At 48.4% G+C, this 229,100-nt stretch overlaps 2 protein-coding genes, 1 long non-coding RNA gene and 2 pseudogenes across 8 annotated transcripts; 4 read left to right on the forward strand and 1 right to left on the reverse strand.

The window, feature by feature from the left end:
- Positions 1 to 19,833: 19,833 nt before the first annotated feature.
- On the forward strand, positions 19,834 to 44,255 carry LOC125400757 (uncharacterized). The gene is made up of 4 exons (XR_007232083.3): positions 19,834 to 19,937; positions 31,652 to 31,781; positions 43,206 to 43,324; positions 44,080 to 44,255. It is a non-coding gene; the product is annotated as an uncharacterized LOC125400757 (long non-coding RNA).
- A 13,366-nt stretch (positions 44,256 to 57,621) lies between these two features.
- Idh2 (isocitrate dehydrogenase (NADP(+)) 2) lies at positions 57,622 to 80,927 on the forward strand. Its single transcript, XM_048434901.3, has 11 exons — positions 57,622 to 57,783; positions 71,772 to 71,863; positions 74,426 to 74,591; positions 76,218 to 76,378; positions 76,459 to 76,602; positions 77,102 to 77,238; positions 77,424 to 77,575; positions 79,634 to 79,746; positions 79,879 to 79,976; positions 80,064 to 80,156; positions 80,565 to 80,927. Exons 1-11 carry the CDS (start codon positions 57,669 to 57,671, stop codon positions 80,650 to 80,652), a joined length of 1,359 nt encoding a protein of 452 aa, XP_048290858.3. The 5' UTR covers positions 57,622 to 57,668; the 3' UTR covers positions 80,653 to 80,927.
- Positions 80,928 to 82,944: 2,017 nt separating this feature from the next.
- On the reverse strand, positions 82,945 to 151,651 carry Znf710 (zinc finger protein 710). Of its 6 annotated transcripts, none has more exons than XM_085682600.2 (5): positions 151,492 to 151,651; positions 93,613 to 95,107; positions 89,583 to 89,774; positions 89,122 to 89,296; positions 82,945 to 85,235 (listed from the first exon to the last, which is right to left on the reverse strand). In XM_085682600.2, exons 2-5 carry the CDS (start codon positions 95,077 to 95,079, stop codon positions 85,066 to 85,068), a joined length of 2,004 nt encoding a protein of 667 aa, XP_085538726.1. In that variant the 5' UTR covers positions 95,080 to 95,107; positions 151,492 to 151,651; the 3' UTR covers positions 82,945 to 85,065. The 6 variants fall into 6 exon arrangements, with proteins under 6 accessions (XP_085538726.1, XP_085538727.1, XP_048290853.1 ...); XM_085682601.2 differs by lacking the exon at positions 151,492 to 151,651 and adding an exon at positions 150,000 to 151,442; XM_048434896.3 differs by lacking the exon at positions 151,492 to 151,651 and adding an exon at positions 149,018 to 149,322.
- On the forward strand, positions 139,493 to 148,805 carry LOC125400754 (small ribosomal subunit protein uS19 pseudogene; annotated as a pseudogene).
- Positions 151,652 to 159,737: 8,086 nt separating the features above from the next.
- LOC148117970 (Nuclear RNase P) lies at positions 159,738 to 159,926 on the forward strand (annotated as a pseudogene).
- Positions 159,927 to 229,100: the final 69,174 nt, after the last annotated feature.

Raw genomic sequence — 229,100 nt, forward strand, 5'->3', positions numbered from 1 at the left:
CTCTCAAAGCACTGGGAGAGGCATTTTCTGAACTTCCCTTATCTGTCTTGAGATTGGCCTCTCAGGAAGAATCCCTTTGTTCTGGGTACCTTCTAGGTCCCTTCCGCCAAATGTCATTATCTCTCTGCCCCCAGGCTCTTGTGTTGAAGATGTGGTCCTCAGCGGATGCATTAATTTTTTTTAATTTTTGAGAGATAATCAGATCCTAATGATTTCACCTGCATCAAGGGATCGATCCAGAGATGGATTCATAATCTGTTAGCATTATTAGCAGATGGCGGAAGCTCCCGGGGAGGGGGGCGAGTTGGAAAAAATAGCCACTGGTTGTGTGTTCTTGGGGGGTATTTCTGGTCTTAGCCCTCTTTCTCTGTTTCCTGACTGTCAAGGGCTTTCCTTCCCGCTTCTGCCTTACCACAGACCTAAGGGCAAAGGACTGCTCAAGTGCGACTGTGGGTGCTGACGAGCTCCACTCTGTTTTGTTTGTTGTGGGTGCAGACGCACTAGCTCTGTTCCGTCGTTTGTCACTGTCTTCACTCACACCACTTTGCTTCTTCCCAAAAAGGAACCGCTCAGAACCTCTTGCTCTACAGGCGTCTTCCGGTCACGGTGGCTTCTAAAGATGCTGGGAAGGCAGCCGCGGAACCAGAGGTGGGTGTTCACCTTCATCAGAGGCTAGGTGAAGCCTCTGTCGAGTGTGCAAAGCAAGGTGCAAAGCAAGGGATTGTCTGACCAGGTCACAAGCTACCACGACTCTAAGAACCACAGAGGAAAAACACCTGGTAATGGTTCCAAAACACGGGATTCAAGGCCACGGGTGACTGAATGGCTTATGCAGTCTTTCTAAGATTGGTTTATACATTACTTCTATCAACACTGAGCCAGGCCTGGAGGTTGAAGTCACTATTGCAGAAACCTAAGTCAGCCATTTTAATAAGTTGACCTAATCAGTTATTACAACAAAGCAAGGCAAAGCAAATGGATCCAGCCAACCACGAAGGTTGGACATGGTGGCATAAGCCTTTAATCCCAACACTCCAGAGGCAGAGACAGGCAGATTCCTATTAGTTTGGTGCCAGCCTGGGCTATATAGTGAGTTATAGCCTAGCCAGCTGCATAGTGAGACCCCATCTCAAAACACAAACAAATACGAAACAGAATGCTAAGCCTGTGCAGAGTGCCTCCCCAAAATTCAAAGAGCAGAGGCAGGTCCCAAATCTTAAATTGTGATTTATTCAAGAGTTGGCAGACAAAAAGACAGCAAATTAATACCTGAAAAGCCAACCAAACAATAACAACATATCCCCGACCCTCCCCACCCTGCTTCCCCTCCCTGCTTCTGTCTCTGTCTCACCTCCAGCCAGCAGGGTTTAGTGGGTGGAAAGGGAACAAAGAGACTCGATTGCTTCAGAGTTTACTCTTACCTGTGTGTCCCTCATTAGTGGCTCTTGTGCTTGCTCTTTATTCTCTGAGGACCTAGGTTCAGGTTCCTCCTCCCCTTCTTCTTCCTGATATATCAAAATACTTTATTTTTACATGTACATGTGTTTTTATTTTATTTAAACATATACATGCAGCCAGGTGGTGGTGGTCCATGCCTTTAATCCCAGCATTCAGGAGGCAGAGGCAGGTGGATCTCTGTGAGTTCGAGGCCAGCCTGGTCTACAGAGCGAGTCCCAGGACAGCCAAGGCTACACAGAGAAGCCCTGTCTCAAAAAAACTCAAACATATACATGCTTAACTGGACAATATTCTGAAGTGGGGCCAAGGTAAGGCACTTTGGATACAGTTACTATCTGCAAGATCAGCTCCAGGAACATCTGGGCTGGCTGGAGTTGACTCAGAATAGACAAATCATTACCTGTGTGTAACTGTTAGGCTATTAATACCGATTCCTTTCTGTAGCATGGAGTACAAATGTGCCCTTATAATACAGGACACAGGAGTACCTTGCCGCGCCCGCGCGGGCTGGAACCACGAGTCTCGGCAGAGGGTGTCCAGGTTGAATGAATCCACAGAGCACGAGGTTGAGGTGGAACAGCTTCTTTATTGTTCTGCTGGGGCTAGCTTTTATATCACGGCACCAAATGAGGAGGGGGCTGCGAAGGGACTGTCACCTGACCCAAGCAGGGACTGGTACCTGACCCCAGGAGGGATCAAGGAATGATCATGTGCACTCAAACTTCCTTTCCCAACTCCAGGAGCAGAGGGAAGTTATTATGTTTTCTTTGCAGATAAGCACCTCAAATGGGGGCAGGGAAATGTAACTTGGGGCTGCAATTCCCACAGTACCTCCATCTGATCCTACTATGCCTTAGGAAAACCAATAAAACGGCCAGGCATAGTATTACAGTTCTTTAATCCCAGCCCTTGGGAGGCAGAGGCAGGAGGCTCTGAGTTTGAGGACAGCCTGGTCTACATGGTGAGTTCCAGGATAGTCAGAGCTACATAGTGAGACCCTGTCTCAAAACAACAACAAGACAAAATCCAATAAAACATTAGCCAAAAGAAACCTTTTCTCTCACGGAATGGTTTCTCTCAGGCTCTAGTTACTGCAACCAAAAAACTGACCGGCACTCTGATCACTGGGGGAGACTGGATGCTGTCACAAGCTGTCACCTGTTTGGCCCATTCATTCACTCCCCCAAGACTGTTCTTCCCTAAGCTGCCTACACCCCTTCTCTCCACGACCCAGAGAGTAGGATACTGGCACAAGAGTGGAACACTTGCTTTTTTTCTCACTACTTTTCCACATATGTGATCAACTTGTCTTCCCTTCAGTCTAATGTCAGGGTTTGTTCTGTCTCTCTTCCTGTCTCATTTGCTCCTTCCTTCGCTTCTCCTCCTCCTCCTCTCCTCCTCTTCTCTTCTTTCTCCTTCTTCTCCTTCTCTTCCTTCTCCTTCTTCTCTTCCTTCTCCTCCTTCTCCTCCTCCTCCTTCTTTTTTTTTTTCAAGACAGGGTTTCTCCGTGTAGCCCTGGCTGTCCTGAAACTCATTCTGCAGACCAGGATGGACTTGAACTCACAGAGATCTTTTTGCCTCTGCCTCCCAAGTAGTGGGATTAAAGGTGTGTGCCACCACTGCTGGCTGCTTCTGCTTCTTGAATGCTGAGAAGATAATGTTCAGTTAACACACACATGCACACACACGCACACACTGTAGGCTTGGGGTGAAGTTGAAGGCTGTGTTTGAACTTGTTTCAGATCTAGTTGCTGTGCAGTTCTGTCTGCATATAGCAAAGCTGTAACTACTGCTTAAGGGAGGAGCAGCACCCTGCTACCCCCAACCCCTGGGTTTTTATTTATTTCCTTTTCCTATTAGATTATAGCCAAAAGTCCAAGAAGTGATTATTTCCTTTTAAAAATTGATTTTGGTTTTTATGAGCCAAGGTCTTGTGATTCAGCTGAGGCTGACCTCAAACTCAGTGTGGTCCTCCTGGCTCAACCTCTCATGGGTTGGCAACTATGGGTATACACACTACCACACCTAGCTCTCCCAGACATCTTATCAACCAGGAAGATCCAGTGGACACCACACCCAGACACGCAGGCAGTCCATACCCTGTTCTGCTGAGGGCTTATCTCTCTCTTTTCCTTATCTTTTTTTTCTTTTTGTCGAGGCGAGACAGGATTTGTACGTGAAGCCCTGGCTATCCTGGAACTCACCTTGTACCCCAGGCTGGGCCTTGAACTCCCAGAGATCCACCTGTCTCTGCCTCTGTAATACTGGAATTAAAGGCCTGAGCCACCACGTTCTGTCTGGGTTTATCTCTTAAACACATCACCTGGGCAGAAGCTTTCCTTCCATCCAGAATCTTCATTCTCCTTGTACTCTCTTCTCTCCTCTCTCTAACCTGCTCCTTCCTGTATGTAGCCCAGGTCGCCATAAAAGCTTCAATAACCCAACCCTCTGACCAGTTCATTCTGTGGAATTCTGTGCACACGCTACGAGTTAAATATGCTTTTAAAGTCATGCATAGTGATTTACACCTGCAATCCTGGAGCATGGATGACTGAGGCAGGAGAATTGTTGTGGCTGTGACTGGGCTTCAGAATGAATTCTAGGCCAGCTAAGGCTGCATAGGATGACCATATACCAAAAAGTAAAAAATAAAAAAAGCATCACCCCACTGTCCCCAAGAAGCACTGGAATTACAACCCAGGGCTCAGTGCTTCAGAGGTAAGTACTCTATCAGTAAACTACACTCCACCCCCATCGCTCACCTATTTGCCTGAGTATAGCGCTGGGGACTGAACCCAGGGTCCTTGGGCATGATAGCAAGGGCCTCCCCAGTTACTCCCTGCACCTCTTTGAACCTGTGGGTCATTCAATTTAGAGTTCAGTCAAGTAACCTACAAGGGTGAAAGGGGAGCCATGTTCCCTGCGTGCTACCATTTGCTGTGATGTTTGCACCGCTCTCCTAGCCCCCCTTTGTGTGTTCATGCTCGCCCTCAGGGTCCCGTTCCCGCACGCTCCATCCACATGATTGCTAAACACCCTCCACACCGACCCCTCTAGATGCATTAACTGTCCAGAACACCTCCTTCAGGACCTCTCGCTATTTCCTCTGCGCCCCTCTTCCACAGTGTGTTAGTCGCAGTCCCTCTCACTGCTGATAGCCCCAGCAGCCAGAGTCCCACCCCCACTACTGACCACTTGTCCCCTTGGTCATCCAAGTCCCCCTTTGGGAGCTGAAGCCAAGTTCTCTCAACCTTTCCACACTAACCCCAAAACCTTGTTACGGTGCATCCTCTCTCACAGTTTGTTAAGAGCCTTCCCAGTCATCTGTGTTCCTAAAATATTTCAATTTCAGAACCCACCTGAACACCCCAGGAGAGACCATTCTGATGTAACAGAAGCCTCTCCAATTGTATGCCCCCCAAAACAACCAGACCCTGCCTTCAGATAACAATCATTCCCCTAAATAACCTTATATAGCCAATCTAAACTGTCCTAGCTTCTCTCGAGAACTCTCAAACAGACGCTAGACAAGCACCCCTGGCAGCCAACTGCCTATGTTTTCCTGCCCATTGCCTATTCCTAAGGGTGGGATCTCTTTCCCTTTCCCTGGGACCTGTCCTTCTTCCCTCTTCCTAACCACCAGGACCAGGAACCTAAAAGTTTCAAATAGACATCCTTTTTCTAAACTCTTTAACTTCCCTTCCGTCCTGGTTTATCTGTTCCAACAGACTCAGATCAACCACAGACGGCTCCAGCAACTCCAGCATCCTTGGAGTCTGTGCCCTGGTCCAGACCCACAGATCACACTTCCCTGGCCTCAGATGGTCCCACAGAACCTGGACATTGACTGACGCAGACTGCTTTTTCCAGCCTTAAACAACAACCCAGCTTCCTTGGGTCCTCTAACAATGACCACCCCGCCCCCCACACCACCCCCCCGCCCCCCCCCCCCAGGTCACCAGGAAGCAGACATAGAAAACACACCCACTTACCCAACACTCAACGACCCAATAAAAAAACAAAAAGGTGGGGATGCAGGAACTCTAGCCAGCTCAAGCATGATGGGCAGGGCTCTGGCAGGCCTTGCCCCTCTCTCTATTTCCTCCACCTTGCTAAAAACTGTTAGATCGCATTCCCGAAGCTGCTACCAAGGTCTATTCCCTTATTTGGCCACGCCCTCCTCCTGAGGCTGACCACCAAGGTCCAGCTATCAAAGTACTGAAGCCCAGAAATCAAAAGCCCGACTTTGGCTCATCTAATAAATATGCCCAATTAAAATTAAACACCTCATCCTAATATGGGGTTTCCTCTATATCCAGCGGCTGTCCTTTGCCCCCCACGATGTCCCTTCCCCTTTTCCTTATCCCCTCCCCCTCTCCCCTTGTCCTTTATCTCCTGTCTTTTTCTCTTATTCCCAGCCCCTCTGAGTCAAATCCATCTCCTTTGTGCTGAGAACTCGGTCTTGGGAGTCCTGAGCGGTCCTTTCTGTTATTCTCCCTTCTACCCCGGTCCACTCTCCAGGCAACCAGCACTACAGTATGGCACCAGGCCATATCTACCTGTGTTTGCTCAACGCTGACCATCAGCATCACACACAGTGCTTGGAATATGGGAGGTGCCCGGTAAATATTTGCGAGACGCGACTCAGGAGACCGCAGCAAAGGTTAATGGTTTCCAGGTCAGCCTGGGCCGGGCACCAAGATCAGTGCCTGTCTCGAGCTGAAACAGAACAGCAAAACAACCAAACATTACTGGGTGAAGGAGTATCGGATGTCATGCCTTCGGTCCGAGGGGGCGGTCGCCCTGCTGCCTTGTGTGGCAGACTCTCCTGTCCTCCCTCTGCTTCCCCTGGAGGCTCCCTGCAACCACTGGGCTCTATTTGAGCCTCCTATCTGCTCTGTCAGAGCCTCCTGCCCTAAGAATTGGATCTGAGAAAATTACCTAGCAGGTCCCTGGGTTGAAGGTTGCTGCCCTTGCTTGCCAGTTAACAGAAAAGGCCAAAGGGATCTGTGTAGCTCCAAGAAACAGATTCCCCACCCCCCTCTCTTTCAGCCTTGCTAGGGTTTTACTGAAAAGGGTTAAATCATTTCCAGAACGCAGGAGGCTCCCTCCACACTTGAGAGCTCTAGAGATGCTCTGTAAAAGGTCAGATGTTTCCAGGATCTCAACAGACAGCCTGTGTCTGTTTAAATAGAAAGACTACGAGTCCCTGGCGCCCAGCCAGCCCTCGTGGGCAGCTCTTGCCTGGTTCTACAGACACCAGGCCAGATGCCAGGACGAGAGCAACCCACCACCCTCACCCTCTTGACAACCAGAGGCAGACTGCAGTTTTCCAAGTCTCAGCCCAGAGTCCTGCAGCCCAGACAAGGCTGGAACCCTACAAGCAGGGCTCCCACAGCCTGGGGATCCTGGGGGTAGCAATTTCTTGTCGACCCTAGCCATTTTCAGCTGGAAGGAACTGTACCCTGAGGATATCATTTTCAAGATGAGGCTCAGAACAGGGTAGCTTTGCAGCCTGCAGAAAAATCTGGAGCCAGAGTATGAAAGCCCAACTTCAAATCCAACCTAGAACATAGGACGGCGAGAGTCTGAGCATAATGGGCCGTTTCTGCCGTCAGAGGATAGTTTGTCGGAATCAGCTCTCCTCTTCCACAGGGTTTGTTCCAGAATGGAATTCAGGTCCCGGTGCAAGCGCCTTTACCCCCCCCCCCCCCCGCACCATCTTGTGCACCTCAACCAAAATGTTCAGCTTTAGAGAACTAAACAAACGATTATTTCTCTAACTACACATAAACATGAAAGCCTGCAAATCTGTAGAAAGCATTAAACAGAAATGGAAAAGGCATCTGAGAAAGCAAATATAAAAAGCAGCACGTAAAAGCATTTGTGTTTTCTGATTCATCCCTTTAAAAAGTAGGTAAATATGAAAAGGTGGGTTCTGGGGTGTAGCTCAGAAGTAGAATACAAGAGTCTCCGGGTTTGGTTCCAGTCCCATCTCCCCATACATGTAAAAGAAGGAGAAAACAAAACAAAACAAAGAACCAAAACATCTCACCTGTGGTCTCAGAGGTAAAGGCAGGAGCGTCAGGAGTCCCGGGTCATCTTCAGTTAAAGAGATCCTGCCACAGAGAAAGCAAGAAAACAGAAGTCTTTTTGAGACAGGGTTTCTCTGCGTAGTCTAGATGTCCTGGAACTTGCTCTGTAGACCAGGCTGGCCTCAAACTCACAGAGATCCACCTGCCTCTGCCTCCGGAGTGCTGGGATTAATGGTGTTCATCATCACCGCCTGGACCGAAAGTCTTAAAAGACAGGAACCAGCATATTACTGATTTCTTGTTCTCGGGGCTAAGAAGATGGATCCAATCCCTGTGCACTGTCCACACTTTCTGAACTTTCATTTTTGCGGTGCATCTGATAAGTAGCAAACACAGTTTGCTTCACTTGTCTTTCGTCTTCACTTACTTCCCTTCCTTTTTTTTTTGTTTTGTTTTGAGACAGGGTCTTACTATGTAGTCCTGACTGGCCTAGAACTCACAGAGGTCCTACCATCCCTGCCGAGGGGACAGGACCTGAAAGACTGGAAGCCTGGAAACCCTGGTTTGTGTGACATGTGACTTTGGGCAAAGCAATGTAATGACCAAAGATATGTTTTAAGTTTAAATTGCTGCGCTTAAGAGATCTACAAAACAAAAATACCTTTAATATATAAGCCCCACTTACCTAAGGGCCGATAACTTCCTGGAACGCTGGGGGCTGTTGTTCATGTAAGACAACAAGCCCCATGTTTTTGCTGCTGTAAACATGCTTGGCTGCCCCAGCTGAACAGAATGTGCTTGATCACCACGCACAAGCAGGAGGGAGGTAGGCAGAAAGCATGTCAGGATATATGCTTGCCCCTGATTGGGCAAAGGTAAGAACGTAGCATTATGGGTCAGGCCTTTCTAAGCACCTGACTAATGTAATTCATGGCCATTCTCTGGGAACCCAGGGTATGGACCTGGCCAGTGCCCATCATCCTGGTCAATACTGAATAAAGTTAGCTTTAAATTTGGCTCAAAAATTGTGGTGGTGGTCTTATTCTCTCCCAGTGGGATTAAACTTCGGAAGCAGAGGCAGGCAGGGAATCTCTGAGTTAGAGGCCAGCCTGGTCTACAGAGTGCGTTCCAGGACAGCTAGGACAGTCTCAAACAACAACAAAATTAGCTCAGATTCCACCATGTGATGAATCTGAACAGTTTCTGACTGCGCGCTCCTCGCTCACAGCTGTCGCACCCTGTGGCTTCGCTAGAGCCTTGGTTCTGAACAGCCCAAACACCCTGCACTGTGCAAGCCTCTTAGAGAAAAACTCTCGAAACCCATGGCTCAGACTCAAGGTTATCGTATGTTGTGACTGGTGGTGTTTTTACAGTGCATGCCACGTTTTCTGCTCTTATGAAAAAAAAGATGTTTTATTACAAAAACCAAATACGTATTTATTTAATATATATATATATATATATATATGTCTATGTGTGTCTGAGTGCTTTGCCTGTGCCTATGTGTGTGAATCATGCTTGTGCCTGAGGAGACAGGAACAGGGCATTGATCCCCTGGAACTGGAGTTTCAGTTGGTTGTGACCCACCATATGGGTTCTGAGGACCCAACCTGCATTCTCTTCAAGAGCAGCCAGTGCTCTTAACCGCTGAGCCATCTCTTCAGCTCCGTACAATGTATGTTGATCATAGACCCCTTCTACTTAGGTCCCTCCCAACTTCATGTCTTTTAAAAACTTTTTCTTTTATAACACACTGAGTTCAATTAGTGTTTCCTGTATGCGCGTGGGTACAGGACCAAGCTCTGGAGTCAGTGTATGTTGCATATGTTATATATGTTATATGTTATATGTTATATAACATATGTATAGACTTAAATAATTGGGAGATATTAATTAAAATTTCTCAGGTGAAAGACTCATGGGTGGAAAAACATTAAGAAACACTCCTCTAGCCCAGCATGATAACACACGCCTTTAACCCCAGCACTCTGGAGGCAGAAGCAGAAGCAGAAGCAAGCAGATCTCTGTGAGTTCTTGGCCAGTCTGATCTACAAAGTGAGTTCCAGGACAGCTAAGGCTGTTACACAGAGAAAAAACTGTGTTACATCTCAAAAAACTGAAGGTAAAAAAAAAGAAAGAAAGACCTCTCTATACAAAACCTCTCTCCAGCACACTGATTTCCTGGCTACATACTACTGTTATGACCTCAGTTAGCTGCCTTTGGTAAAGGCCTCAGCATTTAATTCCCAAGTGTACACAGGAAACCCATGTGTGGCCCTTACCCCAGGGTTCTCATTCTCAAACTCCTACAGAATCCTCTACATACTGGGATTTGTCCTATGTATGTCCATATCTATAATAAAGATTAATTTATTAATTAGTGTAAGTAAAGAAACTAATGACTAATGACAAAATTGACCAATTACAGCTATAGGCCATAATGAAAGTTATTTAACGCTCCCCACCCAGACAGTCTTGCTAAGTAGTACAAACTGACCTTGAACTCCAGACTCTCCAACATCAATCTTTAAAGTGTTGGGATTATCAGCTTCTATTTAAAGCTTAGGAGTTGGTCATTTTTTCAGTTTTTCATTTAATATTTCTGAGCTGTGGATAGTGCAAATTAGAAATTACAGCAGGGCAGTGGCGCACGCTGTTAATCCCAGCACTCGGGAGGCAGAGGCAGGCAGATCTCTGAGTTCGAGGCCAGCATTGTCTACCAAGAGCTAGTTCCAGGACAGCCAGGGCTGTTACACAGAGAAACCCTGTCTCAACCTCTCAGCCAAGCAAAAAATTACAAATTCAGAGTCTGGAGAGACGGTTCCTTGCTATATTCCCAGATGCCTAGAATTCAGTTCCCAGCACCCGTGTTAGGTGGTTCGCAGCTTCCTCCGTTAGTTCTTCTTGTTTGTTTTTGAGACTTTGTCTCATTATACAGCTCTGGATGGCCTGGAGCTTGCTACGTAGACCAAACTGCCTTCGAATTTACAAATACATCCCTGCCTCTGCTAGGATTAAAGGCATGCACCATTATGCCCAGCTAACGGTCATCATTAACTCCTAGGCATCAGACACCTCTAGCCCCGACAGGCATCTGCACTCGCATGCATGTGCCCACATGCAGACACACACACTGACACATAATTAAAAATAATGAAGATAAATCTTTGAAATAAAAGGAATAAAATATTAAACAATAACAAAATAAATTTTGGACAGAGATCGGACTGCTAGCTAGCTAAGAAATAGAATCTTGAAAAGATGAAGGGACTCCTCCAGCCTCCCTCTTTTAAGTGCTAGAATTGCAGATATGTGGCACCAAGCCTGTTTTATTTGGTTCTGGGACTTGAACCCAGGGCCTTGTGCATGGCAGACAGTCTACCAACTGAGCTACAGTGCCAGCCCCCTCTTGCCCTTGAAAGTGATGATTTTCTAAGTCACTTTATATAAGTTATGTATCAGTCCTTTTTTGTTTTCTCCCAATGCTGAGGATCGAACTCATAGCCTATCACTGTGTTCAACCTCAGCTTCTTCAAGCTTGTAACAGTGGCGCGACAGTCTACTCTCTAAACACAGTACAATGGCTTTTCTTTGTTGCTGCTTGTTGTTGTTTTGTTTTGAGATGGGGTCTAACTTTTTAGCCTTGGCTAGCCTGACATTCACTATGTAGAACCGGCTGGGTCTGAACTCACAGCAATCCTCCTGTGTAGTAGGAGGGCGTTTGTTCGTTCCCAGCTGCCCAGACTCCAAATAACCACACAGAAACTGTATTATTTGCAATAATGCTTGTCCAATAGCTTAAGCCTATTTCTGGCAAACTCTTACATCTTAATTTAACCCATCTCCATTAATCTGTGTATTGCCATGAGGCTGTGGTTTACTGGGTAAAGTCCCAGCATCTGTCTCTAATGGGGCTCCATGGTTTCTCTTTGACTCTGTTTCCTTTCTCCCAGCATTCAGTTTAGTTTTCCCCGCCTACCTATGTTCTGCCCTGCGCAGGCCTAAGACAGTTTCTTTATTAACCAATGGTATTTACAGCGTACAGAGGAGAATCCCACATCTGCCCCCTGCTCCTGCCTCCCAATTGCGTGGAATACAGGCATGTATCCTCATCTCTGGCTGTAACAATGTTATCTAATGGACCACAGTTGAGAGACACGGAGTTGCTTCTTCTGATTCAGAAAACACAGGCTCTAAGCTGCAGGTGTGCTATTGCAACACTCACAGGAAAGGAGGCCCAGGTACTTTTTTTTCCCTTTCCTGGTCCATAACTGACATTTCCTGTCCAACGTCACCACTTAAGAGGTCAGTCACAGTCTCCTGTAGGTGGATGAATAAGCTGAGCATGCCCGACCCTTCCCAGGATACACGGGTGAGGTGGCCTGTGGGTGGGTCTTCCATGCTTTCCAGCAGACCGGTAGCACAGCAGCTGGGCTAGCAGGGATGGGCAGTGCGGCCACACCCCCTGGGCTGACTGGCACTGACTCACGGGTTCAGGAGATAAGTTAACGGCCTGGAAACTCCAATGGCTCTGCCTTCTGACTCATTACTATTACCACAGCAAGTCATTTCACTACTCAGTTTGCTTTCGTCCGCAGTCAGCCCACACTCCCGGGGAAGGGCTTGGGACATTACTCAGTCAGATCTTTTATTTATTTATTTAACGTGTATAGATTGGGGTGGGCGTGGGGGTCAGAGAACAATTTTTGTCCCTTCTCTCCTTTCACCTTGAAAGTCCTGGTGATCGAACTCAGCTTGTCAGTGCCTTTACTCCAAGACCCATCTCACCAGCCCAACCATTCAGATCATAAGAAAGCTGTTCAAAGAGACCTCATTCCTCGGGAGACATCTGCTTGCTCTTGATTACCTAATATTTGACACTCTCACATAGCAGATCCATCAGTGGTCACAGATCCCACCCCCAGCCCACCTACAGCAATTTGACTGACATCCGTCACCGCTGTATGAGGCACCCTACAATTTCCTTTGCAATCTCCCTTTCCAATTCCTTTTATCAGTTCCTTCTGATTATAAAGGGAAAGCTGTCTCTCTCTAAAATAAAATTTAGGCCCTGGAGTTGTGGTTCAGTGGTAGAACACTTGCCTACCATCCGCAAGGCTGGGCTCGAACTCCAGCACAACGAAATTAAGTGAAGAAGTAAAATAAAACAAGCTTCAGAAGTTATCAAGAAGGAGGAAGAAGAGAGTTTCTGGGGCCAAAGAGATGGCTCAACAATTAAGAGTACTTGTTCTTTAGAAAGACCTAAGTTCAGTTCCCAAGATCCCACATTGTGGCTCACAAACCACCAATAATTCCAGCTTCAGGGATCTGGAGCCCTTCCCTGGACTCTGTGGGCACCTAAAACCATGATATAAATTTACATCAACACAAACATATATATGTAACTAAAAATAACAAAAAGTAGTCTAAAGAAGAAGGGGAGGCTGAGGAGTGGTGGTAGATTGGGCGGTACATATTTATAATACCAGTACTTGGGAGGCTGAGGCAAAAGGATTTAAAGTCCAAGGCAAGTCTATGCTATAAAGTGAAATGCTGTCTCAAAAAAAAAAAAAGATAAATAAATAAAAGAGAGTCAGGAATGGTGACTCATGCCTATAATCTCAGCACCCAGACTCTGGCAGGAGGATTGCCAAGAGAGCCAGGGCAGCCAAGAGTGAAACTTTGTCTCAAGCAAACAAACAAAATAGAGGAAAGTCGTTCATGAGAGCATTCCCAAAGATACTGGAGCTGACATTTTGGAGCAGATTCTTACAGGCCCTCTGCACATGCTTCCACACGGTGCACACCAGCTTACAAAGTTATTACTCTGTGTGGTTTCTGGTTTCCTTTCGAGGGACCTGCCCTATAGCCCATGATGTGGCTTCAACAGAAGACTCTTGTCTCCTCCCTGCCTGCTGTAAGATCTAGCAGAAGGCAATGGTAAGAACTCAATTAGCCTTTAACGAGCTTAATAAAGGTGTCTAAAGATGGCGTTATGCTTTTAACAATTTAGCCGTGAAGAGTTCCACGTTCCCTGCAGCTGGATGGACTTGCAGAAAGATAGGCATGATGGGAAGAACACGCTGCTTGGAGTCAGGCTGGCTGAGTTTCTAGCCTGGCTCTTGTCATTTTCCTGTGTGGGCAAGTCGCTGCACCTCTCTCAACCTCAGGTACAGCTACATAAATGTGGAAACTGGGTGTGAAGTCCCCAGTAGATGGTGATTAATAGAGAAAGCCACAGCTGGCCAGTGTGGAAAACAAGAGATGGAGTTGTGGCGTGCTCAACCTCTCAATGGGACATCTACATCACAAGGCTTCCAGATCATTGCAGAAGAGGGAGCACAGGCATGGGGATATTCATAGTGAAACGGTGTCATTTGCTAAGCATAACAGTGTGTGGAACTCACAGTGGTCCTGACTCCACACTTAAGACCTCCGCAAGATCGATGCATCCAGAAGTCCAGCATGGAAAGATGAGGGGCTCACGAAGCCCCCGTTCTAGCTGAGGAGCAGTTAGCTGCTGCAGAGTCAGTTTTCTTTGGGGTGTCAGTCTAAAGCGGTTACTCAAGTTCTAATAGATGGTCCCACAGTCATGCACACATAGGCAGCATTAAGAGGATTCAGTAGGCCTGGTGGTGGTGGTGCACACCTTTAATCCCAAATGCTTAGGAGGCAGAGACAGGCAGATCTCTAAATTCAAAGTCAGCCTGGTCTACAGAGATAGTTTTCAGCTTTAATCCCAAATGCTCAAGAGGCAGAGGCAAGCGGATCTCTGAGTTCAAAGTCAGCCCGGTCTACAAAGTGAGTTTCAAGACAGCCAAGCCTATTCAGAGAAACCCTGTCTGGGAGGTCGGGGGGGGGGTAATTAGCAATAACAACAACAACAACAACCTACCAAAAAATAAAAACAAAGCACATGAAATCGGGAGAGAAAACTGATGGGGAGGGACGGGGCAGAATTGGAAGGAAGGGAATAAAGAGAATGGATTTGATTGAGGCATTATACATGTATGAAATTCTTAAACAATAATTTTTTGGTTTTTTTGTTGTTTTTTTGGTTTTTCAAGATAGGGTTTCTTTATGTAACAGAGCTGGCTGTCCTGGAACTCACTCTGTATGTGTATGCCAGACTGTTCTTGAACTCATGGAGGTCAACCTGCCTCTTCTCTCTCCTTTCAAAGTGCTGGGACTAAAGGTGTGTGCTACCATGCCCAACAATAAAAAGAATATACATACACACACACACACACACACACACATATATATATATATAGCCTGCGTGTATGTCTTAAGGTTGTCAGACCCCTGGATCTGGAGTTACAGGCGGTTTTGAGCCACCGTGAACAGCCAGTGCTCTTAACTGCTGAGCTGTCTCTCCAGCCCCTATAAAAAGAATTTTTTTAAAATATTTATTTATTTATTTATTATGTATACAATATTCTGTCTGTATGTATGCCTGCAGGCCAGAAGAGGGCACCAGACCTCGTTACAGGTGGTTGTGAGCCACCATGTGGTTGCTGGGAATTGAACTCAGGACCTCTGGAAGAGCAGGCAATGCTCTTAACCTCTGAGCCATCTCTCCAGCCCCATAAAAAGAATTTTTAAGACCTGGTGTGAAGCACTAGGAAAGCACTGTGTACTAAGCCATTAATCTGTAGTGTGTGCTATGTGCTCAACTACACAGAGGAATCACTATGATTCCATGGCAGAAAATAAAGAAGAAACTGGGATTGTCCAACCCAGAAAGAAGGCAAGAATTTTAGAGTTTCCCAGATGTTACAAGTAATGCATACACTCAACCTTCTGTATCTACTGCTTCTACATCCATACACTCAACCAAACACAGATTTAAAACATGCTTTTACTTTGGTTTTGAGCCTATGTCTCTTCATGTAGTCTATGCTGGCCTTGAATTCATTCTCCTTGGCCTTCTGCTTTGACCAGGTGTATGATCACAGGTGTGCACCACCCACCAGTATTTACATTGAACCAGGTGTTATAAGTCATCTAGAGATAATTTTAAGTCGGGGTAGGTGGTGCATCCCTTTAATCCCAGCACTTAAGAGGCAAAGACAAGCAGATCTCTATGAATTAGAAGCTAACTCGGTCTATACATATTGAGTTCCAGGCTAGCCAGGCATACACAGTGAGACCTTGTCTCAACAGTAAAAAGGATAGACCAATTGTGGACACATCTGTGCTGAACCTGTACACAATACATATACAAAATGAGAAAGGATGCTGGGAGGGAAGAAGGGAATAAAAGAGCTATTTGCCCAACAACTGCTTCCTGGCCCCATTTGGGACTTAACACAGCTTAACACAGCGTCTTTCCAGCTTCATGTAGTAAAACTGGCATGTTCTGAGACCAATAAGATCCTCACTGGTGCGGAAGTGGGTGTTTCCCATGTCTGGAGCCCTGCTTGAGACATTTGACATCCTCTGACACAAGGCACGGCTAATGGTCCATGACCCCCTTTGGAGACAGGGTATCACTCTGCTGTCTAGGCTGCAATGAGTCTCACTGTGTAGCCCAGGCTGACCTGAAACCCATGGCAATCCTCCTGTCTCAGATTCACAAGTGCTGGAACTAAAGCTGTGAACTGTTGCACACAGCTGTAACTCTACCTCTTTTTCTGTTCTCTCCTCTTTCATTCTCTTCGAGCTGTTGAGCTTTCTCCCCAGTCTGCATGGATTAAGAACCAGCAAAAGAAGCCGTGCGAGGTGGCTCACACTTTAATCCCATAATCCCAACATTTAGAGGAAGAGGCAGGTGGATCTCTGAGGTAGAGGCCAGTCTGGCCTACAGAGGGAGTTCTGGACAGCCAAGGCTACACAGAAAAATCTGTCTCAAAAAAAAAAAAAAAGGTGGCGCACACCTTTAATCCCAGCACTCAGGAGGCAGAGGCAGGCGGATCTCTGTGAGTTCGAGGCCAGCTTGGTCTACAAGAGCTAGTTCCAGGACAGGCTCCAAAGCTACAGAGAAACCCTGTCTCAAAAAACAAGAAAGAAAAAAAAAAAAGAAAAAAGAAAAAAAAGAAAACAAAGAAAGGACCAATAAAAGGAATTTTGTTCCCCCATCCCCTGGTGACAATAGCATTTACATTGGTTTTGCTTTTACTTTGGTTTTGAGCCTATGTCTCTTCATGTGTCTATGCTGGCCTGGAACTCACTCTCCTTGACTTTCTGCTTTGACCAGGTGTAAGATCACAGGTGTGCACCACCCACCAGTATTTACATTGAACCAGGTGTTATAAGTCATCTAAAGATAATCTTAAGTTTGTGGGCAAATAAGTCCAGGTGCTGTGCAAATGCCCCATTATTTTATATCAGAGACTTGAGAGTCTGTGGATTTTCGTGTCCATGGGATTCTTGAGGCAGTCTCTCCTCAGACCCTTAAGGCTGCCTTTTTCTCTTTGATATATATTTTTTAAAAAAATATTTATTTATTTTTATGTATACAATATTCTGTCTGTGTGTATGCCTGCAGGCCAGAAGAGGGCACCAGACCTCATTACAGATGGTTGTGAGCCACCATGTGGTTGCTGCGAATTGAACTCAGGACCTTTGGAAGAGCAGGCAATGCTCTTAACCTCTGAGCCATCTCTCCAACCCCCTTTGATATATTTTTTAAAAACTTGTTTTAGCTCAGAAAATTCAGGCCAGACTACTTGCCCCTATCTATCTATCTATCTATCTATCTATCTATCTATCTATCTATCTATCTATCTATCATCTGTCTATTTATCTATCTATTTATTTATGTTTTTTGAGATAAGGTTTCTCTGTGTAGCCTTGGCTATCCTGGAACTTGCTTTGTAGACTAGGCTGGCCTCGAACTCACAGAGATCTGCTGGCCTCTGCCTTCTGATGTGAATGTTGGGATTAAAGAAGTGTGCCACCAGTATCCAGCCGCCCCTTTTAAAGTAATTATATAAGTAAGCTATTCAGTTCTATAGCTTGATTTAATGGAAAATTGCTTTAATGTGCAGATTGTCCCCCTCCAGTTATTGGTATGTCTGGCTTGGTGTCCTGGGAATGGTTTCCTAACTCCTTGCCCTTGGTGACTGAGGCCAGTGGTCTTGGGCAAGTTCTGTAATCCTCTGAATGTCTCCATTTTCTCGTGTGTGAAATGGGGTTTACGATCCTGCCCTACCTGTCTGACGGAACTACTGGAGTGAGGTACTGATGAGTGAAAGTGATTTGGAAATCCACCCATGTTCACACCCACAAAGGTGCACATCACAGATTCAGGCCTCTGCCCAATGAAGAGGAGACAAAGGGGTCAGCCAGGAAACCGGATTCCAGGGGGAGACCACACAGACCTGCAAATACCGGGGTATCTACCTGGTCAGGCACTGCGGGGGCGCCGGAGGGAGATAATAAAGAAAAGAGACTTGGGCTGGAGAGATGGCTCAGCAGTTAAAAGAGCACTTGTTGCTCTTCCAGAGGACCTGGGTTCAATTTCCAGCACCCACATGGCCAGCTCAGAACTGCCTGTGACTCCAGTTTCAGGTGATCTGACACCTTTACACAGACAAATATGCAATGTGCATGAAATTATATATATATATATGTATGTATGTATGTATGTATGTATATGTATACACACACACACACACACACACACACACACACCCGAGACAGGGTTTGGAGCCTGTCTTGGAACTAGCTCTTGTAAACCAGGCTGGCCTCGAACTCACAGGGATCCGCCTGCCTCTGCCTCCCAAATGCTGGGATTAAAGGCACGTGCCACCACCGCTAGGCTATATATATATAATATATATTATATATATATAATTATATATATATAGAAATTTAAAAGAGAGATAGAGAGAGGGATTCTTAGCCACCATCCTTTAGGAGCTGAGGTTGGGGGTGGGGTAGGAGCCAGCCACAGCCTGGAAGGCTCGCTGGACTATGGACATGGCTCAGCAGTACAGCAGTTGTTGAGCTTGAGCAAAGCCCTGGGCATTTTCTCCAAGGGCAACACAAAGGGTGAGAAGGAACATCAGCCAGGTGGCTTTGCTGGTTGACACCTGTAATAACAACAGGCCGGAGCAGGAGAATTGCCAAGAGTACAAGGCCAGTCTAAACTACAGTGGACAAGACAGCAAAATTCTGTCCTCTTGGAAACAAAAACAAAAAAATAGCAGTAATAACCCCAAAATCGAAGAGAAGAATAAAAGAAAATGGGACCTTGGAAAAAAATGTCCTCTGAGTTCTGGGTGCAAGAGCCAGGGTGGTGTAGGTACAGAAGGACAAAGTGGGGGTCTTTCAGGGCGCCACCTAAAAAGGTTTCTCTTTCTTTTCTTTCTTTTTCTTTTTTTAAATGATGCCTGCCTCCTGAAGTGTTGGACCACCGCCCTGATAATTTTATTTATTTTTTTAATGTGCATTGGTGTTTGGCCTGCGTGTATGTCTGTGTGAGAGTGTCGGATTCCCTGGAACTGGAATTACAGGCAGCTGTGAGCTGCCATGTGGGTGCTGGGAACTGAACCCTGGTCCTCTGAAAGAGTAGCCAGTGCCCTTAACCACTGAACCATCTCTCCAGGCCTCTAAGGTTTATTAAGGGATAACATCCGGCCAGGCGGTGAGTGGAGGCACACACCTTTAATCCCAGCGGTCAGGAGGCAGAAAGAAGCAGGAGGATCTCTGAGTTCCAGGCCAGCCAGGTCTATAGAGTAGAGTTCCAGGACAGCCAGGGCTACACAGAGAAATTGTGTGTCATAAAATCAAAAATAAATAAACAAAAGAGTTAACACCTGAGAACACACCTGAGCGCTTGTGCGAGAAGAACAGTCACAGGAAGACCTGGAGGACAAAGTTTTCCCAGCAAAGGGGACAGTGAGCAGAAAGTCCCAGGGCAACAAACTCGAACCACATGAGCGGAGCATGGTGCAGGCTGCTTGCTGGCTGGGAGCCGGCTGGGGTGGAGCAGGCTGGGCTTTGAGGCAGGCTTGAAAGACCTTGCAAAACTTGATCTAGTTTGTGTTCCACAAAGATCACCCTCCACTGGAAGTGAAGGTCCCTTTCGCGGAGGCTTTGTTCAGGACACGAGGGACTTTGCAAGTCTGGCACAGGCTTTAACCATGAACATCCCCCTCTCATTACCCCCCTCCAAAAAAAAAAAAAAAAAAAAGCACAGTAAGAAACGAGTTACAGAGAGCCTGGCTGGCATGCCCTAGGGCACCCCGCTGCTCCATTCTCCAGCGGGCATTCAAGCCCCGTCTCTGATCCTAGCCTCAATCCTCAGAGGGTTTACAAGGACACTGAACAGGAAGGAGAACCTGCAAGGGTCCCTTCTCGTGCCCCAGGACTTCCGGCTTTAGTCAGTACTGGGCTCCGGAGAGGAAGTACGGAGACCAAGCTCGGTCTTGTCCTGTGTTGCCAAGCACATTGCTCAGCTTACCGTTTGGCAGAGGCAGGAGCATGGAACAAGGGGTAAGTTCCCTGAACCTGGGCAGTCAAGAGCAACCCGATCGAGCAGGAAACTGGCCTCTAGCCAGGCAGGCATCAGCCGTCCGAGCACCTGGAGCCTTTGTTCCCTTGATTCCACGACCAACTTTCCCAGGCAGCGCCTGCGCTGAGTCTTCGGAGCACCTGGACCAGCCAGGAGCTCCCACGGGATCTGGTTCTCTTCCGACAAGGAGTGGCCGACTCGTGACCCTGTGGGAGGTCTCGTGATATTAGTTTCAACAATACCAACCTTAGCGGTCCACTGATGGGGATCAAGCTGGTCATTTTCCTAAGCCTCATAACAACCCCAAGGGACAGGTGCCATAATCATCCCCCATGTTCCAGATTAGGAAGTTGAGCTACAAACAGGTTAGGTGACCAACCCAGGGTCATGCAGCGACAGGAACTGGAAATACAATAGATTCTGGAACCCACAAATCTTAGACCTGTGACCCTGGGCAAAGTCTTTAAACTTCATCTGATTCTCAGGGCTAGACACGTAGCTTCAGTCGGTAGCGTGCTTAACCAGCATGCCAGGAAGCCCCGAGTTCAGTCTCTAGCACCTGATAAACCAAGTGTGTTGTTGTTCGCTCTTGCCTGTCATTGGCCTCAGCTCAGGAGGAGGCATGTAGAGCTATAGCTCCAAAGTCACCCTCAACTTCTTCATAAGTTCGAGACCAGCCTGAACTACATACAACCTAGTATCAAAAACAAGCAAATAGAGGGTAGAGAGATTGCTCAGCAGTTAAGAGCCCTGGCTTTTCCTCCAAAGAATCTGGGTTTGATTCCCAACTGAGCACATGGTGGCCTGAATTCTTCTGTAACTTATAGGACATCTATACTCTTTTCTGGCTTCCCAGGGCACCAGACACAGACACGGCACAGACACACATGCAGACAAAACACTGATACATATGAAATGAATAAGCAATTTAAAAGCAAGTAGTAACAAACACCTTCCACTGATTCTGACCTCAGAAAACTGCTACGCAGATCGTATGAGCAACCTGGGCCTGCAGCGCAATGGTTGAGCCCCTGCTTAACACGTAAGGCCCTGGTCTCCACTCTCAGTTCCAAAAAACCCTGCCTGTTAGTTGGTTTGGTATCAGAAAAGTCTGAGCACACACCTGTTTTGTTGTCGGCCCACATCCCATAGGGGCACTGTGACGTTGGGCACAGTTCCAACCAAACCTGGGCCTCAGTTTCCTCAGCCAGCACGTAAGTATAGTGCTATCACGACTGGCGAAAGCCTGGCAGTACATTGCTGAGGCCATGCAAGAAAGCACACTTTCAGTTTTACATTTGCCTGATGTGGGAGGTCCTTCTGTCTGTGTGTTGGTTTTATTGGTTAATGAATAAAGAACTGGCTTGGCCTATAGCATGGAAGGAGAAGGGTGGAGTCGGAGAGAAGCCATGGAGCCTCTGGAGACAGATGCTGGGAACGTTAGTCAGTAAGCCACTGTCACATGGTGATATACAGATTAATAAAAAAAGGGCTTAAATTAATATGTAAGAAATTAGCCTAAAAGAAGCTAGAGCTAATGGGCCAAGCAGTGATTTAATTAATACAGTTTCTGTGTGATTATTTTGGGTCTAAGTTAGCTGAGTGGTCGGGAACCAACAAGCGACCCTCCCTCCTACATTTGCCAATTTCAAAGTTGTCCTCCCTGCTTTCTATCAAAATAAACAAAGAAACACAAATAGAAAAGACAGGCTTAGTAAGTGTTCATTTAAGACCAAAAAAGGCCAGTGATAGGCTGGAGAGATGGCTCGGAGGGTAAGAGCACTGACTGCTCTTCCAGAGGCCCTGAGTTCAAGCCCCAGCACCCAAATGGTGGCTCACAAGCATTTCTAATGTGATATGGTAACCTCTTCTGGTGTACAGGCATACATGCAGGCAGAACACTATATACCTAATAAATAAATACGTATCTTCTTTTTTAAAAGCCAGTGTTATACTATGGGGCACAAAGGGTTTTCTCAGAAGGGAAAACAGAAGCAGAAGCTCCAGTTATCACTTGGCTGCTATGATTCTCTCTAGCTTCATACCCTGAGACAATACACACGACTCTGTGGCAGTGTTGCAAGGTGACAGGTTCATGGAGATTCTGTAGAAGATTCACCAAAGAAGTCTGATCAAAAAGAAGAAAGAAAGAAAGAAAAAAGCAAATAAAAACTTTTCCCCTATAAGTCCCTGTAAAATTTGCCCAAAATTTTTTTAAAATATTTATTTATTTATTATGTATACAATATTCTGTCTGTGCCTGCAGGCCAGAAGAGGGCACCAGACCTCATTACAGATGGTTGTGAGCCACCATGTGGTTGCCGGGAATTGAACTCAGGACCTTTGGAAGAGCAAGCAATGCTCTTAACCACTGAACCATTTCTCCAGCCCAAATTTGCCCAAATTTATCACTATTACTAATCGGAGACCACAGGAATGTCCAGCAATGGGGGATAGAGGTGATGGTGCTGTTCAGTTTCTAGAGTGCTTGCCTAGCATACACAGTGTCATGTGTTCCCAGCACCACACACGTTGGGTGTGGTAACACATTCCTGAAATCCCAACACATAGAAGGTAGAGGCAAAAGGCTCAGACGTTCAAGCTCATTCTTGACTACATAGTGAGTGTGGGGCCAGCCTGAGATACATGAAACCCTATCTTCTCCCCATGTCCAAAAAAGAATAAGCACAAGAACACAAACACCATCACTGACAAAGGCATAGATGTCAGGCTCTTCCTAAAGGCTCGCTCGGGAGGACTGCCAATCATCTGGTGTTGGGCCACAGTGACTGGTCCACAAGAAAAATGAGGGACCTACAGGAGCCAGAACTTCTACCAGGAGTTTAGACTTGGAACTGGAGGGGCACATTCTGGGTTGCTGAGCTGGAAGGATTTGAAACCAGCGCAGTAGCTAGCAGACAGCCATCCTCTGGGGCTAGAAAGGCTGTTTGCAGAAGCAGGTGATGCTGAAAGCTTTGGAGGAGAAAAACCCATCTTCCTTCCCCTCGCATCTTTCCAAGTCCCTGTCTTCCCTCCTGCCTGCCTGTCCGTTTTGTAGCTGAATGAGGAAACTCAATTCCTCGCTGTTGCTGACATCTTGCGAGCCCTGTTTAACCACACAGGCTCAAGAGATAATAAACACAACAGTTTAGTAGGAGAGATGTCACGGGCAGGACTGGATGATTTGCCAAGTGAAAGTTCTGGGCAGTCTCAGCTGTGAACTCAGAGGCAGATACCTCGTTCATCCATTCCGGTATCTATCGGGGTCCTACTCAGGCCGTGGGTGGAATTAGTCACATGACCATAGTGGATGAGGAAGGAAAGTCCTCCTTTTCACATTCTAGGACTGGTGGGGCTTGAGGAAGGCACTGAAGGAAGATCAATTCTGGCTAGGCGAGAGAGAGAGAGAGAGAGAGAGAGAGAGAGAGAGAGAGAGACAGGGGGAGTTTATTTAGGAGGAGCCTAAATAAAGGTCAGGAGGCAGAGCTGTGATCCCAGCATTTGGGAGGCAGAGGCAGGAGGACCACATGATCAAGGCCAGTCTAGACAACACAGGGAGATGTTCTCAATTAAAAAAAAAAAAGGTAAAAACAGGACTAGAGATGTCCTTTGGTGGTGGAGTGCCACTGGCTCTGTCTGAATGTGTTCTCATTGTCTGTTGGTGGTTGGTTTTGATCCCTGTCCTGGGTTGGGTGGGGAGAGTGGTGAAGAGATAGAACCAGAAGACTGTAGCCTCTAGGACAGGAGCCCCAGCTCCCAGCTCCACAGTGCCTTACACTCAGTGTTTCTTTTGTGTATGAATAGATAGACGGAAGGAAGGAAGGAGGGAAGGAAGGAAAGAAGGAGGGAGGGAGGGAGGGAAGGAGAAAAGGAGGGAGAAAGGAAGGAAGAAAAGTGTCTCACTTGGTTAAAAGCTGGACATTGAAGTGGGCAGAAGAGCTACCCTTAAAGACGGTAAGGTCAAGGGAGCAAGACTGCTGCCAGACCTCAGATATTCTTACTATAAAAAAAAAAAGTTGATTTTGCCTAAATCACAGGACATAACCCCAGCTCTGGCAGGACTGAGCTGCCACTGACCCGCCCTGTGTAGCCCCATCTCTGTTGTGGCTGTCACACCCACGCTCTCCCGGCCCTTAGCAGCCAGCTCCACCCAGCACCTTAACCCGCATGGCAGCCATCACCAGGTCATGCCCCAGACACCGCCCGCCCTGCTGGCTTCTGGGCAAAGTTGCCAACACAGCATTCCTGCCTACTCTGTAATTTAAACATGACCTCCTCCCCACAGCCTCTGCACACCAGACACACACTCAGCTGCTGGAGTTTCTGGAATAGGGGAAGTGATTTGGGGTCTCTAGGATCCCTGGCCCTTGGTTTTTGGGTAGCTAACTCTCTTATTTCTGCAAGTCATAAGGCTGACATAGTCACAGACCCCGTAGTAGGTTCTTAGCGCAGGACTAGGGAGGACACGCCCCCCTGTGGTCAAGAGCTGCCCAGCACCTTCACCTTCATAGAGACAGATTTTGTGCCTTTGTTCTTTTATTGTTTAAAAAATAAATAGGCCTGGTGGTGGTGCATAGCTTTACTCCCAGCACTCCGGAGGTAGAGGCAGGACGATCTCTATAAAGTCGAGGCCAACTTAGTCTACAAAGTGAGTTCCAGGACAGCCAGGGCTGTTACACGGAGAAACACTGTCTCAAAAACACAAGAAAGCAAACAAACAAATAAATGACCAGCAAGATGGCTCAGTGAGCATAGGTGCTTGCTGCCAAGCTGGATGATCTGACATTGATTCCTGAGACCCACACAATGGAAGGAAAGAACCAACTCCTGGAAGTTATCCTCTGAATATATGAAATAAATGTAAAAACAACACAGTCATAAGCCATTTAAACCACACAAAATGATGATGGGGGTGTAGCTCAGCTGTAGAGCTACGAAGCTCTGTGTTCTATTCCCAACGCTGCATTAAAAGCAGGAAAATAAGCCAGGCAGCAATGGCGCACGCCTTTAATCCCCATCACTCAGGAGGCAGGGGCAAACTATCTCTGAGTTCAAGGCCGGCCTGGTCTACAGAGTGAGTTCCAGGACAATCAAGGCTGTCTGTATGTGTCTTGAAAAAAACAAAACAAAACAAAAAACAGAATCCAAAACAAAATCAAAAACAGGAAAGTAAAAGCCTTGCCAGTCTCTCTAGGAATTTCATAGCAAAAACTTGGAAGATGTTCTAAGGTTTCCAAAGCCAAAGTTCTCCCTTCCTCCCTTTCTTTCCCCTCCTTCCCTTTCTCTTCAATCTTCTACCCCACTTTGTTCTTTTTGAGACAGGGACTCTACGTAGCCCTGACTATCCTGAACTTTGTATGTAGACCAAGCAGGTCTCGAACCCACAGAGATCCACCAGCCTCTGCCTCCTGAGTGCTGGGTTTAAAGCACCACTGCCCACTCAGCTAGAGTCACAAGCAGTTGTGAGATGGGTGCTTGGAGACAGAGGCTGCTTGTTCATTCCCCGGCTGCCCAGACCCGAAATAATCACACAGAAACTATATTAGTTACAACACTACTTGGCCAATAGCTCAGGCTTTTTATTAAGTAACTCTTATATCTTAAATTAATCCATTTCTATTAATCTGTGAATCACCATGAGGTTGTGGCCTACCAGTAAGGTTCTGGCTGGCAGCTGGCATCTTTCTCTTTTGGTAGTGACATAGTGTCTCCCTGACTCCACCTTCTTTTCTCCTCTATCTCTGCTTGGAATTCCCATCTCGCTCTATCCTGCGCTGCTTCTTTATTAACCAGTGGTAATAAAATATATTCAGAACATAAAGAGGGGAAACCCACATCAGGCTCTGGGAATTGAACTCAGGTCCTCGGGAAGAGAAGTATATGCTCCTAACTATGGAGCCATCTCTCCAGCCCCTAGTTCTTTCCTGTCTTACCAGCTAATCAGAAAGATGTGGTATCTGAAGACCTTCAGACAGCCAGCTCTATGGGAAAATGCTCCACACAGTTAGAACCTTCTATTCTTCTGATTCCAATAGCCTCATCAGCTCAAACAGGGGCCAGTGGGAAGGCTCAGTGGGTAAAGACGCTTGCCACCAAATCCGATGACCTGAGTCACACACATACACACACACAATGTAATAAAAGGGACAAAAATATTCCTCTGTTGTCAAACAAAAGGCAAAGGGTTTCTCCCCACACATTCCCCAGGTTTGAAAGTCCAGCTTTAGACCTATGTTGTTTGTTTGCAGTGGGGTAAACCTATGTCAGTGACGCTAATTCATTTACAAGCATTTTTGTCTGTGTTAGGAAATGCCTGGGAGTTATTGGGGCTGGGGGAGAGGATTCCAAAACCCAGAAGACAGACCCTGATCTCTTAGACACAACAAACATGGATGATACACCTGCATGCCATTATGACCCCTTAACAGTGTCACCAGCCTTGTTCACAGCAGTCTTCTGGGTAGGAGCAAGGCTGATGGCAGGAGAGACTTTAGGAGAGAGACTGGAAGACTGGTGCCTTGTGAAGGCTCAATAGATGTCAAGGTGTCTCTGGAGATACAGCCATGTATGACCCCAAAGAACCATGGCTCTCTCTCTTGTCACCTATGCGCAAGGTTCTGTTCATGCAGACTCCACAACAGCCAGGAAAAATGGCACATGCCTATGTCTGTAATGGATTAAATAAAAATGCTGCGGATCCCCGGGCAGGCAGCAAACAGCAGGTCCTGAGAGCAGTCAATCTCAAGCAGGGACAGCGCAGTTCCCCGAGTGGCTGCAGCGGGCCATGAGGAGAGACAGCAGATGGGCACGCCACTCGATCACGTGACCGGTGGGAGACAGAGACATAGATAGGCACGCCAGGTAGAGCATGCAGAGTGAGGTTGGACATTTACTTAGTGGGTTACGGAGGGAAAAGGGAGAAGAGCAGAGAGAGAGAAGGGAGAGATGAAACGGGTCTCTTCAGGAAGGAGATGGAAAGGGAAGAGACTCAGGCTGGAAGCTGAAGATCAGCTTGCCTCAGTGGATGGGGGAGGGAGTGGGCGTGTCTTGTCTCTTAAAGGGACAGGATGGACAGATCATTACAATGTCCCCAGCACTCGGGAGATAGAGGTAAGATAATCACAAGATTAAACTACATAGCAAGAGCCTGTTTCAAAAAATAAAAAGCAGCCAGGCCGTGGTGGGGCACACCTTTAATCCCAGCACTTGGGAGGTCGAGGCAGGTGGATCTCTGTGAGTTCGAGGCCAACTTGGTCTTCAGAGCTAGTTCCAGGACAGCCAGGACAGCACAAAGAAACCCTATCTTAAAAAAAAAAAAAACAGAGCCCATAAATCCTTCTTGTTGGTTGTATTTGTTTATTTACTTATTTGACAGTCGTGTGTGTTCCCCCCCCCCCCCCCCCCCCCCCCCCCCGTAGTCCAGGCTGTCCTTGAATTCTTGATCCTTTCTTAGCCCTCCTCTGCCACTCCCAATTCGGGGATTATTGTGCCACAGATCAGGCAAACCTCCCTACCTTCTCTCTCCCAACATTCAATTGCGCACTGAGGATCAACTGTGAACCATACCAGTTCCACAGGGCTCAGATGTTCACCTATTCCTGCCCCCCGGGGACCTAAGGCTTCACCAGGACATCTGAGAATCCCTCAAGGCAGAGCCCCGTAGCCTACGCCTGTACCCTCATCTCCACCCTCATCTCCCCTGTCTCCTTGTTTGGAGGGAGCAGATCCGGTCCTCGGGATCACCAAAGTCCAGAGAGCTCTAACCCACAGAAGCTGGATGTTTACTCTCTGAAGAGAGGATGCCTGGGTAGGGTCTATGTGGCTTCACATATGCTTAGAGCCTCAAGGAAGTACAGGCAGCAGCTATTTACTCTGACTTGACTGCCGAGGAAGCCTGTCCTCCTTCAGGCTCAGATAGATAGGGTATGGCTTCTGAAATGAGGTCCCTCAAGCAGTGCTGCTTGAGGGCATTTTTTAAAATCACCTCTGGTGTGGGGGATCATTAATGAGGAATGTTGCCTGCCCAGGGTTGAGGACTCCAGTGAGCCTGACTTTGACTTCCTAGTAGTTTTCCAGAAGACAAGAAGAAGGCCTTTTACTCATTTACACTGTGATCGTAATTGCCACACAATTGGGAAATACTCTCAAGGGAAAAACCCAGCTCTCAGCGACTAGGAAAGTTAAGGACCTGGAGTGTGCTCACACTGCCTGCAGAACATGCTTAGCAAGAGTGAGGCTGTGGGTTAAATCCCCAGGGTCAAAAACCACCACCATAACAACTTCAAACAAAAAACTCAAGCAAGCCAACCAAAGACAGTCGGATGGGCCCAAACCTATAGGCTTAGCTAGAACCAGGCAGCCATGTTGACACTTGGGTTCCCACTTCCAGGAATTGGCATCCACGTCCGGATCCCCTGGGACCTTTACCATGAGGGAGGCCGATCCCTCCTGGGAGCACAGGAGTGGATTTAACCCTAGGGAGCTGGCCACCCACTGCTTTTGAAATGGCTCAGGTCCCATTCCTTAGCAAGAAGGAATTCTGCTGTCAGCGATGAGCTCAGTCTTTGGACTTGAATTTGTCTTTGGCTAGGCACCGGATGACCCATTTGGACTCCATATTCTGGCTTCTGAACAGAACAGCTTTGCTCCTGGACATGGGGTGGGAGGCAGGAACATCGTTTGGCTAGTTTTGGTGGAAGGTAACAAAAACTTTTCTCAAATTGGCTTAATTGATGTATTATTTATGTTTCTCATTGCTGAGACAAAATATCTCATGAGTGTTGCTTAGAGAAATTTGGCCTCCCGGCAGTGGTGATGCAGGTTATGCCCAGAACACAGAGCCCCCCAAAACCAACCAGGAGACCGAGTCCTGTATGTAAAAGCAAAGACCCTTTATTCTTACACAAGTTTGCAAACTCTGTCCAACGTATTGGAGTGATCGGAGAGCCCCGAGCTCAGTTAGAGTTGGGTTTTTACAGTACCAAAGGTGGGGGGGGGGTGAGGGATTTCTACAGTTCAGGACCCCTGATTGGCTGGCATTTGTCTAGGCCTGGTGAAAAGCAATGGGTGTGTGCTGGCAGACGATTCTATTCTACAAAGGTGGGAACGTTAGGAATTTCCTTTGGATGGTCTGTTCCTGGGTGGTGCCTGGGTGGTCTCAGTTTGTGGTATAGCTTGGCCAGGTATTGCCTTAGGGTAAACTACTGAGACTCAGGCCTCTATTGAGCTTGTCATGGCTGGGTCCTACATTGCACGCCTTTGATCCCAGCACTCAGGAGGCAGAGGCAGGTGGATCTCTGTGAGTTCAAGGCCAGCCTGGTCTACAAGAGCTTGTTTGAGGACAGGCTCCAAAGCTACAGAGAAACACTGTCTCAAAATAAAAATAAAACAAAAACAAACAAACAAACAAAAACTCTTGTGCCGCTGCCTCCCGAGTCCTGAGATTAAAGCTGTCCCCCACCCATTGGTGGCACACGCCTTCAATCCCAGCACTCGGAGGCAAAGGCAGGCCGATCTCTGTGAGTTTGAGGCTAGCCTGGTTATAGAGTGAGTTCCAGGACAGGTTCCAAAGCTACACAGAGAAACCCTGTCTCTGAAAACAAACAAACAAACAATAACAACAACAAAAAAAAAGACATGCCCCATGCCCCACCCCAGCCATCTTGAATTCTTGATCCTCCCGCCTCAATTTCTCACGGGCTGGGATTACAGCTAGACACTGCCATACCCAGATTCCACAGCCGTTCTTTTAGAGACCGCCGTCAGGTGCCGAGCACGCCATCTGTCGGTAGCCAGGGCTGTAAGCCTCTCAGCCAGCGGTCCCATATGGATTTCCAGTGCTCAGACACGTGTTTAGAGGCTTCAGCTGTGTTGGATGAGCTAAGCGCTCTTTCCTCCCGGTGAAGCCCCGGCATAAAATTCATCGGTCCAGAAGCCAAGATCCCATTGCTTGATGCGTCCCGCTTCCGTTTGGCTTTGCGAACTCTGCCCTTCCCCCAGCTCCTGGCAGGCTTCCCGTTTCTTTCATCTTCTCTTTTTGCATAGAATCCGGGTTCCTTTTCAATTGGCCTCCCCAGCAGTATTCTATGACAATCGTTTATTCCCCTCCATTATGAACAGTAACATAAGCTCTGGCAAAAAGAAGTGGAAATTTCAGCCAAGTGGGAAGATGAATGAGAAAAACAGTTCAGCACCCCCGTTACCTGAACTCCAGCGCTGCTAACGTTTCAGTGCCCGAGGAGACCTTTCTAAGGAGTCTTCAATATCGTTCTGTGCTTTCTTTTTCTAAACAAGACAAAACAAAAAACCCAAACCCACAAAAAAACAAAAGAAGAAAAAACAAAAACAACAAAAAACCTCCCGTTAAATCTGAGCTGCATCTTGTGTGCTTTTCCACAAAATGGTTCTATTACAGAAACACTGTGTGTGTACAAACGGTAAATCCACCTGTAGTTTCAGAGCCAGAGTGAACAGGTGCAAGGATGCGGATGTTTCTAGAAGCAACTTGTACAACACAGGAAGGTTCCCTTTTAGAGGCTTTGGAAAGAACGAGCTACAAGGACCCATTCACTAAAGCCCTTGCTGGCCTGAAACCCACTATGTAAACTAGACTGGCCTCCAGCTCGAAGAGGACCACCCAGCCATCCTTGACCTCTCTCGGATTAAAGGCCCACACCACCACACTGACCTTTTAGACACTTCTAGAAGCCAGGACAAAGAAGGAATTTTGTAGATTGTTGGCTTAATCTTTTCATTTCTGCTGTTTCCAAAGTTCCCCACTCCGGCCACTCTTTCTCTTCTTTAAAATATTTACTCATTCATTCATTCTTTCATTGCGTATTTGTCCATTCACGTGTCTGTGTGCATGATGTGGACGGGTGGGCACACGTGCCTTGGTGTGCGTGTAGAGAGGTCAGAGGGCAGTTGTAGAGCTGGGGTTTTTTCCCCTTCAATGTCACAAGTGTCCCAAGAATCAAACTCAGGGGGCCAGGCTTGCGAGGAAGCACCTATACTGGCTGAGCCATCTCACTGGCCCTGACGATCCTTTTGTTTGTTTGGTTTTGGTTTTGTTTGGTTGGTTATTTAGAGGCACGGTTTATCTGTGTACCCCTGGCTGTCCTAGAACTCATTCTGGCACCAGATCTCATAATAGATGGTTGTGAGCCACCATGCGGTTGTTGGAAATTGAACTCAAGAGAGCAGCCAGGACTCGTAACCACTAAGCCATCTCTACAGTCCTGATAAATAAATCTTTAAAGGAAGGAAGGAAGGAAGGAAGGAGAGAGAGAGAGGGAGGGAGAGAGAAAGAAAGAAAGAAAGAAAGAAAGAAAGAAAGAAAGAAAGAAAGAAAGAAAGGAATGAAGGAAAGAAAGTCTTTATTAGCCAGCCAGCGGCTACACTGGATGTTTGGGATCCCAGTGTAGACCCAAGCCTTTCTCAGGGTGAGCTTTTAAGCACAGAAACCATGTTTTGGGTTGACGTATTTCAGTTAACAAAAACAGTTAGCCAGAAGCAGAACCACAGAAGCCAAAAAGCAAGGTTAGTACTTTTGAGACTTTCCCAGAACTATGAACTTTGATGGGTTAGGCCTTTGTTTTAGTGTTGGCAGGTGTTGGTGTCTATGTGCTGAGTTTTACAGCCATGGAGTCAGTTGTGCTAAAGTCTCAGGACTTACTAAGGTCTGGCCCTGTTACAGAGCGGCATTCGCTCTTCCTGTGTTCTTGGAAATGTTTCCTTGGAATCGGAGCTTATCAGAGAACAGCGAGAGAGTGAAACCACGTGCTCAACGCAGATAAGGTTGTCCAGTATTGGAGGAAAACAAAACTGTGAGTATGTATAAATATGAGGGATTTATTATTTTTACTTCTGTGTGGTGCTAAGACTGTAACTCATAGCGTTATGTAGGCAGATATGTTCCCATTAAGTTACATATCCCAGTTCTGTGCCAAGCCCCCCATCCCCCACCCCACCCCCTTTTGGTTGACAGACTCACTCAGTAGCTGGCAATGAGCTAACTGTGTACACTATGTTGCCCGGGTTGGCCTTGATCTTGGAGTGATTCTCCTGCCCCACCCTCTCAAGTGCTGGAATTATAGGTGTATACCACCATGCCCAGCTGTGTCACAATTCTAAGTGACCAGGTTCAGGGACTGTTGTATACAATGAGAGCTTGTAAGACCTGGGAAAACATGGCTCACCACCATGGTCAGCTCAGTGGAGAATTAAGGGTGATTGACTATATACACTGGATTCTTGGAGAAAAATGAATTGTAAGCATGTTAATCAGAGGGCTAGCTTTTGATTGTTTTACAAGACTGGCTTTACTGTGTAGCCCTGGCTGTCCTAGAACTTGCTCTGTAGACTAGGCTGGACTTGACCTCAGAGATCCTCCTGCCTCTGCCTCCCAAGTGCTGGGATTAAAGTCGTGCGCCACCACTGCCTCACATTTTTTTTTAATCTTGACACAGGTTCTCACTATTGTAGACTGGCCTTGAATTTAGAGATCTTCCTGCCTCATCCTTTCAAGTACTAGGACTTGAAGATGTTACCACCACACTTGGCTGTTGGTTAGTTATATTACTAAAATACTCTCCCCAAATAGGAGATTACAAATAAATTGTATAAATAAATTATCTGAAAGGAGGCATCCCTCTGAAATAGTGGGGTAGACTGGGGGTGTAGCTCAGGTAGAAGAGTGTTTACCCAGCACAAACAGTGTGCTGGACTCCATCCCCAGCATCCCCCAAACTGGGTGCGCTGACCCTTTTGCAATCCCAGCACTTGGGAGGTGGAGGCAGAAAGATCAGAAGTTCAAGGCCGTCTCAAAAAACCATAATAATAACAACAATAATAATTAAAAACATAATAAATTATTAAAATACAATAAAATGGTAACAAAACTATGTAAAATCATTCTCTCTCATAGTTGGAAGCTATGGGGTCATTTTCCTTTGAACGTCCCAAAGTTCTTCTCCTGTCGTATGGAATACAGTGGTCACAGCCTGCCTCTTCCTCCCCAGCAGTCACTGAGACCACTGGGTAAAGCGGTTCACCTCACAGTTCTCACTTTATGTAGCATCAGAGTCCACCCAGGTCACCTGAACAGCAGGATGCTTTCTCTCTGGGCTTCCGTGTCTCCTCTGGGAAGCACACACCCATGACCAGCAACCTTTTTACTTAGTTACTAAGTCCCGGGAGCTGAGATTTGGAATGGTGACTGCACTGACCAGACATGGGAGGCTGAGCTCACAGGTTCAGATGCTAACCTGATTATTTTTCCTTCTGGTGACATTTAAGCCATATATTTTACAGTTTTTATTATGTTATTATTTTATGTGAATGAGTGTTTTGGCCGCATGTATGTTTCTGTACCACATGCATTCCTGGTGTCTGTGGAGGCCAAAAGAGGGCATGGGATCCCCTGGAACTGGAGTTAAAGATGGTTGTGAGCCACCACGTGGGTTCTGGGAATCAAACCTGGGTCTTTTGGAAAAGCAGTCAGTGTTCTCAACCACTGGGTCATCTCTTCAACCCCAAACTTCTTTTAGCGGGGGAGGGGGTTTGTTTCTAGACAGGATTTCTCTGTGCTATGTCTCTGGCTGTCTTGGAACTTGATTTTTAGACCAGGCTGGCCTCGAACTCACAGAGATCCACCTGTCTCTGCCTCCCAAGTGCACCACCACGACTGGCTGTCTCAAACTTTTATATTGTGATGTTCATAACATAAATTTGAATAACAAAGCATGACTCTGTGGAAGAAATGAGTTAATATCTCTGAACGTTTCAGACTGCATTATCCATTGTGGTAACCCATGCTTGTTAAACTCTTGACACATGGCTCCTCCAAACTGAGGTATGCTATGCACATAAATTCAATTTTGATTTTGGAGACTTAATACAAAATAATTTATATAAAGGAGATAGAAGAGACGGCTCAGCATGGGTTGCTCTTGCAGAGGACCTGAGTTTGGTTTCCCACACCACATCAGGTGACTCACAGCTGCCTGTAACTCCAGTTCCCAAAGATCCTGTCTATGCCTCTGCCCTATGAGGGTGCCTGCCTGCTCATACACACTACGCATAGAGACCACGGCTCTTGCAGAGGACACAAGCTTGAGCCCAGCCATCACCCAGCAGCAGCTCATAACCGTCCCGACTCCAGTTCAGGGCATCCCATGCCCTCTTCTGGTCTCATTGGGCACTGCAGGCACATGGTATGCACACTTACATGTAGGCAAAATACTCATACACAGATAATAAAAAAATAAAATAAAATCTCAAAAAACTTTAAAAAAAAACCATAAACTTTCTCTAATTCCTTAGTGATAACATGGTGCAAAAATTATATTCTGAATTTTTGTGAATTTATTTACTTGTGTGTATAGTTGTGTGGATAGTTCCTGTGTGTGTGTGTCTGCTACACGCACGTACTGCCCAAGGAGGTCAGAAGACAGCATTGGATCTGCTGGAACTGGAATGACAGACACGAATGCTAGGAACTGAACTCGGGTTCCCTAGGAAGAAGAGCAAGCAAGTGCTCTTAGCAACTGAGCCATTCGTCTCTGCTGCCCCGTGTATTTGAGTTGAATAGAATGTCTTACTGGGTGTGGTGGCACACACCTTTGATGTCAGCACTTGGGAGGCAAAGGCAGGAAGGTGGATTTTTGCAAGTTCCAGACCAACCTGGTCTACAATAGTGAGTTCCAGGTCATCTAGGACTACATAGTGAGACCCTGTCTCTCTCTCTCTCTCTCTGTCTCTCTCTCTGTCTCTCTCTCTGTCTCTCTCTCTCTCTCTCTCTCTCACACACACACACACACACACACTATTTTAGTAACAATTAGTTTTAATTGTGAATTTGCCTTTTCTCTTTAATAGTTTGTCACGGGTTCTCACAGAACTCAGACTGGCCTCTAATTTGTTTGAACCCTCATCCTCCTGCTTCTACCTCCCAGAGGCTGGGACTACAGGTGTGTGCTGCCATGCCCAGTCTTTTTTCCAGGTCTGTGTCCTTGTTGTCCTTGTTTTGACTCAGTGAGTAGCCAAAGCTGGCCTACTATGTGTCTTCTTGCCTCAGTCTCTCACGTGCTGGTCCGGCAGACGTGTGACGTCCCATACTGTCTGTTAAAGGCAACTTAAAATCACAGGTGAGCCCTGCATGCATGTGTTCGGTCAGCAGCTCTGGAACGTCTGACATGTCGCAAACAGGTATACGTGTCAGTTCTTGTCACCATTCCTGCCTAGCCCGCTGCACTCTTATCAGGTGGTAGTTTTCACTGGGGACACTTCTCACCTCTGTCTCTAGCCTCTGATTTGGAGATGGATCCCCGTGAGGCATCTGTTTCTCCTCCAGCCTTGGCTTTGGTCCTTCCTTTTAACTTCCTGCCCTCCCCCAAACTGCTCCAGAAGCACCCCCCCTCCACCTCCCCAAGTCCTCCCCCTCCCCTTCACCTCCGGTCACCTCCAAAGCTCAGGATTTCCACAAAGGTGGGACTTTCTTGCTGTCTTGTCTCTGTCACCAACCCACCCTAGCTGACTCTGCCGGGTCCCAGGGGCGCTGAGCCGCAAGCATTCCCCCCCACCCCCGTTCAGACTGAGCCCCTCCCTCCTCACCTGGAATTCATGATCAATTCAAAGACCCAGTGTCTCTCAGTTTCCCCCCTCTCTCCCCCCCCCCCCCCCCCCCGCTGGCTTATGACAGAGAGGTAGGACGGTGCTGTAGGGGTTGTTGGCAGGCTGCCCTGCGGCTGCCCCCGAGTGCCTTTCCCCTGACCCGGCCCCCACCCCTTAGGCTGTGGGTCTACTCTCTGCCTGGCAGCTGGCATAGCGGCAATCAGAGTCTCAGCTGTGACTGCCCCCTCATCGGTTTCTCGCGAGACCCATGTAGACACCAGATGGCAAGTTTGCAGTGCATTTAGCAGGGTGAGAACAGGTTTTGTTTGGGAAAATATCTCGATCAGCCAGTTGAGCTGAGACGGGGAGGGTGCCAACGACACGGCTGAGGAGAGCTGGTTACACATGCGCGGAAGGAAGTAACTGGGCAAAGAACAGATTGCAAGACAGTGGTGAGAGACCCCAACCACAGGACAGGAGGAAAGCCAGAGAAAGGGGGAGATGCAGAACAAGAGAACAGAGAGCCCTGAGGGTGCCTTGATTGAATGATTTTTACATACATTTTTAATTTTGTATGTATGTATGCATGCATACATGTATGTGTGCATGAATGCTTGTGGAGTGTGGTGGTCAGAGGAAGTCAGCTCTCTCCAAACGTGGGCTCTGTGGATGGAACACAGGTTGTTGGCTTCCGTCCTCCCGGCTTCCTCCTTTTGTTAGGGGGCTGGGTCCTGGCCTTAAAGTTTCAGACTTCAAACTTGTTAGCTTCTTGCCACAGCCTCTTAAACCCTAGGATTACAAGAGTGCATCACTGGACCAGGTTCTAACTATTGATTGATTGATTGATTATTACTTTCATTTTAGACTAGGTCTCACTTTGTGGTCTTGGGTGGCCCGAAATTTACTATGTAGCCCAGGCTGGCCTTGAATTCATAGAGTTTCACCTACCTCTAAAGAAAGATAATGTCACTGTGCTCAGCTTTTTTTTTTTTTTTTGAGATTTATTTTTATTTGACATGTATGGGTGTTTCTGCCTGCAAGTATGTCTATGCAGTATGTATGTGCAGTGCCTGAGGAGGCCAGGAGAGTGAGTTAGATCTCCAAGAACTGATGCTACAGGCACTTGTGAGCCACCATGCTGATGCTGGGAACCAAACCTTGGTCCCTTACTAGAACAAGTGCTTTTAACCACTGAGCTATGGTTCCAGCTCCCTGATTATTTTTATGTTGTTTTAACTGTGCTAAAACACATATAACAGAAAGATATGGTGGCACTGCCTTTAATTCCCTGAACTCTAGAGGCAGAGGCAAGTGGACCACTGTGAGTTCAAGGACAGCCTGGTCTACATGGTGAATTCCATGTCAGCCGGGGCTACAAAGTGAGACCCTATCTCAAAATAAAATAAAATAAGCCAGGCATGGTTTCACATACTTTTAATCCCATCATTCGAGAGACAGAAGGAAGTAGATCTCTGATTTCAAGGCCAGTCTGGTCTACAGAGTGAGTTCCAGGACAGCCAGGACTATGCAGAGAAATCCTGTCTTGAAAAATGAAATAAATACGGATGGAGAGATGGCTCAGGGTTCAAGAGCACTGGCTGCTCTTCCAGAGGACTGTTCGCGTCCCAGCACCCACATGCGTGGTGGCTCACAACCACCTGTCACTCCAGTTCCAGGGGATCTGATGCCCTCTTCTGACCTTCCTGGGCATCGAGCACTCATGTGCACACACATACCTGCATATGAAACCCACATAAAATAAATTTAAAAAAATTAAATAGCCCTTTTGGGGTGGGTGGGATGGGGTGCATGGGTGACGGTGACCGCCTTTAGTCCCAGCACTTGGAAGGCAGAGGCGGGTGGATCTCTGTGAGTTCAGCCTGGACTATAGAGAAAGTTCTAGAACAACCATGGCTACACAGAGAAACCCAGTCTCAGAAAAACGAAAAAACAAAACAAAACATACAATATACACTTTGCTATCCGAACCATGACATTTTCGTACATACATATCCTTGCCCTCCGTTCATATTCTTCTCCCTTCTCCCCTTGGTCCCCTTCCTCCCCACACACTGCTCCCCTCTGCTTACATGGTATGTGCACACAGAGTTAGCTCTAGACTCCACACAGGAGAGAGACATCTGTATTTGTTTATCTCTCCCCACTACCATCTCTTGAATATTCCCTTTATAGTCTCCCGTATATAGTACTCCTTCTACTTTCATTACACACACACACGCACACACACACTCACACATGCACACTGTGCACATGAGAGATGAGAGAAAACAAGATATTTCTTTAGGTTGGGGTTTTGTTTTTCTTTTTGTTTGTTGCTTTTTTGGGGGGGAGGGGTAGGGTCTTACATATCCCAAGTTGGCCTTGAACTCAATATATAAGCAAGGCTGACTCTGAGCTTCTGAGCCTCCTTCTGATTCCCAAGTGCTAGGATTGCAGGTGAGAACCATAGATGGTTGTTGTCTGTTTTCCCCTTAACATAGTGACCTTCAGTTTTATCCATTTTCCTGCAAATGGCATAATTTCATTCGTTAAAGCTGAATAAAAATCACACCACCTTGGGGGTGCCTTGCTTCTGTGGCCTAAGCTTTCAGCCAAAGCTGTGTCTTGTCTAAAGAGAGGAAGTGAGTGAGTTTAGGATGAGTTGGGAGCAGGGGAAGGCACTAAGAAACAGGTGGATGCTGGGAGGTCAGCCAGGATCCAGGCCAGGAGTCAGGAAAGCCAGCTTCTCCACAGCCTGGAGACAGGACTCTGGGTCCCCATTACTCATGGGAGGAGATTCTTGCGGGATCATAAAACCCAGCTGCAATCACACCACCTGGGTCACGTCCTGCTTGGCACTTTGTCCCAACAGGCAGACCAATGTGAGGCCCAGGGCTAGGGGCAGGAATTAGTTGGCAGGCTGGGATTTTTGCAAGGACTTCTGCGTGGCAGCGGGCACACTGCCCCTCCCTGGGTAGACACTGCCACCTTCTGGCTCTTTGTCAACTCACAGCCCTCAACATTGGTTTTCCTACTGACCAGGATGCAAAAGACTTGGGAGGTCCTTCTCTCTCTCTCTCTCTCTCTCTCTCTCTCTCTCTCTCTCTCTCTCTCCTTCAAGACAGGTTTTCTCTGGGTAGTCTTGGCTGTCCTGGAACTCGCTCTGTAGACCAGACTAGCCTCAAATTCATAGCAACCTTCCTGCCTGTGCCCCTCAAGGGCTGGGTGCGTAACCAACCATACCTGGCTCTGTTGTGCCATTTAAATACACATGCCTTTTGTTCATTAAAGCTCAATAAAGCTGAAAATAAAAGCACACTGAGATTTGGCAGCCCCTCCCTGGTGACTTTTCCACAACTGTTTGCTAGTGTTGTTGCTGTCCCAAGAGGGTTTGTTAGTCTCTGTTCCACTTGAGTGTGAGCAGGGCCTCAACGTGGCCCACCATCATCCTTTACTGGGATTAGAACCCCGGAGGCCGCAGCACGTTGGCCACTCCCCACTCGTGCTTATGTGGTGGTAGCTAGCTGTGCTGGGAATTCCCAGCCTGCCCCCTCCGCTGTTCTCTTTCTTAGGAGGGTCCGTTGGGTTAGCTTTCTTTGGTTTAGAAGGGTGTTCCTCTCCTGCCGCTTCTACAGTTTATTTGCTCTCTCGCTTTCCTCCTCCAGCTGTGGGCAGATGTTTTGCTGCAGCCTAGCCCCCTAAGAACCCCTCTGGCCTGGCCACCCTGTTTTGTTTTGCTTCCTTCAACTCTGACTTGATAGCACATTGCCAGGGCTCTCCAGCAGGTGCCAGGGGTTAGACCCAGCTTCACCTTCCTGTTGAAGAATAGGTGTTTACATTGTGAAGATGTGTCTTTGCCTAAGGCGCTTTCTGATTGGTTCAACGAAGAGCTAAAGGGCCAATAGCTAGGCAGGAGACAAATGGGAGGCAGAATCTAGGTGAGCAATTTCACCATTAGACTGCAAGTCAGGTGTGCTGTACTAAGAAGAGGTTACCGAGCCACGTGGCAGATCATAGATTAATAGAAACAGTTAATTAAGTTATAAGAGCCAGCTGGGGAAAAGCCTAAGTTAAAGCCAAGTTTTCATAGTTAATAATAAGTCTCTGGGTCATTATTTATGGGCTAAGTCCAAAGATAGTCCTATAAGAAAGCTTGCTATTCCTTCCTAGTCCCCAAAGCCAAACCGAGGAGGGTGCTCAAGCCATGTGGTGTCTTGCCCTCAACTCCAGGCTGGGTGCTGTGGCGAATGTGAACGAAACGTACTGCCATCTCCATTAAAGGGCTAAATGGGCTAAATGAGACGTAGGAAATTTCGTGTCTACATTGTTAAACAGGGGTTTTAGAATCAGCAGCAATCGGTGTAAGAGTGAGCTGGTTGGATGGGTCATGGATGGAGAACTCTTTTTATTAGAGTGTGCACTTCTATTGGGGAAGGGGAGGGGGAGGGGACACACACTCCTAGTGAGCAGGCAGGGGAAGGTCTAATTTGATGATGACAACTTCCCCCCAGGGTGGGCGCTAGTGTGATATACGGTCCAGCTATAAGGTATAGGTGTAGGGGTACAGAGAGCTTTTCTTTACCTCCTCTGGTCCTAATGCAGTCTGCTAGAGAATCTGAGTGTGTGTGGGTGGTGGGACAGTGTCACACTTGTCTTGAGTTTGGGTTTGCTCGCCTTCACCTCTCTGAGTCCTGCCTGTGAGCTTACTCTTCCCATCAGGGACCCGTCTCCGTCTCCTCCTCGAGGGGAGACTTGCTCAGATTATTCAGGCTGTGAGCTCTGGGCTTAAAGGGGCAGGCCTATAAATTTACAAAGAAATTTGTAGAGACACCATCTGGCCAAAATGCCTCCCAGTGGTAACATTTGTTGCAGATCAAAGCATGTGATCCAGGTTTCATGCTGTTCTCAAAATTCACACTTTGCTTATCAACTGCTCCGCTTCTAAATTATCCCCTCCCGTAAGGGTGTGAGGTTGAGCTCTGACCCACCACTCAGAGAGAGGAAAAAGACCTGCTTGCCTCAAGAATAAAAACCCAAGGGGGTCCCAGTAGATGCACTTGCATGGATGGTTTGTAGCCATGCATCTATCTCAGAGGTAAAGCTTCTTGCTTTGGATTGTGTGGTCACTTTCCTGCAATCCCAGGCCCATCTCTTAACAATATGATGGCTTCTGTCTGTGATCCCAACACTCTGGGTGATGGGGAGAGAGGACTGGAATTAGTTCCAGGCTAGCCTGGGCTACAAAGAGAGCTCCGGTCTCAGAAAACCCAACCCAATCCAACCCAACAACTAATCAACCAACCAACCAACACCAAGAAAAACCCAAGAAAGAGTGAGCCCTGGCCAGGGAGGCCCTGCACTCCCATGACAGTGGAGGGTCTGCTGGGGTGAGGCCATGGCTTCCTGGGTACACAGGGCAGAATATGCCGTTCGTCCCCCACCATCTTCTCTTCCCTGACTTCCAACTCTGCTGATCACTCCATGTTTCCTTTCTAGAAAGTTCCTTCCTCTGTCTACAGAATGGACTTATTACTTAGGCACCTCCAACAAGCCAGCTCCTCCTTTCTTTTTGTTCCTCATGCCACCTGCTGCTCCCTGTGGAGGTGGGAGAAGCCATAGATTGGCTTCAAGGAGTTTGCGCTTGGAGAAGCTGAAAAGGGAGCCAGAGACCCACTTACTGGGCATCAGTGTTGCTCACAGGGCTTCTCTTTAACTGGCATGGTGTGTTGGCGAGGCCCCAAGACCAAGGCAACTTGTACAAAGAAAGCATTTAACTGGGGCCATGTTTACAGTTCCAGAGGGTGAATCTAGGATCGCCGTGGTGGGAGGCAGATAGGCATGGTGCTGAAGCAGTTGCTGAGAATTTTACATTCTGATCCCTAGGCAGCAAGCAGAAAGACTGGCCCTGGGTGAACTTTCGAAACCTGAAACCTCGAAGCCCCGCTCCCAGGGACAGACCTCCTCCAACAAGGACACACCCACTCCACAAAGACCCACCCTCCTAATCCTTCTCAAACAGTTCCACTCCCTGGATTCAAATATATGTTTATGAGGGCCATTCTCATTCAAACCACTGCACCCAACACAGCTGCCAGATGTTCTGGAAGCAAGGGTGCTCACTCCTGGAGCCTCTGGGGTGGTCGAGGGAACTTTGCTAGTGGTCTTCCATGAACTTTGGCCAGAGGCTTTCTTTGTTGGTGGTGGTGCTATTTTGTTTCTTCTTTGGGTTTACTGAGGGCAAGCAAATGGTGAGTTCAAGGCCAGTCTCGGACAGCATGAGACCCAACCTCAAACCCCAGCAACTGTGGGGCTGGAAAGGTGGCTCAGTGGTTTACGATACTTGTTACTTTTGAGAATTTTATTCCCAGCACCCACATGGTGACTCACAACCACCCATAACTTCTCTTGTCTCAGCCTCCTAAGTTCTGAGATTTTGGGAGGAGGTGGGCAGTTTTCAAGGCAGGGTTTCTCTGTGTAGCACTGGTTGTCCTGGAACTCAATTTGTAGACCAGAGGGATGGCCAAGTCATCAGAGCTCCCCTCTTCCCAAAGACTCTGTCCTCATGCCTAGCAGACTTAGAAGTACCCTTTGGGCTCACCCGCCTTCCCCCACTCTCCCTGCCCCATACTACTCTTTCAGAATTCTGTATAAGCCAGGTACCATCCCAAATGCTCTTAAAACTGAAAACCATGTCTATTCGTGTGTGTGTGTGTGTGTGTGTGAGTGTGTGTGTGTGTCACATGAAGGGTCAGATGAGGGAATTACAGGCAGGTTGTAAGGACCATGTGTGTGCTAGGGACCAATCTTGGGTCCTCTGCAAGAGCAGTAAGAACTTTTTTTTCTTTTGAGACAGGGTTTCTCCATGGAACAGTCCTGACACTGCTCGGTATACCAGGCTGACCTCAAACTCACTGAGATCCACCTGCCTCAGCCTTCTGAGTGCTGGGATTAAAAGCCTGCACCACCACTGTACGACTTGCAGTAAGCACTCTTAACTGCTGAACCATCTCTCCAGCTTCATGATTTCTGACTTTTGAACCTCCTGCCCACACTTCCTAATACTAAGATTACAGAAATGTGCTATACCCAGTTTTTTCTTTTTCTTTCTTTCTTTCTTTCTTTCTTTCTTTCTTTCTTTCTTTCTTTCTCTCTTTCTTTCTCTCTTTCTTTTCTTCCTTCCTTCCTCTTTTTTCCTCTTTCATTCTTTTCTTTTTTCTTTCTTTGTTTTTCCTTCCTTCCTTCTTCTTTCCTTCTTCCTTTCTTCCTTCCTTCCTCCCTCCCTCCTCTCTCTCTCTCTCTCTCTCTCTCTCTCTCTTTCTTTCTTTCTTTCTGAGACAGAGTTTCTTGGTATAGCCCTGGCTGTCCTAGAACTAACTCTGTAGACCAGGCTGACCTCAAACTCACAGAGATCCATCTGCCCCTGCCTCTGCCTCCTGAGTGCAGAGATTAAAGGTATGAACCACCACTGCCCAGTGCTTGGGCCACTACCACCTGGCCACTATACCCACCTTTAAGTGGCTCTAGGGATTGAACCCAGGGCCTCTTACATGCTAGGCCAGCATTCTACCAAGCAAGGCCTATTTCCAGTCCAAGTGTTCTTAGTGACACCTTCCCTTTCCTGCTGTATCTCCACTTAGGGCATCTGTGCCTAAGCCAGACTCCCAGCTGCTCCAGAGGCTCCTATAGAAGAATCTACAGTTCAAGGCCCATCTGAGCAACTGAAAACCTGAAATGGCATCTATTTACGACACAGCAGGTGTGTGGAGACAAGAGGAGTACAGAAGGAGCTCTCTCCTTCAACCATGTGGGTCCTGGGGGTTTTACTCAGACGACCCGGCTTGGCACTCAGACGATTGTGCTGTTTCCTGCCACGGCATCCTGCCAGCCCCAGCTGAAGTCTAGGGGAAGTTCCTTCCCCATGTGCAACCCATTCTCTAGGCTCAGTCCCTGCTTCCACGATCTTAGAAACACCCCCTCCCCCCAGGTCAGCCATGGAAGCTCCAAGCCCCACAGAGTCGCTGTCCATTTGCACTGGGGTGGGGAGCTTGCTGAGCTGAGTACATCCTGTGCCTGCCTCTGGCAGGAGAACAAACTCAGCATTCCTCCTGCCAGGGCATTTCCAAGCCTTGTCCCACCCCACCCCCATCCGCATGGGTCTGCATGCCAAGAGGCCTTGCCGGGAGTCCTGGCACCTGTCCCGCTAGCTGGGCCTGGATTTTGGAGAGAGATGTTTAAACGCGATCAGCTGCTGTTCGCAGTCCTCTGGCTCTGCCTGACTAATATAGGCATGACCCCACCTCCTTTTGAGGAGCTGGAGATAGAACGCAGCGCATCACACATGCTAGGCAAGCGGCCTGCTGCTGAGCTATACACCCAACCTAAATACTGTGTTCTTAGTTACATTAAATTACGCAGCAAAGAGTGAAAACCACTAAATCGTCTATAGAATCTGTATCCTTCCCAATCTGAGAACCTAATAATCCTTTCAATCATCTATACCTTGTCTCTTAGGAGTCTGGACAAATAACACACAGATTTTAACTACTCCAATGCCTTGGCCTTAACAGACCTGACTAGTGGATCACAGAGCTCTTTCCCCATGGACACTCACGCAGGCACTACTGCTGGGTCAGAGATGAAACCTATTTGCTTCCTAATAAAACTCAGATCTAAATTATTTTTATTTATTTATTTAGTTTACAGTGTTTTGTCTGCATGTGTGCCTGCAGGCCAGAAGAGGGCACCAGATTTCTTTTACAGATGGTTGTGAGCCACCATGTGGTTGCTGGAATTGAACTCAGGACTTCTGGAAGAACAATCAGTGTTCTTACCCTCTGAGCCATCTCTCCAGCCCCTCAGATCTAAATTATTGTAGAGGAAAATCTGGCTTAAAGGCAAGGCCGGTGAGGTGTCTCAGCTGGTAACGGTGTCTCTGGTCAAGCCTGAAGAAGAGTTTTGTTTCTGAGACGCACTTGGTGAAAGGAGAAAAACCAACTCCCAGATATTGTCCTCTTGCTTTCACATGTGTGTTAACACACATACATTAGCACACATACAAATAAAGAACTAATATCCTGGTGCTGGAGAGGTGGCTCAGCCATTAAGAGCACTGGCTGCTCTTCCAGAGGACTCGGGTTTGATTCCCAGCACTCATATGGCAGCTCACAACTGCCTGTAACTCCAGTTCTAGGGATCTGATGCCCTCTTCTGGTCTCCATGGGCACCGATCATGCACGTGGTACACAGACATGCATACATGTAAAACACCCATAAACATAAAAAAATATTCTGCACTCACATATGTATACACACATACGCAACAAACAAAAAAAAACTTTTAAAAATTTAAGAAAAGCTAGGCAGTGGTGGTGCACACCTTTAATCCCAGCACTCAGAAGGCAGAGGCAGGCGGTTGTCTGTGAGTTCGAGGCCAGCCTGGTCTACAGAGCTAGTTCCAGGACAGCTAGGATTGTTACACAGAGAAACCCTGTCTCAAAAAAAAAAAAAAATTGAAGAAAAAACTGGGTGGCACATGACTTTAATTCCAGTACTCAGAGGGCAGAAGCAGGCAGCTCTCTGAGTTTGAGGCCAGCCTAATCTGGTATACAGAGGGAGTTCCAGGACAGCCAGGACGACACAGAGAACCCTTCCTTGGGGGAAGGGGGATAAAAAAGAAATGTAATAAAATTTTTAAGCCAGGCATAGTGTACACACCTTTGATCCCAGCGCTTGGGAGGCAGAGGAAGGGGGACCTCTGTGCATTCAAAACCAGTCTGGTCTACACAGTGAGCTCCAGGACAATCAGGGTTACAAGTCAGGCCCTGTCTCTAAAACAAGAGCAACAACAACAAAAGCCAACAAAACAAACAAATAAAAAGGCACAACTGACACCTGCAATGAATACTCAGGTCTGTACTGACTATAGGAGGCCAACTCCAAGGATTTCCCCACTCCCTAACAATGAAGGGGACACACACACAAACAAACTAAAGAAACCATTGACCAGGATCAGGAAATCTTTAACTTTTTGGTGCCCAAATAGCCAGCTTCCTCATTCTGCAAGTGAGGCCACTGAGCGCTGAAAGATGAGTGGGCTCAAGCGCTGCCCACCAGAAGGGAAGAATGACCCTCAGAGAAACCTCCATGCCATTGCTGGGGCCCTGGGGAGCGGTCCCTAGAACCAGAAGAGGGAAAGCGTCGCCCCCTGGTGGCCAAGACAGCAAGAACGAGAGAAAAAACTGCATTTAAGATTGTAGACATGAAGGCACTCAAGGAACCCGCGGAGGTGGAGGTGGGCTCTGATGCCTGGGGGAGTTGTCTCACATCTCCTATGCCACGTCTTTCTCTGGGTATGACCTGGTTGATTGACATCTTGTCACAAGCTAGGGTCATCTGGGAAGAAAGACTATCAGGTGAGAAAATGCTTCTGTTTGATGGCCTGTAGTCAAGTCTTTTGGGGCATTTTTTTGATTACTGATTGATGTGGGAGAGCCCAATCTATAGTGAGCCAAGCTACACCTGTGCAGATGACCCTGTTTTGTTTTGTTGTTGTTTTTTGGGGGTTGTTTGTTTGTTTGTTTTTCAAGACAGGGTTTCCCTGTGTGTTTTTGGCTGTCCTGGAACTTACTTTGAGGCTGGCCTCAAACTCGCAGAGATCCGCCTGCCTCTGCCTCTCTACTGCTGGGATTAAAGGTGTGCGCTGCCATTGCCGGGCTTGGCCCTGGGCTTTAGAGCAAGCTGAGAGAGCCATGGAGAGAAAGCCAGTACGCAGTGTTTCTCCGTGGCCTCTGCTTTAGATCACGCCTCCAGGTTCCTGCTCTGACTTCCCTTCATGATGGACTATCAGCTGTAAGATGAAGTCAACCCTCCCCTTCTGGGTGGCAAAGGTCATGATATTTGTCCTGTCTTCTGTTCCTGGGGCTTTGCTGAGAGCGTTTGGTGGTAAACAGTACACCAGGAATGAGGAATGCCAATGGTCCTGCGGAAGCTGAGGCTGTCAGGAGGAGAACACAGGAAAGAGAAACAAGACCGCTGCGGGTGTACGGACACATTTTAGTTCCACAGAACTTGGGTCTGGGGCAACACCTGGTGGTGGGCAAGGGAGCCCTGCCCTCCAGCTCACGTTTCTCAACTGACTGGGATAAGAATAGACTGCACCAGAGGGTTTGTGTGAGGTCTGAGTGAGATCATTCTAGAACAAAGCCCTGGTTATTTGCACCTTTGTGTAGCCACAGTGGGATCAAGCGCTGGTTTGCAGCCAGGATCATCGGAAACTCACCAGGGAGGGCTGCTGGGTGTTTTCTCACCCAAGAATGCAGACGTCCTGAGGCTGAGAGCCCGACCCCCAGCTGCTGCTCTCCTGGCCTTCTGGATGACCTTGGGAACACCTGATCAGTGTACTTGGCCGACGGCTAGCCAAGTCCTCCCTTACGCGCAAGTCTCTGCCTTGCTGGGATTTCTGCTCTACGGTAGGGGGAGGTGCCTACAACGAGAATGTTAAATCCCTCTGGAACCAGGAAAGGAAAAAAAGGTCACCTTTTGTGCTGGGGGTGGGGAGGAGCAGCCACCCCCACCCGTGCCGAAGCGCGTGCAGCCTGCGGAGGGCGCTCTCCAGTTGCCACGGGGCTGACACTCCACACGATCACTGGCTCCAGAGAAGAGCCTCTGTGGTGGGAGCTGTGCCTGGATGCTACTTGTGCGCGCACAGGACAGCCGGTGCTTCCACTCTCAAGAAGTCTGACTGTCCTCTGAGTGTGGTGGTTGCACATCTTGGATGCCAGAACTGGGGAGGGAGAGGCCAGCCTGGTGTATGGTGAGTTCCAGGACAGCCAGGGATACATAGTGCGATCCTGTCTTGTCTCAAAACAAACAACAAAGAAGCCTGGCTGCCCGTCTTGAAGCACCTGTACTGTGGCTGATGCTGGGTGACTGACTTTGACTTTCAGGCCCACTGAGAGGTGTTGAGAGGGGATCAGAAGGGACCTTTGAAGGGTGAATGGGCCAAGCAGCGTGCACTTGTAATCTCACTCAGGAAGGTTTACCCAGGGAGACTGTGAATTTGAAACCAGCCTGGACTATAAAATGAGACTGCAGCTCAGAAGAAGCCAGGGAAGTGTGGGGGGCGGGGCTTGGAGGAGGATGGAGGGAGGGAGATGGACTGAGGAGGGTGGAGAGGAGGGCAAAGGACAGAAGACAAATAGATTCCAGGAGGTTTGTCCCCGCGTCCCGTCCCGTCCCGTACCCCCCCACCCTACCCCCCCCACCCCCCCCCACCCCGTTCTCAGAACTTTCTGTATTCTCCATCTGCCCCAGGTGGACCTGCCTTCAGGTCTCCCCACGCCAATGTCCAAGTGAGCTGCCTCGAATGTTCAAATCCTACTGAGTTAGCGCTCACATATTTACCATGTGGTTGGGGTAACTTATTACTGTATCTGTTTTACAGATGATAAAATGAGCGCAGAGAAGGTAAGCAACTCTCTGCAGGACAACCATGTGGTGTGAGGCTGGAGTCCTCTCTTAGCCATTAGTTTATCGATGGAGAAGAGTGTCCTAATCTGATTCTGACCTCGGGAAGCAGCTCAACCACTCTCCTTCCTGAAGCCAGTCCTGGCTTCAGCTTTCATCTGGCACAGAGTGTTGATCTCATCCGCATGCAATAAAACTATTGTAGATTTTTTTTTCTGCGGGCCAGAAGAGGGCACCAGATCTTATTACAGATGGTTGTGAGCCACCATGTGGTTGCTGGGAATTGAACTCAGGACCTCTGGAAGAACTGTCAATGCTCTTAACCACTGAGCCATCTCTCCAATCCTACTGTAGATTCTTAAAACGTTCTGGGGGCTGGGGAGATGGCTCAGCTGTTAAGAACACTTGTTCCTACAGAGGTTCAGCTTCCAGAACCCATATGACTCTCACAACCATTCAGAAGTCCAGTTTTAGGGGATCTGATGTTTTCTGACCTCTAAGGGCACCAGGCAGAATGTGGTGCACAGACATACATGCAGGCAGAACACCCATCCATATGCACATACAATAACACAGAAACTGCCCCAGGGGCTAACAGGCTCAACAAATACTCTACACCTGAGACACAGAACAGGCCCTAACCAAGGTCTTTAGAAAACTTTTCCCCCTCAATTTTTAATTAATTAATTATTATTTTTGAGGCAGGGTTTCTGTGTAGTACTGATTGTCCCAGAACTAGCTCTGTAGACCAGGCTGGCCTCGAACTCACAGAGATCCACCTGCCTCTGCCTACTGAGGGCTGGGATTAAAGGTGTGCGCCTCCACTGCAATTTTTAATTTTCAAAGTGTGTGCGTGCGTTAGTGCAGGCGCACACTATCACAATACATTGGTGGAGGTCACAGGACAATGCCCTTACGGGATCCACCTCGTGGAATCTCAGGATCCAATGCCAGGTGTCAGGCTGCATAGCATCATCTCTACCAGCTGAACTGTTCCAGCAGTCCTAGGAAATTTTAATGAATATGCGATTCTGTCCTGGAGTTAATGATCTACTGTGTCACTGAGGTGATGCTTAAATTAATCAATCATTAATTAGGAATTGAGACTTGGTTATAGAATCAACTCAGCTCAAGACTGGTGCCTAGCTGGGTGTGGTGGGTATGTACCTGTAGTGCCAGACTTTAGAGGTAGAGGACAGAGGCCATTTCCAGCTACAGGGTGAGTTTGGGAGTTCAAGGCAGCTAGGCAATGATGGTACACACCTTTAGTCCCAGCACTCAGGAGGCGGAGGCAGACAGATCCCTGAGTTTGAGACCAACCTGGTCTACAGAGTGAGTTCCAGGTCAGTCAGGGCTACACAGACAAAAACCATGTCTGAGAGAGAGAGAGAGAGAGAGAGAGAGAGAGAGAGAGAGAGAGAGAGAGAGAGATTAAGGCTTCTCTAAATTCAGGCAGTGGTTGTGCATGCTTTTAATCCCAGCACTCAGGAGGCAGAGGCAAGCGGATCTCTGTGAGTTCGAGGCCAGCCTGGTCTACAGAGTGAGTTCCAGGACAGCCAGGGCTACACAGAGAAACCCTGTCTTGAAAAACCAAAATCAAAACAACAACAAAAGGGCTTGTCTAAGTTACATGAGACTTTGTCTCAACAAACAAACCAAAGGAAAAGAAAAATGAAAAAGGAGGAAGAGGAAGGAAAGAGAAAGAAAGAAATGTTTCCTTGTACAGCTTCACAGCCTGGGGAAAGACAAAGCAGGGTTAGCCAGCTTTGCCTGACTGCAGAGCTGCTGCTCCAGGGGAGGCATGTGATGAGTGATGGTTGTTATGGTGATGTTTAAAGTCGTCTAAGGCCCAGGGAATCAAGGTGCATGCCTTTAATCCCAGCACTCAGGAGACAGAGGCAGGCAGATCTCTGTGGGTTTGAGGCCAGCTTGCTCTACAGAGGGAGTTCCCGCTCAGCCATGGATACACAGTGAGACCTTATCTCAAAAAACAGATAGATATCTAGATAGCCGGATAGATAGATAGGTCTAAGGCTGGGCACGGAGATGCATGCAGACAAAGCACCTGTGTACATAAAATACATAAACATGTGAATATTTAAAACTTATTTTGTGCTGAGTGGTGGTGGTGCACAACTTTAAACCCAGCACTCGGGAGGCAGAGGCAGGCGGATCTCTGTGGGTTTGAGGCCAACCTGGTCTACAGAGGGAGTTCCAGGACAGTCAGAGCTACACAGAGAAACCTTGTCTTAAAAAAAACAAAACTAAAATAAACTAAACTAAAATTATTTTATGTTTGTGTGTGTTTTGCCATGTATGTATGGTGTGTGCCTGGTGCCCGTAGAAATCAGAAGAAGTGCCTATCAAAATCCCAGCAAAATTCTTCAAAGACCTTGAAAGAACAGTACTCAACTTCATTTGGAAAAGCAAAACACCCAGGATAGCCAAAACTATCCTGGGCAATAAAAGAACTTCTAGAGGCATCACAATCCCTGACTTCAAACTCTACTACAGAGCTACAGTACTGAAAACAGCCTGGTATTGGCATAAGAACAGACAGAAGAACCAATGAAACTGAATAGAAGACCCAGATACCAATCCACACATCTTTGAACACCTGATATTTGATAAAGAAGCAAAAAATATCAAATGGAAAAAAGAAAGCATATTTAACAAGTGGTGCTGGCATAACTGGATATCAACATGTAGAAAAATGAAAATAGACCCATATCTATCACCATGCACAAAACTCAAGTCCAAATGGATCAAAGACCTCAACATAAAGCCAGCCACACTGATCCTTATAGAAGAGAAAGTGGGAAGTATGCTTGAACGCATTGGCACAGGGAACTACTTCCTAAATATAATCCCAGCAGCACAGACACTGAGAGAAACAATGAATAGATGGGGCCTCCTGAAACTGAAAAGCCTCTGTAAAGCAAAGGACATGGTCAACAAGACAAAACGACAGCCTACAGAATGGGAAAAGATCTTCACCAACCCCACATCAGACAGAGGTCTGATCTCCAAAATATACAAAGAACTCAAGAAATTAGACACCAAAAGATCACATAATCCAATAAAAAAAATGGAGTACAGACCTAACCAGAAAACTCTCAACAAAGGAATCTAAAATGGCTGAAAGACACTTAAGGAAATGTTCAACATCCTTAGTCATCAGAGAAATTCAAGTCAAAACAACTCTGAGATCCCATCTTACACCTGTAAGAATGGCCAAGATCAAAAACACTGATGACAGGAGGCTGGAGAGATGGCTCAGAGGTTAAGAGCATTGCCTGCTCTACCAAAGGTCCTGAGTTCAATTCCCAGCAACCACATGGTGGTTTACAACCATCTGTAATGGGATCTGGTGCCCTCTTCTGGCCTGCAGACATACACACAGACAGAATATTGTATACATAATAAATAAATAAATATTTAAAAAAAACAAAACCAAAAAAAAAAGCCACTGATGACAACTTATGCTGGAGAGGTTGTGGGGAAAGGGAACACTTCTGCATTGCTGGTGGGAATGCAAGCTGGTACAACCCCTTTGGACGTCTATGTGTACAGAATGGAGTACTACACGGCAGAAAAAAATAACGACAGCTTGAATTTTGCAGAAAAAATGTGAATGGAGCTAGAAAACATTATTTTGAGTGAGGTGACCCAGACCCAGAAAGACAATTATCACATGTACTCACTCATAGATGGCTTTTAAATATAAAGCAAAGAAAGCGCGCGCTTAACCTGATTCTGCTAAACTGATCTGCAGGACCCAGGGATCCCTTTTTTACTGCTTTCTCAACAGCACTGGGGTTAGAAGGAAACACCCCCCATTCCAGATTTTTTTTTTAATTTTTCCTTCTTTTTTTTCCCCCTTTCTTTCTTTTTTTCTTTCTTTGAGACAGGGTCTCTCTACATAGCCCTGTCCTCCTGGAACTCACTCTGTAGATCATGCTGGCCTCAAACTCATAGTGATCAGGCTGGAGAGATGGCTCAGCAGTTAAGAGCACTGCCTACTTTTCTAAAGGTCCTGAGTCCAATTCCCAGCAACCATCTATAATGAGATCTGGTGCTCCTTTCTGACCTGTAGGCATGCTATATACACAATAAATAAATCTTAAAAAAAAAAAAGCCAAAAACCTTATAGTGCTCTACCTGCCTCTGCCTTCTGAATGCTGGGATTAAATGGGTATTCCACCATGACTGGCTCACTTCCTGATTTTTTCACACGTCTTCCATCTCTCAATTCATTTTTGTGTGTATGTTTGATTGTTTATATGTACATATATACGTATGGGATGGTATGTGTGCGGGATGGCACAAATCTGTAGGTCAGAGGTCAACTTGTGGAAATTGATTCTCTCCTGCCACCTTGTAGGGCTTGAGGCTCACACTCAGGTTGTTAGGTTTGACATCTGGCACCATGGCCGCCTTCTTGCTAACTTTCTTTTCTTTCCTTTCCTTTTCCCTCTCTCACTTTGTAGCTCAGACTACTCTGGAGCTCCTTCTGTCTCCTAGGCTGGCCTTGAAGTCTTGGTACTCCTTTGTCTAAGCCTTATCAAATCCCCAGATTTCAGGCCGGGACCCCACACCTGGCTTTCAGTTTCAATTTCTCGATCACAGACAACGATCCTGTGAGTGGCCCCATGGCCTGTGTCTCCTCACACCCGGTGATTGTTCCTGTGGCAGTCGACCCTGCAAGTGCTGGATTTGAGGTCCATGCATCTCAAAATAGAGGGATGTTATGGAGTTGCCCTCAAGATGCTCTTCCAGCCAGCACTCTCTGAGACGCAGTCAGAATATTTTGAAATAACTGTGTATATTTCCATCTCCCTCGCACCCCTGAACATTAACGTCCTCTAAGGAAGGAATGCACCCTCTGGTCCATCCCTGTCAGGCTTGGTAAGCCACAGAGGCCCAGCACATGCCCTCTGCACCAGGCCACATTTCAGCACTGTGCTGGAAGAGCTTTCTGTCCCCGAACTCCCCCAGGAGTTGGCATTGTTACTCCCCGTTTGCAACCAGGGGAACTGAGGTTCCCAGAGGCTCTGACTCCAGGCAACGAGACCCTAATGATACAAATTCCATCTGCAAGTCGGCAGCAGAAACTCTAGAACTCTGGCGTCTCCTGCCAACCCAGTAATGTTGCATCTGGCCCATGTTAGTGGCTGTCAACCATTTCTCTTTGACTCCTGCTCACTGGATTTAGGAATGGTTAGGATTAATTTAAGCCACAGGACGTTCATGAAATTCAATAGTATTTCAACATCTCCCAGCACTGTGTGGAAGCAGGAAGATCAGAAATTTGAGGCCGTATCTCTAAAAAACACCAAAATAGACAGTAACAGCAATTTCACCTCATTATTGTCCATTTTACAAAGTTAGGACCAGACACCAAGGGCATAGCTCAGTTGATAGAGTGCTTGCCACGCATGCTTGAGGTTCTGGATTCGATTCCCCAGAGCTACATAAAGCAGCTTGGTGATGCACTACTAACATCCCAGCACTCAGGAGGAGGAAGCAGGAAGATCAGGAGTTCAAGGTCATCTTCAGTTACTTAGTCAGGCTGAGGCCAGCCTGGGATACCAGCAACCCTGTCTTCAAACAGCAGTAATAATAATTGGCCTAACAGTTAAGAGCACTTGCTGCTTTTGCAGAGGATGGGGCTTTGGTCCCCAGCACCCACACATGGCAGCTCACAACCATCTGCAATTATAGTTCCAGGGGATTTGATGATTGCTCCGGCCTACTCAGGTAGTGCATGTATACATACAGGGAAAGCACACACACACACACACACACACACACACACGCATACACAGAAAAAATACTAGAGAGATCAACTACCTCATGAGACTTCTTATGAGGTCACTAATACCATTCATGACAAGTGGTCCTCATGATATAATCATGTCCCAAAGACATCACCTCCAGATGCCATCACCATGAGAATAATCACGCAGCATCTGAATTGTGGGGACAGAAGGATACAGGCCAAAGCATCCACCGAGCAGAAGTTGTCCTGGGCTGTGGGAGGGGAAAGCAACTCGTTGACTTGGTAAGAGTCAGCGCAGGCGCAGACCACGGAGCTATCCAACTGTCATACCGGTTCATGGGAGAGCTTCGGCAGGAATCTGAGCTGCAGACTGACTGCTGGAGCCTGGCTTCAGGGAGAAGGTGCTGGAAACAGGCACAGGACAGACTGGGGAGATCACCATAAATAGCTCGCTTAGCCATCAACATTCGCCTTCTGTTTTCCACTTTCTAATAATGGCACCGCCATTCTTCAGCCTTCTAGGGGGAGGTCTGACTCACTCCGGCTCCTCTGCTGCCAGGCCTGTGTTCAGGCAGCTGCTGCACTAACCCGTACCATCCTACCCTTTCTGGAAGTCTTCCAGGACCCATGTCAGGCTTGTCTTGTCTTTGGTCCAGAGACTCAGGTCTCTCTTCCTAGGTGTGAGCCCCTGCTCTCAGCACATCTTTATCTCTGTTTTGGGAGCCTACACTCTGCTTCCAAGCGCACCACTCAACACAGGCCTGCAGTGGAGGCTGGATGAAGCATGAGACACCCCCTCTGTCAGTCTGTGGCCTGGACACTTCACATTCTTGGTGGATATTCCAACAACATACACGATCCTCAGGAAAGCTCCTACAGCACAGGGGACTTTCTTCTTGCCAGATGACTCATGTGCCATCAAAACTCTTGGAAGTAGAGTAATCTCAGCACTGGGAAGTGGAGGCAGGAGGATCAGGAGTTCAAGGTCGTTTCCCAGTACATAGAAAGTATGAGATCATCCTGGGCTACATAAGACCTTGTTTAAAAGTAACAATAAATGACAATAGTAAAATGAAAGAAAGAAGGAAGTTTCTCTTGGGATTCTCCACTTGTCCCTGGATCTGTGATAACTGCATCTATACACATGGAGTCTAAGAGGTGTGGAGAGAGAGTAATGCAGGTATTTTTGTCCTTCTCCAGGGACATGAAACGGAATTTGACTTTAAAATGGGGGGGCTGAGGAATGACTCAACAGGTAAAGGGCTCACTCTGCAAATGTGGGAACCTGTGCTGATTCCATAGAACCCATCGAAGGCCAGACACCATGGTGCATATCTGTAACTCCGGTGGTTCTGTGATGAGGCAGGAGGCAGAGGCAGGAGAATGCCCGTAAGCAGTGGCAAATAAGAGACGCTCTGCCTCAGATGAGGTCGTGGAAGGACTGACATGCAGGGTTTTCTGAGCTCCACAGTCATGATGTAGCGTGCATACTCCACCACTTATACACAGGTACAAGTGTGCACACGCACACACACATACACACACACACACGCCCAGTGTCCCAACTCACTGACATCAAATTACAGACTCTGACCCCATTTTCTTTAAATAGCACCACAGGCAAAACTTTCAGGGTCCAAAGTTACCATGTGGGGCAGGAGAGATGACTCACGTTAAGAGTACTCCTTCCAGAGGACATGGGTTCAATTCACCCACATGGCAGTTCACAACTATCTAGAACTCTATTTCCACACTCTCTTCTGGCCTCTGAGGGTACCAAGCATATATGTGATACATGAACATACATGAAGGCAATATGTACACACACACAAATTAAAATAATGATAATAATTTTAAAGAAATTACCACGATCAGTAGCTCCAAATATGAATAGTGAAGGTTCTAGTTTTTCTCTTGTGTCCTTAAGTGAATTATGGACTGTCATGCAGGTATTTGGGTTTGAATTGGAGTTCTGCCACATCTTGGTTGAATGACTTTGAACTAGTGGCCTAACCTCGCTGAGGTCAGCTGCCTTACAATCACTGTTTGTAGAAAGCTGGAATGGTGTTGGAGCAGGCAACAAGAAACAGTTTAAAAAGTGAAACTGCCTCAACTTCCCCCAACTGATGCTGTGCTCATAAAAACCACAAAGACTTCTACTTTGGTCCCTCAGCAGACAAACACAGGAGTCTACAGCACACGAGGCCTGCCAAGCCTCCAGGAAGTCCCTGGTGGGGATGGGGAGTAACTGCAACCCTTCTGGCAGTGGCAACGTGAGCCCTTGACCTCCATAACTGCATCTCATTGGTCTGTTCTCCAACCTTGTAGGTGTGGATCCTGAAGTCCAGGAACCTGATATTACCAGGATAGCATGGAAGCCAGAGCCAGCAACCTCCATGGTCTTTATCAGAGCTTTAGGCCAGAGAATCGGGAACCCAGTAAAAAGGCTTTCAGGCCAGCGGGGCGGCGGTGGCGCATGCCTTTAATCCCAGCACTTGGGTGGCAGAGTCAGGAAGATCTCTATGAGTTTGAGGTCAGCTTGGTCTGCAGAGCTAGTTCCAGGGTAGGCTCCAAAACTATACAGAGAAACCCTGGAACAAGCTGCCCCAAGCCAGGCCTTCCTTTGACTCATGCTTTGGAACGAGGTAAAGCAGCCTCTCCTTGCATATACTCTCTCTGTTGGATCCTAGAGCTGAAACTGCCAGACTGAGACTCCAGGAGGGAAGCTTTGAAGTTAGCAGTTCAAGGTCAGTTTCCTGGCCCAGCTCCACCTGGCAATGCTGTGAGATCTGGGAGCACCGGCCAGAAAGGCTGCTCTCCTTTGGTATCATTAGGAAAGCTGGGGTGGGTCTGTTAGATTTTGAGACACAGAGCCCAGCCTTCAGTGAGCCTCAAGAAAATGGGCGGTGATGGATTTAGGTTGCCTCTGCCAGATTTCTTGTTTGTTTTTTCCGTGCAAACAGGCAAAATAGGAGCTGTTGGGTCAAGTGGTGGCCGGGCCTTTGTTTAGGATATAGGAGATAGGGGCCCTCTTTCAGAACCACCTAACTACTGGCATAGGACGTAATTAACTTGGGAAGCGGTTGTGCCATGAAGGGTACCTGCACCTTAAACCTTTTACACACATAATGTCACATAAGTCTCCTGGCAACTCTCTTAGGCCCTGGGAAAACAGATTCTGGCCACGCTATTGGACTTCGGGGCTAGAAGTTTGGTCTAGTGAGGAACAAAAGCCGGATTTCAACCCTTTGCCCTTTGCTTTGCTTTGTTTTTGTGACAGGGTCTCAGGTAGCCCAAGGTGGCCTTGAACTCACGAACAGAACTCAGGATCCACTCGCCTCCACCACACTCAGAATTTTAACTCTCGATCCAGGTTAGTCCACTCAACTGAACGATACTAGGAGGAGATCCTAGATGCGGTGATCTTGGCTCAAGAACGCCACGCATGTCAATCGGCTAGATGAAGGCGCCTCGGTCGGGTCAATCAGCCAAACAAGGAAGACACAGGGGACTACGGCGACCTGACCGCCGCTGACATCCTGGTGGAAGCCGGGCGTCATGCAGCCGTGAGCCTCCGCGACCCGAATGGGTCTCACTGGCTTCTGCTGCTTCGGAGATGGACTGAGGTGCCCAGAAAGCGCGGGCTCAGCGCTGGGGCAGCCGGGGCTCTGGAACAGGCCCAAGGGTGGCAGGCAGGCTCCTGCCCCGGCCCTGGACCCGCCTTCTCCCGGGTGAGACCCAATGGGGCGGCGGGCTCCGCAGCTCCGCCCCGGTTGGGTCCCGGCCACCCGGGCCAGCAGAGTCCCCGCCGCACAACCTGGTGCAGCGGCGCGTCGGACCTCGCCTGTTCGGGATGGCCAGCTACCTGCGAACCGTGCACTCGCTCTGCAGAGCTCCAGGCTCGGCGCGGGCCTGGGCACCGGCCGCCCTGACTGTCCCCAACTGGCCGGAGCAGCCACGGCGCCACTGTGAGTGCCGCACCAAGGGGGGCGGGTGCTCGTGCAGCGCTGCGACGTGGCGACGTCCCGGGAGGGGGACCCCGGAGCGCTACTAGCGACACGCCGACGGCCGGGGAACAGCGGTGTGCGGGTCGCGAAGGGCTGGGCGTTGGCCTCGTTCCGGGCTCCAGCGCCTGGCGTGCCCAGGCTGCTGCAGGGGTTGGGGTGTAGGGAACAGCGGCAGCTGGTGGCCTGGGGCATGATCACTGGGCCCCGTCGGGGTTGGGACTAACAAGGTATTCCGGGGGAGCGTTTCTGGGGGTGCCTGGACCCGGAATGGGGTATTCTGATTGCCCTGAGCCCTTGGAGGGGACGAGCGACCCGGAGGGGCGGGAGCGGCCTGCTGTTGCTCTAGGCAGGGGAGGGTCACCTCGCGGTCCCGACTCAGACAAAGGCGAGGAGGAGAGGCCTCCATTTCCCCTTCGCTCCAATCCCCGCGCTCTCTGGTTCCTCCTCCCCAGCAGGCCCACGTCAGCTATTTTTGGAACATTTACTCGACAGCTGGAGGAATGTCCTTCTATTTTTCCCGCTTTTGTTTGCCTGCCTCTCCCCCACCCTTCGCTGCCCTGAGGAGGCTCAGAGTGGGCCTTTCCTTGCTGTACCAGACTTGTGCTGCTTGTGAGTCGGTCCTGCTTGGTGTCCAAGCTGTGGAGAGCAGGCCGTGCATGCACACTGTCATTTTCTGCAGTCAGTCGTTCCCACGAGGTCGGCATTGCTTGCCTTCAACTTCCTTCTTAAACATAAAGGTGCACATCGAGGCAAAACAAGCAGGGTTTAGCTAGAGTCTCCGTTACCAACCAGACTGCCCCGTCTGGCAAGTGGGCATCCTTTATACCCTAGCTACTCAGCGCCCTGCTATAAAAGACGGAACAATGTAGAGTGCTTGGTGGCCTTTTTTGATGCCTGTTGCCACGGAAATTCTATCCTGACCTGGCCCAAAGCTCCTTAGGGTTAGCCAAGAGAATGAGGAAGAGGGGGGTGGGTCTGGCTATGGGGTTCGTCCTGGCTAAAGTGGTAATCTTTAACTGAGTGTGGGAGCAGCTGACCGGAGCTGGGGGCCAGGAGGAGGGAGAGGGCGGAGCCCCTGACCCTCCCCCTTTGCCAAGGAGAAAGGGACATTTCTGCTTTTGTGCTTCTGGAATCTCTGAGTCCTGTAACCCGGTCAAGTGTCTCGGGCCTCTAAGACGCCCATATGGCAGCCCTGCAGCAAAATAAGGTAGAAGTTAAAGGCATCCAGTGTTCTCTTTTTCTTTTTCATCTTTTCCCTTTTTTGGGAGGTCTGCATTAATGGCAAAACAAACAAGCAAAAACTACCCGGAGAAATCACACTAACAAGAAAATAAGGTTCCTTTGGGATTCTAAATGTGGGTGGGTATACGTTTTAAAAGGCCATCGGTGGAAGGTACTTCCCAAAGGTCTCCAAGTGGGGTGGTGCTTAAATACAAAACAAAACAAAAAAACCATCCTGTGTCTTTGATGCCCCATGGTCCCACATGCATTTTTTTTCTATCTTGTATTCTCCAGCAGCTACTTGCTGGCAGCCCTGATAAGTTAGAACTTGGGAAGGCCCAGGACTCAGTCTTTCCATGGGACAAACACTTAGACGCCCATTATTCTACTCCCAGCTAGAAACTATGTCATTTCCTCACATGAACTTTTAGGGGGAAGAAACTTCATCAGTTCACCACTTTAAATGTATACACACACACACACACACACACACACACACATATGTATATATACAGGGTCCTGCCAGCCCTGCACACTTGGAGGGGACAAGCAATTCCAAGGGTCTAAGAACCCAGAATAAATTATTCAATAGCTGATCACCATTTTTTTAAACTTTGTTATTTATTATGTGTGTGTGGGAGAGAGACAGATGGTGTGTGTGTGTGTGCACGTGTGCGTGTGTGCGTGTGTGCATGCTACAGTACATGTATGGAGGCCAGAGGGTAACCCTGTGGATCTGGCCTCTTCCCTCCACCTTTGCCCACTATCTCACAGGCCTTTCAAGTTGTGCATACCCAGGAGTCAGTTCCTATCTGTTTCACCCTGAGCCTTGTTCAGCCACGTCAGACAAGTCCCCAGCTACCCATTCCCAGCATAGCTTCCCCCAGAGTGGGTTTGGTGTTTGTGTTTGACCCAGTAGGTTTTGAAGGGAAACGTTCTAGAACAGTGATCTAGAACAAGCCTAGAACTGTGGGCCGCTCTAGACCAGAGGTCTAGAACAAGTCTCAACCTGTGAGTCACAGCCCTTTGGGGTCATATTATGATTTATTAACAGTAGCAAAATTACAGTTATGAAGTAGCGATGAAGTAATTTTATGATTGGGGGTCAGCACAGCATGAGGAACCATATTGAAGAGTCGCAGTATTAAGAAGGTTGAGAACTACTGGTCTAGAAAGACTTGGCTGCCCCCAAATTTTCCAGCTTTAGCGGGCCCTCTCGGGCTCATTCTACCCTTCCACATTGGCAGGCTCTGGGGACAGCTGCTTGTGTGAAGCCAGGATCTGTGGCTTGCTTTGGAGTGTATATTGTGGAAAATGTTTCAGGGCCCCACATATGGCTTGCTGCCTCCAGCTCTTCCTAAACTTTATTTTGAGCCAGTCTCACCAAATCATTCTGGCTACCTTTAAAACTTGCGAACCTCCTGCCTCCACCTTCTGAGGAGGTAGGATTATAGACCTGTACCTTGACACTCGGGTGCAAGTCCTCCCCCAAGAGCTGAAGCCCCAACCCAGGGAGTCACAGCCACCAGACGAACCTTCCATCACCGAGTTGCACATCCAGCCCAGATTACTGGTACTCCTCTACTCTGTGAGCTGCTCTGGGCAGGGTGCCCGTCACATGAGAGTGTTCCCTGCTCATGTGTGGCAACGGCCCTGGGCAGTGGGAAGGCAAGGGACACATTCCTGAAAGCAGAATGTGAGCTCAGGCAGCCCTGATATATGCTTGTCCTTCATTTGTGCCTTTGTCGTATTGTGTTCCGTTTGTGGGCCAGAAACCACGCAAGGTGTAAGGGACCAAGCTGGAAGTGGGAGTGGGGACGAGTTCTGTCTTTGGACTTTAATTCTAACATGGAGGGGAGAGGCACTTAAGATAGATAACTGGTAGGATACATAGTATCGAGCTAAGGAGAAGGGTCAGAAAGATGCACAGGGGACAGAGGCACTGGCTGCCAAGGCTGGTGACCTGAGTTTGATCCCCAGGACCCACATGGGGGAAAGGAGAGAATGGACTCCCACGAGCTGTCCAGTTGTCCTCTGCCCTCCAAAGGTACACGGCAGGGCTTGTGAACGACTAGAGTAAACAGACGTAATATTGAAAGAGCTCAATTAGGAACATGGAAGGTGTACGGGAAGGTTTGAATGGGGCAGACAGAAAAGACTCAATTAGGTGAAGCCTGAGCAACGATGGAAGCTGATAGATATCGGAGAGGAAGGGAGGGAGGGACCCGGAGGTGCCAAGGCTGCTTGCACTGTGTGACGAACAGGAGGTGAAGTCTGTGGCCGTGGCAGGATGACAAGATTGGGTTTTGTTTTTTTGTTTGTTTTGTTTTGTTTTTCTTGTGGTCTTTCGAGACAGGGTTTCTCAGTAGCTTTGGAACCAGCCCTGAAACTCGCTCTGTAGACCAGGCTGACCTCGAACTCACAGAGATCTGCCTGGTGCTGTCTGCCTCCAGCCTGGCAGGATTTTCTTTTTTAAGGGAACATATTCGTGTAACTTAGAGTGTATTACTTTGTTTGCTTTATTTTATTAGTTATTCTTAATCATTAACTCTGCCTGATTTGTAGGTAAACTTTATCATAGTATGTATGTACAGGGGAAAGTACATTGCAAGTGGAGTTTGGAACTATCCGCAGTTCCAGGTACCCATTGTGGGCATTGGAATATATCCCTTGTGGAGAAGTGGGGACCTCTGTGTCTTCATTTCTCGGTAGGATAGGAGCATGGACAAATGGCCTTGAGGGCTCCATCTTGCACTGTCATTTCCCCTACCACTAATGTCAGTTCCCATCTTTTAGAAATCCCATCTCAGCACTGTGGTGGAGGGCAGTTTTGAGTCTTACACATATGGTCTCATGTTTCCCGGGCTATGCACCTTCTATGTTGCTGAGGATGATCTTGAACTTCTGGTTCCCTCTGCCTCCACCCTCCTAAATGCTGGGATTACAGATGCGCGCGCGCACACACACACACACACACACACACACACACACACACACACATATGTAGCATGAGGGCCGGCTTGTTGGGGTATCTGTTCCCGCCTGGTACCCCACAACCGGCAACTCCCAGAGAAAATCAATCACACAGAAATCTCTATAAGTTATAAAGCTGATTGGCCCATTAGGTCAGGCTACTTATTAGCTCTTATAACTTATGTTACCCCATTATCCTTATCTACGTTAGCAGATGGCTCAGTACCTTTCCCAGCGGGGCAGCTTACATCTTTCCTCTCCAGTGGTCTGGGCAGAACTGCGGAGGGAGCTTCCTGTTTTCCTAGAATACTCCCAGTCTTTTTGTTCCACCCCTACTTCCTGTCTGGCTTTCCAGCCTATACTACCTGCCTGGCCAATCCGCGTTTTATTAAAATATGATTGACAGAATACAGACAATTCTCCCACACCACACACACATGCACACACACTCAGTTTATGCAGTACTGGGACTCCTGTGTGCTCGACCAGTCCTCTCCTGAGTCACACTCCCCAGCTTCCTCTCTTCTTTGGGTGCCCTGGAAGCCGTGTGCTTGCCACCTGGGCCACACCCTCAACCCATAGGCCATTTTTGAGGACTTTGAGTTTTTATTTTGAGTGAGAAAGCTCTGCAGGCTTTCACATTGTGCACTGCAATCAGATGATTTGTTTTGTTTTTTGTTTTTTAAGATTTATTTTTAGCTGAGTTGGGGTGGCACACACCTTTAATACCAGCACTAGGGTGGGGGGGGGTAGAGGCAGGTGAATCTCTGTGAGTTTGAGGCCAGCCTGGTCTACAAAGCAAGTTCCAGGACTGGCTCCATAACTACTGAGAAACCCTGTCTCAAAAAAAAATTATTTTTTGTAATTTAAGATTATTTGTGGGAGCCCACGGATGTGGATTTGTCCCACCTTAACCAAAGGTCAGAGAGCAGTCCTCTATTTTTTTTTTTTTTTTTTTTTTGGTTTTTTAAGACAGGGTTTCTCTGTGTAACAGTCCTAGCTGTCCTGGAACTAGCTCTTGTAGACCAGGCTGGCCTTATAAACTCGCAGAGATCCACCTGCCTCTGCCTCCCGAGTGCTGGGATTAAAGGAGTGTGCCACCACTGCCCGGCTCGAGCAGGCCTATTCTTGCTCCTTTAAGGTTATGACAGGAGGTTTGACCCAAGGTGTGCCTGCTAACAGGATGTTTTGACCTAGGGTGTGTTTGGTGTGGTTACTTGTTGCTTTGGGTATGGAGAAGGTGATTACTTTGTTCCTTGTGTCAGGTAGAGAAGCCTCTTGCCTTCCCCTCCTTTTTGGATTGGGATTTACAAAGCCTATGAGAAATAAATATGGGGCAAATTTCAGGACTTACTGGATGCCCTCCCGACTCTATCCTGTCTTTTCTTTGTTTTTTTTTCTACCCGACATTCTTTTCTTTCTTTTCTTCTTTCTCCTTCCTTCCTTCCTTCCTTCCTTCCTTCCTTCCTTCCTTCCTTCCTTCCTTCCTTTCTTTCTTTTCTCTTCTTTTTGTTTGTTTTCGGGACAGGTTTTTGCTATAGCTTTGGAGTCTGTCCTGTCACTAGCTCTGTAGCCCAGTCTGACCTCAAACTCACAGAGATCCACCTGCCTCTGCCTCCCAAGTTCTGGGATTAAAGGCACCCGGCTTCTACGTGCCATTTCTTAATCCTCATGTGTCTCTCCAAGCATGGACAAGTAAGCTGGGCAAGACCCTGCTTATGTTGTTGCCTGGATGTGGGATACAACAATTATTTTTATTTGATGTTTACAAATGTTTGCCTGTATGTACACCATGTGCGTTATACATGTCTGGTGTCCATGGAGGCCAAATGAGGAGACAGATCCCTTGGAACTGGAGTTACAGATGGTCATGAGCCACCACCATGTGGGTGCTGGGAATCAAACCTGGGTCCTCTGCAAGAGCACCAAGTGCTCTTAACTGTTGAGTCATCTCTCCAACCCCTAAATAATTATTTTTATTTATTTTATATGTGTGTGTGTGTGTGTGTGTGCTTGTGCGTACGCGCCATGTATGTGCTGGTGCCTCTGAGGCCAGAAGAGGGCGTTGGATCCCCTGGAGTTCCATGTGAGCTAACAGTAATGGGTGCTGGAAATCAAGCTCAGATCCTAGCAAGTGCTCTTAACTTCTGAGCCATCTCTTCAGCCCCATGGTTTGTTTGTTGATCTTTTGTAATGCTGACTGTGGAACCTAGGTCCTTGGGAGATTCAAACCCCATCACTTTGGAAGTTTTCAGAAAGCCTTGGGTATCGCTCCTTGGGTTTTAATGACACATCCTTTCCTCTCCCTTTTGACATGGGCACATACGAGCTGTGGTGTACATTGTGGAGGTCAGAGGTCAACCTCGGGTGTTGGCCCTCTGCTTTCACCTTCTGTGACAGCATCTCTTACAGTTCCCCACTGTGTGGCAGGCACCTACTGAGTCCAGCTGTTTTCGTTGCTTATGGGGTTTTGAACTTGGATTCTTAATCTCCTGTGGTAGGCACCTCCCCTGCCTCAGGGCCCCCCCACACACCCTGCAGCCCATTTCTTGTGGCTTAGATGGTTTATCACCCTTGTCTCTTTGAGACAAGCAGAGCATGGTTTGCTTGCAAAATAAACTACAGAAAAAAAGTCTCAAATCCCCACCATCTGGGTGCAGGTCAGCCTGGAACAGGGAGGCCTCCCTCAGCCCGGCTCTTCTTGCTCCTAGTGAATGTCATTAGGTCACTGTGTCAGGGGTAACTCATTTCTTCAAGACAGGCTGTGATCTAAGACTGTGTGTGTATGTAGGGGGGTATGGGTTTGAATTCTTACTGTTTTTATTTTGGTTAAAATATTAACCATGACAACTTTCCTTTTTAGAATCTTTTTTTTACATTGATTTTGTGTGTGTGTGTGTGTGTGTATGTGTGTGTGTGTGTGCATGCATGTCTGCCATAGCACCCGTATGTCAGAGGACAACTTGCAAGCATTCTTTCTGTCCACTAGGTAAAATCCAGGGATTGAACTCCGTGGTTAGGTGGGGCTATCTCTGACCCTCGAATATCTTTTATTTATTATTTGGCAATTTTTAAAATTATTTTAACAGTATATTAAAACATTTCTTGACAACTTCACACGTCCATACACTGTATCTGGACCATTTGTACCCCACAGCCCCTCCCACTACCCACTCACGGCAGCAGTGCTCAGGGTTGTTACTATGTAGCCATTAGTCACAAACATCTGCGGAACCTTTTCATCTTGCAAAACTGAAACACTGTATCTACGAAACAGTAACTTTCAATTTCCTCTTCCCTTGGCTGCTGCCAGCTATCCGGCCACCTCCTCTCTGTGGTTTAATGGTCTAGGCCAGCACTTCTCAACCTATGGGTCTCGACCCCTTTGAAAGCCTCTGTCTCCAAAAATAGTTATATTATGATTCATAACAATAGCAAATTTACAGTTATGAAGTAGCAATGTAAATAATTTTATGACTGGGGGTCACCACAACACAAGGAACTGTATTAAAGTATTACAGCATTAGGAAGGTTGAGAACCACTGTTTTAGGCACCTGTGTAAGCAGAAACCTGAATATTTGTCTTTGTTTTTTGTCTTGTTTTGTTTGTTTTCTATTTATCTTTTGAGGCAGGGTTTCTCTGTATAACAGTCCTGGATGTCCTGGAATGTTTTGTAGACCAGGCTGGCATCAGACACACGGAGATCTGCCTGCCTCTGCCTCCTGAGTGCTGGAACTAAAGGTGTGTGCCACCACTCCGGACATAACTGTCCATTTGTGCATATAGTGTCCTTAGGGCTCACCCATGTTGTGGTGTGTGATAGGATTTTTTTTCTTCCTTCTATGTCTGAATAATATTTTACAGATGTACAGATCACATTTTGTTCATTTGTTCACTCATTGCTTAGACACTACCTTTTGGTTATTGTGGGTGACACTGCAGTGAACATGGGTGTGCAAACACTGTTTTCTGAGCATAGGTGTGCGAGCATCTTTTTCCGAACATGGGTGTGCAAACATCTTTTTCTGAGCATAGGTGTGCGAGCATCTTTTTCCGAACATGGGCATGCAAAGCATCTCTTTCCAGTCCCTGCTTTGAATTTGACTCTGGCTTCTGTTCTCTTGGTTTGTTTGCTTGTTTGTTTATTTATTTATTTATTTTGGCAGTACTGGTGATGGGATCCAGGGCTTTGGCCAGGCTGTGCAGATGCTGTCCTATTGAGCTGCATTCCTGAGCTGATCTCCAACTCTAGGCCATCCTGAGGGCTGAGATCACAGGACCACAACGTCACACCCAGTTCGATCACCTGATCTTAAACCAAAAGACTAAGACGTCCTCTCTCCTGGGTGGCTTGTTGGTTGAGTGAGGTGTGGTCACTTGGAGCCCAGGCTGGCCTTGAATTCTATCTGTAGTCAAGGATGACCTTGAATTTCTGATCCTGTTAGCCCCATTTATGCACTCCTAAAGACTGAACTCTGAGAATACTAGGCAAACACTCTACCAGCTGAGTCACGTTCCCATCCCTATTCTCATGACTTTTTCTAAAGGTTTATTTTATTTTGAATGACGTGTGTGTAAGAGTATTGAGCACATATTAATCCTTGAAGGAGGTTATGAGCTGCCTGACATGTGTACTGGGAACTAATTCCATTCTCTGATTCTCTGGAAGAAAAGTATGTACTCTTACCCTCTGAGCTATCTCTCCAGTGCCTTCGGAATTAAACAAGAAAAATTTTATGTGTATGAGTATTTTATCTACATCTCTGCTTCTATGTGTACCATGTGTGTGTCTGGTGCTCAAGGAGTCGGAAGAGGGCATCAGATCCCCTGGAACTAGAGTACAGAGAGTTGTAAGCCATCACGTGGGTGACAGTCAAACCTGGGGCCTTTCTAACAGCAGCCCAGCCATCTCCCTAGCCCCTCTCCTGATTTTTAAAAGCATTCATCACCAATGGATAGTTTAGAAATACCACTACCTGAACCAGCCATGGTGGTATTGATGGCTGTAATCCCAATATGCAGGAGAGAGAGGCAACAAGATTTTGCATTTGAGGCCATTTTGGGTTACAGAAAGAGTTAAAGATCCTGCTCTTGCTGGGCAGTGGTGGCGCACACCTTTAATTCCAGCACTTAGGGGGGCAGAGGGAGGCAGGAAGCTGTAGTATGAGGGGCCGGCTTGTTGGGGTTTCTGTCCCACCCGGTACCCCACAACCGGCAAGTTCCAAAGAAAATCAGTCACACAGAGATCTCCATAAGGTTATAAACTGATTGGCCCATTAGATCAGGCTCCTTGTTAGTCCTTGTAACTTATATTAATCCATTATCATTATCTATGTTAGCCACATGGCTCCGTACCTTTCTCAGCTGGGCAAGTTACATGCTGCCTCTTCGGTGGTCTGCCCAGGAGTGGCAGAGGGAGCTTCCCAGAATACTCCCAGTCTCTTTGCTCCACCCCTACTTCCTGTCTGGCTTTCCCGCCTATACTGCCTGCCTGGCCAATCAGCATTTTATTAAAATATGTTTGACAGAATACAGACAATTCTCCCACACCAGGAAGCAGATCTCAGTGAGTTGGGGCCAGCCTGGTCTACAAAGCAAATTCCAGGGCAAGCAGGACTGTTACACAGAGAAATCCTGTCTCAATCTCCCACCCCCCCCAAAAAAGATCCCAGTCTCCCCAGATCAAAACCTAAACCAAACAACAACAAAAATCCACTAACTGGATGGGCCTGATTAAGAACGTGTGTGGAGCCTTGAGTTCAATCCTTGGCACCACCAAATAAGGGGGGGAAAGTAGCCAGGCGGCGGTGGCACACACCTTTTGTTGTTTTGTTTTTTGAAACAGGCTTTCTCTATAGCTTTGGGGCCTGTCCTGGAACTCGCTCTGTAGAGATGGCTCAGTGGTTAAGAGCACTGACTGCTCTTCCAGAGGATCCTGGTTCAATTCCCAGCAACCACATAGCAGCTCCCTGCTGTCTAGAAGTCCAGTTCTGGAAACTCAATACTCTCACATAGACATTCATGCAGGCAGTGAACATAAAAATAAAGTTGGGCTGGAGAAATGGCTCAGCAGTTAGTTGGTGACACACACTTTTAATCTCATCACGCGGAAAGCAGAGGCAGGAGGAGGATCTCTGAGTTTGAGGGCAGCCAGGGCTACAGGGAAACCCTGTCTTGAAAAACAAACAAACAAACAAACAAACAATTCTAGAACACTTAAAAAAAAAGAAAGAAAAACCAAGAGGGGCTTGCTTACAGTTTCAGTGGCTTAGTCCATTATCATCGTGGCAGGGAGCAGGCAGGCAGGCAGGCAGGCAGGCAAGGTGCAGAAGTAGCTAACAGCTACATCATGACGGTAGGCTGGGAAAGACAGATTGGGCCTGATGTGGGCTTTTGAAACCTCAAAGCCCACCCTTAGTGGCTCATTTCCTTTAACAAGGCCACACCTCCAAATCCTTTTCAAATAGTGCCACTTCCTGATGACTAAGCATCCAAATACATGAGCCTATGGGGACCATTCTTATTCAAACCACCCCAGGGGTGTAGTTCAGTGTTTGGGGTAAATATGCAGGGCTCTGGGTTGTCTTAGGTATGGGGTTGGGTGGGATGGGGTGAACGGGACATCAGTTTCTAGGACAAAGCAAAGGGGCCTACCTAGCTGGCTTGGAACAGGTCCCTGCCCCTAGCTCCTCTGGGAGGCCTCAGCAACCTGGCGTCTGACAGCAGTGTTGCTTGCTCTGTTACCTGTCCTCTCCTCCTCCCTCCCTGTGTAGCTTCACATCTTAATATCGCAGTGTCTATGATGCTCACTCAGCACCGGGTTGCTATGTGTTCTCTAATTCCGCAAACATGCTCATGTACACCAGGGTGTGATCCTGACTTTGACACACCACACACACACACACACACACACACACACACACGCTGAGGGGCGGGGCACCCACGTCGACGCTGGCATAGGGCTATGTCATCTGATGCTGAAGTTGAGATCCTTAGATCTGGCTTATGACATAGTTTTGGATGTTTAAAAATAATCTGACAATCTGTCTTTAAATGAACTCTCAGAAGAGGCTTCTAGAAGCTAAGCAAGTTGTGCCCAGCAGCCTGTCTCAGACCCTTCTCACTTCAGCTTTAGACCAAAGTGAAAGAATTCTGTAGTTGGGGTTGAAGGCATCTGGGGTATGGTAACAGAGCCAGCCATATCTGCTTTTATTTCCAGGGAGAGGGCCAGTTCAAGTCTGTTCTTTTGGCTTCTTGGCATCTGACTCACAAGGGCAGACTCCATTGAGCCAGGGACCTGGTTTCTTTCTTGCCTGACAGCAGTCACACTCCTTAGATCTCCTTTTTCTCCCTAAACAATCTCTAAGTTTTTCTCTTTCTTTATTGTCCAGCCGTTTGTCTGTCTCTGGGAAGTGAACCGCTTTGTTCACGTTGTATGAGGGTTACATTCGAGGGTGTCGTGAGTCATGGCTGGGGGTGCGTTTGTAAGGCAGTGATACGGTTAAAGTCGGTGAGGCTTGTCTTTAGTTCCTTCTTTTTAGACAACCTTTCAGGTATTCCAGGCTGGCCTTGAACTTACTATGCTGCTAAGGATGATGTTGAACTCACCTTGAATTTACCTCCTCTTGAGTGCTGGGATTACTGGCAATTGTCACCACATCCAGTTTATGGGATGTTGGGGATTGAGCCCAAGGCTTCATACATGCCAGGCAGGCATTCTATCAGCTGAACTGCAGCCCCAGGCCAACTTTAAAAAATCTTTTTAAGGAGGTGGAGAGGGCTTGAGAGATGGCTCAGCGGTTAAGAGCATTGCCTGCTCTTCCAAAGGTCCTGAGTTCAATTCCCGGCAACCACATGGTGGCTCACAACCATCTGTAATGAGGTCTGGTGCCCTCTTCTGGTCTGCAAACAGAATATTGTATACATAATAAGTAAATAAATAAATATTTTTTTAAAAAAGGAGGTGGAGAGATGGGTCAGCAGTTAGGAGCCTTTCCGTTCATACAGAGGATTCGGGTTTGGCTCTCGGCACCCACAAGGCAATGCACAGCCATCTATAACTCCTGTTCTGGGTAATCTAATGCTCTTTTCTGACTTTCTCAGACACTGCATGCATGTGGTACACATACATACATACATACATGCAGGAAAAATACCCATGTATACACATAAACAAATAAATGTTTAAAAAATTAACATTTCTTTGTGTGTGCGTATGTGTGTAGGTCAGAGAGCAACAACTTGAACAAGTTGGTTCTCTTGCAGTATTTGGGTTCTAGAGATCGAATTCAGGTTGCCAGTCTTGGTAACAATCTTCTTTATCCACTGAGTCATCTTGCCGCCCTTGTTGGAGTTTTGGGACTTTCTCTAGAATGACCAACTTACCTGAGCTTCACTCAGAGGCTGAGCTCCCTTCTCAGGTGTTCTCAGAGAGGGAGGTCCAAGTCCTCTGGGCTTTGTTATGCTCTTCCTATGTAACCGATCATCTCTGAGACTCAGTTTCCCCATATTTAAAATGGAAGCAATGAGGATCTGGAGAGATCCTCAGAGGTTAAGAGCACTGGCTGCTCTTCCAGGTTCAATTCCCAGCACCCACATGGCAGCTCACAAATGTCTGTAACTCCAGTTCCAAGGGATCTGACACCCTCACACAGACATATGTGCAGACAAAACACCAATGCACATAAAAATAATTCAAAAATCATTAAAGAAAAGAAAATTTTATTAAAAAAATAAATCAATAAAACTGAAGCAATGAGTATTATAGCATCCACCTGTAACCTCAGTGTTTGGGGAGTGAAGGCAGAAGGGTCATGAGCTTGAGGCTAGACTGGCTATACAGTGAATGTCAGGCCAGCCTGGGCTACATATCCAAATGGCATGTAAAAAACAAACAAGCAAACTAGTGTGGTAGTGCAGGCAGATAACCCCAGACCTGAGGAGATAGAGGCAGGAAGATCAGACATTCAAGATCATCTTGGCTATACAGAGAGTTCAAGAGCCTGACTCCCCATGACCCTGTCTGCAAAACACCAACCAACCAACTGAACAAGATGGCTCTAGGGTTGTTAACCTTGGGGTTGTGTTGAAGGCTTGGACTGCTGTCCGCCACATGCTGGGGCTCTCTCTCTCTCTCTCTCTCTTTCTCTCTCTGTCTCTTTGTTTGTTGGCTTGTTTTCTCAAGACAGGGTTTCTCTGTGTAGCCTTGGCTGTCCTGGAACTCACTCTGTAGACCAGGCTGGTCTTGAACACAAAATAAGATCTGCCTGCCTCTGCCTCCAGAGTGCCAAGCACGCACCACCACTGTCTGGCTTCATGCTGGGTTCTCACTGTGGGTCTGTGCATGTTTCTCTAGGCTTCAGGCTTTTGAGAGTTCCCAGCTTGCAGAAAGCAGTTTAGCTTAGTGCCTTTGAGAGCATCATATTTGAAGGACACACAGGGGGTAGTGAAGGGCCAAGACTTGGAGAAGTGGGGAGTCTGTCCAGCCTGAGGATTTGTGGGCCAGAACCCTGACTTGATCTGGACCAGGTAGTCCCAGCTACCTGTGGTTCTCTGTTAGTCTCTTCAGCTTCCAAGGGAAGAGGATCTGGCTGGCCAGGGTGGCCAGGCTGGCCCCAGCCTCTTAAACTGGGTGTGATGGGTTAGCTCTATATGACCATCCTCCATGTGGGAATGCAGGTCTTGAAAGCAGGAGAGGAGCGGTCGCTGGACCACTGACGTCTTCAGAGGTGATGTGCTCTGTACCCGTTTCTAGATGCTGACAAGAGGATCAAGGTGGAGAAGCCCGTGGTGGAGATGGATGGCGATGAGATGACCCGTATCATCTGGCAGTTTATCAAGGAGAAGGTACCACCCTTCCCTCGGTGGGTGGCGAGTAGATGGTCAGTGCCACAAGGCATCAGGTCCCCACGAGTCCCATGGTTCCCTGGTGGACAGCGGTCCTCTGTTTTCACTTTCTGCCCCGCCCTCCTCATGCTAACAATATTTGAAGCTGTTAGTTCTTGGTCATCAGCCAATGCCTGTCCTGTGCAGTCTGGGCCTCTCGCTGGTGCTGAAATGTGCAAGCTTTTCAAATCCTGTTCCTCTTTCTTTTGGAAGCGTTTTATTACACTTGTTTGTTGGCGTGCAAGAGGGTGCCATGGCGCACACGTGGAGGCCAGAAACTTGTCAATCCCCTCCCACCGTGTGAGCCCCAGGGATCAGACCCAAATTGTCAGGCTTGGCAGTAAGTGCCTTTACCCATTGAGTCACTTGTTAGTCCCAAGTCTGTTCTTATTTAAAAGAAAAAGAACTTAATTGGTGGCTGGCAAAGTGGTCCAGTGGGTAGTGGGTAAAGGTGCTTGTTGACATGCCTGATGATGCTTGGGTTTTTGCTTGTTTGTGTGTCGAGACAGGGTTTCACTGTCTAACAGCCCTGGCTGTCCCGGAACTAGCTCTGTAGACCAGGCTGGTCTTGAACTCACAGAGATCCGCCTGCCTCTGCCTTCCCGAGTACTGGGTGAAGGCGTGCGCCATCACCACCCGGCCCAAGCCTAATGATGTAAGGTTTAATCCCTGAGACCCACATGGAGAAAGAAAAGGACAAATTATTGCAAGTTGTCTTTTGCTCTTTACACACTCGCCATGGCGCACACGCGCGCCTCCGCACATACCCACACAATAAATCAGTAAAGATAATAAAAATTAGTTTGTGTGTGTGCACAGAGGTCAGAAAGCGGTTTGGTGTTCAGCCACTCTCCACTTGTTCGCTGAGGCAGTCTCTCCCTGAATTAGGAGCTTGTGTTTTCTCTGCTAGGCCAGAAGCCAGCAAGCCCAGTGGTCCCCCATCTCTCCCCCAGATCTGGGTTTACAAGCATGTACAAGACGCCCTTGGGTGCTGGGGTCCAAATTGTTCCTCATGATTTTGCAGCAAGTGTTCCTAACACTAAGCCATCACTCCAGCTTTTTTTTTTTGTAATTAATAAAGTTATTTTAGATTGGTTTATTTTGTGTGTATACATGTTTTGTCTTCATGTATGTGTATGTACCACATGTGTGCCTGATGCCCTCAAAGGTCAGAAGAAGGTGTCAGGCTCCCTGGAACTGGAGTTATGGGTGGTTGTGAGTTGTCATGTGGGTGCTGGGAGCTAAACCCAGGTTTTTTCCAAGAGAAACAAGTGCTGTTAACCCCTGAGCCAGCTCCCCTACCCCCTTTAATTTAATTTAATTTTTAATTAATCTCACTCTATATCCCATGCTGACCTCAAACTCACAGTGACCCTCTGCTTCAGACCCTTCAATTCAGGAATTACAAAGTAATGTGCTATCATACCTGACTGTTAGCCTTTATATATATACACACACACATATATATATGTGTATATATACGTATATATGTATATATACTATATATACATATATATATTTATCAGGGCTGGAGAGATAACATAGCTGTTGGAAGAACTTGTTGTTCTTGCAGAAGACCCAGGTTCAATTCCCAGCCCCGACAGGTAGCTCACAACTGTCCATGTTTATAACTCCAGTTCCAAGGGGTCCAATACCTTCTTCTGATCTTCATAGGCACCAGGCATGCATGCGGCATGCGGATAGGCATATATGCAAGCAAAATAGTTGTACATGCACTGGGCGTGGTGGTGCAAGCTTTTAATCCCAACACTCAGGAGGCATAGGCAGGCAGATCTCTGTCTGTGAGTTCCTGGCCAGCCAGGATTATATAGCGAGACTCTGTCGCAAAAAGCAAACCAAAACAACAACAAACAAACTTGTTTTTAATGATATGTAAATGTGTATGCCTATGTGTGGGTATGCACACATGAGTGCCAGTTCCCACGGTGGCCAGAGGTGGCAGATTCCCGGGTGCTGGTGGTTATAGGTGGTTATAGGTGGTTCCCTGATGTGGGTTCTGGGAATTGAACTGTTTGCGGGAACAGGACACACTCTTTAATTGCTGAACCACTCCTCCAGCCAGAGACAGTTTCTTAACTGTGTAGCCCAGGCTGTCCCCAAACTCATGATCTTTCTTCCTCAGCCTCCCAGTGCTGGGATTTCAGGTGTATGTCACCATGTCTGGCTGAAGCTGTCCCTTCCATGTTAAGATCACAGATCACTTGGAGGAGAAGGGGGACCCCACTGAATAGACTTGGGATTTCCCTGACTTGATGGGTCTCTGGAATAGCAGTAGACACTCACTCCTGGCTCCCTTCTGTGGAGCCCAGTGTGCTTACCCCTCAGAGTCTTAGCCCCCTGCCATCTCCGGCCCCGTTGATGAATGGCTGACCCTAGCTCCCTCCTGCACCCTACCTACCAGATTTCCCTCATCCTTCACCTGACCAGGTGATGTCTCATGCCTTGGCACCCTGCCCAAGTCAGCCTTCTAGCCTGACACTTGGCTTGGGCTCTCTTTCCTAGCTTATCCTGCCTCACGTGGACGTCCAGCTCAAGTACTTTGACCTTGGGCTTCCAAACCGTGACCAGACCAATGACCAGGTCACCATTGACTCTGCGCTGGCCACCCAGAAGTACAGTGTGGCTGTCAAGTGTGCCACGATCACTCCCGACGAGGCTCGTGTGGAAGGTATGAGGTGTGGTGGGGGTCACAGAGACCAGTAGGGTGGCAGCTCCCAGGCTATCACACACAGATGGAAGCGGCTGCTTATGTCATTCCTTAGGGTACTGAAAGACGGAGCTTCCCTGGGGCTGATTGCATCACTTGGGGTCTGGGTTGGGGTGATGGGGGGCTGAGAGGTCAGTCGAGTCTTGCTGGGAGGGCCTGCCGGGCCTTTGAGGTCATTATGGTGCAGTTGGGGGAGGGTGTGGTGATGCTGCAGGGCTGGCTAGTGGCTAAAATCGCTTTCCCTGGAGCTTTCAGCATTTTCGTTCTTCTGAGGCTCCCCTCTCTTTCGCCATGTGGCTGCTTGATCACCCCCCACTACTCGCAGCGTGACCTTTTCTCTTCCTTTCTCTACTTCCTTTCTTCTGGCAGCTGCTGAGATCCACAGCTTGCCTGTCTCGTTATTTTTCTCTTAAACGCCACGAAAATTGTCCTTAAGCTTCAACAGCAACAACAGAAGAATATGGCTTAGGACTTTTCCTCCCTCGTTTCTGCAGTGTGAGGAAGCTAGGAACAAGCATTCCAGATGGCCTTCAGAGCTGGAGGTGTAGCTCAGGGATGGAGAAATTCCCTGGCATGCATGCATAAGGCCCTGGGTTCGATTCCCAGCACTGCAAAACAATAGCAAAGGGGAACTCAAGAGACATCAGCAGTCTGTAGACCACCTGCCTATCACACATATCACACATCGGAGTGAATTTTAGTCCTCAGCTTTTCCTTGATGCTCCTGAATCCTGGAATATATATATGCCAGGCAGTGGTGGCGCACGACTTTAACCCTAGCACTCAGGAGGCAGAGGCAGGAGGATCTCTGTGAGTTCGAGGTCAGCCTGGTCTACAAGAGCTAGTTCCAGGACAGCCCCAAAGCTACAGAGAAACCCTGTCTTGAAAAACCAAAAATAAATAAATAAATAAGATAAAAATTTTTAAAAAATGAGTAAAACACAGGCCCTTGTGCATGCTAGGCGGGCACCGTGCTGCTGCTCTGCACCTCCAGCCTAGTGCTAGGGTTTACAGCTCGTTCTTTTATGGACAAGATCTTAGTGTCTCCTGCAGGACGGGGTGGAGGGAAGCTGCCCTTTCCCTTCGATGAGTAACCTCCGCGTGGATCTGGTAAAATGGCGGCCAGGCACTTTACAGACAATTTATTTAATGACAAGCCAGCGTGCTTGGTATTTTATCAGGGACTCCATTTCACAGCTCAGGCTAAGGCGGCGTTACCACCCTCACAGTCAAAACTGGTAGACTCCCAAGGCCATGTTTATATTCTAGACCACTGGTTCTCAGCCTTCCCAATGCTGTGACCCTTTAATACGGTTCCTCATGCTGTGGTGACCCCAACCATAAAATTATTTTCATTGCTACTTCATAACTGTAATTTTGCTACTGTTAGGAATCATAATGTAAATATCTGTGTTTTCTATGGTCTTAGGTGATCCCACAGGGGTCGAGACTCTGCTTGAGAAGCCCTGCTCTAGACTCTTCTACCTTCTCCAGGATGACACCTGGACCCCCCTGTCTGGCTGTGTTTTGGCTTGGGGTGCATTCTGATGGCTCTCTGGTGGGACTATCTTAATCCTATCCTTACAGAGTTCAAGCTGAAGAAAATGTGGAAAAGCCCTAATGGAACCATCCGGAACATCCTTGGGGGAACCGTCTTCAGAGAGCCGATCATCTGCAAAAACATCCCTCGCCTAGTCCCTGGCTGGACCAAGCCCATCACCATAGGCAGGCATGCTCATGGCGACCAGGTAGGCCGGGCTTGGAGACAAAGTCTGTTGACTCACGCTCCCCAAAGGAAGCCCTGGCTCGATCTACCTGTCCTCTGCAGTACAAGGCCACAGACTTTGTGGTAGATCGAGCTGGCACGTTCAAGATGGTCTTCACCCCAAAGGACGGCAGCGCGGCCAAGGAGTGGGAGGTGTACAACTTCCCTGCCGGCGGCGTGGGCATGGGCATGTACAATACCGACGAGGTAAGGCTGGCCAGGGCCTCCTCGCCCGCTCCTCTCCACCTCTGCCTATTTTGTAGCTTTCTTTACTTCTGTTGGCCGGGAAGAGATGGAAGAGAACACTTGGTCAGAAAAGAGCGCCTCTTTGTGCGGGCCAGGATTGGGTCACATGACCACCTTTGAGCCAATCACTAATGAGCAGGGAGGAAGGGCTCTAATTGGATAAATTGGAGCCCCTAGTCAAATCTAGCAGTCAGGATAGGCAGCTTAACGGGGGCTGCCCCCACCCAGGCCTGCAGCGACTTTTAAGAAGAATTGTGGTAACTTGTCCGAAGTGAAGGTGGTGGGGTCTGCTCCCAAAAGTCTGGAGGGAGAAGATGGGCCAGCCAAAACAACAGGGGCTCGCTCCATGGTGGCAAGGGTTGAGGAATCTTACGGAGGTGATGCTGGCCCTGGCCCTGGGACCATGGCAAGCCTGGCAGTCCTCGGGCTGGGGGCCATGCTCTGCCCGCTCTTCCCACAGTCCATTTCGGGCTTTGCGCACAGCTGCTTCCAGTACTCTCTCCAGAAGAAGTGGCCGCTCTACTTGAGCACCAAGAACACCATCCTGAAGGCCTATGACGGGCGTTTCAAGGACATCTTCCAGGAGATCTTTGACAAGTAACAGCCTCTGACGCTTTCTGAGGGCACCGCAGCCTCCCAGCTCCCCTGCGCCATCCCTACTCTACCTGGGGAGGTTGCGCTCCCAAGTGCGCTTGGTTCAGCTTTAGCTTTGAGGTGCAGGGAGGGGTCCTTAAGCTGCCGACCTCCTGTCCTCTCCCCAAAACAAGCCCTTTTGCCCCCAGGCACTATAAGACTGACTTTGACAAGAATAAGATATGGTACGAGCATCGGCTCATCGACGACATGGTGGCCCAGGTGCTCAAGTCTTCAGGTGGCTTTGTGTGGGCTTGCAAGAACTATGACGGAGATGTACAGTCTGACATCTTAGCGCAAGGTATGCTGGGACGGCTGGCTTGCTCCCAGAGGGGGCAGCAGTTGCTATTTCATGACTGGAGTGATTTGTTTTTAATTAAAAGATTTCAATATGATTATAAGTACAGGGTTAAGTGAAAGAGTGGGGAGAAAGTAAGATTCACCCAAGAGGATGGGTGTGGACTCCTCAGAGTCATCTGGGTGTGTGTGTGTGTGTGTGTGTGTGTGTATGCTTGTGCGTGTGTGTGTCCATGTGTGTGTTCCCTTGTGGAGGCCAGAAGTTGATAGTAGCTGTCTTTTATTGACTTCCCCCTTATTATTATTTTTTTAATCTATCTATCTATCTATCTATCTATATTTGGTTTTTCGAGACAGAGTTTCTCTGTAGCTTTGGAGCTTGTTCTGGAACTAGCTCTTGTAGACCAGGCTGGCCTCAAACTCACAGAGATCCGCCTGTCTCTGCCTCCTGAGTGCTGGGATTAAAGGCGTGCACCACCACTGCCTGACTGATATATCTTTTTAAAGATTTATTATTCATGTATTTTATGTATGAGTACTCTGTCTTCATACATACCAGAAGAAGGACTCTGATCCCATTACAGATGGCTGTGAACCACCACGTAGTTGTTGGGAATTAAACTCAGGACCTCTGGAAGAACAGTCAAGTAGTCTTAACTGTTGAGCCACCTCTCCAGTCTCAATATATATATATTATATATATATATATATATATGTATTTTACGTTACATTTCTGAGATCAGGCATGGTGGCATGATAAACAGAGGCAATGGATCTCTGTGAGTTCGAGGACACAGTGAATGACAGTCCCAGGCCTCTATTTACCTGTGCGTGTGCACATGCTGCAGCACACGTGTGGGGGTCAGAGGACACCTTGCAGAAGTCGGTTCTGTTCTTCCACCATGTGGGTTCTATCAAGCCTGACCTCGGGCTTGACCTCACGTTGACCTCAGGCTTGGTGGCAAGAACCTTTACCAGCCGAGCTGTCTTCCCTCTACCTTATTGTGTGAGGTAGGTTTTTCCAGTGAGCCTGAATCTAGACAAGCTGTTCTGTGAGGTTCTAGGGGTTCTGCCCATCTCTGTCCCTGTGACTGGTGTGTTACAAGGATGTTCTGATAGAAAAGGGAGTGCAGGAGGCTGAGTGCAGGGGTCCGCACTTGGTTTTGTTTGTTTTTTCAAGTTAGGGTTTCTTTGTAGCTTTGGAGTATGACCTGGAACTAGCTCTTATAGACCAGGCTGGCCTTGAACTCACAGAGATTCGCCTGCCTCTGCCTCCCGAGTGCTGGGATTAAAGGAATGCACCACCACCACCCGGTCAGTGGTCCACACTTGTAGTCAGAGCACACAGGAGGCCAAAGTGGGCAGATTTCTGAGAACCTGAGGCCAACTTGGGTTCCACAGTGAATTCCAGGCTAAACCAGTATCAAAATAAAACAAGACAGAAAAGGGGCTCTTGAGATGGCTCGGTGGGTAAAGGTACTTGCCACCAAGCTTGACAACCTGAGTTGGATCCCTGGAATTGAGATGGCGGAGAAGGCAGACTCCTGCAAGTTGCCCTCTAGACTGGCACATGTGTGCTGTCCCCAAAACAAATAAACATAAAGACAAAATCTGAGTGGAATCCTGGGAGTATGGAAGTTGCCTCCTTTTCCTCCCTGGAGCCCTCCCATTCCTTGTGGGTCTGGGGGAGCTTTTTGATTGCCCGGAGTCCTCGACAACGGAGGCATTCCAGCTGGAATCTGGATCAGGGGACGTTTGCAAATACGTTGCAAAGTTTGAAAGTGTCCTAACAGCGGCAGAAACCGTGATGGTTGCAAAACAGCTGCTGGCAGCTCATTTCGGCTGGAAGTGGCCTTTTGTGACAGTGACAGCCCTGGGCTGTGGGGTCTGGGGCAGGAGCACACAGACCTATATGAGCCCATTGGTGAGAGCTGCCTGTGAGGGCCGTATTGTCCTCTCAGCTGCAGCAGGCTGGGGTCAGAAGATGAGCAGGCTCCCATCTAAAATGAAGGAAGGGTTCTGAGCTGCCGCACGTCCTGAGGAGAGATCTGCCCACCCCTAGGCTTTGGCTCCCTCGGCCTGATGACGTCTGTGCTCGTCTGCCCTGACGGGAAGACAATCGAGGCTGAGGCTGCTCATGGGACCGTCACCCGCCATTACCGAGAGCACCAGAAGGTAAGAGTGTGCATCTCAAGGTCCAGTGCGTGCTGGCCCTGATGGCTGGGAGGATGAACCTGATTGTCAATCTAAAGGTGGATAGCTAGATCTATCTGGGACTCAGCTGTTGATCCCGTGGCCTGTCCCCAGGGCCGACCTACCAGTACCAACCCTATCGCCAGCATCTTTGCCTGGACAAGGGGTCTAGAGCATCGAGGGAAGCTGGATGGGAACCAGGATCTCATCAGGTGAGCACGCCGGGGAGAACTTGAGTTGGTCCATCCCCATGGTTCCGCCCAGCCTGTCTGGGGCCTCACTGCCGCATCCCCCTGCAGGTTCGCTCAGACGCTGGAGAAGGTGTGTGTGGAGACCGTGGAGAGTGGAGCCATGACCAAGGACCTGGCTGGCTGCATCCATGGCCTCAGCAAGTGTGTGCTTTGGGATACAGGGTCTGAGACCTCAGAGCAGGTGGGAGGAAGTCAGGGGACCCTATTTAGGATCCCTCTCATGAGTCAGTATAGCTGCCTGGGGTCTGGGGCAGGATAAGCCTCCCTAAACCAGGCCCGAGTTGGTTCCCATTGGCAGTTGCTCAATTTCTTCGATCTCCTCTCAAACTATCCCCTGACCAGGTCTCTTGTAAGACCTATGTCAGTGGCTTGTCACTCTTAAGTTTCTGCTAGATTCACTGTGGCCCTTTGACAGTGGGGTCCTGGCAGATTTGAGCCTGTGCCTGCTGACGAGAGAGCCATTCTGATACCTGAGGTCTGATGGGCCTTGGAAGGGCTTGGCTGACGGCCTTCAGGAGGCCTGAGTCGCCCCCGATGTTCTCTTGGCAGTGTGAAGCTGAATGAACATTTCCTGAACACCACGGACTTCCTGGACACCATTAAGGGCAACCTGGACCGAGCTCTGGGCAAGCAGTAGGGGCTGCCACTGCCCAGCTGCAGTGGGCGCTCCATACATGGTAGAGGGTGAGCCTCACGGCCCCTCTCTCTGGTGGCCTTTCTAGGGGACATTTTCTTTTTTTATGATGGAGATGTTTTTTAAAGTATGTGAGCGTTTTTTTTTCCCTCACAGCGAACACGAGGCAGGAACGGTGTGCTTTTACCTCAGCCAGTCAGTGTGTTTTGCATACTGTAATTTATATTGCGCTGAATCACATGGTGCCATATTTAGCTACTAAAAAGCTCTTCGCCAAACTGTCTTGCTGTGTTTGTCCCTGAGTGGGAGGGAAGCAGCTGGCAGGGTGCCCCAGGGACAGGGTTGGGGTGCCTCCGGCTGTTAATAGGTCAGCTAGGAGGCCGCCTTTCAGAAGAGGGAACGAGGCAGCCTGTGGACCTCATGCATTCTACAGAAACCACCCGAGTTACTAGACTTTTGGGGTAAGGCCCTGTGTTCTTTACAAAACTGTCTGTGGTGTCTCAGTCTCCTCCCTAAGCAGGAGGCAGCTGGGGCCTAGGGGCAAAGATTCACACAGAATTCCCAAGTAGGATTCCTTCTAGCTAGCTCTCTCCATCTAGGGATTATCACTGTGATATTCTAAATATTTATTAACATAGGCACCTCTTGTGGGGCCGAGACTCCGTGTAGACTAAGCGAGCATCCCCTCGCTGCATCCCCAGTCCTAGTCTTCTGTTTGAGACAGGGTCGCACTGTGTAGCTCTGGTTTGTTTGGAACTCACTATATGGCTCAGGCTGGTCTTGAACTCCCAACAGTCTACCTGTCTCTGCTTCCCGAGGGCTGGGATTAAAGACCTACATTTTTTTGCTGTTATACTCCCAGGCCCTTCTTTGCATGGCTGCCCAGGCTTTCTGAGGTCTGTGTATATGGGGTCCCCTGTTCTCAGCCTCAGGTTCATCTTCACTACTTTGACACAACTATAAAAGGGGGAAAAGCTGCTCCAAAGCCATATGCACACTCAATGGCAAGCATGTCCTCATGCAGTGATTTCTGTCTTTTTCTTTTTTGGTAATATAGTTAGTTCTCTGTATCTAGAGCTGTTTTTTTTAATCAGTGCTGGAAATTGAGTTTAGCTAGGCCAGCATTTTATTACTAAGATCACTAAGCTGAGCCAGGTGGTGGTGGCGCACCACTTTAATTCCAGCACTTGGGATACAGAGGCAGGTAGATCTCTGTGAGTTCGAGACCACCCTGGTCTACAAGACCTAGTTCCAGGACAGGCCCCAAAGCTACAGCGAAACCCTGTCTCGAAAAACAAAAACAAAAACAAAAGACTACTAAGTTATTCTCAACTGCCTTTTTTCCTTTTTTTAAATTGGTCTTATGCATCCTAGACTAGCCTCAAATTTTTTACATGACCTTGAACTTCTTAGCCTCCACCTTTTGAATGCTGGGTCATGCCACAATACTCTGTGCTGTGCTGGGGATCCGGCAGAAGCTCTACCAGCCAAGCCTCATTCGCAGCCCTAGCCACAGGCTTTAAAACCCTTTTATTTTATGTGTATGGGCATTTTTCCTTGCATGCATGTCTGTGTACCATGTGCACACAGTGCACTGAGGTCAGAAGAGGACACTGGATCCCCTGGAACTGGAGTTAGAGACAGTTGTGAGCTGCCATGTGGGTGGTGGGAATTGAACCTGGATCCTCTGGAAGAGCAGCAAGTACTCTTAACTGATTACCCATCATTTCTCCAGCCCCCAGCCACAGGTTTTATGTTTGCAGATGCAACCAACCTCAGAGTGGGGATATTTGGGGGGAATCAAACCCCACAAACCCAGCTATGTCAGTGCATGCCTGTAATCCCAGAACTTGTTGAAAGATCACCATGAATTTGAAGAGTCTGTCTCAAAAATCAAAAGCAAAACAAAAACTCTGAACAGGTCAGAGTGTGCACACATACTTATAATCTTCGTTTGGGAAACTGAGGCAGGAAGACAGGTGCATTCTAGGCCAGCCTAGATGAGACCCTGTTTCAAAGCCTCTCAATACTGTAACAATAGAAGTGGAAAAGAAGCCGGGTATGGGGGTACACATCTGTAATCACAGCTCTCCATGGGTAGATCTGGGGTACCTTGTCTCAAATAAAATCCCACCCTTGGGTTGGGGCTTGGTGCGTGTCCCCCAAGTGTATGGCAAGTCTGGTGGCTGGGACAGTCTTGCCCTTCCAGAGAGGGAGGCTGTCTGGTATGTGCCTGGGGAGCCTTGTTGGGACCTTCAAGGGGAGAAGCAGCGGGAAGAAGCATGTACAGTCACCTCGCTAAAGAATATCCATTTATTTATAATTATTGCTAAGTAAACTTCTCTTTTAAACAGGAACATAAAAACACAGTAGGGCTCTGCACAAGTGGAGTCTAAACAGTTGGTTTGTGTACACGTCAATAAGTTAGAGAGGAATCCGACCAGGGCTTGAGCTACCCTTTCCAGAAGGCTGGGAGAGGTGAGGCCGGAGCCTTGCCAGGACCGCCCCCAGCTCCAACTGTGCACTGTGTTGTACCTTCCTCTCTGCATTGCCCAGGCACAAGGCGTAGGGCCGGGGGTTTTCTGAGCATGGTACCCCTCAGAGGGTTGTGCCAATGGCGGGCTGGGAGGCAATGAGAGACCCCACCCAGGTCAGACTTCTCCCTTCTGTTTCCAAGACCAAGGCCACTGCATTGGCAGGAGGAGGTACAGGGTGCTTTTTGGTACCAGGGGAGAAAGTCATTGTGGGAAGAGGTAGTTTGCAGGGGTGGCGCCTTCTGCTTAGCAGGAGAAATGTCTTGTACAGTGATACCGAATCACTGCCACCTGAGGGTCATCATGGTGGGCACCTGGGAGGCTGGGGGCCTTGGGAAACCACACGTGGGCCAGTGTGTCCACCTCGCCCCCGGTTTGGAACAGTTACCCTGAGGCCTGGCTTGGTGTCTCACTAAGGGACACAGGCTTGGGGGCAGTTGCACTTCAGATCAGCACCTTCCACCCCAGCTGGATCCCCCGTCTTGGTTTTTCAGCCAAAGCTGGTGGCTTCATCTGTGCCTTTTCGGGGTTGGCCCTTGCCTGCTCCTCCCCTGAGGGGCCTTGGGATTTATGGGCAGGGTTAGGGTGCTATGGAGTTTCTGAATGTGTTCGTCACTACCTGAAGGGTAGAGGGGAGGAGAGTGGGCAGGTGAGAGGGGGCAGCTGGCTGCATGGAGTCAGAGACCTTGGTTCCCTGGATGGCAGAGCCACAGCTGGAGAGGGCCTGGGAGGCTCTCTGACTCCTTCCCTCCTGCCTTAGCCTTCTGAGCCCTCCCTCCCAGCCTGGGGCCAGGGCACGGGTCACAGATCATGGGTTCCTCCTGGGCCCAAGTACACCATGCCTGGCTGCTTTAGGGAATCAGGGAGTGTACAGTACACAGGAAAGGTTCAGCTTGCCTCTCCATTGCTCCATCAAAGGTGACAGATGAGAGAGTTGGAAAATTACTTTTAAAATATCCTCACTTGCCCAAAACTGAATCCTCCCCTCCCCCTGTCTATGGTTTTCCTTTTTAAATATGCCCTTCCCTGGGAGCCTGCTGAGCCTCAACTCACCCATTCCTTACAACACCTGCTTGCTCCTAAAAACAAAAACAAAAACCATTCTAGTCCTCCTCTTGGTCCCAGGGATGTCACCCTGCCCTTCCCCTTGGTTCAACGGGTCCTTGTTAATGTGTGCCAGACACAAGACATGTCCTGATTTTGTTTGGTGAGGACGCTGGTTGGTGCCTGAGCTTGGGACAGAACTGGATGAAGTTCACTGAAATGCACACTGGGGATGGTCTTCCCAACAGGGCTGAGGACAAGGGCGCTCTGCCGGCTGGCTGGGAGGGGGCTCTGGAGGCTGGGCTCCCCGGCTCTCCTACAGGCAGGGCCAGGGCTAGGGCCGCATGCATGTCTGGATGGAGCAAGGGGAGGCCCAGGAGGTAGAAGGCAGAATGCCCTGCCTGGCTGTTGAGTGACAGGGGAAGGGAAGAGGTTCTTGGGTCTGAGCAGGATTGGGGTGGGCAGTGCTGACCAGTGCAGGAGCTCAGATGTCCTTAAAGGCCAGAGTCAGCTTGGAGAAGACGTCTAAGTCTGTGCCCCCGTGCCTGTAAGAGACCTCACTAGCATTTCCCCTACCCACCCACAGCAGCAGGCCAAGGAGAACCAGAGCTGGGCCTCCTGGTTACCTTTCCCTCACCGGGATGCCTAGGTCTACGCCCAGCTCCCTGCAAGGACAGTAGTACAGTCTCCATTTGGTCTAAAGGTCCCTAGTGGTGCAAATGACTGGGGGAAGGGAGGGGGGCGGGCAGCGGGCAGTAGCTTGGTTCTGGGCTGCAGAGGTGCAGGCCTCAGTATGTGGGTCTCACCCTGTGCCCTCCCCGCCCACTCAGCGGGCCTGCTATAGCACATTGTAGTAGGCCATTTCTTTCATGGCCTGCTCAGTGAGGGCGCTGGCCTCGGTGCTGTTGTCCACACTGGTGTAGGTGTAGGCGTTTTCCTCGAAGTCCTCCATCTCCTGTTGGCTGTCAAGTTCAGAGGGGTCGGGGCCTGCCAGCTCCATCATGGGGTCTACAAGAGAGGGGCACAGTTAGGCCTAAGCACTGGCCATCCCCAGTGTCCTTCGGGAAGTGGGGGACCTTAAAGTCCAGCCATTGTTTTCTCAGTCTTCTCATTCAGAGGCATTTATGGACCCTACCGCTGGGTGTACGAGGGCCTCGGGCAGAACAGATCCTTGGCTTGGCCTTGACTTCTGGGTTATATTCCCTCACCCCTGCTAGGTCACTAAGCCCTTCTGGGTCATCTCCACAATGTCTGTCACTGGTCCCCCTTCCTATGTGACTCATGTAGTGCTCACTGCCTAGTGCTTCCCAGATTTCATCTCATCCAGTGCCAGCAAAAGGTTGAGCAACTCCCCAAGGTCATCCGTCAAGCAGTCCTGTGACCTTGCAAAGCTCGACCTCAGCACCGGAGGGTGCCCTTTCTCCACGGTTAGTGTACCAAACCTGCCCCATCCTGGGCCTGGGTTCTCAGCCAAGGTAGGTTGTCAAAGCACCTCCGGAGACAGAAGACTGCCTGAGAAGTCCCTTGCAATTCTGTCAAGTTGAAATTTTCCAATAAAGCTTGCTGTGGCAGCAAAGCCAGCGCTTCTCCTGAGGGATATGAATTGGTATGAACTGGTCGCCCTGAGAGCCTGGCTGGCAGGGACTGAGGCTCACCGGCTAAGTGCATTCTGCCTGGACACAGACCCAGCCCAAGGTTTAACCTGATAGGTCCAAGATGGGCTTCCTCACTTTGACATTACTTAGATCTGATTCTTTGCTACCTGTCCCACAGGATAGCCTAGTATCCTGTATTCTACCCATCAGACGCCAGGAGCATTTTCCCAGTTAGGACATCCAAATATCACCTGGGGGAGTCAAATTCACCCCGCATCTGCCAATGAGTGGCTCGGAACTGGCATGTAACCTAAATCTGACCACTGGGTCAGAAGGAAATGGTCGATGGGCAAGTTATTTGCTTTAGGAAAGGGAGACCGCTTTTCCTGGATGTGCCAGGAAGCTCAGTGTTCTGGCGGCTACTGGGGGTCATCTTGAGTCCAGGAGAAAATGTTGGGGCTGTGGGGTCTCACAGAGGTAGCCGAACCCTGATGTCATTGTCAAGGGTCTGATCTACCACCTTTAACCATGTCCTGAGCTTTCAATCCTCCTCTCTGCCCCTTTATACAAACCCTGGCTATCCTGGAATGTACTATATGACCAGGCTGGCCTTGAATTCAAATGACTGCCTACCTCTGCCTCCCTGATGCTTGGGATTAAAGATGATCTCCACCATGTACGGCTTGCTTTCTTTATTTTGACTAAATCTCACGAAGCCCAGACAGACTGTCCTCAGATTCATTATATAGTCAAAGATGATCTTGAACTTTTGGTCCTCCAGAATGCTGGATCAGAGTGGTGCACCTGGCCTATGGATTGCTGGGATCAAACCCAGGGCCTTGTGCCTGCTAAGCGAGTGCTCTCTACCAGCTGAGCTACCTCCAACGCCTTCAAACTGTGGAGCTGCTGCGTGGAACACACAGAACCCTCCTGACCTTGTAAACGAGGTTAAGTGCCCCAGCAAGCCGAGCGTCGGTGGTTTCCCTTCGAAGCCTACAACCATATCATCATATTCTGCCACTGACTATTAAACAAGCCAAGTGTCCATGACCCTGCTTTATCTCCATTATGTCCAGCCGGTCTTGAACTCAGTATATAGTTGAGGATTGCGCTGAATTCCTGTGTCCCTGTGCTGGGATTATTGGTGTACGCTAGCCTCATCAGGGCATGCGCACTGGCCCACCTCCCTAAATTACAACTAAGTCTGTGAGGCGTTTTACTTGGAAAGAAGCTACCTAGTCCAGCTTCACAGCAGAGCTATGTGGGTATGCAGCCGACGGCCAGGACCCATGGCCACTTCACTCCTCTGGTACAGTCAGGGAGGGACCAATGCTAAGCATCCTGGAAGTGAGGAAAGGGACTGTTCCTCTTGTCCCTGAGAACCAGATTTGATAGTTCTGGTCATTTGCAAAAGGGCAAGGTTGACTTGGTCTCTGCTGGGGAGTAGCTACAAGGGAAGTTCACTGTAGTAGAGCTCTCAAAATGATACACAGGGAACAATCCAAAGTACTTCAAAGTCCAGACCCCCGCCAGACACCTCTGGAGTCCAGACTCAGCCATCTTCAAATGTGCTGGAGAGATGGCTCAATGTTCAGCACACTATTCTCCCAGAGGCCTCAAGTTTGACTGCCAGCACCCACGTGGTGGCTCACAACTGCAACTCCGTTCCCATCAGATCTGACGGCCTCTCCTGGACTCCACTAGGCAAGCACATGGTACACAGACACACATGGAATCAGAACACCCAGACACATAAAATTAAATGTTAAAGGAAATTCTCAAGTCACTCCCGTGGGCAGCCAATGAGACATCATCCTGTAAGGGCTATATCAAAGGCATTCAAAGGGAGTCTATTGGAAATGCATCCCAGAAACTGCTGGAAGCCCAGCCGTTTAAGCCAGTCTTGGGGAGATTCTGGGGAGGTACATTAAGCAAGGAACAGAGAGCCTTTGGTAATGAAGAGTCCAGGGTGGAGTGAAGCCATGTGTGTCACGGACTACAGAGAGCATCCCATGCAGGCTGTAGGGTTCCTTCTTAACGACCAACACAGCCTTGGTGAAACTACCGGAAGATTAGCTTCAACAAGCTACAATGTCACCTGCTTTGCCAGAAACTCTAGGCCATTTACTGGCCAGATGTTCCAAAATCAGTCACCAGTCATTTGTAATGAATAATTGGGAATGGCTAGTCAACTCCTCTGGCTGCTGCCAAGACACTGCCTGGAGAGACCTCCTCGGGAGGAGCCTCTGGGATGCACCATCAACTGCCACCTCCCCACAATGGAGCTGGAGACCAATGGTCAGCTCTGCTGTGACTAGACAGAAGTGGGGGTGTCTCATAACAACTTGAGATCTCTACCTGTTGCCAAGATACAGGATTCTCTGGAAATTGATTTGCCTTTTTGTTTTCAGTTTCTTTTTGAGAGACAAGGTCTTATATTATGTGGCCTGGCTTGACCTCAAACTTATGGTAATCCTCCTGCCTCAGTCAGTATCCCAAGTGCTTACACTACAGATATGTGCAACTGCACCTAGCCTCTCTGGAAAGTCTTTCATTTATTACTGTTATTATGTGATGCAGGGGCTCACTGTGTAGCCCCATGCTGGCCTTGAATGACAGTCTTCCTGCCTCAGTTTCCTGAGTGCTAGAATTGCAAGTGTGCACCACACCACACCCAGCCCTCTTAGACCTTGGCTTCTATTTTAATTCTTTTTCTTACATTACTTATTTCTTTTAGGTTTTCCTCTCGTAAAGGTTAACGGCAGGGCTACCTGTCCCTCTCCTGAATATGTGGCTCTCGTTCTTTCCAGCAGGCACCGAGGCTGGTTGATTGTCCTGACCTCTCTGAATGCCATGTGCACTGGGAGGTGTGACCTCACAGTTTCCCCCTTTGTCCCTTCCCCATCTGTTCATTTGAAATCATCAGAGTATCTCGTGCTAACGATGGGAGAGATGGCTCATCTACGGCTCTTGTGGGCTGTGACTGGGTTGCCTGCTCTCGGCCCTGCAGTTTCTGCTAGAGGAGGAGTGATGGCAGAGCCAGCCTCCCTCTGAGGGTCACATGAGTTACACAGCACTCAACATGTGTAAGTTATGGTTTTTATTATTGTTTTAGTGAGCCCATGGAAGTCCTTGGAAGACGACATAAATACCCCATTATTGCCACGACGGCTCCCCAGGCTCTCCCTCTCTCCAGACCTGAGCCCACCTCAGTGAGGTCTCGGCCTTGGCCAGCCTCCCTACTGAGTGCGCCATGCCGCTGTCACCCCTGTTCTGTCCACTGCGCACAGCCCACCCACCTTGGCTGTCCAGGCTGATGTCCATGACGCCATGCTTGACCTTCATGTGCCGGCTCAGGTTTCCCTTGAGGTTGAATTTGCTGGAGCAGTAGGGGCACTTGAATGGCTTGCTGCCTGCGTGCAGGTGCATATGGCCCAGCAGGTTGTACATGCGGTTGAAGGACTTCCCACACACCTGGAACGGGGAAGGCAGCAGAGGGTTGTGGGGAGCCTGCCATCCTGGCCAATCTCCTCCCGCTTCCTGACACACACACACAGCACGCTGTCCTTCCCTGTGTGACCGGAGGGAGGCAAAGGACCGCTGCTCCTTGCATCTCCTGCCTGCCCTGCGCTGGAGGTGGGAACTGCAGCTCACGTCACTGCCACCTTCACGCCCTCTCGAGTCTCTGATCCCCACCTGCCCTCCTCAGCCCCTCCAAACCCGGGTGGGCAAACGCTAGCCGTGGGGACAGGTCCCGTACCTTGCACTTGAATGGCTTCACGGGCGAGTGCACAATCATGTGGGTCTTGAGCGTCTGCTTCTGCACAAAGGTCTTGAAGCAGATGTGGCACTGGTAGGGCCGGACGCTGGTGTGGATCAGCATGTGCCGCTTCATGTTGGCCTGCAGGGTGAACTCTCGGCCACACACCTCACACTTGAACTCCTTCACGCCCTGGGGAGGCAGAGGCACCGCTCAGGGTTGGGGCACTAACAGGTGTGGCGGCTGGGGAATTTCTTTTTACAAAAAAAGCATGTGTGTGTATATATGTGCCTGTCTGTCTCTGTGTGTGTATGTATGTATGTGGGTGGGTGTATGTGTGTGTGTGTGTGTACCACTTTCAGAACTTGGGTCTCTCCTTCCACCAACTGGGTTCTGAGCAGCAGGTGCTGTTATCAAGCTGGGGGCAAGCACCTCTACCTGCTGAGCTATTCTGCTAGCCAGCTCTGGGGTAGGGCAGGGCTGCTGTTCCAGGATGCCTTCCAGGACAAGGCAGACACAAACAGTGTGCCTTCCCATCCCTGCCTGCCAGGTAGGTGTGTAAGCAGGTCGGCTGTACCAGTGTGCAGAGATATAAGGGGTCTACCTACCCATCCACCCATCCATCCGTCCGTCCGTCCGTCTGTTCACCTCTCAGTTCATTCGTCCAGTAAACAGGCAAGTGTACCTGCCAGAAGCCAGCACCACAGGCCTGCGGTCAGCAGGGCAATGCCTTTGTCTGGACAACTTTCATTATTACAACAAGGATGTGCAGCCAGGCGGTGGTGATGCACGCCTTTAATCCAGCACTCGGGAGGCAGAGGCAGGTGGATCTCTGTGAGTTCGAGGCCAGCCTGGTCTACAGGAGCTAGCTCCAGGACAGGCTCCAAAGCTACAGAGAAACCCTGTCTCAGGAAAAGAAAAAGAAAAAAAGAAAAAAGAAAGGATGCGCTTGTTTGTTTTCAGTTACATCTCTCGGGGGACAATCCCTTGGAAACATGGTTAAAGCTGTATTGCTGGGGACAGCGCTCAGTGGAGGAGAGTCTTCCTAGCATGTGCAAGGTGTCCTAGGTCTGAGTTTGAGGCAAGTCAGGACTATGCAGTGAGAACCTGTCTATAAAATAACAAAAAGTTGGCAGGAGTAGGGAGAAGCGAACAAGAAAAAGCTGCCAGTCATGGAGGCACAGGCCTGCTAACCCCCAGATACTCAGGGGAGATTGACACAGCAGGGAGGAAAGCCCAAAGGTAGGCCAGCAAATTCAAGGCCAACAGAGACAATTTATCAGTAAGAGCCAGGGGGGAGGCGTGGCGGACTGGAGAGATGGCTCAGTGGTTAGAGCACTTGCTGCTCTTCCAGAGGCCCTGAGCTCTGTTCCCAGAACCCATGTGGAGACTCACAACCTTCTGCCACTCCAGTTCCAGTTCTGTCACCCTTTCTGGCTTCCATGTAATGTGGGATACACACATACAATACATACACGCAAGCAAAACACCTCTATATGGAAAAGTCAGTATATAAGTAAACATAAAAAAATAAAAGTATTTATTAAAATAGAAATATGTTTTTATAGATTTATATTTTATATAGCTATATTATATCTACATTATATATAAAAATAAATAAAAGTAAATACGAAAATATATAAAAGTAAATATATAAAAGGGCATAGAAGCAGACAGATCTCTAAGTTTGAGACCAGCCAGGGATACATAGTGAGACTCTGCTGTGCGTGTGTGTGTGTGTGTGTGTGTGTGTGTGTGTGTGTATGTGTAGGCAGGGGAAGCTGGAAGTATATCCTCAGTATTAGCGCACTCATCTACCAAAGTTTAATCCTGGGTTAATCACCAACACTTGGGAGAAAAAGAAAAAAAGAAAGAAAGAAAAAAAAAAAACCTTTGTGCACCACAAGGAAAAATGGCTAACACTGAGCGCTGCATAAAACTCTTGAGTAGTGAAAGCTCCCTGCTCTCCCACAGCACCCTTGAAGGTGTGTCTTCCCAGCTCTCCCTGGAGATGAGAGCCACCCAGAGCTGCTCTCCAGCAGACAGCCTGAAGCCCCACCCTAGAGAGGCTCATTCAGCGGGGTCTGGGATGGCCCAGGAGTTTCTAAGTTTCTAGTTGCACTAATCTCCCCCGCCCCCCACCATGATTCTTATCATGGAGACACTGGCTCCAGAGCAAACTGTCTGGGCTGGGCTGTCGCAGGCCTCTTTATGGCCTGGAGCTGACACTCAGCACAGGGCTGTGTGCACAGGGGATGCTGGGAGAGCAGGAAGAGAACTTCACTGAGACAGAGGCATGTCTGCGGTCACAGCTGCTGTCCCAATTATCTAACATAAAACTTTGGTATTATGTGTTTTGGGGCATCTGTGCTGGTGACCGAACCCGGGGTATTTATGATACTTTAGCAAAGGCAGGTGCTCTTGCTCGAGAGGTACGTCCTTGTTATTCTGTGACAGTGGCAGACCACGACCACCAGGGGGCCCCATTCAAGAGTTACAAGCACAGACGTGTGGAGGGAGGGTGGAGAGGTGGGCAAATTAAGACACTGACACAGATTGTCTCAGCTTTCGTCACAACCCTTTATCTCTCGGCACGTCAGTAGGTAAGGGTTGAAGTCTCTGAGCAGAGAAAGATGGCAGATACACGGTGCACACATCATCCTTCACACCCACCCTCACAGACATTAATAATCAATTAGAGTCTTACTGATGAGCCCGGACTCAGTGTCAGAACCCTTAACATTATAATAATATTATATTAGCAGCCGCTACTACAACAGACAGGTCAAGCCTCTGCAGTGGAACCTGCCATGCTCCCTGCTCTAGCAGAAAAGTTCTGGGGGCTGCAGAAGTTCAGGCTCCTGGCCTGCAGGCTGAGTAATATCCACATCTGCCACCACAGGTTACCGTACAGAGGAAGGGCTACTCACAGCTTTGAAAGGTTAAGTTGGCTGGAGTATGAAGGAAACCGTGGGTCAGCCAAGTGCCAGCACGGGACGGTTAGGCCTAAGAGAGTCCACTCTACCTTCCAGGGTGTAAGGCCATTCTGGGGGCCATGGTGATGGCTGAAAGGCAGGGGGAAGAAAACCAGTGGCCTGGCCCCAGGAAGAAGAACTGGAAAATCATATATATTTTGCCTTTTCCTAAAGGAAAGCTGAAGGTTTTGTTGTGATATCAAGAACGCCAAGCTATCCTCTGCATTTCTGGTCCTGGCATCCACCCGCCTGTACTCAGTTCCCCATCTGGGAAACAGGGAGGGACCCTTGAGCCCTGCGGGAGGTCCACAAGCACTTCACACCAAAATCTTTTACACTCCTCTTCTCTCTGTGGTGTGTGTGTGTGTGTACGCCTGTGTATACGTGCAATTGCCCAGGTGCAAGGGCAGGTATCTTCCTCCAATTGCTTCTCCGCCTGATTCTTTGACCTCAGTGAACTCTGTTTTTTGCTATGCCCGCTGGCTAGTGAGCCGAGGGCACCCACCCACCTTCTCTCTTCACTGGTGGGGTGATGCACACTGCCATAGCTAGCTTATGGGAGTGCTAGGAACCTGAACACAGCAAAAGGAGGATCGACAGGGGCTAGCAAGCACTTTACCCACCGAACCAACTCCCCAGGTCCCAAAAACATCTTAAAGATTAGTTTTTCTCAAAAACTCATTTTAATTATGTTTCTAATACTCTACTAAGATAAATCTCTAAGTATGAAATTAAGTAAAGTCTGGGCTAGAGAGATAGAGAGATGGCTCGGTGGTTAAGGAGCACCCAGGTTAGATTCCCAGCACCCTATGGCAGGCAGCTCACTACCACCTGGAATAATAACTCCAGGCCCAGGAGATTTGAGGCCCTCTTCCGGCCTCCATGTGCATCAGGCATACGCTGTGGTTCAAAGACATACATGTAGGTCAAACACTCGACAGGTAAAATAAATGTAAGTACACCTTTAAAAAAGTTTACCTGTGGAAATCTCATCCGGAACCTCGGTGTGCTGGAGAGGGAGGGGCAGGTGGAGCAGCCGAGGCTGGTGGCCTTACCTTGTGGGTGAGGGAATGCTGCTTGAGGTGATGGATCTGGCTGAACTCCATGCCGCATTCCGTGCACACGAAGGGCCGCACGTTCTGGTGCTTGAGCATGTGGTTTTGTAGCTGGCTGCGGTAGTGGAAGGACTTGTCACACTCGAGGCACTGATAGAGGGTAGGGCCCTGGTGGGAGGCCAGGTGGCGCTTGAGTTGGGTCAGGGTGGAGAAGTCTAGGCCGCACTCGACACAGACGTGGCAGCGGCCACTCTCGTGCTTCACCTCGTGGGCCTTAAGCTCGCTGGGGTAGGCGAAGCCGCGGCCGCAGAAGTGGCAGCTGTAGGGCTTGACCTCAGAGTGCAGCAGCATGTGACGTTTGAGGTGGCTGGTCTGAGTGAAAGCCTTGTGGCACACCTGGCACTTGTGGGGCCGTGTGCCCTGGTGTGTCAGCAGGTGCGTCTGCAGGTGGCTGGGTTGCTTGAAGAGCTTGCTGCAGTGTGGACATGAGTGTGGCTTGATGCCATTGTGGCCCAGGATGTGCGTCACCAGATTGTACTTGGACGTGTAGGACTTCTCGCACATGCGGCACTGCCAGCGTTTCTGGCGGTCACCCGCTTCCACCAGGTAGGAATCATCAATCTGTACATTGATGTCCAGCCGGTCCAGCTGTGCCTTCTTGTGCCGCTCCACCGTGGAGCCTGCCGGGTCGGCCTCGAACTCACTGGACTCCTGCCACACAAAGCCCTGCTCTGGTTTGACGAGTTCTGGCGATGTCATGGTGGGAGGCTCAGGATTGCTCAGGGGGGCCAGGTGGGGCGGCTCAAAACCACATTCGGTGGGCAAAGTCTCTGGTCCAGGTAGTGCCATGCTGGGCTCGGGGAAGCCGTCCCGGGTTGGGTTGGGGAAAGGAGGATCGAAGGGGGCCATGTCCAACTCTGGCCTTGGAGTTCGAGGCAAGTGTGAGTGCCGGAGCGTCCGGGGCTTGCGGCTGAAGGCGCTGAGGTCGATCATCTTGACGGCACTGCTCTGCACCAGGGCCTCGCAGCCACCACCAGCCACCTCGGCAGGAGCCTCTGCAGGGCTCGGGTCCTTGTCATCACCAGGCACAGATACCTCATACACTTCCTGTTCCTCTTCCTCTTCCGCTTTCTCAAACTTGACCTTGGGTACCAGCCGCACGGGAGGCCGCGTCTTCCTCCGGGTGTGCTTCTCAAAGGCTGCCTCTACCTCCAGCACCTCCTCTTCTGGGGGCTCTTCCAGGGCACGCCCATTACAGGCCAGCTGATAGATGTCGGGTCCTGGCGGTCCTGGCTCCCCCACAGCTGTCCCAGACAGTTCTGGCCCTAGGTCTGGATAGAAGGCCTCAGCACTTATGGTGGCTCCAAAGAGCTCATTTTCTGAGACCAGGCCCAGCACGGCAGCCTGAGCCAAGGACAGCACCACCACAGCGTCCGTCTGTGTCCCTGAGTCCATGAAGCCCTCCATCCTGTGGCGGCTGGCTAGGAGGGCATTTCTGTGGGAGGAAAAGAGCATGTTAATATTGCGAGTTCCATGCTGGGGGCGCGGGGGGGGGGGGGTAACAGACTCAGCGAGGACAAGGGCCCAGCTAATTTGGGGTGTGTGTGGCTCTGATGTCATGTGACCCCTGCCTTGAGAATGGGATATGCGTGTAATTACGGGGAGCAATGACAACCTCTGTTTGTCTAGCCATCCCCTCCTCTCTCTAGAGGGCTTGGGTAAGCCCCACCTCCTGAGTCTTTCCATCTGTAAAACAGGGAGGAGGGTTGGGCTGCATCTGTGATTCTTTTCCTCTGAGACAGGTGTCTCACTATGTAGTTGGAGTTGGCCTCAAACTCATTACCCTCTTGCCTCAGCCTCCCAACTACGAGGACGACAAATGAGTGCTCCACACTCGGCCGCTCAGCGTTTCATCACACCCCCCCTTCTGTGTGGTGTGGGCATGTGCGTCCACGTGTGTGGTATGGGTGCATGTGTCATGTGTGCGCCTGCATAAAGCCCAATGATGCTAGGTTTTTTTTGTTTTTTTTTTTTTTTACATAGGGTCTCTAATTGAACCTGGGGCTTATCAATTAATGGGTCTACCTGGCCAGCAAACCCAAGGGATTCCCCTACTCTGCCTTCCGGCTCGGGGGTTACAGGTATGTGCTGCCACACTTAGATTCTTGGAACCCCCACCCCAACCCTTGAGACAGGGTTTCTCTGTGTATCTTTGGAGCCTGTCCTGGAACTCACTCTGTAGACCAGGCTGGCCCCGAACTCAGAGATCTGACGGCCTCTCCCTCCCGAGTCCTGGGCACACCTGGAGTTTTTAATTGGGAGCTGGGGTTTGTGCAGCACTTTGACCACAGAGCCATTCCCCGCCCATGTTCAACAGTTCTTTAAGCTGTGTCTTATAGGTTCATCATGGGGCCCTCAGAAATCTGTTCCAAAATGCACAACTATAACTCTACTTCCTCTGGGACAGGATCTCGGTGTGTAGCTGAGGCTAGCCTGGAATCTGCTATATCTGAGATCTCAGTGTGTAGCTGAGGCTAGCCTGGAATCTGCTATCTGAGAGCCCGAGCCTCCCGAGGGCTGAAATTAGAGACGTGTCTCCAAGCCTGGTGATTTATGAATGAAGTTGAACAGCTTTTTAATTTTCTTTCTTGCAGAGCTGGGGATTGGACCCGGGGCTTTGGGTATGCTAGGCAAGCACTCTTCTACTGAGCCAGAGCCCCAGCCCTTCTGCTTTAAAAATTAATTACTCTATTATTTTAAGAACTGATTTAAAAAAAAAAACCCACCTACTCAAAATATAATGTGCCACATACTAAAACACATCAAGAGTCCTATGGCTGTGCTGCTGCTGGGGTAATTAATTCTGCACAGACCCTGGGATGTACTGAGGTGTTAAACAATTGTTGCCATTAGCGATGGTATGACTGCACGAACGAGGAACACACACACACATACACACACACACACACACACACACACACACACTAAAAACAATACAACAGACAAAAATAGATTAAGTTCCATCCAAACATGGGCTACTGCTGGTCAGTCCTAATGCTAAACAGTCTATCATAGGAGCCACTGTTTTTTCTTAATTAACTAAATGCCATACGCATAGATATCCAAACACACTGATATAAAGATAGCTTTAGCTGGCACAGGAGTTGTGCGTCAGATCCGATGGCGAATGCTTGTGAGGCCACTGTCTGACTTGACTGTTAAAACTGGATCCCAGGTTCATATCACGGTCTGCAATCTAACAGATTCTCATGAACAACACCACTGTACCCCTGCCCAGCTGGAAAACCAGTAAAGGCGTCCTCCTTCCCCTGGTTCCACCAGTACCATGGACCCCACCTTTGCGCAAAGTGACCCCTGCTCTGGTGCCCCTTCCCAGCACAGCTTGCATGCTCCACCACCAGTCTCCTGGCCCCATCTGCTGGCTCTCAGGCCCATGCTGGCACCTCCAGGTTTGTGCTATGGGTGCCTCCTCCTGGGCTTCAGATGCTCGTGTGGTCTTGCCCTGGCTCGGTTCCTGACACACTCCAGAAGAGGGGTGACACCAGAGGGGCGACAGGGCCAGGCACAGAGCCGGTGGACAGTCCTTCCTCAGGAAATCAGTCCAGGCCTGGTGCTGCCCTGCCCCCCCACCCCCCCAGCACTCAATGGAGCTTCCTCTTCCTGAGGCTGCTAAAAATACCCCAGACAGGAATCCGGCCTCCTTGCAACAGACACGAAAGCTTGGACCATTAAAGCTCACAGCAGGGCTTTGGTGGAAGGGGTCACCTGGACTCTTGTTCAGAGCCCGTGTAGAGCTCTCCACGGGGCTAGGCTCACCTCTGGACACCCTCGACTCCATGCCCAGCTGTGCTTGACTAGGGATTTCCCACTTCAGTCACTTCTAATGGATTACAGAAGGTCACTTCTGTGCCTCAGTTTCCCCATCTAAACACTGAGAATGAGAACACACAAGAAAGGCGCAGGATTCCCGAAGAGCATACTGCAGGGCCCGGGTCTTAGTTAATTACAAAGCCCTAAGGAAGAACGATGAGCAATAGCTTTACTGTCCTCGATCCCCAGAAAGGAGATGGTCACAGGGTTGAAAAAAACTTTCCATCCTTGGGCCCCAAATTCAACACAGCTTTGGTGACTGCAAGGGCACCTGTTAGGGAGATGGCTCAGCGGTTAAGAGCATTACCTGCTCTTCCAAAGGTCCTGAGTTCAATTCCCAGCAACCACATGGTGGCTCACAACCATCTGTAATGAGGTCTGGTGCCCCCTTCTGGCCTGTAGGCATACATGCAGACAGAATATTATATACATAATAAATAAATACTAAAAATAATAAAATAAATATTAAAAAATAAAATAAAAAAATTTAAAAAAAGAATGCACTCAGCAAACTTTCTAGACTTTCCCTGAGGTAGAACCCTTGGGGAGGAGGGACTGGTCATCTATAGCAAAGCTGTCCTTGGAACCCGGCACTGGAAGCTAGGTGGGTGTGCCGGCAGAGGCCTGGAAAATGCCAGCACTCGGAAGGTAAGCTAGGGTTGGCCGTTCAAAATCATCCTCAGCTACAGACTGAGTTCTGAGCAGGTTAAGAGTAACGACGACCAAGAAGAACCTGGGCTGAGTACTGAGTCCTGGGTCTGCTACACCCTACGTGTCCCAAATTTCAGTTCCTTCATCTCACTCCTACGGAGGGTTTCTGACTTGAAACAGACACAAGATGAGATAGTGTGGCTTTCCTCAGAAGCCCAGTTGTCACCCACACTCCTGCGACCTCCAGAGATTGGTGCACAGAGCCTACTTCCCATGTAGACAAAAGAGTGACCACTGACTACAGGCCAACCGTGCCCGAGGAAGCAGGGGCGTGTGGTTCCTTATTGTGAGAGAAATCATCCAATTAACCATCCAAACTGGGGTCCCCTCCAACAAGGAGACATCTTAATGTCAACATACAAGGTGTAAACTAAGCCTGTCCCAGGTCACATGGCCTCTTCTTCCGCCTCCAGAAACAGCCAGAGCCCGTTCTGGCTATCAAAGGGGGCTTGCCCAGAGTCGGTGCTCTTCAAGGGCCAAGGTTAGGGGCTTTAAAATTGTCAGTCTCTCCAGGCAGGAGACGCTCTACACCGTAGCATTCCTGAGGGCTCCAGGCCCCATTTAACCCTACAGCAACCCGACTCCATGGGCCAGGGAACGGTGCCTAAGCCACAGTGACAGGCGTTCTTAGGAGCAGAGCAGGGCTGGGTGGCAGCACCAGGCATCTCTAGCACCCAGGGGATTCTAATTCCAAGGGTGCCAAATCTGGAGGTCACATCATAACTGAGTGCAGGAGCTGCCCAGGGCCAGCAGAGGCCCGAAACCTAGCGGCAAGGGCTCGGCTCTATGTTCCTGTGGTCTGGTCTCCTGGTACGGCCATGGACATGCATGAGTGTGCAGAAGGCGCTCTATTGAGGTAGAGGTGGAGAGAAAGAGATGCTAAGTGGCTTGCCGCTCTGCCTGTGGGTCTTATGGGCCGAGATAAGTGGAGGGGAGGTAGCCTCCAGCCCAGCATCCTTTTCATCCACTTAGACCAGTCTTTTGGCTTAGCTGTCCCCAAGTCCCCTGGCTCCTTCTCACAGGTGACAGCCCTTCTATTTGATGCCTTGACCTAAACTGCTCCAGGCAGAAGAACCTACACCACTTGTGGCACAGGGATGCTGCAGGCCCCCAGGGCCCCCCATGGCTCCTCCCTTCTCAAGGCAAAGCTTTCTTTTATCACTCGTGCTGGGGACTCAACCAAAGCTCCTGACAACGTCCAAGGGAAGAGAGCTTGGAGGGCCCTGTGTTCTTCCAAACTGTGTGGCTAATGACGGGGTGGGGGGGGTGGCGGCGCATAGCCGGGACACATCCATTAGTGCAGGTACCTCTGCTAAACTCCTCCCACTTCCCAGCCTGCCTTCTCTCTCCCCAGGGTGTGAAGAAAGTAAATGTTAAAGGCACCGGTAAAGAGTGGCTGCCAGCGTGCAGTAACGCAGGGAGTGGGCTAAGGGGAAAAAAGAGGGGACGGAGGGGGAGGGGAGAAAAAGGCAGTGAGGAGAGAAGGGGGCAGAAGAGGAGTGAGATGGGGGAGGGAAAGAGAACGAGGCTGTGGAGGACAAGAAACAAAGGCCGGGAGGGGGAGGGGAATCCACGGTGACACAGAAGCCGAGGGCTGCCCTATTTCCCAGGACTCAGGCCACCTCTGGGCCAGAAGGTCAGGCCTGATCCTGGGAGGGAGCAAGTCTCCCTTTGCGACCCAGCAGCAGGCTTCCCCATCTCAGAAAGGGCCCCGGGCTTCTCATGTTGTGTCTCTGTTCTATGGCTCCAGGGAAGATTGATAGCAGCCCAGGAACCAGGGGCAAGTCACCTGACACCTTGGAGTCTCGGTGTTCCCATCTATAAAACGGTCGGTCGCAAAGGCCTACTTGGAATCTCGTATCTAAAGCCCACATCCCACCTGCCTGCCACACAGGGTCCCCTCATTACACAGGGCCCTGGCAGCTCCTATCCTCAATAGGACCCCCCCCCCATACCCCAGCTTAAGGATAAGGAGTCTTGGCTGGGTGCAGGTGGCACACACTCTCAATTACAGAACTCGGAAGGCAGAGGCATGTGGATTGGATCTCTGAGTTCGAGGCCAGCCTGGTCTACAGAGCGAGTTCCACGAGCTACAGAGAGAAAGACTGTCTGGGGTGGTGGTGGGGACGGGGAGAAGCTCAGGCTAAGTGACCAATGTTGTCTTGGATAGAGGTGGTGGTGGGCAGAGGGGAAAGAATGGTCTAATTTGGGATTGGAAGGTTAGAGTCAGTTTGAAGGAGGGAGCAACAGAACCTAATGAGAAGATATTCCTTGACTCTCACCACCCTGGGAATCCTGAAAACCAACAAAAGGAAGCCAGTGTGGTGGCACACGCTTTATTAACCCCAGTATTTGGGAGGCGGAGGCAGGAGGATCTCTGTGAGTTGGGGGTCAGCCTGGTCCACATAGTGAGTTCCAAAATAAAATAAAAACAACAACAATAAAACCAACCAAAAAAAAAAAAAAAGTCAGGGGTGTTCTGCAGGCTTCTTGTGCCCACTAATTGCAACTGACTTAATGTGGCAATTATTTCCTGAGGGTTCAAGAGGACCCACTCCTCAGTGCAGCCTGGGCAGTAACCAGGACAGGTACTGGGAGGCCCAATTGGCCCGTGGGCCCTTCTTCTCAGTCTTCACTGAATTAACACACATTTACCAAGCACTTCCCAAGTGCTGCCAGGGTATACAGCAGGGGGCAAAATAAAGCTCATGCCAACAGGTGGAGCCTGAGATCTGTGAGCGGCAGGAGGTGCGGCCTCACGTGGAAGGGATCAGGCTCTCAGGGAACAAGAGAGAGGAGGTCTCAGTGAGAGTCTGTCACTCAGACCTTCAGACTGTGGTCCCAAGCTTCCCTTTCTGGCCCTGCTATCTAAGCACTACTGTGAGGAAACAGGGCCTAGGCCCTGAGGGGTGAAGAGGTAGGCTCTGAGGTGCGGTAGCCTGAGAGGGAGGAGCTGAAGAAACACGCATGGAATTCACAGGGTAGCAAAACCTCCCTCTTGGTTTCCATGATAGACTTGCAAAGAGCACTTGTCCTCAGAGAAGAAGAGGGAATTCACAGGGTAGCAAAACCTCCCTCTTGGTTTCCATGATAGACTTGCAAAGAGCACTTCTCCTCAGAGAAGAAGAGGAAGTGAAAGCCCAAAGCTGGACGCTTGTGCAAACCTTTGGTTCCTTGCTACAGTCTATTCTGTCAGCCATTGGCCACCCACAGCATCAAGGGGCCCAGGGGAAGTGTAGCTGGATTCTCTCTTCCTCGGCTTCCCCTTTTCTCTGAGACCAACTCCATGAGCTCCATGGAGCTGGGCCACAATCTACAGACCACACAAAGGTCTAATATATGTCAGCCCCTGCTCTGTTTGGACAATCTGATACCCAGATGGTCTCGAACTTGTGAGCTCAAGAGATCATCCTACTTCAGCCTCCTGGCTCAGACCTCCCCTCCCAAACCCCAGAATCTAGCTTCGGCTCACGACACTCCTCACTTGGCCTCCCAGGCACCAGGGTTACAGGTGTGCACCACAATATCAGGCCCTCTGCACCTTCTTTTCAAAATAAGGACACTGAGGTCACAAATGGAGCCCTGACAGTAGAAAGACAAGGCTGGGCTACAAGTCTCCAGCCTGGATGCCCATCCAGGCCTATGGTCCGGAGGCCAAGTCCCCATGCCTCAGCCTGCTGCCCAAGTCACCAGGACCCTGGAAGCCACAGGCTCTCTCTCAATCTTCTATCAGACAGCACTCATGCCCACCAAAGAGACGCATCTCTTTGCTTTATGCAAAGGATGGATATACACTTCACCATAGCCTTTGATGGAAACCCTTTCCTCTAACTGTTTTGCCCAGTTTCAGGACCTTCACTGCAGGGCTGGAACTTAGGGGGTCCCTCCAGCCCATGCTGTCATCTCACGGAGGTGGGAAGCAAAACCCTAAGACCCCTGTGCCATACTCGCGGACTAACCTGGGAATTCGAGCCCTAGTATGCTTTCCTTCGGTCTATTAAAATAAGGCTCCCGCCTCAGCATCCTGGGCAGGACACTGCCTGCTAACATGAAGGGCTGTAAGGGCTGAATATGGGGAAAGAGGGGCTCCAAACAAGTGACACAGATCAGGCAGGGCAGGATGCCAGGCCCGATGGAGAGCCCACATTCACTTCGCATTGTTCTGGCGATCAAAGGACCCATGAACCTGCCTGGTTTATCTGGGCCCATGCGGCCACTTCACTGTCCGCAGCTTTCATTTTCCATCACAGTCTTTGCCTGCAAGAGACTCTGCATCTGCACACAGAGTCCCCCGTGCCAGGAATGCTCTTCCTTGTTCCGCGGCCTTCTACGCCTAGCAAGTGTCACAGCTGCGGGCTATCTTCCCTGTTCCACCCCACCTGCTGAGGCCCCACCCTCTAAGTTCTCCGCAAATTCAAGTTTAAATCCTTTTGTAATACTTTTCCTTGCCAGGTGTGGCGGTGCACACCTGCCATCCTGGCACCTGGGAGTTCAAGGGCAGTCCCTGGGTTCCTTATAAACTCCAGGTTCGCAGGGCTACACACCAAAATCATGTCTCAAAAAACAAATAAACAAACAAAACCCCCCACAACAGTCCTTTTCCCTTCTTGGACCCTATCATAATTTTTAAGGGCTTGTTAATGATCTCATTATTATTAGGACGATTACTGGCTTCATATCTGTCATCCCAGTCAGGTGACACTGCCCCAGGGAGACACCCTGCCCATTCGCTCACCCCAGCAGAACCCCATGAGCACAGACTCAATGAGAAATAGGTTGTTGAGGAGCGCATCTTGGCAAGCTGCCATGTGGAAAGCCAGGCCTGGCCTCCCTTTCCCTGAGTGGCAGGACCAGTTCCTCTCCCCATGGGGAGGGACAGCAGGCCTCCTGTTTCTGGAAGGCTCCTTGTCTTCCTTCTAATTCCGGAAGTAAAAAAAGCACACGTTCTCACCAACAAGGATGCCATCTATGCCAGACCCCCCCCCCCCAAATCTCCAGCTAAACTGAACAGCGAAAACAAACAAAACTCTGGCTCACAAGTTCAGGGGGCAAAGATAAGAATCACAAAAGAGCAACGGGAGACAGGAACACTCACTGGGTTTGAACTTTGCCAGGCCCTGCCATGAGCACCCTGAGCAGTCCTCTAGGAGTAGGGACATTTCCACCTCACAGATGCAGAAACTAAGGCAGTCCCTGCAGGCAGGGTGAAGCAGGCTCCCCAGGGTCTCTCTACCCAGATCTGGACAGGGTCAGCTTTCAGGGTCACCTTTTCCTTCCTTTGCCAGCCCACCCGATCCAAAGGACCAGTCCCGGCTTCCCTTCCTGTCACCTAGCCTCCAGTCAGGCCCCTCCTCTGCCGAGCCCTCTGCCTTCTCCATCCTGTCTTCCTCTCCCTCCATTCCTCCCCTCTTCCGTTTCCATGGCAACCCCGTCCTCCGCTCTGCCACTCGGTCTGGTCTTGCCTTCCCATCTCCTCTCTTTCTCTCCTCTTTCATGTCCCCCAGCATCACAGTGTAGAGTCCAGCTCTCCCCCATGCCCTCCGCTGCTGGCCCTTCTGCTCCCTTTCACTCCCTTTATCTCCTCCAACAGCCTGTTGTCATCTCGGAGTGACATTTATTTATCTCTTGCTTAAAAATACAAAGGAAGGAAAAGAGAAAACAGAAACCCTAGTAGATTTGGTCTGGCTCTTCCAGTTTAGTCCCGGCCTCCCTTCCCATGAGCCAAAGGGTCAAAGTCCCTGGACTGCCAGGAGGAAGGAAACCTAAGGGACAGGGACGGACCCTTTGCCTGCCAGAATGTTCCCTCTTTGACATATACTTTGGGGTGGGGCCTGCTGGGAGAGGCCCCCTAGAGTAGCCTGAGGTACCCTCAGGATAGAGCAAGGCTCAGACAGGCCCAGAATCTCCCAAGATGCTGCACAAGGTAGGAATTCACTGTTCTCAGGGAAACCCAACCCAACAGCCTGAGGCCCCTCTCACAGGCCCACCTGGCCTTAAGAACTGGTGTAGGTCTTTAATCCCAGCACTTGGGAGGCAGAGGCAGGCGGACGGCCAACGATATACAGAGAAACCTTGTCTTAGGAAATTCTCAAACAAACAGGTGGTAGAAATCACCAATTCTTCAAGATGCACTTTTTCAGGGATGGGGGTGTGGCCTAGCAGCAGAGCACTTGTCTGGTGTGCAGGATACCTAGGGCTCTCTCTCCTGGGGAAGGGAGGGATTGAGGGTTTCCTCCAAGTGTCCTTCCAGTTCCCACAGACTGAGCTCCTAGTAGGGGCTAGGCAGGGAGACAGACATCTGTGTTTTTATTTTACAGACAGACAAACGGAGGGGAGGGACTGCTATTTGTCTGAACCACACGGGCCAGTGCGGATAGGCTAGGGCCTACTAACTATGCGCTTCCTTTATGGACCCCCCACTTCTCCCTGCACTCCAAGACACCGCAGTCGCGAGCCCAGGCTCCTCTAGGCCGCTACACTGCTGTGCTTAATCTGAACTGATCAGAAACAAAGGTCCAGGAACGGATTTACCACAGAAAGGAGAGCAAGCCGATTATGCCGGTGACCTGGAATCTCAAATCAACACAGGGTGGGAGAAATGGTATCAAGTCCCCTGGTGACGTGGAGTGAGATGGAGGCGCCCAAGGGCCATGAGAGACCTCGGTCTGTAGCTGATAACAAACACTGCATGGCAAGAAGCGGCTGAGATCCTTCAGTCTCTGAGTCCTGGGAGGAGCCAGGAAGGCACATGAGCAGGAGAGGTGTCTGTCTGTCTATCTCCTCCCAGCTCCGCCACCTTGAGCTGTGCATTCTCTGGCAGGTGGCTCAAGCTCCTGGGGGAGAGTCCGTAAGCCAGGTGTTTGCCTTCTGAGGTGATGGGTGTAGAATGGCACCTTGGTAACAAGACCCCTTCCACAAGCTGGGCATGACGGCGCGTGCCTGTCACCCTGGCACTTAGGAAGTTAGGGCTAGAGGACTGTTGCAACCTTAAGGCTAGCCTGGGCTATGAAATAAATTCCAGGCCAGTCATGGTTCTGTAACAACTTGTCTCAGGAAGGAAGGAAGGAAGGAAGGAAGGAAGGAAGGAAGGAAGGAAGGAAGGAAGGAAGGAAGGAAGGAAGGAAGGGGAAAGGAAAGGAAAGGAAAGGAAAGGAAAGGAAAAAAGAAAAGAAAAGAAAAGAAAGGAAAGAAAGGAAGGAAGAGTCAGAACAGGAAAGGAATGAGAAAATGAGGCAGAGAGGAGCTCAGTGGCCTGGCCGAGGTCCCGAGGTGAAGTGGCTGGGTCTAACCTCATGCCTTGCTATCATGAAAGCAGTGTAGGAATGCTGCAATCTGCAGCTAAGGCTTGTATGCAGGGAGGGATGCGAGCCACTGCTATCATTGTTACTGCCAATACCATTGCCTATTCCAAGGGACAGGTAGGTGCTGGCAGGACACAAAGATCTTCAATATCAGGGACCTCACAGTTTATTAGAGGCAAGATTAAGAGCCACAAACCAGAAAGGCAAATCAGACAGGAAATGAGTATGGGGGTGTGCCCCAACAGGACATAGTAACGTTCCTCCCACCCCCATTTAAGGGATCGGGAATGTTCTTCCATGTAAGCCAGCACTGTGGAGGACAACAGAATTGACCTGAGCTGTAGCATTAGACTGGCGTCTGCCCCTTCCTGCCACGCAAGCTTGTGTGGGCCTCGTCACCTGACCTATCCATGGGACATGATTTCTTCTTTCTAGGTGGTCAGGAGGTGGGACAGAAGCCCACTGGACAAATGCAACCAATGTGGGACACACTCCAGGAAGGTGGGTGGGGAGGCCTGGCGATGGGTATTTAGGAAGCTGTCACTCAGACAGATGCAGCAGGGCACAGGGTGGAGGAAGGAAGGGACCGAGTACAGAGAGCAGCAGACAGAAGTGCTGAGGTTGGAGGGCAGGGAGGAGCGTGGCCTGGCCCTGAGCCCTCCCCTTTCTCACAGCAGTCAATGACTCATGGGAGGGGGGCCCATCCTTGCACAGCCCGTGACAGTACCGCCTCTCCAAGCCTGGCCGGCACTGCTATCAGCATTTATTTTGCAATCACCCACACGCCCAAGTCAGGTCTGGGTTTAGGCCAGGAGAAGCATGATTTGGGTCTCCAGGGGGCAGGACCGCTGGAGTAGACACGGGCAGAAGCCAGATACACACACTGGCCACACAGGGAACCAAAGGCACAGACCTGGTGCACTCACTTCCCTACAGGGAGATGAGGGGAAGCCTGTGCAAGAAGTGGAGGGCTCCAAGACCATGCGTGCTGCCCTCAACCCCACAGACTGCGGGGTCGGGAGACGGGGGGAGAGACACGCATATGTGAGCAATGAAGGAGCAGGAGGAGGTTGGGGTTGCGGCACTGTTATTAGGGCATGCACACTGTGGGCTGCTGGGTCTGCAGGTACCAGATGCTAACAGGGAAGGGCTAAGAGAGCCTGGCTGCTGCCGGCTGCAGAAAGGTAAGCAGGGAACTTGGAAGAGATGGAAAGTCAGAAGTAGGCAAGCCCCAGGAGACAGCCTTAAGGGTAGGTCTCTGGAGGAAGGCAGGCTGATGGATGTGGGTGGGGAGAAGCCCGGCCGGTTCTTCTTCTATCTGAATTACAAAGGATGGCACACAGGAGTTCGTGAGGGCGAGCAGGGTGGTGGCTCTTCCTGTGTGTGTCCAGATGCTGACTTTGAGATGCATGGGTGTGGCCTAAATGCCCAAATGGCTTTCTAGTCAGTGATCTTTTGATCTTAAGCCAAGTGAATGCCTGGCCTTCCCCGGAGGTGGGAGGGTTCCCTCCTGGCTCTCCTTGATGTGGGGTCTGAGGGCTAAGTTGGCTTGGCTTCCGGTACTTGGAAAGAGGGCAGCTTTATTGGGGGAAGCTCAGTCTATAAAATACTCGCTGTGCAAGCATGAGCACCTGAACCCCAGTGCTGGGGAGGTGGAGCCAGGATGGTTCCTGGGGTTTGATGGCCACCTAGTCTAGCCAAGCAGGCAAACCTAGGTTCAATGAGAGACCTTGTCTCAAAAAATAAAAAAAAAAAAAGTGGAAGAAACAAAACGGTGGAGAGCGATAGAAGGCGTGCGCGAGTGCGCGCGTGCGTGCGTGTGCACACACACACACACACACACACACACACACACACACACACAGAGATATCCACAAATGCAAGTGGAGTAAGGAATGAGCATATCCATTCACCTGGCACAGTGCTGCACAGTTTGCAAAGTCCCTTCCAGCCTGACACCATTGGATTCTCCCTACCAGGGCTGCACTGGCCTAGCATGGACTGTGCACACATCGCTCTTGTTCTTACGGCAAAGTGCCAGCGCTAGTGGTAGCAGACTGGCTGGCTGCCCTGAGAAGTAGTGCCAGCCCGCGCACTCTAAATGCATTATTTCACTTAATCCTGACGAGGCCGTGGGGGAAGCAGAGACACAGAAAGGTTCAGAACAGTTTTCCAGTATTGCTTCTCAGAGCTCGGCGTCCCAGGCGGCTGATTTCAGGGATGCGGGCAGCTTTTAGGAGACTGTACAGCCATTTGTAGAGTTGACTCGTTATATCATAGTATTTTCATGGGAGGACTCGGGGAACAATGGGTTGAAAATGTTCAGAGGGCTGGTGAGATGGCTCAGCAGGTAAAGGTGCTTGTCAGTAGCCTAAGGACCTGAGTTCGATTCCTAGGGCCTACCTGGCAGAAGAACACAGATTTCTGCAAGTTGGCCTCTGACTACAAACACTTACACACTCACAAAATAATAAACAAATAATAAAATTTGGCTTTATCTGCCTCCCCAAGGCTTAGGGAACACTGCAGGATGTAAAAGTTAGGAGCAGCGCAGAGAAGCCATCATCTGGACATGGCACGGCCATCATGTTCATGAAGTCACTGCAGCGCGGTCATACGCACAAAGTCAAGCTGACAGCATCAGTCACCATCCCAAAGCAGCCAGCACCAGTTCAACTGAGTGTGTTACAAAACAAAGAAAACAAACAGAATCCAACAAAAGGACATGAAGGTGTGTGTGGGAGGGGACATGTTAGGGGATGCCCGGGGGAAGTTAGGGATAAATATAATCAAGATGCATGTGCATACAAAATTGTAAAGAACTGTAAAGAAAGATATTCAAATAAGTTTGCTTTATTTAAAAAAAAAATTGTTCTTAAAGGTTATGGAGAAAGCTGGACATGGGGTCTCACACCCAAAAGGTTGGTGAAGGAGTGCCACTAACATGCAGTCAGCCTGGGCTACCGAGAACCTCCCTGTCTCAAAAGAGCAGAAAGCAAGTGTGGTGAAACACCTCTGTGATCCTAGCCCTCTGGAAGCAGAAGCAGGAGGATCTCTGTGAGTTTGGTCTAGCCAGGGCTACACAGGGAGAACCTGTCTTAACACAAACAAAACCCCACAACCAAGCCAAACAACAAAAAGAATCTCCTCAGCTACATACTGACTGTATAATATTAGCACGATGCATCTGAAGCCCTGAGGAGGAAGAGGAGGAGACAATTAGGGCGAGCGATGCCATTCTTGCTGTCAGATGTGCGCCGTGCACTTAGGCCTAGGTGGTTGCGTGTGTGCAGCACACACGCAGGCTCCTTCCTCCGTCGTCATCCCCTAAACAGCACAGCACACCAGCGACTCACGCAGCATTGACATTGTGGTAGGTATTATTATAAGTCATTTAGAGACGCTTTAAATCAGACGGAGGATGTGTGGGCTGTGTGCAGCACTACGTCATTTATATAATCCCCAGGAGATGGGGGCACGGCTGTAAAAGTCATTAGAAAAGCAGGCTGGAGCCAGGTGTGATAGGCCACCCGCACTTTCAGCCCGGGTACTCAAGAGAGTTACGGCAGAAGGATACGGCAGAAGGATACGGAGTTCAAGGCTACCTTGGACTACACACTGAGCTCTAGAACAGCCTGGACTACTTAGCTGAACTGTCTTAAAACTGATAAGACTGACAGACAGATAAAACCAGACAGCCTGCTGCTGTAAAAGCACTGAGCCCCGGCTTGGAGTAGAGACTTGAGTTTCTGACTCCTTCAGCAGGTGTAGCAGGAGCACCCGCTTGGCGGCCAAGGCGACAAACCCCAATGGCCCGTGAGTGTTTGCAATTATTGACTTTGGTAATTCCATGGCCACACAGCCAGTTCCTGGAGGAGCTGTCTCCTTGGTGCCAGGTCTTAAAGAGGCAGGGAGAGCGAGATGGCTCAGTTAAAAACACTTGCAGCCTCAGCCTCAAGGCGGAATTTGATCCCCACATCCCAGGACAGAGAGAACTGACTCCCCAAAATTGTCCTCTGGCCTCCAACACCCCCCCATGCCCGCCCACCATGCACATCATGAAAGAGGTATTTATTGCCTTATAGGTGCCCTGCTGCAACACTTGGAAATGTTTTTGCCCAAACCGGAATAACCTGAAGGTCACCCACACCTACCCTGGCAGGTGGGATTTACCAGGAGGTGTCGAACGAAGCTGGTAGCACCAGGAAGCAGTGGCAGCCCCACTTAGTCCCTGGCTGCAAAGCCCACAGGCAGGACTCCACTGGGGGAAGGGGTCACCCTGGCCACATTGGTCTCTTCCAAGTCCTTGAGGCACAAATCCTGAGTACCCCTAGGGAACAGACTCAGAGCCTGCACACAGTAGGTGCCACAGTAACCCTCTTCAGGGCCACCCTCCTCCGAGTGAGGCTGTCTCCCGGGGACCCCAGAGGGGTCCGCTCACTTATGTTCTCTGGTGTCTGTCTTGTCCCTTCTGCTACCCTCTGCCTTCCTTGGCTCTGTTCTAGTTCTCTGCTGGGCAGGAAATGGTTCCCTGACTCAAGGCCTGAGGACAGGGATGGTCCCTACCTCATGGGACACTGTCATTCACCCAACTGGTCATGGTCAGTATCCAGGATCCTGAGTCTACTTTTGCTAATGAAAAACTCAATTCACACGCCAACAAACCCAGAAGCAACACACGGGTAGTCTCTGGGAGGTTCTGGTAGCTGGGTCCCACAGGCTTGGAGTTAGGTGTGTGACATCCCGGCCAAGGCCTCCTCTCTTGTCACCTTGACTACAGCAGCCCAAGCCTCCCTCCTCCCAAGAGCTCCTCTTTCTGGCAAGCTGGCTATCCTGAGTCCCCCACTGGCCATGTGCACAGGATCCAGGACAGTTAGCATCTTCAGGATGGATGGGCAGACAGAGGCCCTCCCTCCTCCATGAAGAAATCAGTTTGGGTCAGCAGGGTAGGTTCCATCTGGAGAAAGTTGGCTCCAGTATCTGCCAACTGCTTTCCCCTGTCTCCTCCAGACCCCGTGTCCAGATTACTACAGCAGACCACAGCCCAGGCAAAACCCACTTCCCTTCTCTCCTCCACATGACCATGACCAGGGGTTGTCCACAGCCTCCTGCACTGGGCTCTATGACCTCTGCCCTCCTTCTGGAAGGTCACTACTGTCTGTCAGCAGACTTTACCACTCTGCTGCCCCATCCCCCGGCCTTTTGCCTCCTGCATCCAAGGTTAGTACTCAGCAGATACGCCGTAGCTCTCAGGAGGGACTCACTCTCATCTTCAGGAAACAGGCCTACACAGAGAGGGCACCCTCTCCCCCATCCCAGGTCTAGCTAATATGGGACCAACTGCTTCTGCAGGTGGAGATGTGTCAGCGAAGTAGGGGAATCCCTGCTTGACCTTCTTGGGTTCAGCCCAAGTGAAGGTCTCCGTGTCTCCACTAAGGCCCCTCTGGGCCAGGAAGACTAAAAGCAGGCTCCAGTCAAGTTTGAGAGATCTATATTCACCTCTGACCTCGGTCTCAGGGCCATGCTGGACTTCCCTGGCTGGAGGACTTGGGGTTCCTTATCTGTGACAACAGGTGCGTCTTGTCCAATGGGGACCTTTGCGAATTCTCTGCCCTCTCCGAGACGGGGCTGGCACATACCCGTGTCTGAAGGAGGTCTGTGCACAGTGAAAAAGCCCTTAGCAGCCCACTTCTCCAACTTCTCCCGCCCCTTGGAAACAGAAGCGCTATTCAAAAGGGAAAAAGAAGACTTGAAAGAAAAAGGAGAGAGAGAGGCAAAAGAAAAGAAATGGGGAACTGAATAGAAGAAAAGGGAGGAAAAAAGGAGTGAGAAGAGAAGAGAGCGATCCCCGGGGAGGTGGGGAGCGCCGAGAATGAAAGGCAAGAGCCAAGGGAAGGCGAGCAGAGACAAAGGGGGGGGGAGAGAAAGACACAAGCTTGAAAGAAAGAATGTTCCAGCGTGAATGCAGCGTGCAGGAGAGAGAGGAGTGCTTGAAAAAGAGCAGCCCAAAGCGGTGACCCCTCATTCACACGAGGTGCCAATCACGGGGACAATGCCAACCCTTTCTTCTTTTCTCCTTCCCTCCTTCCTGGGGGTGGAAAGGCTGAGAGCTGCAAGTTAATTTCTGAAAGTGTGAGAACACGTTCCATCCCACCAGGGAAAGAAAAACGCTGTAAAGGCTCCCCCAAACTCACAGAACACCCCCAAATAATGCTCCCTCAGGCCCAGCAGCCGCCAGTTCTCGGGCAGGGTTGGCTGGACCTGCCCTCAGCCTGGGCCCTGGCTGAAGTCACTATAGCATCCTGGGTGAGTGGGGCAGAGGGTGAGATGCACCTCCTGGGCAGCCCTGCTGGGTATCTGTGAGCACTGTCCCAGGGTACAGGGGTACACGGGACAAGGGCCCGAGGGGCAACTGCTTCCCCAGACCCTGTCTACCTGCACCAGCTGTCAGGTAGCACAGTGAGGTGTCCTGAACAGGGTAACTGTGTGGAATGACTGAGAAACAGTCCCGGGTCCCCAGCTGATCAGGCCGGGCCTTGGTCCAGGAGACTGAGAGGGTGGGGCGGGCGGTTCTTGACACTGAACACCAACTGTCGGGTTGGTGTCTCTCGGACGGAGAAGGCTCTGTGGGCAGAGGCTGGCTTCTTCATACACCATGAGAGAGCTACACTTTGCTGAGTCATCCGAGGCCCAAGACCCTTAGAAAGAATAGAGAACGCCCTGCCGGGTAGGTGAGCAGCGTGTAAGTCCCAGTTACTTGGAAGGCTGAGGCAGAAGCTTCGCTTTATTTAGCACAGGAACTCAAAGCCGGTCTGGGCAACACAGCCAGAACCCATTCTTGGTAGAAGGGAGGAAGCCTGGCTGCCCTGGGCTAGCACTGGAACCTCCCTCTTTCCTGCAGCTGGCTACTGTCATGCACTAGGCAGTGCCTGGCTGATGTCCAGCTCCAGAGTGAGACAATGTTCACACAATGGTGACCAAATGGCTCCCCAGCTGTCCTCAGAGATGGCAGGTGAGTGTCCCTAGCTCCCCTTCTTCATCTTGTCTTGTCTCCCTCCTCCTATCTTCCAGGATCCAATGAGTCATAAACCTGGAACGGGGTCACCTTTACACAAAGGCTGTTTTCCCTTCTGATCATGCTAATGCTGGGTATTGAAACGTGCTGGGAGTGGAAAGGCGGCAGGAGCAAACTGACTGGCTTATTGATTGATTGACTGATTGAGCAAGTCTCTCTCTCTCTACTGAGCACTCGCTCTGTGCAGAGAGGCCAATGGTGTGGGGGTGGAATGAAACCAGACCAGCGAAAGAGACCCTTTCTGGACCATCTCCACCAGGGAAGACTCAGTTCGGATAGGCCCTAGAAGGGCTCTAAACCCCCAAACCCAACAAGGAAGTTAGAAAGAGAGGGGACATGAGGCAAATCCAGGCTCACAGGGCACAGACTTGATGGAGTCGCAGCCTGAGCTCAGCCTTGTACTTTGATATGATATGCAAATACCGGCATATGATGGATGGGCACCTACAGTGTGCTAGCCAGCGCCCATACAAGAAGAAGCAACAAATGAGAAAACTGCCACCTATACTACAGTGAATTTGGGCGAGAACGAGAGCAAGGAGCAGTGGGCCCCCAGGAAAGGCACTGGGAGAGCTCAGAATCATTTTATTAAACAGCAAAGCAAGCTGTATTTTCATTTATAGGATGAACGTTGATGTCTGTAATCCCAGCACTTGGGAAGTAGAGAAAGGAGGACTGACGTGTCAGGGTCATCCTTGGCTACACTATGAGTTCAGGCTAGCCCAGGCTACAAGTGAGACCCTGTCTCAAAAACAAACAAAAACAGAACTGGGGAGATGGCCCAGTGGGTAATAGTACTTATTGGCTGTGCCAGCATGAGGACCTGACTTAAAACCTCAGAACCTACAGAGGAAGCTGGGGCTGGTAACCTGCACCTGTGACCCAGTGCTGGGGGGAGGAGGGCGGAGAAAGGATCACTGGAGTCTGCTGGCTGCCAGGCTTGATGCAGGCTCAGGGAGTAACCCTGTCGATGAAATAAGGTGGACAGTGAAAAAGCGGGACACCTGATGGTCTCTGGGCCTACACAATTGCACGAGTACACACACACACACACACACACACACAAAATAATTAAAAACCAACAATGAAGCTCCCATTTGTTTTGAGAAGGTTCTAAGGAATCTTGCTGACTCGCCAAACCAGCACCAGTGCCTGGGAATGAACACAACCCATTGCTGAGGTGACAGAGAAAACACCACACAGATGCTTCCCGACCTCTTGGTGTTCTGGGAGGAATCTGAGACAGGGACAGAAAAAAGTCACTTGGTGAGACCTGCAGAGACCGTAATTAACACTCTTTACCATTATTTTATTATTTTTCAGGTATGGGTAATTTGCACCATATGTGAAAAATAGTAAAATAATTGTCAAAAGTGTCCTCAGAGAACAAGAGGACATCAGATCCCCTGGAACTGGAGCTACAGACAGGTATGACATGCCATGTGGGTGCTAGGAACTGAACCAGGGTCCTCCGGGAGTGCAGTCAGCGCTTTGGGGGTAGGGGGGCCTGAGCAGCCCCTTAATCCCTTTTTGAACGAATCAATGAAGTCAGCACAGATTGGTACTCAGCTCAGCAGTGAGCAGTACTGACCCAAAAGTGTGACAGCAGAGAGAAGAAAAATGTGATGGGAGGTTATGGGGAGACCTCATCTACAAGATGATGGGGCAGGAGTCCAGAGGAGGAGCTGCAGTGCTGGGGTCAGGTAGACAGACAGGCAGGGGTGAGGAGGAGCTGCAGGCTGGGGTCAGGTAGATAGACAGGCAGGGGTGAGGTAGACAGACAGGCAGGGGTGAGGAGGAGCTGCAGGCTGGGGTGAGGGAAGCTGCAGTGCTGGGGTGAGGTAGACAGACAGGCAGGGGTGAGGAGGAGCTGCAGGCTGGGGTGAGGTAGACAGACAGGCAGGGGTGAGGAGGAGCTGCAAGCTGGGGTGAGGGGGAGCTGCAGGCAGGGGTGAGGAGCTGCAGGTTGGAGGGGGAGCTGCAGTGCTGGGTGAGGGGGAGCTGCAGGCTGGGGTGAGGAGGAGCTTCAGGCAGGGGTGAAGGGGAGCAATGGGAAGGCATCTGATACAGCTTAATTCTTCCTAAGCCCACAGGTTTGATGTGAAGAAGAATGCCGATGCATTACTTTGATTAAAACAAGCCTGGAGCCAGGCACCATGGTGCACACCTTTAATTCCAGCACTCAGGAGACAGAGGCAGGAGGATCTCTGCAAGTCTGAAGCTGGCATGGTCTACAGAGCGAGTTCCAGAATATTCAGGGTGCTACAGAGAAACCCTGTCTGGAAAAAAGCCAACCAAACAAAAAGCCTGGAATGTGATGGTGCATACCTGTAATCATGGCACTTGGAAAGTAAGGTAGGTGGCAGCAGCCTGGGCTACACGAGACCTTGTCCAAAGGGTGGAAAAAGAAAGGAAGGAAGGAAAGAAGGAAAAGAAGCAGGTGAAGGTGAAGCCAGGTGGTGGTGGTGCACGCCTTTAATCCCAGAACTTGGGAGGTAGAGACAGGCGGATCTTTGTGAGTTCGAGGCCAGCCTACAAGAGCTAGTTCCAGGAGAAAGAAAGAAAGGAAGAAAGGAAGGAAGAAAGGAAGGAAGGAAGGAAGGAAGGAAGGAAGGAAGGAAGGAAGAAAAAGAAAAACAGGGGGAAAGTCTTGTAAAGTAGTTGCTTTAAGATTACTCTTAACTCCTTGGTGATATGGGATTTCCCTGTGTGCTGTGATCCTATAGCAGGACAGAACTTAGCTAGGGGGCGGTGGGGAGAATAAGCTGAATGCTGTAAAGAAGAAGGCGGAGTCAGAGAGACGCCGTGGGGCCACAGGAGATAGACATACACAGATTAATAGAAATGAGTTAAATTAATATGTAAGAGCTAGCCGATAAGAAGCTAGAGCTAACGGGCCAAGCAGTGATTTAATACAGTTTCTGTGTGATTATTTTCAGGTCTAAGCTGCCGGGCAGCCAGGAAGCAAGTGGTCACTCCCTCCAACACCCTGGGATATCCAGAGGAGAAGCACGGGGACTGCCCGTGTCTCTAAGGAAGGCTGGACCTCAGAGCCTCCTGTGTCAGGAAACACAAGATGAGCCTGGAGGAAGCAGCTGGGGGGAAAGCCCACAGTGTAGGCATGCGCTCTTAGAGATCAGAGCACAGGGATGTCAGCCTGGAAGGAAGAGGCAAGACCAGAGACCACCGGCCTCGGTTCATACTGGGACCAGATCCTCAAGAATGCTGGGAGGACTAACAACACTGTAGACCTCACAACGACACCTGCAGAAGATGAGCTGTCACACATGCCTGCCCGAGGTCCCGGATTCCTCACAAACCCCAGGAAGAGCTTGTCTTCTCATCATGGCCGCCGTGCCCAAGAGGCTGCGGTTCACTGGGCCTCACGCTCGCACACAGGTCCTCGCCAGCCACAGCGCTAGGGCCGCAGTAGTCCCCGTCTTTAAAGTCTGAAGCATACTTAGCACCACGTTCCCCACACCTCGAAGTTCTGACAAAGGAGTAGAGAAAGTCCAGGAGACACAGCCTGGACCGGGAACCTTTGGACTCTGCTCTAACAGGTGTGGTTAATCTCACTTCCCGGATCTCAGCTTGTGCAAGGTGCGGTGCAAGGTGGAGAAAGGCATGGAAGGGGTGCGGCAGCTGATGGACGTGGCGAGAGCAGAGTTAAAAATGACCGATCGGCCTGACGACGCCATTCAGGGTAGGGACCCCCAGCACCTGGGTTCAGTCACGAAAGCTCAAAACCATGGCTAGATTGCATTAGGTTACATTCCGTAATCTTGGGCTCACGGCTGGACTCGAGTGACTCTATCCAGTCTCCGGTTGCCCCTGCAGCTTGTGCCACAGGGCTGGGCCTTAGTCCATGGCTGCCTCATAGCCTGGATGTGGGCCCAGCTTCAACCTCTCAGACTCCTTACCCATGAAATGAAGATAGCACACAGCCAGCCATCCAGGTTTGCTGTGCATCCAGCAAGATAACCTTCACCGTCAGCTGCGGCCAGCTATAAATAAGTTACTAAAGCCAGAGGGAAGATCTCATGACTCACAGGAGGCAAGAACAAAGGCCACACCTCCAACCATCGATGCCCCGCCCCTTACGATTTTCCTGGGCACCCTGAAGGGGTGTTCAGGGGAGTTCTGGGACGGTAAACAACTTGAAGATATACAATCTGGCAAATCCAGAGCCCGTTCTATAACACAGCTGGTTTGCATAGACCCTTCAAAGTCAATGTCACACATACACACCCCACACACAGAGCAGGGGGCCTGTTCTGAATTAAAAGCCAAAGAAAGAAAACCAGATGTAATCTGCGCAGACAGGAAAGAGGCACAAATGATATTTTCGGAGGACAACTGGGAAAACTCAAATTGGGGGATATCATGGACGATCTCACTGAGGAACCGTGATTTCTAGTTACGATCATGATACCAAGTGGGGAACCCTGGCTCCTACCACCAGATACTCGTAGGTGAAGCCTCACACAATCCAGTTTCAAATGACTCAGGAGAACCACATGACAGGGAGCAAGGGACAGCAAATGTGCTGGATCCACGAGGGTGCTTCCCTCATCAGTCAAGTTTGGCAATTTCAAAATAAAACCTTCCGAGTAATCAGACCCCGTGGGCAAGCTGCGACCTGCCCCTTGGGTCTGCAGGACCGGGCTCTAGTTTCTTCTCCCGGCTGTCCACTGCGGAGTGCAAACAGGGTTAAGCAGACCAGTGTTCCCCATCTGCACGGCGGTTATCAAAACACGCTACATAGCCTAAACAGTGGGGTGGATAGGCAGGGACACTCAGACCTGCCAGGGCACCAGCTGTCCAGGGCCCGCCCAGCCCAGCTGCTGCAGGCTGAGGGGAAGTTGCAATGTGGGCACAGCTTGGTAGCTCTGGTGCTCAGCTCAGCATGTAGACCGGCCAGCTAGGCTTGCTGGGGTGATCCCAAGCCCTTAGCGGCTTCCTCCCTGGGGGTGCCACCTGGTCTCCCACGGCCTATCTCTCACGGCATGGACACCGAGTTCCTCTTTCCGTACTGTTTTGGACCCATTGCTCTGCGGGGTCCTGGGCACCTCAAGGGTAGTGTCTCGGATGAGAGTACACACCCAGCATAACAGTGCAGCTGGGCCCTCATCCCCTCCTTCCATGAGGGCAGTGGCAAGACTCAAGTTCTTCAAAGAATCCTTCCCTCTCGGGAATTCTACTCTGCTCGGAGCTGTCCCAGTGCCCCTGGGCAAAGCTGTCTTCACCACCCCAGTGCACCGAGGCCATGGATGAGTTCCGAGGCAATTGGGCCACCTTCCCCAAGCCTCACTCGGAGGATTTCCAGTGAACCCAAGAGAATACACGCAAGCGACTAGGTCGGGCCTACCCCAGACTCCCCGGGAACTTTGAAATGCCCTTCAAATAACTACAAGAAAAGTGACTCCTGACCCCTGTACCAAGGGTCCAGGCCTGCCATCCTGAGCCAGGCTACTGACTTACCCAGTGCCCTCTCCCTTCCTGCCACTCGAGAGCCTCCCACCCTTCAGCCTGCCCCCTACCCTCACTTTCCTTATGCTATGGCCTCCTTGTCTCCTCCTCCCCAGATGCCAGTGTTCTTCAAGGCATGGGGGAAGTGTCTCTTCAGGAATACAAGCCACCTCTCCACCTCCCCGAGAGGGAAGCCAGTTCCCTGTTGTGTGGAACTGGGGACAAGACCTGGGGGGAGACAGGACACTTAAGAAGCACCGGTGAGGTCATGCGGAGGGCCTGGATAGCATTCTCAGCGAGGAGTTTAGGCGAAAGTCACATACGCTTACACACACACACACACACACACACACACATTTAACCCTTCAGTGCTAGGGATAGGGCCTTGTATATGCTAAGCAAGCATCCAACACTGAGCTACAACCACAGCTTTGCCACGAACGCTCTGCACGAACGTGTGTGCTCTTTTGAGTTTTGTTTTTGAGAGAGTCTCATATAAACCCCGACTCACTTCCAACTGGTGGCAATCCTCCTGTGTCCACCTCCCAAGTGATAGCGTTATAGGTCGGTACCACCATGCCTGTTCTGAAGATTCTTCTGGTTGCTGCGTGAAAACACAAGGGGAGACCAGGACGGTACCCCAGCTCCTCTCCTGAGTCTTTCACATGCCCTGCTCAGTCCCCAGCTGCACAGCCTGCAAGGAAGCTGTGAATGAGAATGCCGGCCAGGTTGATTCTGTCAACAGGGCTCACGGGGTGTTATGGGGAATGGAAGAGGCTTTCTTTCTACTGTGGCCAGTAGGGTTGACAGGAGAATGTGGGGAGGACACGGCGAGGGACTGAGGGCTAACAATGAGAATTCATCCCAGGCTCCCAAGGGGCAGAGACCATCTGGACAGAGCCAGAGGCCACTGAAGGGACACCCCTTGGCGAGGAAGACACTACTCCAGCCACTTCAGAGAGGCTCTGGAAACCCAAGGAGCCTGGTGTCACCGAAAACATTAAAGTCGAATGGCACCAGATGAATGGCTGGGAAATGTTACACATCAATCCAATCAAGGGCTTCCCCTAGATAAAGTAATGGAAAGAGGAAGAAGAAATGGAGGAGGGGAAGCAGAGGCCAGGAGAGGAAGCTGGGAGAGGAGGGAGGGAAGGCCTCAAACTCTATGAGCTTACATCGAAAGGGGGAAGAGGAAGGAGAAGTTGGGAGTTCGTTCCCTTTAGAAATGCAAGTTTCAGGGCTGGAGAGATGGCTCAGTGGTTAATAGCGCTGACTGCTCTTCCAAAGGACCCAGGTTCAATTCCCAGCACCCACATGGCAGCTCACAACTGTCTGTGATTCCAGGGGACCTGACACCCATGGCAAAACACCAATGCAGAGAGAGAGAGAGAGAGAGAGAGAGAGAGAGAGAGAGAGAAAGCTATTCATGGCCCAGGGTGGGGAGGTCAACCTCCTCTCCTACCAAAGAGAGGCCCATCTGGGTGGCCATGCCTCCGAGCTGTCTGTACCACCATGTGGGCTCCACACTCCGAAGGACTTGTTCTCCTGGTCTGTCTCATGTTCGGCAAGACCATCCTACTCATTTTCAAACATAGGGTGTTTGGTCACCTGGCCCTGAAAATTATGGAGCCAGATCTGGATGACATTGCTGCCAGCAGCAGGGCAGGAGGGTGGCTGTGGGTGGGTCCTGGCTGCTGCTAGGTGTTTGCTATCCAAACACTAGTCCCCGTGCTGTTGACTCAGCCACCAGGTATTAAAAAAACAGAAGGCTTCACCCCCAAGCTGAGGATCCGGACCTGGTTGAGTTGTGGGCACTAGAATCTGCTGGACGGTTCACACTAAGTGGCCCTGACCTGTCCCTGCACACAGGAAACGCACCGACAGTACCTGTTTCGAAGGACTCAAATGACCCAAATCTCTTTACCAGGCGACGATTTGGCAGAGACCAAAAGTCTCCCCCAGGTGTGCAAAGAAAACACCTGCAAGCAAAACCGAGTGCAGCTGGAGCCCAGGTGAACAGAACAAAGCTAGGCTTAGGAGGCCTGCCAGAGTGTCACGGGCCCAAGGTGGCAGGGGCCTAGGCAGGACTCTGAGACAGGGCGTGGAGAGTAAATTTAAAATCTGAGGTGGGGGAGGCTAGGGAGGAAGCCAGGCCTAGAGGGGCCTAGTGATCAGGATCCCCTGACTGGAGGGAGGGCCCTCCAGGAACTGAGTTAATCATCCGGAAATTGCCTGCTGCTTCCTGACAATCCCGGCTGCCACCACCGCCACAACCACCTCCGGGAACGTACACAAAAACTTGGACGCAGGACGGTGCGGGCAACTTCCTGCAATCCAGTTTCCCGATAACTTACAAACACAAGGCATTCTCCTTCTGTGAAACCCCAAACCTAGTTCATGGACCGCTCCATAAATATTTCACACAAGAACCCTTTGTGAGTGACAGACATTCTCATTCTAAACTCCAAGGAGCTGGGGAAGGACCCCAGGTCACACGGCAGGACTCTAAAGGCCACCTCAGGCTTTCTCGCTCCACCCATGGGTCGCCTCAGTGTTCAAAGAGTTCAAAGCCAGTCTCAATGGGACAAGGCAGGGACCAAGCAGGCAGGGACCAGGCAGAAGCGCTCAATGGAGAGGCCTGGGAGCGGGTCCCTGCCGCGTGAGGGGCTGCTGGGAGCACAGATGGCAGGAGGACAGGCTGCTGCCTCCTCGCAGCTCCACTGCCACTCTCTACTTCTTCCGCCTAACTGCACACGCGCGTGCGCCGCTGCTTCCCAGGTTCTCTGCGGTAAAGGGTTAGTTAGTTCTGTGTATCTCTGCAGAACTAACACTGACGGGCAGCCCTTGGTCCCGAGGCTTGTCACATCAAGTGCTAAGGATGGGACTTCCTGCAGGCTAGGCAAACAATCTACTAACTGAAACCAGACTTTTTCCTTAATATCCTTTTTAGTTTTACTTTATGAGCGTTTTGCCTGCATATATGTCTGCGCCACGTATGTGTCTATTGCCTGCGGAGGCCAGAAGAGGGCGTCAGATCCCCCCGAAACTGGAGTTACAGTGGTAAGCTGCCATTTGGGTGCTAGGAATCTTCCAGATCCTCCGGAAGAGCAGCAAGTGTTCTTAACTACTGAGCCATCTCTCCAGCTCCATTTCCTAATATTTCAAACACACATTTTTATCAGTCCTGGTTGGGAGGTGTTTAATTTTCCAAAGTCATCTTTTTGCTCTCCTTTCTCGTAAAAACAGAAAATAATAGTTAATCCCAGGACTCGTTGGAGGCAAGCAGGCAAAAGCAGGCAGATCTCCGAGTTCAAGGTCAGCCTGGTCTACCTATCAAGTTCCTGGTCAGCCAAGGCTACATAGTCAGACACTGTTTGGAAAACCCAAAAGAAAAGAAAAATATATTTAATTTCCTTAAATATTCTTGGAATTTCTATCTAACTATATGTGGCCTGCTGAGCTCCAGGGAGCAGAGGTTTGAGGTAAATGGGAAGTTCATCTGGGCTCCGTGTATGGTAAAGCATGTAGTTAGCCAGCTTCAGAGTCCCACTGGGCTTTCTCCAGATGCTAACCAGGCGAATGCAGGTCCCACCTGGGCAGAAAAGGCCACCCTAAGAGCTCATGGGTGGCCGCAGCAACTGTGACACTCCTGACTCACTGGCAAGCTTCAGGGTGGCCCAGTGGACCTGGGGGCCCAGGCGATGGCATTTCTATACCCCTCTCGCCTCCAACAGGAATGATAAAAGCTGTGGCCACGGAAGACGCCCCACGGCCTGAGAACCACGAGCGATGGGACAGCCAGGAGCTTTGCAGACCCAAAGCAAAAGGAACTCAATGAAACCAAACGGGTTTATTCTGCTGGGCCAACTCCGGTGCTGAAAGGCGAGAGTTCTGTTTCCCGAAGCTTTCTGAGTGTCTATCTGGTTTTCTGATCTCAGAGGTCGGACAGATGGACAGGAGCATTGCTTCTCGGGGAGTCAGTCCCTCAGGAACTGTTTTAACACAGGTTCTGGATTAGCATGTGTGTGTTGGGGCATTCCCAAGTGATGCTGTACCCTCGGTCCCCCGTGCATCCTGATCTCTAGAGCTCTGCTCTGCTCTCTTGGCTTTCCTGTTCTTCATCATTCAGTCCAATCCATGTGTTGTATTTGATCCATAACCATCATTCTAACTTTGAACGAAGCCACCCCTACCAACTGTCAGGGCCACACTTCATGAGCTGAGTCTAAGCCATCAGTTTAAAGGATGGTAGCTTTTGTTGGTATCCTTTTGTTATGTAACAATTTACTCCGTAATTTTATTTATTTCCCGGAGTCTTGCTATGTAACTGGAGCTTAGAACTCATAGAGATCCATCTGCCTTTGCCTCTTGAGTGCTGGGTTTATGGGTGCTCGACACACGTTTGATTCACTCAGCAATTTTAAAAACATTTTTTTACCTGTGTGTTTTGCCTCCATGTATGTCTGTGTACTGTGTGCCTACAGAAGTCGGAAGAGGGCACTGGACCCCTTGGAACTTGAGTTACAGGTGATTGTGGATGTTGGGAACTGAACCCAAGTTCCCTGGAAGAGCAGCCAATGCTCTTAACTGCTCAGCCACCTCTTGAGCTCCCACTCCTCAATTTTGACAAACTTAAAACGACGCTCTCTGCCGAACTTTGCACTTAGGAGTGCTCTCGTGTCCTGTGGGTGGTGTGACCTTCCTTCCTTCCTTCCTTCCTTCCTTCCTTCCTTCCTTCCTTCCTTCCTTCCTTCCTTCCTTCCTTCCTTCCTTCCTTCCGGAAAGCAGGCCTCCCATTCCTCACTGCTGGGCCTGCTCTTGCCTGGCTCCCTTCGGCTCCACTAATGTCACGGGGGCTGCAGCGTGTGTAGCTAGAGCGTGGCCCAGAGGAAGCGTCCACAGATGCCAGCTGCTCTGCAGACAAGGGAGCTATGGTGCAGAAGGCCTGTGATCTGTGGAACAGTCCTAGGAACACCAAGACTTAAGCCAAACACCTCTTCCTTGTCTGTTAACATCAAAATGGAGATGGTAACAGTTGCTAATTCTTACAGCTGTAAGGTTAATTACGAGAATAGCTGTAAAGGTGTGTAGCCTGGTCTCCACTAAGCACTCAACAGTGACTTTGTGGAACAACAACTATCAAGGTGCTTTGTTCTTTTTTTTTTATTATTTTTGCTTTTTGTTTTTTCTGAGGCAGAGTCTCTCCTAACTGAGGCTGACCTTGAGCCTCTTCAGAGTAAGGGTGCAAACTGCCACGCCCAGCCCTCGAGTTTACAAGTCTAAGAAGCCGGGTGATGGTCGCACACGCCTTTAATCCCAGCACTTAGAAGGCAGAGGCAGGCAGGTAGTCTTCGTGAGTTCAAGGCCGGCCTGGTCTACAAAGTGACTTCCAGGACTGCCAGGGCTCTTACCCAGAGAAAAACTGTCTTGAAAAACCAAACCAAACCAAAACTCCAAGAAGAATGTAGAATCTAGAGCCTCTGAGCTGGAGTTTGAGCTCCTATACTAATAGGGTGACGCCAGGCCAGCCTTCCTTCCTTCCTTCTGCCCCACCCCCACCCTTACCAGGCTCTCCTGAATGCTACCCAGGAGCCACACCCCGCCTTCACACTGAATAACCAGAATGGTGCCCACACCTGGCTAGACCTTTTAGGTTGTGCCAGGAGAGCTGACCCTGTACCACACCCCAGGCAGGAGCTTGCTCGGAAAGCCCAGCTGAGGAAGTTCTCTGCAGACGTGCTCCTGGGCCAAGCCCTTCTTGAGAAGTTTCCCAATGGGCGCCCGTCCAACACTCACATTAATTACCTCCACAATACGCCAGGCGCATGCGGCTGGACAGTGGAAGATAAAACATCAGCGTGGAACAGAGAAGAGCCTCCCCACCATGACCGCACTGAACTGTGACGTGGGCGTAAGTGGCGTTCTCTATACAAGCCAATCACATTATAAAGAGTTTGGAAGGAAACTCCATCAATATTCCTTCGCACCCTAACCTGCCCCTCGTGTTCTTTCCTCCTTTATGTGTTTTCCATGACTCGGATCGAGCTTTGTGCAATCCATTGCCCTGGTTATTTTCCCATCAGCGGAAGCCCCATTACGCTCAGACTCATTCACATTCACAGCTAGGACTGTTCACCATGGGCCTGCCCGCCTCGCTCCAACTGCTTCCAACTTGTCCAGCTGCCCAAGTGACCACTGTCATGCACTTGGGAAAGGAAAGATGAAGAGGAAAAGGGGTATGTTATATAATTTGATGGGGTCAGGCGGGCCCAGGTTGAAAAACCACACTGAATGAATTTAAGCAAGTTATTAACCTCTCTGAATCTCAATTTTGGTCCAATGGGCATAATGTCCTGATGATGGTTGGCTGTAATCGGCAACTTGACACAATGGAGTACCCCCAAAGAAGGGAGACTCAATGAAATGAGGGGCTGTCTAGACTAAGCTGGCCTGTAACTGCGTTTGGGAGGGGTTTTATTAGTTGGGATAGCTGCGGTTGGAAGACCATCTGAGTATGGACTCACACTCGTGGGTTGGCCCTGGACCGAATGGGAAGGCCCCAGGAAGCTCTGAGTGCATGCGTGCATTAACTCTCGCACTGCTCCCCGCTCTGGCCTGCGGATGCAAGGACCTGCTGCTTCCAGTCCTTATCACCAGCCCATCCTGGTGGAGCACAGCATTAATCTCGCTCAGCACTCCAGAGGCAGAGGCAGGCAGCTCTCTGGGAGCTGGAGGCCAGCCTGGTTCACACATCTCCAGGTCCGTCACTAAGTGGGCAGATGGAGTCAACATGGCAAACACAAGCATCTGTCCTATCGAGACCATGGCGTGTGGATGTTTACAGTACAAATATTTCAACTTTTCAAAACATTTGAAAATTTTTCATAAGAAAAACCCTTATGGGAGGGAGTCTTCATAGGGCTGAGGATACAACTTAGTGGTATAGCTGCTTGCCTGGCATGCAGGAAGCTGTGGGTTCGATCCAGCACTACAAAACACTACAAAACAACTAAACAAGTCCTTCCCTCCAAAAACAACAAGACAAAAACCCTCACACCCTTTCTAACTTGAAATAAAAATGGCACAGTACTTTAATTAAAAGCATACACTGTAGGGCTAGGGAGATGGCCTGTGGATAAAAGTGTTTGCCAAGAGAGCATGAGGACCCGAGTTTGGATCCCTAGAAGCCACAATAAAGCCAGGTGGGGTAGCATATACCTGTAACACCAGCCCTCCTATGGTAGGAGGAGGAGAGAGTTCCTGGAAGCTGCCTGGCATAGGCACCAGAGAGCAAGAGACTGTCTCAAACAACATTGGAGGCAAAGACCATACTGAAGATCCCGGTACAGACACACATGGCAAATGTGTATGTGCACATGTGTGAGCATGCTTGAGCACATGCATGCAAACAGCAGGCAACCCACACCAGGTAAACAAGCTCACTGTATTCGTTAACTTACTCGATAACTATTAACTCATATTGCTTTCAAGTTTGTCTTCATTTTATTAAAACTTCTGTTAAACTGGGTGGTGGTGGCACACATCTTTAATCCCAGCATTCGGGAGGCAGAGGCACGAGAATCCCTGTGAGTTCAAGGCCAGCTTGGTCTGTCTTCAAAGCATGTTCCAGGACAGCCAGGCTACACAAAGAAACTGTTTCGAAAAACCAAAAACTTTTTGTTTGTTCGTTCACTTGCTTTCTTACTTACTTACTCAGGGTTTGGCTCTGTAACTCAAGATGGTCTCAGATTTATGGCTATCCTCCTGCTTCAACTTCCTGAGATGCTGGGGGTTATAAGCTTTGGCCACCAAGTCTGATAGACCTTAATTTACAGTACAAGACAAATCTAAGCTGTGAGTGGAGGCACACTCCATAATGGCAAACAAAGTAGAGGTGAAGACAGAAGGATCTCAGACTGGCCTGCTTCATCTGTCATAAGACACAAAACATAAAACCAATAACTAAACAAAACAAAACAAAAAACAGCAGATCTATGTAGGCTCTCTCGGGTAAAGCGTCAATCTATTTACGGTAAGTATTTATGATAAAATCCTTTCCTCATTGTTTTACAGTCTGCAAACAATTTTTTTTTAAAGAGCCAAATCTGTTTGTTTTGGGTTTTGTGGCCTTGGGGATGGGATAGACCCCAGGGCCTCCGGCAGTCAGGCAGAGCACTCCCACTGAGTCACACCCACAGGCCCTGACCTTTTTTTCTTCTCCTGAACTTTAAAAATCAACCCCCGGCCTTAGCTGTGCCGTCCATTAAGATGGGTTTACTGTTAATTTCACTCCTTTATGTTATTTGCTTCAGGATTACCAAATTGACGAATTTGTGCACTGCGTTAGGCAGCGACGGTGCCGCAGAGGCCTGCGGTTGGCTGATTTCAACACCTGTGACTGTTGCTGGTCACTGGTAACACTGGCTAATAGCTTAACAGGTACTCTGAAGCATGCTAAGAAGGCACCCACACTTCCGTTCCTCTTTTGGCATATTGATTAGGAAGAAATGTAATCAAGTCTCCCCCAGCACATATCGGAGTTAATACGGTCTTGCTGCTTTAACTCATTAGCATACCATCGTTACTATATTAAGCTTTCCTAATACCGACTCTCCTTCCTTCTTGCCCCACTGGGTTGTGGTGAATGCCTTGCTTAATATTATTGAATTCTACTTTTTACCGAGCATTTTCCTTCTTGAATCTGGTCTCTTTGTGACGTTTACTGCCAGTCTTATTTCGCCCTGTAGAACGAACCAGCGACTTCTCAATCTTTTGCTAAAGCCACAGAACAGCGTAACACTATCAGCACCATCAAATTTGAAAATAACCAGCAAAAGCATCGGGAATGGTGTCTCGGGTTGAGGAGGCAGTGCTCTGATAAGAATCACGATTTTTTTCCCTCCATTAGCAGCATATACATTTTCAGAGGCGCAAGCATTTAATTGGGATTTTCAAATATAAGCCTATTGCTATGAATACATTTTCCATTTAAAAATCTCTAGATCTATTGAAATGCCCCCCCCCTCCTGGTCCTAGTATTGTTTTCTTTTTTTCCTTTCGTTCTCAAATAAATCTGCCAGTTAGGCTACTTTGTTTAAACGCAGAATCTGCTCTAGGACACGTTAGTTTCAGTGTTTCTGTTTTGTTTGTTAATTTCAGTGTTTCTGCTTTTCTCTTTTGCTGATTTTTTTCCTCCCACTTTCCCTGGGGGCTGTTTTGACACACCCACCCCTCCAACATCTCAAGCTGGGCGCTTCATTTACTCTGCTTTTTCTTTCTCTTTTTCATAATAAAGGCATTGATGCTGAGCCTAGAACCGACTGTCCCCCCGTAGGTTTGGCTGTGTAGCACTCTGGTTTTAATGCATTTCTAGGCATTTGTCACTATCTTCATTTCTTCCTTGATCCAGGAACACCTCGGAAGCTGGTTTTACAATCCTGTTGAGTGGCTGGTTTTGGGCTGCAGCGTGTTTGAATCTGTAATGTTTTGGCTGGGTTTGCAGCATGGTGATCAAAGACCCCCTGGTCTGGCACTGTTTCTGTTTTGGGTAGAATGTGAGTTCTTGCAGTTGGTTAAGGGAGCTGACAGCGTGTCTGCCGAGCATATGCTCACTCGCAAAGCCCAAGTGCTTGGAAACTTTTCGCTTGCCATGTTATGTCAAAAGTAAACGGGGAGGAGGCAAAGTTCAATATGCCTGTGGCCATGTTCAAGGGCGGTGTGTGGCTGAAAACAGCAAGGGGAGGGGCCCACTATGAGGACCGCAAGGCGTTCATAATTTCTAGTTTAAGAGATTATGAGCAATTTTTGATGCTAACGGTTTCACGTGTATCAAATTCCCTTCAGAACCATAGGGCTGACTAGTTTGGCTCCCTCCCTTTTCTCCACACTGCCGATAAAACTGGGTTTCCGCAACCCTCCTCCCCCATCACAGTCAAGGAAGTCACCAGAAATAACTGGATTTGGACACAACACCTGAGGATGGCAGCCTGTGAAGGACCTACCAGGTTGCTCTGATTCCGGCAAAGGGAATGAATGGATGCTCGTGTTGGACAGCCCGCTAGCTTCCTCTGCCCTTTCAAATGACAACAGTTCTGGAGTTCTGGAGAGAGCGTGGCCAAAAACCCTAGGGAGGTCTAGAGCTAGCTCTAAAGCTTCCCAGAAAGAGGAGAAGTATGTGGCAGGCACAATAGGGGAGAAAGGTGGTCCCCGACTGTTCCTGGAGGTACCCATCATTTTACAGTGAATGAACCACCCAGCTTCAGTCCTGCCAGTCACCTGGGCTCCTGCCTCACCACCCTTCCTACAGTTTCCTGGAGTCCTTCCCACTGAGCTCAACCTCCTGTCCCTACCCAGCATTCTCGCTGCCCTGAGTTCCCTGTTGAGGCCAAGAGGTCTAAGAGAATGGGGACAGGAGTAACCAGTTGTCTCAATCAGTGTCCACTAAGTCTCTCCGCCCCGGCGTAGTGATCAGACCCCACCCAATGTGGTGGACAGTCTAGGTTCATGGAGTCAGAAGGAATGTCAGGGAAATGGACTCCTGGCCCTTTTCTGTAGGACAGGGATGAAGACTAAGGTGGCCAACCAAATACATGATGATGTCAGTCAGGATGGAGGTGGAAGGAGAGGCAGACTCCTGCAAGCTGTCAAGCTGTCTTCAACCTCCAGTTCTCTGTAACACACAGACACACACAGACACACACACACAGCACACAAACAAACAAACAAATAAATCTAGCCCAGTCTCTAACATACAATGAGTGCGCAAACTGGCTCCCCTCCTCCCTTTGCTGGGGAAGCCCAGCTCAAGCTTACACCACGTTTCAACAGCTCTTGCTACATCCTCAAATGCAGAATCAGGCATGTATGCAGAACACGCCACAGTGGAAGCATTTTAGTTGGGGTAATTTCTCAACGAGCTTTAAGAAACACAGCCAAGTACAGAGGACGCACTTTTGTAAATTATCTGCTAACATCGAGAGGGAGTTCCAGGAGAAAACAATAAAGAATTCAAGCCAAAGCACCATATGCATTCCCGTGAGGGGTCCTCAGCTCTCGGGCCAACATTCCCAAGGGGATTTCCACACGCGGATATGGCCAAGTGCCTGGTCACAGTCATGCCACGGTGACCTCCCATACTGTTTCTTTGCTCAGAGCCCACTGGTGGCCATGACAAGACTCTAGAGGATGGCTCAGCTTCTGACACGTCCGAGTTTGCCCCACCTGTATCTCCATCTCCATCCTCTACCTCCCATTCACACCAAGCCAAGGCCATCTCCTCAGATGCCCTGGGCTTGTGCTTTGCAGAGCTCCTTTTGCCTGCTAGACACCATCCCCATCAACCCATGACACCCCCTTCCCCACCCCTAGGACAGTCAAAGAGCCAATTTTGATTTCCAGGCTGGCGAAGAAACTCAGTGTGAGAGCTTCCAGCACAAGAGTCGCCCCACAATCTGCTGCTAGCACTGCAAACACAACCAGCCAGGCGTGGGGGCTCTGGTCCGTAACCCCAGCGTTTGGGAGGCTGACGCAAGATGGTCTCCACAAGTCCAAAGCCAGACTGGGCTACAAGGCAACACACCAGTGGTCTCAATAAAAACAAAATAAGGAACAACAAAAAGCCACACCACAAAACAAAATAACAACAAAACTGCTAGGGAAAGGTCCCCCGGTGTTTCACTGGGGGAACCTTCCCCTAGCAAAAACCCACAGAGGGTTCCACAAGCCGTGTATAAATCCGATATCCAGCATCCCTTGCTGATTAGGGACGAAACCAATGACGTCCACTTACATATCACAGAGTTGGGCCCATGGGAGGCACACGATAAAAATCTGCCAATTAAATGAAGAAATGGAGACGAGAAGGGAAAACTTTAAGATTTTTAAGAAGATTCAGGGCAGCACACAGACCCCTGACCTCACAGCCTCGGGATCCACAGCAAATGACGGCACTGAGCACAGACTCAGACGCAGAGTTGCCAGTGTCCTGTCCACAGGGGAGCCGGGGGATGATGGTGAGACAAGACACCTGTGCAGATCCTGAGCTCTGGGGCTCATCTGAGGGTGCTCTCCTGCCCTCTGAGCTCAGCTCTACAGGGTCTTTTGGATCTGGGCCTGCCTGGGTAAAAGCAGCTGGTGTTTCTGCTCAGTCTACCAAGGACACAGCAGGTGACGAAGGACCAAAGCTGAGAGGGTGCCAAGTTAGAAGTTAGCTCACACGGACTCCATCTCAAGCTACCCACAGCAGAGACCTTGGACCCATGGCTCCCCGCAGCGCTAAGGGTGGGCTCCATCTGAATCTAAGGTTGCAAAAGGGAATCTATCAGACTCTGTCACCAATGGGGGAGGGATACAGTGTGGGATGGGGGGGGGGATGCTGCACTAGGAAGAAAGGGAGGGCAGAGCAGATAAGGGATCTCAGCCACCAGCGAGATAACAGGGACAGAGCGACAAAGGAGCTGGGAGCCGGGAGCCGGGCTGGTGCTTGGAGAGAAAGGAAGAGCATATTAAAATTTAAACAAAGCCCACCCCAGGGGAAGCATCCAGGCTCCCTCTCCCAACCTGCGCCTCTCATTTCTAGCGCTGGAGTCGTCAGGTTCATAGAAACTCAAAACGACGCTTCTCTCGGGGGTGGGCTTGTGTGCTTCTTCTTCTTCTTCTTCTTTTTTTTTTTTTTTTTGTTACCCATTTGGGCTGAAGCAGCTGGCATGTTGGGTCTCTTGGGGGAAGGCAGTTTGGGCCTCCTCAAACCTGTGGCCTTCCCAGGCAGGCTTGAGAGAAGACAGCAGGCTGGGCTGGGCCTCAGCTGGACCAGTCCTGTCAGGACAGAAGGGCCCAGGGGTAGGGGAGTATTCTGATGTGTGGACATAGCCAAACACGGGCCTCAATGTCAGCATGAGTAAGAAAGAAGCTAAGGAGAGAAGGCCCCCACTAACTACCATGTGGAGCAAGGGGAGGGAAAGGAGGAAGACCCAGGCAGGACAAGGAACAGGAAGGCCCAATTTAGCCCACGCGTATGCTACTTCCTCAAGAAAGTCCGTCTAACTTCCCTCTGTTCCTTTACCAGATGAGGATCGAAGGCTTAGGGTGTGGGAGGCCCAGGTCTGGACAGAAGTCTGCACAGGATATCAGGAGCTCCCTCCACCCAAGGCCCAGCAGGGCCAGCTTCAGCATCTTCCCACAGTGGTCTCTAGAGTTGACAGGATGTTTGTTTTAGGGCTATCTTCCTACCAAAGAGACAGGCCTCAGTTCCCTGACAGGCTCCCTTCTGCCCTAAGCCCTAGGAGAAGGTTTCCCAGGGAACCACAGCCTGACTGTTGCCTGAGGTTAGAAGGGCAAGACAGGGCCTCTGAACCCAGACCTGGAGCTCATGGTACAAAACAGAGGCACCAAGATAAAATTTTCTTCCCCAGGCCAATGAGCCTAGCATCTCCCAGGCTTCTTGCTAGCTATGTATGTGGGAAAAGACTTGGAAAGAGAAGTCTTAAAACTTATAATCCCCCAAAGCCAAAACCAAACAAACAGACGGTGTTAAAACAAAAGATGGTGTCCAGTGAAAAGAAACAAAATGCTGTGGGTATTTCTGCAAGGCGATGTCACCGCCTAACTATGCCCTGAGGGGAGAACAGGGCTGCCCTAGTTAGGGTTTCTCTGGCTGTGAAGAGGCACCATGACCAAGGCAATTCCTGCAAAGGAATTCTCGCGATGGCTTACAGTTCAGATGTTCGGCCGGTGATCATCATGGCAAGGAGCACGGCAGCGTGCAGACAAACGCGGTGCTGGCTACAACTTGATCAGAAGGCAACAGGAAGTGAACTGAAACACTGGGCAGTGTCTTGAGCATAGGAGACCTCAAAGCTTGTCCCAACAGTGACACCTCCAACAAGGCCACACCCACTCCAACAAAGCCATACCTCCTAAAAGTACTCCCTTTGGGAATCATTTTTCTCTCAAACCACTACAGAGGCTAACACTTACAATCTCTATACTTGAGAAGCTAAGGCAGGAGGTTTGCCAAGAGTTGGAGGCCAGCCTGGGCTACAGAGAGTTCCAGACTAGCCTGGTCTACAGGGTGAGACCCTGTCTCCAAAATTCAAAACAATGACAACCAAAACCAGAACACAACTTAACTGCAGAAGACTGCGTTAAATAAATCCCAGTCCTGGGGCTGGAGGATGCCTTACTTGGTATACTGCTTGCTGTGCAGACATTAGGACTAGAGTTTGAGCCTCACCTTTAATCCCAGCATTTGGGAGGCAGAAGCAGGCAGATCTCTGTGAGTTCAAGGCCAGCCTGGTCTACAAAGAGAGTTCCAGGACAGCCACAAGCGTCACACAGAGAAACCCTGTCTTTAAAAAAAAAAAAAAAAAAGACTTGGGTTTGACTCCCACTACTCAAGCAGCTGCAGCTACCCCAGTACTGCGCAGACAGAGGCAGGGGGATCCCCAAGGCTTGGCCAATCAAAGTCAATTGGTGAGTTCCAGGCAGACAACAATCGAGAAAGACACCCGATGCCAACCTCTGATTAAAAAGCCCATCCACTGGCTCAAAAGAATGCTACAAATTCTTTACAGTGATCTGAGGGAGGCTGTTTAACCCAAAGAGAATTTTAATTAAAAAACTAATTTAACATTGTTAATTAAGTAACAAGATGGTACAAACAGTACAATCTCATATTTTGAATTGAAAATACACTGAAAGGGTTTATATAGACTCTCCTTTTAAAATACTAATAATTATAGATTTTTTTTTACCATTTATAATAATTTTCCTGCAGCAAATCTCTTTGTAATAAGGAAAAAGTTATGCTGGGTGATGGTGGTGCATGTCTTTAATCCCAGTACACAGGAAACAGGGGCAGGTGAATCTCTTGAGTTCGAGGCCAGCCTAGTCTACAGGGTGAGTTCCAGGACAGCCAGGGCTACACAGAGAAGCCTTGCCTCGAAAAACCAAAAAACAAAGAGGTAATTTTCATATGATCTCTGTGTGTTTATTCTGTCTGTCATGCATACATGTGTTCTTGCAGTGTGTGCACTGGACCATGTGCACACAAATGCACTTGTGTGTGCTCCTTATTTTCTTTCCAGACAGGATGTCTCACTGACGCTGCAGCTCACCAGACAGACTGGCTCTGCCTGTTCCCACTTCCCAGAGCTGAGCTTACAGACCTGACTGGCCTTTTACATGGCTGCTGTTGGGCCTCTATGTTTGTGAAGCAAGCAAGCGCTTTCCCAACTGAAATGTCTCCCCGACCCCCTTTTTGTTAATCAAGACAGGGTCTCAGGCTGTAGTTCCACACTAGCTTAGTGCAGACTGGCCTTGAACTCTTGGTAATCGCATGATCCTCCTAGCTCAGTCTCTAGCAGAATTACAAGTATGTACCACCATGCACGGCTACTGTTATTCTGAGAAAAAGAAGCAGGGATGATGCTAGCTCCAAGATCGAAACTTTTCATTCATCAAACACATGAAGGAGTTGGATTTGAAAAATAAAATAGTTGACAGAAACTTTTTTTTTAATTGGATAAGGTTTCTCTGTATAACAGCCCTGACTATCCTGGAACTCACTTTGTAGACCTCGAACCCACAGAGATCTGCCTACTCTACCTCCCTAGTGCTGGGATTAAAGGCGTGCGCCATCACCGCCCAAGGAAACACTGAGGTTTCCAAATTCTGAGGACACAGCCTCTCTGTGCAGGTCCTCTCCAAGTTGGGGGGGGTGAGGAGCTGAGGCGGGGGGGAAGCAATGCCCCTTTATCTTGGCTATTCTTTGAAGAAAGGGCAGTGGCCACCACAGCAGGCAGTAAATTCAGAAGAGGGGAAATAGCCAGTCTCTAGCTAGGTTTACCTGCAATCCAGCAACTCAGGAGACTGAGGCAGAAAGACTGCTCGGTATTAGAGGCTAGCCCAGGCAATACAGCAATAGTCTATCTTGCTTGGGGATGTACGTGTATGTGTGCATGCGCGCACGTGCATGTGTGTTCTAGAAGTGGTGGTTCATACCCATAATCCTAGCACTTGGGAGGCAGAGGTAAGAGGATCGGGAATTTATAGACAGCCTGGGCTACTCTGCTGATTTAAGACTAGCTTGGGCTACTACATGAGACCTCATCTCAAAAGATTAGGGGCAGTTTCTGTGCTGAGATTTGGGGGCAGAGAATTAATTTTCACAATCTAGGTTTTTTAAAAAGTCTCCAAAGTCGGGGTCAGCAGCGAAATTCCCATGAGCTCTCTAAGAGAAGCAGAACCCTGCCCACACTGCGGGGAAGTTTCCCCAGATACGGCGGATGGAGTCAAAGAAGATGGACAGAGCATTTAGAACACCACGTTAGTTAGACGTGGTCCTCATTCAAACTGGTGTCCTGGAGCCCAAGGGAGCACAACTCCACTTGGCACAGGCTTGATTATTCACGTACCAGGAAAACCTCAGGAGCAAGGGAGGCGGCTGGATGCCTCCAGGCCTTGTTATGATCAAAAGCCTATCTTAAGTATCAAAACGCATCTCTCTGGGGAACATTTATTGGGCAGCCCCTCTTCACTCACCCACGCAACCCCATCACCGGGCAGGAAACTCACAAGGTGACAGGATGGCACCCAGATGGCCGAGGAGACCCACAGTCAAGGGAAAGGCGGGCTGTCGGGATGTGTCCCTGGCGAAATTGCCGAGTGACAGGGCGCTGCGCCCATCAGCTCCGACATGCAAATCCCAAGAACTTTCTACTCCTGTGAGCACCACCTGGAAGGACCCTGCCTTTGTGAAGACACAGGAACTCTAACTTGGTATCACACACCAGGTCAGCCGGTACAGGAGGGTTCCATATCTCTTACAGCCATCCAGCTCTTCCTGAAGCTGTAGCCTGTAAATTAGTCTTGTATTATACACATACACGGCTAACGGCTCCAGCTCTGTCTACACAGCGCTTCTCCTCAGCACAGGGAAAGCAGTCAATACCCCGGCTTTGGAAAACAATGCAGATGTTTTTGAGACTAAAAATAAAGACAAAAAATATGTAACTTTTCTCCCCTTAAATTAAAGGCATACCACCCAATTTACACCTCTGTATAGAAGAATACTTTCTAAAAAGTATTCTGTTGGAATCTCCCAAGGACTAAGTGCTTTCGGCTCTGAAAACTTCTTGACCATAAGACAAAGTAAAGGCATCAGCTTCAGAGAGCAGGAAGTGATCTCTCTGGGCATCTGGCAGTGGCCGGCACCTACCTGAGGCCAGTTCACAGGCAGTAATAAAAGCTCCCTTGAAATAATACTGAAGTTCAGACGTTCTGATGAAAGCTGGCCACTTCAAATATAGGACTGCAGAGTCCATCTCTAATCTCCCTCATTGTGTCTGATGCAGCTGGCAGGGCTTGCCTTCACCACCTACTGCCTAAGCTTTGCCCTGGAGACACAGGAGCAGAGATTTACACACATTCAACTGGGTCTAGACCAAGGTAGATGGAGGAAGACAGGCTCTTGACCAATGAAGTATCAATTTAAAAGAAGAGAACTTGGAGCTAGGCAGGGTGGCACACATCTTAAGCCCAGCTCTCAGGATGCAAAGGAAAGTGAATCTCTAAGTTTGAATCCAGTCTGGTCGACAGAGAATTCCAGGACAGCCAGGGCTGTTACAGAGAAACCCTGTCTCGAAAAACCAAAAACAAAACAACCCCACACACACACAAAAAAAAGCAGGGCTGGAGAGATGGTCCTGCAGTTAATAGCACTGCTTGCTCTTCCAGAGGTTCTGAGTTCAATTCCCAGCAACCATACGGTGGCTCACAACCATCCATAGTGGGAGTTGATGGCCTCTTCTGGCATAAAGTTACATGCAGATAGAGCACAGGCGGCGGTGGTGCACGACTTTAATCCCACCACTCGGGAGGCAGAGGCAGGTGGATCTCTGTGAGTTTGAGGCCAGCCTGGTCTACAGAGTGAGTTCCAGGACAGGCTCCAAAGCAACACAGAGAAACCCTGTCTCGAAAAAAAAAAAAATCTTTAAAAACAAATGATAAGCTTGAAAGTCGCAGGAAGGAGTGCCTGAGCACCCTGGGGTCGTCCCCGCCCCCATCCCATTCTCCTATCTTCTCACACCAAATCCTTCCTTAGGCTACCAGGTTTTGGCACAAGGAACAAACTTCAAAATGTAGAGGCCGGTTCCTGTACTCAAGGAAAGCAGTTATAAGTCTCCGAAGTGCAGAGTCCTTCTCAGCCAGGCATTCTACCCTCGTTTTCTCAGATCACCCCAAGTATATTTATCAGCACAGCACGTGGTGGATTTCAATCTTCCGGTACCTACAACTGCAGGGTGGCGAGATGCATTAACCAGTTCTCCACCAATGGAGGTTTAGGGTTTCTTTTCTTTCCTTTCCTTTCCTTCCCTCCCACCTCCCCCCACAGACAGGGTCTTACCACGTAGCTCTGGATGTCCTAAAATTCACTCTGTAGACCAGGCTGGCCTTAAACCACAGAGATCCACCTGCCTCTGCCTCCCAGAGTGCTGGAATCAAAGGTGTGCGCCACCACCATCAGCTGTCAAGATTTTATAATGTGTTTCTTGTCCCTTCCTGGCCTCTGCTGAGGCCTTGTGCACACCAGGCCAGCAATGTACCCCAGTCCCTATATTATGGAAGCTCACTCTTTTTTCTTTCTTTCTTTCTTTCTTCCTTTCGTTTGTTTTTCAAGGTAGAATTTCACTATGTATTCCTGGCTATCCTAAACTCACTGCCTCTGCATCCTGAGTGCTGGGGTTAAAGGCATGCGCCACACTGGCCCATTTCCCTCTCTTCCAGTTCATGTCCAGCTACCTCTAGGTCGTGCTCTCTCAACAGCCCTCTTATCTCTTCATACCAGTTGTGAGGCAAGAGTTGACATCTGGTGTCGTAGCAACACTCATAAACTGCACATAAACTGCAATACCTCAGAATACCTTAGAAAGTGCCTTTCAGAGACTGGCCAGAAGAGCAAGTCGGACTCGTCCACAATCACAGGACAGGTGGCCTTACAACATTCTTATTATTATTCAAGAAGAGTAACATTGATTTTACCATAAATTCTGCTCAATCAATAGGTATCTATTAAGCAATGACTCTTCCCAACAGTGAGCCAGGCACTGGTCGGTGATCCAGAAAGAAGGAACATGGCTCCAAGCTTTCAGAAAGCTTGGGGGGGTCTGAGCAGGCTGTCCATTCCTGTTTTAAGGTCCTAACATCCTCGGCGCGGCAGCACGAAATCCACTCCTTCACACTTTCACAGCGAACAGCAAAAGCCTAGTTTTCCACTCTGTTCTCCCCACCCACAGAGCAATCAGAGGACCTAACTGGGCCAGCAACTTCTACATCAACAATGAAAGACCAGGTGTGCTACACTTGCTTTCAGCCCCAGGCAGAGGCAGGAGGATTTCTGTGAGTTCATGGCCAGCCTGGTCTACAAAGTGAGCTCCAGGACGGCCAGGAAGTTATACAGTGAGACCCTGTCTAAAAAGCAAACACACGCGGAACGCCGCCTGTAAGTACCAAGAGCAAACAACTGTCAAGCTTGTATTTATACCCAGTAAAACTAATTCTTCAATACGAGAAAATCAAAGTTTTAGCCAAGTAGAAACTGAAACTTTCTGACTGAAAAACCATCGCCATAAAATATTGCTATAATCCTAGGAAGAGCTGAGATGAAGAGGAAAACCTGAATAAACCAGACGCTGAAGATGTGGGGGGGAGACAGCCAAGGCAGCGATAAGCACACACAGCATTTAAAACAGCATCCGGGTGGTGAGAGGGCTCAGCAGCTATGGGAAGCCAGGTCTAACAACCTGAACCAGAGCTCACTCATCAGCTCTCACAGGGTAAAACAGAACCAACTCTCCTAAGTTGTTCCTCGAGTTCTAATGAGTGAGCGGGTGCTTGAGTGTGCGGACACACACACACACACACACACACACACTCATAAAAACTTTTTTTTAGCAGCACTTGTTTTAGTTAGGGTTTCTATTGCTGAGACACCATGACCACAGCAACTCTTACAAGGAAAACATTTCATCGAGGGGGCTCGCTTACAGTTCGGAGGTTCAGTCCACTATAATCATGGCAGCGTGCAGGCAGACGTGGTGTTGGCTACAACAGAAGGCAACAGGAAATGGTCTGTGACAGTGGGTGGTGTCTTGATTATAGGAAATCTCAAAGCCCACCCCCACAGTGACACACTTCCTCCAACGAGGCCTTACCTACTCCAAAGCCACACCTCCTAATAGTACCTAACAATGAGTTTATGGGCGGACTATTACATTCAAACGACCACCGCAACTAATTGATTTGTGAAATTAAAGAAAGAAAAGAAGGTGGAAAGCTGTTGTATGCCTTTGATCTCAGCACTCAAGAGGTAGAGGCTGGCATAGCTGTGAGTGAGGTCAGCCTGGTCTACACAACAGGCTACTTAGCGAGAGCCCCTCTCCAAAAAGAAAGAAGCCAGGTGGCGGTGGTGGCGCACGCCTTTAATCCCAGCACTCTGGAGGCAGAGGCAGGCGGATCTCTTGAGTTGGAAACCAGCGTGGTCTACAGAGTGAATTCTAGGACAGTCAGGGCTACACAGAGAAACCCTGTCTTGAAACACAAAACAAAACAAGACAAAAAGAAAGGAGGGAGAGAGGAAAGAAAAGACAGAAAAAAAGAAAAAAGGAAAGCGGCTAAATTATTGTGACAGATGAATGATAACAGGGATAACAGTGACTGTATTGTTTGGGGAAAAAATAGGGCGTGGTTATGCTCGCCTTTAATCCCAGCCAGGTGAGCTTGAGTCTAGCCTGATTTACATACTGAATTCCAAGAATTCTCAAAAAAACAAACAAAAGACAGATACCAAGTATCTCTAAATCTTTTACAGTCTGTAGACGTAATAAAAAGAAAAAACAAAGAAAATAGGTCTTTAATTTCAGCACTCAGGAGGCAGAGGCAGGCGGATTTCTGTGAATTCCAGGCCAACCTGGTTTACAAGAGCTAGTTCCAAGACAGGCACCAAAGCAACAGAGAAATCCTGTCTTAAAAAACAAAACGAAACAGAAAAAGGAAGGAAGGAAGGAAGGAAGGAAGGAAGGAAGGAAGGAAGGAAGGAAGGAAGGAAAGAAAGAAAGAAAGAAAGAAAGAAAGAAAGAAAGAAAGAAAGAAAGAAAGAAAGAGAAAATATGTAGAGCTGTGCTTTTCGGGGGCATAGACAGACCTCTACAAGTTTGAGGATGGCTTCATCTGCATACAAGTTCTAGACCAGCCAGGGCTAGACAATGAGGCCTTGTCTCAAAACAAAACAAGGAGCCAGGGCTGTAGCAATGTTAGTAGACTGCATGCTAGCACAAAGTGCAGACCTCCACCCTCAACACATCTGGATGTGGTGGCACATCTGTAATCCCAGCTAAATATCTAAAACCATACCAAGCTTTTCCGAGTCGCCGCCAAGATGGCCGAGGTGGAGCAGAAGAAGAAGCGAACCTTCCGCAAGTTCACCTACCGCGGCGTGGACCTGAACCAGCTGCGGGTCACGTCCTATGAGCAGCTCTACAGCGCCCCGCAGAAGCGACGCCTCAACCGTGGCCTGTGGCGGAAGCAGCACTCGCTGCTCAAGCGCCTGAGAAAGGCCAAGAAGGAGGCGCCGCCCATGGAGAAGTCCGAGGTGGTAAAGACCCGCCTGCGCGACACGACCACCCTGCCCGAGGTGATGGGGAGCATGGTGGGCGTGTCCAACGGCAAGACCTTCAACCAGGTGAAGATCAAGTCGGAGATGATTGGCCGCTACCTGGGCGAGTGCTCCATTACCTACAAGCCTACGAAGCACGGCCGGCCTGGCATCGGTGCCGCCCACTCCTCCCGCTTCATCCCCCCCCCCCCTCAAGTAGCTGTGGTCAATAAAGTCTCATGTTCAGTCAAATAAATAAAATAAAATAAAACCATACCAAATGTAAACGGCCCGAACTCACTCATTCAAACAGCATAGATGTCAGGATGGGTCACAAACCAAAAGCAGTCCAGCTGGGGACTGAGTATGGGGCGCGTGGCCAAGGTACAGCCCTCACCACTCAGGCTGGACTAGACATGTGGAAGAGAGCTGAACGAAGAGGACTGTGGCCAAGGCGCCAAAGTGCAGCGAGGACAGGAGAGATGGCAGAAATAGCAGGTTCAGAATGAAGGACCAGTGAGAAACCAGACCTAAAAGGCTAGGCTGTCCCTGATAGTAGCCATGTGGTGAGTCAGGCAGAGAGGAAGTGGATTCTAATGTGAATGGAGGGACACAAAAAAAGAGGCAGGAGCAGTGGTGGCACACGCCTTTCATCCCAGCACTCAGGAGGCAGAGGCAGGTGGATCTCTGTGCGTTCGAGGCCAGCCTGGTCTACAGAGCTAGTTCCAGGGCTACACAGAGAAACCCTGTCTGGAAAGCTCCCCCACCCCCGCCCGCGAAAAAGAAAGAAAGAAAGAAAGAAAGAGAGAGAGGGAGGGAGGGAGGGAGGGAGGGAGGGAGGGAGGGAGGGAGGGGAGGGAGGGAAAGAAAGAAAGAAAGAAAGAAAGAAAGAAAGAAAGAAAGAAAGAAAGAAAGAAAGAAAAGAAAGACGACAGGAGACTGGCCTGTCCACAAATGTAGACAGAAACCTGGAATCCAGGATAAGAAAGCCCACTCCTACTGAGGCAACCGGAGGTGGGGGTTAGGGGGTTGGGGCAGCACATGATGGAAGGGCAGGAGGAGCAGCCTAGGGGAGCAGGCACAGGTTTCCAGCTTGGGCAGGGGTGAACAGGCCCACATCAAGTAGGGGTACAGAGGGAGGACGAGCAAAGGCATTTTCTACAAGCCTCCTTGAGGTCTAAAGCTAATAGAGTCACAACGATAGAACAAAGCACTTGTCAAACGCGACCATTTGTAGGCCCAGGGTCCAGCATCAGAATCAAAGTGAGATTAACCAACCACACCATTGGCTTCCAAAGGGCACCTACAGTTCTCAAGAGAGCAGCTCGGACCGGGAAGACTGGTGTGACTGACAGGTAACACCAGCGGTCAAGTTTGCCTCTGTGTTTTCCCAGGCATGCAGAACTGCCTTCACAACCAGGAAGCTACAACCATGCCATCACTGTCCTGCTGGAGATGGGAGGGTGTCCAGGGTGGCACACAGCCACACACAAACTTCCTCCACCCCTCCAGACAAACCACACACAAAGGGGGCTGTCACCAGCGTTAGTTTCTCATCAGTGCCTTCCGTGGCTGTCGTTCCAGCCTCGTTCTGACTCTGTCATTCCTAACCAGGGGTACAGAGGGAAGACAGTTAGGCCGCGATCTCTTCTGCTTAGTTCTGACTGCTCAGAAAACCCCCACGTTCCCCCACAGCTCTCGGTGAACTCCCAGAAATAAACACACAATAGAGCATATATATATTTAATACCAGAAACTCGTACAATGGCGGGTGTGAAAGACAGAACCAAAGCCCTCTTAGAGGCCAGCTTACTCCTGATAGTGATTTGACCTCGTTTGCAAACACACGCATACCTGTTATAAAGGGAAAATCATACGAATGAAAATTCAGAGAGCTCAGGAATGAGTAAAGAAGGCAAAGCCTCTGTGCGGGGACAAGGTAGTGGGGCGGGGGGAGGGTCGGGCCTGGGAGCACCGCACGTTAATTAGGAGGTAATAAAAGCAGTTATTTCACCTTATGATGCTGCTGACATGCATTTGGTCCAGCTACGGTTTTAACACCCTTTAATCTGTTCCGTTTGGGGATCTACCCCAATTTCCTCTTACAGCCCCCTCCCCTAATTCAAGGGTGCAATTCTTCAAAGGCTCTGCTTGCGGAAAGTTTAGTCTTCAAGGCTGCAGGCATCTCGCTTGCTAATTCTTTGCTTTGCAAATGAGAGGAACTTGGACCCAGTGGCCAAGTGGGATTTCAGGGGCAGTCTGGGAACCTGGCCCCAGCTACTCTCTGTCTCCTTAGGAAAATTCTTCCTGTCACACACAGGAACAATCAGGAAACACTTACTACGGGGGAGGGCGTCTCGCTACTACCAACAGGATCTCACCCCCAGCCCACCTGTGTCTGAGGGTGCTCGCTACATGTGTCTGGCTGTGTCTAGTGCTTGCTACATGTGACTTCAGCAAAGTTATTCTATTTAAAGGAGCTAATTTAAATATTGAAACAGAGCTCCCCACAGTAGCACAGGCCGGCAATTCAGCACAGGAAGTACAGGAAGGGGGATTCAGAGTTCGAGGCCAGCTTCAGCATCACAGCAAGCTGGAGGGCAGCCTGGGCTACAGGAGACTGTCTCAATCTGCACACCCCCCCCCACCAAAAGAAAAAAAATAAGTAATTAAGCTAATTGACGGTATGTAAAGTAAAGTACCTAGAATTGTGCCCCGGATATAGTACTGCTGAATCAAAGAGCTGGGTGATATCTAGTCATAGTCTGCCCTGGCTATGGAGCAAGGTAAGTTCAAGCCAGTGACTTGGCTTGAACTTACCTTGTCTCAAAATAAAAAGAGGGGGTGAGCAAGATGGCTCAAGGAGTAAGGGTACTGACCATCATGTCTAACAACCCAGGTTCAATCCCCAGGACCCACATGGTGGTAGGAGAAAGGATGCCCACAAATTGTCCTCTGACTGCCACGTGCACACACACCCCTCCCCGACACAATCATTTTTAAAAATGAAAGTGAAAGAAAAAGGGGGAAAAGAAAAAGAAAAAGGGCTACAGTTAGCTGTAGCCAGTGGTGACGTTCTCTGGCTTTACACGCAAGGGACCCTGGGTTCCATCACCAGCGGCTTAGCTTAGAACGGTGGTTCTCAACCTTCCTAACGCTGCGACCTTTTGACACAGTTCCTTCGGTCGTGGTGACCCCAACATAAAATTATTCCACTGCTACCTCATAAACTGTAACTTCGCTACCGTTCTGAATCGTAATGTAAACATATGAGATGTGACCCCCTGGGAAGGGACAAGACCCACAGGCTGAGAACCACTGTGTTAGAGCCAAGGGCTCCTCTGACGCTGAGTAGTCTTCTCCCAAAAATGCCACATACAAAACCTGTACGGCTCCAGTAAAAACCCCACCCCAACTGCAGGAGTAAATAAAGGGCCCGATCTAGTCCTCCCTGAAGTGACTTCAGGGAGCCAGGGACCAAGTTTCCACCCACAGAACGACTGAGCAGGTTCCTCACCCCACCACTTTAACTTCCACTTCTGGCAGAAACCTTACCGCTCTCTTCCCTAAAGCCCTTTGACCTTGCCAGTTTTCCTTACTTAGGCTCAGTCTCCCTGGGTACAGTGTGTGCCACAAAGCTCCAATACTTCTTACAACTTCCTGATCCATGTCACAAAAGAATCTAACAGGGCTGAGTGCTTTACTAAAGAGAAAGGGGAGTGCCCATGAAGGTGATGCAGGGGTGAAGGCTGCAGGGCGCGCAGCGGAGGCGCTGACCCTAGCCCTCAACAGGCTTGGAAATAGTACAAAGCTCCAAAACGAAAGGTCAGAGACGCCAGAAGGGCCCTGGGAAATTGCCTAATTCCCTGCTGCTTGGCAGAGCCGGTGTTCCAGATCACACTGCTCCTTGCCTGCAAAACTAATAACCTTCCAGTTCGGGTCTTGTGTCCACCTGTGCCACCTCTGGAGCGCGCTTGTTAAAATGCAGGCTCAGCAAACCTGCCGAGGGGCCCAGGAGTCTGCATTTCTACCAGGCTCCCAGGTAATGTCGATGGTGCTGGTACGCCAACCACATAGAGCACTGCAAGATTCATGTCCAAGTGAACAGACCAAGCCAGGCCTGGTGTGGTGTGCCAGTAATCCTAACACTGGGGAGGCAGAGGCAGAGGCAGGAGGGTGGCTGTGAACTTAAGGCAAGCAGCGTTTGGTGGTATGGGCCTGCAATCCCAGCACCTGGGAGCTGCTAGAGGAGGACTAGGTGTTCAAGGCCAGTCTCTCAGCTACAGAGCAATTGAGGCCAGCCTTAGTTACTAAAAACAAGCAAACAAACAGAAATCCACCAGGAGGGGAGAGGAGCTGTCAGCAGGATAGCTTTGCAGGCTAAGGCACCTGCTGTCAAGTCCCACAACCTGAGTTCAATCCCACAGGATCCCCATGATGGACAAAATTGACTCTTGCCAGTTGTCCTCTGACTCTGCACAAGGCACCATGGCATTCTTGTGCCCAAACACATACACAATGAAGAAATAAAATGTTTGGGGGATGGAGAGATAGCTCAGCAGTTAAGAGCAAGGGCTGCTCTTCCAAAGGACCCAGGTTCAATTCCCAGCACCCACACGGCACTCACAACTGTCTGCACCTGCAGTTCCTGGGGATCCAACACCCTCATGCAGACACGAACGCAGACAAAACAGCAATGCACACAAAATCAAATAAAATCTTTAATAAAAAGAAATAAAATGTTTATAAAGGCTTTTCAGTCAGACGGGTACCAGCTGTCTAGCCCTGTGCATTATTACCCAGAGTGCCTTTCTCTTCTTTACTGTTTCTATTTCCAAAGAAAGAAAAGACAACAATATATACCACCCTGGTTAAAGCCCTCCTTCCCAGTCAGGAGGCTGTTTCAAATGCCCTTTCTTCAGGGACCGTCCCTTTGCTCCTCCCTCCCTAATTATTGCCTCCTATGCCTCTGAACTTTTTCCTTTGAAGCATTTATAACAACTGTAATTAAAGAGTATTTGTGTAATTATTCGTTTAATGTCTGTCTCCCAGACAGAATGCAAGCTCCAGGAGGACGGGTCAGCATAGTGCCTAGAACACCATAGACTGTCCAGACACAGGCAGCTGCGCTGGTCTGGACCACGCTGGGCTAGCAGACTAACCTGTATGTGTGGGACATCTGGAGACCCCAAGGCCAATGGTGACCTTACTTGTGTGTGTGTGTGTGTGTGTGTGTGTGTGTGTGTGTGTGTGTGTTTCTATATGCGGGTGCATTTGTGTGTGTAGGTGCACATATACATGTCTGCATGCAAGTGGTGGCATCCACTTGGTTTTGAGATATGGTCTCCTGGATTAGTTAGGGTGCCTACCCAGTAAGCCCCAGAAACCCTCCTGTCTCCACCTTTCCAATTCTAGAGTTACAAGTGTGTACCATGGATTTCACGTGGGTGCTGATCCTCTAACTCTAGTCCTCCTGTTTGCAAGACAAGCACTTTCCTGCCTGAGCCATTTGCCCGGCCCTCAACAGTACAGTCCTTAGCTTTAAAATTCCCACCAGCATAAAAGTACTCCAATCGGGTACGCGTGTAGCTCAGTGGTACTGCACATGTGCAAAACCCTGGATTCAATTCAGGCATCACCTGTGTTCATACGTGTGCGCATGCATCCTAAATTCTTGTCAAGTACAAAAATAGTCCTGATCTGGGACTGATACTGGGGAGTAATCAGAGCCTGGAAAACAAGCATACCCTTTCAGTCCTCACTGGCCGAACCATCGTCAGGCGGTGTGAGGACCCTCTCTCTGGGGCAGACTGGCAATTCCTTTCTCAGCTTCTCTTCCGTTGTCCTTTCAGAAGAACCCGAAAGCTGAAGACCCAGTTCCTTTGTACGAGTAGAGAGGCCTGACCACATCGTTACTGTAGGGAAGCAAAGTCAGAAGCCGCTCTGCCTGGCTCAGACGCTAGCTCTGAGGCCCCAGACAAGTGCCTTGACTCCTCTGGGCTGTTTCCCAGGCTACCAAATGAGAGACCAGCAATGTGTTTGCCAGCACCTGACAAGGACTATGGGAGATGATATATATATACTTTAGCACAATCCTGGCCCGGAACACCTGACTGTATTATTCTCCCAGTGTCTTGAGTCCAATTCAAAACCTCTCTATTGTTTTGCAGAAGTCTCCACCCTGTGGCTCCACCCATTCAGGATCCACTCTTCCCAGCCCCCTCCTGCCTTACCTGTCTGGAGCTTGTTTGAGACAATGAATCACAGCACAACTCTGCAGTTCCCATCAATCACCTCCCTGTCCCTGCCTCTGTGTGCCATTTCTGGGCTACTCCTGGGAGGGAAATGCTTTTCCTAATGCCCAGTACATCATTCAACAAGTATTTATGAAAGGCCAACTGTATATTAGTCTTACATGGGCTTAGCAATGGGCAAAGCAAATAAGCAATAAATAAATCAATAATAAATAGATTGGTAGGGGAAAATCCATATAGAGCCAAGCTCTCTGCCCCACTAAACACACATTCTAGCAGATCTAAACCCTGAATGGAGATCAGCTAGCTGAGGCCCTTCCTTCTGTCCCCATTCTTCCCCTCCAGCCAACCCTAAATAAACCACGCACAAGTACAAAGTATGAAGAAAGTATTCCAGATCAAAACCCAGTGATTTAGGGACATCCCGATGACTAAACTTCCACCCCGCTGAACTGCTAGGCTTTAAAGAGGTTGGTGTTAAAATAGTAAGCTCTCCTGATAATTGCCCTGGCCTGCCCAGTCTTCCCAGAGCAGCAAGGACGGCATACCTAGAAAATAAGGCCGTGTTACCCTGGCCTGCACAGGCACTACAAGCCCCCGGTTGGCGTCATGTCTTCATAGCCATGTTCTTTGAACTATGTGTGGCCGGGAAGCCATAGCGGCAGGTAGAGGCCTTGTGGGAAGTGCTGGGAACAGATCCCAGGGGGCTCATGAGTGATGCCCCCCCCACTATTGACTGTTAGGTCAATGGGTGCTCTTCCTGTCCTGGACGTTTTCAAGCAGTCTCCAAGACCTTCTAGTTTTGAAGTCAAAGGGATGGTTCAACCGTCTTTAACAGAGACCTAGCAGAGGCAGGAGCCTTCCCTTAGACTGAGTGAACTTGCTTGGGGCCAAAACCGGATAGGGTGCGAGAGCCCTGTGAGTGACTGCGGCAATGGAGGACCCTGCGAGTGCTGGCCCCCTCACCTGTTTCCCCTGAGATGCAGTAGATACCTCTTTTTAGTTTTCTAACCATTCAGTGGCTCTCAACCTGCCTAAGGCTGAAACCCTTTAATACAGTGTCTCATGTTGTGACCCCCAACCATAAAATTATTTCATCGTTACTTCATAATTGTAATTTGGCCACTGTGAAGAATCATGCAGAGCGGTGGTAGCACACGTGTCTTTTAATCCCAGCACTCGGGAGGCAGAGGCAGGCGGATCTTCATGCGTTCAATACCAGCCTGGTCTACAAAAGCTAGTTCCAGGACAGCTAGGGCTATTTCACAGAGAAACCCTGTCTCAAAAAAGAAAAAAAAAAAAAGGAATCATAATATAGGCCAGGCAAGGATGACATATGCCTTTAATCCCAGCACTCAGTGGGCAAACAAGATGTCTGCGAGTTCATGGCCAGCCTGGTCTATAGAGCTAGTTCCAGGGCAGCTAGGGCTGTTACACTGAGAAAACTCTGTCTCGAAAAACCAATAAATAAAAATGAATCATAATGTAAAATATCTGATATGCAAACCCCAAAGGGGTTAGTTACCCACAGGTAACTTACACCCTTCTAGAAACAAGCTATGCCAGAGCCAGGCGTGATGGCACAGGCCTATAGTCTCAGCACTATAGGAGAGACAGGAAGATCACCTGTTCAAGGCCAGTCTGGACTCGGTAGTGAGACTCAAGTCTCAAAAAAGAAGGAAATAGTCAGTTGTTAGCTGCTTCCCAAGATCAGCCTTGCTAGAAAGTGGTTTCTAGGCCACAAGGCAAACCAGAAGCTATGCAAACTCTCTGGTGATCCCCATTACTCTTTCCTTCAACCCAAACGATACTCCAGACCTTGTCTGTCTCCTTGTTTCTAGTCAGAGATCCCAAGATAAAATGCCTGGTTGTGACCGAAGAGCACAAAACAAATGCCTCAAACACCATGGGCCCAAGGGTCAGCTCAGAACAGCTTGAAGGCACGCGAGGCAACCGAGAAGTCAGTCTGTCCCCGTGAAACTCACAGAAACTCTTGGCACATGGTCATGCAGGAAACCAGACCAGACTAGAGGAACAAGATAGGATCCACCTGTCCATTTTCCCCCTACCCCAAGCTCTACCCAGAGCCCTCAGGCAGCAAAGCCAGCTCCACAAGGTGGCTGGAACTGTGCGCCATCAATTCAAGGTTGTGCTCCAAGAACAGCAGGTGCCTGGCACCGGGTTAGGGTGTGGGATGAGAGGGGAGCAGAACAAACCACCGAGCCAAGCTCTCAAAGGTAAGTTTGCTTTGAAACAAGTGGAAAAACCGATGGTCACACTACCTCTCAAAATAAAAACCAGACAGGCCCATCAGCTTTGATAACAATACACTTTCTTAAATCTAAAGACGGTGAAGGACCAGACCTTTTCCCCCTTTCCCACACCAGCTCCCCGAACCTTTGAAGAGCCCTAGTAAGGTGATACAAGCCCTCCCCCGCCCCCTGTTCCCACACACCAGCTCTTCTCTTTGGCAGACATGAACTTTGACTGCTTTTACTTACACACGTACAAAAAGGCAAGGCTGAGAGGGCAGCGTCAAAGAAGGCTGGATGACCTCCAACAACACAAAGTCCTCCTCCCACCTGTGGGGGAGTTTTGTGAGCTTCCGAGGTACCCACAGGGACTAGTTACGGCTTCGGGTGGACAGTGGCCGACAGTTTCCATTGAAAACGGAAAGAAAGACGCCCAGGGTGCCCTTCGAAGATAGGGCACTGGGCCCGCGGGTCAAGTGTCCCCTCACTGGCAGGCTGGCCGCTAAGACCGTGGAGGAACTCCGCAGTGTCCGGGTGAAAACACACCCAGGCTACTGCATGGCCTGGCCGGAACCATCTCGCAGGGCGTAGAGATACATTAATGACCGTTTTGGATTAGTTAAAGGCCACACAAGCACCTCCCCGGCCTCTTAAATCTTCCCAAACTACAGTTTAGACTGGAGGGAAGCAGTTGCAGGGACCATAAAAGTCATCTTAAAAGGCAAGTAAAAAAAAAAGAGAGAGAGAGAGAGAGAAAAGAGAGAGAGGAAAAAAAAAAAGAAAACCAACAACCCGCTACGCACGAGTTAGCAAGTCCGCAGCTCGGGGTGGGGGTAACACCGAGGCCGGTTCAGTGGGGTCTGAGAGTCGGGGAAGGAAGACCACCGAATTCGGGGGGCTCCTCAATCTGACGCTGACGATCACGCCCCACAGCTCCGTCCAATTAGGAAAATGACCGCGAGGAGAGGGAGAGGGGGCGGCGAGGAAGGGAGGACGAGCCACGGGAGGCTCTAGACCAGCCATGGGGATCTGCCCACCCTTTCCCTGAACCGGGCGAGCGCCTTCAACAGGTCCGAGCCGGGGCCACCGAGGAGGACCTGGGGCCCGCGGCACCCGGCTGGAGACCCCCGTTGACCTCGAGGGGCGCCCTGCACCCCAGCAGCGCGCTGCGCCCTCGCCACCCCGCTGGCCCGGCCGCGCGGCCACCCCACCCGCTCCCGGAGTAAAAAGTTTGTGGGCAGCCGCAGGGGCGGGGCGGCGAGGGGTGAAACTTTGAGTCCCGGGCCGGTTGCGGGGGGAGCGTCCCCGAGCGCCGCGACACCCACGTGCGGGCCGGAGACCGCCGCCGCCTCCCCGGCCTCCCGCGCCGCCGCCGCGCTTTCCTTTCATTTTGCCTCTCTCTGCCTCTGCTTCTCTGCTTCTCTCTCTCTCTCTCTCTCTCTCTCTCTCTCTCTCTCTCTCTCTCTCTTCCCCTTCGCGCGCTCTCCTCCCTCTCTCTCTCTCTCTCCTTCCCTTCCCCCCTCTCCCTCCCCCCCCCAGACGCCATCTCTCCCTCTTTCCCCAGCTCTCCCTCTCTCGCTCCAGCTCTCCGGCATGAGGGAATGTGGAAGTGAAAGGAAAAGACGACATGTTTGCAGCGCGGCTGCGGGCCTGCGCGCCGCCGTCCCCGGGGAGAGGCGGGGGGCGGGTCGACCGCGGCCGCAGCGACCCACCCCCGCGCCCCCAGCCACCCCGCCGCGGGCCGCCGGGGGGTTGGCGGGGCCGTGGGCCGCGCGGGACACTCACCCTGGGTCCGGGCGCGGCTCCTGGCGCTGGGGGCCGTCGGCTGGCCGGGCCGGGCGGGCCGGGGGCTCCTGCTGCCCACCGCCCGGGTTGCTGCTGCGCGCCGCCTCCACGCGCGCCCGCCCTGCTCTGCCACCCTCCCTCCGGCTCCTCTCTTTCTCTCTCCCCCTCTCTCTCTCCCTCCTGCTCTCTCTCGCGCTCGCTCGCTCGCGCTCTCTCCCTCCCTGGAAGAAGGGAATGAGGCAGGGCTGACGTGAAGGGATGCTAAACAGCTCCTCCTAAGCCAGCTCGCAGAGGAAGAGAGACAGAAAAGCAGCCCTTTTATCTCTCTTTTGTTTTCTCACTTCCTTCCACCCCCCCAGCACCCCCCTCTTGTCGGCCCAAGTTTTCTTTTTCTCTTTCTACCGCAGAGAGGATTTTTCTTCTTTTCTTTCGGTGCAACTCTGCTACTCGAATTGCAAGCCTGGAGGCTTCTCTTTTTTTTTTTTCTTCCCCTTTCCTCTTTTCTTCCTCCTTCCTCCTTTCTTATTTCTCTAAAAGGGTTTTGTTTGCTGTGGGAGTTTCGTTTGAAAATCGAGTCACGCCTTTTTCCTTCTTTTCTTTCTCCCTCTCCCTCTTTTTTTCCCCTCCTCTCAGCAGAAAAGGGGAACAAAGATTAACAAGCGGGGGAGAAGGGAGCGTCAGAACCTCGAATGGAAATGGGGGGCTGTCCCTGCCAGGCACAAAGGGGGCCCGAGAGAACAGCCCCCCAGGAAGCCTGGGGTGTCCTATCCCAAAGAAGAGCCTCTGGGATGGGAGTCCGGGGGAGTCCCTAGGAGCCCCGTCCTTCCCAAATACGGGTAGGGGCTCTGAGTCCGCCCCCTCCCCAGCCAGGGGTGAAAGCTGGGGATGGGGGGGTTGCTCTTCACTTAATATATTTTTTAAGTGGGCAGATGGGCTTGAAGCAAACGTAGCCGCAGAGCCCTGAACAGTAAAGCGCCTTTAAACAGCTGTTCAGAGCCCTGGACGGTCAGACTTGAGGGAACGGCTCCGGCTGCGATCGCTGGGACCCGGGTGCTAAGGGGTTCAGAGGAGTTCAGCCCCTTGCGGCCTCCCCAAGTCCATGGCCTGGGTTTGGTCCCGGGGTGCACGGCTGGGGGCGCCGAGGCGTGGTCGTTAGCTGAGGTCTGGGCCCTTGTGGCTCCCTGTGGGGCCCGGGGTTCAGCATAGCCTGGCCTCCTCCCAGCTCTGGGACAGGCCGGACACCCCGCCTCCAACCTCCCGGACACCCGCCACTCAGCTGCGCCGCTCGACTCCGACGCAGGGCGGGTACCGAGCCCGCGGACAGAGCCGGGCAGTGTCGCCACCAAGGGTCAATTATTCATGGGGCGCCTGGGCGTGCTCCCAAGACCAGCTCTGTCCTCGGCTTCTCCGGAGGAGTGGAGACAACACGGGGGAAAAGTTCCCAGAGCAAAGTTGGCCACATTTCTTATTTTCCCAAGTAAGTATTGAGCACCTGCTGGATGCCTGGCCCTTGGACTGGGGCTGCAGCTGGGCGAGAAACTTGAGGTCTCGGCGGGCCCAGACAAAGCGAGGGAAGCTGCGGCTCCGGACCAGGTCACCGAGCCGAAGAGAAGCCTGGATCCTCTCCCCTCCCTGCGCTCTTCCTTTCCCTTCCCTCCTTCCTCCGGGCTGCATCTCCTTGGCTCCACCCCTTCTCATCAATTCCTCCCACACTTCCCTGCTCTCCCTGGCTTTTCACTGGAGGGTCCCTTCTCCCAGCTAGGAGCAGACGCTGAGCCCCATTGTCTCTCCCCCAATGACTGCAGCCTCCTAGGGATAGGACCAGCCACTCCTTCCCCTCCCCCCAGCCCAAAGGCCTGGGCCTTTGCTGACAGGAGCCCCAAGGCCACTGCCCCTCGCCCCACCCTACACCAGCTCACAGAGCTGTGAGCAATGACTCCAGTCACTCAGAACATGATTTATTTCTGGCAAGGAGTGAGAAAACAGAAGCCAGAGAGTTGGTTCAGCAAGAACGACCCCATGATTTCAGGCTCAGCACATTGGGGCCTCTCTTGTGACCCCAGCGACTTCCCAGTACACCCTTGTAGTAGGGAATGCCGGAAGCCGCAGTTCTGTCATTACCTGACCCTTTTCAGAATACCCAAGCCATAGCCTCCAAAAAAGAGACAAAGTCATCTCTAAGAGTCGAGTATTCGTTCATTCAACTACATCCACTATGTACCTGCTTAGTGCCAACCCCTCAGCCTGATCCTAAAGACTTAACCACCAGCCAGTCGGGCTCCTTGTTCTCTGTCTTTGCAAACTGGTAGAGAAGCAGGAGAGAGCTGGGCCTCAGCCAGGCATCGTGGTGCATGCTTGTAATCCCAGCACTCGGGAAACTGAGGCAGGAGGACTGTCAGGAGTTTAAGGCCAGCATAGGCTACGTTCTAAATACCGGGATAGCCAGGACCATTAGAGCAAGACCTTGTGTCAACAAAACTAAAAAGGGAGAGGCACAGTTGTATAATCTCAGAGTCTGGAAGGTCAGAAGTTTAAGGCTGGCTACATAAGACCCCTTCTCAAAAAAATAAAAAAAAAGCTTGGGGGACTGAGGGTGGGAACAACAGACAATTTGAGTGCAGTGTGAGGAAGCACCTTCGAGGGCAAGGGTGATCTGTGGAGGCTTCCTGAATGTCACTTCTGGATAAGTAGGGCTGGGCCAGTCAAAAGCACAGGAGGGAGCCTGGTGCCACCACCAGGCCTTTAATCCCAGCACTTGAGTGGCAGAGGCAAGGCAGACCCTGTCTCAAAACCACCACCACCACAATAACAAACAAACAAACAAACAAAAAAGTGGGAGGGAACAATTTGCCTGCAGGACAAAAAAATAAATAAAAATAAAATAAAAAGGACCTTCTAAATTCTAGAAATTGTTGAGTTCTAGCAGCCAGGCCTGGTGATATGCTTTAATCCCAGCACTGGGGAGACAGAGGAAAAAGTAGGTGGATCTCTGTGACTTTGAGGCAGCCTGGTCTACATAATGAGTTACAAGCCAGGCACGATTATATAGAGGGAAAAAAAGAGAGAGCGAGAGAATTCAAGTACTTGCAGCACTATAGAGTGCACGCTGGGGAATGAAGATGGTTGTGGGCGCAGTGGAGGACAGGATTAGTGTCAGGGAAATGTTCAAAGTCTATTCCATTTTACTTGCCAGCTTCCTCAACTTACATGATTAATATACTCAGTAAATAATGTAGCCCCAGTTTCCTGACTTGTAAAAATGTAGGTAACTGAAGTCAGGCATGATGACTGTATGCACCCTTAACTACCTATAACCCCGACACTCTGAGGCAGAATCAGGTGGATCCTGTGAGTCTGAGGCCAGCCTGGACGGCACAGAAAGTTCCTGTTTAAAAAGAGACAGAATCAAAAATAAGTAACTAGCTGTAAGTTCTAGCTACTTGGGAGATTGAGGCAGAAGAATCAAAATTTGAAGGCCAGTCTGGACAACATATGGAGACCATGTCTCAAAATATAAGAAAGAGGGCTGGGAATATAGCTCAGTGGTAGAGCGCTATATCTAGCGTGTGTGGGGTCTTGTGTTGTATTTCCAGAGCTACCAACATAAAAATCTAAGATCAAGGCCAGCTTGGGCTACATAGTGAGACCTTGTTTCAAAATATTGAAGAGAGGATATAAAAGTTGGGGGAGGGGATTAGACCTGTTAGTGTCTTGTGTTCAAGCGCCCGGACTTACGCGACCTAGACCTGTGGCTGAGTCAACCACTGATCTTCTCATCTATAAGATAGGGAAGCAGGGCTGGAGAGATGGCTCAGTGGTTAAGAGCGCTGACTGCTCTTCCAGAGGATGCAGGTTCAATTCCCAGCACCCACATAGTAAGAGCTAACAACCGTCTGAAACTCCAGTTTTAGGGGACCCAACATCCAAGTAAAAAACCACCAACGCACATAAAATAAAAATAAATAAATAAAAAATAAATAAGATAGGGAAGCAAATACCCGCTTCCCAGTGTGCAGTGAAACTTAAAAGAGCCCACACCTTTTGTGCGATCTGGTGCATAAGCACCTGCAATATATGGCAGCTTCTATTCACTGTTGCTATAAAATGAAGGAGTGTCGGGGAGGTGTCCTTGCAACCTGGAAATGAGAAGCTGGGTTGAAAATCAGAGTGACTCACAGGCCAAGAGCCAGCTGCTGCAGAGATGTTTCCTCAAAGATGCCTTGCCCCAGTGGGTGGCTGGCAGGGGAACACCCACATTTGATCAAGTGGGCCAGGATGTCATCTCAGGAGCATGACCGGAACTAACTGCGCACAAAGGCCCAGCCTGATCCTGGGAGTTCTAGGCCGCCTGAGGAACTAGTAGGAATCAGAGGTAGATGGGGTCCTGAGAAATCAGCAGAGGCTCCTAGGAGCAGGGCACAAACAGACGGCGATTCACGCAGGGTGGGAAGGGATTGTTGAGTTCTCCAGAGTCCAGTTAAACCTCTGTTAGACTCCTAGCCCTCTGCAAGGGCTCTCCTGGCACACTGCGGATGAATATCACAGCCACAGGATGCCCTGTGGATCTAAGGATCCAGGCAGACACCAGTGTCCCCACGCCTTCCACTGTGGATGCTGTGCATTTCGGTGTGGTAGTTTATTTTACTGCAGTATCGGAAACCCAGGGCTCCCTGCATGCCGAGTGCACATCTCCAGACTGCCTCTTTCCTCTTGCCTCCATGCCCCGCTCTCCCCCCAAATCTGGGTCTCATGGAACCCAAGCTGGTTTCAAACTTGCTGCCCTGACCGTGTATCCCAAATAGGATTCCAGGTGTGCACAACCCCACACCTAACTTTTTCTTTCTCTTATAGCACAGATACATTGTGACAAAACTGGGAAATTACCTGGGAACAGCTGGAAACCCCACAGAGAGACATTATATGTTAATGTATAGTCGTGGACATTCCACTTCCCCATATTTGCATGTAGAGGCATATAATAAAACTACATAAAATAAGCTGGGCGGTGGTGGTACACACCTTTGGTTCCAGCACTTGGAGAGGCAGAGGCCAGCCTGGTCTACAGTGCAAGTTCCAGGACAGACTCCAAAGCTACACGGAGATACTCTGTCTCAAAAAAAAAAAAAAAAAAAAAAAAAAAAGTAAAGAAGTAAAATAAATATTGTTAAGTATGTTAAGTAACTGGCTACATATATATGTATATGTGTGTGTGTATACACACACACACACACCTATAAACCTATAAATATTAGCCTGGAATGATGGCTCAGCCATTAAGAGGGCTTCCTGCTCTGTAGAGGACCTATGTTTGATTCCCAGCACCCACATCGGGCAGCTCACATTCACCTGCAACCCCAGCTCCAGGAGAGTCAATGCCCTCTTCTGGCTTCTGAGAACACTTACATGCAGATGACATACACATAAACATTAAAAACAAAGTTTCTGGGAGTAGTAGCGCCTGCCTTTAGTCCCTCTGAATTCAAGGCCAGCTCTGTCTACAGAATGCAGAGTTACATGCTGGCTAGAGCTACTCAGAGAAACCCAGTCTTGAAAAAAAAAAGTTGAGAATTAAAGAGGAAGGCAACAGACATCAGCTCGGACATACACAGAACACACATGCATAGACCATATGCACATATAAATAAATATAATTACAATACAATAAATAAATGGGGTTGAAAAGTAAATTTAACAAAACCACATCACATAACTAAACTATAATCAGTTTGATCAAGTAATATGTCACAAATATCTTTTCCTGCTGTTAACACTCACAGTCAGCATCGTTCATAACAAATCACACTATTCCATAGTATGTATATATACAAATTGTTAGATGGTGGGGTGTATGCAGATTTTCAGCGTTATGAAACTGCTAGGATAAACATTCCTTTTTTTCTATTGTTTCTATTTTTTTTTAATTTATTACAGTATTCTTAGTACAGAAGAGGGCACCAGATCTCATTACAGATGGTTGTGAGCCACCATGTGGTTGCTGGGAATTGAACTCAGGACCTTTGGAAGTGCAGGCAATGCTCTTAACCGCTGAGCCATCTCTCCAGCCCCTATTGTTTCTATTTTTGAAGGCTACAGATACCCTTTATTTTATTTTAGCGTTGATTTATTTATTTTGTTGGGATGTGTGCATGCATTCCCCCATACAGGTCCCAGGGATGGAAACGCCAGTCACCAGGCTTGGTTTCAGTTCCCTATAGCTGCTGAGCCGTTTCAGCAGCCCTTGGGTGTCTCGGGCTGGTCTTGAACTCACTAGTAACCCAGGCTGGCCTGGAACTCTCAAGATCCTCCTGCCTCTGCTGGAGTGACGCCTGGCCAGGTGTACATTCTCGTACAACATTCTTTGTGCCAGGCTTCGACGGGGCTTTACCATAACTAAGCCAGAATTTACAGCTAAGGCTGGGATTTTGGGGCCTGGCCTGCTTTATCTCTTTCCATAGGAGTCAGTGTCCCTCGGGAATTTCTCTGTCTCTGCCTCTCTTTCCCCCAGACAAGGTCTCCTGTAACCCAGGCTAGTCTCACACTTGCTGTATAGTTAAGGATAACCTTGAAATCCAGTCCACTACCTCCCAAGTCCTTCCCCTATCCTTACACATCACCATCAGAACCTGTCTGGGCAGATGCCCCACCTTCTACTCTAACATCTTATTAACTAATTAATGCCGGTTCCTGGAGTGGCTGCAACAACGAAATGGAATGAAACCAGGTAACTAGCAACAGAAAACACAGGGTGCTGTATCTTGTACACTGTAAAAGGCTCTTTGGATGTCAGTAGATCCCAGGGAGAGCTCAGGCCCAAGACATTACCCTTTAGTCACACAGCCAAGCAGAAGAGAATCTTCCGCATTGACACTAGGAAGCCATCAGCTGTTTCTAGGGCAAGTGACATGCAGATCTCTTCCAGTGATTCAGAAGCCCCAAAGTCATCCTGAGCTAAAACTTGAAAGTAGGTGGGGTTCTTCTTCTTCTTCTTCTTCTTCTTCTTCTTCTTCTTCTTCTTCTTCTTCTTCTTCTTCTTCTTCTTCTTCTTCTTCTTCTTCTTCGTGTGTGTTTGGTTTGGTTTGGGGTTTTTGTTTGTTTGGTTTGTTTTGGTTTTTTTAGTTGTTTTTTTTTTTTTTTTTTTTTTTTTTCCGTGACAAGGTTTCTCTGTAGCTTTGGTGCCTGTCCTGGAACTAGCTCTTGTAGACCAGGCTGCTCTTAAACTCACAGAGATCCACCTGCCTCTGCCTCCCAAGTGCTAGGATTAAAGGTGTGAGCCAACTGCCAAGGTAGGTGTGTTTTAAGGTGATGGCGGCACACACCCTTTTAATCCCAGCACTCGGGAGGCAGAGACAGATGGACCTCTGAGTTTGAGGTCAGCCTGGTCTACAGAGCTAGTTCCAGGTCAGCCAGAGCTACACAAACAGAAAGACCAGTGTCTTTCACTGTATTATCCAATTGAAACTTTTAGGGGGTATGTAATATCTACGGGTTTGTAATGCCTAATATTTATAATATTCAATCTTTATTTATTCTTTTTATGTATTTTGTTTTTTGAGACAGAGTTTCTCTATGTAGTCTTGACTGTCCTGAACCTCATTCTGTAGACCAGGTTAGCCTTGAACTCAGAGCTGCACCTGCCTCTGCCTCCTGAGTGCTGGGATTAACCACCTCACATGACTTGATATTTAATTTTTAGTATTAGACCTCCCAACTAGTATCCAGCCAAGGAAAGGAAGAGGATCCCAAGCACCACACAACTGCTACAGAAAGCACAAGTCTGTGCTGTGCTCCTGACCAGATGTGCTGCCTAAAACATCTGGAGAAAAGCCAAGTGTGACGTGCACACCTGTAATCCCAGGCTCTTAGGAGGCAGGAGATTAAGTTCAAGGTTACACTTAGCTACGTGGTGAGTTTCCGGCCAGCCTGGGCTAAAAGTGGCTGTTTCCCCTCTCCCCTCTCCCAAACAAAAGAAAACTAACAAAATGGGATGTGGTGGCATGGTGCATGTCTGCAATCCCAGTACTCAGGAGGCTACCACCCTCAAGTACCTAGTGAGTTTAAAGCTAGCTAGCCTGAGCTAATGTCACACCCCACCCCACCCCCCCCACCCCCCCCCCCAAGAAAAGAGGAAGAAAAATCTGCCACAGAAAATTTTCATATCAGCTGTAAACAGGCGATAGTCAACTTCCTTAAACAAATGAATAATAAATAAATAAGACCATGATTATACAAATTGTGATGGGAAGGCAAGTTGATGCAAAGCCTGGACAATAATTTGATACTACAGATTAAGGGAACTTTGGTCTGGAGCGTTAGTTCAGTGGTTCTGAGCTCTTGCAGATCTTCCAGAGAACCTGGGTTCGATTCCCTGTACCCACATGTTGGTCTGTAATGGCAGTCACAGGGGATCCACTGGATCCACTGTAAAATATGGTACAGACATATATGCAAAAAAACACTGTATATATATATATAGTCTTTAAAAGTATATTTTATCCCAGCACTCAGTGTTGGGAGCCACCTGGAGGCACAGGTGGTCCTGCAGTTTGGAGGTAGCCACGTGGGGCTGAGCAACCCTGCCTGCACCCTTGCCTGCACATGCTCAGACCAGCAGAATGGCATTAACCAATCAGGACAGCGTTCAAGCTGCTCCACCGTTTAAAAGCAGCTGCCTCGGGGCCCAACGCTCTCTCTCTAAGCTTTCTCTCGTCCCTGCTCTATCGTCCCTTCCCCCAATTTTCCTCAAGGGAATGCTCCAAATAAAGATGTGACCAGAGAAGGAATTCTCGTTTTTGGTGGGGTTCATTCCTGCTGGACGGGATGGCGCCCCGCAACTGGTGCTCGAAACCCCGGACGCTGAGGGACCCTGACAACTACGCCGGGGGACCCTGAGAAAGCCCGGGAGAAAAAGCCAAGATCAGACACCAGCACAGAGAGCCTTGAATTTCAGAACTCTGAGAACATGGAGCGGTGAGTGACGTCGGTTGAAATCCCCAGAAAGGGGAGGAAAAGAAATGTAAAAAGGAATTTCAAAGGATAGGCCTAAATAGAAAAGAAAATACAAAAAAAATCAAAGTTAAGGTATCTGAAAGAAGGTACAGAAAGCAACGGGGAAGAAAAATCCCTTAAGTTCAGTGCAGGAGGAATGTAAACAGCAGCAAAAAGGGCGAGGTTTACGGTTGGGAGATCCGCGGCTTCCTCCGTGCGTACTCGCTGATAAGAGACTCGGGGCAACAGTCTCGTAGGGAGGCGAGTTTGATCGTGTTCTAAGACTGCCTTCCCTGTTCTTAAAGAGCCACAGAGTTTCTGAGGTGATTTTCGCCTAATTTTGTTAAGAGAGCTCAGTCTCTGGCTCTCACGTACAAAAAACTTTAATTTTTGACTGAGAAAGACAAGCTGCTTGATCGTGCTGAGAGTGCTGGCGGCAGCCGGCCCGCCTTTGAGCGGTAATGCCTGATTAGAAACACGGAAGTGGGCCAGGCACGGTGGTGCACACCTGTGATCCCAGCTACTCAGGAGGGAGACGCAACCAGTTGCTGGCGGGGAGTTTGCTGGAGGCCTGCGAATAGCCAGGTCGCGGGCGGGCTAAAGTCCGTGTGACATCAGAGGCTATATGTCCCGGCCTTCTGGCGGGGCTATGGTTTTTGGAGGACTTTTTCAGCACCTGAGCGGACTCGCCTGACTGAGGCGGAAGCTGCGTGGTGAGCAGCGGCGCCATAGAAGGCAGAGAGGAGCTGAATCGGCTCTGCGGAAAAACTGTGTTTCCATAGCAACATGGGCGAGCGGGGAGGTGAGTTCCCAGAGAACGGGGCTCTGCGCGCGGGCGGACCGGGCAGGAGAAGCCCCTCCACGGGTGGGCGGATGCCCCCCTCGCCGGAGCTTGGAAAAGGCTCACAGCCGGCGGTGCGAGTTCATTGCCTGAGGTGAAACGGCGAGCCCGCGCAAGGCCCGGGGCGGAGCCATGCCTTTGGGCCATGCGGAGCGCGCCATTATGGGCTTCAGAGGCGGAGCTGTGGCAGCTGCTGCCGCCGCCCTCAGTCAAGGTCGCCAAGAATTCAGTCAGATAAAAACATTTGTCGCCAAAAATTCAGTCAGATAAAAACATTTATCCCCTAAACAACGTCCCTTCGTCAGCAGGAAGTAGCCAGATCGATGCTACGCCCATTCTCCCTTAAAGAACTGGTCGTGATTATCATAATAAAGGCATGTTTACCTGGTTACCGTATCCTAGGTAACAAAGAAAGGCGGACCTTTTGCCTGAGGCACCTGGTGAGATAAACAATGCTACCTAGAGGTTTTTTTCCATCTGAATGGGGGAGCTGGAGAGATGGCTCAGAGGTTAAGAGCACTGATTGCTCTTCCAAAGGTCATGAGTTCAATTCCCAGTGACAACTGCTTTGGTTTTTAAACAATAGAGGGGGAATACACTACCAGTGACAGCTTCCCCCAGAGAAAGGATTTCTCTTGCATTCTTTACACTTAATTTTTAATTCAAAATTTTGCTGGTACAGGCAAACAAGATTTGCTCTTTGAAACGGAGACATGCAAGTCTCTAAGTTCAAAACCAGCCTACTTCCAGTACTGATTGTGCTGAATTTTTACACTGAGAGTTTTTAATACTCTTAAATGTTTATTTGGGAGGAGAGTTTTGTTTATGTTTTTCTAGGAATGCTGACATACATCTGGATGCCAGCGAGACCGACCAGAGAGATAAAGAAGATGACCCAGTGGGTGCTGAGTGTCCTGCTGTGGAAGATTCATGCGGAGACAGCAGAGATGACCTTCTGGGCGGTGCCAAGAGCAGCTGTTTCACACCATCGACTTGAGCAACACCCTGTGCAACCTCTTATCTCTTACTCTACTTTGCCTTTTCCTTCCTTAGGAATGGGTGGGAGCAGAGATATCCTTGGCATGCTGCGTCTAGGTGGGGACCAGATTGGAAAATAGTTTTGCCTTATTGCTCTTAAAGACAATAATTAGGGGGAGATGTTGGGAGCCACCTGGAGGCACAGGTGGTCCTGCAGTTTGGAGGTAGCCACGTGGGGCTGAGCAACCCTGCCTGCACCCTTGCCTGCACATGCTCAGACCAGCAGAATGGCATTAACCAATCAGGACAGCGTTCAAGCTGCTCCACCGTTTAAAAGCAGCTGCCTCGGGGCCCAACGCTCTCTCTCTAAGCTTTCTCTCGTCCCTGCTCTATCGTCCCTTCCCCCAATTTTCCTCAAGGGAATGCTCCAAATAAAGATGTGACCAGAGAAGGAATTCTCGTTTTTGGTGGGGTTCATTCCTGCTGGACGGGATGGCGCCCCGCAACTCAGGAAGCAGAGGCAGGTGGATCTCTGTGAATTTGTGGTCAATTTGGTTTACAAGAGCTAGTATCCAGGATAGGCTCCAAAGCTACAGAGAAATCCTGTCTCGAAAAACAAGCAAACAAACAAACAAAAGTCTGTTTTTTATTTTAAATAAATATTTTTCATTTTAAATATTTTAAAAAGGGAAATTTAATAGCTTGTTTTGTTTTATTTGAGACAGGGTTTCTCTGTGTAGCCCTGGCTATTCTGGAACTTGCTCTGTAGACCAGGCCGGCCTTGAACTCACAGAGATCTGACTGCCTCTGCCTCCCAATTGCTGAGATTAAAGGCTCGTGCTCCCACAGCCCAGCCCGACCTGTGTGTGTGTGTGTGTGTGTGTGTGTGTGTGTGTGTGTGTTTAAGTAAGTTCTATTTTTATGTTATTTTTTGTAACACTGGAATTGAACCTAGGAGCTTGCACACGCTAGGCAAGAACCCTACCACTGGGTTAGATCATCCACCCTCTTTCTGCTTTAAAAACATTTATTTTTTGTGTGGGTGACTGTATGTCTGTGAACCATGTGTGCATACTGCCCACGTAGGCCAGAAGACCCCAGGTTCCCCGGGATCAGAATTAGAAGTAGCTGTGCACTCCCAAGTGGGCGCTGGAAATAGAACCTGAATCCTCTGTGAGAGCGATGAGCACTCTTAACACTGAACCATCTTGGCTGTTGCTTTTCATGGTTAAAATTCTTTTGTTTTTTCCTATTTACTTCCATTCCCGTACCAACCAGGCCCTGCCCTGCTTATCTTTGAGGTCAGAGAAAAGAAGAGACATTGAGGGAGACAGGGCTAGAGTCTTGTGCTAGCCTCTGAATTGATACTTTATTTTTGATTTATCTCTTTTATCCCAGCGCTACCTTGGAGAATCCTCAGTAACTGGTTCCTAACAATAATTTCCAGTTGTAGCATTTTGGGAACAGGGAATGTGGTTCAGATGACATCTTCGTTTTCAAATTTATTGGGATCTTTCCCTGAGGTGAAAAAGAAGATCTTTGTTTAAAACTCTTTTTCAGCACTGGGAAAATTGTCTGGGTAACTTAAGGGTGGGAGCCAACAGCCCAGCTATCTAGAGGAAGTGGAAAGAAGAGAGAAATGGGAACAGGAAGTTTCCAAGGGGAACTGGTCCTGATAGCCAAGGGCCAGAAGCCAGAAGCCACTGCTCTAGGTCTGAGGCATGCTGGGAGATGGGATTCTAGCCTGTGGAGGTCAAGGAGGTCAAGTTAGCTGCTTCCCAAGTCCCCCCCCCCCCCCCCCCCCCCCCCCCCCCGCCCTCGTGAGCTCTTTCCTTTTCCTAAGTAAAGCAAGGTTTTTTTGTTTTGTTTTGTTTTATTGTTTTGTTGATTTTGTGTTGGACAGTCTAAGGAGATTCTGTGTCTAAGCAAAGGAACAAATAAACCCGGAACAACAAAAACAGATGCCAGTTCTCTTTAGCTTCAACTGGCCTTGACTTGCTGTGTGTGTGCCCAGGCCTGGACTTAAACTCAAAGCAATCCTCCTGCCTACCACCTAACTTGTTTTTTATTTGTGAGAACAGGTGTGAGACCCTGGGGGTGTGTGTGGCTCAAGGACTGGTGGGGTGAGGTATTGGATTCAATCTCCTGTATCATAAATAAAATAAATAAATAATAGATGACAAGGACAGGGGTGTGGTGTCCCATACTTGAGACCTGTTCTACAGAGCTAATGTCAGGGTAGGCTCCAAAGCTACAGAGAAACCCTGCCTTGAAAGACCAAAAAGAAAAAAAAATAATAGCTTGGTGGTAGAAAATGTGATTACAAAAAAGAGTTTATATCGAAAGAATCTGCAGGTCAGGCATGGTGACATTTGCCTTTAATTCCAGCATGCTCTGGAGGGAGGGAGGCATGTGGATTTCTGTGGATTTGAGGTTAGCCGGGTCTACATAGGAAGGTCCAGTGAGACCTGGTCTCAAAACAAGCAGAACCAATACAGCATAGGCAGAACAACCACTGGGGGCAGAGGCAGAAGCAGGAGGATCTTGGCAACTTCAAGGGCAGCCAGAACTGCATAGTGAAAGTATCTTAAAGAATTAAAAACTGCAAACAAGCCAGGCAGTGGTCGTTCTTGCCTTTAATCTCAGCAGAGGCAGGCGGATCTCTGTGAGTTTGAGGCCAGCCGGATCTACAGAGCAAGTTCCAGGACTGAGAAACCCTGTCTCGAAAAAACCAAACCAAACCAAACCAACCAACCAACCAACCAACCAAACAAACAAACAAACAAAAAAACCCTGCAAACAAAACACTAAAGAGTCACACCAATAAGTCCTTGCCTTTGTCCGAAATAGGGTTCTCATTCTTACTCTTGGGTTCTCTTGGGTTCTCTTAGGTTCTCTCTCTCTCAGGTAGAATTTCACCCTGTGGCCCAAGCTGGCCTAGAACTCACAGCGATACTCCTGCCTCAGCCTCCTAATTACTGGGATTATAGGTGCGAGGTACCATACCTGTGTTCTTCAGACTGTTTACTGACCGGCTCACAGGGAATCCACGAGAACACAGAATCCTACCACAGTTTACTCAGGTTTACCATGCCGCTCAAGGACAACGTCTTTCCTGAGCCTGCAGGAAGGTGGCATTGGGTGCAGGACAGGTCGTGGACTTACAAACCCAGGAACAAACTGGACAGGCCGAGGAGGACGACTTGCTGGGATCTTTGGGGGTGGCCCTGCTTGAAGTCTGCCCACGGGATGGTTACTTCTCAGGGCCCTCTCCAGGAACTCTCTGCCAACCGGTCTTCTCCTCCCCCACCCTCCCCTTTCCCACCCGACAACCTCTTTATCTCTCTTCACAAAAAGCTCCATTCTCTTTTTTGTACAATACACTTCCACAATAGATACTCTATTCCACCCAGAGCTTAAATCAGCCACCGAAAGGCTGGTTCCTCTTCCCACCCAGTTCTCCAGACGTTTCTAAAGGAAGAGAAGTAATCACGTTGTGCAACACAACCTTTAGTTGCCTGGTTTCTCCTACAATCTGGAAGCTCGCTGAAGGCTCCCCGTGGGGCCTTTGCCTAGGACTAGAGAAATGCAAAACAAACTTCTGCCGTTTTCTAAACGTCCAAGCAATTGTTTCAGAATACTGTGATTATTCTGGCCATGAAAACAAAACCAGGCTAACCAGGAACGTGCAGGAGGGGGACAGACGTGCGCACCTTCTGAATCACCTTGGCTGAACATGTAGCACACAGATGTGCAAACTCACCAAGTTTTACACAGGGATTATGTGCAGCCTTTACATGCCAGTTTGATACGTTTTAGCACGGGGCAGTGGTGGCGCACGTCTTTAATCCCAGCACTCAGGAGGCAGAGACAGGCGGATCTCTGAGTTCAAGGCAGAGCTAATTCCACGACTACAGAGAAACCCTGTTTCGGGGGGGGGGGGGGGAATAGATATGTTTTAGCAAAACTAGGAGTAGGAAAGGAGAAATATGGCTTGTTCACAGGAGAGAAAAATGTATACTCATAAAAAAAACTTGACAAATTCTCTATAACAGATAGAAAACGGAAAAGGACTTGAAAACTGGTTCTACAGTTAAGACCATTCGCTGTTCTTGCAGAGGACCCTGGTTCAGTACTCCAGGGATCTGGAAGATCTGAACTCAGAGGACGCTTGCATTCATGTGCACATACACAATTACAAATAAAAACTTTTAAAAATAAATAACACCTATAAGTCACACAAACAGAATAACTGACAACTTTTTAAAACATATAACAACATATGTTTACTTATTTACCTTGTGTATATGTGTGTGGGCACGGGTGTGGTGGAGGTGTGAAGATATAGCAGTTCTCTCCTTCCACAATGTGACTTCTGGGGTGAAACATAGGCTTGGCAACAAGAGTCCTTACAAACTGAGTCACGGGGCCAGAGAGATGGGAAAAATGTGTGTGTGCTGGTTTGGATAAGAATGGTCCCCATAGGCTCAAATATTTGAATATTTGGTTCTCAGTCGGTGGAACTGTTTGGTTAGAATTAAGAGGTGTGACCTTATTGGAGGAGGTGTGTTATAGTGGGTGGGACTTGAGGTTTCCAATTAGTTCTCCCCACCTCAAGCTTGTAGATCCAGATGGGAGCTCTCAGCCTGTGCCTGCCTGCCTCTTGCCACGCTCCCCACCATAAGAGTCCATGGTCTCTAACCCTCTGAAAACAAACTATAGGCCCCAAGTTAGCTTTTATGATTTGACTGGTTCATGGTGTTTTTATCACAGAAAAGGAAATAAGACAATGCATTTTGTAGCTGCATTTCCTTTGGGCTGTCAGTTCACAAATAGGACATGGAAATGTATTAATTATTAAAGCTTGGCCTTAGCTCAGGCTTGTTCTCAACCAGCTCTTGTAGCTTAAATTAACCTGTTTCTGTTGGTCTACATTCTGCCACATGGCTCGGCTACCTCTCCCTTATACCGTACAGCCTACTTCTTCAGGGTTTGGTTGGCATCGCTTGTGGGCCTAGATTCACTCTGAGTTCCCCTCTCTGCCCGGAAGTCCGACCTCTTCTCTCCTGCCTAGCTAATGGCTGGCCATTCAGCTCTTTATGAAACCAGTCACAGTGATGCATCTTCACACAGTGTAAACAAATATTCTGAAACAACTTTTTTTTTTTTTTGCCTACTACTCTACGCGGATCTACGGTGGCTAGTTAGTGGAAGCCTGTGGGTCGTTCGGGAACCGAACTCGGGTCCTCGGGTGGAGCGGTTGGGCGCTCTACCCCCCTGAGTCGTCTCTCTGGCTACATTTATTTATTTAAAAAAATAAATTTGTATTATATTTGTTTATTTATTTTCAGAGAAGACAAACGGGCCAAAGCCTGGTGTGTAGGTCAGAGGACAACCTTCAGGAGGTGGGTCTCTTCTTCCACTCAGTGGATCTCAGAAATAGAACTTTGGTTAAGTCTGGGCATGGCAGCAAATGCCTTCATGCACTGAGCTATCCTGTGGTGGGCCCTCTTTTGTTGTGGGGACAAGGTTTCCCTAGGTAGCCTAGACCGGTATCAAACTCATGTGATCCTCCTAACTTAGAGCTGTCATGATCAGAAATGATAACTCTTCCCCCCCACCCAGGGTATCTGTCTGCCTCTGTCTCCAGAGTACTGGGATTAAAAGCATGCACCACCACACCTGGTGGAAATAACATTTTAAAAAATAATTTATTTAACTTTATTTTATGTGCATTGGTGTGAGGGTATTAGATCCCCTGGAACTGGAATTACAGACAGGTATGAGCTGCTATATGGGTGCTGGGAATTGAACCCCAGTCCTTTGGAAGAACAGGTAGTGCTCTGAACCACTGAACCATCTCTCCAGCACCACCCCAAAACCCCAATTTTTTTTAAGACAGGGTTTCTCTGTGGCTTTAGAGCCTGTCCTGGAACTCACTCTGTAGATCAGGCTGGCCTTGAACTCACAGAGGTCAGACTGCCTGTCTCCAGAGTGCTGGGATGAAAGGAGTGTGCCACCACACCTGGTGGCAATAACTTTTTAATGTACATTTTCTTCCAGGCAGCTAATATGTATTTTTCTGGATAAGATACATGTATACACAAAATATTACAAAAATTTAATTCTGATTCATGTGTAATTTGCTCTTTTACTCAGGGTGTTACTAACGTTCCCCACTCTTAAATATTTTTCGACAAGTTGCCTGTTAGGAGGTGTGACTCAATGATAGAGGATTTGCCTCGCATGCCAAATTGTGGGATGCTAGTTTCTTTCCTTCCTTTAGTTTCATTTTTTGATTTTTCCATTTTTGCCAACGTACATACCACTTTGATAAACATTCTCTCAGATTTCTAGAACTTGCAGGACCTGGGGCTGCAGGCCTACAATCCTAACTATTAGGGAGACTGAGGCAGGAAAGAAGACAGCCTGGGATATAGAGGGAATTCAAGGACCTCTTGGGTCACTTGGCGTGACACTGTCTCAGGATTTAAAGGCAAGGGGCTGGAAAACTGACCCACGGTTAAGAGTGTCTGCTGTAGCCGGGCGGTGGTGGCACATGCCTTTAATCCCAGCACTCGGGAGGCAGAGGCACGAGGATCTTTGTGAGTTCGAGACCAGCCTGGTCTACAAGAGCTAGTTCCAGGACAGGCTCCAAAGCTACAGGGAAACCCTGTTTCGAAAAAGCAAAAGCAAAAACAAACAAAAAAGAGTGTCTGCTCTGACAGAGGACCAGAATTCAACAGCTAGCAACTGTGTTGGGCACCTCACAACTGTCACAACTGTCTAGAAATCCATTTCTCGTGGATCTGAAGTCTTCTTGTAGACATCTGCACACATGTGCACACACAGGCACTCAGACTCACACACACAAAATAAAATCTTTAAAAATAAACAAACTGCAAAAAGAAAGTGCTGAAGAAATGGCTCAGTGGTTAAGTGTGCTGGTTGCTCTGCCAGAGGACCCAGGTTCAATTCCCACCACCCACAGGGCAGTTCACAACTACCTCTAATTCCAGGGGATCTGGTGTCTTCTTCTGGCTTACTCGGGCACTGTACACACATGTTCATAGACATACAGGCACCCACATGTACACACACATAAAATATATAAAATCTAACCCAGTGGTAGGGTTCTTGTCTGTCTAGCATGTGTAAGGTCCTAGGTTCAGTTCCATTTATTGACAACCATCTCTAACTCTATCCAGTTCCAGGATATCTAAAATCCCTTATCTCTTTGGGCATCAGGCACACATGTAGTGCACATACACACACACAGGCAAAAATCCATTCATACATATAGGAATCCATGCAGTAGTACACATAAATACTAGCAGGTCAAAAAAATTTATAGAAAAAAATCCATGCACTCAGGGAGGCAGAGGCAGGCATATCTCTGTGAGTTCGAGGCCAGCCTGGTCCACAAGAGCTAGTTCCAGGACCGGCTTCAAAACTACAGAGACACTCTTGTCTAGAAAAAGCAAAAAACAAAACAAAGCAAAGACCTGAAAAAAATACATACATAAAATTATATATGTCTGTGTGTATTTATGTTTGTGTGGATCTGGAGGGATGGCTCAGCACTTAATAACAGTTTTCTCTTTCTTTCTTCCTTCCTTCCTTCCTTCCTTCCTTCCTTCCTTCCTTCCTTCCTTCCTTCCTTTCTTTCTTTTCTGAGACAGTGTTTTGCTGTGTAGCCCTCGCTGTCCTGGAATTTGCTCTGTAGATCAGGCAGGCCTCAAACTAGAGATCCACCTGCCTCTACCTCTCGAGTGCTGGGATTAAAGTCATGCACCATCACCACCTGACTCTAATAACAGTTTTTAACAGTTAATAGCAGAGCCTCTTGCAGGGGCGCTGGGATCAGTTCTCAGTGTCCGCTCGGTAGCTAAGACCATACAATTCTTGGGAATCCAATGCCCTCTGCTGGCTTCCCTTTGGAACTACATGCGTGCAGTGCACTGACATACAAGCAGGCATATATATAAAAATATATGCCATAATATAAATAAAACAAAACATCTTTAAAAACTATTTTTGTGGACAGTGAGAGGATTCGGTGGATAAATGCCCTTGCCAAGAACACCTGGAACCTGAGCTTGATCCTTAAGACTTATGTAACGGCAGAAGGAGAAAACCAATCCCATCAAGTTGTCCTTTGCCCGCCACACTGGTTTTACACACACACACACACACACACACACACACACACACACACACACACACACTTTATTATTCTTTGTTTTAAATAAAAATGACTTGCTTGGTGGTGGGGCATGCCTTTAATCCCAGCACCTGGGAGGTAGAGGCAGGTGGATCTCTAGTTTGAGGCCAGCCTGGTCTGCAGAGTGACTTCCAGGACAGCTAGGGATGCACAGAGAAACCCTGCATCGAAAAATAAAAATAAAAGGACTCGGCATTTAAGAGCTGCTGCTCTTCCACAAGGTGACTAGCAACCGGCTTTAAGTACAGTTCCAGAGGCTCAAGCACCCTCTGCTGGCCTTCATGGTACTGCACGCATATGGTGCATAGACATACATGCATGCAAAACACCCATACCTACATAAAACACTACTTTAAAAAAAAAAAAGTAAAGACTAGGGGCTGGAGAAATGGCTCAGAGGTTAAGAGCACTGGACACTCTTCCAGAGGTCCGGAGTTCAATTCCCAGCAACCACATGGCGGCTCACAACCATCTGTAATGAGACCTGGTGCCCTCTTCTGGCCTGCAGGCATCATGCAAGCAGAATACTGTATATGTAATAAATAAATGAATCTTTTTTAAAAAAAAAAAGAGTCAAGGCTAACCTTGATTACATAGAGTTTGAACCAATCTGGGCCACATTAGGTCTTGACTCAAAAAGCCAAACAACAGAAAAGAGTAAATTAGAAAAATAAATTTATTTAAAAAGTAAATAAGCAAGCTTAGAGTGATGACACCTGCAGTTATTCCAACCCTTGAGAGAGGTAGAAGCAGGGGGAGCAAAAGTTCAAGGCCAGCTTCAAAACCTGTTTCAAAACAAACAAGAGGAGGAAGAGAGATAGGAGAAGGAAGGGAAAGAAAATATAAAAAAAAAAAAGAAAGAAAATTAATATCCTTGCCTTGGGCTGTTTATTTTTGTAAAGGACAGACTGTAATTAATACAGGACTTAAGAGAAGGGGATAGATAGAATAACAAAGAGAAAGATAGTAGAAATTTAAAAGAGCCAGGTGCAAGCCTTTAATCCCAGCCCTCAGGAGGCAGAGACAGGTGGGGTCCAGGACAGCCAGAGCTGTTTCATAGAGAAACCCTGTCTTGAAAAACCAAAAAAGGAGAGAAGAGAAAATTAAAATTTAGCCTCGAAGGTGCACATCTGTAATCCCACAATTCAGGAGGGTGAAGCAGGAGAATTTCAAATTCAAGGTCAGCTTGGGCTACACTGGGAGAGCCTGTTTCAAAATAAAGTAAAAATAAGAGGTATTGTGCTTTGGGTCAGAAACGTCCCCTGTAGGCTCTCTGTTAGGGCCCTTGATCATCAGCTAGCGGCGTAGTTCTGAGAGACGGGAGCCTGGCTGGCGGAAGTGGGTCACCGGGAATGGTTCTCTGAGCTGTAGCCAGTCTCTCTGTTTCCTGAGCGGCCAAGATGTGACCGCTACTGCTGTCCCCACACTCTTCCACCTCAGCGGAGCTGTCTCCCCTGCCTTCCTGGACCCTCAGATTCCGTCCTTGTGCTCCCTGGACAAGAGGCCTCCGCACCTTTCCGCAGCTTTCAAAGCTGCCTCTATCCGGATTTCTCCGGAAGTATCTCCCCGCACCCACGTGGCTGTACCTGCCTCTTCTTTCCTTTCCTTACCCTGAGATTATGAACGTCTAGGAACTGGCTTTCTTCTTAAAGTTTAAACAGGTTTTAAAATTGTGAGATTATTCATTTTGAAAAAGTGGTCTTATTATGTAGCCGTCAGAAAGTCCTTTGTTGGCTGCTGTGTTTCCCTACTATACAGAGCCGTGGGGTTCTGGCATGGGAGACACTTAAACAAAAGTTTGGGGCTGAGGGAGTTCAGTGGGGCAGAGTCCTTGTCCAGCACGAGCAAGGCCCCAGGTTGTGCCCTCCATTCCGCAGACAATCACTGCTTTGATGAATGAATGGAGGAAGAATTTAACAAAGGTGATAGGAACACTGAGGCATGATCAAGGAAAAGCCCAGACATGGCTTCCACATACAAATGCATGCACATGCCAATGCACATATGCACACACCCACAGGAAAGGTACATATACCATGTACACATATGTAAACACACACAAAGTTGGACATGTTGAAACACCTGCAATCCCAGCACTGAAGAGATTAAGGTAGGCAGAGTTCCAGAAGGTCAAGGTTATTTTAGGGTACACAGAGAGTTTACGGCCAACCTGAGCTAGCTGGGAGCCTGCTAAAAATTAAACAGATTAGCCTGATAGTGGTGGTGTAGGCCTTTAATCCCAGGAGGTAGAGACAGGTGGATCTCTGAGTTCGAAGCCAGCCTGGTCTACAGAATGAGTTCCAGGACAGTTTCCAAAGCTACAGAGAAACTCTCTTAAAAGACAAACAAACAGGGGCTGGAGAGATGGCTCAGAGGTTAAGAGCATCGCCTGCTCTTCCAAAGGTCCTGAGTTCAATTCCCAGCAACCACATGGTGGCTCACAACCAACTGTAATGAGGTCTGGTGCCCTCTTCTGGCCTGCAGGCATACACACAAACAGAATATTGTATACATAATAAATAAATAAATATTTAAAAAAAAGACAAACAAACAAAAAATTAAATGAGTTAATGAACAGTAGTAGAGGACCAGGGCATGCATTTTGCATGTGAGAAACCCAGGTTTGATCTCCAAAACCTAACCCTTCCCAAAAAAGTTAGCTCCAGACTTAACAGTGACGTGAATATTAACTTATAGGTAATGGAGGCACCAGGACAGGGGACAGAAGTGTTGTGCTTGAATCATTTGGGGATGCCAGGCACGCTGACCCATACCCTGTATATTACTCGGGGCTGAGAGAAACAGGTCCTTCGAGATCACAGGTTCATACCAGCCTGGGCACTAGAGAACCCCATTTCCAAAGGAAATGAAGTAGCCCAGCCTGGCCTTGAAGATGCTATGTAGTTGAGAACGACTTTGAACTTCCGATCCTCCTACCTCTGCCTCCCCAGTGCTGGGATAACAATACCACCACATCTGATTTACTCAGCACTTGGGAATCCTGAGGCTTTCTTTATTCTTGGTAGGCAAGTGCTTTGCTATCTGATTTCCTTACATAGAACCCTTCCCCTTGCAGACAGGGTCTCAACATATGGTCCTGGCTCCTCACAGTCAGGGCAATCCCTCTACCTTGACTTCCTGAGTGCTGGGTAATCCCAAGTGTATACTCCCACCCACGCCTCGCTTCCATCACCATACTAACTAAAACAAAACAAAATAAAACACGTGCACACAACAGCGACAAGACTGAGCTAACTGGCTGGTAAGTTATGGGAACATTTAGCCTCTCGCATGATACAATAAGTAAATTCCATCCACAGTGGATGATCATAAGGAAGATCACACTGTGGACAATGTTGTAGGTCAAAGAAAATAGGCACTTGCAGGCACCAGGTGAAGCAATGGATTTTTGAATCAAAGGGAAAGAGGATATTACTGGTAAATTGTAGCGCACCACGCACTTCTGCGCTCTATGCGTCACCATACAGTTTGTGAACCAGGCAAGGGGCTGGCGATTGAAACACACACAGACTTACAGACAGAGACACGGGTCATCCTTGATGCCAGAATGCCCCCTTTATTGTGTCCAGGGGCAGCTTATATAGAGAGCCTCAAGTAATAGCCACGCCCCAGCCAAACGCACCAGAAACCACTCCCCTGCCATCAGGAACTCCTGAGGGTCTCATGCTCAGAGCAGCTGCAGGCTGTCTCAGAGAAGAGGAAAACAAGTTGTTTACAAGAAATTGAGGATCTGGGGGTTCACAGCTCCCAACAGTAAATCAGTCAAGTTCAAAAGTATGAAGAAAATAAATTGCCTTCAATACATATTTTTGTGTGTGTTGCACTCATGCTTGTGTGTGTGTGTGTGTGTGTGTGTGTGTGTGTGTGTGTGTGTGTGTGCCTGTGTTCGATGTCCAAAGATGTCAGAAGAGAGAACGGGATCCTCTGGAACCAGAGTTGTGGTTATGAGCCACCTGATGTGGGTGCTAGGCACCAAACTTGGTTCTTCTACAGGAGCAGCAAGCACTCCTAACTGCTGAGCCATCTCTCTGGCCCCACCCAACATATATTATTAAATCAAGAAAGTAAGAGCCGGTTATGGTGTACTCTGGAGGCTGTGGCAGGAGAGTTCAAGGTTGCCTTGGGGCTTCTTGAGGTCTGTGTAAAAGGAAAAGAAATGACCACAGAAAGAAAAATAGTATTCTCATAAAAATTACCAATAATTTGGGCACGATGGCATATACCTATAATCCTAGTACTAAGATGATGGGGACAGAAGGGTCAGGAGTTTAAGACCAGTCTTGGCTATGTGATAGTCTATCTCAAAATTCTAAAAAGAGGGAGGAGGAGGAAGAAAGAGGAGGAAGTAGAAGAATGAAAGGAGGAGGTGGGGGAGGTTACCCGGGTGTGGTTACGTACACCTCTAACCTCAGCACTTGGCAGGTAGAGACTGGAAGACCAGGACTTGCAAGTCAGCCTCAACTACATATGAATTTGAGGTTACCCTGGGCTGCACGAACCCCTCTCTTAAAAGCCCAAAAGGAAGCTGGGTAGTGGTGGCACACGCCTTTAACCTCAGCATTGGGGAGGCAGAGGCAGGTGGATCTCTGAGTTCAAGGCCAGCTTGGTCTACAGGACAAGTTCTAAAGCTACACAGAGAAACCCTGTCTGGGGGAGGGGGAGCCCCAAGGGAAAAAAAATGGCAAGCCAAGCAGAAAGGCAGGCTATTTTAAATATTTCTACATCTATTTTTTATTAGATGATTAGACACAGGCTACAGATATAGATATGGATTTTTTTTTTTTACTGCATAATCTCAACGGATAATCAAAAGATACCACAAGACAGGTTACTCAAGAGAAAACTTCAGAAAACAAAAATCCTGAAAATGTCTGCACTCACTCTGGGCCATTTAGGCCAATCCAAAAGTGTGAGTGGTTGCAAGGGCAAGAGAACTCTCTCCTCTCCTTCTGTCTCCTGTCTGGACCCTAGAACCCAACTGACCTGGGAAATGGTCCCACAGCAGGGGGGAGGGGCAAGGGGACAGTAGTGGAGGGAGTCCCTTGCCCAAATCCTCCTAAGTAGAGAAACCACCAGTGCTGTCTGGTTAGTCCCCCCCACCCCCGCACCGCCCCGCTGTGGTTAGTTGTCACCTCCCCCTCACGTCCCTGGCCTTTCTATAATGGGGGTGGGGGTGCACTGGGAAGCTGCGGGCAAAACTGAGGCTTCATCGCCCAGCATCCCCACACAGGTGTCCCTTCCAGGAAGAGATTGACTTGCGCACAGAAGAAATGAAGGGACTAGTGGAATTCATTATTCATTCATTCATTCATTCATTTATTCGTTCATTCATACATTCATCTCATGCATCTCAAACTGGGCTCATAGTCATTACTCAGCCTTCTTGATTGTCCTGAAACTGCGGATCAGCAACCTCCAGAGTGCTGGGTATATAGGTGTGTGCCGCAGAGCCTGGCTGACAGATGGGGCTTTAAAAAATAACATTTTGTGTGTGTGTGTGTGCATGTGTGTGCGTGTGTGCAGACACCAGGGCACACAGGCAGCACAGGCTGTGAGTCAACCCTTCAGGAGCCTATCCTCTCTTTCCACCTTGTGGGTCCCAGGGATCTAAGTGAGGTTGTCAGGCTTGGCAGCAAACCTCTCTCCCTGCTGAGCAGCCTCACTGGCCTGACAGGGTAAAGGGCTGGCAGTGCCCTGGAACCCCTGGACTCTTAGGCTACACAGACGCCCAGTATTTGCTCACACAGAACGGGCAGACTATAGAAGCCTTGGCTCTCGGTTTCCAGACACTTGGTATTTAAACCCTAGATTCACCTACTCAATGGAAATCATGGAATCTCTCTGAATTACATTGCTCTGTTAAGAACATGGTCCCTCAGCCGGGCAGTGGTGGCACACACCTTTAATCCCAGCCCTCGGGAGGCAGAGGCAGACCAGCCTGGTGTACAAGAGCTAGTTCCAGGACAGGCTCCAAAGCTACAAAGAAACCCTGTCTTGAAAAACAAACAAACAAACAACAACAAAATAAAAAATAAAAAAAAGAAAGAAAGAAAAAAAAAGAAAAAGAACATGCCCCCTCAAGGGCTGCTACAGTTAGGGCTTAGGTATCCCACTGGGTTTGCTACTGGATAGGAGCTGGCGTTCTCTAGTGGCTGCCCTCAGCAGTGGCTAAGTGTTCATGGGATTTGAATTGTATGGCTCATGGCTGCTGGCCTACTCTACCTGTACTCTCCTGATGAGTCACTTAGGTAACATAGAGCTTCCCACGTCCTGCCAGCTTCCACACCTAGCCTGCTTATCACTGGGCTTCATCCATCAATACCAATGTACATTGGGAACCAACTGAAAACCTGACACTCTCTCTCTTCCACCTCGAGGAATAATTTGTGTCTTCCCTTGAACTGTAGCCCAAGGCGTGCTCACTCTGCTTTCGGCCATGTCCAGCCGGCATCCTCTCCCTCCCCTCTAACAGATTGGAAAGACTTTAGGTATGTGCTTTGAACTTCTCAGACCACTGTTTTTCTTTATTTTCCACAGTTTCAAGTAGTCCAGGCTGGCCTTGAACTTCTGAGCCTTCTGTCTCCATCACCCAAGTGTTGGGATTACAGGTGTGGGCCACCACAACCCATTTACATGGTGCTGGGGACTGCGCACGCTGGGCAAACGTTCTACCTAGTCCTGTACTCTTGAGAACCTTCTCTCTGGGCTCAGTGGTGACCAAGAGGCTCTGCTTTAGATCCCCAGAGCCCATGCCCATGTAATCTCTGGGCAAGGTGGTGCCGGTCCATAACTCCAGGACTGGGGGTTAGGGTCAGGGTAGATTTCCAGGGCTACCCAAAACCGACAGCTCCAGCTCCAGTGAGAGACTCAGTTTAAAAAAAAAAAAAAAGATGGAGAAGGATAGAGGAAGATAGGATACCCAAAGTCAACTTACAGACTCCACAAACACACACACCCCACCCTCCCCACACACATACAGACACTCAGGGACACACATATACACATGCACACAAATAACCATATTCTTTCACATTACTTCTTGGTCTCTTGGCTAAGAGCAAGTGTAAAATAACCTCTTTCTAGATTAAAGTCACCCTCCTCCCACTTTTTTTAAAGCTTGGAACAATTAATTACCTAGCGTCTTTTTATCTTTCTTTTTTTTTCTTTTTTCTTTCTTTTTTGGTTTTTCGAGACAAGGTTTCTCTGTAGCTTTGGTGCCTGACCTGGAACTAGCTCTTGTAGACCAGGCTGGCCTTGAACTCACAGAGATCCGCCTGCCTCTGCCTCCCTCTGCCTCCCAAGTGCTGGAATTAAAGGCATGCACCACCACCGCCCAGTCCGAACATTCGGTATTGAAAGTGTTCTTGGGAGGCTGAAGCAGAAGGATCCAGAATTTGGGGCCAGACTGAGCTACCCATAAACACACAAATCCAAATTGTAGCAGCCCCATCTTTCTAAAAGGACCGAGGGCGGAGGTACTGAGAAGCAGAGGTGCAAGAGTTTGGGTGTCTTTTCTAGCAGGAGAGCGTTACAGCTCTATTTCCTCAGGCAGACACAGCCCATTCTCCGGAAGACCAAGCCCTACACATCCTCCCAATTTATGATTGACGAAGTTCTCCTTGACCTCTGCCCCTCTCCTGCTGCCTCTTAAACCACTCTTGGCTCAGGAGCTGTGGGACAGCCTCCTGTTCTCTTTGCCCTTCCAGGGAGTCCATTTGCGAGTCACGTGACAGGAGTCAGGGTAGCGCTGCAGAGTCGCATCTTCTCTGTGCACCCGCAAAGAGAAGCTCTGAGGTGTGTTCTGGATTCATCTCTATCTAGAGGAAGCAAAACCGCAACGTAGGACGGGGAATTCTGCATAACAGAGAGCCCTGTCGTCAAACTCTGAGACCTTGGAAACGCTCTGAAGGAAGCCCCCTCCAGGTCCCCACCGGAGCCTCCATCTGCCAGCCCTTGCTCATTAATTAAGCCTTCTTTCTCTCAAGCGCCGGCACTCCAAACAAACACAGACAGGCTTTCCCAACGTGTCATCCGGCCTTGTACGTTTTGATTTCTATTTTTCACTGCAAATATCCAGTATCTTCATTACATTAATAATAAATAGTTCCTCAGGCTAGCCTGGGATATTTACAATGAACTCCCCTCCTCCCCCACACCCAACACACACACACACACAGAGAGAGAGAGAGAGAGAGAGAGAGAGAGAGAAAGAGAGAGAGAGAGAGACAGAGAGAGAGACAGAGAGAGAGAAAGAGAGAGAGAGAGAGAGAGAGAGAGAGAGAGAGAGAGAGAGAGAGAGAAATGTACTGACTTCCAAACAGATTTAAAAATGAACTTTTGAGCAAACCCCTACTGGAAGCCTCTTTGCCACGTTTCTTTTAAACGGAGTTCTGTTTACCTAACTTCCTGTACCCTGTCTTTGTTTCTTCCTCCCTTCCTTACTCCCCTTATTCTCACCTTCATTCTTTCACACCCCATGTCCCATCCATCCTGCTGCTTTGGGCATGTGTGTGGTGCAGGGAGGAGGGTGAGAGAGAGTTGGATTCAAGGCCTCACATCTGCTAGGCAAGTGATCTGCCCTGACCTACATCCCTGACCTTCCTTTCCCTCTTTGTTTTGAGATAAGAGCTTGATAAATTGACCAGACTAGACCTGGGCTCACTCTGTCCAGGAAGGCCTTTGACTTGTGATCCTCCTGCCTCAAGCTCTTAGGTAGCCTGAGTTACAGCATCACCAAGGCTGGCTGATCCTGCTTCTTTTTTTAATTTTTAAAAAAATTTTTTTTGTTGTTTGAGACAAGGTTTGTCTGTGCAGCTTTGGAGCCTGTCCTGGAACTGAACTTACAGAGATTCGCCGGCCTCTGCCTCTTTTTTCTCTTTTTCCTTCTCTCTCTCTCTCTCTCTCTCTCTCTCTCTCTCTCTCTCTCTCTCTCTCTCTCTCTCTCTTGAGACAGGATCTCAGGTAGCCCAGACTGGCCTCAAACCTCGTAGATGACCTTGAGTGTGTCTGATCCTCCATCTCCCAAGAGCTGGGATCACATGGGCATACTAACACATCTGGCTGACATCTCATTTTCCTGGTCCACACTGAGCCACCTAGAGTCACTGAAACTCAGTTAACTTTTTGGAAACACAAGCTCCTGAAGGGCTCTATTAGGCTCGAGCATGGCTCCCCCATTTCCTCTACCTAGTTAAAGCTGTTAGATTACCTTTCTAAAGCTAACCACCAAGGTCTAGTCCCTTATTTGGCCACTTCCTCCTCCTGAGGCTGACCACCAAAGTCCAGCTATCCAAGTACTGAAGACCAGCAATCCAGAGGTCTCCCTTTTGGCTACCCTAATTAACATGCCAATCAAACTAAACAACTCCTTCTAGTACAGGGCTTCCCCTTTCCCTTTGTAAACCACCATTTGCCTCTGAGTCACCTCTGTCCCCTCTCTGTCCAAAGTCAGTCTTTGTCCCCCAAGGACAAATATCCCTTCTCCCATCCCCTGTTCCTTTTCCCTTCTTCCTCTTCTTCTATCTCCTGTCTAGAGTTTCTTATTCCCTGCCTTTGTCCCTCTGGTGCAACTAAATCTCCTTTGTGCTGAGAACCTGATCTTTCTGTGTCCTGGGCCGACCTTCCTACGGCCCTCTTCTCCTGAGAGGAGATGACACTTGAGTAGTATAAGATATCCCTCCAGGCTCACAGGTGACTACTTGGTCCCTAACTTGTGACACTATTTTAGGAGGTGCCCGAAACCCAAAGAGGAGGATCCCAGCTGGAGGAAGTGAGCTGTTCCTTTGGAGGGTGTGTCCTGACCCCTTCCTTGTCCCTGCTTCCTGTCAATCACGAGGTGAGTGAGCAGCTCAGGCTTAATGGTTCTCTGCCCAAGCATTCATGGATGGAACCATCTGAATCTGTGAGCCCAAACAAGCCACACCTCCTTGGAGTTGCCGCATCCAGTTGCTTTGGGCCCAGTGATAAAAGAGTACCTAACACAGCAGCCATCTTGCTTTGAGAGAGAAGGTGAAGCCCAGGAACAGGACAGCAGAATTGGGAAGGCGGGACCTGGAGCTTCCTTGACCTGATCAAGCTGCACCTGAAGATGGGCTGGCTACTGGGATTTCTGGTCTGTCAATCAATGCATGTTTCTGCTTTAACTGATTTGGGTTGGATTTTCTGTTGCTTGCAATCCAAAGACCCCTCCCTGTTTTTCGGTCTCTAACGTCCACATATGCTTACACGAGGGAGTCCCCCAGCCAACTCATGGGTCCCCCAAATTTCTGTTTTCTCCTCTTCTTTGGAAGAGGAATGCTGCACACACATCTTGCTCAAGAGAAAGGAACTGTTTTGAAAGAGTCTGAGCTCTGATCTCCTCTGTGCCTCCAAAGAGGCTTGCCACATATGTTCCTAGGGTTCTAGCAGACTCTCTGGCTGCCAAATGGTTTCCATCCTGAAACCCAGACAGCTCTTCAGCAGGGAAGCGAAGCCATCCTCAGACAGAACCATGGAGTCTGAGAAGCCAGGTTAAGCACATCAGGTTCGTGGACTCCACTCTGCCTCCAAAAGCAGAGAAGTCAAAGAACAGTGAGCCTGGCTGGCAAGGTGGGGTCAAGGGGCTGGACCTAGGAATCAGCCAGATCTGGGCCCCATCTTCCTGATCCTCACCGGCTGTGTGATGGCAAACCCGTAGATCTCCTGAGCCTCAGTTTTCTCCTCTGTCAAATGGGGGGAGGGAAGCAGGACCTATCTCATAAAGTCCTTTGTGGGGACTGAATGACTTAGGGTTCCAATTGTTGTGATAAAACAGCTTGACCACGAGCAATGTGGGAAGGAAAGGGTTTATCTCAGTTTACAGCTTGTAGACTGTTGTCCAGGGAAGTCAGGACAGCAACCTGGAGGCAGGAATGGAAACAGAGGCTATGGAGGGATGCTGCTTACTGGTTTGCTCTTTGTGGCTTGCTCAGTCTGCTTTCTTACAGCACCCAGGGCCACCTGTCTAGGTTTGGTTCCCAGCACTCACAGAGTGACTCACAGCTACCTATAACTCCAGTTTCTGACCCCCTTTTCTGGTGTCCTTGGGCACTGTACACACATGGTTCACTTACATACCTGCAGGCAAAATACATGTACATTAAAAAAAAGTTATGTGTGGCTACACCAGAGCTGTCAGGTTGAGGTGGGAAGGGTTGTGGGGGGGGGGCTTTCTGGTCTTGCTTCCTGCCAGACTAGCTCCAGGTTCACTGAGAGACTTTGTCTTAAGGGAAATAGTGCAGAACACCTGATGGCCTGCCTCTTCTGGCTTCTTACATATTCACAGGTGAAAGCAAACTACCACACATGTACAAATACCACACAGAGAGACTCACATTGACACAGACACATGCAGACACACACATACAGACACACACACACACTGTGGTGGTGTTTTGAGTGACAATGGCCCCCACGCTCAAATGTTTGAATGCTTGGTCCTCAGTTGGTGGGACTGTGTGGGAAGGATTATGAGGTGTGGTCTTGTGGGAGGAGGCGTGTCCATATGGGAGTGGGCTTTGATGTTCAAAGCCTCATGCTGTCTGGAGCTAGCACTCTCTACCTGCTGCTCATAACTTAAGATGTTAGCTCTCAGCTGTTCCTGCTTCATTCCTTTGCTCTGCCACCAGGGACTATAGCCCTTTGGAACTCTAAGCCCAACTAAACACTTTCTGTTATAAGTCGCCTTGATCATGGTTCCTTATAGCTATAGAAAATTAACTAGTACAATGGGTGTGGTGGTGCACGCCTTTAATCCCAGCACTTAGGAGGCAGAGACAGGCGGATCCCCATGAGTTTGAGGCCAGCCTGGTCTACAAAGTGAGTTCTAGGACAGCCAGGATTACACAGAGAAACTCTGTCTTAAAACAAAACAAACAAAAGATGAAAAAATTATCTAATATATCCACACAAACAAACATTCACACAGATAAAATGAACATCCTTCCCTTTAAGTGGAAATGACTGGAAAATTTAGCCAGGAAGAAATCAATCATTCAGTGCAGGAAGTCACGAGCACCTTCGGAACCTCTGATCTGTCAAATGGACAGGTGGAAACCCACCTCTGGGCCTTGTGTGTAGTGCGATGAACTCACAGAGGCATCTGCCTGCTGCGTTGCTGGGAGCGCAGTGACTGTGGAGATCACCTCCCGTATGACCCTGGGCTGGCTATGCAAGGGGCAGTCCACCGGTTAGCTTAGCAGGAGGGAGGCTGCTCTTATCTTTATGTGGACAAAGTTAGCGTGTTACTTAGATGGGGATTTTCCTCACGGTCAGGGAAGAGGAAGAAGAAACAGAAAAGAGGAAGAAAGGATCATGGGAAAACGGTGGTGCTTTGGAGGAAGAACCACACAGAGCCACCTCGTCTTGAGGATTGTGAGCACAGACTGCTGCTCTCTGGGGGCTGTAGGTGGGATCCAATCAAAAATCTCCGGCATTGGTTTGAGAAGAGCTGGGTTCGAGTCAGCGCCTCTTAGGGCCCCAGAAACTCCCTTTAATTCCAGCCAAGACATTTTCCTAATTATTTTGCATTACCACAGCAAAACACTGAAGGCTGGGTGCTTTCTGGGGAAAGGAGGTTTGCCATGTATGGTGGTGCATCCCTGCAGTCCCAGCAACTCGGGAGGACAGAGAGCAGGGTTGCTGTAAGTTTCTGGCCAGTCTGGTTTATGAAGAGCATTCCAGGCATGTAGTGAGACTGTCAGACGTGATGGATGGCACCAGAGATAAACATCATCATGGCAGAAGCACTGATGGGAGGGAGAGATTACACGGCGTAATTAGAAGCCAGAGCAGGCAGTGAGGGCTTGGGCTAGCTCCTCTTCCTCCTAACAGGGTCCAACAGTAGCCCCTGCCTGGCCTGGAACTTGCTATGTAGACCAGGCTGGCCTTGTACTCACAGAGATGTGCCTCCTCTTCCACTTGAGTGCTGGAATTAAAGGTATGTGCCACCATCTTTGGCTAGCTCTTTATAAACTAAATGAAAACATATTCTTTTTTTTTTTTTCTTTTGGTTTTTCGAGACAGGGTTTCTCTGTGTAGCTTTGGAGCTTGTCCTGGAACTAGCTCTTGTAGATCAGGCTGGCCTCGACCTCACAGAGGTCCGCCTGCCTCTGCCTCCTGAGTGCTGGGATTAAAGGTGTGCACCACCACCGCCGGTCCAGCCTGTTTTATTCTTAATTAACTAATTAATTAATTTGTGTGTGTGTGTGCACACTTGAGCATGCGTACGCTCAGGGTATCTACATGTCATAACGTACGCGGAAGTCAGAGGCTAACTTTCGGAAGTGGGCTCCTCCATCTTGTTTCTGAGGCCTGGTCCTCTTTGTTTCAGTGTGAGTTCTTGTCTCCCCATCTACCTTAGGAGTGCTGTGATCAGATGTATGCCAACACACCCAGCTTAAAAAGACCCATAGTTTCCCGGGACTGAACTCAAGGGGTCAGGCTTGTGCTTTAACCCTTGAGCCGTCTCTCTGGCCCCAGAAATTCCAATCTCGAAGGAGCTAATTCACTCTCAAGAGAGACCCGACCCCATCCTGGACCTCAGCATTCCTCTACGCATGTGGGTGGAGCCCCTGTGACCATCTATTCGGCCCCACCCCACCTGAACTCTTGCTACCCTGAGACTAGGCTTCCGGCATAGGAACCACTGGAGGACAATTCCGTGAAGCTATGGCAGGTGCCTTCTTACTTCTGTGAACGGGGACAGGTGCCAGCTCCTCTGAGCTCTAAGCACTTTGGTAAAACGCAGCCATATCAACACATCTCTTTTGAAAAATTATTTCTTTAACTTTCTGAGATGAATATAATTCTATCTTCTGTTCAAACTCTCCCATATTTCTCGTCTGAGCACTCATCTCTTTTTATGAACTGGACTTGGAGTCTGAATGAAATGGGCACTGTGGAAACACATCAAATGCCGCCTCGACGTTCTTAGGAACCTATAGAACCTTCAAAGTCAAAGCTTTGGGTGCTGCCATTTCATAAGAGACATTAAATACACTGAGTGTGTGTTCACAAATACGTGTGTGGAGGCCAGAGGTCTACTTGGGTATCTTCCTGAATCACTACCTACATCATCATCATTGTCAATGACACGGGCTCGCTAGGAATTCCTGTCTGATCTTGAACCCAATACGCAGGACAGGATGGCTTGGAACTCACAGGGTCTGCTTTTGCCTCCTGAGTGCTGCGATTAAAGGCCTAAGACACCCATAGGTAATCAATCCATCCATCTTGTGTTTTGAGACAGTATATCTTTCTGGACATGTAGCTCTCTATATAGACAGAATAGCTAGTCAGCAAGGTCCTGTCTCTGCCTTCTTATCCTGATGTGCATGCACATACACACACACACATTCTAATAATAATAATAGTAAAATCGAAAGTACCGATTATTTCTTTACTTAGCTTCCTCCCTCCCTCTACTACTGAGCTATGTCCCTAGCCTTACTATTTCTCTGACTTAGGATGGCAATGCATGGGTTTTCATGGGTAGTTGGAAGGTAGATAGACAAGGTTTGCAGCTAGGACCCCAGGAATCCCCCATTCAACAGTGTGTCTCAGTGCCAAAGTTCTAGCGATTTGCTATTAAAAAGAGTTTGGGGCTGGAGAGATGGCTCAGAGGTTAAGAGCACTGGCTGTTCTTCCAGAGGTCCTGAGTTCAATTCCCAGCAATCACATGGTGGCTCACAACCATCTACAATGAAATATGCTGCCCTCTTCTGTCGGGCAGGCATACACGCAGGCAGAACACTGTGTACAGAATAAATAAATAAATAAATAAATAAATAAATAAATAAATAAATATTACTTGTCTAGGGGAAAAAAAAAAGAGTTTGAAAAACTGCCCTGCCCCCATCTAGAGATGTTGTTTCTGTGGGTAGCTCTGTCCTGACAAATTGATGTGCAACTTCTAGATCTGATCTCTAGAATTCTCCCTTCTGTGTTCTGTAGAAGGCTCCCAACATGGAGTTCCTGCAGCTATAGGGCCCTGCTGCTGATGCTTGCTCAGGAGGGCCTGGGGCCAGAAGGCTTTCTCAGACCATCAGAATCCTTGAGAAATTAATCCACGGGGGTGGAGGGTCTCAGATCTCAGAGGCCTTTAGGAACACGAGCCCTGTCTTTTGTGCAGCCATAGGTCGGTACACAACAGGATGTAATTAATATCATGGGCACTCTCGAAAGGCATCCCGCTGTTCTAATAAAAAATGAAAACCATTGGGCCCAGTGCCCAGAGCCTGCGGACTCAGTCAGGCCAGAAGCCTCCAGCAGAGGGTGCTCATGGGAAACGGAGGTCTTGCTCCCCCATTTCCAAGCAAGGCCGCCATTGCCAATCACCCGTCGGGAGAATGAAGCCCTAGCCCAGCTGGTCTCACTCAGCCAGAGCTGAGCAGCGCAGATGGCAGAGACCTGCCAGGGTGTGAGTCAGTCAGAAGAGAGGCCTGGGGCTGTGGGGATGCCGGGAGGAGAAGGGGCATGGCCTAATTTCCGTTGACCACTGGCCAGCTCTTGTATTTGCTACCCATCTCGGGCTATCCTCACACACTGCGGGAAACGCCCCTGGGGGCACCGACTCTGCTCGAGGTACTGCCTTGACTCCCTATGGCCGGCTCTGCCTGGTGTCAAGGCCTGCACTCTGTGCCAGTGCTTGCTACAAACTGTGCAGGGTGTCTCCATTCTGGCTGCTGCAAAGAGCCTGCCCGTCCTCTTCCCTGGAAAATGTAGAGCGCTGCTGCTGCAAGGGCCGAAGGGGAGAACGCAGGCGACCACACACTGGTCACACATCAGGCACGCAACATTTTCTTTCTGCGGGTCCTGAATTTGATAATTAGCAGAACTTTAACTCCTGATCCTTCTCTCTCCGCCTCTAAGTCGCAAGTACTTGTGGGTTTATAGACATGGGTCACCACATCCATTTCTTGTTTTGTTTTATAAAGTTAAATTACATTGAAACGTACGGGTATGGAGGTTTCGCCTGTTTGTGTACCACGTGAATGCTTGGTACCGGTGGAGGCCTGAAGAGGGCGTCAGAGTCCCTGGAACTGGAGATTGAATCAGATTCTTTCATTTTTTATGTTTTGTTGTATTTTGTTTCTATCTGCCACAAAATAGAAAATAGTTTTAAATTTCACTTGTGATTTCTCTTTTCTTTCTTGTGTGTGAGTTTTTTTTGGTTTTGTTTTTTTGTATTTTGAGACAGGGTTTCTCTGTAGCTTTGGAGCCTGTCCTGGAACTTGCTCTTGTAAACCAGGCTGGCCTTGAACTCACAGAGATCCGCCTGCCTCTGCCTCCCGAGTGTGTGCCGCCACCGCCACTGCCCATCTTCCCTTGTGATTTCTCCTTTGGCCCCTTGGTTGGGAGTCTGTCAGCTAGGGGCTGGAGAGATGGCTCAGAGGGTAAGGGTATGCAGTGTCTTGCAGAGGGCCTCTGTTTAGTCCTAGCACCTGCATCAGATGGGTTTCCGTGCCAGGTGCATAGCATCTGAGTGCACGTACCCAAAAGTCTTTCAACATTTTTCTTTAAAATTGGGTGTTTACTTCCCCCAGTTGGTGGGTTTTTGTCTTCCTTCTGATGTTGGTCTCTGGTATTCCACGCTGTTACTGAAACAGACGCTTTCTATGATTTCAATGTGGGGGTTCTAGCCTGGAGAATGTTCTAGATGTTCTTGGGAAGAATGCATATTCTACTGTTCTGGATATATATATATCCAGTTGGTCCACAGTGTTGATAAAATCCCATATTTCCTCATTGATCTTCTGTCTGGTTGTTCTGTTTCTTTCCTCTAAAAAATTTATACTATATATTAAAAGGTAATGCATTCACATGGTTCAGAATTTTAAAAGTCCATTTCTGTCTCTCAGCCCCCATTTTTCTTCTGTAGAGACTCCTAGTGTTAATAGCTTCATGGGTGTTCTTGAAACATTTTACACAGAATATAAATAAAATATACAATTTTTATGCACTTTAAGTTTTTTATGTATTTAGTTTTATGTGTACAGGTGTTTTGTCTGCATCTATGTCTGTGCACTACATGCAGGCAATGATCATAGAGGCCAGAAAAGGATGCTAGATCCCCTGGGACTGGAATTATAGATTGTGGTGAGCTGCCATGTGGGTGCTGGGAATTGAACCCGGATTCTCTAAATAAGCCGCCAGTGTTCTTAACATCTGAGTCATCTCTTCAGTCCTTCATTAATTAAAATGTGTGTGTGTGTGTGTAAAATAGGTTTTTCTAGTTTAGCCCAGGGTGACTTGAATTTGAGATATATCTGTCTGAGCCTACTGAGTAGCTGGGATTAACAGTATGCCAAAGCACGCACATCTGAAAATCAATCTCTTCTCTCTCTCTCTCTCTCTCTCTCTCTCTCTCTCTCTCTCTCCCTCCCTCCCTTCTCTTCCTCCCTCCTCTCCCTCCATGTCGCCCTTCCCCCCTCCCTGGCTCTCTTGCCCTCTCCTTGCTCTCAGACTCAGTAGGTAGATCAGGCAGCTTTAGGCCCCAGCATACTGGGGTTTATAGTTATGTTTCATGGTTCCTGGCCTCACAATATGCATTTGTAAGCCCCTTTTTGGAGGAGTATGTGTGTTGTACATGTTTGAATGTGTGTGTGTGTGGTATGTGCACTGGCTCATGTGGGTGAGTGTGAAGGTGAGGGCCTGTGTGCCCTTCCTCAATCATCCTTCCCATTATTTTCGGAGACAGGGTCTCTCATTGCACTTGGAGACCACTAATTGGCTAGGTTGGTTGGACAGCCCGTTCTTGGCGTCCTCCTGTCTGGCTCCCCAGAGCTGAGATTGCAGGGGGAGGCTGCTGGGGCCCAGATTTTCCCATAGTGTTGGGGATCCCGCCCAAGAGGTCTGTCCCCATGCTCCTACAGCCAACACTCCCTACCTGAGCCTTTGCCTCAGCTCTCCCAGAGGGTTTACATTTGGGATCTGGAGAAGTCTCCCCAATGACCCAGATATTCCAGCATTTGAGAATGTGCGTGTGCTATACAGGAGGCTGAGGCAGGAGGATCACAAGTTCAAAATCTATGGCGTGAGTTCAAGGCCAACCTGGGTGATGTAGAGATACTGTCTCAAAAAATATTCCTGTGTGGTGGCTCACACATATAATCCCAGAATTTGGGAGACAGAGGCGGGAAAACCACTACAAATTCAGGGGCAGCTATGGAGTCACTTCTAGATCCTGTCTCTATAAGAAACAAGCAAACAAATATCATAGAAAGAGAGTTGAGGCGCTGGAGAGATGGCTCAGTGGTTAAGAGCTCTTACTTCTATAGAAAACCCAAGTTTAACTCCTAGTACTCACCAGGTAGCTCACAGCCGAGTGTGTCTCCAGCTCCAAGGGACCAAGTGCCCTCTTTTAGTTCCCTCAGGCACCAGCACGTGGTGTCACACACCTATCCACACACACACTCACACATCCATACAAATAACAAAATAAGGGCTGAAGACTTGGCTTCATATTTAAAATACTGATACCCTGCTCTCGTGAAGACCCTGAGTTCAGGTCCCAGCACCTATGTCAGGCAGCTCAAACAGCCTATTACTCTGACTCCAATGTGGTGGTTTGAAAGAAAATGGTTCCCAAAGGGAGTGGTACTTTTAGGAGTGTGGCCTTGTTGGAGGAAGTGTGCACTGTTGGGGTGGGCTTTGAGGTCTCTTTTCTCAAACTTCACTCAGTGTGACAGGCAGGCAACCTGCTGTTGCCTCTGAGTCAAGATGTAGGACTCTCAGCTCCAGCACCACGACTGCCTGCAGGCCACTCTGCTCCCCACTGTAGGAGCCAGCCATGATAAGCTAAATATGAACAGATCACCCAAAGGAAGTTCTTTGCTTCCAACCATTATCGCCTGCCAGAGTAGGACTCAGCCATCGGTAAATTTAGAGGCCTGAGTCTCAGTAGTTTACCCTGAAGCAATACCTGGTTGCAGGAAGAATCGCAAACTGAGTTTACCCTAGCACCACCCAAGAACAGATCATCCAAAGGAAATGCCTAACGTTCCAACTGCTGGAGATAGGATCACCTGCCAGCACACACACACATACACACACACACACGCACCAGGACACCCCATGCCCATGACAAATGTCAGCCAATCAGGGGTCCTGAACCTCAAAAACCCCTCACCCCCCACCTTTACTACTAAAAAACCCTACTCCAACTGAGCCTGGGGCTCTCCATTTATTCCAAAACATTGGACATGCGGAGAGACCAAGTTTGCAAACTTGCATAAAATAAAGGCTCTTTGTTTTTACATATGGGACTTGGTCTCCTTGTTGGCTTTTGGGGGACTTTGCAGATTTGAGCATAACACCCACCACAATGATAATGGACTGAACCTTTGAAATTGTAAGTGAGCTCCCCCACCAATTGAGTTGCTGTGGTCATGGTGTCTCTTTTCACAGCAATAAAAATACCCTAACTTAGACACAGCTCTATCCCACTAGGCCTCTGCACGTATTTTGGAGGGCCACAGGTATGAGCTCTGTTCCAGGTCTCATGAAACATTGAAAATGGCTCTGAATCCACGTTAAAGCAGCTCCTAACACCCAACCACGAAAGGGTTCTGGTGCCACTGGCTGCTGGGCACAACGCTTTCATTTGTTTTTTAGACAGGGTCTCTTGTAGCCTAGGCTAACCTCAAACTCGCTTTGCAGCAGAGGATGACTTTGAGTCTCTAATCTTCTTGCCTCTTCCTCCCTAGTGCTGGGATTACTGACATGGGCCACGTGCCCCCTTTAGGAGATTCTCAGAACAGAACTCAGGACTTCCTGCATGCTGGGCAAGCGCTCTGCCAGTATAAACACACCCCAGTCCCTTTGCTGTTGCTGCTTGGAGACAAGATCTCATTTTGGCTTAGGCTGGCCTGGAATCCACTGCGTAGACCAGGCTGGCCTGAAACAACACACATTACACGACACAAACAGTTGACCACATATTAGCTGTGGTTAAATCATTTTAATTAAAACCATTTTTGGAGTCAATCGTCTGTTGTTGTTTTTTTTTTGGCTTTTTTTTTTATTTTTTAAAGATGTTTTCAGTATCTAGCCCAGGCTGGTTCAGACTTGTGACCTTCCTGCCTCCTGCACCTCCCACGTTCTTGGTCTGGAGGAACGCAGACTATGTACTACTGTGTCCTTCTTGGAGTCAATCCTTTGGTTGCTGGGGCTTGAACTCAGGGCCTGTGTATGCCAGGTGAATGATCTACTGCTAAACTATGCCCTCAACGCTCCTTTTACTGGTTATTTTGAGACAGAGTCTCAAATAAGTTGCCCAGGCTAGTCTTGAGCTCACCCAGTAACCCAGACAGACCTTGAACTTGCAATCCTCCAGCCTCCACTCCCTAGGGAGTCAATCTATTTCTGTTCCTGTTGTCCATTTCTTCGGTTGCCAACATTTTGCTTGGCTCGGCACTGTGGCACAGGGCCAGGTGGGTGAAGCAGCTTGAGGCGTGCCAGGGCATTGGGTGACAGTTCTCCGGAGCCTCTGACTCAGCAGGCAGTTGTCTGAGGTCATGGTTGTCTCCACCTAAGAGCTTCCTGCGTCTGGGAGCATCGGATTTCAGGCCAGCTACCATCTATGGGGCATCTCATCCCTGCCGGGCATCATACATCATCAGAAACACTGAAAGACCAGCTGGAAGGATGGCTCAGGGCTTGAGAGCATTGCTGTTCTCCCAGATGATCAAGTTTGATTCCCAGCGCCCATACCAGGTGGCTCACAAGCAACTGAAGGGCACAGGGGTATGTGGCCTGTACTCCTCTAGTCCCAGTACCTGGGTGGTGGAGAAAGCAGGAGAATCACAAGTTTGGGAACACACACACACACACACACACGCACACAAATAAAAATATTTTTTTAAAAAATGTGCTAGAAGAGGATGTATTATCCTTAACGGAAAGTAGGAGGACATGCATGCATGCAATTTGATGGTTTTATTGACAGTGAAATTGTCTAGCATCGTCTAGCAGCTGTCACTCAAAGTGTGATTCCTGGACCAGCAGCAGCTGGGAGGGGAAGCTAGTTTGAAAGTTCAGTCTTGGGTTTCACTAGAGCGACTGGATTGGAATCTGCATTTCAGATTGTCAACAGTCATGTGCACGTGACCATTTGAGAAACACAGCCTTGTCCCCAAATGCCACAATGATCTAACTGGTACAGCTAGCTAGACCTGGGCTGAAAGAGGCTATACGCTTAAGGGCTTTTTCTTCTTTCTTTATTTTCTTTCTTTCTTTCTTTTTGTGACAGGGTTTCTCTGTGTAACAGTCCTGGCTGCCTTGGAACTCACTCTGTAGACCAGGCTGGCCTTGAATTCACAGAGATTCTCCTGACTCTGTCCCCTGAGTGCTGGGATGACCTTGAACTCCTGATCCTCCTATTCACTTCCCAGGTACTAAAATTACAGGAGTATCACCACACTCACCTGTGCTCTTTGTGGTTTGACCAGATGGGACCTTGCCTGGTCTAGGACTTACTATTAGACCAGGCTGGCCTGGAACTTGCACCAGCCCTCCTGGCATTACAGACTTGTGGCACCATGCCCAGTTGATCTACCTTTTAAATCTAAACAAAGCCATGGTGAGTGCATCCCATCGCCCTAGTGAACACATCCCATCGCCATAGTGAGCACATCCCATCACCATAGTGAACACATCCCATCGCCATAGTGAACACATCCCATCGCCATAGTGAACACATCCCATCGCCATAGCGAGCATGTCCCCTCACCCCACCTAACTCATCATCACCTACCTCCTTCTGTTGCCCAGAGATGCTTTAGGTTTTCCTCTAGCAGTTCCTAGTTAACTTGTCCCTACGTCGTATTGTGAACCTTGCTCTTTACACGTGGACCCACGTCCAGGTGCACAGCTCGTTTATACTGTCCTATTGCCAAGGCTGCCAACCTGTCCCTTTGTCCGTGCCATTTTGGAACAGGCTTAGCAAGGACTCGTGTCCAAGATTATGGGACTATTTGCTCCCATTTTCTCCCCAAACCTTCATGTCTGTCTTTTTAAAAGTAAGCTGTAAATTTTTGGGTTTATTTGGCGTCTGGTATGAGGTGGGCCTCAACTCCGTCTTCTACTTTGTTAGGCGGCAGAGCCAAGGAAATGCATCGAACTGCCCGTCCTTTCCCCATTGATTCAAAATCCCACCTTTATCACGCATCAAATTCTTATACCTATTGAGTCTCTTTCTCAGTTTTCTATTCTGTTTTATCGATCTGTTGGTTTATTCCCCGGTCAATACCACAAAATGACTTTATTTCTTATTAGAAAAGCAATAAAGACTTATTACAGAAAGATCAGAAAATACACAGACACACACAAAACCAAGCACAAACCACTTGTGATTGCATCCCAGAGATAACCGCCATTTCATTGTGGTGCACCTCGCTCCGGACCCTCTCCTTTATATCAAGGTGCATAGATAAATATGTATTCATAAAGCAAAGTCCAAACAGCACTATATGGATGTTTTGGCAAACTTTTTCCATTTTATGATACTTCAGGAGCATGTCTCCTTGTCAATCAATAGTTTTCGTTTTTTTTTGTTTTTTGTTTTTAAATATATTGTCTTTATTGTTACTATTATTTTTTTCAGGTCTGGAAGTGGAGCTTGGGGCATTATGTATGGTAGACAAATGCTCTTCCACTGAGCGATTGGTTCTTCTTGAGGTTTTTAAGTGATAAAATACAAGATGCATTCTTATATCTATATTTATCTATATAGAGAAAGACACAAAGCTGCATGTTTGCCTCCACGATTTATGTAAAGGCAATATGAATAATTTACTTACTTTCTTTTTCTTTCTTTCTTTTTTCTTTCTTTTTTCCTTTTTTAGTTTTTTGAGACAGGGTTTGTCTGTGTAGCTTTGGCTGTCCTGGAACTAGCTCTTGTAGACCAGGCTAGCCTCAAACTCACAGAGATTCACATGCCTCTGCCTCCTGAGTGCTGGGATTAAAGGTGTGCACCACCAACTACCCAGAAAAGCAGGATATTTGAAAGATTGTTTTGCCTCTATTGGCAGTTTGTCAGTTTGTCAGTCACTTTCTTCTGTATCCTGCAAAATGCCTGCCATGAAGCAGGAACCCTGAGGGACCATCTCATCTTCTTTAGGCAACTTTAGCAGTCATTTTTCTGTGAGTCCTGCATGTCCAGTTCATACAGCATACCATCAAGCAGTCCAGGGAAGAGCAGTTTCTTGCCCAAATGGCTAGCCAACTCTATAAGGAGCCTCTTCAATGCCCAACATTCTCTTGAAGTAAATTGGTGCTGCCAAAAGCAGATGTGTCTCATTGTTGAGAAAAGTCTAAGTTCTTAAAACATTTAAATGCCATATTCTGTAAGTCTTTGAAAGGTTTGAAGAATACCTGTCCACCTGAATTATATCTCTGTATGTCTAGAAAGCCTAACTAGTATAACTACAAGCTTGACTATATAGATGACTATCTATTAACTTGTACTTCTTAATTATACATTACATTTTAAATGAATACTTTAATCAAGAGCAGAAATGTACATATAACAAAATTGACCTTAAATTTATATAAATAAACTGAGATTCATACCAATGCAAAGTATTCATTTCTATAGCATATCCCCCCTTAAGTATAAACAAACATTTATAAACAAACAATCATTTAGAAAATTTGAACATTGTTCTCTAGACTACTTCCTGCTGATTGGGGGTGCTGTTAACCATGTCTTCCATAGGGTATCCTGATTGGTAGGTCCATCTCAGCCAGCAGTCCTGAAGCTGTCGTGGATGTTGGACCATCTGGGCCATCGCTTCAGAGGGTCTTGTTTGATTAAATCTAATTACCCGGTAAGAAACCCACAGCTTTCTATCCTCTGTGGAAACAAAAGCAGAACCTCTTTTCCAAAGCAACATATCCTTAGACCCAAATTTTGAGGCTAAGATACCTTTAAAACGTATATGTTGGGTTAGCTTAGCAGCCCATACAATGAAATGTCTCTCTGTACTTAGCTCATTCACAGTCAAAAAAAATTCAAAGAAAACACAATAATATATAAAATCCAGATGTATTTTCCAGCTTTACATGACTTGTTTCTTTTTTTTTAATATTTATTTTATTTATTATGTATACAATATTCTGTCTGTGTGTATGCCTGGTGGCCAGAAGAGGGCACCAGACTCCATTACAGATGGTTGTGAGCCACCATGTGGTTGCTAGGAATTGAACTTAGGACCTTTGGAAGAACAGGCAATGCTCTTAACCTCTGAGCCATCTCTCCAGCCCCGACTTGTTTCTTTTTAGCTCTATTACTTTTAATGTTTATTTTATTATCTTTATTCATTTAATCTATGACTGTATCCTCTTATATTACATTTGCTGCTCTATAGCTATCTATACATGTATACTTTTTTCCCCTCTCTCCCAAGCCTACACACATTTTTAAAACACTGTTACTTATTCAAAGGTCTTTTTTTTTTTTTTATCTGAATCTGTCTTTATTGTGTAGCTGTAATCATTTCTGACCAGGAGCACTTTTAAAATGGTAAGCAGCTTGGTTCCAGAGGCCCTGGATGCTGTCTCTGCCTGTCTGAGCCTTTCAATATGGCAGAGGTACCTTTACTGTTAGCTCTGGGACCGCCAGGTGGGAGCCGTGCTCACCACCTCAACTCTGGTAAGCAGTTGGCTCCTGTTGCCACCAAGTAACTTGTGTGCACGAACCCCTTTCAAGTGCTTGATCTCCTGAAAGAGCCAGAGCTGTTTGTGCAACTAACACAAACCAGGAAGCCTTCTTAAAGGAGTCTCACCGTTTTACTGCTACCACTGACTCAGGAAGCCTTCCCTTAGAGGAGCCATGCCTCTCCGAGTTATCTTTGGGATCTAAAACAGGATTCTGAGGAATAGACTGGAAAGCTAACTTGGATTGTCTCTTCTGTGGAGTCAGGGCCCTTTAGGGATTCTCTGTGATATTTATTGATCATGACTGCATTCCCTGATCTATTGAGTGCACATTTGCATCTATTTTTGAACCAGAATAAGAAGTTTTTATTTGAATATATTGATTGTACTTGAGGGTATCACAGAAATCCTGGTGTCTGTGGGCTTTTTTTTTTGGTTTTGGTTTTTGTTTTGGAGGCAAGGTCTAATGGTGGCCTACAGCTCTTGGCAAGCCTCCTGCTCAGAGCTGACAGTACAGGCTGCCTCATGAAGACCCACAACTACATCACAGGAATCTTAAGCCTTTCCCAACAGTTCTCTATGACAGACAAATCAGCCCTTAAAACAGCAGTGCAAATACACTCTCTGCTGTGTGATCTTTTGTTTGTGCTGTAGCGAATAAAGCTTGCCTGAGGATCAGAGCATGGAGGAGCCACTAGTTAGCCATAGAAGCCAGGTAGTGGTGGCGCACACCTTTAATCCGGATCTCTGTGAGTTCAAGGCTACCCTGGGCTACAAGAGATTGATCCAGTTTAAAAGAAATGGAGCCGGGCAGTGATGACTCACACCTTTAATCCCAGTATTTTTGAGTCTCGTGTCTTTAATTCCAAAGCTAGGGAGGTGGATCCAGGAAGGGATATGGCTGGGTGGAGAGAGGGATATAAAGTGGGAGGAGACAGGGGCTCAGGAAAGAGCTACATTCTGAGGACTTGTAGAGACAGGACACGCCATTTGGTCCGAGTGAGGAAGAGCTGGTGGCTGGCTGCTCTGCTTCTCTGATCTTTCAGCTTTCAACGCCTAACATCTGACTCCAGGTTTTTATTATTAGTATCAATTAGAATTCATGCTATACTCACTCATTTCTGTTTAAAAATATACTTACTATTATAAAGTGCACACGCGGGGGCTGGAGAGATGGCTCAGAGGTTAAGAGCATTGCCTGCTCTTCCAAAGGTCCTGAGTTCAATTCCCAGCAACCACATGGTGGCTCACAACCATCTGAAATGAGGTCTGGTGCTCTCTTCTGGCCTGCAGACATACACACAGACAGAATATTGTATACATAATAAATAAATATTTTTTAAAAAAGTGCACACGCGTGTGTGTGCACGCACACACACACACACACACAAGCAAAAGTGAGCAATTCGGGGTCATGAGTGTGGAGGCCAGAGGACATGTTTGTAGTGTCAACTCTCTCCTTCCACCTTTATTGGGGGCTTCCAGGATCAAACTCAGGTCACCAGGATGTGTGGCAAGAGCTTTTACCCCGGAGCCATCTCATCAGCCATATTTATGCACATTCCAATGCTAATATCAGAAAGAGAATGCACAAATAACCGAATAACAGGTAGGGACACAGGAGACTGGGTGGAAGGATTGGGGTAGACACTGGGCTTTTTTGAGAAACCTGGTCTTTGTAGCTCTAACTCTGGCATTCTGTGAGCGTTTAGCCTACGAGGAAAGCTAACTCCAATCAACATGTATTGATAATTTGCATCTTCCTTTCGTTTTTCTTGATCAGTCTCTCTAGAGGTTCATCAATGCCATCGATCTTGCCGGAGAAGCAGCTTTCGGGGGCATTGATTTTCCTCTAATGCACGTCTGTTTCCTATCCCATCGATTTCTTCTCTTAGTTCCTTTACTTACTTTGAGTTTAATTTGCTCTTTTTCCTCTAATGACTTAGAAAGTTGATTTTCAAACTTTCTTCGTTTTTCACACAATATTCCTTCCTATGTGTATGTGAAGGTTTTATTGTTTGCTTTTGCTGGTCTTTTTCTCTTTTTTCTTTTTCTTCCTCTCTGTGTAACAGTCCTGGCTGTCTTGGAAATCTCTTTGTAGACCAGGCTGATCTCGAACTCACAGAGATCCGTCTGCCTCTGCCTCCTGAGTGCTGGGATTAAAGGCATGCTCCACCTCTGCCCGGCATTTAGGCTGGTCTTAAGCTCATTATGTGGCCTAGACTGGCCTCAGGTGTGCCCCGAGTCTTCTTTCTCTGTCTCCCAAATGGCTAGGATCACAGGTGCACGTTAACACCCGTGAACAATTTTCTTTGAAGCTGAGTGTGGTGGTGGATGCCTTTAACGGCAGCATCCATGAGGCAGAGACAGGAGGATTCCTGAGTTTGGAGCCAGCCTGGTCTATGGAGTGAGTTCCTGAACCGGCAGGGCTCCACAGAGAAACCCTAACTCAAAAACGATTTTTCCCCTTTGAGATCATCTCCAGCGTTGAAGGATAACACTGAATTTCTAATTCCCCTGCCTCCATATCCCTGAGGTTACAGGCTGGAGCCACTGTTACTTGGTGTTGGGACTTTGCTTATACCACCAACTAAGCTACAGCCTCGGGTTTTGTTTTGAATACACACTCAGTTTCTTTCAAAGAAGCACAGATCCTCGGACTGCCTGTCTCATGGGTTCTATTTTTTTGTTTTGTTTTGTTTTTTGTTTTTTTGAGACAGGGTCTCTCTGTAGCTTTGGGGCCTGTCCTGGAACTAGCTCTTATAGACCAGGCTGGCCTCGAACTCACAGAGATCCACCTGCCTCTGCCTCCCAAGTGCTGGGATTAAAGGCGTGCGCCACCACCGCCCGGCGCGGTGGTGGGTTCTTTTTTTATTCATAGTTTTTCAAGACAAGGTTTCTCTGCATAGCCTTGGCTGTCCTGGCACTCACTCTGTAGACCAGGTTGACCTCAGACTCACAGAGATCCCCCTGCCTCTGCCTCCAGAGTGCTGGGGTTAAAGGCATGCACCACCACCACCTGGCGTGCCTCATGGTTTTAAGGCTGTATTTTGTGACGACTTTTCAAAGAGTGCCCTGGGTGTTCAGCAGCCCCTTCACCAGGGCTGCATGGCTGGGCTTGGGGTGTACTGTGTTACCTGCCCCACTTCCAGCTCTGTCAGCCCTCTGGCTGCTTGTACATCTGACCTTGTGTTTAACTTGGGGTGTTGTTTCCTCCTCCAGGACTTCTCAGTGGACAAAACTCAGGCTATAAAGAGATGTCTTTATTTATTTCTGTCTAAACCGAAAATCTTAAGTCACATGACCCTTTAAATCCCATCCCAACCCTACGAACTTTCCCTGTTTCATATTTGAGACTCCGTCCTCAGATAGTGATACACTTGGCATTCCTTATCTTAGCTGATGCATGCCCTCGAATGTGCCAACGCCATGTCACCTTTGCCACCTCTCCCTAAGTGTCTCTCATCCTTTTTGGACTTTGTCTCTGCAAGAAGGATCACCTTCCTGGAAGAAAGGCTTGTGTGGTTCTCCTGTGCTAAGCTGTGTAGTGCCTCCCTCAGCATTGGGACACTCCATTCAGGCTGCCCCACCGCTGGGGACGTCTTCCTCACTCTGCCTGTGCTCTGATTTCTCGTGCTAGACTGGGTCCCTCCTGTGTACTCGCTTCTCATGCCAGCAGCTGCCCAAGTCCAGCGGTCTTCCACTCTCATCGTGTTTCTCCATCCATGTTTTCGCATTGAATATGTCTGAAAAATATTATTAAAAATTTAGTTTATTATTTTTAATCAACGATTTCTGTCTGTCGACCTTCTATTTGGGGACATCGCCAAGCTCATGTCACTACTTCTAGTTCTTTCTGCTTTGTTCCTTTCCTCAGTTTTTTGAGATAGAAGCTCACGATATTAGCCCAGGCTAGCCCGAAAATTGTTATTCTTCTACCTTAGCCTCACAGAGACCCGCCTGCCTCTGCCTCCCACGCATTGTGATTATAGAAATAAGCTGTGGCAGGCACCCAGCCCCATAAGGACTTTTTGTTGTTGTTGGAGACAAGGTAGTAGACTCTGTAGTACTAGTTGGCCTGGAGTTTACTATGGAGACAAGGCTATCATCAAACTCACATAGTTCCTCCTGTCCCTGTCTTTCAAATGCTGGGATTAAAGGCATGCACCACCGTGTCCAGCTCCACTGAGGACTTCTTTAATCCATGTGTTGATGAGGTTTTTGTCAACCTGACACAAGCTAAAGTCATCTGAGAAGACAAAGCCTCAACTGAGAAAATGTCCCTTTCAGACTGGCATGAAGACAAGCCTGTGGGATATCTTCTTGATTGGTGATGAAGGGCCCTTCTGATGTAGGCAGTACCATCCTGAACTAGTGGTTCCGGATCTATAAGACAGTAAACAGAGGAAGCCGGAAGCGAGTCAGTAAGCCCCACTCCTCCATGGTCTCTGTTTCAGTTCCTGCTTTGGCTGCTCTACCTGACGGACTGGAAGCTGTAGGAGAAACAGACCCTTTGCTCCCCACGTTGCTTTTGGTCGTGGTGTTCATCCCAGTATGAGAAAGCAAACTAAGATCACCCATGAGCTGTTTTGCAGTCTGTTCTAGTTTCCTCAGAGGTAGATATTTAAACCCCTGGGTTTGCTTACCGTATATTAATTACACATATTAATGAAGTTCGTTGTGACATTTCAGTACATGTTAGCACGAACTAGCCAAGCCCAGTTTTCCTTACACCCTCTCCTCCACCCCTTCCCTACTTCTAGAAATCACTATTTGGGATGGATTTTAAATTTTTACTTTTTTGTAATTAACTTCTGGCTTCACTATGTTTTGTTCAGACAGAATGGCTTATTTACTCCCTAGGCATTGAAAATGGGTTGTGATTTCCTTAATTTTGTTCATGTTTCATGTGTGAATGAGAAAAAACAATTGTTCCTCCTACTGTCGGCTGCAGAACTCTCTTTATTCATTAGGCCCAGCTTGCTAATGCTGTCGTCCAGATCTGTTCGCAGCTTTTCTGCCGTTCGACTCACTGAAGGGCAATTCGACGAAATCTCCCACTCTGCTGACACATTAGGCTCTGCTCCTTGTGGCTCTATCCATTTTTTGCTTCATATACTTTATTAGGTGCACACAAGTTTAAAATTGCTACCGCTTCTTGGAGAATGATGTCATTCATCATCACAGAGTGAGTTTGCTCATTTGCAACAATGTTCTGTGGCTAAAAGACCATTGCACCTAATATGAATGCGGTTGCACACCTTCGCAGTTCTCTTTTGGGGTGATGACTCCACGCAGTGCAGATTTCCTTCTCACTTGCTATGAGACCGAAGATATCCTTGAACTCCAGATCCTCCTGTCTCTGCCTCCCTGGGGCTGGGATTGCAGGCATGTGCTACCATCTTTATACTTGCTTGATAAAACTTTTTCCATATTTGCCTGCCTCTGTCAATCAAGTGTTGGGAATAAAGGCATGTGACATATGCCTGGCTCCATTTTTTTCTTTACTCTTTTTTCTTTTTTAATTTTTTTTTTTTTAATCTGTAAAGGTGCTTTGCCGGCGTGTATGTCTGTGCACCCCGTTCAAGCAGTGTCCACAGAGGCCAGAGAAGTGCGACAGATTCCCCTTGACTCGAAGCAACATTTGTGAGTGAACTGTAGCTCTATGGTGCTGGGAATCCACCCTGGATCCTCTGAAAGAGCAGCCAGTGCTCTTAACTTAACTACCACGCCATCTCTCCAGCCCTGACTCCATCCTTTTCCTTCCAACATCAAAGCATCCTTATAGTTTAGGTAGGTTGTATATAAAAAAACACACAGCTGGGATTTTTTAGAAACCCAATATGCACTTTGTTGTCTTTATGTGTGTGTGTGTGCGCGCACATGCACACACTAGAGACCGAATGGGAACCTTGTCCACACTATGCAGTGTTCCACTGTTGAGCACCCTCCAAGCCCAACTCCCTGTCTTTCTGGGTCTGCAGTTAGTGCTCCCTCAGCTGGCCTGTGTGTGTGGTGTGGGAGAGGGGTACACACGTGCAGAGGTCACAGGAGAACACTAGGTGTATGTGGGAGGATGGGGGTACACAAATACCGAGGACACAGGTGGACACTAGATGTTTGTGGGAGGATGGGAGTGCACATGTAGAGAGGCCACAGGAGATCACTAGGCGTGTATGGGGAAGGGGGTGCACGTATACCAAGGACACAAGTGGACATTAGGTGTGTGTTGGAGGAAGCGGTGCACACACACAGAGGCCGCAGGAAGACACTAGGTGTGTGCGGGAAGATGGGGGTGCACACATGTAGAGGCTGCAGGAGGACACTAGGTGTGTGTGGGGAGAGGGGAGAGCACACACACAGGGTCCACAGGAGGACACTAGGTGTGTGTGGGTAGAGCACACACGCAGGGGCCACAGGAGGATACTAGGTGTGTGCGGGAAGATGGGGCTGCACACACGCAGGGGCCACAGGAGGACACTAGGTGTGTGTGGGGAGAGCACACATGCAGGGGCCACAGGAGGATACTAGGCACTCTCTGCTATTCTTCATCTCACTCCCTTGAGACAGGGATTCTCATGGGGACCCCAAGTTTTATGTTTTGGCTAGGATGTCTGGCCAGTGAACTCCCAGAATTCCTGTCTGTGTCCAGAAACCCTGGATTACAACCGTTTGCAGCCATGTTCGGCCTTCTGTGTGGGTGCTGGGAATTTGAAATTGGATCCTCGAGCTCTTCCCCACGGACCCACTGAGCCGTCTCTCTAGCCCCATGCTCTTTCTTCTGAAGGAGGATTTTAGATCTTTTAAATTCATTTATGTTATTAATGTAATTAGAAATATTTTTTTTTTGAGACAGGCTTTTACTCGTTGCCAAGGCTAGCTTCAAATTCCTGAACTCAGATAATCCTCCTGCCTCAGTATCTGGCAGTTAACTTCTTTACATAAATCTTTTTTTTTTTTGGTTTTTTTTTGGTTTTTCAGGATAGGGTTTCTCTGTGTAACCCTGGCTGTCCTGAACTCACTGTAGACCAGGACCTCACAGAGCTCCACCTGCCTCTGCCTCCTGAGTGCTGGGATTAAAGGCACGAACGCCACTACTATGCTTTACTTATTTGCTTTTGTTTTGTTTTGCTTTGTTTTTGTTTTTTTTAAGAATTGAAATCTTGAGGCCAGTGAGGTGACTTAGTTGGTAAAGGTGATTCCAGTCATATCTGACAATCTGAGTTCCATCTACAAGTTCCACCCAGTAAGGAGAGAAACGATCTCTGAAAGTTGTCTTCTGTTGGGAGCTGTGAACCCCCAGATCCTCAATTTCTTGTAAGCAACTTGTTTTCTCCTGATCAGAATGCCTACAGCTGCTCTGAGCACGAGACCCTCAGGAGTTCCTGATGGCAGGGGAGTGGTTTCTGGTGCGTTTGGCTGGGGCGTGGTTATCAGTTAAGGATCCCTATATAAACTGCCCCTGGATACAATAAAGGGGGCATTCTTGGGACATTCTGGCATCAAGGATGATCTGTGTCTCTATCTGTGCGTCTTTGTGTGTTTCAGTCTCCAACCCCTTGCCCGGTTCACGAACTGTATGGTGGCGTGTAGAGCGCAGACAGGCGTGGTGCGCCGCTGTCCTCGGATCTCCATCTGACTCTCTGGCATGCATGCACCAGCCCCGTGCAACAAATTAAACAAACAAACAAACAAATAAATCAAAACATTTCCAGGTATATGTGTGTGCATTCCCAACACTTGGGAGGAGGCAGGAGGATTGCTTCAAGTTCCTGGTCAACCCTGGGTATGTAGCAAGTTTGAGGCCAACCAGGGCTAAGCTGCAAAGACTGTTTCAAAACAAAATCATGAACAAAGCCCTGTGCGTATCTTTCCATCTAGCAGAAAGTAACCTGCCTGTCGACGGTGGAGGGGACCTTCAATCCCAGCACTCGGGAGGCAGAGGTAGGTGGATCTCTGTAGTCAGACTTTATCATTGGAGCCATCTGCTCCCTAATAATGACGTGAGACTTATTAATTACGAAAGCTCAGCTGATAGCTTAGACTTGTTTCTAACTAGCTCTTATAACTTAAATTAACCCGTTTCTATTAATTTACTTTCTGCCTCGTGGCTTTGTTACCTCCTCTCCATAATGCCCACACTGCTTATTCGGTGTCTCCTGGCATCTCCACCTTCTTCCCAGGGTTCTCTCTGCCCGGAAATCCTTCCTCGCTACTGGCTATTTAGCTTTTTATTAAATGAATCAGAGTGATACATCTTCACAGTGTACTGAAAGCTTATTTCACAATAGATCTCTGAGTTTGAGGCCAGCCTGGTCTACAGAATGAGTTCTAGGACAGCCAGGGCTACATAGAACAACCCTGTATGGAAAACAAAACAAAAGTAAAAGAAGTAACAGGGCTGGAGAGATGTGGAGAAATGGCTCAGGGGAAGAGTGCTTGGTGTTCGTTCATGAGGACTGTTTGCATTCCAAGCACAAGTCCTCCAAATGCCTGTAACTCCCGCTCTTAGGGATCTGTCGTCCTTTTTTGGCCTCTGCAAGCTCACAGATGTGGGCACAGGCACAGACACACACACACACAGAATAAACTTAAACAAGGAATAACCACAGCATATTAATATGAGAATGTTTATCCTTAAGACGTCCCTTTCAGGTGTCTGTGTGTGTGTGATGCTGGGGGGTCAAACTCAGGACACGCTTGCTAGGGAACTGCTCTGTCATTGACCTATAGTCTCAGCTGTGTCTCTCCCCTTAGACTTTTAGAAAGACAAAGTGATCATTTCCACTTCTTTCACTTCTGGAATCCACCAGCTTTCTCTCTCTGACGATTTAAGTGCCTTATTCAAAACCAGCTCTAGTGTGATTATTTGTGTGGCAAGCCTTCTCGGGTTTTCTGGGCATGATGGGATTTTTTTTTGAAAGTCATGGTCTCACAGTTGAATGAAAGTTCAAGTGGATGTAAAATTCTAGGTTTGGAAATTCCTTCCTGTCAGTCGTTGGAAAATGAGGCTCCATTGTCTTTCCATCTCCATTATCACAACTGAAGAATCTGAGACGGAGCTACAGTCTTTGTTCGTTCAGTTCACTCTGCTCTTTGTTTGTTTGGCTGAAGGTGGGCAATCTGTTCTGCTTTATTTTGGTTGTGTGTGTGTATGTGTGTATATATATGTGTGTGTGTGTGCACATGTGTGCGCATGTGCATGCTCCCAAGCGTCCGTTTGTGGAGGCCAGGGGTTGATGCAAGCTGTTGTCTCTTGCTTTCTTGTTTTTTGAGACAGGGTCTCTCAGTGAGCATAGACATCGCCAGCTACCCTGCTGTCTGGTCAGTGAGCTCCAGAGATCCGTCTGTCTTCAGGCCCTCCACTTCGGGGCTACAGTCTGGTACTGCCACAGCTATGGGTGTTTGGAAGCCGAACTTAGCTCCTCATGATTACACAGAAAATACTTTACCCTCTGAGCCATCTCATTGGCCAAAATAGTTTTTTTTTTTAATAGGGTTTCCTTGTGTAGCCCTGGCTGTTGCTGTCCCAGAACTCACACTATAAACCAGGATAAACTCAACTTCAGAAATCCACCTGCCTCTGCCTCCTGAGTGCTGGGATTAAAAGGTGTGCGCCACCGCTTGATATTGATGTTCTTTTTTTTTTTAAAGCTTTAATTAAAAAAAAAGTGTTGGTGGGGCAGAAGAGCATTGGCTGTTCTTACAGAGGACCTGGGTTCAACTCCCAGCACCCATATGGCAACTCACAACTGTCTGTAACTCCAGTTTCAGGGGACCCGAAACTTCCCATGGCAAAACACTAATGCATATTATTTAAAAAATTTATCTATGTGTTATTAGATGTGACATCTTTAATCCCAGCACGTGAGAGGGAGAGGCAGGTGGATCTCTGTGGGTGTGAGTTCAGCCGGGTCTACATAGTGAGTTCCAGGATAGTCAGGGCTATGTAGAGATACCCTGTCCCCCCCAAAAAATATGTTTATGTGTATATGTTTGTCTGCATGTGCACTACGTGTGTGCAGGTACCCAAGTAGACCAGAAGATGGCACTGGATTCCCTGAAACTGGAGTTATGGACAGCTGTGACCTACCAGATATGAGTGATTAGAAACAAACCCAGGTCCTCTGTAAGAGTGACAAGGGTTCTTAGCCGCTGAGCCATTTTTCTAGCCCCTGCTACCAATATTCTTAAATTACACTGTTATTGGACAGCAAGGCATCACGTGCCTACAATTCTAGCTACTTGAGAAGCTGGGGCAGGGGGATCACTCGAGACCATAGGTTCAAAACGACCCTCATCAACACAGTGACTCACACTCAACCATCTCCATCTCTCTGTATCTCTTTCTGTCTTTCTCTGTCTGGCTGGCTTTCTCCATCTCTGACTCTGTCTCTCTCTGTTTCTGTCTGTTGGCTTTTTTCACACAAGGTCTTATATATCCCAGACTGGGATAAACCTCAAACTCAAATGTAGCAGAAGATGATCTTGAACCGACTTTCCCGTCTCCACGTCCCAAGTGCTGGGATTACAGGCATGTGTCTTCATGCCTGACTAGACCTTGTCTCTTTTTAAAAAATCCCCACTATTATTTCTCTCAATGACAGTTTTTCTTGGCTTCTGTGGCCCACGTCCATCTGAAATCTGCTACTCTGTTTAATTCTGGTGATTTATCTCTGATTGTTTTTCACTCACCCTCAAACCCAATTTCAGCAGCTTCATGAATTTCTCTCTTTGACTATGTTTTCTAACAGTAATTCTTTTAAAAAAAAATGGAAGCTATAATGATATCCACCTGAAGACCCACCTCCTGTGCTGGGTCCTGTGAACCCTGTTGTTTACATGCAAAGAGGAATTCAGGTGCTAGTCAGCTGACCCTAAGTAAGAGCATCCTGAATTCTCCTGGTGGAAACGATGCAGTCACAAGGCCTTTGAATATTTAAAAGGGATGTTTAAGTAGGTCCCTGACAGGTGCTTGCCTGTAATCCCAGTACTTGGGTGGTGTGGACAGAGAATTTAGAGTTCAAGGTCATCCTTGACTACAAAGAAAGTTTGAAGCCTTCCTGAGTTATCGGAGGCCTTGACTCAAAATAAACACACAGAGGGCTCGAGAGATGACCCAGAGGTCAGGAGCAGTTGTCAGTAATTCCCATCCCCCACATGGTGACTCACAGCCCTCTGTAATCCAGACCTAGGGCATCTGATGGCCTCTCTGACCTCTGAGGACCCCAAACATGAATGTGGGCACACGCACACAGGCCGGCAAAACACTCACACATAAAGCAAGACTAGTAAGTCAAATTTAAAAATGCAACAAAGGGCTGGCAAGATGTCTCGGCAGGTAAAGGCACCTGATGCCAAAGCTGACCACCTGAGTTCAGCTCCCGGACTCACGTGGAAGGAAAGAACCAATGCTCACAACTTGACCTCTGACCTCTATGTTCCCACTATGGCATGGCAGAGGCTCAAATACACAGCCACATGTAATAAACGAGTAAATAAATAGACGTACTCTTGAAACAGAAAAGAAAGAAAAAGAAAGAAGGAAAGAAAGCGGGGGAAGCGCTGGGGCTGGAATGGTGGGTGAGACAGTTTGTGCTGACATAAAATATTTTAAGAAATAAAGATTTTTTTTCTAATTTTCTTATAAATTATGTTTTCTGTTGTGTTCCAACTTGACCTTTTTTCTTTGTTCCATCTATTTTCCTTCATTAATGGTTTGCAAGCCGTGTATCCCTCCCTGTATCTGCTCCTTTCACCTTTCATCAATGAGCACCATATACCTGGCACAGGCGTGGACCGCTCCGTAGGAGTCTCCTAAGAGAAACAGCAGCCCCTGTCCAACTCCCACGACATCCTGGAAACCACATCTGCCCCTTTGATTCTTCTCATGTTTACACATCTACCTCTAGATCTGTATGGATGCTACTTCTTAAACTGTTCAGCTGTAATGGATCATCTGTTAGCTTTCCACTGTAGAAGATAAAAATCGAGCTCCTCCACTATCAGTCAATACACACACACACACACACACACGCACACACGCACACACACACGCGCACACACACGCGCACACACACACGCACGCACGCATGCACACACACATCCAACACACGCGCACACACACACGCGCACACACACACACAACACGCACACACACGCGCACACACACACACACACACACACACACACATGCGCGCGCACGCACGCGCGCACACAGCCTCCCAGTTCCCCCAAGCTGTTGGAGAATAAATGGGGAAGCTTGGCATGTTTGCACACTGGGATATTATACAGCTTTGACGAGGCATCGTGTGCAGAACCAAACAGTAACAGTTAGGAATCCAGCCAGGACTATAACGAGAATAGAAACATATTTAAAATGGACCCTGGTTGATCTTGTCAGTTGAGCAGAATTAGGATGAAAGCAGGGAAGAGAGGGTGCTGGGGACGCAGCTCAGTTGGTAGAATGTTTGCCCAGCATGCGCGAGGTCCTGGGTTTGAGCCTCATGACCATATAAACTGAGCATGGTGATGCTCTCTTGGCACTGGGGAGGGGAAGGCAAGATGAGAGGGGGAGTGTTTCAAAAATTCAAGGCCCACTTTAGTTACATAAGAGCCAAAACAACCTGGCAGACACTGGAAAGGAAAGAAGGGAGGAAGGAGGAAGGGAGAAAAAGAAAAAATAGGATCAACCCCGGGTACAAACCTCTGGGCACGTCTGTGAGTGTGTCTCCAAGCTTAACTGGGGTTGGAAAGCCCACCTGGATGTGAGCAGCACCATCCATGGTTGGGACCTGGAACTAAAGGAAAAGGAGGCAGGAGCCTAGCAGCTGCCTTCACCACCCCTGCTGGTGACCAACAAATTCTCCCGAGCTGCTTTTGGTCAGGTTTTCATCATGGCATGAAGAAAAGTGACTTTATACGAAGTGCTCTGTTTATAAGATTCCAAACCAAGTAGAAGAAAAAGACCATATTGTCCAGACCCTCATAAATGTGCTAAAACTTTTACACAATACGAGGATAGTCCTTACCTTCAGCAGGGGGAATCCCAAAGAGGGATGTGTGACAACCATAAGCATGCTGTGGTTTATACACACACACACACACACACACACACACACACACACACACACGAGGGCGCATGCCAAAACACTTTGGCCTCCTTTGGGTCTTTGTCTTGTGGGTCTCTTCGTGGCCCACTCACCATATCAACTGACTTCCTTTGAACACACAAAGGAGAAAATCTGCTAGGAAAATGGAAGCCAGGAGTTTTGAGAGAATTCTAGCGCTAGCAGCCAAATCACAGGTCTAACTTAGATTCCTGGGGTGAGTGTCAGAGGGAGTGAGCGAGCACCGGGAGGCAGGGATCTCTGGGGTACTACAGATTACTATTTTCCCCTGTTACACAGTAACTCTTTGATGTGGCTCTTGGATAGTGTCTTAGTTACTTTTCCGTTTGTTGTAATAAACCACTCTGATAAAAGTCACTTACAGTCAAAAAGACTTAATATTGGCTCACAGTTTGAAGGTACAGTCCTTCATGGTGGAGAAGTCAAAATGGCAGGAGTTCGGAGGAGCTGGTCTCTGACACGAGACAGAAGAAAAACAAAAATTTAAAGACTTTTATTGATACTAATCTCATAATTCTTTGGTTTTATATTGACCCTGTGACAGTTTTTCTTAAGGTATAAGATTTATAAGATATATATATATTATAATTATATATATATTAAACTTTTTGTCATGATATTAATGGTCATATAGTATTAACTAATTCTAGAAAGAGGTTTCATCTACCTTCCTGTACATGATTTCGGGTTTGAGTCTCTATCAGTTTTCTGCAGTGAACCATGAGCACACCTGACAGCCACCTTTGAAGTCTCCAAAAAGAGGATGGGGCCCCATAACAATGATTCTTCCAGGATTATGGTAACACCACTAACCTGAAAAACACCACCTAAGGATCATTTTTGTATTACAAACTGCTCAGAACAATTTTGAGGTGGCTAGCTGAGATGATTCAGCCTAACAGAGTACTCTAGCTAGGACTTGAGACAAACCCTGCACTTTCCCATTACGCACAGACTGAACAAAAAATGATTCAGCTACCTCTCCTAGGACTTCACAATTAACCCAAATTTTTCTTTTTAGGATCCCCTAAAGATACTGTTACTCCCAGACAGCAGGAAGTAAATTTAAGAATACAGTGCCCACATTCCCAAGAGGTGGGGTGGGTGGTTTTTGATCGTTCAGTGGAATATGGATATTTGTCATTGTTTAGGGGATTAGTTAAAAGTTATTATTGATAGTGGTTATGAAAACAGCTGAACAAAGGAAATTAGATTCAAGGTTCTTGTTTTAAAAAGAAAAAAGGGGATATAGATGTGATAAGAAAAATAGATAGATTATTGAATCTACTTTTAAAAAGCAACTACTAGCTGGGCAGTGGTGGCACATGCCTTTAATCCCAGCACTCGGGAGGCATAGGCAGGTGAATCTCTGTGAGTACAAGGCCAGCCTGGTCTACAGAGCGAGTTCTGGGACAGGCTCCAAAGCCACAGAGAAACCCTGTCTCAAAAAATAAATTTTTTAAAAAAAGCAACTACTTGTTTTAAATGTCTTACTTTGAATCAAACTTTTGTATATTGTATACAAATTTTGTATATTGAGATTAATTTTGTTAGCACATACTGTACATACGTTTCTACTCTTGTTCACGGTATTGTACCTATACAACTCATTTAACAATGCAATGCAAATCTCTAGTCCTTGGAAATTATTGTTATCAACTGCTTGGGATAACAAGGAAATGCAGGTTAGTAGTTAATCACCCAGTATAACCGAACTTGTAATCACATTAGGTATGTGATTAGGTATCAAACAATGATATATTTTAGATAGACATCTTCAAACACTTCAGAGATCTACAAAATTTGGCATTTAAGATGTTTTAATAACCTAGGTTCTTTTTTTAAATTTTTGTTTGGCAATAAGACACGTTTACCCCTGGCAGCACCAATCTATTTCAGAGAAAATAATGAGCATCAAAGAAACTACATGGAGTTTACTTTCTCGGTGGCAAAAGTAAACTGGTGGGCTAGAAAATGCTCTACCTCAGCTGCTGACAGTGTGCTGTCCTAACTGGACAAGCAGGACACAAAAGAAAGTACTTCACAAAAAATAAAAAATATCTGTTGGATATGCTAGGCCTGTAGCCTAACGATTAATGCCCCAACATTGCAGAGAAACTCTGGGTGACTTTCCAGGTAGCCATCTGTTTCTGTCATATCTCACAGTTTTTAGAAGTCGCTTGCTTGTACTTCCTGTTTACTCAGTATTATTTCCTTCTTGGGTCTCTGAGGGAGTTGAAGACTAGATATAGTTTTCCTTGTTTACCGGACACAGAAATCAAGTTATGATAGAAAGTAAATTAGGTACAAGACTTTGGACTCACCAACATAGGATAGATATGGAGTATTTTCTCTGAATTTGTTAAATGCAAATGGACTAGATGTTGTTGATGTACTTATTGCCTGCATATATTATATAAAATTATTGTACTTACTGTATATAGTTTTTCTTATATTAATTATAGCCTTTTTATTTTAGACAAAAAAGGGAAATGCAGTGATATTTTATCTATGTTTTAATAAAGCTTGCCTAAAGATCAGAAGGGCAAAGGTAAGCCACTAGAGCCATTAGAGGTCAGACAGTGGTGGCTCACACCTTTAATCCCAGCACTAGAGGGAATATAAAATGGGAGGAGGGAGGTACTCTGTCTGCTGAGCCTGCTTAGTCTGCAGTTGCCCAGCCGTGGTAGAGGTAAGATTTCTCCAGTGACTTGACTGCTTTGCTTTTCTGGTTTTTAGGTTGAACCTCAGTATCTGACTCTGGGCTTTTATTGGTCATGCTACACTGGCCACATTGTATCCACAGCAGAAGGCTGAGAATCACGACTGTCTCCATCTTACTTTCTCCCCACACAGTCCAGGATTCCCAGTCCAGGAAACAGTGCCACCCACAGTGGACAGACCCCTCCCCATCTCAGTTAACACAATCAGGCAATCCCCTGTAGGCCTGCCCAGAGGCCCACCTCCCAGGTGATCACAGATCTCATTAGGTTGAGACTGAGAGTAACCATCACAGGTGGTAAGACAGTTTAATGCCCCAAGGTCTAAAACTGACTTATTTTTGTCCTCCCAGTTGACAATGCAGATGGGGATAAAATTCTGGGCTCATGAAATTCTTTCTTCTTCCTCGAAATTTCACCATTACCATCTAGTAGCACATGTTGAAAAAAAAGAAAAAGCTGGAGACGTAGTTCAGTGGTGGTGTGTTGCCCAGCACACATTAGATACCCAGAATGATACCCAGTACCGGAGCCGATGGCCAAAACTGATGTTAGCAGCTGGGTGTGACATATGCCTGCAATCCCAGCGCTCTGGAAGTAAGGCAGAAAGAAAAGGTGTCCAAGGTCCATCCTGTGGTACAAAGCAAGGCTAGCCTGGGGTATTTGAGGCCTTGTTTCAACAACCAAACCAAACCAAACTAAGCCAAACCAATTAACAAAAGGCTAAAGTCAATGAGGCCAATCTAATTCTTGTCCCTTTTAAGGTTTCTGTAAAGCCCTGGCTGTTCTGGAACTCATTATATAGGCCAGGCTGGCCTTAAACTCAAGAGGTCTGCCTGCCTCTGCCTCCCATGTGCTGGGATTAAAGGCTTGTGCCTCCACCACGTGGATGTTTTTCTTTTTAAAAGACTTCTATTTAAATTTTTTGTTTATTTGTGTGTGTGTGTGTGTGTGTGTGTGTGTGTGTGTGTGTGTACAGGAATGCCATGGCATGATTTTGGTGCTCAGGTATCTGAGAACTACTTGCTTCTCCCTCCCTGGGATTCTCCAACTGAAGGTTATCACCATCCTCAGTCTTGTGTTTCACACACACACACACACACACACACACACACACACACACACACGTACACACACACACACACACACGGTGGCACCATGGTACATGTATAGATGTCAGAGAACAACATTTAACGACCAGTTTTCCCCTTTTCACCTAGGGATCAGAGTCACGTTTTTAGGCTTAGTAGCAGGCACCTTCAACCATCGAGTCATTACCATGGTCCAGATTTCTATTTTTGGTATGAAATATCACTGCACAGTAATTAAATATAGACCATTTATTTGTTTTTTCTTCTTTTCATGATTGACAAGTAAAAACTATATATATTTATGGTGATCACCCTGATGGTTAGACATATGCTTGTGTCTCCGAGTGACTAAATCACGCTAATTAACGTGTTTGTGTGAGAACATTAGAACCGGTCCTCGGCAGCTTGCAAGCGCACAGCACTCAGTTATGGACAGAGTCACCATGTTGCCCTCTCCACCTCTTGAATTCCCTCCCCCATCTCACTGATACTTAGTATCCTGGGGTCACTATCTCCCCAGTCCGTCCCCACCCCTAGCCACTCCAGTCCCCGGGAACCGTCATTTTACTCTGTTTGAGGTAGACACATTTACTGTTCCTGATTGGGCTCATGCAGCATTAAGACTGAGTCATTTCGGGGCTGGAGAGATGGCTCAGTGGTTAAGAGCATTGCCTGTTCTTCCAGAGGTCCTGAGTTCAATTCCCAGCAACCACATGGTGGCTCAAACCATCTGTAAAGGGGTCTGGTGCCCTCTTCTGGCCTGCAGGCATACACACAGGCAGAATATTGTACACATAATAAATAAATAAATATTAAAAAAAAAGACTGAGTCATTTCACTTAAGGTAAAGTCCTCCAGGTTCACCCAGGTTCCTGCAAGGGTGGGATCTCCCCATTCTCCGGTTTTTTGTTTTTTGTTTGTTTACACAAGGGTCTCACATTGCCCAGTCTGGCCTCAAACTTCCCAAGTCCCAAGCAGAGAATGATGATGGCAAACTTCTGATCCTTCTGCCTCTACTCCCAGGTGCAAGGGATCACATCTAGGTTTGTGCGTGCTAAGCAAGCACAGTACTGAATGAGCTATATACCCATCCCCTGGTGGTTTTGTTTGGTTGGTTTTGGTTTTTTGAGACTGGTAACCCTGGCTGTTCTGGAACCTGCTCTGTAGACCAGGTGGGCCTCAGACTCAGAGATCTGCCTGCCCTTGCCTCCCAAATGCTGGAGTTAAAGTTGTGAGCTCCCATACTTGGCTTCCTAGTTGTTTTTATTAATTAATTTAAAAAAATGTGTTTGTGTACATTCATGGTACACGTGAGTGTGTGTAGGCAAGGGATGCTGTGGGACATACTCTTCCACTGATTTTGTTTTATTTACATTTAGTGTGTGTGTGTGTTTGAGTGTGAGGGTGCTTGTGTGCCATGACACACCTGAAGAAGTCGGAAGACAACTTACAGAGGTGAGCTCTTTCCTTCCATCATATGGATCCTAGGTATTGAACTCAGGTCCCTGGGCTTGGTGACAACCACCTTTACCAGCAGGCCTCTGGTTGGCCCTTCTGTCTTATATTTTGAGACCAAACTTTATACATATATAATGAGGATCCGAACTTAGGTCCTCATGATTGTATGGCAAGCATTTATTCAACCGAGCCATTTCCCCAGAGCTCCTAACTTTAATTCCGGAATATAATCTTTTGTTCATGTCAGAGTATCATATAGAATCAGTCTAATACTGTGTTGTTTCCTTTACAAGTAGAGTTTGGTATCATTGTTTCCAGGTGGTTGTCTTCCTCAAATATGTCTTGGTTCCTGGATGTGATTGTAGTTGAGTGTTCTGATGAACTTTCATACAAGACTCTGTCAATAAGCTAATGATACCCTCACTGTTAATCCTAGCTGTCCTGGAACTCCTTATGGAGACCAAACTGGCCTCAAGCTCATAGAGATCACAGAGAGCCTCTGCCTCCCTAGTTATTTCTCATTTTTTTGTTTTCTAACAGAACCTCAGAGAGAGGCGGGGCTGTAGATCAGGGATGGAGTGTCTCCCAGTGTGCATGAAGTCCTAGGTTCTGTCCTCAGTACTGCAGGGGGAAACAAATCAACAAAGCAAAAAATCCTGCCCAGCCAAATGAGGTGACAAACCTCGAGGCAGCTCTAGCTTCAGGGTAGCAGAGTGGAAAGGCAGAAAACCTGACCTCTGAATAGCCCCAAACAAAAGCCAAAGGCCACCTATCCCTGGACATCTTTTGATAGAATCCAACTCAGTGTCTTTTCTGTCTGAGCTGATCTTGGCCAAATTTATTACTTGCTAAGCTGCTAACCATGGCCAGCGGGTGAATAGTGTTAGCTGCAATGCCTATCATGATGGAGTAGGGCAGGATGCTCTGGGCGAGTCAAAGCAACAACTTGCATCTTCAGCTCCTTTATGTTCCTGCATGCTGGTGGTCTTTTCTGGCAGCATCCTGCCTTCTGAGCTCTGGAGTCTTCATGACCACTCCTGACAGTAGACAAGGCAGGGTGGGAAAGCAGAGGGTAAGCCTCCTGCTCCCTCTGCAGCACCTCCATTGCACCTTCCCAGTTCCCCAAATTCTCCTGTCTTCAAGCTTAGAGACCCAGAGGTGTATTGGGCAGTCTGCTCTTCCGTATGGTCTGCTCTGGAGTTTCTGCCTTCTGTCTAGCCTTTGTTCCTGACTGGAAGGGGCATCTGGTGGCGGTTTGGTTTTCTAGTCTTTCAGTGTGTGTGTGTGTGTGTGTGCGTGCACGCACACACACACGAACACACATTCACACCTCTCTCCTATCTGCTTCAATAACTATAATTTGTGTCCATGAAAAACATAGTCAGCCTCAGTTTTAAGTATCTAAGCCTTCTTTTAGGATTCCCTCCAGAGAAAAGGCAGCATAGTAGCCAAAGTTTTGTGTTCAAAGCCTTCTTTTCAGCCAGGTATGGTGGTGCACACCTGTAATCCCAGCACTTGGGAGGCTGTGGCAGGAGGACAAGGCTAGCCTGTGCTATGTGGTGAGGCCCTGCCTGAAAAAAACAAACAAACGAACACGAGGTTAGGGTTGGGGATGGAGTTCAGTTGGTGGGATGCTTGCCTGGCTTGCGTGAAGCCCTGGGTTTAATTCTCAGCACCTTGGGAAACCAGATTTTGTGGTGCCCACCTATAATCCCAGCACTCTGGAGGAGTAAGGAGGATCACAAGTTCATCCTCAGGGAGTTCTAGACCAGCCTGCAGTACTTAAGACTCTGCTTTTTTGTTTTTGTTTTTAAAGATTGGTATTGTTAGTTGAACCTTATAGCATTTCTCTGCCATGGTCATAGCTCTAAGTCCCACCTTCCAACACTTAAAAAAAGAAAAAACAAACAAAACCCACACTTTTCTAGGTGTCTTAGAGATTCTATTGCTGTGAATAGACACCATGATCATGGCAACTCTTGTAAAGGAAAGCATTTAATCTGGGCTGGTTTACAGTTCAGAGATTTAGTCCATTGTCATCATGGTGGGAAGTATGATAGCACATACACAGACATGGTGCTAGAGAGGAAGCCAAAAGTTTCACATCTACATCGAGACAGGCAGGCAGGAGGAAGAGAGAGTGACGCTGGGCTTGGCTTAGTATCTGAAACCTCAAAGCCGGCTCCCCAGTGACATACCTCCTCCAACAAGGCCACAACTGCTAACAGCGCCACTTCCTATGAGCCTATAGGGGGCATGTGCATTCAGACCACCACGCCGGGGCTTAGAGAGATGACTCATTTGCTAAGAGCACTGCCTACTCTTCTGAGGACCTAAGTTTGGTTACCAGCCTCAGTTGAAGCGTGTGAAGGAGAAACCTTGTTTGTTTGTTTGTTTTGTTTTGCTTTTCTAGATAGGCTTTCTCTATCTAGTAACATCCCTGGCTGTCCTGGAACTTGCTCTGTAGATCAGGCTGGCCTCAAACTCATGGAGGCCGTCCTGCCTCTGCCTCCTGAGTGCTGGGATTAAAGGCGTGTGCCATCCTGTTTTAAGGAGAAATCTTTACACTCACTCAGATCCATCATTTCCAACGTGTATATTTCTTTGGAACTGGCAGGTGTCCTGCAGTCAACACTGCCGACTCTGGCTGTTGGTCAGAGAGCAGGCTATGATCGGTAGCTATTGCCTGCACATAGGCAAACTGGGTCTGAGCAAATTCTATCAATGCCTTCCATTAGATTTTAATAAATAGTGGACTGGGGAGAGCAGTGAGGTGGCTCACCAGACAAATGATTCTTGCACATGCCTGACGCCCTGAGTTCAATCCCTCGGTGGAAGATGAGAGCTGATCCCTGAAAGCCGTTCTTGACCTTCACACACATGTTGTAGCATGTGTGGGCCACAGCCCCGGCCCCTCTGTCTCCCGCACAGTGGCAATAAACTAAATACAGTCTTTAAGGTTGTGAGGTATGCAGTATAGTAACTTGCAGAACACGCACCAACAGCTTGGAAGAGAATTCTGGAAGCAGCGGTGGAGCATTGGGTTAAGAGGTTCCTTCCTGTGTCAGTAACGCTTGGCGCACACGGGCAGTCACCATGTGGAGGAAGAGCGGTCATGACCAACTCTGAGATGAAAGGGAATTCAGAAATAAATTAGCCCCCGCACCAGTCTGCGCTATAAGGAAGTTTAGTAATAACTGCCAATTTATTTCCCTTTTTACCTATGCACAAGAGTGACATACGATAAAAATATGTGCTCAAGTAAGTCTGAAAAAGAGCCTTTCAGTAAATTTTAGCCAAAACCCTAAATAAGAACTCATTGTTCGTGGCTTCATTGGCAGCTTGGTTTTCGCTCTCAGGAGGACTTAAAATAGGCGCACAGCTCACAGATGATGGAAGCGGCTTGGGTGAAGTGGGAAGTGATGGAAGGGGGGAAACGCAATCCTGGCGTCAACATCCAGAACAGAATTACAAAGCAAGACATTAGCCTTGCAAAACGTCTGCTGGTCCTGAGGGATCTCCCCTCTTTAGCGGTGCCACCAACCAGTAGTGGGCAGAGGTCTGTTCAGACACTCATCCCTTGGGTGGAGAAGGGGTTCATGTGGCAGGGCTGGGAGAAGTGGGGAGATCCAAGCTGGAAGCCAGGGGTGAGTCAGGAGAAAATGCCACCGTGGAGAGGAGGCTGGGTTTCTTCCAACTTGCACCCCCTGGAGGAGGCTGCCTCTGAATGAACGCCCTGTCCCTCTGTCTGGTGTTTGTTCTCTCTAAGGCAAATTTTGGCAGATGAAGGAAGGCCTTACCTGTGGGAACTCCTGGAACTCTGTGGAGCTGGCAGAGATGGAGCAGATGCTGATGCTATGGCCTGGGATGTTTCCCTGGATCCCTGAGCAAACTTACCTCCCTGCCCCCGGAATCTCGGAAAGCTACGTGCCTCTGGCCTCTGGGAAAACAGCAAATGCTCTCAACTGCTGATCTCTTAAGCCCCAATTAATTTAATTTTTAATCTTATTTTTTGAAACGTAGTCCCATGTAGCTTAGGCTGGCTGTGTAGCCAGGGACGATCCTGAATTCCTGATTGGTCTGTCTCCTCCCAAATGCTGGGATTATAGACATGTACCGTCATCACTTACAGTTATTTTTAATAAAAATGGGGGGATCCCACCCCCAACAATAAAACGTGAAAAAGGACTGGCAAAAGGCTCGGTGGATAGGACACGTAGAGTCATGCCTGTAAACCTGAGTTCAACTCTCAGAGTGCACACGATAAAAAGAACTGACTTCCGCAAATTGTCTTCTGATCTTCACACACACACACACACACACACACACACATTTTACACACATGCATACACACTCCAAATAAATAAAAAAATTAAAATTAATTAAAATTTTAAAATAGAGTAAAATTTATTTATTTATTCACTTACATATTTATTATGTTTTTTTGAGACAAGGGTTATCTGTGTAGCATTGGCTATCCTGGGAACTCACTCTGTAGACCTGGTTGGCCTTGAACTCACAGAAATCTGCCTGCCTTTGCTTTCTGATTGGTGGGATTAAAGGCCTGCGCCACCACCACCCGACTATAGAATAAACTTCAGAGTAAAAAAAAAAAATTTAAATTTAGAATTGAATTTTAATTATACAATAAATAGAAATAACTATGGCTGCATTTATATATTAAATAGATGGTTCCATTTATATATTAAAAATAGATTCTGGAAAATTCAAGCATAAACAACCATTGTTTTGAATGGAGTATGTGCACAGATACTTTTCGTTCTTTTCAATTTTTCCCCCCTGCTTCCCAATGTCTATTTAGTCCATGTATGAGCCCTGATGGGGAATTCTCACCAGGCCAGCCCTCTAACATCAGGCTTCAAAGCAGAAGTGGTACACTGACTTTCCATCACAGTTGACAGTTAAGCAGCCCCTGCTTCTTTATGAACATGCTAGTGAGGAATTCTCCACTGAGATCAGCATCCATACGGGCATCCATACCTTTTCTGACATTCTAACCCTCAGGGATCATCGATCTACTTCTCTACCAGGTACGTAAGGCAAGAATTTTTTTTTAAATTTATTTATTACGTGTACAATATTCTGTCTGTGTGTATGCCTGCTGACCAGAAGAGGGCACCAGACCTCATTACAGATGATTGTGAGCCACCATGTGGTTGCTGGGAATTGAACTCAGGACCTTTAGAAGAGCAGGCAATGCTCTTAACCTCTGAGCCATCTCTCCAGCCCACGTAAAGCAAGGATTTAAATACAATCCATGTGTGTCCACGACCAAACAGACAACAGTTACCCCGTGGGCAGGGCAGGGAAACTGGTGGGGGTTCCTGAGCCATGCCCAGGATTCACACTGGTCACACCCTGTTCTACCTCTGCTCTGTGGAAGGGGTTCCTCACAGTAAGACACACTATGAGGACAATTAGGTTCTATGCTCAGGTATCCTCAGGATCTGTGCTTGAGGAGATAGGTATCTCAGGCTCTCCTGGAAGGAACCACAGTTGCCCTTGATTGAACAGCATCCAGCAGGCAGGAAGTTTAACCCTTTTCTGGAAGTAGAGATTATTTTTTACGTCTCTGGGGGAAACTGCCTATGCTGGGAGAACAGCAGGAATCACTGAGCAAAAGGGCACACTGCTAAATATAACATGGAAAGTGGACCTGGTAATCATGGGATACCTTTAGGGATTCCATGCTTCAAATGGCTAACAGGCTACTGTCCCCTCCACTCTGCCCTAAGCAGTGGGAAACCAGCATATGATGTTCCTAGGTTCCAAAGGTCCCAGTGGTCAATCCAAGGGCTGTGATGAGTCCAGAATAGATGCACGCGGAAAAACAAGTGCAGGAAGGAATCTCGGGATCAAATGGGCAAATACGGGGAACTTACGCTATTGGTTATTGGAATATCACAATGAAGCGTGTGGTGCTGCGGTTTTAGACAATGGGCCAGAATAGGAACCGAGGAATGAGCTGCCAAGATGGCGCGGAAGAGCTCTTGCCACCAAGACTGGTGATCTGAGTCTCTGATTTCTCCTTTGGGGAAATTCACAGGCATGCAATGATCAAAGCAAGAACAGGGGAAAAAAAGTCTTTGATATCAAAATAGGCAAATGATTTTTCAGTAAGCTCTACCACTGCTCATTAACATGAATAAAATATGCAGGTTGTAAAGGAGTCCATTTTCCTCCCACATCTTCATCAGCTATGAGCTTTATGAGTTTTTAAATCCTTCCAAAAAGTCCTATTTCTCTGATGTTTTAATTTATATTGCTCTGATTATAACTGAGATGGTGTATTGAAATGTTTTCATAGTTTAAAAAATTAACTAGTTTTTACTTGAAAAAGCAATTCATGCACATGACAAAAATATCAAACAGCATTAAAAAACCTATTCTATGAAACATGAGTCTTCTTCCTGCCCTGGAGCTCAAGTTCCCCTTGGGACAGTTAACCATCTCCAGTATCTTGCTTCTCCTTCCAGAACCATTATGTATACAAACAGTCACACACCAAAGAAATTCATGCATGTTTGTGTGTGTGAACAGGTACGCATGTATGCATGTGTGTGGAGGTCGAAGGACATTCTCAGGAACACTGTCCACTGCCAAATAGATGAACTCCAGTGTTGCGGAATATTTTTTCTTTGGTTTTTCAAGTGAACTCCAGTGTTGCGGAATATTTTTTCTTTGGTTTTTCAAGACAGGATTTCTCTCTGTAGCTTTGGAGCCTGTCTTGGAACTAGCTTTTGCAGATCAGTTTGGCCTCAAATTCACAGAGATTCACTTGCATCTGTCTCGCGAGTGCTGGGATTATAGGTGTGCACCACTACCACTGCACGGCTATATGTGTTTTACTGTGCAAAGATGTGTTGCCTGCCTAAGGCACCTGATTGGTCTAATAAAAAGCTGAATAGCCGATAGCAAGGGAGGAGGTATAGGTGGAACTTCCAGTCAGGGAGAGTAAATAGGAGGAGGAATTTAGGCTTGAGGGAGAAAGAAAAGGTGACAGCAATGAATTTACAGAGATTTGCCTGCCTCTGCCTCCAGAGTGCTGGAACTAATGGCTTTCTCCATTCATCTCAGCTCAACCTCTGGCTTTTACACACACCCACACTGGCACTATATAGAATACACACACCCAACACTTCCACACACATAAAATTTATTTAAAGATCTCTCTCTCTCTCTCTCTCTCTCTCTCTCTCTCTCTCTGTGTGTGTGTGTGTGTGTGTGTGTGTGTGTGTGTGCTTGCGAGTGCAGGTGTCCAAGGCAGTTAAAAGAGAGCTTTAGATCCCTGGAGCTGAAGTTACAGGCAGTTGTGAGCTGCTTGGCATGGATGATGGAAACCAATGGAAACCAAACTTGGGTTTTCTGCAGGAACCGACGGACTCTTAATCTCTGAACCATTTCTCTAGCAGCTATCCCCACTCCCCACTCAGTTTTGTTTTGTTTTTTTGAGACAGGGTTTCTCTCTGTTACAATCCTAGCTGTCCTGGAACTAGCTCTTGTAGACCAGGCTAGCCTCAAACTCACAGAGATCCGCTTACCTCTGCCTCTGCCTCCCGAGTGCTGGGATTAAAGGCATGCGCCACCACTGCCCAACTATTATTTTTTTTGACACAGGATCCTTTTATTGTTATTTTATGTGCTTGAGTGTTTTTCCTGGATGTAGGCCCATAGAGGGCAGAAGAGGGCATTGGATCCCCCAGAACGGGACTTCGAGATGGTTGTGTGCTGCCTTGTGGGTGGTGTGAATTGAATCTATGATCCTCTGGGAGAATCATCATTGTTCTTAACTAGCAGGTCATCTCTCCAGCCCCTGACACAGGATCACGGTCTGTAGCTCAGTGTGGACTGAAACTCGCTTTGTAGCCCAGGCTGACTTTGAAGATGCGATCTTCCTGCCTCAGCCTCCCAATTGCTAGCATGACAGGCGTGCAGCATTAGGCTCCAGGTTTTCTATTGTTTTAGGTCTCTCTGTGCAGCCTGGGCTTCCCTGGAGCTCACTATATAGACAGGGCTGGCATTGAACCCACGGTCACCCTTCTTCCCCAGTCTGTGCAGTGCTAAGATTACAGGCAGGCATTACAAGGCCCCGCTCCGCAGGGTTTCTTTGAATTGTTATTTTGTAATATGTTTAGCCAGGTCTCTGGTAGATGGGCACCAAGGTTGCTTTTAGCGTTTTGCTATTTCAAACAAAGCTCACATACGCATCATCTCCTACACAGCTATTTCTGTCCCTGGAAATAAAAGAGTTGCTGAGTCAAATGGCGTGTGTTTACATTTTAACAAACGTTCCTGAGTATCCCTTCAAAAAGTCAGAGCAATTCAGACATGCATTTTTCACCTAGAAAGGTACAGGAGTGACTGACTTGTTTATTTTTGCTGTAACCAAATCTGTATTAGCAAGTTATCTGATCTTTACCAAACTGACAGGGAAACTGGCAAAAGCTGAACTCCGACTTCACAGGAAGAACAAATATAAACAGTTTACAGAGCCTGTTAAAAGTGGCTCGGGCTAACTGGGTGTGGCGTATACACTTGATATCCCAGTATTCAGAAGGCTGAAACAGAAGAGTGCAGAGTTCAAGGGCTATTTGGACTTCAGAAATAGGCTCGGCGGGCTAAGAGCACTAACTGCTCTTCCAGAAGGCTTGGGTTCAAATCCACCACCCACGTGGTAACTCACAGCTGTCTGTAACTCCAAGCTCTGACACCTTCTCACAGAAACACATGCAGCCAAGACACCAATGTTCATAAAATAAAAAAAAATTAAAGTAGATCTTGTCTTTTAAAAAAGAGGGAGATGCTCTGGGCATGGTAACACATGCCTTTAATCCCAGCACTCGGGAGGCAGAGACAGGTGGATCTCTGTGAGTTCGAGGTCAACCTGGTCTACATAGTGAGTTCCAGGCTAGCCGAGGCTACACAGTGAGATCCTTTCTCAAAAAGAAAAAAAAAAAAGTGACGACTGAGAATGTAGCTCTGTTGACAGAGTACCTATTGAGCATATATGAAGCCCTGGGTCCCATCCTCAGTATCTCATTATCCAGGCTTTCTGGTATAGGTTTGTAACCCGGCACTTTAGAAGCAGAGACAGAAATATCAGAAATTTAAGGTCATTTTCAGCTACATAGTGAATTTGAAACTAGTCTGGGATACCTGGGACCTTGCCTTTGAAAGAAAGATATTCAACTTCATTCATAGTTATAGATGCTCAGACTGGGAGTGGGGAGATAGATCAGCAGATAGCAGCACTTAGTGTGCAAGCAGGAGAGCCCAAGTTCAAATCCAAAGCACCCGTGTAAAAAGCTGGGTATGGTAGTGTGTGTAAGCAAAGGCTTTCATCAGTCCCAAAGGGCATCTCAAAGATATCGGACCTATCTTATGGCCTCTGGACCTTTCTAAACAAGGTAGGTAGGGGAGGCACCTCAGATCTTACTTAGTAAACCCACTGTAGCTTTCCTCTGTTGGAGTCTCATTGCCGCATCCTCAAGATGGTCTCCGAGTGGCTCTAGAAGTTCACACTGAAGTCTTCATATACCAGGATCTGGGACTTGGCCAACCTAATGCCTTCAGCCCAGGGCTCACCCCTGTAGCACGGATTCTAATTGTTCTTAATAATAAAAACTCAGAGATGGATATAGGGATTAATGCTGAAGATCAGAGAAGCAGAGCAGCCAGCCACTAGAGTTCTTACCGCTACCAATGCTCAGACAGAAGGGGAGATCTGTCTCTACGAATCCTCAGACGGCATCTCCAGACTTCATCCTCAGACTGCGTCCATCTCTACGAATGCTCAGAATGCCTCGGAGTTCTGTCTCTTCCCACCTTATATTCCTCTCTCTGCCCAGCCAGATCACTCCTATCTCCACCTCCCTAGTGCTGGAATCCCCTTTGTGTGAGCTCTGTTTCTCTTTTAGACAGATTTAGTGTCATGTAGTCCAGGTTGGCCTTGAACTCACAGAAGTCCCTCTGCCTCTGTCTCTGGAGTGCTGGATTTAAGGTATGTGCTACCATCGCCTGGTCTCTATGGCTAAGTAGTGGCTTAGCTCTGCCCTCTGATCTTCAGCCAAGCTGCTGCTGCTGCTGCTGCTGCTGCTGCTGCTGCTGCTGCTGCTGCTGCTGCTTCTTCTTCTTCTTCTTCTTCTTCTTCTTCTTCTTCTTCTTCTTCTTCTTCTTCTTCTTCTTCTTCTCCTCCTCCTTCTCCTTCTCCTTCTCCTTCTCCTTCTCTTCATCCTCCTCCCCCCTCCTCCTCTTCCTCTTCTTCTTTTTGCTAGATTACAAACAAAATATCACTACACACCCTTCATCACACTCTCAAATGTGATTGAGCAAGTTGCTCCTTCAGCAGCTTTGTGGCCCGTACAGTGTACTAACCTGACTCTCACCATGACTCCCAGATGCCCAGCAATGGCTGTTAGCTATTTTGAGAATGACATTTTCTTCTTCTGTTTCCTTCCCTTCCCAAGATTCAGGGCTGATAATAAACGCTGGCTTATCAGCTGTAGCTGTAGCTCAGGTGGTAGGGTGCCCGGAGAGCTTCCCCCAAGCCCCGGGTTTCAGCCTCAGTATCACATAAACCGGGAGTGTGAGCCTAAATCCCAGAACTGGTGGGTGGAAGCAGCAGCTTCAGAAGCTCATGGTCATCCTCAGTTACACTTAGCTTGAAACCAGCATGGGCTGGAGAGACCCGAATCAGACAACAAAACAGAGCAAAAAGCTGCCTTACTCTGTCACTTTCCCCAATGATCATTGTCCATGTCAATCAAATGGCGTGGTACCTGTTTCCCGGCCCAGTTTTGCCCTCCCCCTGAGCCTTGCACCAATGAACAGGTGAAACTTTGACACATTTTAATTTTTGTTTTAAGATGTATCCCTGCCTGGGGTTGGTCCTCACCATCATTACAGCCTGATCTTGAATTCAGGGCAATCCTCCTGCCTCAGTCTCCTAAATGCTGGGGTCACAGGAGTGGGGTAGCATCCTTGGCCTTCAGTTGTTATTTTAGAGACAGTATTGTGAAGCTATTTCCTTTGAATTCAAACATTCTCTCTGGAGCAAGGGTTCTGGCACTCAGGAAGCCAGTGAAATTTACAAGGCTCAGGAATCCGGGAAGCTACAGGTTTCCCGAGCCCCCTTTGCAAGCTTCTATAAGCAGTAAACCATTGCTAGGGGAGAGGAGACTCTCTGCTGGAACTGACTGCAAACCGGGCCGGGCACTGCCACCCATGCTGGAGTGGCCTTTCCAGAGATGTAGTTATTTTGAATCACCCATGCTCCTATAAATAACCCCTCACCCACACTCCTGTACATCATTCCAATAAACCCATTGATTCATCAAGTCAGGCATGAGTGGAATTATTCTGACTTTGTCGTCTCTGCTGGAAGAAGTCACACAGGCATGGTCTTATCATATTGCCCAGATTCACTGTAAGCTCTTTGGCTCAACAAATCCTCCTGCCTGGCTTAGTCACTGTGCTATGGCTGCGAAGAGACATGACTATGGTCCTCTTATAAAAGAAAGCATTTAATTGGGGCTGGCTTACAGTTCAGAGGTTTAGTCCATTATCGTCACAGTGGGGAGCATAGTTGCAAGCAGGTAGACCTGGGAGCTGAGGGTTCTCCATGTGGATCTGCAGGCAGCAGGAAAAGAGTGAGCCACTGGGCCCCGCTTGAGCTTCCGGAACCTCCAAGCCCACTCCCAGTGACGTGCTTCCTCCATCAAGGCCATACCTACTCCAACAAGGCCACACAGTACTAAACTTTTCAAATAATGCTACTCCCTATGAATTTAACGGGGGCCATTTTCATTCAAAGCACCACACTGCCAAGTCTTCCCGAGCGGCTGGGGCGCTCACCTGTAGGGTCAGCTAAAGCCTCGGCCATTTTGCTGCTGCTCCATGCTGAGGGTTGTCACTCCTCACTCATCCCTAGAAATAGTGTCGCTAATACCATCAGAACCGGAAATGATCCCGTTTTACAGGCCTCTTCTGAGAGTTTTCTTTCCAGGGGCTCTCTGGGCACGGCCAGCTCAAGGGAAAAGTGGGGTGCGCCGGTCATAAGTGGAGATGGATGGCGTTGTTTCTTTGTGAAGTCAGCTGATCACCGTGGCGAGCAGGACGGGCCTGGAGGAGCGTGAGGCGGAGAGACATCGAAGTGACACGAAATCATAGATTTTCTTTCCCGGGCAGGCTTCCTGCATTTGCATTTATTGATGGATTGTTGATGGATGGGTCTGGTCCTCCTTCTGGCATCTTATTTCATGTTATGTACGCCTTCCCTCCCGAGTGCTTCCTTTGTTTTCTCTCCTTGGCTCCGTGGTGTGCGTGTGTGTTTTCTCCAGGCGATTTCACTGCCTTGGTGGCAATTTAGCATGCTATTTCTTCTGGAACCCCCAGACTTTCGTCAGTGTGAGATGTATCAGCTATGCTAAGCTGTGACCCGATGCATGAATGCGCTCCCGTGTGGTTTACTGTTTTGCTCCAAACAGGGATCTTGACAATGTCTGTCTTCTTCAGGGGTTGGGGGAAGAGATTGGTGTGCTTATAATTACATGCATTGCTTTAGAAAAAGAAAAAAAAAACATTCCTGAGAGAATTTCGATTTCTGACTGGAGTTAATGATAAACAAATCTTTCATTTACTGTTTTACCTGTCTGCTGACTGGAAGAAATTTCTACACACTAGCTTCTGGGTCCTTTTTTTTTTTTTTACTTAAGAAAAAAGATTTATTTATCTTTGCATGTATGAGTGTTTACCCACGTGTATGACTGTGCACCATGTACATGCCTGGTACCCACAGACGTCAGAGGGCATCAGATCCCCTGGAATTGAAAATGGAGACAGTTGTGAGCTTCCATGTGGGTTCTGAGAGTCAAACCTGGGTGCTCTGGATAGACAGCCATCTTAACCACTAAGCCATCTCTTCAGTTCCTGCTGTTGTTTCTTAGAATAGGCTCTCATGCTATATCCAGAAACTCGTTACGTAGTCCAGGCTGGCTTTGAAACTGTAGTAACACTCCTCTCTCAGCCCCCTAAGTCTGGAACCAGGCATGTGCCACCATGTCCAGTTTACCTTCTGGCTTTCTTGTTTCTTACGTTGTTCTTCGTTAGTTACCCACAGGGCCTCAGTACCAGCACTGTAGGACGTTTCTCTACTGTGATCTCTGTCTGCTCCTTGTGACCTCTGCTTTGCTCCTTGGTGTCATTTGCTTTGCGTCCTGCACCAGGTAAGTGGTCACCGAGTGCAGAAGGGTGTCCCCGTCCAAGATGACTGGCGAAAACTCTAGTGGAAGAAGAATAAACGACAGGCCACACGTGTCAACTCCGCTAACCCTCGCATCGTCATCTTGTCTCACCGTTTCACCTCCTCATCACCTGACATGGGCCAGAGGAAAATCCCTGGCGGGAAAAAAAAAGTGGTCTTCACTGATTGAAGCAAAATTGTCTTATCTATGAAAACATTTACAAAAGCATATGCCAAGGTTAAATCTGTAGCTCAGTTGGTAGATGGCTTGCCTAGCATGCTCAAAGCTTTGAGTTCCAGCTCCAGCACCACATGCTACACACATGTAGCACTCGCCTGTAACGCCCCTGCCCACCTTCAGGGGGCAGCAGCAGGAGACCAGAAGTTCCAGGTCATTTTTTGTTCTATAGCAAGTTCACATATAGAATATGTGAGAGCCTGTCTTAAAACAGTAACAATAACAGAAGCAAAAGGCCAGATCATGGGCTGGAGAGATGGCTCAGGGGTTAAGAGCACAGACTGTTCTTCCAGACGACCCAGGGTTCAATTCCCAGCATCCATGTGGCAGTTCATAACCGTCTATAACTGCAGTTCCAGGGGACCCAATACCCGTGGCAAAACATTAATGCATATTCAAAAAACAAAAAACAAAAACAAAAAACAGAACAGACCAAACAAAACCCACTTTAAAAAAAAAAGATTTATTTATTACATATACATTGTTCTGCTTGCATGTATACTTTCAGGCCAGAAGAGGGAACCAGATCTCATTACAGATGGCTGTGAGCCACCATGTGGTTTCTGGGAATTGAACTCAGGACCTCTGGAAGAGCAGTCAGTGCTCTTAACCTCTGAGCCATCTCTCCAACCCCCAAACCCACTTTTAAGAAAGGTTCTTCTGCCTCTATGGTTTGTGGTCTGCAGGCTATGCTGGAAGTTGTAGCATCTGGAGATGAGGGAGAGAGCACTTGCCTAGCATGTGAGGTCCTAGGGTCAATACTCAGCACGGGGGGAGTAAAATGACACTATACACGCTTTCTGAGATGGCAGCCACTGCCACGGCCGGCCACTGCAGCGAGCACCTACGAAGGCTCTTGCTGCACACCTCTAACAACCTGACTTAACTCCTGAAACCCATGTGAAGGTGTCAGAAGAGAGCCGACTCCACGGCGTGGTCCTCTGACCCTCACCGTTCTTCTGTGCACACACACACACACACACACACTCAATCCCCTTATTATATATACACGGTAATAGTTCTTTCCCTTTTTTAGGATTTGTTTTTATTCTTTTTTTAGAAAACGACTTTATCATTTTTATTTTGTGCACATTGGTGTTTTGCTTGCAGGTGTGTCTGTGTGAGGGTGTCAGATCCCCTGGAACTGGAGCCACAGACAGTTGGGAGCTGTCTCATGTGGGTTCTGGGAATCGATCTTGGGTGTTCTGTAAAAGCAGTAAACATGGTCTTAACTGATGAGCCATCTTTCCAGTCACAACAGTAGTTTAAAAAAATTTTTTTTAATGTGTCTAACTGCCTGGCATGGTGGCTCACACCTTTATTCCTAGCACTCAGGAGACAGAGGCAGTAGGATCTCTACGTGTTTCAGGATGGCCAAGGCTACATAGTGAGACCCTGTTTCAAGAAAAAACAGAGACCACCACAATCAAAAACAAGCAAACACCCTCCTCCCACTATACGACTAGTGGCTAAGGAAGTGAATTTAAATGTACAGACTTATGTTTAAAAATTCTTACTAGTTCGGGGTTTTGAGACAGAGTCTCACAATGTGGCCCTGCCAGCCTGGTACCCACAGTATGGCCCAGGCAGGCCTAAGCAATATTCCTAAATTCTTCTGTCTCCCAGGTATCGGGATTACAGACTTCAATCTCTGCACTCAGTAAAGGTGATGTCACTAAGATTTTAAGATCTATGATTTAGCCTGGTGTGTAGCTTGGTTGGACGCTTGTCCGGCATGCACAAACACTCTGGGTTCTATTTCCAGCACTGTTAAAATAAAATTTAAATGTTACATGTAGCTGCCACAGAGGACAGTGCAAATTTAGAGTCATGAAGGGACAATGACCCAGGAAGGGGAAGAAAAGGGACGCAGGCCCGTCGGGTGCCTATGGTGCCCAGAATTTTTGAGAGGAGACAGAAGGGCAGTCTTGCCCAGAGGATCTTTATCTCTCCTTCCAGAAAATACACAAGCTGCCTGATAGGCTAGACACAGGCTGGAGCTGACCAATCGCAGGCATCATGCCTAGGGCCCATTAGCTTTTTAGGGATCCTCAAGACTGTATTTCTGGAGCTGGGGGTGTGACTCAGTTGGGAAGACTGTTGATCTAACGTGCATAAAGTCCTGGATTGAACCCCCAGGACCGAGTAATCCAGGTGTGGTGGTGGCTCACACCAGTAAGCCTAGCAATTGGGAGGTATTGTAGGGAGAAAGGAGTTTGAAGTCATCCTAGGCTACATAACGAGTTCGAGGCCAGCCTGGAATATATAAAATAGTATCTTGAAAAAAAAAGATTTATATTTTATTAAAGGAGAAAGGGCCCTTAAAAACCAAGTGGCCGGTTTCTTCCTGCTCCAAGCTGGAGCCTCCCTGGCTGTATTTAATCGATAACTGAAGTCCCCACTATTTATCAAGGAAACTTCTCTTGGCAATAGATGGAGACCACTACAGAAAACCACAACCAATCAGAACAGAGAGTTGTGGAGACCAGTCTCAATGGATACAGCTACATTACCCATCTGAATCTAAGGCTCAGGGAACACTGGGTGGGGAGGGGAGGGCAGAAAAACAGTAAGATCCAGCGGGTCAGGGAGCTTGTTGCAAGACTATGCCTCCCAGAAACTCCAGAAGTCACACCCATTAATCCTCACTAACATGACTGCCTACACATGAGCTGAGCATGCTCCACACTAACAGACATGCCAAAGCCCAGGAGACCTCAACACTACATACACAAAGAACTACAGGAAACTGAGGCATGCTGGGAGAGGGAGAGATAGTCTTTCCCAGGGAAGAGAACGCCAACTAATGGTTCTCCGATACCAAATGGTTAGTCCTGAAAACACACATAAGAGTAACATTATACATATCGAGCAGGTTATATTTAGGAATATATGTGTATACACTTGCATACATACAATAATAATTAATTTAAAATGGCTCATGAATTTGAAAGAGAGCAAGGAAGGGTATATAGGAGGATTTGAGGGGAAGAAAGGGAAGGGAGAAATGTAATTACAATCTCAAAAAAGTAAAACATTAAAAAAAGTTGTCATAACCACCTTGTTATGACCACCTAGTGACCATGTCTTTATTTCAGAGGGTTGTTATGACCAACTTGTTAAGTTTATCTTCTGCTTCTGTAACCTATTTGCTTGTTTTATTTTTCACTTGGAAACCTACCCTGACCTATAAATACCTTTATCTTACCCATGTCCAAAGCTGAGCTCTTGAACTCTGCCTTTAGGGAGAGACAGCCCATGTATACAAACAAAAATGCTTGCTTTAATTAAAAAATTATTTTTACTAGTAAAATTTGTTGACCGCTCCCGCCCCCCCCCCCAGCGGCCACTGTGAGTCATACAGTGTGGGAGAGGGAGCTTCTTCCAACAGTGACGTCTCAACCTGGACTCTCGGGTATCGGCCGGGGGGGGGGGGGGGGGGGGCACTTCTCTATTATTCCCCCGGCAGAGGCACACCT

This window comes from Myodes glareolus, chromosome 24, assembly GCF_982192425.1.
Source record: "Myodes glareolus chromosome 24, mMyoGla1.1, whole genome shotgun sequence".
NCBI lineage: Eukaryota > Metazoa > Chordata > Mammalia > Rodentia > Cricetidae > Myodes > Myodes glareolus.

Bases quoted from the DNA above. Each gene is read 5' to 3' on its own strand.
- Idh2 (XM_048434901.3), top strand. From the start codon at position 57,669: ATGGCCAGCTACCTGCGAACCGTGCACTCGCTCTGCAGAGCTCCAGGC. The intron at 76,379-76,458 runs GTAGGCCGGGCT...TGTCCTCTGCAG, and splicing joins GGCATGCTCATGGCGACCAG to TACAAGGCCACAGACTTTGT. The intron at 80,157-80,564 runs GTGTGTGCTTTG...TTCTCTTGGCAG, and splicing joins TGCATCCATGGCCTCAGCAA to TGTGAAGCTGAATGAACATT.
- Znf710 (XM_085682600.2), bottom strand. From the start codon at position 95,079: ATGGAGGGCTTCATGGACTCAGGGACACAGACGGACGCTGTGGTGGTG. The intron at 89,775-93,612 runs GTAAGGCCACCA...CTGCCTCCCCAG, and splicing joins AGCATTCCCTCACCCACAAG to GGCGTGAAGGAGTTCAAGTG. The intron at 85,236-89,121 runs GTGGGTGGGCTG...CCTCTCTTGTAG, and splicing joins CATCAGCCTGGACAGCCAAG to ACCCCATGATGGAGCTGGCA.